General features: G+C 59.5%; 3 protein-coding genes across 9 annotated transcripts; all 3 read right to left on the reverse strand.

Moving 5' to 3' along the window:
• Positions 1–22158: 22158 nt before the first annotated feature.
• Positions 22159–33132, reverse strand: GPR84 (G protein-coupled receptor 84). Its single transcript, XM_048831722.2, has 3 exons — positions 33019–33132; positions 27074–27250; positions 22159–23948 (listed from the first exon to the last, which is right to left on the reverse strand). The coding sequence occupies exon 3, from the start codon at positions 23861–23863 to the stop codon at positions 22682–22684; it is 1182 nt and encodes a 393-aa protein (XP_048687679.2). The 5' UTR covers positions 23864–23948; positions 27074–27250; positions 33019–33132; the 3' UTR covers positions 22159–22681.
• Positions 33133–42806: 9674 nt separating this feature from the next.
• ZNF385A (zinc finger protein 385A) lies at positions 42807–114200 on the reverse strand. 5 transcript variants are annotated; one of them, XM_048831717.2, is made up of 8 exons: positions 113836–114200; positions 81150–81334; positions 60458–60568; positions 53671–53836; positions 48468–48788; positions 45387–45565; positions 44394–44489; positions 42807–43579 (listed from the first exon to the last, which is right to left on the reverse strand). In XM_048831717.2, exons 1-8 carry the CDS (start codon positions 113843–113845, stop codon positions 43355–43357), a joined length of 1293 nt encoding a protein of 430 aa, XP_048687674.1. In that variant the 5' UTR covers positions 113846–114200; the 3' UTR covers positions 42807–43354. The 5 variants fall into 5 exon arrangements, with proteins under 5 accessions (XP_048687674.1, XP_048687675.1, XP_048687677.1 ...); XM_048831718.2 differs by having other exon boundaries at positions 81192–81334; positions 113836–114199; XM_048831720.2 differs by lacking the exon at positions 113836–114200 and adding an exon at positions 91074–91147.
• A 29198-nt stretch (positions 114201–143398) lies between these two features.
• On the reverse strand, positions 143399–195448 carry ITGA5 (integrin subunit alpha 5). 3 transcript variants are annotated; one of them, XM_075121462.1, is made up of 31 exons: positions 195182–195448; positions 182518–182586; positions 179580–179710; positions 175820–175932; positions 175468–175591; positions 175042–175103; positions 174133–174178; positions 173752–173877; positions 172601–172645; positions 171796–171839; positions 169935–169991; positions 168856–168908; positions 165950–166158; positions 165330–165521; positions 164384–164429; positions 163628–163735; positions 161917–161972; positions 160683–160837; positions 160238–160375; positions 158977–159044; positions 157148–157298; positions 156634–156726; positions 155798–155877; positions 153199–153279; positions 152774–152879; positions 152163–152315; positions 149537–149638; positions 148833–148946; positions 145484–145585; positions 144990–145112; positions 143399–144323 (listed from the first exon to the last, which is right to left on the reverse strand). In XM_075121462.1, the coding sequence occupies exons 1-31, from the start codon at positions 195334–195336 to the stop codon at positions 144240–144242; spliced, it is 3186 nt and encodes a 1061-aa protein (XP_074977563.1). In that variant the 5' UTR covers positions 195337–195448; the 3' UTR covers positions 143399–144239. The 3 variants fall into 3 exon arrangements, with proteins under 3 accessions (XP_074977563.1, XP_048687673.1, XP_048687672.1); XM_048831716.2 differs by lacking the exon at positions 182518–182586; XM_048831715.2 differs by lacking the exon at positions 182518–182586 and having other exon boundaries at positions 179580–179713.
• Positions 195449–256601: the final 61153 nt, after the last annotated feature.

The raw sequence follows: 256601 nt of genomic DNA on the forward strand, positions 1-256601 counted from the left end.
AAACTCCTTTGCTGCAATTTCAGCCCATTGCTTCTAGTCCTATCCTCAGAGGTTAAGAAGAATAATTCTTCTCCCTCCTCCTCATAACAACTTTTTATGTTCTTGAAAACTGTTATCATGTCCCCTCTCAGTCTTCTCTTCTCCAGACTAAACAAACCCAATTTTTTCAATCTTCCCTCATAAGTCATGTTTTCTAGACCTTTAATAATAATTTGTTGCTCTTCTCTGGACTTTCTCCAATTTGTCCACATCCTTCCTGAAATGTGGCACCTAGAACTGGTCACAAAACTCCAGTTGAGGCCTAATCAGCGCAGAGTAGAGTGGAAGAATTACTTCTTATTGTGATGGGTTCGGTCACAGAAAACCCCTTGGGACTGTCACCTGATGTGCTGAAATTGCCTCTGAGCCCATCTTCCCTGCCAGCTTGGGACTCCAGAACCCTGTCTTGTTGAGCCAGACATGCTAGCCTGCTGTCTGACAGACACCGGGTCTGGTCCATGCCCCCAAAGCTGCAGGCTTAACTGAAAACAGTTTAGCAGGTTACCTATCTCCCAGATGCCCAGTTCCCAATGGGATCCAAACCCCAAATATATCCATTTTACTCTGTACAAAGCTTATACAAGGTAAATTAATAAATTGTTCACTCTCTATATCACTGATAGAGAGATATGCACAGCTGTTTGCTCCCCCAGGTATTAATCACTTACTCTGGGTTTCTTAATTAACAAAAGTGATTTTATTAAGTATAAAAAGTAGGATTTAAGTGGTTTCAAGTAATAACAGACAGAACAAAGTAAGTCACCAAGCAAAACAAAGCAAAACACTCAAGTCTAAGCCTAATATATTAAGAAACTGATTACAGGTAATATCTCACCCTCAGAGATGTTCCAATAAGCTTCTTTCACAGACTAGACGCCTTCCTAGTCTGGGCCCAATCCTTTCCCCTGGTACAGTCCTTGGTACAGTTAGTTCCAGCAGACATCTCAGGTGGTAAGCAGGGGTTTTCTCATGACTAGCACCCCTTTTGTCCTGCTACACCTCCTTTTATAGCTTTGGCACAAGGCAGGACTCTTTTGTCCCTCTGGGTCCCCACCCCTCCTTCTAAATGGAAAAGTACCAGATTAAGATGGATTCCAGTATCATGTGACATAGTCACATGTCATTGTAAGACCCCTAGTCTCCATTCTTCCTGCACTGTCCCACATGTACACAGGAAGGCTTGCAGGTACATAAACCATTTACAACTAATTGTCCTAGTCAGTGGGAGCCATCAAGATTCTAAACCACCATTAATGGCCCACACTTTACATAATTACAGTAGGACCTCAGAGTTATACTTCATATTTCTAGGTTCAGATACAAGAATGATACATGCATACAAATAGGAGGAATATATTCAGTAGATTATAATCTTCGTTATGATACCTTACAAGAGCCCTTTTGCATAAAGCATATTCCAGTTACATCATATTCACACTCATAAGCATATTTCCATAAAACATATGGAGTGCAATGTCACACTTGTGTCTTGCTTACAATACTCCAGCTAATACATCCCACAATGATGTTTGCTTTTTTTGCAACAGTGTTATACTGTTGACTCATATTTAGCTTGTGATCCAGTATGACCCCAAAATCCCTTTCCGCAGTACTCCTTCCTAGGCAGTCATTTCCCATTTTGTATGATGACACAAAACCTGCCTGGAGAGTGAAACTAAAGATTCATGGCAAGACTATTGACTTTAAATTGGCTCAGGAGCAGATGTCATAGTCATCTGAGAAGGGACTTACAATAACCGTCAGCCCCGCCCAGAGCTGAAGTCACCAGACACAGCCCTGACTGATCCTGGAGGTATCCTGAACCGTATGGGCCAGTTCACCACAGAAACAACTTACAAAGACAAAAGCTTTGCATTCAGAGTGCATGTGATCAAACAATCAAAGACCAAGAACCTTCTCAGCCGCAGCATGGCAGCCATGATAGACCTAGTGAGGGAGGTGGAAGAACTTGATGGCGTATTTGATGATATTGGACTTTTGCAAGCACATCCAGTACAACTCAACTTACGAGACCATGCTGAACCATACAGTGTACAAACACCTCTACCAGAGAGACCTTGGAAGAGAGTAGCTACAGATTCATGTGAATTCAGAGGACATCATTAGGTAGTCATTTTGGACTATTTCCCCAGGTAGATAGAAACCATGTAGTTGAAAGACATAGAATCATAGAAGAATCATAGAAGCTTAGGGTTGGAAGGGACCTCAGGAGATCATCTAGTCCAACCCCCTGCTTGAAGCAGGACCAATCCCCAATTTTTGCCCCAGACCCCTAAATGGCCCCCTCAAGGATTGAACTCACAACACTGGGTTTAGCAGGCCAATGCTCAAACCACTGAGCTATCCCTCCCCCCGCATAACATGTCACATGGTATGGAGAAACTGAAGTGCCCGTTTGCTCACTGTGGTATTCCAGAACAACTAGTGATGGACAATGGACCTCAATTCACTCCAGCAGAATTTAAATAATTCCAAATGAAATATGATTTTGATTGTATTACTGGCAGCCCACATTACTCACAAATGAATGAAGAGGGTGCGAGAGCTATACAGACAATCAAGAAAATCCAACAGCAGGAAGATCCAGTCCCTTGCTCTTCTGAGCTACAGAGCAACACCAATCGTGGCTACTGGATACAATCCAGCACAACTCCTAATTAGGAGACACCTCAGAACTACTATTCCAGCTGTGGGAAAGATCCTATCTCCAGAGTGGCTGGACATGAAGAGAGTAGACAAATCAGAGAAAAGGGCAAAAAGACTCTACAAACACTTTTACAACAGATGTCACTCAGCGACCTGCTGGGTCTAGAACCTAGTGACCTTGTTTGTGCCAAATAGGATGGGGGAACAGCAGGACAACTCCACCTAGCATAAAGAAAAGGAATTCAGCACCCAGATCATATGTGATTGAGGCCGACGTCTACAGTTTGTTCCTCAGCCAGAGCAATCGATACAGATGGTGGATTCAGAAGAAGAGGTAGACTCAAGGATTCCAAAGTGACCCCAGGCAGTTGTTGCCGCTAACGGACAGCCAGATGAACAGGTTGTTATGCGTTCAGGTTGCCCTCACCCCTCTGCACCCCAACCCCCTGGACCAGCCCATAGCCCTGTCCTGCGCCCAAACTCCGAGGCAGAGCACCTCTCCCATTCCTTGCAGCACAGCACCCCCTTCGGCCAGCACTGCCTCAGGAGAGGGCCCCCCCTTCCCTCCAGCACAGCGCCCCTTACGACCAGCATTGCCTGAGGAGAGAGCCCCCCCACTCCCTGCAGCACAGCGCCCCCTACTGCCAGCACTGCCTCAGGAGAGAGCCCCTCTCCCCCCCCCAGCAGTGGCATTTCCTGTAACTGTAACCCTTCTGCCAGGCCAAGTTGATAGCAGCAAGGGCCGGGTTCAGTACACAGGGGTTCCCTCTCATTAAAGCAAATGCAAAACTGGCTCGAGCCCCCACCCAGTGACCTGGGAAAATCTTACACACCCCTTGGGCGCCTCAAGGAGGCAATACTTCCCCTCTCGCAAGCACAGAGTCTTGGTGTAGTAGAGAATCTTTAATAACATGAGGTAAACAACATCAGCATTAAATTGGGGAAACACCACAACTAGTGTTCATTAACCAAACCATGAACACCGACCCACCCCAGAAAAATTGGGCCACATCCTTTCCCTCAGGCTCTTGAGTCCCAGAACCCAAATGTCTCTTGAGTCCAGCAATTCACAAATCACCCAAAGTCCAAAAAAAAGTCCAGCCCCGGAGTTCAAAAGTTCATCTGCAGAGTGTTACTCCCCAGTCTGGCTAAAATGTGCCTGGGTGTGGGGGAAAGAGGTAAGGGGCACCTTACGTGTCCTGAAGCTGACTGCCCCACAGGGCTCTGCTCCGCTCCACCACGACCGGCTCTGCTCTGCTCTGCACAGCTCGCCGTCTCACGAACACACCGCTGTCTCACGACCGGCTCCGCTCAGCTCGCCGTCTCACGAACACACCGCTGTCTCACGACCGGCTCCGCTCAGCTCGCCGTCTCACGAACACACCGCTGTCTCACGACCGGCTCCGCTCAGCTCGCCGTCTCACGAACACACCGCTGTCTCACGACCGGCTCCGCTCAGCTCGCCGTCTCACGAACACGCCGCTGTCTCACGACCGGCTCCGCTCGCCGTCTCACGAACACGCCGCTGTCTCACGACCGGCTCCGCTCAGCTCGCCGTCTCACGAACACACCGCTGTCTCACGACCGGCTCCGCTCAGCTCGCCGTCTCACGAACACGCCGCTGTCTCACGACCGGCTCCGCTCAGCTCGCCGTCTCACGAACACGCCGCTGTCTCACGACCGGCTCCGCTCAGCTCGCCGTCTCACGAACACGCCGCTGTCTCACGACCGGCTCCGCTCAGCTCGCCGTCTCACGAACACGCCGCTGTCTCACGACCGGCTCCGCTCAGCTCGCCGTCTCACGAACACACCGCTGTCTCACGACCGGCTCCGCTCAGCTCGCCGTCTCACGAACACACCGCTGTCTCACGACCGGCTCCGCTCAGCTCGCCGTCTCACGAACACACCGCTGTCTCACGACCGGCTCCGCTCGCCGTCTCACGAACACACCACTGTCTCACGACCGGCTCCGCTCAGCTCGCCGTCTCACGAACACACCGCTGTCTCACGACCGGCTCCGCTCAGCTTGCCGTCTCACGAACACACCGCTGTCTCACGACCGGCTCCGCTCAGCTCGCCGTCTCACGAACACGCCGCTGTCTCACGACCGGCTCCGCTCAGCTCGCCGTCTCACGAACACGCCGCTGTCTCACGACCGGCTCCGCTCAGCTCGCCGTCTCACGAACACACCGCTGTCTCACGACCGGCTCCGCTCAGCTCGCCGTCTCACGAACACACCGCTGTCTCACGACCGGCTCCGCTCAGCTCGCCGTCTCACGAACACACCGCTGTCTCACGACCGGCTCCGCTCGCCGTCTCACGAACACACCACTGTCTCACGACCGGCTCCGCTCAGCTCGCCGTCTCACGAACACACCGCTGTCTCACGACCGGCTCCGCTCAGCTTGCCGTCTCACGAACACACCGCTGTCTCACGACCGGCTCCGCTCAGCTCGCCGTCTCACGAACACGCCGCTGTCTCACGACCGGCTCCGCTCAGCTCGCCGTCTCACGAGCACACCGCTGTCTCACGACCGGCTCCGCTCAGCTCGCCATCTCACGAACACGCCGCTGTCTCACGACCGGCTCCGCTCAGCTCGCCGTCTCACGAACACACCGCTGTCTCACGACCGGCTCCGCTCGCCGTCTCACGAACACGCCGCTGTCTCACGACCGGCTCCGCTCAGCTCGCCGTCTCACGAGCACACCGCTGTCTCACGACCGGCTCCGCTCAGCTCGCCATCTCACGAGCACACCGCTGTCTCACGACCGGCTCCGCTCGCCGTCTCACGAACACGCCGCTGTCTCACGACCGGCTCCGCTCAGCTCGCCGTCTCACGAACACACCGCTGTCTCACGACCGGCTCCGCTCGCCGTCTCACGAACACACCACTGTCTCACGACCGGCTCCGCTCAGCTCGCCGTCTCACGAACACGCCGCTGTCTCACGACCGGCTCCGCTCGCCGTCTCACGAACACACCACTGTCTCACGACCGGCTCCGCTCAGCTCGCCGTCTCACGAACACGCCGCTGTCTCACGACCGGCTCCGCTCAGCTCGCCGTCTCACGAACACACCGCTGTCTCACGCCCGGCTCCGCTCAGCTCGCCGTCTCACGAACACGCCGCTGTCTCACGACCGGCTCCGCTCAGCTCGCCGTCTCACGAACACGCCGCTGTCTCACGACCGGCTCCGCTCGCCGTCTCACGAACACACCGCTGTCTCACGACCGGCTCCGCTCAGCTCGCCGTCTCACGAACACACCGCTGTCTCACGACCGGCTCCGCTCAGCTCGCCGTCTCACGAACACACCGCTGTCTCACGACCGGCTCCGCTCGCCGTCTCACGAACACGCCGCTGTCTCACAAATAGCTCCGCTGCACACCAGATCTTCCAGCTCCCCGCTACTTGACACAGCTCTCAGTGATTTCAGCTCTCAGTGATTTCAGCTCATAGTAGTGGGAGCCTTAGTGCTGGTGCACCATAAGGCTGAATTGAATTCAGCACAGTACCTGTAACAAAACTCTTAATAGACCCAAAATTAGCTCTGACATTCCACAGTGGAGAGAGACAGAGGTGCAATTGGTGCTTCAGGGTCTCACAAAAGGGGCCTACACCCCCAGGCACTAATACCTGTCTCAAGTCTCTCTCAATTCACAGAGTTTTGGAACCCATGTCCCTTGCCTAGTGAGTGCTACTCAGTTGATGGTGAGTCCTCCATCATAACAAAAAGGCCAAGTACAGTTCCAAGCACAGTTCCCATAATCAGGGTACTAACAATTTATTCTTCCCGCCCCACTAACAGAGACACTGGGGATCCCACAGCAGCCAAAGTGACCATTTGGGCAGTTATGGCCTCATTCTAGGCGGGGTGGGTGTGCCTATGCAAATGAGATCAGCCCCTGAAGTTCTTTTCCACAACTTGCCACACCTCACCACCAGATGTCAGGGTGGAGCCCACCCTGTCTCTGCTTACATAACCATCTCCCATCTGAGGACACAAGAGCCTCTTTAGCTCCCAGCAGCCACCAGTCAGCCTCAGCTACCAGCCCCAATTCATGGCACACACAGGGGCCCCCGGGCCTAGGTGTGGGGCTGGTGTTTGCCTGGGCAGGAGCAGGGTGCTGGGAGTGGGGGGGGGCCTCTCTCCTCAGGCAGTGCTGGCAGTAGGGGGCGCTGTGCTGCAGGGAGTGGGAGGGGCCCACCCCAGTGTCAGATGGCCTTGGGGAGAAGAACTGCTGGACTCTGCTGGAACTGCAGGGGAGTTGGGGGGCGGGGGGCATCACCAAGAGGCCCCAACGGAGCCCAGGATGCTGCACAGACACGCAGTCAGACAGCCCCGGAGTGGGGCTGGGGCCGAGACCCAGGGAGTCGCGGGAGGCTTTGGAGGGGGCGCTGCGCCCTGGTGCACACTGGAGCTGAATGCCAGGGAGAGCTGAGGCCCCAGGGAGTCAGCCCAGGGGCTGGCAGGAAGACCCCGGCTGGACTCAGGTCTGCATTCGGGGCTCGTCTACACTATGCTGCAGCGACCCCACCACAGCACTGAGTGAGGCCACTGCCTGCTCTGACAGGAGAGTATCTCCCCGTCCGGTGGCTCTGGTGACGGGAGAAGCCCTCCCATCACCGGGGTGTGTGTGTGTCGGATCTCCCCCCCCAACTGTGTGATGTAGTTGTTCGGGCAGACATTTGTAGTGTAGACCAGGGTTCAGCCCCGGGGTGAGGGAGGTCCTTGGCCAGTAGGTGGCAGCATCCCCTCACCAATCACCAGAGCTCCGGAACAATTTGTATAGTGGGGATGCTGAGAGCCATTGAACCAAACTGTAAATCCTGGATAGACTGGAAACCACTTCAAGCCACGGGGTGTGCCAGCACCCCTAATTCCAGCACCAATGCCGATCCCCCACCCAGCCACGTCTCCTTTTCCTCTGTAATGTGTCCCGGCAGTCGGGGCTGAGGGGGCGGCTGGGGGCAGTGCGGCGGCTGGGGGGCACCCGGGCTGTGTCCCCCATGGGCCATGGTGGGGGCAGGGTCATTCCAGACAAATTGTGGGGGACAAGCATCTGTGAGTCCATCAGATCCTGGAGAGTCAGGGGCTGGGGGGAGCAGATAAGACCTATGAAAAGTTTGGGGGCGGGGACAACAGCAAACGCCGCCCCTGGATAGAGGGGCTCCCAGATGGGGAGTGGGGCTCTGCGGTGACACATGCCAATGGGGGGTGGAGGGTGTCCTATGCAGTGAGATGCTCACGTTTGCTGCAGCTGTGGGGTTCGGGGGTGGGGTGGGGGGCTCTGAGCCACCAGGCCCTGCCGGGCAGGAAGGCCCAGGTGTACATGAGATGGGAAGGGGTGCTGGGGCTAGTGAGGCCCAGCGTGAACTGACCTGCCCTGAAGGGCTCTGGCTGATCACACACCCAGTTCAGAGCACTGCAGCATTTGCCCCAGCTCCCTACTAGGGGGTGAATGTTCTTCTCTGTGGCCCCCCAGTCCCAAACCCGCCAGACACTCCCCTTTGGGCTTTGCTACCCTACGATCTGCAGCTGCATCACAGTTTGCATTGGGGCAGGGAGAGGCCGCCCCGGTACTAGGCTGGCCCCCGGTACCACAGCGTTGGAGCCTCTTCATTGTCTGTGGCCTCAAGCCATGCACGCCTGTATTATGGAGGGGAACTGAGGCACAGGGAGCGAGGGCTCTGTGGCAGAGCGGGGATTTGAACTGAGAACTCCCATAGCCCATACCCGTGCTTTGACCACTGGGCTGCCCTTCCTCACCACAGGGCAGGGGCAGTGCCTGGACTGGGGTCACCATTCTCTGGGGGCAGCAGAGCTTTCTACTTGGGGGCCTGGGAATGGGGCAGTGATGAGGGGAAGGGGTCTCAATGCTCCCCGCAGGAGAGCGTTGCAGGGTGGCAGTGCTGGGGGCCCCCAAAGAGGCTGGTTTGTTCTCCAAGGGAAGCAGGCACAAGAGGCGCCAAGGGAAGCGTGGGCCATGCCAGCCCCCGGTGTGGGAGTCCCGGCGAGCACTGTTGGACCGACACCTTCACAGCCCCATGTCACCCCTACTGGAAAGCCAGAGGTGCCGGGCTCTGCAGGCGTTGCTGAGTCACTGGAAAATTTATGGGGAAGGAAACGTCCTGCCCGGAATCTGCAGAAGGAAACAGAGTTGATGCCACATCCCCTGGGGCTGGTGTCACCCTCCCGGCGACAAGAGTCTGTCATGGGCCAGCGGGAACATTGAGTCTCTTCTCCCTTGACCAGCAACACCAGGCAGGGTCATGTGGGACGTGACCCTCCACAGAGCCTCTGGGCTCAGCAAGACGGGAATTCTGGGCTCAGCAAGACGGGAACGGGGGCAAGTTTTGTGCATGTGAAAGACAAACAGAGAATCCCCTGGAGTCTGGAACTCCCTGCAGCCCCCCAGCTTAGCCTAGCTCTGGGCTCCCCCTCCCCCCAGCTCTGGCAGTGCCCCTCAATCCTGACCTGCAGCCCCTGCTATCCCATCTCTGGGCTCCACCCCCCCCCAGCTCTGCTGGTGCCCCTCAGTCTCAACCCGCAGCCCCTGCTATCCCAGCCCTGGGCTCCCCCCAGCTCTGCTGGTGTCCCTCAATCCCGACCTGCAGCCCCAGTTATCCCAGCCCTGGGCTCCCCGCACCCAGCTCTTCTGGTGCCCCTCAATCCCGACCTGCCGTCCCAGCTATCCCAGCCCTGGGCTTCCCCCCCCCACACAGAGCTCTGCGGCTGCTACTCCTCAATCCCAACCCACTGCCCTCTCCTCTCCCAGCCCCAGGCTCCCTGCCCCATGTCTCCTTCTTGAGCTGAGGCCCCTCTGCGGTTCCAGTGCTGGGCCCCTCCCGGCCCACACTGAGGCTGAACTGGGCTGTTTCATGGTGGCACCGAGAGTCCTGAGGCTGCGAGCACGCGCTGTGCTGCCAGGGTCCCTCCTGCGGTGCTTTGGGATCTGCCCTGCCCCCAGCTCTAGTCTCTGGGGGGGTCAGACTTGGGCAGACAGCAGGGGGCTCAGAAAACCAGGTGGGGCCAGGCTGTGAGCAGACAGACCCCGTCTCCCTGCGCAAGCAGCCCTCAGCCGGGGGCCAACAGCAGCTACAAGGGCTGGGGCCATGATGTCCGGGTCCCCCTCACGGAAATCAGATAAACCAGCCCTGCTCCCTTCTGCAGATGATTCCCATCCCCCCTCCCCCGACACAGAGTCCTCCTGGATCCTCCCTCCCCCTCACGCAGAGACCTCCTGGATCCCCCCTCCCCCGCACGCAGAGACCTCCTGGATCCCCCCTCTCCCACACTAAGAGTCCTCCTGGATCCCCCGCCCCTCGCATGCAGAGTCCTCCTGGATCCCCCTCCCCCGCACGCAGAGTCCTCCTGGATCCCCCCTCCTCTGCATGTGGAGTCCTCCTGGATTCCTCCTCCCCCGCACACAGAGTCCTCCTGGATCCCCCCATACCCTGCACACAGAGACCTCCTGGAACCCAGACTAGGGAAATCTGTTATCAAGGACAGAGAAGGGCCCAGAGGACTCACCAGATCTAAACAGGTTTCAGAGGGCTAGCCGTGTTAGTCTGTGTCAGCAAAAACAACGAGGAGTCCTTGTGGCACCTTAGAGACTAACAAATTTATTTGGGCATAAGCTTTCGTGGACTAAAACCCACTTCATCAGATGCATGGAGTGGAAAATATAGTAGGCAGAATATATATACACAGTACATGAAAAGATGGAAGTTGCCTTACCAAGTGGGGGGCCAGTTCTAATGAGACAATTCAATTAAACTTCCCCGTTCCCCAACTAAAACCACTCCAGTGCATCATCAAGCATCTACAATCTATCCTGAAGGATGATCCCTCACTCTCACAGACCTTGGGAGACAGGCCAATCCTTGCTTACAGACAGCCCTCCAACCTGAAGCAAATACTCACCACCAACTACACACCACACAACAAAAACACTAACCCAGGAACCAATCCCTGCAACAAACCCCATTGCCAACTCTGTCCGCATATCTATTCAGGGGACACCATCATAGGACCTAACCACATCAGCCACACTATCAGGAGCTCGTTCACGTTCGCATCTACCAATGTGATCTATGCCATCATGTGCCAGCAATGCCCCTCTGCCATGTACATTGGCCAAACCGGACACTCTCTATGCAAAAGAATAAATGGACACAAATCAGACGTCAAGAATTATAACATTCAAAAACCAGTAGGAGAACACTTCAACCTCCCTGGACACACTCCATAACAGACTTAAAAGTGACAATTCTTCAACAAAAAAACTTCAAAAACAGACTCCAATGAGAAACTGCAGAACTGGAATTAATTTGCAAACTGGACACCATCAAATTAGGCCTGAATAAAGACTGGGAGTGGATGGGTCACTACAAAAAGTAAAAACTAATTTCCCCATGCTAATTTCCCCCTACTGTTACTCACACCTTCTTGTCAACTGTTTGAAATGGGCCACTGTGATTACCACTGCAAAAATGATTTTTCCTTCTGTTGATAATAGCCCACTTTCACTTCAATTGAATTGTCTCATTAGCACTGACCCCCAACTTGGTAAGGCAACTTCAATCTTCTCATGTGCTGTCTACTTATACCTGCTTACTGTATTTTCCGCTCTATGCATCCGATGAAGCGGGTTCTAGCCCATGAAAGCTTATACCCAAATAAATGTGTTAGTCTCTAAGGTGCCACAAGTACTCCTTGCTGTTTTTGCAGATCTAGACAGATATGTAAAAAACCCAAGTCAGGATACCAGGAGTTTGGGCAGACTCTATCTCACTAAGCACCCAGCCCAGACAAACCCCAAACTCTGGTGTCAAACATAGCCCCTCACAGAGTAGCAACCTTTTTCCTACCCCCAAGCTTTTGCTTCCTCACCCACCCAGAAGCCATCATAAAAATGTTTCCTTAAAACACCCCACTCAACCCAAACTCTTTAGTACCCATTACTTGTCTCCCAGGGTGTCCCAAAGTTCTCTGCCCAACCAAAGCCCAGGGGTTGTATGGTTGGGGTGACCTTTCCCACAAGGCAGACATGATATGACGCCAGGGCTCTGTGTTGGTCACAACTGGGGTAATGGTTTATTTTTAAAAGATATGTTTATAACAGACACAAAAATGCAACATAAACCACCAAACTTGGCAGGTGGAATTATGGGTAAATAACATGGAAATAAAGCTGACCACCCCTGCCATTCCCCTTCTCTCCAACATGGGGAGCCCAGAGCTGCTTGGGTCCTGGCCTTCCAGCCTCGGGGCACAGATACTCAGTGTAGCCCTGGGCCGGCTTCTTGGCCCAGGCCCGTGGCTCTCTGCCCACGCAGTGCAGAGCATTCCCCTGAACATCCCCTGCCATGTCCTGTGCTGTTGCTGAAACACCCGCATGCCCTGGGCCTGTCATGGTTGTTTCCTGCCGGCCAGGGCTAAGCCCATGATGGTGTGGTTGCTTCCCATTTCACAACACCGAGGAGTTTCAAAAGTGACAGAGGGGCCCATGACAGGGAGATGGGTGACGCTGGGGCTGGCCAGAGCCCAGGCCCCTGCTGGGCAAGGACACTCATTGGCACTGGGCCCCTCTGCCAGGAGTCCTGTGCCTGAGGCCGGCACTGTGACCACTAGGCAATGCTGCTTCTTGTAGAGTCCTGCAGCCCAGCTCCTGTCCCTTGCACTCCGATGCCTCTGGGGTAAGGGTAGGGGATCTCTGGCCTAGGCCTGTGTCACAGACTCCCAGGTCATGCCCACTCTTGGCCCAGTGTGGTCCCTGGGGGGGAACCCCCTTCAGTGTGACAGCCCTTCTCGGGGGTCCACTCTCTCTCAGGGATCCCCTCCACCTCCTGGAGCCGCACCTCTCTGAGCCTTAGCACAACTGTCTCTCATCATGGGCCCCCTCCAGGGAGTCCCCTTGCTCTGGACCCCCAGAGCCCCCACTCCCAGAGGGAATAATGCAACCCCGTTCTCTAGACAGGAGTGATTCACAGCCAGCGTAACACAGGAGGGTTTATTGAGCGTCTGAACCCAGCACAGGAAACTCTCAGGGCCCTCAGGCCTGGCCTCCCTCAGCCAGGGGTGCAAGTGAGCCGGTACGGGCCAGTACTGCGTACCGATAAGAACCCGCCCCGGCCCATACCCAGCCCACATTGGAGCACGGCCGCGGCCTGTCAGCGGCCCTGCTGGTAGGGTCCGTACCGGCAGGGCCACCAACGGGGGGTGCAGCAACATTAAAGCATTGCCACGGCAAAGGACCCTGCAGCGCTTAAATGTCCCTGCCCTTTTGCCCCCCCCCGGCAAAGGGAGCAGCTGCCCTGAGGCTGGCTATTTAAAAGGGCCCGGGGCTCTTGATGCTGCTGTCGCTACTGCAGCACCTTTAAATCAACACGGGAGCCCCGGGCAGTGCGGGCCAGGTGGCCTGGAAGGGCCGACTGGGTTATGCTGCCCCCCAGCCCCACCCCTTCTGCCCGAGGCCCCGTCCCTTCCAGGGGCAAGAGCCACCCCGCCCGTACCGGTTAAGTGTCCTCAGTTACTTTCACTCCTGCCCTCAGCACAGTACATGTAAGTCTCCCTTGCATCCAGGTGGCCTCTGATGGCTCCCTCTCTCCCGTCCTGAGACCCCGGCTTTCCAGCTGGGCATCCGATATCACCGGCCCCAACTGCTCCTCCCCTGTCCTTTGTCTTCTGTCCCAGGTAAACAGGGTCACCTGGGCCTCCTCTCCACCATCCCCTCTGGCTGGAACTGGCTGGTCAGGTCACCGGGGTCCTCTCTCCACAGCCCATTGTCCTCCCACTGGCCAGACCCAGCTGTGACTCCCGAGCTGGGCCTCCTGGTCACTGGGTCACCAGTCGCTGGGGTATCCGTTCTCCAGGCCATTCGCTAGCCCTCTGTAACAACAAACTCCCTCTCCCATCACCTTGTTAAACCAATAATACCCAGGGAAACTGAGTCCCACCCCCTCGGCATGCAAACCATTGAAAAAACCAAGAAAAAACCAAGAAACCACCCCCACTTCATCACATCTCTGCCCCCTTCGCATCTGAACTGAGAGGTGTCACTTAGCCAGCGCTCTGGGAAACTCCAGGGCTCCCCACCCGGTGATAGCATTGGCATTCCCCCTCACATGGACCACCTCCATGTCATAACCCTGGAGGAGCAGGCTCCATGTCAGCAGCTTGGCATTAGCCCCTTTCATTTGGCGCAGCCACGTCAGGGGCGAATGGTCAGTGTACACAGTGAAGCACCCCCCAGATAGATCTGGCTGCAGGTTTTTAAGGGCCCACACCATGGCCAGGTGTTCCTTCTCTATGGCCGCATAGTGCTGCTCCCGGGGCAGCAGCTTCTTGCTCCAGTACACAGTGGGGTGTCTCTCCCCCTTAGTATCAGTTTGCTTCAGCACCGCACCCAGCCCCATGTCTGAGGCGTCGGTGAACACCAGGAAGGGTTTGTTAAAATCCGGGTTTAGCAGCACTGGGCTTTGGATGAGTGCCCCCTTCGGTGCACAGAGAGCCCTCTGGCACTGCTGGGTCCAGACCACCTTGTCCGGCTTTCCCGTCCTACAAAGCTCCGTGAGGGGAGCTGCCAGGGAGCTAAAGTGGGGCACAAACCTCCGGTAGTATCCTGCCATCCCAATGAAAGTCTGGACCTGCTTCTTACTCTGGGGAGCGGGCCAGTCCTTGATTGCCTCCACTTTGGCCGGCTCCGGCTTCAGGTGGCCGCTCCCCACCTTGTGGCCCAGATATGACATCTCTGCCATCCCCACCTTGCACTTTCCAACTTTTCCTGCATCCTGGAGGTGACCCAGCACCCCCTTCACCTGGGACACATGGTCCTCCCAGGTTTGGGTAAATACACAGATATCATCAATATACACTAGAGCAGGGGTTCTCAAACTGGGGGTCAGGATCCCTCAGGGGGGTCATAAGGTCATTACATGGGGGATCGCGAGCTGTCAACCTCCATCCCAAACCCCGCTTGCCTCCAGCATTTATAATGGTGTTAAATATATTAAAAAGTGTTTTTAATTTACAAGGGGGGGTTGCACTCAGAGGCTTGCGATGTGAAAGGGATCGCCAGTAAAAAAGTTTGAGTCCCACTGTGCTAGAACAAAGTCCTCCATCCCCCTTAGTAACTGATGTACCAGGCACTGGAAGGTGGCAGGTGCCCCCTTGAGACCAAAAGGCAGAACCAGGAACTCGAAGAGCCCTACTGGGATGGCGAAGGCAAACTTCGCCCTGGCCTCTGGGTCCAAAGTCATCTGCCAGTAGCCTTTGGTAAGATCCATGCTAGTGAGGTATTGGGCAGCCCCCAACTTATCTAGGATCTCATCAATCTTAGGCATGGTGTAGGCATCGGACATGGTGATGGCATTGAGTTTTCAGCAGTCCACACAGAACTGGATCCACCCGTCCTTCTTGGGGACCAGCACCATGGGAGAGGCCCAGGGGCTGGAGGACGGCTGGATCACCCCTAAAGCCAGCATGTCTCCAACCTGCTCTCCAGATCCTGGGTTGTTTTCCTAGTGACCCTGAATGGGGAACACCTGATGGGAAGGTTGGCTCCCGTCTCCACCCGGTGAACAGCCAGGTTAGTGAGCCCAGGCCAGTTGGAGAACAGCTGCCGGTATGAATGCAGCACCTCTCTGATCTCTGCCTGCTGGGCAGGGATTAGCTGGTCTGAGAGGAGAATTGATTCCAGCCAGGGGTCAGCCCCCACCTCAGGGAAGAGTCCCACCAGGGGATCCTCTCCCTTCTCCTCCCACTGCCCACACCCAGCCAGCCCCAACTTCTCCCTGTCCCAGTATGGCTTCATCATGTTGACATGGTGCACTCAGTGGCGGTGTGCCCAGATGGACAGTTCCACTACATATTTCACTTCATTTACCTGTCTGATGACCTTGAAGGGGCCGTCCCAGGCAGCTTGCAGCTTGTGCTTCCTCATGGGGATGAGAAGCATCCCTGGTCCCTGGTAGCATAGGAGCAGCACGTCGGTCGTACCAGACCTTCTGCTTCCTCTCTGCCCTTCCTAGGTTTCGCCTGGCCAAGCCCATGAGCTCCGCGAGCTTTTCCCAGAAGGTCAGTACATACTCCATCAGAGGAGGTCTTCCTCTCCCACTCAGCCCTTATCAAGTTGAGGGGTCCCCTCACTCTCCTCCCATACAGCAACTGGAACGGGGTGTGAAGAAGTGGGACTGTTCTTAATGTTTCCTCTGAACAGTGTGGGGGTGCCTCAGTTTCCCCTATGCAGTTCTTAAGTATCTAGGTGGTGGGGTAAGGGTGTATGATCATTGCAGAGCCCTAGGGGGCAGGTGTGTGCAGGAGTCTGGACACAGAGAATGGCCGACACCCTGTTTCCTGGCAGCTGATGGCCTGGGACCTTCCCCCCTGCAAGGTGAGAGCTAAAGGGTTGGAGAACAAAGGAATCAGGTGACCTCCTGGCCTGGGAAAGGGACAAAGCCCAGAGGAGGAGGGGCTGGAGGGAGTTTCAGTTTGGGGCTGGCTGGGACATGGAGTGAAGGGCAGGCTGTGGTTGTCTGGCTCACTGCCCCCCAAAATGGACCCAGCTGAGGGGTCCTGTTCTCTGCACCTGCAAGCTCTGTTTTAGACCATGTTCCTGTCGTCTAATAAACCTCCGTTTTACTGGCTGGCTGAGAGTCCTATCTGACTGCGAAGTTGGGGGGCAGGACCCTCTGGCTTCCCCAGAAGCCCCGCCTGAGCAGACTCGCTGTGGGAAGCGCACGGAGGGGCAGAGGATGCTGAATGCTCGGAGGTCAGACCCAGGAAGGTGGAAGCTGTGTGAGCTGTGTGTCCTGAAGACAGGCTGCTCACAGAACGGCGACTTCCCCAGAGTCCTGACTGGCTTCATGGGGAGCAGTTCCAGAGCATCGCCCAGGGACTCTGTGACATGGGGAAAACCCTGTGGATTCCTGTGGCACTTCCCTGTATGCACACAGCAGGTGGGGTAAATACTTGTCCTGTGGGTGCTGGTCCATAAATGTTTTCAGCATCATCTTTAGGGTCCCATTGAACCTGTCCACCAGCCCATTTGACTGAGGGTGACACGCCGAGGCCCAGGTGTGTGGGAGCCCCCAAAATTATCCCACAAGCACTGGAGCAGGGTTGATATGAAGTTGGACCCCTGGTCTGTAAGAACCTCCTTGGGGAACCCCACTCTGCTGAAAATGGTCAGCAGCACCTCTGCCACGGTGTCTGCCTTGATAGAGGACATGGCCTCAGGGTAGCACGTAGCAAAATCTACCACCACCAGAATGTGTTTCTTCCCCAACTGGGTTGCCCTGCTGTGGGATCCTGCACCGCTGTGGCCAGCAAGGGCCCTCAGCTTCTTTAAGGAGGGATCCTCCTGCAGCTTCATCTGCAATTCAGCTCCTGGGTTTGAGGGTACAGCCCTGGTTGGCGGTGCCTCAGTTTCCCCACCTTGGGACAGAGGCTCCAGCCCAGCCCTGTCAAGCCCTACCTTCAGTGTTTCGATCCCACGTCCCTCGCTGGCACTGGAACCAGGTAAGGACCAGGGAGCTGTGAGTGCCATCTGGCCAGGCCTCCAAGTCAGGACCCATTAGCACCTCGGTAGGCAGGTGATTGTGCACCACAACCTCTTTGGGTCCCTCCTTAGCCCCTGATTTCAGGTGTATCCTCACTACAGGCACCTTGCGGGGGGCCCAAACACTCCTCTCAGGGTCACATATGCATCGGGTGCTCACTGGTCTGGGTCCATCACCTGGGGCCATGCCAGTGTCACCTCTGTGCCCATGTCCCAGAACCCAGGACGCTCCCTCCCCTGACCTCAATGGGGATGACGTGGCAATTGTTCCCCGGGGCCTGTCCCACCCTCACCCAGTGGATTGAGTATGGGCGCTCTGGACCTGGAGCCCTGCCTTCCCTTGCTGTCCTAGCCTGGCTGTCCCCTCCCCATGGCATAACCCTATTCATTGCGGCCCCCTGGACTGGTGGTGCCCCCTCTCGGTGGGCTTCCACCCAGTTGACACCCCATGGGTTCTGATTGCCTGCCATTTCCTTCTTCTTCAGGCATTGCGTCACCTTGTGTTCTTTTTGGCCATAGTAATTACATTTCAGGTCCCTCAAGTCCCACGACAGGGGTAAGCCCACCCGGCCTTCATGGGCACCCCTGAGTTGGGCTTCCTGGAGTCCCACCCTTGAGACATCTCTGTGTGACTCCCCTTCTGAGTCCCCAATGTGGGGGATCCCCCGATCTGCTGTCCACAAACTCATCCTCCAGTGCCCCCGCACTGCGCAGATCTTTAGGCTTCTGGTCCACTAACCAGATCTTAAGGTCTGGAGGGCAGATGTCATACAGCTGCCCCAACCCTACCAGGTTACACACCTCCTCTGCGGTAGTGGCCCCTGTGCCCTTCCCCCACTTGCGGAGATATTCCCCCAGCAGATTGGTGACCTCCTTGTAGGTGACCCTTGGGGTCTTGCGTACACCCCGGAATCGTTTCCTGTATGCCTCGAGGGTCAGTTCACACTTCAACAGCAAAGCCTGTTTGAACAGGTCATAGTCCCCCCTCGGCTTTATGGCCTGGGGACCCAGCAGGAGGGTCAGAGAGTGGAGCCTGTCTGCTGGGTCAATCTGGTTCAGATCACAAGCCTTCTCAAAGGGTCCCCCTGGGCTGACTGGGGAGTCAGGTCCAGTAGACTCCCGGCTGCTACATGGACTGCCCCCACGACTACTCCCCGGCTCTCTGGGCACCCTGGGAGCCCCCCTGGGATCTGGAGCCTGTTCCTCAGACTGGTCATTCTCTACAAGCTGAGCCATCAGCTGCTCCTGAGAGACCCTCCCCATGCTCAGCCCTCTCTCCCCGCACAGACGTGCCAGGTCCCTCTTACGGAGCGGGGTATAGGCCATTCCTGCGCTGGTTCATTCAATTCCCTCGTTTTATCACTGGCAGCCACTCCCTGCAAAGTGCCTGCGCTCACAGCCAGCCGTCTACAGGGTGCATCCGCCAACCATCCTCTGCTACCACGTTGTCATGGACTCACAGGTCATGCCCACTCTTGGCCCCATGCGGTCCCTGGGGGGAACCCCCTTCAGTGGGACAGCTCTTCTCGGGGGTCCACACTCTCACGGGGATTAAGCCCCTTCGCCTCCTGGAACTGTACCTCTCTGAGCCTTAGCAGGCCTATCTCTCACCATGGGCCCCACTCTCTCTGGACCCCAGGGGCCTCCACTCCCAGAGGGAATAATGCAACCCTGTTCTCTAGACCAGCACGACTCTCAGCCAGCATAAAACAGGAGGGTTTATTGAGCGTCTGAACCCAGCACAGGAAACTCTCAGGCCTGGCCTCCCTCAGCACAGCACATCTAGGTCTGTCCCGCATGCAGGTGGGCTCTGGCGGGCTCCCTCCTCCCAGCCCGGAGATCCCTCGCTTTCCAGCTGGGCATCGATATCACCTGCCCCCAAGCTCCGCCTCTGTCCTTTGTCTTCTCTCCAGGTAAACAGGATGGCCTGGCCTCCTCTCCTCTCAGCTGTCTTTTGTTCCCCACTGGCTGGAACTGGCTGGTCAGGTCACCAGGGTCCTCTCTCCGCAGCCCATTGTCCTCCCACTGGCCAGAACCCAGCTGTGACTCCCAAGCTGGGCCTCCCGGTCACTGGGTCACCAGTCGCTGGGGTATCCGTTCTCCAGGCCATTCGCTGGCCCTCTGTAACAACAAACTCCCTCTCCCATCACCTTGTTAAACCAGTAACACCCAGGGAAACTGAGTCCCACCCCCTCTGCATGCAAACCATTGAAAAAAACCAAGAAAATCCCCCATTTCATCACAGCCTGTTAGTAAACTTGGAACGCAAGAATCTCATTCCCCTCCTCTCCCTGCCCTGTGCAATATGCAAGCCTGGGGACCCCTCTCCCCACCCTGTCAGCAGAGAACAAAGGGGTGGATGCAACTCGGAGCCTTGTGCAATCTCTTTGGGCAAGTCCAGGCCACCCATGCAGCATGGTGCAGGGACGCTGGAGCAACACACGGAGGGAGGGAGGGGGGCTAGAGGTGACTGGAAGCTCATAGGGGCTGGGGGCGCCAGGCAGCTCATGCAGATAGGAGATAGGGGTGGGCTGAGCTGGGGATGCTCTGCCAGGTTGCGTGTGTGAATCTCACTCCCCAGGCATTAGGGGACACCCAGCAACAGGGCCCCTGCCCCACAGAGGGGAGCTCCAGGGGGCATTGCGGCTGCTTCAACAGCCCCCCCGCCCCATGCATACCGTGTCATGCCCCTAACGGACCCTGAACCTGACTCACAGCAGCTGCCATCTCTGGTTGTGGAGGTGGTTCCAGACTTCAGGGGCTCTATGTGGGGGCAAGTGTCAGGCCTCGGGCGGGGGGTGGGGGGTGGGCTGGGACTGGGGGTTCCAGGCCTGGGGGCAGGCTCTGGTGGGGGTCAGGTTACAGGTCTTGGGGGCTCTGTTGGGGGGTCCAGGCCTGGGGCGCAGTTCCCTGCACTGGCAGAATGATGCACGGGGGTGTGTGGCTGGTGCAGAGGAAACAGGTCTGTGGCCCGTGCCCTAGGGGTGGCTAGGCAGGCACTGCCATCTCTTGCCAGGGGCCCAGGCATCAGCAGGCAGTGGAGAGAGCGGGCTCAGCCCCTGTTTGCTGGCTGCATGGGCCCAGAGTGAGTCCCCAGCCGGTGATGACCCCTGAGCTGCACTAGAGAGGAAGGAGGTGGGACTAGCAAAGAACTTTGGTGGGGGCTGGGAGGGGGGTCCTGAGAGGCAGCAAGGAGAGGGAGGTGATGGGGGTCCCAGCAGGATCCCCAGGGGAACGGCCCTGGCTGGGCTGAGCTTCCCGCTGGCTCAGAACCAGGTGCCATCCCTTTGGCTTCAGCCTGTTTGTGCCCGAATGGACGTTGTGCTCCCGAGGCCACCTCACAACTGACACACCCCAGCCCTGTGCCAGGCATTGTTCCTCAGGGCTGCCACCTGCCCTGCAACCCCTTGCATCAGCCTGCCTGGGGACTGGCAAATCAGGGCCATGTCTCTCTGTCAGCCTGGGGCGGTGGGGGTGCTTGGCCATGGGGCCCAGCTCTGCTCTGGTGGACCTAGGGGCCAACCTTATCCCACAGTGAGTGGGGCAGGAGCCTCTCCCCATTAATCATCAGGGCAGGAGTCCTCTTTGTGGATAAAGAGGCAGCAACGGAACAGGATCTAACTCCAGTCCTCCCTCCCCCCCCCCCGCGCTGCCCCAGTTCCCCCCCCCCCCCCCCGCACAGCCCCAACCCCCATCCCTCTGTGGCCCAGCCCTGCCATGGGTCCCATTCCCTTCCATATTTACTCTCCGTCTAGAGCTGACAGTCCCACACAAAGCAAAGGCTCGCCATGGCTCCCTGCCCCGGGGCCCATCCCCCACAGCGAGGCACTGTGGTCGGGGGAGAGGCAAGCCAGTCCACACCTCCCCCCGCCCCAGCCCTTCAGAGAGTTTGGAGTTCTAGGCAGCACATAGCCAGCTGGAGGCCCCAGGCTGAGGGCAGAGCTGTTGGTATTGCCTTGGGGTGGGTTGGACCTAGAAAAACCCAGGACCCCATTAATATCCTGTCAGGGTTCCCTCCCCACTCTGAACTCTGGGGTACAGATGTGGGGACCTGCATGAAAGACTCCCCTAAGCTTATATTCCACCAGCTTAGGTTGAAAACTTCCCCAAGGCACAACTTCCTTTCCGTCTCCTTGGACAGTATTGCTGCCACCACCAAGTGATTTACCCAAAAATTCAGGAAAGGGTCACTTGGAGTCCCTAGTCCCCCAAAATATCCCCCCAAGCTCCTTCATCCCCTTTCCTGGGGAGGCTTAAGAATAATAAATCAACCAATTGGTTTTAATGTAAGTACAGATCAGACCTTTTATCTTTAGGACACTAAAATCAATCAGGCTCTTACAAGAAGGACTTTATTATAAAGAAAAAAGTAAAAGAACCTCGGCAAAATCAGGATGGAAGGTAACTTTACAGGGAAATAAAAAGATTTAAAACGCAGAGGACTCCCCTCTGGACTTAGCTTCACAGTTTTAAAAAACAGGAATAAAACTACCTCTTAGCATAGGGAAAATTCACAAGCTAAAACAAAAGATAATTTAATGTATTTCCTTGCCCTTGCTTACAATTTTTGTAATCTTACATGAATCATTTCAGGTATGTTTCAGGAGATGTTTTACCTGCCTGGTCTCTCTCTCTGCGTTAAGAGAGAGAACAAAAAAAGAGAGCACAACCCCCCCCACCCCCGATTTGAAAGTATCTTCTTTCCTTATTGGTCCTTTTGGTCAGGTGCCAGCCAGGTTATTTGAGCTTCTTAACCCTTTACAGGTAAAGCAATTTAGTACAGCTTCCCAGGAGGGATTTTATGTTATCCTTATCTCTGTGTTCATGACATATCCCCTCCCCTTCCCATCCCCTCCCCACACTTGGTGCTTGGATACGCACATAGCCCAGACCTATGGTTGACCCCGGCCCCAGGCCTCCCCACCCCACAGCCAATGGAGGGCTTGTTCACTGGCTGGGAACAGGCAATGCAGCCAATACTAGACACACAGGGATCTGCTTATTGAGGTAGTGATAGAAAAATGACAAGGTGTAAATCAGGAACAGACAATAAATAGAGCTGGGAAGGCAGGGCCCAGCCAGCCTCCACCACCTCACCAGGCCAAGGATGGTGGGTAAAGGGACAGTCCACGCTAGCACTCTGCAAAGGCAGTGCAGAGCCCATAACTGGCGGCCCATGTGAGGCAGGGCTCAGCACCAACCTGCCCCTGCCACCCTCCTAGAGACAGGGCGGTGCTCTTGCCACCAGCAGGAGGCACTGGGGCAGGGCAAAGCTTGCATCTGGCATGAGTCTGTGCTTGGGTCCAATGTTCTCCCCTGGGGCAAGACAGGATATGGGGTCCCCCAGGGGGGCAGAGCAGCGCCAAGGCAGCTTTCTGATCTGGGGCAGCCCTGCCCCCCTGCGACCCCAGCCCTCAGAGGCACCGGAGGCGGCGCGAGATGGTGGAGATCACACGCGCGTAGGCCTCGCGGAACTGGCGGTTCATGGCGGCGTACAGCACGGGGTTGATGCAGCTGTTCAGCCAGGTCAGGTTGGCGGACACCATGTGCAACCATGTGGGCGCCCGGTTCTTGGCATCGAAGATGTTGAGGAGGAGGAAGGGGATGTAGCTGAGGACAAAGAAGAGGAAGACCACGAAGCACATGCGGGTGACCTTCCGGAACTCCTTGTTGCTGTCCTTGGGCTGGGAGGGCAGGCTTTTGAGCTTTTGAGCTGCGGGGGCAGGAGCAGGGGGAGGGGCGGGGGCAGGGGCGGGGGCAGGGGCTGGGGTGAGGGCTGGGGCTGGGCCATTTTCCGTGACCAGCGTCTTGGAGGTGTGGCCCTGCTCCGAGATGCTGGAGGGCTGGGAGACGCCCGTGTCCACGCCGCTGTCCAGCTCCACAAACTGGCCTGGAGTGGCCAAGCTGGCCCCAGCGACATAAGCCCCCTTCAGGCTGGCCTTCTTCAGCTTGTAGCGGTCCATGGCGTGGGACGCCCCCTTCACCTTGCGGTGGATGAGGAAGTAGAAGATGCCCACGCAGCTGAGGCCCACCACAAAGTAGAAGGCCATCAGGATAGTGCTGTAGGGCCGGCCCCTGATGCGGTGGAAGCTGCAGGTGCAGACCTTGGGCACCAGCACGAAGACGGGCCAGAGCGGGGCGAAGCTGGCGAAGCCGAGGACCCAGGCGCCCAGGGCCACGAGCCCCACGCCCAGGCGCGAGAAGACCCTGTTGAAGAGGGCTGGGTTGGCAATGAGCACGTAGCGGCTGACGGCGATGAGGCAGAGCGTCAGGATGGAGACTGAGTTGGAGACGAAGAGCAGCATACCAAAGACACGGCAGAAGCTGGGGCCGGCCCGCCAGTGCAGGTGCAGGTAGGAGTCCACGGAGAAGGGCTGCAGCACGGCACAGTACAGCAGGTCGGCCAGCGTCAGGTTGACGATGAGCAGGTTAAAGCGGGTCTGCACCTTGGCGTCAGCCGCAAAGGCCAGGAGGGTCAGCACGTTGCCCAGTGTGCCCACCACGGTGACCACCACGCCCCAGCTCACGGCCACGTAGCGGTACCCCACGATGGATGCCTCATAGCACGAGAAGTTATCCATGGTGATGTTCGCCATCGTCTCAGGGAGCGGGAGGACCGGGTCTCGGGGAGGGGTCAGGTCCTGGAGCACAGTCCTGGCCTAGATCCTTGGCTTCTAGGAACTGAAGTAAAAGAAAAGGGGGTCAGGCAAAGCACAGCCCCCTGCCCCAGGAGCCCCTCCCTGCAATGCCCCTGCTGAGCCAGAATCAGCCACACATTTAAAGTGTCTCCCCCATCTGGGGAGGCACAGACAGGAAGGACATCGCATAGCTGTGCCCCAGGTCACCAGGGCTGGGGGCACCAACTGGGCTGGGCCAGCTGGGAAGAGGCAGCAGGGCAGGACATCCCTGTGCTCTGTTTGCCAGCCACAGCAAAACCCAGGCCAGGGCATGAGTTAGGGTAGCCAGAAGGCTCCTGCCCCTGCACCCCAGCTGGCTGGGCCCTGGCAGCCTTGGGTCTGGGGAGGGTGAGCTGCTCAGCTCAGGTCCAGCCCAAAGGGAGCTGTAAGCAGAGAGGGCTGGGAGAGCTGGGTAAGGGGAGGGGAGGCAGAGCTGGGGTGGAGGTGAGGAGAGGCAGGACGGAGGAGTCGGGGGCAGGGAGGGCAGAGAAAGGGGGCATAGATCCTCCTATTAAAGTATCTGGGGATGGAGCCCATCCTGACTCATAAGCATCGGGCCACTAGAAACATGGAGGTCTTTCCTGGCTGCTATAAGCTGGATTGGCCTCCCCCATGGCTGGGACCCAGACCCCTCCCCAGGGCCCCACCGCCATGACATGGCTGTATAGTTAAAGAGGCAGCACATCCTATTGGGCGGCCATGGGGCTGGGACTTGGGACCAGCTCCATTTCCAGCTCTGCCACTGACCCGCTGAGTGCCCATGGACATGTCACTTTCCTGCTTTGTGCCTCAGTTTCCCCTCCCCCTTGTGTCTGTTCAGATTGTGAGCTCTGGGGGGCAGGAAGTCTCTCTCACTCCATGTCTGTTCAGCACCTGGCCAGGGAGGCTGTGATGAAGTTGGGGATTTTTGTAGTGTTTTACATGAATAGCGTGTTTGTGCCTCAGTTTCCCTGTGTGCTGCATGTTTAACAAGGTGGTGGGAGAGGGTTTGTTGTTGCAGAGGACCAGGTGTGACCTCACGTAGCAGCCGGGACCCCCCAACAATGGCCTGGAGATGGGGAACCCTAACAATTGGTGACTAAGAGGCCCACCCCAGCTTGGCAGTCAGCAGATTCTGACCAGTGGGAGGACAACGGGCTGAGGAGAGAAGACCCCGGCGACCTGACCAACCAGTTCCAGCCAGAGAGAGGGCCCCAGCGACTAATTTACTTGGGACGGAAGACAAAGGTCGGGGAGAAGCTGTTGGGGCTGGTGATATCGGATGCCTCGGCTGGAAGGAGGGGGTCTCTGCGCCAGGAGGAGGGAGCAGCCAGAGCCCACCTGCATGCGGGACAGACTTAGATGTGCTGTGCTGAGGGAGGCCAGGCCTGAGAGTTTCCTGTGCTGGGTTCAGACGCTCAATAAACCCTCCTGTGTTACGCTGGCCGAGAGTCACTCCGGTCTAGAGAACAGGGTGGCATTATTCCCTCTGTGAGTGGAGGCCCCGGGGGTCCAGAGCGAGGGGACTCCCTGAGGGGGCCCACAGCAGAGACAGGCATGCTGAGGCTCAGAGAGGTGCAGTTCCAGGAGGCGGAGGGGCTTAACCCCCGGGAAAGAGTAGACCCCTGAGCAGGGCTGTCGCACTGAAGGGGGTTCCTCCCAGGGACCGTATGGAGCCAAGAGAGCACGAGTCCTGTGAGTCCGTGACAGAGGCCCCTGTTGTGATGCACCATTTCCCCTCCAGCCACAGCCCCGGGCCCCACACTGCCCCGGGTGGGGGAAAGCAGGGAGCAGATGCTGGATCCCGGGCAGGCCTGGGCAGGACCCTGGAATAATGCACCAGTGAGCGCAGGCCCCTGGCAGCCTCCCCGCAGGGAGATCAAACACGGCCCCATTCTTTCCATCCTGGGTCTAATTGGGGCGTTTCCACGGAAACCGATGTCTCAGATGTCTGCAGAGCAGGTGAGGCCCCACCTGGCTCCGCATCCCTGGGCATGCCGGGGTGTCAGGCTACCTGGGGGGAGCCCCATCAGCCTGGACCCAAGCGCCCTGCTCACACGCTCCAGTGAATGCACAGGAATCTGCACCCCTTTCCCCGGAGGGCATCATTACACGACCCCCCCGCCCCGAGCTCACCTCGCCGGGCGCTGCACAGACGCAGCCTGAGACAGTCCCTGCCCCCAGAGCTCAGTCTGAATAGACACAGGGAAGGGGGCAGGTTCTGTGACCCTCTGGGGAGGAGACATGCTCCCCGGCCTGGGGGGATTCTGTCTCCTAGCTGACGCAGAGGACTGGCATAGTGTAGGAGACCCCAGCTGTAGTGCAGCCTACTCCAGATCTCGCTCTGGCCTTTGCTCTGCAGCCACCCCGAGACCCGGCCCGTTCGTCCCACCGGGGCCCGCTGGCTCGAGTCCAGAGAGCAAAGCCCTGGCTCTGTGGTGGTGGGGGGGGCATGGCCCCAAGAAGGATTCAGTGAGCAGCAGGGACTGGTAACAAGGCTCCTCGCTCCGTAGGAACAGCCCCACTGAGCCCAGAGCCGCGTGCGAAATGGACCAAGCATCGTACGGAGAAGCCCAGCTGGCTCTCCGGAGCAGGCTCAGCTCACACCCCAGCTCAACTAGCCTGCTTGGCAGCCAGGACTGGGGCCTGCTCCCCCCACACCAGCTCCCATCTGGGTGCGAAAGGCCAGATTCCCATCTCCTCCCTCAGTAGCCCCCTTAGCCCATGAGTCACCGCACTGGGGACGTCATGGGCCCTGGGCACCCTGAGTGCTGCCCCTTCCCCAAACCCGATGAGCCGCAAGGAGCGGAGGACTCTGGCAATCAGGCAAAAGGCCTAGGAGACCAGCCAGCCCCTCTCCCTCCCACGGACCCTGTTTCCTAGCCACCCCATAGCCTGCCATCAAACCCTCGCCACCCTCCCTCGCCCCAGGCACGGTGCCCGCTCTCGCTGCAAGAGTTCCCCCCGCAGGGCTCCCAGCACCATCAGCCAGAGCCGGTCCATGACCCAGCCCCTGCACAGATCTGATCAGCGCCAATGCTGGCTGCACACCGCCCCCTGCTGGACCACCCGGAGGCACAGGGCCTGCACTATGGTGAGCCCAGCCCCCCACGGCTAGGCGCAGACCATCCGGGAGGGTCAAAACCTTACCAAGCCGAGGGGCAGATGTGTCCAGCTGTGCTTGGAGCGATCTGCCGGCACAGCCTCGTCCGCCAGCTATTTATGGGCTTCACGCCCCGGCAGCAAGAGAGAAAAGCCCTGAGTTGCCAAAGCCGGTGAGGTAACTTCCTTCTTCCTGGGTGCTGGCGTGAGCTGCAGGGCTGCGGGCTTTGGAGAGAGGAGATTGAACACAGCAGCTGAGGTTGGGGTGGAGGCGTCAATCACAGCTGAACACACAGGGCTCCCGAGAGCACCAGGGCAAGTGCACTGTGTTGGATTGGGGGCCTGCATGGTCCCTGCCAGAAGGGGGAGCCGGGGGGCTCAGGGGGCTGGTGCTTGCAAGGGGCCCTGGCAGGGGGCAGGGCAGGGCTGGGCTGGCTACGAAGGGGTTCAGCGCTGAAGCAGCTGCCTGCGGACACCCCGTGGCTCTGCCTGACTCCTGGCTGTGGGCCTGCTCTGGCAGGGTCCCCACACGGGGTTACCCTAAGGTCTGGCCTGCCCCAGCAATCACACAAGGGCCTGGCAACGAGCCAAAGCCCCAGCCCTCCCTCCACACCCCACGCCGGGGGAAGGTGAGATGTGGCCCAGCCAGCCCTTAGCCGAGTGCCGAGCCCCCACGTTAGACTGGCCCATTACAGAGCCTGCAGGCGATTGCTCAGGGCTCTGCCCCGGAGGGGGCGGATTCTGTCTGCTGCGGGGCAAGGCTCCCCTCCTGCAGAGCCCCTTACTGGCCCCCTCCCCAGCCATGGGGCTGCATGGGAGGGGGCAGCAGGGTTGGGAGTTATTTGAAGCCCTGTCATGGAGTTGTGGGGTTGCCAGGGGGTGCCAGCTGCCCCCCAATTGCTGTCAGCAGGTCTTGTACCCCCTTAGGCCAGGGTTCAGGAGCTGCCACGTCCCGAGAGCTGACGGGCCAGGCTCCCCCAGGAGCATCTGCAATTGGCAAGAGGCTCCAAGGTGCAGACACCCCCACGTGGGAACCAGCAACCCCGGTGCTCAGAGCCAGGCTTCCCCTCAGGGGAAGAGAGACCCCATTTCTCCATCCCCACCCCCTGCCAACGAGCCCCAGCCACATGGGTGCCAGACACCACAGCGCCCATGGACCTCAGCAGTGCCACCCGCTGGCAAGCCCCAGGCAATGAGTGGCTGGGCGGGGCAGCTCCAGTGCCCTCCGCCAGCAGCTGCCATTCACACACCTTGGTGGTTAGCGCCAGCAGGGGGCAGCGCAGCCTGCGAGCCCAACTGGTGTGAGTACAAGTTCCAGGGCGGCTGTTGGATGGTTAGAAGCAGGGATTGGCACCCAGGATGCCGGGGTTCTATTCTCTTAGAGAGAGGCAGTCAGGACTCCTGGGTTCTTTACCCCACTGACCGACCCCAGGCGAGTCTCTTCCGTCTCAGGCCCAGCTACCCAGCTGGCTCCCAGGGGCGAGACACAGCGGGCACTCTGCCACTCATGCCAGGGCTCAAAGCATGGGAGAAGTGCCAGTGAAATAACCCACTCAGCAGCAGGGGAATGGTGCCCAGAGCTGGCTCCCAGGCCTAAGCTCTAACCATTAGGCCGCCAGCACTCACAGGAAGGTCCGACAAGAGCTGTAAGAACCAGTCAGAGACCCATGGGGGAGAAGGGCGAAGCGCTGGTGTCCCTGGGAACTCCCCCAAGGGATGTGAGAGATCCCTGACAGGGAGCTGAGCACCCTCCCACCCTGCCCCCTACTTCCCTTCCCTTGTGGAGCTGAGCACTCCCTGCCCCCCACTTTCCCTTCCCCTGTAGACTGAGCACCCCTCCTCCCGACTTTCCCTTCCCTTGTGGAGCTGAGCACCCTCCACCCCCCCACTTATAGCTCAGTGGTTTGACCATTGGCCTGCTAAACCCAGGGTTGTGAGTTCAATCCTTGAGGGGGCCATTTAGGGATCGGGGGCAAAAATTGGGGATTGGTCCTGCTTTGAGCAGGGGGTTGGACTAGATGACCTCCTGAGGTCCCTTCCAACTCTGATATTCTATGATTCCCCTTCCCTTGTGGAGCTAAGCACCCCCTGTTCCCCCCCACTTCACCTTCCCCTGTAGACTGAGCACGCCCTCACTTTCTCTTCCCTTGTGGAGCTGAGCACCCTCCACCACGCCCCCCACTTCCCCTTCCCTTGTGGAGCTGAGCATCCCCCATCCTGCCCCGCCCTCCACTTCCCCTTCCCTTGTGGAGCTGAGCACCCCCTACCCCACCCCCACCGCTTCCCCTTCCCTTTTGGAACTGAGCATCCCCAATCCTGCCCCGCCCCCCACCTCCCTTTCCCTTGTGGAGCTGAGCACCCCCATCCTGCCCCCCCTCGTCTGCCCCCATTTTATTGCCCCACGGGCCATGGCTCTTAGAACAGAGCCTAGAGGGAGGTGGCACTTGGAGCTCATCCATGTGGTACAGCAGCCCTTGGCCAAAGGGGCATTGCAGCCGGAAGGGGCCCTTCTCTGCAGGGTTTGGTGCGGGTGACTGGTGATTTCCCAGCATGCACTGGGGCACTAGCCCACACTCTGCCCAATGCATGGCTCAAGCTGGGTTTGCCATAGCTGAGGGCACCCAGACCACTTCCCCCTTCAGTTGGCTGCACGGAAATCCAGCCGGCCGCATGCTCCGAGAACTTCTCCCACTGCTCTCCGCCTGCGGTTCGCTACAGGCCTGCTGAGCTCTCTTTAGAGAACTGTTTTTAACCAGCGGAAACTCTTGGGCTCCCAGATGAATTAATGCCAGTAAAGCACAGATTTACACAACACATTAACCTGCGGGACTGCCTGCCACTGGGACTCATTGAGGCCAAAGTAGCACGGTTCACGGAAGGGCTCCATGTGGATGCTGTGGACATGCACATTTACACCAGAGATTTGGATATAGCCATAAACCCTCGTGTGCCAGACCCAATTTTTCCAGGGCCCTCAATCGGCTGGGACCCCTGGGCATGGGCCCTGTTGGCCCAGTGGCTAATCCACCGCCACTGCCTGCAATGCCCACCCCACTCCACAGGCCATTGCCGGCTTCTAATATTAAATGCATGGGAGCCTGCAGTCTTCCTAATGCCACAGGGAGCCCACCCAGGGGCCCTACCATGTTCAGCGCCCACCCGGGGGCCCTGCCACATCCAGCACCTGCCACATCCAGCCCTGCCAAATCCAGCACCTGCCCGGGGGCCCTGCCACTGTCAGCGCCAGCCCAGGGGCCTGCCATGTTCAGCACCAGTCTGCACACCCTGACTTCGGGGGCTGGCATTCTACCTTGTTGCTGGTAAATGCTCAGTGGCTGCATCTTCGGCACAAGCTCTAAACCCCCATGTGGCTCCGGCCTTGATTTATGCTGTTGCTATATTCTGGTTGTCTGTAGTGAGCCTCTCTGGGGCTGGCCCATGTGAAGGATAAGCGCCTACTACTGCTGCTAGCTGCGGGAGTTACTCTGCTAGCTTATTAGGGAGCATGGTGCCCTAAGGGGCTGGTTTGGTCCCCACTAGTGACCCGAGCTGGGGGGTTTGTGTCACCAGGGTATCCCTTCACGTGGGCTTTGGGGCATTCAAGCGTCCGATTGGCTGGGGAGATCTGTAAGACTTTTCTCCAGGCTGTCCCCCGGCAGGGACGTGAGGGTCCCAGGGAGTTGGGGGCCTCCCCTGTGAGGAGTATCTGGGCCTAGGGGAGCATCCGCAGGGCCCAGCAGAGTTAGCGCTGGATCCGTTGGAGGGCCCGGCCTGTGGCTACATTGGCTTTGTTTTTATAGAATCATAGAATATCAGGGTTGGAAGGGACCACAGGAGGTCATCTAGTCCAACCCCCTGCTCAAAGCAGGATCAATCCCCAATTTTTGCCCTAGATCCCTAAATGGCCCCCTCAAGGATTGAACTCACAACCGTGGGTTTAACAGGCCAATGCTCAAACCACTGAGCTATCTCTCCCCCACCCCTTCTCCCCTTCTCTGGGGGCACCAGCCTTTGCTGACTCCCCCGCATGGGCAGAAGGTTGGTTCTTCTCCGGACTTTGCCCTTTGCAGAGGGAGCTGGCGTGGGCCTGGTGGGTCGGCCCAGAGTGCCGGGAGAGGCTCGCGTGCTGGGGGGGGGGGGGGGTCTCAGAACCTGGGGAGGCTGCATTTCTTTATTTGCCTTTGAGTTGGCGTGAGGGGGAAACGGAGTAACATAAACAAACCCAGTGCTGAAGTGTGTCTGTCCGGCCTAATCCAAACGCATTCCACAGTGTGTGCCACGTGGCACTGGGCTGAGCACAGCATGGGCCCCGCCCGAGTCCAGCTCCGAGCTCCCCTGACCCCCCAGAGCCCCCCGGGGGCCAAACACAGCACAGGCCCCGCCTGAGTTCAGCTCCTAGCCCCGCCAACCCCCCAGAGCCCCCCGCGAGGCTGAACACAGCGCGGGCCTCTCCCAAGTGCGGCTCCGAGCCCCCCTAGGCCTCCCACACGGCACTGGGCTGAGTGCAGCATGGGCCCCGCCCGAGTCCAGCTCCGAGCCCCCCGCAGGGCCGAGCACAGCACCAGCCTTGCCAACATCCTGCTCCGAACCCCTGCCCCAGCTGCCCCCCCAGTGCCACCCCATGGCTGCTCAGTGTAATAAGTGTTTTCACTCCCTTCCCCCAAACAGCTCCGGCTCCCCCAAGCTACAGCCTGGAAAAGGACAAGCTGAGATTGCTGGCAATGGTGGCAAGGCCCTTGGGGTGACCATGCAAAGGCCTGGCCAATAAGAGCAGACCCTAGCTCCCCCCACCGCCCCATCTGCCCACATGCTGTGCCCTGAGCTGCCCCTACCCCATCTCACACTGCTCCTGCCCTGCAATAACCCTCAGCCCACATGGCCCCATGCCCAGCTATGGTGGAGGGGACTTGCCCGGCCGCAGGCTGAGACATGAGGTAGGAGGCAGCCCTGGTCCCTGAGAGTGGTTCGCATCTGATGGCCACTCAGCAGCAAGGAATGGGGGAGCGGGGTGCCTCAGGCCAGTTCCAAGCCACCAGGGCATCAGGGCAGGTCCTGGGGCCTGGCTGGCAGAGATGCCAGGACTGAGTGGGCCGCCAAGGCTCTCTGGTGATGGCCCTAGTGACGGGCCGAGATGGGAATCCCGCCGTGGGTCTGTCCCAGATCAGAACCAGCAGGTTGGAGCTAGTGGAAGCGTTTGGTTTTGATACCGTCAAACCGTTAGCGCAGGAACCAGGGACCAGCCGCTCCCCGGGCAGGACGTGCTGCCCACGGAGATCAGGGATTCTTCTCACATTTCTACGGGTAACATCTCAGCTAATGAATCCGATCACCCGGCGTGTGACAGCTAGGACTCCCCAGGAGAACCGGAATGGGAACGGGGATACAAACCATTTGCACTGGGAGCATTTGGCCTGTGAGGAGCTGAGCGGGCCAGTGCTTCAGAACCGCAGGGAACAGTGTTTCCTTGTGCCCATCCCCAGCTGAGGCTGGCACATCCCCAGGGACCCTGCATGTGCCGACGTCTGCCTGTTCCCGGAGCCCTGCCGGCCGCCTGCCCTGTCCTTTCGGGGTCCCCCCCACAGTCAGAGCGTTACCCCCACATGCCAGCTGAGAGCCTGGGACCTCGGGTGGAGCCAGACTCCATGCTAGCCCAGCCCTCCAAGTGGTGTCTCTGCAGAGGGCTAGGGGTGAGCCGCACCTCACCTGGGACTGTCAGCCTCGCTCCCCCTCCGGCCTCGACCCATCAGCTGAATCTCAGGCTGTGGCCAGTGCCCCACACCCCCGAGCAGAGCTCGCAAGCCCACAGGAAGAACACTCCTGTGGTTAGAGCCGGAAATCAGGGGACCTGGGCTCTATTTCTGTTTGCGTCACATGCTTCCTGCTTGACCCCTGTCCAGCCACCTCACACCGAGAGCAACTGAGCATGAGCTCAGCCCGGTGCCCAGATGCTACAGCGATGGGCCACAGGACAGCCTACAACAAGCAGCACTCACCATCCAGCTGGGGCATTTGCCTCCAATGACAGCATGGGTGCCCCCTGCCGATGCCGCCTAGGAAAGCACCTCCAGTCCCAGCGCTGGGCCTCCCCTCTGTGCCCCCCAGCGCGGGGCTGAGACGACCCGATGCAGGCACGGTGCTGTGGTGGCTGCTAGCACCAATCTCAGCCAGTGAGGGGTGTGGCAGGGGAGGGGACAGGTTCTGGCAGAACTGGAAAAACCACCCTGTGGGCTTGCCGTGCCCAGCTCGGTTCTAGGTTTAATTGGAACCCGGGGCACCTCCCAGTTAGGAGCCCTGCAGGTGGGGCTGGGACCAGGCACTTCCCATTCTGCAGAGGGTGAGCCGGCTTTTTTGCCTCTTTATGGGACAGAGGCCACAGGTTGTGGCTTTTTTTTGCTTGGCTTTTCACCCAATAAATCTAGCTCCTTGTTTTCCCAGGACTGTCTGGGGACGGCTGGAGAACGGGTGGGGTTCTGGCCCTGGGGCAGCAGGAGCCAAGGTGGGCAGGTTTCACTCAGCATCAGCCGTTCTGCTCTGTTCAGGGGCTGCACAGTGTCGGCTGTGATTTAACTCAAACGCCCAGTGCGTAGTGGGAGAAAAGATCTCTGTGATAAAGTCACCGAAGGGTGGGGCATGCCACGGGCCTTCATCACAGGGCCCGTGGGGCCCAGGGGGCAGTCAAACCTTTAAATTGTGCTCTCTACTATCAATGTATGTGGTTTTGGGGGGCAATGCTCCTCAATCGACCCCAATTCTCCCCATGTTTTGGAGGCTGTCTTGACAGCAAACAATGTCCTCTGGTGGCCACGTTTGAGAAACACTGGCCCAGTGGCTAAAGCAATGGACTGGGGCTCAGGACACTGGGTTCTAGTCCTGGCTGTAGCACTGGCCTGCATGGGGAGCTTGAACGTCACTTCCATTCTGCGTGCCTCAGTTTCTCCAGCTGTACAGTGGGGATAATGATTGTGTGTCCCACTTGGAAAGCGTATTGAGACAAGAGCTCCAGGTTGTTATTATAATTCTGCCTCATCATGAAGCCACCCAATTGGGGCCCAAACCCCACTGCCTTTCTCTGGCAGAGCCCTTTAAATAACTGACCTGGTGACTGTCCAGCCTAGTGGCTCTGTCTGGCTGGATCGGTGGTGTTCATAGAATCATAGAATATCAGGGTTGGAAGGGACCTCAGGAGGTCATCTAGTCCAATCCCCTGCTCAAAGCAGGACCCATCCCCAACTAAATCATGCCAGCCAGGGCTTTGTCAAGCCGGGCCTTAAAAACCTCTAGGGAAAGAGATTCCACCACCTCCCTAGATAACCCATTCCAGTGCTTCACCACCCTCCTAGTGAAAAAGTTTTTCCTAGTATCCAACCTAAACCTTCCTCACTGCAACTTCAGACCATTACTCTTTTGTTCTGTCATCTGGTACCACTGAGAACAGTCTAGATCCATCCTCTTTGGAACCCCCTTTCAGGTCATTGAAAGCAGCTATCAGATCCCCCCTCATTCTTCTCTTCTGCAGACTAAACAATCCCAGTTCCCTCAGTCTCTCCTCGTAAGTCATGTGCTCCAGTCCCCTAATAATTTTTGTTGCCCTCCGCTGGACTCTCTCCAATTTTTCCACGTCCTTCTTGCAGTGTGGGGACCAAAACTGGACACAGTACTCCAGATGAGGTTTCACCAATGCCACATAGAGGGGAATGATCAGGTCCCTTGATCTGCTGACAGTGTTCCTACTTATACAGCCCAAAATGCCGTTAGCCGTCTTGGCAACAAGGGTACACTGTTGACTCATATCCAGCTTCTCGTCCACTGTAACCCCTAGGTCCTTTTCTGCAGAACTGCTGCCGAGCCATTCGGTCCCTAGTCTGTAGCGGTGCATTGGATTCTTCCATCCTAAGTGCAGGACTCTGCACTTATCCTTGTTGAACCTCATCACATTTCTTTTGGCCCAATCCTCCAACTTGTCTAGGTCCCTCTGTATCCTATCCCTACCCTCCAGCGTATCGACCTCTCCTCCCAGTTTAGTGTCATCTGCAAACTTGCTGAGGGTGCAATCCACACCTTCCTCCAGATCATTAATGAAGATACTGAACAAAACCGGCCCCAGGACCGACCCTTGGGGCACTCCGCCTGATACCGGCTGCCAACTAGACATGGAGCCATTGATCACTACCCGTTGAGCCTGACAATCTAGCCAACTTTCTACCCACCTTATAGTGCATTCATCCAGCCCATACTTCTTTAACTTGCTGGCAAGAATACTGTGGGAGACCGTGTCAAAAGCTTTGCTAAAATCCAGAAATAATACGTCCACTGCTTTCCCCTCATCCACAGAACTAGTTATCTCGTCATAGAAGGCAATTAGGTTAGTCAGGCATGACTTGCCCTTGGTGAATCCATGCTGACTGTTCCTGATCACTTTCCTCTCCTCTAAGTGCTTCAGAATTGATTCCTTGAGGACCTGCTCCATGATTTTTCCAGGGACTGAGGTGAGGCTGACTGGCCTGTAGTTCCCAGGATCCTCCTTCTTCCCTTTTTTAAAGATGGGCACTACATTAGCCTTTTTCCAGTTGTCCGGGACTTCCCCTGATCTCCATGAGTTTTCAAAGATAATGGCCAATGGCTCTGCAATCACATCCACCAACTCCTTTAGCACTCTCGGATGCAGCGCATCCGGCCCCATGGACTTGTGCTCATCCAGCTTTTCTAATAGTCCTGAAGCACTTCTTTCTCCACAGAGGGCTGGTCACCTCCTCCCCATGCTGTGCTGCCCAGTGCAGTAGTCTGGGAGCTGACCTTGTTCGTGAAGACAGAGGCAAAAAAAGCATTGAGTACATTAGCTTTTTCCACATCCTCTGCCACTAGGTTGCCTCCCTCATTCAGTAAAGGGCCCACACTTTCCTTGACCTTCTTCTTGTTGCTAACATACCTGTAGAAACCCTTCTTGTTACTCTTAACATCCCTTGCAAGCTGCAACTCCAAGGGTGATTTGGCCTTCCTGATATCACTCCGGCATCCCCGAGCAATACTTTTATACTCTTCCCTGGTCATTTGTCCAATCTTCCACTTCTTGTAAGCTGCTTTTATGGTTTAAGATCAGCAAGGATTTCACTGTTAAGCCAAGCTGGTCGCCTGCCATATTTATTATTCTTTCTACACATCAGGATGGTTTGTTCCTGCAACCTCAATAAGGATTCTTTAAAATACAGCCAGCTCTCCTGGAATCCTTTCCCCCTCATGTTATTCTCCCAGGGGATCCTGCCCATCAGTTCCCTGAGGGAGTCAAAGTCTGCTTTTCTGAAGTCCAGGGTCCATATTCTGCTGCTCTCCTTTCTTCCTTGTGTCAGGATCCTGAACTCGACCATCTCATGGTCACTGCCTCCTGTCATAGTGCCATGGCAGAGCCCCTCGTAATGCAGCCGAGCCCAGGCCCTGCCCTGTGCCACAGAGTTCGACCCAGGAAATGCAGCCAGCCCAGGCTCTGGGAGCCAGCCTTCACGCAGACTGGCCTGATTGCCACAACCTAAGTGACCAGATCTGGGTGGTGGTGTCAGGAAGAAGACAGCTGGGACACCCAGGGCAGGGACCTTCCCCCAGCGATTCCTGCTCCCAGCCCTGATCTGATGGTCGAGCTAGAGTGTGTTCTTTAGAAGGAGCTGTGCAGTCTTGAGCTGAAGACACCAGGGGCAAGAACATCTACTCCTCAGTGACCTTGGATTGGGGAATGACCCCCCAAGAGTGTCGCAAACTGTATGTTCACGGGACTTCTGCTGGAAAGCGGCTGCTTCTGGGGTGGGGGCAGCTTCTGGGATCCCTCTAATTGGAGGGCATTGCTGGGGCCTCGCTTGGCAAGAGGGATGCCTGTTCTGCTGCATTTGAGCACGTGATCTCTGAAACCGGCTGTGCAACACCTGGGGGACTGTGGGTGCTCTCCAGCCAGGCTGAATGCCAGCTCTGCTCCTCCCGCCCCGTGAGATGCTTGTGGCTTTTTGTTCCTTTGCATTGGCACAAATCGAACCCACAAGGGTTAATCGAAGGGTCGAGGGGTTGGAAAGGCAGGACCTGAGTCTGCCTCAGAGGGGCCAGGGCTCCATGGAGGCATTCCAGACGGACATCAGAGCCAGGGAGGCTAGAACAGAACCAGGCCTGGGAGGTGGGTAAATAAGCATCATTAGCTCCATTGTACCAATTGGGAAACTGAAGCACAGAGAGGGGATGGCCATACAGCTGAGATGAGAACCCAGAAATCCTGGCTTCCAGGCCCCCACTTCTCTAACCATTAGACCCACTCACTTCCCAGAACGCAGAATAGAACCCGGGTGTCCTGCTTCCTAGCTCCCCTGTTCAAACCACTAACCCCTACTCCTCCCCCCAGCTAGTGGGATGTAATTCATCTGTGTGAATGCTGGCCCTGGCATGGAAGCCCAGTGCTCCTCCAGTCCCAGGGTGAGCAGGCTGCCTGGGCATGCAGCTGAAATGAGTGATTGATGGGGCCTATAGATCCTGCGTCTCCACCAGGTGCCAGTACACACAATTTACAAAGCAAATGAGCAGGGGCAGGCTGGCTGACAGGCCCTGACCCAGCCATGGGTGGGGGAAAGGGGGGGGGAGAGAGGGGCTGGCACATGGCCCCACTGTGGCTTGGAGACACAGGGAAGGGTGTATGGGCTCCATATGCCCTGAGAGACCCACACAGCTGGCTGGAGATGAGGGGCTTTGATCACAGGGGGCAGGGGCTGAGGAGATGCTGATGCTGGGTTTGTGGGCTCAGAAACTGGAGTTGGGTGGGGGGCAGGAGCAGGCCAGGCCTCTCCCCACAGGCAGGACCAACAACAGCTGCTCCCACCTGATGCCCGCTTGGCGTGAGTCGAGTGCGAGGGCCTCAGCCTAGCTCCTGATGAGACAGGGGCCCCTCCCGGCACTAATCACCCACTGCCAAGAGGCCAAGGCCTGGCTGAGCCGGGGGTGGGACCCCCGGGTGGGTCCCGGCAGGGCAGGACAGGGCATGAGGGAAGACTGGGGCTGTTGTGCCCGCAGGCCCCAGGGCAGCCCAGTGTCACCAGGTGGCACTCATGGCCCATTGCTGGGTCCAGGCTGTGGCACATGTGTCCAGGCCCCTTCACTCCCTCTGGGGCTGGGCTGGGGAGCTGCCCCCACTCAGACCTGTTCTCCCATGACTGGGCGGGGGGGGGGGGGGGACTCAGCCCCTGGGCCCATCCCCCAGGACCGTGGTTGGAGGGGGAGCCCTGGAGGGGCCTGGCTATGAAGGTGGGGAGGGGCAGGGGACGTCTGTATGTACTGTGGGGGAAGGGGTTGGGGGCATTGTCTGTAACACTGTGAGGGGGACGGACGGACAGGGACAGTTCTGGTTCTGACCTGGGTGGGGCGAGGAGTCACACAAGCCCTGAGAGCTGGGGGGAGGGGGCTCTCTTTTCCCTACAGGCGCTGGTGCCACCTGGTTCTTGGCCTGTGTGGGAGGGCGGTTCCCCAGGGTCCTGTCCCTGCTCTGGGGCTATCATTGCAGAACTCAGGAGTCCGAGCTCACAGCCCTCCCCCCACTTCCGCCACACTCTAACCCAGTAAACTCCACTTCCGGCCCTAAGCACTGGGGAAGAACCCAGGAGTCCGGTCTCCGCCCACTGCTCTAACCACTCTTCCAGGCTCCTTCCTCCCTAGTGCGCTCACTGGGGCGACACTGCCCCTGTGCCTTGGGGTATTAGTGCCGCCCCAGGCACTGCTGTCAATGTTGTATAGGGCAGCAGCGCCACCTGCTGGAGGGGGCATGAATGCAGGGCCCGGCTTTTCGGGCAGAAGCCACCAGGTGCCCATGTCTTTGCGTGGCCCTTAGAATCAGGGCAAAGGGGCCAGCACCCGACTGGGGCATAAGTGGGAGGGAAGGGGGCATGGGGAGGTGGGCACTTCCCAAGAGACCTCCAGTGTGGGGCATCTGGTTACTCTGGCGGCAGCCTGGTGGGATCAATCCCTGCCCTGTCTTCCTGGTCTCACTCCCTGCCAGCTAGGCTCCTTGGGGGGAGGGTCTCAGGGTCAGTCCCAGCCTCCACCCCCCAGGGCTCTGCTGCCATCCTGGGCTGCTGAGCGTCGTCTGTCCCCTGAGTGCCAGGGTCATGCCCCCCCCCCCGGGAAACTGAGGAATAAATGGACGAGGGCAGCGGCTGCACATGCCCTGGGTGGGACATGGCATGGCCCCAGAGTTGGCACCAGGGCCACCCTTCTGCTGGGTGCCTCACTCCCATCACGCTCTGGGCACAGAGGAGCCCCAACAGGACACTGCCAGGCTCTCCAGCTGGGCCTCCGGCTTGTATCTCCTGGGCCCCACTGTGTGCCCCCCTGCTCCCCAACCAGCCAGTGGAGCTAGGAGGGTGCCAGGGGCCAGTGTCTCTCTGCAGCCTCTCTGGGGGGTTGTGACCAAATGCCCTAGGCACCTGCCCAGCTGCACCCCTGCCCCTAGGCACAACCCACTGTGGCCTCAGCACCCTCTAGGGCCAGGTGATCCTGCCAGGCCTGGAGTCCCATTCCTTCCCCCACAGGCAGGGTCTGGCCTTGGAGCTTAGAACGGGCGCAATGTGCCCGCATGTCTGGTGCTCAATGGATGCAGGGACCAGCCATGCCATGGGCAGGGATCTGTGTACACAAGGCAGAGCCCAGAACCAACCAGCAAGCACCATTCAGACCAGGGCACCAGCCACTCACAACCCTGCTTGTGGGAGGGGAGTGGGGGCTAGTGGTTAGAGCAGGGGAGGCTGGGAGTCAGGACTCCTGGATTCTAGCCCCAGCTCTGGGAGGGATGTGGAGCCTAGGGGGTAAAAGCAAGTGGGTGGTTGGAGGGAGAGGGGCTGGGAGCCAGGATTCCTGGGGACTGGCCCCAGCTCTGCCACTTATCCTTGGCCCAGTCTCAGGCCTGCTCCATGCTCCCTTAAGCAAGATTAAAGCTCCCACTTTACTGCCTGGGGCTGCTGTGCTTGTGGGGATGCTACAGGCCAGCTCCTCTGCTCCTTGCCTCGGGGGAATCGGGCATTGCCCCACAGAGCCAGCAAGAGCTGAACCGGGCTCAAGGCCCAGACAGGACCCCAGCGTCCTGGCCCTGCCAGGTGCAGTGCAGGCTCCTCGCTGGGGACCATGGGGCCTGGGCCAAATTTGTCCTGTGGCTCCCAGTGCATGGGTTACTCCTTCACCTCCTGTACTGGGGCTGGGGGGCTCCTGGGTTCTAGCCCTGGGTGGGTGCAGCCTGTAGAGTCCCAGGGAGCTGAGTGGGGATGGGGTGGAGTGCCGGGGGGGGGGCGCTATAGGGCACAGGGGCCAGCGCAGCGACAGACACACACAGCTAACCTGGGTATTGTGGAGTCAAACCTTGAACTTTATTGTTGTCAGGGTGCAGGGGGCTTGAGCGGAAACACATCAGTGTCACGGCGAGAATCCAGCACAGGACGGACAGAGAGACATTCGGGGTGGAGGCAAAGCCTGGGAGGGTGGTGGGGGGCGTGCAGGATCTCACCCGAGTGCCCCGCGGAGGACAGTGCTTGGCTGAGGTAATGCAGGGAGCATGTGCCCTGGACCCCACCCCACCCCAGCAGAGGCGCTCATCAGGCCTAGGGCCCCCCCCCCCCTTGTCTATTGCTTTTGCTTTATCACAGTTTTGCTGGAGGGGTTGGGAACCGCAGGTGTGAGCTCGGGGGGCTCTGATGCTGAGCTCTAAGCCGGTGGGGGCAGGGGTACAGGCAGCATGGGGGACTCAGGAGCCCTGGGCAGGAGCAGGTGTCTGGCCTGGAGCCTAACCCCAGCTCCCTGCCCCCAATTGTCCCGGGGTGCTGAGCTCTGAGGCATTCCTCCCCCGCACAAACCGTGGGCTGGGGGGGGGGGGGGGGCGTGCAGTCAGCAGTCAGCCCCATCAAGTGCCTGCCCCACAGCTAAGGAGATAGAGGGGCAGGACCCTGACCATGCAGTGCGTGGCCCAAGGGCAAGATCAGACCCCAGCCAACCCCTTGGTGGTGGAAGCTGGTTCGAGCCCCCACCCTGGGCCTGGAGCGGACGTCCCTGGCCCCACAGCTCAGATCAGCATCCCCTGCGTCAGCTGAGACCAGCGTCCCACAGGGTCAAGGGGGCCATGGAAGCTGAATCTCTCCAGACAATCAGAGGCTGTATTTGGGCAAGTGGCCTGCCGAGGTGTCATGGGCCCTGCACTGCTGGGGGCGGAGGACAATTCTCCTCCGGCAGCCACGGCTTTGGGGGCAGTGACTGTCACCCAGCGGGGGGTGCTAGCCTGTCACACAAGCCCTTTGCTGGGGGACCACCAGGCACCAAAGGGGCAACCCTGGGGACCAGGCCGGGGATAAGGATGAGGGGCTGTTTTGGTATTACCCCCCACACACCTGGCACTGCCAGCCCTGGGCATTTAAGGAGTGTCTGGGATTTAATGGCTGGGGGGCCTAGTGGGGGAGGGGAGGAGGGCTGGTTAATCTCCCGGAAATGACCTGGCCTCTCTGGCTAAGGCTCCCGCCCTGGTCAGGCTGCTGGCTCACAGCCCCCCTCTGAATGGCTTCCGGTGGCCCCATGGGGGGGTGGGGACATGCTGGGGGGCGGCCGCCATGGTAACGGCATCACAACAGCCCTGTGCAAGTCTGCGTCTGGGGCAGCAGTTTTCCAGCAGCACTTGGAGCTCCCCTGGGCACCCCCCACCCCTCTCCTGGGCACCCTATCCCCTCCCCTGCCCCCCGAGGGGCACCTCCCATCCCTACACCCTTCCCCTGCCCCCACGAGGGGCACCCCACACATCCCTTTCCCTGATGTGCCCCTGTCCCCCCATCTCCTCCTGTGGCCCGTCTGCACCCTATCCTTTCCCCTGGCACCTGATGGGCACCCCATCCCTTCCCCTGGCCCTCAAGGGGCACCCCCTATCCCCTGCACACTCTAACCCCAGCCTCTCCATCCCATGCATTTGAGCTAGGGTCTGGCCAGCAGATCCCCTAACATGGGCGGTAGGAGGGGAGGTGTCCTGGCTGGAACTCCCTGGCACAGGGACCCCCCACCCCCCTCCCTGTTGGGGTAGCAGGGGCCCCACGGCAGGGCAAAGGGTGATTCAGCTTGTGCCCATTGCCTGGGCTGAGCCCCTCAGGCCATGGGGCAGGGGGCATGGCCAAGGCCTAGCGTGGGCTGCAGCCCCAGGGAGGTGACAGCCGGGTACCCAAGCCACCCAGGCTGGGTTCCCCTGCTTCACTTGGATCAGACCCCCAGGGTCCAGCCGGGGCTCTGCCCCTGCAGCATCCGAGCAGGTGCCCCACAGCGTGCTGCTTGGGGGGACCCCCATCTAGTCCTACCCCACAGGGCGGCCAGCCCCAGCCCCCCACCCTGCCAGCTGGGAGACCCCCCTCATTCTCAGCACAGCTGATAAAATCATCCAAGCTCGGGGCTTCCCCTCAAAGGCTGCGCTCACGTCACCCACTCCTGGCCCCAAGGCAGGGGGCTCAGGCCAGGCCCAGCCAGTGGCTCTGGGGGGGAGGGCGCTACCTCTAGACACAATGCTCCTGCTCCGAAGGGCAGAGGGGCGGGTGTGGGGGCACAGTGTGGGCCGCAGGCTGCTGGCCGGGGGCCGTGGTGGGCAGTGGGAGGAAGCACGGGGGGGGGCGCTATGTACATGGGGTGGCCCAGGCCCCAACGTTATTGCAATGGTGTCCGTTCTCCTGGCGGGCCGGATGGGCCGCGAGCCCGGGGTGGACGGGCATCCCTGGGCTCCCAGCTTCGCGCCTCTCAGTGCAAGTTGACATGGCTTGTGTGTCTGGGGGGCTCCCTGCCCCCGCATGGATCCTGCTTGGGGGCTGTAGGGAGCCCCCCAGCTCTGGGAGGGACGGGGGTGCCTCCCCACAGAGAGATACAAAAGAGATTGCTTGCGATCAGTTCCCTGAGGTACAGGGGGACCTTCCCCCCAATCTGGGGTCACCCCCCAACCTGACACTCCATGGAGTCTGACGGGGGGGGCTTCTCCCTTCCCCCGTCCTTCTCCCAAGATTCAGATCCCCCTCCACCCTTGGTACTAGGGAGAAAAGAGCAATGAAGGGGGCTGTGGGGGTCCCCTCGGCCACTTCCCCGGGGGGCCCAGCACTTGTGCAGAGTTGGCTGGGTCTGGGGGGATGGAGCTGGGGGGGCAGGCGGGGGATGGGCTTGTCCCTTTTCTTCTGGGGAAAAAGGATCCGAATTCCAGTTAAAAAGCCACAAACGAAAGGCCCCAAGCCCCGCCCAGCCCCTGCCCAGCCCCGGTAGCTTGGGCGAGCACCAGGCGGGTCCAGCGGAGGTGGGCATCGAGGGGCACGGCGGTGGGCATCAGTACGGTGAGAAGAGGATGGGCCCGTGAGCAGTTCTGATGGGCCCTGGGGCCGGACGCAGCAGCGGGTGCGTCAGGGGGGGCCCTTGCAGGAGTGGGGGTGTTGGACGCAGAGTCAGGGGGGCAGAGGCCGCGGCTGCCATCGCGGCCGCCATGGCTAAGGGGCTGGGCAGGAGTCCGGCCGCCAGCGACTTCGGCAGGTCCTTGGGGAAGGCCAGGGGGCCCTGCAAGAGAGAGAGAGGCGGGCTCAGGGGGCGCCCACAGAGAGCGCCGGGTGTGGGGGGGTACAGAGAGTGCTGGGCTGAGGGGGCACCCACAGAGAGTGCCAGGCATGGGGGGGAGGGGCACCCACAAACACAACACCGGGCTGGGGAGTGCCCACAGACAGAGCAGTGGGTGGGTGGGGTGCCCACCCATGGGAGCCGGCCAGGACAGGCCAGGGCGTACAGGGGGCCATATTTTCAGCCACCCTCCAGCTGCCTGCCCACTGCATCCATCCGTCTATGGCACCCATCCGTGTCCGTGGCTTGCAGAATACCCGTCCGTCCATCCGTCCATCCATCTGTCCATGGAATCTCTACCTCTAACTACCCGCCCTTGCTGCAGTGCTCCTGCCCCCTCGGCCCCTGCACTCCTAGGAAGCTCCAGCCCCCCTCGTGACCAGCCCCAATTATCTATGCGGTTGGGCCCAGCAAGGTGAAGGGAGCACCCCCCAGCCTCTCAGCTCACCCCCACTCCCACCCCCCAGCCTCTCAGCTCTCCCCCACCCCCACCTCTCAGCTCTCCCCCACCCCCACCTCTCAGCTCTCCCCCACTGCCCTCTGCCTTTCAGCTCACCCCCACTCCCACGCCCCGCCTCTCCGCTCTCCCCCACCCCCACCTCTCAGCTCACTCCACCACTGTCCTCTGCCTCTCAGCTCACCCCCACCCCGCCTCTCCGCTCTCCCGCACCCCCACCTCTCAGCTCACCTCACCCACTTTCCCCAACCCCCGCCTCTCAGCTCACCCCCCCCACTCCCCCCCCGCCTCTCCGCTCACCCCCAGCTCGGCTGAGCTGCGCTGCTTCTTGTGCCGGCTCAGCAGGGGGTTGGGCTTCCCGGCTACCCCATCCCGGTGTCTCCGGCTGGAAATGTGCTGTGGGGGGGAGGAGAGAGTCAGAGCCCTACCTTGAGCTGCTAGACCCTGCTCCCCTCCCAGAGCTGGGCATGGAACCCAGGAGTCCTGGCCTCAGTCCCCTGCTCCAACCACTAGACCCTGCTCCCCTCCCAGAGCTGGGCATAGAACCCAGGAGTCCTGGCCCCAGCCCCCTGCTCCAACCACTAGACCCTGCTCCCTCCCAGAGCTGGGCATGGAAACCAGGAGTCCTGGCCCCAGCCCCCTGCTCCAACCACTAGACCCTGCTCCCCTCCCAGAGCTGGGTATGGAAACCAGGAGTCCTGGCCTCAGTCCCCTGCTCCAACCACGAGACCCTGTTCCCCTCCCAGAGCTGGGCATGGAAACCAGGAGTCCTGGCCCCAGCCCCCTGCTCTAACCACTAAACCCTGCTACCCTCCCAGAGCTGGGCATGGAACCCAGGAGTCCTGGCCTCAGCCCCCTGCTCCAACCACTAGACCCTGCTCCCCTCCCAGAGTTGGGCATGGAACCCAGGAGTCCTGGCCCCAGTCCTCTGCTCCAACCACTAGACCCTGCTCCTCTCCCAGAGCTGGGCATTGAACCCAGGAGTCCTGGCCCCAGCCCCTGCTCCAACCACTAGACCCTCCTCCCCTCCCAGAGCTGGGCGTGGAACCCATGAGTCCTGGCCCCAGCCCCCTGCTCCAACCACTATACCCTACTCCCCTCCCAGAGCTGGGCATGGAACCCAGGAGGCCTGGCCCCAGCCCCCTGCTCCAACCACTAGACCCTGCTCCCTGCCCAGACATGGGAGACCGGTCTGCCACCACCCCACATGCCCTGGGGGTAGGGGCTAAGGGGGAGGAGTGATGGTGGGATGGGGAGACTGGGAGGATATGGGGGTCCCCAGCAGTGCCCCACCTGTTTGAGCTGGATCTCCGAGTTGACCTTGACGTTGCAGATCTCACAGTGGAAGGTGCGCTCCTGAGCATTGGGGTCCTGGCTGCCTGGCTCCCCGCTGGCCGTGGGGCCCAGCCGTGGGTATGCCTTGATAGGCCCCAGTCCGCTGCGTGCCTCCAGGATGGTTTTGTGCTTGGTACCTGGGGGGCGGGGAGGGGAGTAAGGGGGACAGTGGTGGGAGCAACCCGACCCTATGACCAGTGCTCCCACCCCACTCCCCACAGCGCCCTCTGCTGGGAATGGCTGGGGCTGGAGGAGCCGGAAGCTCCTTGCACAGCCAGTGCTCCCGTCCTGCTCTCCACAGCGCCCCCTGCTGGAGAGGCTGGAGCCTTGATTAGTTTCACTTTGGATGGACTGAGTTTGCTGGCTCTTTGCTGGACCAATCAGAGGGCAGAAGCCCCCTCCCCCCGCCCCGTCTTGGCCCCGTGCTCAGCTCAGACACAGCCAGTGGCCCAGGCCGGGGCAAGTCCCTGGGGCTAGGGCTGCTTGGCGTAGCACGGATGCTTCCCACAGAAAGTCCCTGCTCAGGAGCCTGGCTGCCGCCCCTCGCACGCCCAGTACAGACGGGCTAAAGGCAGGGGGCACGTGGGGAATTCCCTGGGCACTGTCTGAGGGGCGGGAAGCTGGTCACAAACGTCCCCTGCCCAGCTCACTTGCCCCAATCCACAGCTCACCCCACTCTGCTGTCCCAGCCCTGGCTCCCCACACACACAGTTGTGCCAAAGCCCCCCAATCCCGACCCGCAGCCCCCTGCTACTGTAGCCCTGGCCTCCCCCACACAGCTCAGTCAATGTCGCTCAATCTCAACCCACAGAGACCCTTACTAGTTGGTGTGCCCGCAGGATAGATGGGGGCGGGGTACGGCTGTGAGGGGGCAGCTGGATGAGCTGATGTGGGGGGCTAGCTGCACAACTGGGAGGTGGCTGGATGAGCGGGGTGTGGCTGGATGAGCTGGGGGGGCTAGATGAGCTGGGGGGTAGCTGTATGAGCAGGGTGTGGCTGGAAGAGCTGAGGGCGGTGTGGGCTAGAAGAGCCGGGGGGCTGGACGAGCGGTGTGCGGCTGGATGAGCTGGGGGGGGGGGGGGGGGCTAGACGAGTTGGGGCATAGCTGGATGAGCAGGGTGTGGCTGGATGAGCTGGGGGGGGCTGGACAAGCTGTCGGGGGCTAGACGAGCCAGGGCGTAGCTGGATGAGCAGGGTGTGGCTGGAAGAGCTGGGGGTGGTGGGGGCTAGACAAGCCAGGGGGGCTGGATGAGCGGGGTGTGGCTGGATGGGGCTAAGCGAGCGGGGGGGCTGGATGAGCTTGGGAGGGGTGGCCGGAGGAGCCGGGGGGGTGGCTGGACGGGAAGCACGTTACAGCTGGGCAAGGCGGGGCCGGCTGGGCTCACTGTGGCCCTTGCTCTGTTTTTCCAGGGCTGGGAGCTGGCGCGGGGCAGGAAATGCGGGTCCCCTGGGCTTCGGGAGCTCAGGCCAGGGCCCAGGCCCGTCTCTCTGCCAGGCTCTGGAGGCCCAGCCCCGGCTGCTTCTGCAAATTAGAGGCTCCCTGGGCTGAGCCCCAGCAGCCGGGCATGCTGGGAAATTCCAAACTGGTAAAGAAGGGCTGGGGTTGCAGGACTCAGGGAGAATGCTGGGGGGGTTGGAATTGAGGGGCATTGGCAGAGCTGGGGATTGGGGGGAGCCCAGGGCTGGGCTAGCAGGGGTTGCGGGTCAGGATTGGGGGCACTGGCAGAGCTGAGGGGAGCCCAGGGTAGGGCTAGCAGGGGTTGCAGGTTTGGATTGGGGGCACTGGCAAAGCTGGGGGATGGAGCCCAGGGCTGGGCTAGCAGGGGCTGCGGGTCGGGATTGGGGGCACTGGCAGAGCTGAGGGGAGCCCAGGGTAGGGCTAGCAGGGGTTGCAGGTTTGGATTGGGGGCACTGGCAAAGCTGGGGGATGGAGCCCAGGGCTGGGCTAGCAGGGGCTGTGGGTCGGGATTGGGGGCACTGGCAGAGCTGAGGGGAGCCCAGGGCTGGGCTTGCAGGGGGCTATGGGTTGGGGTTGGGGGGGGCATTGGCAGAGCTGGGGGGGGTGGAGCCCAGGGCTGGGCTAGCAGGGGCTGCGGGTCGGGATTCGGGGCACTGGCAGAGCTGAGGGGAGCCCAGGGCTGGGCTAGCAGGGGCTGCGGGTCGGGATTGGGGGCACTGGCAGAGCTGAGGGGAGCCCAGGGCTGGGCTAGCAGGGGGCTGCGGGTTGGGGTTGGGGTTGGGGGGGCATTGGCAGAGCTGGGGGGGGGGTGGAGCCCAGGGCTGGGCTAGCAGGGGCTGCGGGTCGGGATTGGGGGCACTGGCAGAGCTGAGGGGAGCCCAGGGCTGGGCTAGCAGGGGCTGCGGGTCGGGATTGGGGGCACTGGCAGAGCTGAGGGGAGCCCAGGGCTGGGCTAGCAGGGGCTGCGGGTCGGGATTGGGGGCACTGGCAGAGCTGAGGGGAGCCCAGGGCTGGGCTAGCAGGGGGCTGCGGGTCGGGATTGGGGGCACTGGCAGAGCTGAGGGGAGCCCAGGGCTGGGCTAGCAGGGGGCTATGGGTTGGGGTTGGGGTTGGGGTTGGGGGGGGCATTGGCAGAGCTGGGGGGGGGTGGAGCCCAGGGCTGGGCTAGCAGGGGGCTGCGGGTTGCGATTAGGGCACCAGCAGAGCTGTGTGGGGAGCCATATAATTACATAGAGTCCTGCCCTAAGGCATGTGCCCCGGTGCTGCTCCTGGTCTGGGAAATGCCCAGGTTTCCCTGCTGGCCTGGTGCTGCCCTGCACCACCCTGCTCACATCCCTGCTTGTGGAACCTTGGAGCTGTTTCAGAAAGGACCTGAACTTTGCTGCGCAGCACCGTGCGGGGCCCAGCCCTGGGGCAAGGACACGGTTATTTTAGTCTCTAGAAACACGGCAGCATTGTTGGGCCTGGCAGCACCCGGCAGAGCAGCCCCCGCAGGACGAGGCGCCACATGGCCCCTGCTGGCACAGCCCAGGGTGGAGCCCCTGTTCCACAGCAGGGCTGCCCGCCCCCCAGCCCTGTACCTTTGTTGTGAGCCTCCAGCTGCGACAGGGAGTTCACGGCCACCTTGCAGAGGGCACAGTACAGCAGCTTCTTGGCCTTCTCCTCGTCTGACTTGGAGGCCGCCCCTGGCCCCACGCTGCCGTTGCTGCTGGGCACAGAGGTGTCAGCGGGCGCTGATGCCACACCCCCCTTGGCCAGCGGGCCCCTGGGCTCCTGGCTCGCTTCGGCAAAGGAGGCCTGGTAGGGCGGCATGGCCGGGACCGGTGACGCCAGGTAGGGGGGCTTGAAGGGCGAGGTGGGCGCTGAGGGCACTGTCATCCCCAGCCCGTTCTGCGGCTCGGCTGCAGGAGAGGAGAGAAAGTTCAGAGCTCGTGTGGGGTGGGGAGCCAGGCAGGACTGTAGGCACAGCTGGATCCTCGGGGTCTGTGCCCCATGGTAGAAGGGGTCAGCCCGTTGGGATGCCTGGATGCGAGATGGGGACCAGGGCAGGCTCAGCAGCTGTGCGGCAGGGAGAGGACTTGCTGCAACCTCTGCCCCCTGCATCCTGCCAATCCCTGAACACCCCACAGGTCCCCTGCCCCCCAGGTGCAGTGGAGCCACCAGCTGGCTAGCCAGGGGGAGCCCAGCCAGCTAGCAGAGGGAGGCTGCCCCCCACGGTGCCTGTGGAGGACACAATCCCGGGTCCGGACCAGCGCATGCCCTGCTGTTGCAGTGTGGGTGAGCCAGTGGCTCCGTTAGCACTTGCTGCTCATCCCCCGGGGCAGCACGGGGAGGAGCAGAGGCTGGCAGGAGATGGGCTGGCAAAGGGGCGGCCTGTAGAGGGGCACTGGGGCTGGGATTCAGGGGCCTCGGCACAGCTGTGTGTGGTGGAGCCCCAGGCTGGGGGCTGCGGGTTGGGCCTGAGGGGCATCACCTCCTCTACCCAAACCAGCCCGGCTGGGCCACCAGGTCATGCCAACTGAGCCAGGGGAATGGGCTGAACTCTGCGTGAGCACCATGGGGGAGCAGCTCCCATGGGGCCCGACAGGAGCCCAGGGCCCTCCCCCAGAGACTGCCCATGAGGGGCCAGCTGGGGTTGGGTGCAGGACAGGTTTTGGGGCACCAGGTTGGACCATACATGTCTGAGCCTGGGCTCCCGGTGCCCTCGCTGTGCCAGGCACCTTGGCTTGGAGGGAAAAAAGGGAGAAGAGACACGTACGTGCAGAGGGGCTCCAGGGCAGCCCAGCTGCTAGTCCTGTCCCCCCAGCCATGTCCTCCCCCTCCCCATTCCACAGCCCTCAGGGGCCAGCGGGGCCGTGCCTGGGCCCTGGCAAAGCAGCTGTGAGGTCTGGTGGCCAGGAATGAGCTCAGGGCAGCCATGTGGAAGAGCTGCCAGCGGTGGGGGTGGGAGGAACTTGCTCCACCACTGGGGCACAGGGCCCTGGACCCATTGCATCCATGGGGGTCTCTGCCCCCCAACTGGAACCCCTGCATGGGGGCATGCCAAGAGGAGGGGGATGAACCCTCTGCCCTCACTGGCATTCGGGGGCACCCTAGGAAGTGGGTCAGGAGCATCGTCTCTGCTCTGCAGAGGAGGAAACTGAGGCAAGGAGACGGGAAGTCAGGCAGGAGCAGAGCTAGGAACAAAACCCAGAAGTCCTGGCTCTCTTGGCTCCCCCCTGCCGCTAACCACTAGACCCCATTCCCCTCCCAGAGCCAGGGATAGAACCCCACCCCCGCCCCCATTCTAAGCACTTTCCCACTTCCCTCCAAGGGCCAGCCTGGCTCAGGGTTCCTGTACCCGGCCCCGAGGAGCTGGGACCCCAGGACCAAGCCCATGGGCCTGGCCTGGCCGGTCCCCTCCTCCCAGCAGGCTGTGTCAGTGAATCCCAGCATGCATTGCTCCATGGCGATGCCCATGCCCCCGGGCGCATTGGAGAAATGCCCAGGTTTCCCAGCTGGCACTGGGGCACACAGACATCCCACTGTTGTGCTGCCCATGGCGACAGGCCCAGCGATTGTCCGGGCGCAGAGATCAGCCCCAAAGCAAAGCCGAAGGTGACGTCCCCAGCCTAGGGGCCTGGAGGGCACAGACCCCTTGGTGCCGGGAGGAGGGGACCCCTGGGAACCCTTTACAGTGAGAGGGGACAGACATTGGGCCCAGCCACCTCTGCTCACACACGTTCCCCATGCTGGGTGCCAGGGCTGTGGGGAACAGGGCCTCCTTGGGGGTTCAGCCGCTCCTAGCCCCCTGCGACTCAGAAAGGCTGGGAGCTGCCCAGCCCGCTCCAGGCAGCGCTGCCGTGGGAGGGGGACGGGGCGGTGCTCAGCATGGCCGGGGTGGGGTGGGGGGGCCAAGAGCCATGGCGACGGCGGATCAGGTCTGGGACTGAGCGAGACAGTCAGACGCTGAACAGGAGCTGGTGCCAAGGGCAGGGCCCAGCAGCAGCAGCAGCGCAGACGTCCGCCTTCCTCGCTCCCCCACCAGGGGCTGCTGGCATCCGCCAGGGTCCAGGGGCCGACCTGCTGCCTCCAGTACAGCAGGGTCCAGCAGAGGCTGCCAGCGCTCTAGGGCTTTACCTCCCAGAGCTTCCCCCGCACTGAAATGCAGCCACCTCTGGGGTGGGGCATGGCAGCTGGCTAACAGTGCACAACAGGCTGCCAGGAAGTGAGGACGGATGCTGGCATCCACAGGGAAGTGCGGGGGGCTCGGACGAGACGGGCTGAAGAGACACTGGAATCTGGCCAAGACACGGGGGACTCTGAAGAGGGCCAGGGAATCTATTATGGCCCCGAGCAGTCAGGACACTACAGCTCATTCCAAGGATGGCGCCTTCTGCAGCCCAGCGCCCCCTAGCGCCATGCTGGGGTCAGCCCTGCCTGAGGCAGAGCGCCCCTGCTGAGCCCCTCCTCCCCGCTCCCTGCAGCCCAGCACCCCCGAGCGCTATGCTGGGGTCAGCCCTGCCTGCGAGTGGAGAGCGCCCCCTACTGAGCCCCCCACTGCTCCTTGCAGCCCCTGTAGTGTTTTGCGGTGGGCTCCCGTGCCAGCCCTGCCCCTGCTCAGCCTGGCCGCCTGCCTGCCCCACACCGCAGAGGGAGGGATCTATCACTGAACCCAGCACGGCTGGGTAATGCCATCGATCGGCTCCGCGAACAAACCTGCCCAGGCCATGGCAGAGCCCACAGCGCCTTCAGACGGGCTCTCCCGGCTCTCCTGGGCCCAGGTTGCCACAAATACAGCCCCCCCTAACAGCTAGCCTCCCCCCACAGCGTTGGCCCAGTCTCCTTCCCCCCCAGCCCAGCCCCCCCCCACTACCTAGTCTCCCCCCCACACACACACCTAGCCTCCTCCCACGCTGGCCCAGTCTCCTTTCCCCTCAGCCCAGCCCCCCGTATGACCCTCCCCATACCTAGCCTCCTCCCACGCTGGCCCAGCCCATGTCACCCTCCTTCCCCACCTCACCCAGCCACCCCATACACTCCCCGCCCAGAGCTGCCCTCCCCCCGCCCCCGAGCACAAGGCCCAGAGTGCGATTTCTGCTCTATAATTCATGGGGCCCCATTAAACTTCCCCTCCGCCCCAGTTCCACTCATGGGGAAAGTTTCCAGACCGAGGGCACGCAGGGCAGCACGGCTCCGGTAACCAACTCACATGGGGTGGGCGCTTGGAGCCGGCTGGAAGCACCCATGGGCCCACTGGGGTCCCACAACTGGGGCACTAGCAGCAGGGGGTGATCCCTCCTCCCCCCAGCCTCCCTGTCCAAGGAGCTAGGGCAGAATGGAGCGGGGGCTGGGCCCTGTCTGGGCTCCCACACCAGGTTATGGGGGGTGGGCAGAGGTTTGGGGGGAGATCTGCTAACACTTGGGTGCTGCCAGGAGGGAGGAGAGTGACTCCACAGTGGGTGCCCTCCCCTCCATCCAGGATGGCCCCAAACCAGGGCAGACATGAGAGCACTTGCCCCACAGCCCTGCCCTTCCTGCCCCGCAGCTTTGCCAGTGCCCCCCAGTCCCCTGCCATCCCAGCCCTGGTCTTCCTGCCCCCAGCTCTGCCAGTGCCCCCCAGTCCCCTGCCATCCCAGCCCTGGGCTTCCTGCCCCCAGCTCTGCCAGTGCCCCCCAACCCCCTGCCATCCCAGCCCTGGGCTTCCTGCCCCCAGCTCTGCCAGTGCCCCCCAGCCCCCTGCCATCCCAGTCCTGGCCTGGCCTTCCTGCCCCCAGCTCTGCCACTGCCCCCCAGCCCTCTGCCATCCCAGTCCTGGCCTGGCCTTTCTGCCCTCCAGCTCTGCCAGTGCCCCACAGTCCCCTGCCCCCCCCAGCTCTGCCAGTACCCCCCAGCCCCCTGCCATTGCAGCCCTGGGCTTTCTGCTCCCAGCTCTGCCAGTGCCCGCCAAACCTGATGCCCCCGGGCCCCTCTGTTGCAGCCTAGTTTGCTGTTGGCTCTAAGGATGGGATGCCGAGGGGAGAACAGGATCTGGATCCGGTCTGTCCCCTCTCTGCCGCCCCCATGAACATGGCGCCAGCTGCAGGTGCAAGCCGTGACCTCAGCCTTGGCAGTGGTGTGGGGATGGGCAGGGGTGTGGGGGGGAGGGCACGAGTTCATTATCCGATAGCACCGCAGAGCCAGGCTCTGCAGAGCCACCCGGCTTCCGCAGAGCCACCCGGCTTCCGGGCACCACACAGCTCCATTACCCGCCTGTTGCAACTGCAATCAATTTTTAATTTGATGCTATTTAATTAGCCGCCTGGCTCGGCTGACGAGCCAGCTTGGGTTTCCACTGCAGAGGGAGCTGCCCCAGAGCTGGACTTGGAGGATGGGCGGGGCTGCCCTATGTGGGGTTGGGGATGGGATGGAATTGCTCCCTGCTCCCAGGGCACCGTTGCTGGGCACCACTGAGCTGCCGACGTCCCATCCCAGAACCAGCCGCATTCCCACCCGTCAGTGCAGGCTGGCGGCTGCCGCGCAGGGCACTGCTGGGACTGCCCCCAGCCCTGTGCCGAGAACGGGTCCTCCCTGAGGCACTACTGCTGCCTGGGGCAGGATCCCCCAGCCCCCCAACCCCAGGGATGCCCCAGGAACCCCCTCAGGCCCCAGCACAAGACCAAGGGGGTGGGGAAGGTGCTAAGGGGAGGGTGAGCACCGTGTGTGATCAGAGCTCCCATCTCCCCGCCGGCTGGTGGGGACATGGTTGCCGAGGCCCCAGGGGGGAAGTGGGAAAGGCCCGTGGGGGCGGGGGGCAGGGATCACCTGGCTTGTCCGAGTCGCTCTCACTGACGCTGGACATGGGGCTGCCCACGGGTCCCTGCTTGTCGCCCTCGCGGGGCCCCGACTCCTTCTGCCGCGTCTTGGCCGCCTCCATGCCCTTGACGCGCCGGGCATGTCGGTTCCCCTTGTAGTGCGCCTCGGCCTGGCTCTGCGGGAAGAGGGGGGTCAGGGCGCCCTGGGAAACCCCGGCAGAACGGCCCCCACCCTGCCCCCATCCTCCCTTGCCCTGCCCTCCAACCTCCCCAAGCTCCCAGGGCAGCCCCCCACATCACCCCCCAACCTGACACTTCCTCCACAGTGCGGTCCCCGCATAAACCCCTGACCCTCCCCCCACAGTGTGGCCCCCTACACCAACCCCCGACCCTCCCCCACAGCACAGCCCCCCCACATCAACCCCCGACCCTCCCTCTTACAGTGTGCCCCCCCCACACCAACCCCTGTCCCTCCCCCCACAATGTGGCCCCTCATATCAACCTCCGATTCTTCCCCCACACTGTGGCCCCCCGCATCAATCTGTGACCCGACACTTCTCCCACAGTGCGGCCCCCTACATCAATCCCCAACCTGACACTTCCCCCACAGTGCAGCCCCCCCATAAACCCCTGACCCTCCCCCCAGAGTATGGCCCCCCCACATCAACCCCCGACCCTCCCCCACAGTGTGGCCTCCCCAACACCAACCCCCGACCTGACACTTCCCCCATAGTGCGGCCCCCCCACATCAACCCCTGACCTTCCCCCCATAGCTCCCTGACCTACCCTTCCCCTCAGCAGCCCCCCAATGCTGCCTACAACACACACACACCCAGTTCCTTGGCCCCCTCACCCCCACGACGGCTGACAAGTTCTCCCCCTCCATCAACCCCCCTCCATGGAGATCAGGGGCTGGTACCACTATCACACCCCATCTCACTTCATGCACATCCTCCCAGGGGCCAGAGCGTGTGTGTGTGTGGGGGGAGGCGAGGAGTCCGGGGGGCCCTCCCTGCAGCCAGCACAGACCCTTGGGCCCCTTGGGGCAGAATGGGCCCCAAACGCCCCCAGCTGGCCACACCCCATCCTGAGCTCCAGTCAGCTCAGTGCCTAGGGCCTGGCTGCGGAGGCGCAGGGGTGTGGGGGCGTGGCCCTGGGTCAGGAACACACAGCTCTGCCCCACCCAGCCCTGAGTGTGTGTGACCCAGACGCGCCTGCCACCTCCGCCAGCTGGGCAGTGTGGAGAGGGGGGGCAGGGACCCACTGTCAGAGCTCAGACCCCCAAGGACACACAGATGGGGCGGTGCTTCCAGAGCCACAGGCCATAGGGGAGCATTGGGAGTAGCCCCCCCAAGGCTCCCGGAAAAGGGCCAGAGAATCCACACAACACATAGCTCCCCACTACCCCAGTCCTGGGCTCCCCCGCCAGTTCCATGGTGCCCCTCAATCCTGACCTGCAGCCCCCTGCTTTCCCATCCCTGGGCTCCCCCTGCCAGCTCTATGGTGCCCCTCAATCCCGACCTGCAGCCCCCCACTACCCCAGCTCAGGGTCCCTCCCCAGTAACTGGAAGCGAGGCTGGCTGGGGGGGAGGGGTACACAATTCCCTCTCCCAGTCATTGCTGGCAAGACCCTGCCATGAAGGATCCCAGCTGGGAGCTCTGACAGCCTGGGGCAGGGGAGGGTCCAGCACATTGCAGCCAGAGCGGCTCCTGCCCCCATGCAGCTCCCCACTAGGGCCTGGAGCACGCAGCAACTGGGCCAGAGGGCAGGGCCTCGGGATCTAGTGGATAGAAAGGGGGGCTGGGAGCCAGGACTCCTGGGTTCCATGCTCTGCTCTGGGAAGGTGAGGGGCCCACTGGTTAGAGCAGGGCAGTGGGAGCCAGGAGAGGGAATGACTGGGGTGCTGCTAACGCCCTGGGGTGGATGTGCTGCCTTCACAGCACCCCCACATGGCAGAGGCTCTTGCTGCAGCTACGCCCAGTTTGGATTCTCTTCTGCTTCTAACGAGTCTCGTTGTTCTGGGGCTTGCTCCCGGGGCGCCCTGGGAGATCCCCTGAACCCCACCCTGCCCAGCTGGAGAGACATGGCCCTCCCCAGCCACACTGGCTACCAGAGCTGGCAGAGGCCACCCAGGGGCAGAGATGGGACTGTCCTGGGCATGGGACAGAGAGCTGGGAGTGTGGGGTGCTGAGGAGGAGCACTGGGCTGTACGCAGCCCAAAGGGGGCACTGGGGGGGGAGCGCTGGGCTGTACACTGCTCGGAGGGGGCGCTGGGGGGGAGCGCTGGGCTGAATGCCGCCCGGAGGGGGCTCTGCGGGGCAGCACTGGGCTGTACCCTGCCCGGAGGGGGCGCTGCAGGGAAGCGCTGGGCTGTACCCTGCCCAGAGGGGTTGCTGAGGGGGGAGCGCTGGGCTGTTCCCTGCCCGGAGGGGGCGCTGCGGGGGGAGCCCTGGGCTGTTCCCTGCCCGGAGGGGGCGCTGCGGGGGGAGTGCTGGGCTGTTCCCTGCCCGGAGGGGGCGCTGCGGGGGGAGCGCTGGGCTGTTCCCTGCCCGGAGGGGGCGCTGGGGGGGGGAGCGCTGGGCTCTACCCTGCCCGGAGGGGGCGCTGCGGGGGGAGAGCTGGGCTGTTCCCTGCCTGGAGGGGGTGCTGCGGGGAAGTGCTGGGCTGTACCCTGCCTGGAGGGGGAGCTGTGGGGGGAGAGCTGGGCTGTACCCTGCCAGGAGGGGGCGCTGCGGGGGGAGAGCTGGGCTGTACCCTGCCAGGAGGGGGCGCTGCGGGGGGAGAGCTGGGCTGTACCCTGCCCGGAGGGGGAGCTGCAGGGGAAGCGCTGGGCTGTACCCTGCCTGGAGGGGGAGCTGTGGGGGGAGAGCTGGGCTGTTCCCTGCCTGGAGGGGGAGCTGAGGGGGGAGCGCTGGGCTGTACCCTGCCCGGAGGGGGCGCTGCGGGGGGGAGCGCTGGGCTGTTCCCTGCCCGGAGGGGGAGCTGCGGGGGGAGTGCTGGGCTGTACCCTGCCCGGAGGGGGCGCTGCGGGGGGGAGCGCTGGGCTGTTCCCTGCCCGGAGGGGGAGCTGCGGGGGGAGCGCTGGGCTGTACCCTGCCCGGAGGGGGCGCTGCGGGGGGGAGCGCTGGGCTGTTCCCTGCCCGGAGGGGGGGCTGCGGGGGGAGCGCTGGGCTGTTCCCTGCCCGGAGGGGGCGCTGTGGGGGGGAGCGCTGGGCTGTTCCCTGCCCGGAGGGGGGGCTGCGGGGGGAGCGCTGGGCTGTTCCCTGCCCGGAGGGGGGGCTGCGGGGGGAGCGCTGGGCTGTTCCCTGCCCGGAGGGGGCGCTGCGGGGGGAGCGCTGGGCTGTTCCCTGCCCGGAGGGGGCGCTGCGGGGGGGAGCGCTGGGCTGTTCCCTGCCCGGAGGGGGCGCTGCGGGGGGGAGCGCTGGGCTGTTCCCTGCCCGGAGGGGGAGCTGCGGGGGGAGAGCTGGGCTGTTCCCTGCCCGGAGGGGGCGCTGCGGGGGGGAGCGCTGGGCTGTTCCCTGCCCGGAGGGGGCGCTGCGGGGGGAGCGCTGGGCTCTACCCTGCCCGGAGGGGGCGCTGCGGGGGGAGAGCTGGGCTGTTCCCTGCCCGGAGGGGGGGCTGCGGGGGGAGCGCTGGGCTGTTCCCTGCCCGGAGGGGGCGCTGCGGGGGGGAGCGCTGGGCTGTTCCCTGCCCGGAGGGGGCGCTGCGGGGGAACACCCAGCTGTAGCCGCCCTGGCAGAGGCTGCTTCTGGCCGCACTCAGCCTTGTTTATTTATCCCAGGACTCAGCACCTCCACTCCACATGCGGTCACAGCCTGAGATGTGGCTGCAGGCACAGCTGGGAGACAACAACAAACCACAGCTCAGCTAATCCCCAGCCACGGGCCAAGGGCCCCAGGCGCAGCCCCCCCGCCCCCAGCATGCAGCGAGGCATGAGGACAGCGCTGCGAGTCCACAGCCCCTGGCTGCTACTGGGAGAGGGACGAACCCTGGGGCTCTGCCGGTGCCCCTCAATCCCGACCTGCAGCCCCTGCTATCTCAGCCCTGGGCTCCGCCCCCCACCCCAGCTCTGCCGGTGCCCCTCAATCCCGACCAGCAGCCCCTGCTATCTCAGCCCTGGGCTCCCGCCCCAGATCTGCCGGTGCCCTTCAATCCCGACCCGCAGCCCCTGCTATCTCAGCCCTGGGCTCCCCCAGATCTGCCGGTGCCCTGGTGCTGCTGGCAGGCCGTGGGGCTGGCCATGGGACTGGCTGTGGGGCATTGGTGCCCGTGGGGAGATGTCACCCGTTTTCGGGTCATGTTTCCGAGGGTTTAAACTTCCAGTGCCTTGTGCCAAAGGACAGCTGTGGCAGCAGCTGCCCCCATCCCCCACTGGGACTGGCACCCTTCACTCTGGTGGATACCCGCTGGCCCCACACTGCACCCCCGGGGGACGAAGGGCTCTAAGTGCATCCTGCGGGGAGGAGATCCCCCTCCCACACCTCCTCTGGAGCGGCCAGCTGGGGGCTGGGAGCAGATCCTGGCCTGGCTGCCGGAGCAGACAGGAATAACAGCTGCACTGACGCAGGACAATGCTGCGGGGGGGAGGGGGGGCGAAATCTCTCCTGCTGAACTAGCTCTGCACAGCTGGCCTGGGGCAATGCAGGTAAAGTGGTGCCCAGCCTGCAGGGGGCACTGCTAGCCCCTGGTACCCCACTCCCTGGGCTCTGCCCAAGGGGCCCAGCCTCGGACATGCCTCGCCCCAGCTGGGCCCCACCACCAACCCACTCCAGCCCAGCTCGAACCAGAGAGCAGCAAATAACCCCGCCCCCGAGACCCTGGCCCCAGGGCCAAGGGCCTGACGCAGTGGGGAGCGGAGCCGGGGCAGGGCTGAGCAACAGAACAGAGCCCAGGGGTGCTTGGAGGGGTGGGAGCTCAGCAAGGTGCGCTTTCCCCTCCCAGTCAGTGCCGACCCCGGGGTGCTGTGCTGGGGGGAGAGGGCTCGTCGGGGGCTCTCCCCTCCTGGTCAGGGCTGACCCTGGCGCTAGGGGGCACTGTGCTGGAGGGAGTGAAGGGTGGGCTCAGTCGGGGGCACTCCTCTCCCTGTCAGTGCTGACCCTGGGGCGCTGTGCTGGGGAAGGGGGCTCGTTGGGGGTCTCCCCTCCCGGTCAGTGCTGAACCCAGTGCAAGGGGGCGCTGTGCTGGGGGGAGGGGGCTCGTCGGAGGCTCTCCCCTCCTGGTCAGTGCTGACCCTGATGCTAGGGGGTGCTGTGCTGGGGGGAGGGGGCTCGTCGGGGGTCTCCCCTCCCGGTCAGTGCTGAACCCGGCGCAAGGGGGCACTATGCTGGGGGGAGTGGTGCAGGGCTCGGTCAGGGGCTCTTCCCTCCCAGTCAGTGCTGACCCCTGGGCCGCACCCTGACTGCTCCCTGCATGCACCCCCCGCACCCCCACCCCCCCACGCACACACACACTGCCTGCTGGACAGCACTTTCCGCACGGTCCCACAGTGCTCCTGGGCAGGGCAGGGTGACTGTGGATCCGTTACAGGCAGGGAACGTCAGGCCCAGCGCGGGGCTAGCACCAGCCAAGGTCACGCTGAGCCAGCGAGAGAGCTGGGAAGAGAACCCCGGTGTCCTAACCCGCGAGCTTCCACCAGCCAGCGTTCCCCTCCCAACCTCCCACCACCCTGCTGGAGTCTGAGGAGGTGGAGCTGAGTGGTTAGAGCGGGTGAGGTGAGCCAGGACTCCTGATCCTATCCTTGTTCTGTCACTGAATTCCTATGTGCTCACACACGAGCCACTCACTCTGTGACTCAGTTTACCCCCTGGAATGAAGGAGGGATCAACAGAGCCAAAGGAACAAGGATTTACAGTGAGCCCCAGGGGGAAGGTCAGTGTCAGACAGGGGCCAGGCTGTAGGGGGAGGGGAAAGGGTCTGACCCCATCCCACCCACTAGGGAACACACAGGACAGACAGACGAGCTCTCAGCAGCTCCCACGTCCATTGGTGGTCGAGAAGCCAGCCGGGTCTGAACAGTCCCCTTTCTGGCCTGGCGCAGCTTGGCCTGGCCCGCCCCTCCTGTGAGACCCAGACCAGCTCTGCCATCCCCCACCTTGGGTCACGTCCCTGGGGTCCAAGCGGAGCCGAGCCCTCATCAGCCCTGTGACCAAGCGGGAAGTTTGGGTAATATTTTTAAGAAGCTGAGCTGTGCCTCAGTTTCCCCTATGTGCAACACTGCTCCCTAGTGATGGGGGGAGGCCTGTGTGCTCTCGGGGCAGGCTAAGATGCAGGTGGGTATCACCGAGCTGTCTGGGCCTTGATCTCCACCTCAGGGCAAACCCAATTGCCGTGACATGGCCACCTAGCAACCAAGGCCCCAGAGAGAGACGGACTCCCGCCTCTGCAGAGGGGGCTGAGGCTGGGACTAAGTGCTGGCTGCTGCAGGAGTGGGGGGGTTCAGGGGGTTCAGAGGGGCTTGGGCTGCCCATGATGGACTCTGCTAGCCAAGGACCCCGGTCCAAGTGAGCCAAGAACCCTGCCTGTGTGGCTGCACCGGCCGGGCATCCCTGTGGTGCTGGCCCACAGGGTGAAGGCCCTGAGGTCCGCAGTGAAGCCGTGTGGCTTGCCCTGGGAGAAGAGTGACACCCTAGGGGTCTGGGTCACTGAAGGGGGCCTCCCGGAGACTGGTCCAAAGCTGGGGCCACAGCACCCAGCTGTGGATCTGCGATAGGTTCTGGGTCCAGCTGCCTTGGGGCTGGCGATCCCGGCTCATGGGGCAGGGGGCCTTTGCCAGGAGCTGATGCAGCAGGGGACTCACCTCTGAGTTGAAGCGGATCTGGCAGACGTTGCAGGAGATGACGGGGCGCCGGGCCTTGCTGAGGGGTGCACCGAAGGTGTGGTTAATCACCGCCTTCTGCACTGGATCCATCTGTGGGGAGAGTGATGCTGTGAGGAGCCACGGGAGCCATGGGGAGCTGGGCACCCACAGAGCCCTGGGCACAACTTTGGGGGCTCTGCCTGCCCCACCCTGGAGGGTCTCCTCCTGCAGTAACTAGGGGAACTGCTCCCAGGGAAGCTGGACTAAACTCCCATGGGTGGGTCTCTCTCTCCAACAAGAAATATCACCAACTGGGGCCCTGCTGACCATTCATAGAGGGAGCTCAGTGACCAACCCCAGCTACCCCTGGCCCCACCATTCATAGAGGGAGCTCAGTGATCCACCCCAGATACCCCTGGCCCCACCTCCCAGCTCTGCCAGTGTCCATGGGGCAGGGTGGTAGTGGAGCAGGGGATGCAGCCAGCAGGCCAATGCATGGAGGGAATGGACCCCCGGCCCCTCCCACCACATGAGCTCCAGGGGTCGCCCCATTAGCTGGCAGAAGCAGTAGGCTGTTACCTGCCTAAACATTAGAAGACATTCAGCCAGCCGGTCCATTCATCATCTGCAGACAGACTGCTCCCTCCCCTGCCCATGTTGGGCTCCCCTGCCCCCTGAGCAGCGTACAGCCCAGCGCTCCCCCGACAGGGATGCACGGAGTCTCTGTAATGGGCCAGCCCAGCCCCTAGATCCAAACAGCTCCGCCGCGACCCAGCTCCACCTTGGGCCCCTCCCTCGCTCCTGGGGGAGCTGGCAGTTCACCCTCCCTCCAACCACAGCCCCCGCTGGCTGCTCCCCTGGTACACATGCTGGCTCGCTCGCAGCTTCCCCTTCCCCCAGCCACTGCCCCCTTGCCCCAATACACATTGGCAGCTGCCCCTCCCCCCCAGCCACAGTCCCCCTGCCCTCCCCCAATACACACGCTGGTAGCTCCCCCTCCCCACAACCATGGCTCTCCTGCCTCCGATACACACTCTGAGGGCTCCTCCTTCCCACCCAGATACACACCCTAGCACCCTGCCCTCCCCAAAGCCTCCAACCTAGCACATTGCCCGCCTCAGCACCCCCAAGGGCCCAGCTCTGCCCCTGCTGATCCCCAGTGCCACCAGCCCTGCCACCTGCGCTTCCCCCAGCCCCACCACTTTCCATTTGCTGCAGTAACTGGCACATATTAAAATTCCAGCTGCAAACACATCCTATGATTGCAGGGAGCAGGGGCGGGCGCCAGTTGCGGGTGCCGGGAATGGGGATGTGCCAGAACCGGGGGGCTGGCTGCCGAGATATAGGCCCCTGCAGGGACCCCGCTATCTCACCCCCACCCCAGGGCAGCCTGCAGCTTCTGATGCTGAAGTCCGGGAAGGGAGCTCAGGAGAAGGCCTCGGTTGGCTCAGTCCCCTCTGGGAAGCAGGGTCGCCGGGCAGGGAATGGGCAGGGAACATGCAGCCGCCCCAGCCCTGGAGGAGCTGGTAGGGGCTGGATCCAGCTCCGGGCTGTGTCTGATGGGAGGCCGGACTTGCAGGGTGTCCCCACAGATCCTGCGGGCCACTTCCCTCGCTCCAGCATCCCAGGCAGGCTCACCTGCTCTAGGGCCCATCACTGCCCTAGTCCCTCATCACCCACGTTAGTCCCTCCTCACCTGCCCTCGTCCCCCATCACCTGCCCCAGGGCCCATCACCTGCCCTAGTCCCCCAACACCCGCCCTGAGGCCCCTCACCGCTCCAGGGCCCATCACCATCCCTAGTCCCCCATCACCCGCCATGGGGGCTCCTCACCTGCCCTCGTCCCCCATCACCCACCCCATGGCCCATCACCTGCCCTCGTCCCCCACCACCTGCCCCTGGGCCCCTCACCCCCCAAGTCTCCCATCACCCACCCTGAGGCCCCTCACCCACCCTAGTCCCCCATCACTTGCCCCTGGGCCCCTCACCTGCCCTAGTCCCCCATCACCTGCCCCGGGGCCCATCACTGCCCTAGTCCCCCACTGCCACCCCAGGATGTGCTGCCACCCAGGGGTCTGGGCCCTGCTTGCAGGTCAGACTCCTCCCAACACACTCTGTTGGGTGCCACGATACCGGCTGCCCCAGAGGGAGGATGGGTCGCACAGTCGGTCAGAGGTACAACTAGGAATAGAACCCAGGCATCCTGCCCCCCCCATCCTCTGCTCTGACCATTAAACCCCACTCCCCTCCCAGAGCTGGGATAGATCCCAGCAATCCTGACTCCCAGCCCTCTGCTCTGTCCACTAGGCCTCCCTCCCTCCTAGGGCAATGCCTCAGTCCTGGGAGCACCCCGAGACCCATTGCTTCAGCCCCACACATCGCCGTGCACTGAACGCGCCACTTTCCCATTGGCCGTATTTTGTTTATTCCAGCTTTTACCCCGAATGATTAGCGAACGCAGCGCTCTGGGTGGTGACAAAGCCGTGCGACGCTGACTGGCTGGCCAAGCCCCCCCCGAGCCCAGCGCTACCACCCCTACAGAGCCTGGTCCTACCACCCCCCACGCCAGAGCCCGGTGCTACCATCCCACCCCCCCAGAGCTCGGCCCTACCATCCCACCCCCCCCCGAGCCCAGCGCTATTACCCCTACAGAGCCTGGTCCTACCACCCCCCCATCCCAGAGCCCGGTGCTACCATCCCACCCCCCCAAAGCTCGGCCCTACCACCCCATCCCCCCCAGAGCCCAGCGCTACCACCCCTACAGAGCCCGGTGCTACCACCCCCCCATCCCAGAGCCCAGCACTACCATCCCCCACCCCAGAGCCTGGCGCTACCAACCCCCCCCCTCCCTGAGCCCAGCGTTACCATCACACCCCCCCAGAGCCCGGCCCCACCATCCCCCCCACCCCGAGCCTGGCACTACCACCCCCACGGAGCCCAGCTCTGACACCCCCACGGAGTCGGGGGTGGGGGGCACCTTGTGCTACAGGTAGATATTCTGGAGGGGAGGGATAGGATACAGAGGGACCTAGACAAATTGGAGGATTGGGCCAAAAGAAATCTGATGAGGTTCAATAAGGATAAGTGCAGAGTCCTGCACTTAGGATGGAAGAACCCAATGCACCGCTACAGACTAGGGGCCGAATGGCTCGGCAACAGTTCTGCAGAAAAGGACCTAGGGGTGACAGTGGACGAGAAGCTGGATATGAGTCAGCAGTGTGCCCTTATTGACAAGAAGGCCAATGGCATTTTGGGATGTATAAGTAGGGGCATAGCGAGCAGATCGAGGGACGTGATCGTTCCCCTCTATTCAACATTGGTGAGGCCTCATCTGGAGTACTGTGTCCAGTTTTGGGCCCCACACTACAAGAAGGATGTGGAAAGAGTCCAGCGAAGGGCAACAAAAATGGTTAGGGGATTGGAACACATGACTTATGAGGAGAGGCTGAGGGAACTGGGATGTTTAGTCTGAGGAAGAGAAGAATGAGGGGGGATGTGATAGCTGCTTTCAACTACCTGAAAGGGGGTTCCAAAGAGGATGGATCTAGACTGTTCTCATTGGTAGCAGATGACAGGACAAGGAGTAATGGTCTCAAGTTGCAGTGGGGGAGATTTAGGTTGGATATTAGGAAAAACTTTTTCACTAGGAGGGTGGTGAAACACTGGAACGCGTTACCTAGGGAGGTGGTGGAATCTCCTTCCTTAGAAGTTTTTAAGGTCAGGCTTGACAAAGCCCTGGCTGGGATGATTTAATTGGGGATCGGTCCTGCTTTTGAGCAGGGGGTTGGACTAGATGAGCTTCTGGGGTCCCTTCCAACCCTGATATTCTATGATTCTATTATTCTATGATTCTACACCTCCAGCCGTCTCCAGCACTACCATCCAGCATTCTGTGCCAGGGACCCTCAACCCCCTGGGGGCCAGAGGTTACATCCCCTCCCAGCATGACTAGGCCAGCCCCCCAACCCTCCTTCCTGCACACATAGCCCTGTCCCTCCCACTTCTGAGCACACACAGGCCTATCTTCCCCCACCCCCCTGCAGGCATGGACCTGTCCTGCCCACATAAACCTCCTCTGTCCAGCACACCCCAGCCTGCCTCTCCCCCAGCCTACACCACAGCTTTCGCCCCACGGCTCTCACCCAGCATTTCTGACCCACCCCAGCCTGTTCCTTGCTCCCCCTCTGCTCCTCACCTTCTCAACTGCCTGCTTACCCCCCTCCTGTGCCTGACTCTCCCTGATCCACTCCCTGGGGAAGGAGGGGTCCCTCTACATACACCCCCCGAATTGATTTTAATGGACTTCCACAGTACTAGCTACCTCAACGCCCCCTTAACCCCATGCTGAAATGCATCTGTTTCAGGGGTGGGGCACAGCCAGCGTGAACCGCAAACAGCATCGCTGCACAACAGACTAGGGCAGGACATGAAGGATAGTGACGTACCTAACTGAAAACACAGGGGGAGATGGGATGTACCCACCCAGCTTGTTCGGGAACACACAGGGGATCTGCAATGGCCAGAGGTGACTGGTGCCCCGCTTTGACAACTCATTTGACAAATAGCAGCCCTGAGCCCCATACTGGGACACTGGGTTCAGCCCCGACTGTGAGGGCACAGCGCCCCCTGCTGAGCCCCTGCCCTGCTGCCTGCAGCCCAGCGCCCCCTGCTGAGCCCCCTACGCATTGCCTGCAGCACAGCGGCCATAGAGCTGTGCAAGGTTCAGAACTGACTACAATGGGAGAGCGCCCCCCTGCTGAGCCCCCACCACACTCCATGCAGCACAGCGCCCCCCAAAACTATACTGGGTTCAGCCCTGATTGGGAGGTGAGAGCGCCCCCTGCTGAGCCCCTGTCCGGACCTCTTCAGCACAGCGCCCCCTGCTGAGGCCCCATCCAGCCCCGTGCAGCACAGCGCCCCCTAGCACCTCACCATGTTCAGCTCTGAGTGAGGGGAGAGCGCCCCCTGCTGAGCCCCCAGCAGATGGGTTTTCCTAGCTCTCCCATGCAGGCAGGGATGCCAGGTGCCCTGCTTAGCTCATGAGCTGCCCGTGGAGACTGAGTGGCCCCAGGAGCTGGAGGGGCTGGGGCAGGCGATGCACTCGGCTCCCTGCAGTCTCAATCTCCCCCATGCTGAGCGCTGGAAGGTCACCAGGGCAGCTGAGCCATCGCGCTCCCAGCCAAGCCCGGCAGCTGTTCCAGCATTCGCTAGCGCGAGAGGAATTTCCCTCCTTGGCCCTGTCCTGCCCTTCCCAGCAGCCCGGGAGGAGAGGGGCTGCTCTGTGCTCACGTGTGGCGAGGGCTGGAACTCAGGGCCAGCCCCGGCTTTCGGGACAGAGCCGCGGCCGGCCTGGCTCCTCTCCTCCCCAGCCCCTGGGAGCTCGACTCGCTTCACAGGGCAGCTGTTCAAACAGCTCCCAACAGCGCCCCCACCCACTTTAGGACAGGAAGTGAAGAGGTTCCCGAGCCAGCCGGGAGGATGGGGGTGGAGTGCTGCTCTCCGAGCTGGAGTCCAGCCTCTCCCCGGGGTTCACACCCCAGCACTGGGGAGGGGGAGCAGCAGCATCCATGTCTGCACAACCAGAGCTGGGGATTTAAGCCTCAGCTGCAGCCCCAAGTGGTGGGCTGGGGTTGGCCTGGCTGGGTCACCAGCACCCCTCTGAGCTCCCGCTCAGCCCCCAGATCTGGTCATGAACCCGGGGATCCAGCCTCAGGAAAAGGTGCAGACAAAGGGGAATGGGGGAAGGCTGGCCCAGTGGTTAGAGGGCTTGCCTGGGCTGTGGGACAACGGGTTCAACTTCCTGATCTGCCACCGACTGCCCTGGTGGCCCTGGAGACTCAGGCAGCCCCTCTGGGCCCCAGCTCCCCTCTGGGACATGGGGATGACAGCCCTGGCCAGCGTAGCCCAGTCCTATCCTGCCCTGCCCAGCTCAGGTCCTGCCCAGCCCAACCTCACAGGAGAGTTTGGGGATAAAGCCTGTGATGCATCCAGATGCCACAGTGACAGGGGCCATAAGTAAGACAGAACTGAACAAAGCACGATTCTGTACTGTATGGAGGACAATGCCCCCGGCCCCAACCCACGCTGGGCACACCCTCATGCTCACACCCCACCCCACGCTGGGACCCTCGCAGCCCAGATCCTCCCCGACACATCCCACCAGCCCCACCCATGTCCCTTGTAACCAGATAAGCAGCTGTGACCCAGAGACCTATTAACTAGGGCAGGGAGGCGGGCAAGGAGCCAGGACCCTGGGTTCTATTCCATGCCCAGCAGGGGAGGGAGCGCAGCTTTGTTGTTAGAGCAGGGATGAGTCAGGACTCCTGGGTTCCCTTCTTGCCACTGCCCTGTTGTGTGACCCTGGGTGCTGGCTGCAGGGCCCCATGGGGCGGCTGACTCTGGAAAGGAGCAACGGGTCGGATTTGGCCAAACTCAAAGAGAACGTCTGTGGCAAACCCAGGTCTCCTAAACGGACAGAGGAGCGCGCTAGACACAAGGCCACCCTTCCTCTCCGAGGGGAGCACAAGGGGAGCTGCAGGGCAGCCTCCACAAGCCCCCACAACAAAGCCTGGGTATGGGCCTGGCACTCTCTGCGCCAGGACCCAGAGGCCGTCTCGCTGCAGGCTCCTGCTGTCCTGAGCCGAGGGCGCTGCCTACGGGCACGTCTCCCTCCCAGCTCCATGCAGCCCTGGGCGATAATTTGCACATGCCCCCTTGGCTCCCTGGCCACCTGTCTCCTAGTATTTAATTCCCCCCACCCCTCCTCAGGTCCTGCTGACGGGCAGAGCCAGGAGCACTGAGGGTTAACCACGGCAGGCAGATTTCCACTCAGCTAATCCGGCACGGGGCTCCCACAGCAGACTAGGGGGCGCTGAGCCATGGGGCACAGGGCCAGAGCGAACATCTGCACGCTCCCTCCCAGGGGATTAGGGGGTTTATCTGGTCAGAGGCCACACCCAGCCCACCCTCCCCGACACAGCCAGCTCCCCATGGATCGCCCCTCCCAGCACCCCCACTACAGGGTGCTAGTTGGGGTGGGGGGCAGAGACCAGAGATTTCTGCCTCCACCTCATCTAGCCTTGAGTTGAGCCAACCAAGCGCCCCCTGTGCCCCCACCCACCAAACTGGCCCCCGTCCCCCCCCAGCCAGCCACAGCCCAGGCTAAAACAGAGAGAGCTGCGGGGGGGCAGGGCAGCAGCCACAGTAATGAGCCTTGTATGTTCCCTGCAATGGATCTTTAGCTCCGCTCCGCTGCACCCCACAGAGCCCCAGCTCCGCTCCCCCTGCCCCACGGAACCCAGACCTGCTCCCCCCCACCCCGCCGAGCCCTGGATCTGTTTCCCCCACCTACCCTGCCTTGTGGAGCCCCAGCTTTGTTCCCCCCACCCCAGGAGCACTAAGGCCTCTGCCAGAGTCACCTGCACTGGAGGAGGGAGGTGCACTGTCAGTCCGGTGCAGCCTGGAAAGGTGACTTTGGGAGCCTGCAGATCCAGCCCCTGCAGTGGGGCCGCTCGGGGGTGAAAGGATCTGGCCCTGGGGGAGGGATGCCCGCTGGCTGCTGAGGGAGAAGGATGCATGTGTGGCAGCAAAGCCTGGAGGCCCCAGACCTGCAATGCAGGGAAGGGAGCAAGCTCTGGGGCTGCCAGGGCCCTTTCACACCGACTGCAGCCTCTGGGTGGGGATCCCTGCTAGCCCACACCCTCAGGGCCAAGCTCCCCACACAGCTTTTGGCCCCTCGGCTGCACCAAGCCCAGCACCAGCTCCCTCCACTGGGGGCCCTGGCCCTGCTGCTCCCAGACCAACATCCCCTTCGGCCAGGGTGAGGGAACCCTGGTAAGAGGGGACCATGCCCATGTCCTCCACGTTCCAGTCCAAGCACAGACCAGGGTCACACAAAGCCAGTGGCAGAGACAGGAAAGAGTCCTGACATGGCCCCTGTCCTCACCACCAGCCCAAACTGGAACAGAACTGGGTCCAGGAGCCTTGGCACCTCGCCAGCCTGGCCAGCAGCGCGGGGACACGCTGTTCCCGCTGTGCCCCTTCCCAGGGCCGAGGCCAGCCAAGGGGTGCCGAGCTCCCATCCACCCTGGGAAGGCTCAGCCGCTCTTCCTGGTCCATCCCGCAGCATGGAACTAATCCCCGCCCCGTTGTCAGTTCTGCCCTAAGCCACTGGGTCACAGCCCCCTCCCCTGGGCAGACGAGGGGCTTACCGAGAGTCTCAGCCCCCCTTGATCTATAACTGTCCTGCATGCTCCAGGCCCCACCCAGGCATTACCAGCCCCAAGCTGGGACTAGAACCCAAGCCCTCCAGCTCCACAACACAGCAGCAGTAGCAGGCCCAGCCTCTAGGGGGCAGCACATCTCCTACATACACAAGCTGGGATATCACAAGGACCCTACCACTGGGTCCTGCACAGACCCACCAGGGCTGGGCTGCTCCCATCATTGGCAGGATGTGTCAATGGCCCAGCCGGGGGCAGTCCCCTGGATGCTAGTATCACAGGGGCAGCCAGCTCCCATAGCCCTGCCCGTCTTTCCACCCACCCTTAGGAAAGGAGCCATGTCCTTCCGTGACAGTGAAATCCAGCCTAGGGCTCAGAGGGTCTTTCCTCTCTCTAGCCACGGCGGCCCAGTCCTGGACTCGCTCCCATGGGAAAGCCTCCTGCCATGTCTCGATTAGCAGCCAAACACTTTCAAACCTCACTGGATGGGCACAAGAGCTGGCGCCCGTGCCATCATGCCGGCCTTGCTGTCCCCCCATCTCCCCGCCCAGCCTAGCAGCATGGCCCAAGTCCCGCACACAGCCCTAGGGCTGGGCTCAAACCCCCTCCCCGCCTGGCCCAGAGCGCCAAGGGGGAATTTTCAATAATGTTTTTAGAAAGCCCCTGTGTGCCTCAGTTTCCCCTGTATTTCACATGGCTACTGAGTGGGGAAGGGACTGTTTGCTCTCAGGGCAGGCGGGGAGACCAATGTCACTGGCGGCCTGAGTTGGGATGGGTCATTAAAAAGGACTGGCCGAGGCGACCCCTCATCAATGATGAATCTGTGAAGACAATGGCAAAGCCAAACACCAGGACGCTGACTCCCAGCACCCCAGGGAAATGGATTCCCCCCCTCACCCCAGGGAAGCTGGGCACAGACCCAGCAGAGAACAAAGGACAGCGAAGGTGTGTGGATAAGAGTTGGCTGCTGGAAGGAGTTGAGGCTCTCACCAAGGAGGGCAGACTGACAGACAGAGCCTGACCTACAGCTTGGCGGGGCCCCTGGCTGAGGACTACAGTGCTGGGCTCCAGGGGACACAGCTGGGCTGGGGGAGGTGATGGAGGGGCGTCCAGCCCTGAGGTGGGGACCCTGCTGCACCAGGAGCTTGGCTCAGGTGGAGTCTCTGAGCAGAGCTCAGAGGGCAGGAGGGCTAGAGCCCTGACAATCCATCTCAGGAGGCTGGAAGGCCCTATGGCTGCCCTGGAGGAAGTGAGATGTCCAGGGCATCAAAGGGGTCCCTCCAAAGGCCTATCCCAAAGCTGGGGTGTAGCACTGATCCTGGGATCCGGGACAGGCCCTCACAGCACTTTGCAAATGGGGAAGCAAAGCCCTGTACTCTGACGCCAGGAGGCTCCATTACCCTCTTGGGACAGATGAGGAAACTGAGGCACATGAAGGGATGAGCGCATGGTCACAGCATGAGCCAGGAACAGGCCCCAGGAATCCTGACTCCCAGCCCCTGCTCTAACCACTAGACCCCACCCTCCTCCCAGAGCTGGCGATAGAACCCAGGAGTCCTGACTCCCAGTCCGGTGCTCTAGCCATCTAGCCACTTCCTGGGCAGTGGGAAGAGACAGGCTGGCATGGGAGGGAGGGCTGGGTTCACTTGCTTTAAAGGAGCGAGGCTGAGCTAAGAGCTCCCCAGGGGTAATATTTGAATGCGCTATCATTGGCTAGTTTCCCCCACATGGCCAGGCCTGTCTTTCTTGGTCAGTGCCTGGTGTGGGCACCCCGAGTGGATTAGCAAAACACAATTCCACACGGTGGCACAGGCTGGTAGAATCATGGCACGCCTGGGAGGCCCCCTTTGAATCCTGCCCCTGCCTGCTCTCCCAGAGGCTCCCCCTCTCCTCGCTGCTGCCTGCAGAGCTCCACCCCAGAGGTGGCTGCATTTCACTGGGGCGCAAAGAGCCACGAGACCCTTGGGCTCTGGCGAGATTTCACAGGCACATTAAACCAGCCCATCTCATTATTGGCAGCCCTTGGGCTTCCACAGCTCGGCAAGATCCACAGGGTCCTGGAAGCGTGTGACAATTCCCCTCCTCCCACACTCCCACCCAGCAGAAAGCCAGCCCTGGGAATGGGGGCAGCAGAATGGAGGCCAGTGGCATCTGCAGGCATCACACAGCCTATAAAGCATGGTGCTGGCCCACCAGGAAGGGGATGTAGCTACATCTTGTCACCGACAGCCAGCAAGCAACTCCCCAGGGCTAGTACATAATGGCTTGGAATAAACCCAGAGTCAGGAATAGCTCCCCTGGCGCTGACCCGTCTCCCAGACCAGAACGGGGCAGCTCCTTTCATGTTCCTGGCCACGATTAGATGTGCTAATGGCTCTGCCCGAGTCATCCCCTGCCCCTGTTCCAAAGAAACCAGCCCAAGGACTTGGCACTGCTGCACTCTGCCTTCTCTGTCTGCTTCTGTCCCCAGCCCCTCTCGGCGCAAGAGCATCCTCCACTGCAGCTCCGGAGCTGCGGCTCTGCATCGCTCTGCCTCCTCACCTCTTCCCCTGGCTGTCTGTTCAGGCATATCCTAACAGCACTGCCTGGACAGGAGCCTGGGTAACAGGCAGCGTGAAACCACAGTGCGGGAGCAGCGAGAGGCGGAGCTGGGAGCCCGGACTCCTGGGTTCTTTTCCTGGCCAGTCCCTTCCCCTCTCTCTGCTTTAGTTCACCCCACCTCTAAAAGCTGGCGCAGCAACGAGGAGCCAGCAGGCTGAAGCATTGGAGCTCAATTACCAGTCATGCAGCGTTCCGGTTCTCAGGAGCCAGAGTCGGGGGAATTGCTGCCAGCAAGCAGGGACTAGGCCCTAGCTGGACGGGGCAAAAGAGAAAGGGCTGGTTTATAATGGCTCCTTCACGGGGTGTGTGGAGCTGGGGGGGGTCTGCTGAGTTCCCCACACAGCCCCCGGCTGAGGGGCATGAGCCATCCCCTCTGGGGGTGGGGAGGGGAATTACCTCCAGAGCTGCCAACTCTCAAGAGCTTTAGCAGAGACACCCGGCTAGCAGAGGGCTCTTTGCCCAGATAGGCTCGCATGGCTGCCTGGGAAAGGCCCCTCTTGGCAAGTGCTCCCCACAAGACCCCTGCGGTTCCGCTTTCACACACAGTCCTCCCCCCCCCCCCAGCACGTTCCTCACGCACTCGCCTTCGAGAGCTTCTGTCACTGTACGGAGCAGGAGGCTGGGAGCCAGGATGCCTGGGTTCTAGTTTCACGTATGGGAAGGGGAGTGGGGTCTAGTGGTGGGGGAAGGAACTGGGAGTCAAGACTCCTGGGTTCTGTTCCCAGCTCTGAGAGAGGAGTGGGGTTCAGTAGCTAGGACAGGGGATCACTATGCTCAGGGGGTCCCAGGGATGGATTTCCAGAGAGGTTGAGCCCCCTTGTAGCTGGGATCTTGTGGGCTCAGCATCCCTGACAAGCCAGTATCAGCTGAGTGATCTCGGGTGAGTCCATCTCTGTGCCTCAGTTTCCCTAGCTGTAAAACAGGGGCAATTCTCCATCTGCCTGGGGGCTGCAAAGCAAAGCCAGTCACCACATGTTTCCAAATCTCCCACAGCCCCTGGCAGGCAGTGAAAACCCACAGAGGGCACTGCAAAGAAAGTGGAACAGGAGAGCACCCCCTGGGGCTTCCTGGGAGTCAAAGGTACCTCCCACCACCCAGCCACCCGCCTTTGGCTGAGCAGACACCAAACCGCTGGGCTGGTCCCAGATACAGCTAGGGACCAGCTGCTGGATGCTGTGATGGGAGCTGGGGTGGCTCAGCCACGGGGGAATCCCTACCTCTCTGTGGGAGTGGGGCGCTCCGCTCAGGGTAGTCTGCAGCGCTGGTGCAGGAGGGCCTGCCTGGCGCTTGGAGGTCCCCATGGAGGGAGCCCCAGCAGGGTGTGGGGCGGTGACACCCCCGGGGACCCAAGCACAGAGGAGACGGGAAACACGTTCTGCGTCTCAAAAATACATTAGCAAAATCACCATCAGGAAAGGGGGGGGGGCTGCGGGAGCCAGGGAAGGGGGTGCAGGGGGGCTGCGGGGAGCCAGGGGGCGCTGCAGCGAGGCAGGCGGAGTGCAGTGTGCTGCGGGGAGGGGGACTGGGGGGCTGCGGGACGCGGAAAGGACTGCAGGTGGATGCGGGGAGCCGAGGAGGACGGAGCGGGGGCCGGAGAAGGGCGCGGGGGTCCGACCGTCCGGCCTTGCGGGGCTGGGCAGGGACCCTGGGGGATGAACGCACAGTGGGGGGGATCGGGAGCCGGACGGTCCGCACCCCCCGTCCGAGACACCTGCCGCCCCCCGGGGCAGCCTCCGGCGAGGCGGTCCCGCAACGCGTCGCGCCCCCTTACCCCGCCCGGCGGGGGCGACGCCACGCTCCCCCAGCCCCGGCGCTGATCCCGGCCGAGTCCCCGGCGCAGCCCGGCAGCGGGCGGAGCCGCCGGCCCGGGGCGGAGCGAGCAAGAGGCGCCCACCCCGGCGCGCCGCCAAGCTCCGCTCCGCCCGTGGAGCCGGCCCGGGCCGTGCGCTCAGCCCGGGGGGCACCTGGGGGCAGGGCGGTGAGCGCTCAGCCCGGTACAGCCCCAGGGGCACAATCCGGCGGGGCCGGGCGCTTCCATCCGCCCCCCGGAGCTGCGCTGGCTGGGGAGGCAAATGACCCAACTGCCCCGGCCGCATTTGAACCGGCCCCTGGTCTCTCTGCACCGCTGGGGGCCTGAGAGCCGCAACGCCCCTGGCCCTGGCCCTGCCCCAGATGGCGGCTGGGTCCTACCTGCCAGGCGGGACTTGGGTTAACTGTGGGGACGGGGGTCGGGACTGGTGCCCATGGCAGCAGGGTCCTAGATGGCTCAACCCATTTCCCTGAACACTTTGCCTCTGGCCTTCGCCCAGCCTGGGCAGCGCCAGCCCCCAAGGGCCTCGTTCCTTCAGGCTGGAAGAGCCTAAGTTCCTGTTCCCTACTCTCTCCCCTCCACCGCTGACCCACAGGGGGACCCCCCTGCCATGCAGCAGCCAGAGACAGCAGGGGACCCGGAGCTCCCCCCAGCACGCTAGAACAGGACGGGCCTGAGGCCCCTCTGCTGCGTGGTGCAGGCCACTCCTGCTGGGGTGCATGGAACGGGGGAGCCCAGGTGTAGCTAGCGCAGCTGGGCGGGGAGCCGGCTGGGTGCCATAATGATCTAATCAGGCCCTTGTGGAAGCCAGGCGTCTGCTCCACCAACAGGTCATATATTATTGTAATCTATACATAACCGCTAATGTAATGGGCCTCTGATCTACAGCAACAGCAGTCCCTCCTGTGGGCTGAGGCCTGATGAACACATGCTTCTCCCAGCCCTCCCTGTGAAGGGCTGGCTGGTTCCCCACACCGAGCCAGGGGCTCCCAGGCCCCAGCGCAAGTGAGAGACAGGAAGGGTCCTCGCTGCCTAAAGCTGCCGAGCTGAGCTGCCCCATCCCCAGCTGAGTCAGGAACTCGGCAGCACCCTGCTACCTGGCAGACCACTGACGCTGTGGGGATAGGGGAGTTAGCAACAGGCAGGTCCTGCTCTCAGATGGCTGAGCCATCCCCAGGGCCGTCTAATGGGCACCAAGGTCCCCCCTCTCCCCCCACACATACATGCTGGCTGACCAGCAGGGAATCCAGTTTTCCATGATAAAAAAACCCCAAAATTCTCCCATTAAAAAACCTCATAAAAATCTGTGTTTTTCTGCAATTAAAATGAAACACGGAACTTTGCTTTCCCTACCACAATATGGGGAGGGACCAGTGGAATCCCATGAACCACATTTGTCTGATCTAAGGGGACAGGGTCCAGATCGGATAATCAAAAATTTGGATGATCCGGAGAACTTCAGCCCTGGGCCACGGGGCTCCTGCTGTCAGCCTTGCGTGGCAGGGCTCGGGCTTCACCTGACAGCCACAGCCCAAACCGAGCTGCCCATGGCCCAAACCCTGCCACCCAGGGCTGTCGGCCCAAGTCCTGTTGCCCAGAGTCGGGCTGTGAGCGCCAGTTCAGTGAATACAGGAAGCCAGCTGATGGAGACTCGTTAAACAGCGTTCAGAGGTTTCTCTTTTTTCACAAACTGTAAAAAGCCTAATTCAGCATTTTCCCATGGCACTCAGCTGTCAAGGCTCCCTGCTGGTCAGCCACAGCCCAGCAGCGCTCATGACACTCGTGCATCAGTGAAGGGCTGTTGTGCAGGCCCAGTGAAGTGCTTATAGATGGAGAGTCCTTCTCTGCACCAGGGCCGTAGCCACGGGTGGGCCTGGGTGGGCCGTGGCCCACTCACTTAGCATCCAGGCCCACTCAAAACAGGACAAAAGCCCCCCCGAATCCACAGACTGTGGGGGAGGGAGTCGTCCCAGGTGGGGGGGTGCCTCATCAGGGTGGGTCTGGGCAGGGATAGTGCTGGGGCCGTAGACCAGAGCAGCAGCGCACGGTGCTGGCAAGAGAGGGATGCGGCCAGCTGGGCAGACGAACACCGAGCCAGGGTCAGGAGGAGTGGCTGGAGCTCAAACCCCGGTGGGTGCGCCCCGCAGCCTGTGCGCCCGGGGCAGCCTCATCTTCTGGTGCCTGCTAGTGGTAAGGACCTGCTAGAGGGGATGTGGGGAGGCAAGCCCCCCATCCCTCCTGCTCCCCTTCATTGCCTACCCACCTGAAAGTCAAGGCCCACCCAGGTTTCCTGTCCTAGCTACACCGCTGCTCCACACAGCCCCTAGCCTGGAGCAGAGCAGCCAACTCCCAGCCCTTCTACAGACTGTGCTCGAGTCTTCTCCACCCTTCACCACCAAGGCCCCAGAGCCCCCCTCTGCGACGGAGGCAGCTTGCTCCCCCAAGACAGCTGAGGGGCTGGACAAGGTAACTTCAGGCAAAGCTGGGAGAGAGCCCAGCACTCTAAAACAGCTGCACCCACTTTGCCACGCTGCCTTTCAGGGACAGCTGCCATATTATGTGCTTGTCTACCCCACGTGACGACAGATGGATTTCCGTCCCTTTCAACTGGCCAGATCGCATGGGGAGGTTTAGGAATCTGCCGCTGGGAGTTGTCCTTTAAGTTGAGTGGCAGTGGCTTGAGCTTTAAGTGCCAGAGAGCCCAGGCTCGTGCCTTGCAGAGGACCCAGTCCCATTGTTACACTCGGCTATGGAGCCTTTAACCAGTAGGCTGCACCCTGCTGCCAAAGCCGGGCAGCCTCGGCCCCAGCCTGGTCACAAATACCTGTGTGCAGCTGGGGTGCTGTGTGGTTTGCCGCCTTCTCTAGGATGATCCTCCTCTCTGATCCCAGCACCCAGCTGTCTGCAGCGATTCTCCTCCAGAAGGTGGCAGCCCACGGGGCTGGGCCAGGGAAGGGTGCCCATTCAGGGGAGACAGATGTAAGAACGGTGCCTGTGCTTTGGGGAGGGTTGTGTTCAGAGGTGAGGTCACTGTTTGTTTTACTGGTGTATTCTGAATGTTTTGGTTAATGGGCGCCAACTCGTTCAGAAGAGGGAGGGGCCCCTCCTGAACTGTTTGCTGGGAGGAGACGGGGATCAGAGAGCCCGGCCTGGGCCAGCTCCCCAGAGAGCAGAACCAGGTTTAATAAATGTGTCTTCCCTGAGAGCCAGCTCTGTGCATGGGGGAGGTCAGCACTGTGGGGGACCAGCTGCCTTGGGGCGTTGCTAGTAAGCCACAGAGCCCCAGGCCTGCTGGTCACCGCCTGGATCAGCCCAGCGCAGCAGGGATTATCGAGGGACATTTGGCAGCAAGGTGGGCTTGGGGAGGGTCTCAGCTCCAGCTCCTACATCATAAACGCCCCCCAATGCTTTGAACTAACGGACCAGCTCAGCCGGGAGCTGCTGGGGTCATCAGGGAGGCAGAACTGCCCCAGACCTGGTCCCCTGCAGGAGACGTTCCCCATTTATGCCCATATGCAAGTTAGGTGCAAATATACAAACGTTCTTCTTACATAAAATGTTGCCCAGGGAGCTGCCCTAAGCTTGGCAGCCAGGGACAGCAGGACGCTCCTGTCCCCAGCTGCAGGAGTCCCAGTGGCCCCTCCCCGTGCTGCAGTCCTGTGGCAGGGGCTCCTGTGCCTAGTGGAGCAGCAGCTGCTGCATGGTTATGGTGTCAGCAGTGGGCTTGGGTGCGCTCCGCTCTCTGCGCTAACCCTATGGGCAGACGACCAGCAGCCTCCGATCCTGGGCCTTGGCCACCCGACACAGCCACCTCACATCCCCGCTCTGAAGCTGGGCCATGTCACAGATCCACAGCTCGGTGTTTGCCTGGGGCCCAGGCTCCCTTCTGCCTTCCCACTTACCTGGGGTTCCAAATGGATGCCAGACCCACCATTTGTGTCTGTTGAACATTGCCTGTGCCACACTCACCCCAGAGGTGGCTGCATTTCAGTGGCGGCTGGATGTAAGCTATGGAAAGGCCAGCAGAGTCCAAAGGGAAAGGGACAGACCTGAACTGGTCGCTTTGGGAACTGCCTTTAAAACTTTTAAAACCAAACCCAAATGACCCCAGAACACAGACAAACACTTCAAGACCCACCCCAAGCAGCCCCCCAAAAAGGAGAGACAGACCCAGTAAGGTGCCCTAGCTGCTGCTGATCCGTATGGTGTGGAAGAAAGATGCCCAGAGACAAGGGTGATGGGCAACAGCAGGCCCAAGCCCTCAGGCTGAGTAAGTTCTGCAGCCAGTTTGGAGAGCATGGCAGGGCCTTCTGCTTCGTGGGGACCCTAGGAACAGATCCAGCACAATGTCCCCAGCCCTGCCAGTGCCCCTCACTCCTGAACCGCAGCCCCCACCTCAACTATTCCAGTCCTGGCTGGAGCCCTCAAGGGAACTGGGCTTTGTGAAATACTCAGCAGTGGATGTTCTGCCCCAGTGCCAAGCAGGGCTCTGCACACACTGAGCCAGACACTGCCCCAGGTGCACTAAGCTGGGAGCCAGATGGCCTCAGTTCTGGTCTCACCTCTACTGACTCCTAGGGATTCTTCTGCACAGTTCTCAATATTCACCAGCACCTTCTCCCCCAAATATTAGACCCCCATTTTACAGAGATGCTCATAGTGAAGTTACACAAGGTGAGTTTAAGCCAACTGGTGACCGAATCTGAGTCTCTTATTACAGCAGACACAAGTCTTATCCACTCAGCCCCATAACCTTTCAGATTAACTGTGCCAAACATACCTGCTTCAGTTATCCCACCTCTAATCAGTAAAGCACTCTACTCTTCCAGAGCAAGGGATAGAACCCAGGAGTCCTGGCTCCCAGCCCCCCCTGCTCTAACCTACTAGACTCGACTGCTCTCCCAGAGCCACAGATTGAACCCAGGAGTCCTGGCTCCCAGACACCCCCACCCTGTTTTAACCCACACTCCCTGCCCAGAGCCAGGAAAAGGACCTAGGAGTGCTAATGCCAAGCCCCCCTGCTCTAACCCACTAGTCCCCACTCCCTGCCCACAGATAGAACCAAGTTGTCCTACTCTCCAGTGCTCTCCAGCTGTCTAACAAACAGGTGTTGGATATTTTTTGCCCATCTTCAAACAGGGTATTTGAAGGGGAAGCGAGATTGCCAAAATCCCTTCTCCCTGAGTTGCCCATCACCACAGCATCTGGGCCCTCATGTCTCTAAGGAGCTAATTTCCAGATGGCGGGCATGATAGAAAGTGCCAGCGCTCCCCGAAAGGAGAATGCTTGTTTGGGGTCCCATGGCTGACACTGCGCCTCCTGGGACCACCTTGCCCCACAGACCTGGACCAGGCTGGGGGGCAAGGGCATCCTGGGGCTGGCAGAGAGAGAGCTGTGAGGTCAACCCCAGCCCCAAGCTACTCTAGGACAGAGGGGTGAGGCCAGCCAGGTATGGTGGGCACACAGCCCTAGCCCCGCTGCTCCGAAGGGCACTCATCTCCCCAGCACCGACACAGACAGTTAGACAGACAGACACTGGCTGCCTCCTGTGGCTATAAAATTCCAGGGTGGCTAGTGGGCCCTGGCCATGGCTTCCCAGGCCCTTCAGGGTTCTAGGCCAGCGTTATCCCAGGGAGGGGACCTTTCCCTGCTGTCAGCTGCCCCCTCCCCGTGGGGCGGAGCCTGGGGACAACAGCGCTGTGGGGAGCCTGGCTCCAGTTAATGGGTGTCATGAGCGGAGCGTGACCCAGCGATTTCCCATCAGCCCAGCACTGGGTATGTGCCACTGCAAAGCTCTGGGGGCCTGGGTGAGGGGCCCTACCCCAAGCCCAGCCCAGGGCATGTGGTGCCAGCAGCACCTTCCCCACAGCTGGAGTCTGGGGGCCTGGGTGAGTCTCTGCTAAGGGGGTGCAGCTGGGCCCCCAGCTGAGGCCAGGTCTATGGGCCAAGCCTGGCTGGGCTGTGAGGACAGGGCTCCCCGCAGAGCAGGCCGGTGAGATGAATGCTCATAACCATCCCAGTCATGGGAAAGGCTGAACAAGGGCGACCGCGACGCGGATTGAACTCCAGGGCGTGTGAAGATCCCGCCTGGGACCCGGAGTCGCGTGGCCTGGAAACCAGCTCCGCAGCACTGGCGTGTCGGAAATTAGGCCTAAGTGGTGGACAAATGAATGGGAGCACCAGTGAGTCCCCCCGCCACTCCCTAGTGTTAGGCTCCTTAAAGGAAGAGTCTTTGGAGGCCAGGGGTGGGGCCAGAGGAGCAGTCGGATGGACGTGACCGCACCAAGAGCTGGCTGAAAGGAGGGGAAGGGGCGAGCAGTGCCATCCTGGCTGCCAAGGGACCCACCAGCACCCTGCCAACCCTGACAGACGCCCCCAGCAGCCCTGCTCTCGTGTGCGCTAAACACAGGCGGGCGGACAGTGGGCGGGCGGCACTTCAGGCTCCTGAGCCCTCCCAGCCAGTGAGTATGAGCTCGGGTGGCTGGCCTGAGTCTCTGTCCACCCTGCTCGTTCACACGCCAGCGCAGGTGGGTCTTCCTGGGCCGGGGGCTCGTGGACACACCCAGAGAGGGATCCACTGCCTGTCTGCCAGGCCCAGGGGCTCATGGACACGCTCAGAAGGGGACCCATTGCCTGTCTGTCAAGGCCGGGGGCTCATGAACACACCCAGAGGGGGAGCCCCTGCCTGTCTGCTTGGGCCGGGGGCTCGTGGACACGCCCAGAGAGGGACCCCCTGCCTGTCTGCCCGGGGCCGGGGGCTCATGGACACGCCCAGAGGGGACCCCACTGCCTGTCTGCCTGGGCCAGGGCTCATGGACCTGCCCAGAGGGGGACCCACTGCTATCAACACCTCCAGCTAAATCCCAAACACCACATGGGACATGAGACTTTGTGTCTCCCCGCCCACCGCCCCCCGCACACCCCACTGCCATGTTTCTCTTTCCCTTCCCCATTATACTGCTTCTCTTTTCTCACCTCCCTGTTTACTGTCTGGCTCATCAGAGTCTGGCTTTGCTGCCAAGACGCTATATTTTGCAACACGGCTGCAAGCCTGAGCCCAGGGGAAGAGAAGAGCAATGTCCCAAGTTTGACGGGTCTCGGCCTGGCTCATCAGCCCGTGGGCCAGGGCGTAACACTGCAAAGGAGAGAGACGCTGCTGGTCTCCTTTCCCTCTGTGGGCGTTTGTTTTGTTTTGTCTGCAGGGAAACGGGATGGACTTTAACAACAGCATCAGCAGCTCCAGCCCAGCTCAGCCAGCGGCTCCATCCATCCCCCCAGCTTCCCCTCCAAGGCCAGTTACTCCCATGGCTGGTCCATCCAGGAGCCTGCCAGTCAGACATGGGTTTTCTTGTCACCGCCTCGCTGAAGGGCCGGGGCCGGGCATCAAGGGGCACTGGTCTGAGAAAAGCCTTTAATACCTTACAGCTCAAAGGCTTTCACTGGCTTTTCTTCTTCCCCTGGGTTTTCATACAGACTTCCCGGGCTGTTCTGGGGGCGTTTGCCATGGCACTGCCCAGCTAAGAGCTCTGATAACCAAACCCCAAACCGTGTCTGATGTTGGACACAGACTGGGGCATGGTGACCCCTTGCACTCATTGAACCCATATATTCCATTTAAAGTAATACAACAGCACCCCCTGGGGGGCAGGGGATGTCAAGGTATGGGCACCCCGATGCAGGGGATGTACAGGGTATGGCACCCCTGGGGCAGAGGACATGTGGGGCATGAACACTCTGATGGGGGAGGGGTTGTGTGGGGTATGGGCACCACCTGGGGGGGGATGCATGGGGCATGGGCACCTAAAGCCCTTGGTAAATCCATCCCTGTCTGTCCGTGAGGCCTGGGCAGGGTTTGGCGGGGATCTATGCTCTAACACTCCCCCCAGCTGTAACTCTCAGAGCCCCCAGCCCTGCCCCGGGTCAGGATCCTTGCAGGGGCACCCTGTTCCTCCCCGCTCCCCCTAGGTGCATCCCCATCTCCCCTGCTGTCAGGGGTTCCCCCAGCCCTTGCCTACCCGGACAGGGGGAGGGGAAAGTGGAGAAGTGAGGCAGAGTCCTACCCGAGCCTGCAGGGCAGGGCATGGTGGCAGCCAGGGCCTTACCGTGCTGAATCCCGGGAACAGGCCCACGGCTGGCTGCGCCTCCATGGGGAAGGGCAAGAAGTGCTTGATGTCCAGTGGTGGCTGGATCATGGCTGGGGGCGCGCGCAGCATGGTGGGGAGCGGGGCTGCCCGGCTCAGGCTCCCTAGACAAGAGACAAGGAGAGAGCGTTAGGAGCAGCATGGGGGGGCCCAGCGGGAGCCACGTCTGCAGTGTTTGTGTGTGGGGGGGATTCCCATCATCCGCAGGGATCCAACGTTCAGCTCCCAAACCACAGGCCTTTGGAGCAGCAGCTGCAACCTGCAGCTGGACACCAGGGGGTGCCAGGCTCCCACACATGCTAAACAGCCTGGGGCACAAGCTCACCCTGGGGTGATGGCCTGGCCCATAGGTGCTGGAACTGGGGGGAAGGGGGGTGGCCACACACCAGGCTCAAAGTGGTTTCCATCCTAGCCAGGGTTTATGGTTTGGTTCAATGGTTCGCAGCCCCCCTGGCCTGACCCGCTTGCGGAGGGAGCCCCCAGGACGGGGCAAGGGACTCTGGCCTGGTTGACCCAGGCAGGATCCAGGCCTGAGCACCGCGGGCCAGCCTCCAGCCTCCTGGGCCAGTCTGTGCCAGGCCTGGGAGCGGCTCCCTGATTGCAGCACCCAGGTGCATTGGCCACAGGGCTGGGGCCAGCCCTCTGGGTGCAGGCCCGTGCTCCTCACTCCCCCACCAGCGGGCAGAGCCTGGCCCAGCCCTGAAGGGACTCAGAGACCAAGAGGGAGTTAACCCCGAACATGCTGGGCTTTCACAGCAAGCCAAACAGGCTGTGAGTCGGGACTGAGGGGCACCGGCAGAGCTGGGTGTGGGGGACCCCAGGGCTGGGATAACAGGGGACTATGGGAAGGGGCTGAGCAGCACTCGGGGGACAGTGCACACACGTGTGTAAGCGTGCATATTTTTCCACTTGCAGGTGAACATGAGTGGGGGTTCCATGTTAGCATGTGTGGCGGGGGACAGGTGCCCATCTGAGTGCAGCACAGTCTGGGAGGGCCAGGGCAAGTGGCACTCGTCGGGGTGTGGCTGGTTGAGAGGCGCCCGTCTGGACAGGGCCGGGTGAGAGGCCTGTCTGGGTCCGTCCGGGTCTCTTCATCTCCAGAAAGGCCCCGTGGAGCCAAGCTCTTTAATCCCCTCCCCTACTCTACACAGACACCGCAAGGCTCTAGGCTCCCATCCCCACTTCCTGTCTTGGTGGCGTGGTGCCCCCTGGTGGTGGGACGGGGCAGTGCAGCCCTACTCATGCCTGCTGATAAGGGCAGGGGCTGCTCTGGCTGAGGCTGTGCTGGGAGTCTGGTAGGGCAGAGAGCGAGGGACCTGCACCTCAGGCCACGGGCCAGTGGAATGATCTCCCAGAATGTACTGCAGCAGGCCAGCCACGCTGTACACATGCTCCCACATGCATGGCCATGCACCCCGACACACGACGGGCCCGCCTTGCACACGTGACGCTCGACGGCCCCCCCTCACAACTGTGTGCTCTGGCACACACACTGTGACGTTGCATTCTATATGATTTTATGAAAGTATGCTGTGAGTGTGAATATGATATACACTGTTCTCAGTGGTAGCTGATGACAGAACAAGGAGTAATGGTCTCAAGTTGCAGTGGGGGAGGTTTAGGCTGGGTACTAGGAAAAACTTTTTCACTAGGAGGGTGGTGAAGCACTGGAATGGATTACCTAGGGAGGTGGTGGAATCTCTTTCCTTAGGAATTTTTAAGGTCAGGCTTGACAAAGCCCTGGCTGGGATGATTTAGTTGGGGATTGGTCCTGCTTTGAGAAGCGGGTTGGACTAGATGAGCTCCTGAGGTCCCTTCCAACCCTGATATTCTATGATTCTATGAAAAAAGAAAAGGAGTACTTGTGGCACCTTAGAGACTAACCAATTTATCTGAGCATGAGCTTTCGTGAGCTACAGCTCACTTCATCGGATGCATCTGATGAAGTGAGCTGTAGCTCATGAAAGCTTATGCTCAAATAAATTGGTTGGTCTCTAAGGTGCCACAAGTACTCCTTTTCTTTTTGCAAATACAGACTAACACGGCTGTTACTCTGAAACCTATGATTCTATGATGTAACTAAAATATGCTTCATGCAAAAGGTCTCTTGTAAGGTATCATTACAAAGCTTACAATCCACTGAGTCTGGGCATCCTATTTGTATAAATGTATCACTCTTGTATCTGAAATTAGAAATATGAAATATAACTCTGAGGGCCTATTGTAATTATGCAAAGAGTGAGCCATTAATGGTGGTTTGGAATCTTGATGGCTCCCATCAGCCAGGACAATTGACTGTGGATGCCTCTGTTTGCAGGACGGCCTTCCTGTGAGTCAGGCTGGGAGGAATGATGGCTTGGGATCATGTCACCTGAACTGGAATCCATCTTTAACCTGGTGTTTTTTCATTGAGAAGGAGGGGTGGGAACCCAGAGGGACAAAGGATTCCTGCCTTGTGCCAAAGATGTATAAGGGGGTGGAACAGAACAAAGGGGGCTGCAATCATGAGAAATCCCCTAGCTACCACCTGAGCTGGAACAAGGGCTGTACCAGGGGAAAGGATTGTGCCCAGACTAGGAAGGCGTCCAGTCTGTGAAAGAAACTTATTGGAACATCTCTGAGGGTGACGTTTTTATCTGTATTCAGTTTGATTAGACATAGATTTGCGGGTTTTATTTTATTTTGCTTGGTAATTTACTTTGTTCTGTCTATTACTACTTAGAACCACTTAAATCCTACTTTCTGTATTTAATAAAATGACTTTTTACTTATTAATTAACCCAGGGTGTGTATTAATACTTGGGGGGAAGGGTAAACAGCTGTGCGTATCTCTTGATCAGTCTTATAGAGGGCAAACAATTTCTGAGTTTACCCTGTATAAGCTTTATACAGGGTAAAACGGATTTATTTGGGGTTTGGACCCCATTGGGAGTTGGGCATCTGAGTGTCAAAGACAGGAACGCTTCTGTAAGCTGCTTTCAGTTAAGCCTACAGCTGTTAGGGGACGTGGCTCAGACCTGGGTCTGGGTTTGCAGCAGGCTAGCGGGGCTGGCTCTGACCAGGCAGGGCACTACCAGGGCAGGAAAGCAGGGGCAGAAGTAGTCTTGGTACATCAGTTGGCAACCCCCAGGGTGTTTCTGTGATCCAGCCCGTCACAGGCACCACACCCCAGCAGCAGCCCCATGCAGCAGAGGGGCCTGGTGGAGGGGAGGTAGCTGCCCTACAGCTCTGCAGGTGCTCTGCACTTTGGCTCAGTCGCACCTGTGCACCTTGGGAGGGCAGCTGGGCCTGCCCCTGAGCGCAGCCCCAGAGGGTATCTCTGAGCTTGTCTTACCAGTTACCTGGCAGAGAACGGGGGCACCAAGGCAGAGAGGCTGCAGGGCCTCCTGGCATTGCCAACCCCTGTGGGCAGGTCCTGGTGGCAGGCCAAAGGGTCCTGCAGCGATTACTGATGGGAGCCCAGGCCCTGGGGGGCAGAGGAGTGGCTGGCAGTGCCCCTGGCAGCACAGCTAGCTAAATGTGTCTGGGGAGGTGGGATGGGGGTGGGCAGCCCCCTTGGTCCGGGCTGGGTCGAGCGGGCTGTGCTGCACAGGCAGCCGCCGTGCAGGGGAAATGCCTGCCTCAGTGCAGCGAGATTAGAGCTGCAAAGCCCTTTGCAACTCTCCCCCGGCTCCCACCCCGGAGTCCCAGGCTCAGGGTGGTGTCTCTGTCTCGGGGGCATCCCCTCCCCTCCTAGACCCTAGCATCACCAGAGAGCCCCCCATCCCCTGGCAAGGCCTGGGATCTGCCAGCAAGAGTCAAACCATCACGGTCAGTTTTGCTTCCCTTCCCTGGACAGTTGCAGCTGGCGCTGGGCTCCCAGCACCATGGGGGGCTCCGGGACCATGTTTCCTCTGGTCAGAACCGCCCGGACGAGCAGCGCAGGTGCGGCCCCACCGCAACCCCAAGCGTCACATGGCCCTGAGCAGCACGAGGCTGATCTGAGGGGCAGGGCCAGGCTGCCCTATGACATGGGGCTGGAGGGACGGGTCCCACTGTGCCGGGGGAAGCACCCCCACAGGGCTAGCCCAGCACCCCTAGGGGAGCCCCCAGGAGTCCTGCACGAGGGTCTGCCCACCCTCCCCCCCCGACAGACTCAGGCCAGCTGCTGGGCCCTGCCCCACATCATAGCTCCCATGGCTCCCTACAAGGGGTAGGGGGAAGGAGCATTATTACCCCCATTGTTCTACTGGGACACTCAGGTGGGGGCAGCATCTCACACAGCAGAGAACCCAGGAGTCCTGCCCCCAGCCCGGCACCTTACCCATGTGAGCGCCAGCCCCATCAGAGCAGATGGGAAATCCCCTGGCCCACCTGTTGTCAGTAGAGGGCCATGGGGGCAGCATGGCCTGGCTAACAGCCCCGGCCAATCCTGACCGGCAGGGAGGGGTCGGGGACACAAGCGGGGAACCCAGCGCAGCCGAGGAAAAGGCGGCAGAGGATGGGCTGGAGCTGGAGCTCATGGGGTGCAGAGCATGGTGCCTTGAGCCCCATGTCCCCCTGCCCCTCAAATCAAACCCAGGGGCTCATTTAGCCCACTAGCCCCCTCCTCCCCCACCCAACCATACCCCACCAGCCCCATGGGCCCAATAGCTCAGTATTTCCCTTCCACCACTAATGCCACAGATCAGATCCTTCTCCCTGAGTACCCACTGCTCCCCTGCCTGCCATGCCCATGCTAGCAATGGGCCCATCTAACCTGGAGTCCTCCCCTCCCCTGCGCCCTGCCCCTCTCCACTCGAGCACAGCCCCATCGAATCCATGCTGGCTCCGGTACAGGGTGCAATCCCCCCTGCCCCGCCCCAGTTCAGTCACGGAGCCAGACAACGACCTGGTTTCTGATCCCCCATCTCGGGGGCACTGGAGTCAGCAGAGACCCAAGGGACTGAGCACGAGAGCCTAGGGGTGGAGGTTAGGAGAAAAGTCCCCGAGACAATAGGGGTCGGGAGAAAGTCCCCAACGTTGGGGGGGAGGGGCGGGAGGGAGAAAGGCCCCAAGGCTGATCTGAATTCCCACCCCAGCACTCTCGCCCCCTGTCCCTGCAAACCCCTCCCTGTCCCCCGGGGTTCAGCCGCGAGACTGATGGGTTGTGAAACGTGACGGGGCTGGGAGTGACCTGGCCCGGACTGAACATGCTGCAGACCCAGGCACCGAGGTCCCTGCAGCAAACCCTGCTGGGGTCTGTGAGTGGGCGCCTGTGCCGGGCGCTGCACGTCCACACCACCGCTAGCCGGCCTGGGGGAACAGACACTCCTGGCACCCTCTGCAGGTAAAGTGGAGGCGGCGTGCGCCCATGCGCCTACCTGCTGGCCAGCTAATCTGCATATGCTGCTCTCTGGCTCCCCTATAGGTAAATGGGGACACTGAATGGCTCCCTGTATTTGCATCCAGGTCATCGTGTCATAAAGCGCCCCGATCTACCTGAGTGCCACGCTGACCCTATGCTGCTGGGTAGGGGGGCGGGTACGAGAACATCCTGCAGGTTAACCCAAAGGGAAGTGGCCACCCTATGCTGGGAGGCCGCGGGGGGAGGCAGAGTGCCAAGCCTAAGGCAGTTTCCTGATGTGGCGGGGTGCTGCAGAGTGGGCAGCTGCGAGCTCCCTCGCGGGGTGGGGGGCATGAAGCATCCCACAGCCAGGCGCTAAGAGCAGCAGCCCCTCCAGGAACAGGGGCTCCAGCCCCCGGCTCTGTGGTAGCACCACAGAGTGCGACGGGATGGCCAGGTCTGGGATTGGAGAGAAGCGGGTGTGCAGGGAGGAGGCCACGCAGCGGAGCTGGGTGATGGCAGTTAATGGCAAAGCCCTCATAATCCCGCACATTGCTGGGCTGGGCTGGGGGTGAAATCGGGGCTGGGAAGCTGCTGGAGCCTCCAGCCAGCTGGCGTGGCTGCTGCTTTAACTCCGAGCCGGCTGAACCTGACCAGGGGCCTAAGTGTTAAGTTTTGAGAACTCTGGATCTGAAAATCGGGGTGGGAGGGGGGAGGGGAATTGAGCCACCTGTTATTGGAGGGGCTGCTGCTGCTATTAGCACCTGGCTGCAGTGTGCCCCCTTCCCCGCCGACAATCCCACCCACTGAGCTCAGGGTCTGGATAGACAAGATGAACAAAGGAACATCTTTCTCCCTAATTCCCCCCCATGGCAGCCAGGGAGCTCTGTGCCCCCCTCCCCATGCGGCTCTTCGGCTGCGTCTCCAGTGTGGGGAGGTCGGCCAAGCCCAGTGGACCGGGGGTGGGTTTTCACTGGGAGCTTGGCCGAGGTAACCTTTCAGTGCAAACCAAGCCCTAGAGAGATTCAGTGACTTCCTGGACCCAGTCCCCCGGAGCCCAGCACAAGCCCAACCTGCCTCTCTCATCCGCACTGTTTTCATCCTGCGAAATCTCACTGGCTGGTTACCCCACAACAAGTTTGTAAAATCTCCTCCTTCAGTGGCTTGGCCAAGCAAAGATAACAACCTACTGCCGCTGCTGCCAGCTAGCAGAGCCACTCCTGCAGCTCCAACAACAGAGCCCTTGCTTCTAGCCCAGCACCCAGATTCAAGCGCAGCCAATGACAGCAGGTTACACTCACCCTGGGCATCACAGCCACCCCAACGGCCAGCCACATGACTCCCCTGAGCACTCGCTTCTCAGCCCCAACAGCAAACGCCAGAGCCCATATAACCTCCCAGCCCCTGGGCTGGGCACAGCAGGGTTGGATCCGCTTTTGCAGGCCCGAGAGATGCTGCTTCCCTCCAGCTCCTACTCACAGCTCAGCTCCTGCTGCCCACAAAGGGGAACTGACTCCCCCCGGCCCCCGCCTCTGCACAGCACCTCCCAATGAGCACAGCGGTGGGGGCTGAGCTGTGCTCATGGGTGGCCCCCTCGATGTGCAGCCAGGGCATACACAGAGCAGGGGGCTCCCTCCCTCATCAATGGGCGCTAATTAGTCCCTGTCCTTAAGGTAACAACCTTTCTCCACCCCAAAGCACATTCCACTCAGGGATCTGCACTATTCTGCAGCCCCCTCTGGGGTGGAGCATGACAGCCACTGATCCATCCGCAGCAACACCCTGCAGGGACAGAGCCAGGGGTGCAATAGCCAGAGATGGAATCTGCACCAGCTGCTTCCCTTTGAAGGCACCTCATGAGAGCGGGCAGGGGCCAGGACTCGGAGCCCCGAGCCTGAGGGGGTTGCCCATCCCCCATAGATGCAGCTCCTGCGGCAGTAGTGTGGGAGTGTGCGGTGGCCATCACGGTGCAGAGTTCCTTAGCCCAGGCTAGGTGCTGGCACACGGTGCAGACGCAACACCAAAGCTTCGTTTGCTGGGGGCAGGGGGAGCAGCTCCCTCCCACCCCACACAGAGCCACCCCACCCTGTGCTGTCGGGATCCATGCACAGTGCAAGTCACCCTTGGCCTCAATGGCTGAGCATGAGAGGCAGAGACATGGGGGACGTTCTTCTACCCTGAACCAGGAGCCCTCCCTGGCAGGGCACTTCGAACGTGGCTGGGCACAGGAACAGCTGCTCTCAGGAGGACCTGGTGCTCTGGCATCACCACAACTGGGGAACACGGCCCTTGGGTATCTCTTAGGAGAACTGATCCCTGCTGATCCCCGACCCCACTCTGTACAGCACAGCGCCCCCTGCTGACACCCGCCCTGCGCCCTGCAGCACCATGCCCTCTACGGAGCCCCCGCCCCACTCCCCGCAGCACAGCGCCCCCTGCTGAGCCCCCTACTGGCTGTGCCCCTTACAGTCTGCTGGGTCAATCCAGTGTTTGTTGGGCTCTGGCCGGGGGAGCTGCCAAAGGGGCAGCACAGCCCCCTCCTCGATCAGGTTGGGTGCCAGCAGCTGCCATGGCTCAGAGCAGCTCTGCGGCTGCTGGGGGTGGCACGTTGGCGAGATGCCTGGGGGACTGAGGGCCTGGGACACAGCTGGGGAGGGGAGCAGATACTGATCCAGGGCCCCCTCTGAGACACAGCTCTCAGCCCCCCCAGCCCCCCCAAGCGCCCCCTACCCAGCTCAGAGCCCTGCACCAGCACAGGGCCCAAAGGCAGCTGTGGCTCTGCCCCACAGTGCCACTCGGGGAGGCAGGAGGGGGCTGGCACATGAGCCCTGTCCAGACCCCCAGGCAAAGCCCCCTCCACCAATGGTTCCCCTCTGGGGGTGGGACAGCTAATGAGACCAGCTCCCCTAAAGAGGCGGCTCGATGCGTTAATAAAAAATGACACCACAATTCCCACGGGGGCGGGGGTGGGGGGTGGCAGCTCTGACAGGGTCTCGGAGGTGAGGGAGCAAGGCTGGGGCTTGGGACGGGTCTCCAGGCTGTTAGCTCCCCAGAAGGTGAGGGTGGGTGTGATGGGCAGGGCTGTCCCCAAGTCCCAAGGATGGGCAGAGAGTGAAGGGGTGGGTGGGACTCCTGGGTTCTATCCCCAGCTCTGGGAGGGGAGTGGGGTCTAGTGGCTAGAGCAGGGGTGCTGAGAGTCAGGACTCCTGGGTTTCGTCCCCAGCTGTAAAATGTGCTAGGCACATCCCTGCCCCTCCCTGTGCCTCAATTTCCCCTCTGTTGCAATGGCCCAGCTGGAAGATGCTGGGAAGGGCCCCATTGTTGCTGTTCACTGCTTCTTCTCCCACCGCTGGCACCAAGTGCCCCTTGCAAAAGGGGCTGAAACCATCTCCCGCCTCCCCGGGCAGAGACCCCGTCACGCCGACACATGCATCCGCTGCACCAGCACCAGTTCCCCACACACTGGGTACCACCCAAGCCTGTGAACCTGACAGTGCCAGATACCTGAGTGCAGGGGGCACAATCTGTGACCCCCAGTCTGCATCGGAGACAAGTCTGCAGAACCCGACCTGCAGCCCCCTGCCATCCCAGCCCTGCCCTCCAGCTCTGCCATTGCCCCTCAATCCCGACCTGCAACCCCCTGCCATCCCAACTCTGTCCCCCCAGCTCTGCCAATGCCTCTCAGGCTAAGCCACAAGTGCCCCAGCATCTCCAGGCCCGTGTCTAAGCTGGGTCATCCCCACCCCTGGGGGTCACTCCCCTTGGATCAGTGACGAGGCTCCAGGCTGGCGCTGCCCCCGCCCTGGGTATCGAGGAGCCATTCATCAGTTCTCCTAGCAAGACTCAGTTGCAGGGACTCGGCCCTACCCGGATGCCGGGGTCCCTGGCACTGGTCACCAGGGAGCTGTCACTGAGGCACGTCTATGCCCCAATGCCCTGTAACCCCTGCAACCAGGTGACCCCCAGCTGGGCCAAGACCCTGGGACCGGCTGCCCCACACCCCCCAGCCAGGAGACGCGCTTCCCCAGGGCCCTGGCCCCCTGCATGGGCCCTACCACTAGAGGGTGACAGGGGTCCCTTCTCCCATGCTCAGTGCCAGCGTGTTACCCTAGGGCGCACTGTGGAGACCAGGCTCCCCTCCCTCCACAGCCCAGACACTGTAAACAGCCCCCCAGCCACCAGGGAGGGGTCAAAGAGCAACATGGGGGTAGGAGAGACCTGATCACCCCTCCCCCACAGCACCTCCCCTCCCTCCTGCCCAGAGCTCCGACTGCTCAAGCTAGAGCCCTGCCCCCGGCCAGCGCCCTGGGGTGACCTCCGCCTCCCAGCCCCCGCCCTGCCTGCCCCTCCAATCATCCTTGTGACGGCTCCAAGCAAAGCAGTGCTGTGGGGCGGCCAGGCTGGGGGGGTCAGCCTAGGTCCAGCTACCAAGCGTGGCGGGTGCTGAGCTGAGCAACCCTGACAGGCATGACAGGAGACTCCAGACGCCCATTGTCCAGCTAATCTGCCCACTCCCGGGCCAGGCACCGAGCGCTTACCTGCGCAGGCCGGGTCCCTGCTGCTGCCCCCGGCGCTGGGTCTGGACAGGGCTCGGCTGGGGACAGAACCCGGTGTCCCCTTCTCCCGCCCGCCCGCAGCCGCCCCTCCTCCCCGGTCGCTAACGGGCTTTGGGAACAGCAGCCAATTAAAGGCGCTCAAAAGTGGGGCAGGCGCGCGGCGGGGGGGTGGGGGGGGGCGGGGAGCCCGGCTTAGGAGAGGCGTGACGGGAGATGACAGCTCGGTTCCCTGGCCCCACAGCTGCCCGCGTGCCGGCTCCCACGGCCCAGCGGGCAGCCTGGCATGGACACGCGGTGGTGGGGGGCACTGATTCCATTGCTGCCCAAGCCCCACACAGCACGGACATTGAGGGGATCAACTGCAGAGCCAGGGGCAGAGTCGGGGGCTGGGAGCCAGGACTCCTGGGCTCTCTCCCTGGCTCTGATTGGGAAGTGGGGTCTAGTGGTTACAGCGGGGGGTTGGGACAGGAGCCAGGACTCCTGGGTTCTCTCCACAGCTCCTGCTCTGCATCTCCGTGGTTGATATTCCGGAGAGGCCACACCAGTGTGTGGGAAGCAAGTTCAGTTCATGACCTTTTGCAGAGCCTGCCCCTCCCCCACCCCAGAGGCCTCCCTTCTCCTGCTCCTGCCCCACTCAGGCAGGGCGGTGGGGGGACACTTGCGGTTGCTCAGGGCAGACAGAGCTTGCAGGGGCAAGGGATGGGAGCGATCCCCGTCCAGCCAGCTGCTCGAACCTCCTGAATCTGCGCGGTGCTGACCCTGGGACCAAACTTCCCGGAGTGGAGGGAGGGGCAGGGGAATTGCGAAGTCAGGCCAGAGCCCAGGGGTCCCAGCTCCTGGCAGGAACGGCCATAGATCCTGTAGGGCTGAACAAGCCCCATCCACACAGCACAGCCCCCTTGCCAGAGTCCTAATGCTAGGGGAGAGCGCCGGGGAGAGCGCTCCCTGCTGATCCCACTCCCTGCAGCACAGCCCCCAAGTGCCCCACTGACTGCCAGGGGAGAGCGCCCCCTGCGGAGCCCCCAACCCTGCTCCCTGCAGCACAGCGCCCCCTAGTGCCCCACTGACTGCCAGGGGAGAGCGCCCCCTGCGGAGCCCCCAACCCTGCTCCCTGCAGCACAGCGCCCCCTAGTGCCCCACTGACTGCCAGGGGAGAGCGCCCCCTGCGGAACCCCCAACCCTGCTCCCTGCAGCACAGCGCCCCCTAGTGCCCCACTGACTGCCAGGGGAGAGCGCCCCCTGCGGAGCCCCCAACCCTGCTCCCTGCAGCACAGCGCCCCCTAGTGCCCCACTGACTGCCAGGGGAGAGCGCCCCCTGCTGAGCCCTCACCCTGCTCTGTGCAGTGGCCAGCTTTGCCCTGGGAGTCTCTACTCCGAGCTCTGTGGCCCGTCCAGGCTCACACCCAGCTCCTATCAGCCCCTCCCCCGTGCGGCTCTCTGCAGATTGTGGGCCTGAAGGACTCTGGTTCTTGGGTTTCTCTAAGTACCCGTTTTGTGGGAATCTGTGCCCCCCACCCCTCCCCGCTTCCCCCATGGCCCCCCACATCCCCCCCCCCCCACGGCGGGGCTGTGCACTTGCTACGTTCTTCAATTGCATTTTGTGGCCAAACATGGTGTACTCCAATTCCTGGCTACAGTACAGCTCTACAGGCACTCCTCAATCCCGACCAGCAGCCCCCCATTATCCCAGCCCTGGGCTCCCCCCTCAGCTCTGCCAGAGCTCCTCATTCCCTACCTGCAGCCCCTCAGTACCCCAGCCGTGAGCTCCCCCCCAGCTCTGCCAACACTCCTCAATTCAGACCCACAGCCCCCCTTAGTTCACTGCATTCTCTCCGCCCTGTCCAGTCCTAAGCAGCTGTTCAGAGATGTTGTGAACATTAAATTGCTGCTCTATATCACCCCAGAGGTGGCTGCAGTTTGCCAGTGTGTTTGTGCCTTATCCAGTAAGTGCTTTGGGACCCTTTGGGGGCAAGGAAATGGGACCACCTGTAATACATGCAGGCTCATTCGGGCCCTCACGTTTGTACCTTATGCCACCCACCGCACCTCGGAGCTTCCCGGTGACAGGCGGGTCAGAGCCAGGATCCTCCTGCTCCCACAGACCAGGTGACAGAGGAATCCCCATTGCTACTGGGTGTACAGGGCCTATGACACGCAGCAGATGTGAATCCCGCCAGCAGGGGGCAGTGGAGCTCCCGGACACACCCTGGTTGTGATTTTACTTCCAAGGGTGGGGAACATCTTAGGGAATCGTAACCATGGCGACCTGCATGGCCTTGCCCAGAGGAGCCTGTGAAGGTGCCCCCCAGCTGACCTACAGCCCTACCCCCGCAGCCACCTCCCCCAGCTCACCCCAGTTCTGCCCCCCAAGCCCTGCCCCCCAGCTCACCCATGATCTGCATGTCTCTGGGTGGGGCAGCTGGTGGGGATGCAGGGTGCGCCCAGGGTGGGGTGAGGAGGACGCAGGCACCAGGCCAGGCTGCCGGGTATGACGCCTGCTGGAACGCAGGGCCTGGGGGTGAGGATGGACGAGGAGCTGGGGTGGCGAATGGCTCCTGCACTGCTCAGCTTTGCCCTCAGTCACAACCCACAGTCCCCAGGGCTCCCCCCAGCTCTGCCAATGCCCCTCAATCCAGACTCACAGCCCCCAGGGCTCCCCCCAGCTCTGCCAATGCCCCTCAATGCTGACCCACAGCCCCATGGGCTCCCCCCAGCTCTGCCAATGCCCCTCAATCCCGACTCACAGCCCCCAGGGCTCCACCCAGCCCTGCCAATGCCCCTCAATCCCAACTCACAGCCCCCAGAGCTCCCCCAGCTCTGCCAATGCCCCTCAATCCCGACCCACAGCCCCATGGGCTCCCCCCAGCTCTGCCAATGCCCCTCAATCCCGACTCACAGCACCCAGGGCTCCCCCCAGCTCTGCGAATGCCCTCAATCCTGACCCACAGGCCCCAGGGCACCCCCACCACTCCTCTGCCAATGCCCCCAGGACACAAGGACACACTGAGCGCAGGACCCTGGCTCTGGGTGGGGGGTGAATGGGCCTTTTTCCCTGCTGTGGAGCCCCCTGCCTTTCATCTCCGCCTCACTGCCCCCATAGCAGGGTCTGCGCAGTCCCCCTCCACCCACTCCAGGGCGCATGAAGCATGGGGGGCAAACACAGGAGACCTGACGCCGCAACTGCTCAGAGGGACTGTGGGGGGATCATTGGGGAAAAGGCCACAGGTTCCCCCCTGAAAGCAGGTTCTACTCCTCTGCCAATGCCCCTCAATCCAGACCCGCAGCCCCCAGGGCTCCCCCCAGCTCCCAATGCCCCTCAATCCCGACTCACAGGCCCATGGTCTCCCCCCACCACCCCTCCCTGGGAGGCACCCCTCCTGAGTCCCCAGCTTCCCCTGGCCCTGCTCCAGAGCTGGCAGGACTCCCCAGCCTGTGTGGTGCTGCCCTGACTATGGGAGAACCCCCGACCCTGCCTGTGCCAGACCCCGCTCACCAACCAGGCCAGCGCAGTCTGGGCCCAGTGCCCTCTCGCCTCCCTGTGGTGCCGCGACCCACCACAGGGCCCAGCCTGGGGTGCGCACAGCCCTGTCTGCGCCTGAAACAGCTCTGGTCGGAGAGGTGCCAGCCCGGACATAGGGCGTGGGACCTGACTCCCAGGGGCAGAGCCCGCCAGACCGGGGCAACAGCTGGAGCCCCCCTCAGCTGGGACCAGAGGCTCCTAGCCCAAGGGTCCTGCTGGCAGAGGCCCCAGGGCTGCCCCCAGGGGATTCCTGCTGCACCCACAGCAGATCTTAGAAAAAAAATATCCCGGCTACACAGGAGCATGGCCAGCACCAGCGACTCCTTCACAGCCCAGGGGAAATTCCCCTCCCTGGAGGAAACTCACACGTCAGTTCCTGTCTGATCAACTTTCAGCCACTGGAGCTTAGGAAGAACCCAGGCGTCCTGGCTCCCAGCCCCCTGCTCTAACCACTAGACTCTGCTCCCCTCCCAGGGTCAGAACCCAGGTGTCCTGGCTCCCAGCCCCCTGCTTTAACCCCAGACTATCACATTCCCCTTTTTGCTGCTCTCCCCCAAGACCCTCCCCATGGCAGTGCAGCCGTGTGCACCAGTCACACGCTAAGGCTGGCAGTGCCACTTCGCTCCCCTACCACCTGGTCTCTCCCTGGCTGGCAAAAGGTGCTGAGTGAAGGGCCAGTGCCTGTGGTTCTCCCCCGCTCCCCAACCACAACCCCCATGATGGGGGGAGGGGCTGTCAGGGCCCCACTGCCAGTCAGAAACAGAAGTCCCAGGATGCAATGGGGCACCATGCATATTAAGAGCGAGGGGAGAAGCCGGAGGGCTGTGGAGTCACCGGAGAGGCCCAGAAGAAATCCCTGGGTCCAGCCCCCCTCTCCCATTAGTTCCGATCGGATCTCTGGGCCTGACCCACTGCACCCCTATGAGCCAGGCAGGTGGGGAGGAGGGGTCTCAGCACCCCCCCAGCACATGCCCCGGCCTTGGGCGCATCACTGCATTTAGGGATGGGTGAACAGCCCTGTGGCTGGCCGATGGGCACAGGAGGCGTGGGGGGAGGACCAGGAACCGTCCCCCCGGAGCCAGCCCAGGCACTTGGTGGTGCACAGTGGAGGGTGGGAACTGGTGCCCAGTGTGGTGGGGTGGAGTGAGGACCGTCCTGGCCCTGCCGCCCCTTATGTGCGAGCCCAAGGCCAGCCCTGCTGCCCACCCGCGATGCCCCCTCCCCTAAACCGCAGCCTCTGGGCATGCACGAGGCTGGGATGGGGGGCTGGGAGTGGGACTCCTACCACTGCGGTCTGGGGATGCCCAGTCTGGATTGAGTGATGTGCGGCAGGGCCCAGGCCCCAGGGCTGCCTGGCTGGGCATGATGTCCACAGGGTGTGGGGTACACAGCACTTTGGGGGATGCTGTGCAGCAGCCAGCCCCAGCTCACTCATGCCCCCTTCCTCCCCAGCATGCCAGCAGATTTGGCCCTGGCTCAGTGAACCCCTGGCCCTTCCACAGAGCAGGGTGCGCTCTGGTGCGAGCTCTGGTGCATGCCCCCCCACATCCCCTCACCCTGGTGCGCTGGCCGCCGAGAGCCTGCTGGCCCCCCTTGCCCATCCGGCTAGGCCCGTCTCTGCGCAGCCTGGGAGCAGCCGGGCGGAAAAGACCCTGATTGTTCCTGACAAACTGGCCCCATTTCTCCGCTGCCAGCACGGCAGCTGGCAGGGGCTGGGAGCGTGGCTGAGAGGAGCAGGAGCGGCTCCGTCACCATGGGGGGCTGAGTGGGCACCCAGCGGGCAGCGGGATGGGGTGGGGGAGCCGCTCAAATCGGAGACTCCCCCAGATAAACCTGTTGCCCAGCCCCCCATGTGAGCCCCCCAACTTCTCCCGGAGGAGCCCTCTCCTTGGCATCAGTCCCCCCACCCCGTCTGAACGTCAGCATTGGGGCAACCCCCTCAGCCAGGCTCTTCCATGGGGTCTCGTAGGCCCTGAGTGAGGGGGCGTGTGCCATGGTGGGGCTGAAGGCTGCGGGGGTTAGCAGGCATCAGCCTGGTTCCGGCACTGGGCCCAGAGCGAATGCCTCCCCAGGTCGGCAATGACGGCTCCCCACACCCAGACCGAGCCCCGGTTATACCCTGGGGACACAAGGCTGGCCCTGAAGTCCGTAATGCTGCCCCCTCCCTGGCCTGCTCCGCCCAGGGCATGGCTCGCTGGCACTGCAAGGCCTCATTACCCGCCCACCCCACCACTCGGGTGCCATTGCCCCCTCAGGCCCACACAACCAGAGAGACCTGCGATCTGCCAGGAGACTTGGACCCCAGGCAACACCCAGGGGATACTGAACCCAGGAGTCCTGACTACTGCTCCTCTCCCCAAGCCAGCAAGGGGACACCGGAATCCTGCTCCCAGCACAAATCCCCATCAGGGGCAGTCCCAGGAGTGGCAACCCCAGCTCTGTCCCCCCTTGGGGCAGGAGGCAGAATCCCCCCCAAGCCCAACCAGGGCTCTGCTTGCTGTCCAGACCCCGGGGAGGGGGAACTGGGAGAGCAGGCCCCTGGCTATCTATCCTGGGGGGCTCTGTCTCATCCCTTCTCTCACACGACAGACAGGCCTGAGGCCTGGCAAACTCATTTCACAGTCACCTGCTGGAGTCTGACCACCCTTGTGCCCCAGGGAGCTGCGGGGCTATCCCAGGGATCAGCCCTAGGTTCTATCCCCAGCTCTGCAAGGGGTGGGGTTTAGTGGTCAGAGCAGGGGGGCTGGGTGTCAGGACTCCTGGGTTCTATTTATGGCTCTGTGAACTTGGGTGCATTCTTCCCCTCTCTGTGCCTCAGTTTCTCTTCTCGTCTGTGGGGTGATATCCAGCTGCCCCTTGGGGGCTGTTGATATCCCTGCCTGTGAACGGCTGGGTGTTCCTCAGGGGAAGGTGCCAGGGGACCCCCAAGTTTTGAATTGCCCCCGGCCAGTGTCCAGGACAATGTGGCCCTGGCAGATGGGTGTCCGACCCTGCAGCAATGCAGCTGGGAGCAGTTGCTGCTGTGGGGGCTGAGGGCAGCAGAGCCATGACAGGGCGGGGTCTCCCTGTCCCTAATGCCCTGGTGTGATACCGGAGCCCTGGAAGCCGACTGCCCTGCCCCAGCAAGCCCTGAGCCTGCGTCTCTGCCACAGGGCCACGGGTCTCCCCCGCCCACAGTCAGGCACAGCCACCGGCAGCTGGGCAACTTCCCAGATCTGATGCCTGCCCAGCCAGGGCCGGAGCCCCCAGGGCCCGATGAGAGACTCACTCGCTGGGGCATCTGGCACTGCCCGCTGGGGGGAGGGGGAGAGCAACGTGGTGCAGGAGATCCTGCAAAAGAAAAAGTTCCCAGCTAAGTTCCTGCAACTTCCTCAGGCCCTGAGCCAGGCTGGGGGTGGAGGGCAGGGGCTGGGGCTCTTGGGGGCCTGGTGTGGGAGCCATTGGGGGGATGGAGTCCTTGGGGGGCTGGGGCTCTTGAGGGCTGTGTGTGTAGGATAAGGGGTCTGTTCTGATTTCCTCAGGATCCCAGCAGGGCCACAATTCCAGGGCAGGTGTTTGGCCAGTGCTTGAGCCCTAATCCCCTCTTGGACCCTCCACACAGCGAGGCCCAGAGGGAAAATCCAGCTGAGCCAGGTGCTAATTGGGAAGGTCTCAGAAGGGTTGCCAAGGCAGCAGATGATGCCAAGTGCCTGGAGGAAGGTGACCCTCACCCGGCTGGGCCTGCTCAGTACCCCCAGGCTGGCACCGCTACTGGCTGCGCCATCAGCCTGCCTGGAACTGTGTCCTGCAGCGCCAGTGTGGGGTGAGCGCTGGGCACCCCATCCTGTGGGGCTGGAATGGGGATCCTGCCCTAGGACAATGCACATCCCCCCACTCCAGAACTCAGCCTCCTCCAACACCCCACCTTCCCCCACCAGCTCCAGTACAGCCATGTCCCCTCCAATCCCTGTGCCCCCCAGGTTCCCAGCACCCCTGCCAATGCCCCAACATCTCCAGTGCCCTCTGGCACCCCTACAGATGCCAGCATAACTCTCTAGCAAACCATGTGCCACCTCTCTTCTGACCCACTAGACGATAACTGCCCGCTGCTTCTGCCAGCCAATGGAGTTTCTCCTGTAGCCTGAGGGGCGGCGCAGGAGGCTGGGGGGCAGCAGGTTCATTTCCCCCGTGGTGCAGGTGCCCGGCAGCGGCTTGGGGACGCACCAGAGCTTGGCCTCTGTCCAGCCAGGATCCCTGGAATGGTGCCAATGGCCCAGGCAGAGGCACCAAGAGGAGTCAGCAGGGCCCATCCGGCAGAGCTGCCCCGGGGCCGGGCCTAGTGCCCACTACTGCCCTGGTGTTGCTGGAGGCAGAGCTGCTTCCCTGCCCCACGGCCAGGCACCCACCAGAAGAAGCAGGATTAACCAGTTCCCCTCCCCCCTGCCCAGAAGACCCCCAATGACTCTGTGACGAAGCGGGACTGTTCTTAATGTTTCATCTGAATATTGTGGGGGTGCCTCAGTTTCCCCTATGCAGTTCTTAAATATCTAGGTGGTGGGATAAGGGTGTATGATCCTTGCAGAGCCCTAGAGGGCAGGTGTGTGCAGGGGTCTGGACACAGAGAATGGCCGACACCCTGTTTCCTGGCAACTGATGGCCTGGGCCCTTCCCCCCTGCAAGGTGAGAGCTAAAGGGTTGGAGAACAAAGGAATCAGGTGACATCCTGGCCAGGGAAAGAGACAAAGCCCAGAGGAGGAGGGGCTGGAAAGAGTTTTCAATTTGGGGCTGGCTGGTGACAAGGAGTGAAGTGCAGATGTGGTTGTCTGGCTCACTGCCCCCCAAAATGGACCCAGCTGAGGGGTCCTGTTCTCTGCACCTACAAGCTCTGTGTTAGACCACGTTCCTGTCATCTAATAAACCTCTGTTTTACTGGCTGGCTGAGAGTCATGTCTGACTGCGGAGTTGGGGTGCAGGGCCCTCTGGCTTCCCCAGGACCCCGCCTGGGTGGACTCGCTGTGGGAAGTGCACGGAGGGGCAGAGAGGATGCTGAATGCTCCGAGGTCAGACCCAGGAAGGTGGAAGTTGTGTGAGCTGTGTGTCCTGCAGATAATCAGCTCACAGAAAGGAGACTTCCCCAGAGTCCTGACTGGCTTCATAGGGAGCAGTTCCAGAGCATCGCCCGGGGACTCTGTGACAACTGGTGGCAGAGGTGGGATCTACTGCACACCGCGGATGGCGCTTCCTGCAGTAAGTGACTGGGGAGCAGTAAAACGAAGGGGGAATGACAAGAACCAGGCATGCTGAAGGCTCAGAGAGGAGCAGTTTCAGGGGGCGGTTAACCCCTGTGAGTGTGTGACCAGCGAGAAGGACTGTGCAGTAATGGGGTCCCCCTGGGGACTGCGGTGAGCAGTCTCAGGGGCGGAGGAGCCTGCGACTTGGCCCTGGGAGAGAGAAGGACTTTAGTAGTAATAGGGTTCCCCTGGGGATTGCAGCGAGCGGTCCCAGGGGTGGAGTCTGCAGCTCGACCCTGGCAAAGAGGTGGTGACCTCGAGAAGGGCTGGCACACTAGAGGTTCTCCCTGGAAACCATGGGGAGCTGAGAGCACACAGACCTGTGAATCCACAACAACTTGGGAAGAGCAGAGTGATGGCCTATCACCATCTCCTTAAGAAGGATATTGCAACCCTGTGCAAAAAGAGAGGGTTGCACATTGGAAAGTTCACCAAAGCACAGTTAATTGTGCAGCTGGAGGAGGATGACCACCCTAAGGAACAGATTCCTGACCCCAGTGGGGCTATAGCAGGATCTGGGAGCAGCTGGAGTGGGAGCCAGGCATCCCCGAGACTCCTGTCCCTGACCAGACGAGGGTCTTCATGATCGGGTGCCCCATCGGGGCATCGGAGACGGACTGGATTGGAGCTGAGTCTGAGAGAGCAAGAGGACTGTGAGAGTCAGCGAGAGTCCAAGAAAGAGCTGCAGAAGCAGCAGCAGCATGAACTGGCGGTGGGGGAGCGGAGAGGCATAGGGGACCTCCCAGGGGTGAGTGGGAACAGACCCCGGGGTGCCAGTTCTGCAGGGAACCTCGAGACTAAATTGCTGCCCCTGGTTAAGGGGGGGGGGGATGTGGATGCCCACCTCACTGCCTTTGAGCAGGCTGGAGATTTGAACCAGGGGGACCCTGTGGAAAAGCCCCGGTGTCTAGCTCCCTTGCTGTGTCCCAAGGCCATAGACTCTGTCAGCCAGATGGGTGGGGAGGTGGACAGGCTCCCTCTCCTGGTCCCAACCTATATGTCTGTGTGGAGTTTCCTGGGGCCAGGCCCCTGAGACTCCCAGTGGGAGCAGAAGGTGATGGTCAATGGGGAGACATTCCTGGGGTGGCGAGATCCTGGGACAGAGAGAACTGTTGTCAGGCCCTGGGTGGTGCAGCCTCAGATGCTGAGGGGCTGTGTGAGCATCCCAGGGATGAAGCCCCTCGTCCTCCCTATGGTCCAGATCCCTGTGCAGACCCAGGAGGGGTGGGGCTGGCTGGTCGTTGGGGTTCTCCAGGAGACCAGCTGTTGTGGGGTGACTGTCTCTCTTTGGGACAGGATCCAGACCCTGCTCCTGTAACTGCACAGGGTTTGAATTTGTATCCAGGGAACCAATCGGTGGAGAGGGAAATGGTCAGTGAAAATGCAGATGACCTGGCTGGCAGGGGGGAGGAGCCGCTACGCTCAGGGTACCTGCCTGCTTGTGACCAGGCCCCTGGGGCTGGGTGGGACAGAGAGATGCTCCCCGCCCCCTTGCACACCAGAGAGGGGGCTCATGCTGGCTCTGATGCAGTGAGGAAAGCAGCGAGATCACTGCCTACCCCCACTGGGACAGCAAGGGCAGTGCTGAGCACAGTGGGAGCTGAGACCCCAGCTGAGGGAGGGGAGACACAGGCAGGGCAGGGGATCTGTTGGGAGTGGCAAGGTGCTTGGTAAGGAAAGTCTGGATGAGTCTAGGCAGCCTTGTGAGCTGATGGCTTTGTCTAGTCAGCAGTGTGGGAAGGCGAGGAGAGTGGAAGATGAGTGTCCCTGTACCTTACCTTGTTAAGGTTCTTGTTAAACCCTGGATTTGTGCTGGAAATGGCCCACCTTGATTATCATACACATTGTAAGGAGAGTGATCACTTTAGATAAGCTATTACCAGCAGGAGAGTGGGGTGGGGGGAGAGAAAACCTTTTGTAGTGGTAAACACCCATTTTTTCATGGTTTGTGTGTATAAAAAGATCTTCTGTACTTTCCACAGTATGCATCCGATGAAGTGAGCTGTAGCTCACGAAAGCTCATGCTCAAATAAATTGGTTAGTCTCTAAGGTGCCGCAAGTACTCCTTTTCTTTTTGCGAATACAAACTAACACGGCTGTTACTCTGAAACCTGTATCTTACCTGTTAGCTGGGTGGAGAATTGTGACAGTGAAGGAAATGTGCCTGTGTCTGTCAGGGGTATTGACTTGCCTATGGAGGGAGCTACCCCGGTCTCCAAGCAGTTGTCTGTGAACAGCCTTGTGTGCTGGGACCAGGGGAATGAGATCCCAAGCTGTGTCTGGTAAAGGAGATCGTGTCTCCGGCTCTTTGTCTGTGGAGCAGACAGAAGGAGCCTTTCAGCCTGTGATGGTTGAGGATAGTACAGTTGTCTCAGAGTTGGTTCTGGATTCAGCTAAAGCCCAGGAAGGGAATGGTCTTAAGTTTGTGTCTGCTCGGGAGAATGGCCCTGCAGCTAGGTCGCATCCAATTAGTGTCTATGTAAACTCCCAGAGACCAGACAATTCTGGTGCTTGTATTTTGCCTCTTGCTAGTGTGTTGTTGGGAAAGGGTGTAGCAACCCTGTCTAATCAGGGTGAGATCCTAGCCAGGGCACAAGGAGAGCATAAAGGTGATGTGATTGTGTTACCTACTGAGGGTGTGGAAACCTTTGACAAGAAGGAAAAGATTCCTGAACTTGTGTGTAGCAAAGGGAAGGAGAATGCTTCTAACCTTTTATCTAGGGAGTCTGTCAGTTTGCCTGAAAGGGGATTGTGTAGGAATCCGCCGGATGGGCCAGAGGTAATTCTGGATGTAAGGGAGACCCAGAAAGAGTCTGTTGTTGCTCAGGAAAGTGTTCCTCTAGAGGAAGCCCTAGGTGAAGAGGGTAAGAGCAGAATTTCTGTGAAGAGTGAATTGTTGCATAGAAAAGCCCCTAGGGAAAGGAATCCTCATGGTAGTCTTTGCAAGCAGTTTACTGCAACTGAAGGGTGTGAAAGGGATTTAATCAAGAAAGTTTCAGTTCCTAACAGCCAGAAATTTTCTGTTGTGACTGAAGCCACTGACTTCCCTGTTGAAAGATCCAGTGTGGATAGCTTTGAGAAGGTCTCAGATGGAGTGAAAGCTGTTAAGAAAGTTAAACAGTCCTATAACCAAGTGGCTGTGTTTGGCCAGCTCGTTGGGGAGACAAGGTTGTTGAGAAAGGGATGTCTCCATGCTAGTTCTGTAAGTGAACAGTATGTGGCCCAGGTCAAGATGGGGGCTCTTAAGCAAGAGAGCCCGAATTGCAGGCCTCCAGACAGGAGCGCTGGGAGAAGACCCGATCCCAGTTTGACCCCCGGGGGTTTTGGGGTGGCAAAAGGGCACGGGCCGCATAAACCTTCCCACATACAGCATGCGAGTGCTATCGACCACCCCCAACCTAAGGGAGGGCGTGAAACTGGAAGGGCCTGGTGTAACTCTCACCAAGGAACAGGAGAGATGCTGGGGCATCCATGGGAACGTTGGTGGCTTCGAACTTCCCCAGGTCACCGGCTAAAGTGACCCTGCTCAGTTTAGTTTTGAAGGGGGGAGAGATGTGACGAAGCGGGACTGTTCTTAATGTTGCCTCTGAATATTGTGGGGATGCCTCAGTTTCCCCTATGCAGTTCTTAAGTATCTAGGTGGTGGGATAAGGGTGTATGAGCCCTAGAGGGCAGGTGTGTGCAGGGGTCTGGACACAGAGAATGGCCAACACCCTGTTTCCTGGCAGCTGATGGCCTGGCCTTTCCCCCCTGCAAGGTGAGAGCTAAAGGGTTGGAGAACAAAGGAATCAGGTGACCTCCTGGCCCGGGAAAGGGACAAAGCCCAGAGGAGGGGCTGGAGAGAGTTTTCAGTTTGGGGCTGGCTGGTGACAAGGAGTGAAGTGCAGATGGGGTTGTCTGGCTCACTGCCCCCCAAAATGGACCCAGCTGAGGGGTCCTGTTCTCTGCACCTACAAGCTTTGTTTTAGACCATGTTCCTGTCGTCTAATAAACCTCTGTTTTACTGGCTGGCTGAGAGTCACGTCTGACTGCGGAGTTGGGGGGCAGGACCCTCTGGCTTCCCAGGAGCCCGCCTGGGTGGACTCGCTGTGGGAAGCGCACGGAGGGGAGAGAGGATGCTGAATGCTCCGAGGTCAGACCCAGGAAGGTGGAAGCTGTGTGAGCTGTGTGTCCTGAAGACAGTCTGCTCACAGAAAGGAGACTTCCCCAGAGTCCTGACTGGCTACGTAGGGAGCAGTTCCAGAGCATCACCTGGGGACTCCGTGACAGATTCCCACTCCCACCCTCCCCCAGCCGCTCCCAGAGACCCCCCCAACCCTCTGCAGATCTCAGCACCTCCCTTCCCCAGCCATTCCCCCACTGCCCGCACAACCCCCATCATAGAATCATAGAATATCAGGGTTGGAAGGGACCCCTGAAGGTCATCTAGTCCAACCCCCCGCTCGAAGCAGGACCAATTCCCAGTTAAATCATCCCAGCCAGGGCTTTGTCAAGCCTGACCTTAAAAACCTCTAAGGAAGGAGATTCTACCACCTCCCTAGGTAACGCATTCCAGTGTTTCACCACCCTCTTAGTGAAAAAGTTTTTCCTAATATCCAATCTAAACCTCCCCCACTGCAACTTGAGACCATTACTCCTCGTTCTGTCATCTGCTACCATTGAGAACAGTCTAGAGCCATCCTCTTTGGAACCCCCTTTCAGGCAGTTGAAAGCAGCTATCAAATCCCCCCTCATTCTTCTCTTCTGCAGGCTAAACAATCCCAGCTCCCTCAGCCTCTCCTCATAAGTCATGTGTTCTAGACCCCTAATCATTTTTGTTGCCCTTCGCTGGACCCTCTCCAATTTATCCACATCCTTCTTGTAGTGTGGGGCCCAAAACTGGACACAGTACTCCAGATGAGGCCTCACCAATGTTGAATAGAGGGGAACGATCACGTCCCTCGATCTGCTTGCTATGCCCCTACTTATACATCCCCATCCCTCCCACCCCCTCCGGATCACTGCACAGCCATGCGGTCCCAAGGCACACAATCCCTCAGCAGTTCCACTCCCCAGATCAGCCCCCCGCCCACACAAACACACATACCTGGCCCAGGGAAGGCCCTGCCTCGCCTGCCACCCAAACCAGCCCCTCACCACAAAGGCCCCACTCTGGGATGGGGAGTCAGCACCCACCAGATGGCAGCACCATGCCCCAGGGGCGGAGGGGGCAAGAGCAGGGGTGGGGTGAGAGGAAGCAGCAACTGGGGTTGGGAGCCAGGACTCCTGGGTTCTATCCCAAGCCCAGCTCACTGTGTGCCCGGGAAGACTCCTGCCACCGTGTGACTCAGTTTCTCCCTTTGTGCCATAAGGGTTAGTGATGCTGACACACTTGCGAATCTCAGGTGGGTAACAAGCAGCACCATGTATCCCCTGCAGGAGGCACTCTCCTGCCCAGATCACAAGCAGCCTTCCCAGGTGGCCTTGCATGGAGCTGTGCCAACCACCTTGTGGGGGGCCTGGTGCCCTGACCCATCATGTCCCCAGCCCTCCTGTGCCCCAATGCCATGGCCCCTGCACCAGAGAGACAAGCTCCCAGCTCTCCCCATGGGAGAGGGGCTGCCCCTTCCGGCTCCAGACAGGCAGTGCTGTGTGACCTGGCTAAGGAGCATGGTGCCCCCCGATGGGCCATGGCTGAGCTACAGCCCACAAAGCTGGGGCAAAACTGAGCCAGGGGCCCCCTTGCTGCGGGCCGTGTCTCACTGGTGGCCTCTGGCGAACGGCTCCGGTGCGGGGGCAGCTGGTGGCTCCTGGCCCTCCAGCTTCAGGCCCCGCAGACACCAGCAGGGGCCATTCATTCAGATTCACGCCCCTACTTGGGCAGGCGAGGCTGAATGGCCCAGTCCAGCGTGGACCCTGGGGCATGGCCCCACGGATTCAGGCCCTGAGCCGCTGCCTGCAGGGAAATGACACTCCCTTCTCCTTCGTCAGCTCCTCCCTGCCAGCGCTTTCTCTGGCATTGTCTGTGATGAGCCAGGGCACCCCCGAGAGACAAGCTGGGTCACCCTGGCGGTGAGGGACTTGGGGGCAGCGAGCCATTGAGGCCATTAACAGCAGCTAGGAATCTGTGGTGCAGGGCGGGTCCTGAGCGCGGGGGGCTGGCACCCAGGGATGGGAGCCTCCATGCTGGCTGCTCCCCAGGCCCAGCCACACGGGGAGGTGGGATCTGGGGTTCAGTGCCATCCCTTCTGGAAGTGGCAGAGCTGGCCCGGCCCCAGAGCCGCAGGCATTGTGGCAAAGGGGCAGCCGTGCTGCAGGGTGAACTGCCAGGCTCAAAGTCACAGCCCTGGCACGGCACGGATGATTTGGTGCAAGTGACGACGGGAGGGCACCACAGTCAGCCACCGGGAACCAAGCTCTCCCCAAGTACCCAGGTGGGCCTAGCTCAGCCCAGCCAGGCTGGCCTTCTGGCTGCTGACAGTGGAGGAAGGAACTGAAAAGGGAACCCATCAGCACGACTCTGCTCAGAGATAAAAATAACCCCTTAAGCCACTACAACCTGCTTATATAAAGGCCGGCGGGTGTCGCGGTACAGCCAAGAGCAACCGGCCTCCAGTCGGGGGTGGGAAGAAGGGGGAGGGGACAGACTCAACAACCAAGCCAAGGTCCCTCGGTTCCCACTCCCCACAGCACTGCTTACCGACTTCAAAGCCACATCAAATATCTAGCAACCCTGCAATAACATTGCAGTGCACACGGCCCACTGAGCACCCTACCAAAACTATCCAGTGAGTGACGCCCACGCAGCACCCTACAATAAGAATCTAGTGTGAGACACCCACTGAGAACCCTATCGTAACAATCCAGTGTGTGATACCCACAGAACACCCTACCAAAACAATCCAGGGTGTGACACCCTGTAGCGGGGCGGTCATCCGCTCCGGCCTTAAAACAGCCCAGGAGAGGGCTATGGCTGGGAGCAAGCAGTTCCCAGGCTGACTGGGGGAAGCAGGCTCAGCTGTGGCCACACCCCAGTCAGGCCTCAGCTGGCCCTTATAAGAGGGCCGTGGGCCAGGAGCAGAGAGTCTCCTCTAGCTGTTGAGTGAGATGGGCCTGGCTGCTGGGGAGTGGACCAGGGTATCTGAGGTGAAGCAGGGCTGGGGAAGGCCAGAGGAGCTGGGAGGCTCCAGACTGGAAAACCTGCAGGCCTGGCAGATGGCCTAAGATAGGTACCGGGGTTGCAACAGGGCAGCCCATGGGTAGGCTGAGGCAGCAGGTCCAAACCCCCTTGCCTGTGATGACTGGCTTACACACTGCAGTCCACCCCCATGTGCGGGGGCTCAGTGGTGACTGGCAGTAGCCAAAGACTGAAGCGAGGTGGGGATAGTGGGTGGGGGTTCTGTGGGGAGGGGAGACCCAGAGACTGTGGGGGTACTGCCAAGGGGCAGCACCCTGGGAAAAAGGGGCACCGGGGTCTGGGAGGGACATGGGGGCCAGCGACAAGTGGAACACCAGCCTGCAGAAGGTACTCTGGAGGCTGGAGGAGCTAATTCCCTGAGAGACCAGCAGGAGGCGCCGCAGGGGTGAGTCTCACCCCATGACACACCCACTGAGCACCTCGCCGAGACAATCCAGTGTGTGACACCCACTGAGCATCCTACCAAAACAAACCTAGGTTGTGACAGCCACTTAAGTGCCCAGTGAGTATAGCCTAGATCAGGCTTGCCTGCCACGCGGAGCCTGGAGTGGGGGCTGCAGCCCTGGGCCGGGCCAAGTACACGTAGTACAGCGCAGCCCGGCAGGGAGATTTCACTGTGAAGGGAACAAAACGAGTTTGTTGGGAGGTTGCAAACCCCAAGTGCCCCTGTAATGCCCCAGGGTCACGAAACCGTGGAACCGCAGAGATGGGAAAATGGGCAGAGTCAAGGTAACCAGGCACAGCTCCCTCCAGTTCTCCGATCCACGGCCCCCTGCCAGCACAGCCCAGGGCTCTCCCTTTCCCCATCACAGAGCTCTGCCCGTGTCCCTCAGTTCCCACCTGCCGCCGCCTGCTAGCCCAGCTGTGGGCTTCCTCCCGCTCCTGCACAGAGCTCTGCCGGTGCCCCTCAGTCCTGACCCACAGCCCCCCTAATGTGCCAGTTCTGGGCCTCCCCAAAGTGGCTCTGCTAAGGCCACCCACTTACTAACTCATGGTCCCCACACCACATAGTTCCACTGAAGTGCCCCCGTCTTGCCCTGCAGCACCCCCTGCGGGACCCTTGGAGCAGAGACGTGCCCCCGGGACGCTGAACCCAATAGGCTTGGGTCTGTTTACAGTGACTGGAGGTGGGCACACAGCCAAGGCCTTTAGTCCCCAAAACCAGCCCAGGGCCCGTCTCCCTCCGCCCACGTGCCCTGTACTCCCCTCTTCCGCTCTGCCCACTCAGCACTGAAGCGACCATGACACCTGCTGAGCGAGGGGTCCCGTGGTCCCTGCCTGGCTGACACCACAATGGGCAATGGCTGGCAGCCAGGGGAGGCACTCATGTGGGGCGGTGCAGTGTTTGGTGCAGGTCCCCACCCTCCCCCAGGGGTGTCCTCCCCCACCATGTCCCAGCCCCAGCACTCCACAGGGAGCTCTCCGCACCCTGCTCCTGCCGCCAACGCCCCCAGGCAGGCAGGAAAGAGCATGGCTGTTTGTTCTTGTTCTAACCTGCTGGGGTTCCCAGCCTGCTGCCCCCCATGGCTTTGTTTGGTCTCACCCCAATACGCTACATCTCCCCAAATTCACCCCTCCTGCGCACCCCCCTGCCAACAATGTACCAGTTCTGCCCCCCTCTCCCTCCTGCTAGCCAAGCTGGCCCCGCCGTGGGGGGGACCCTGCTCATACACATGAACATAGACAGACACTCACACACACACAGACATGTTGATACACTGACACATACACATGCTGACACGCACACACACGCACACACACTCTGCTAATTCACACCGAGTTCTTCCACACCAACTGACATATTTGATACCCTGTGCTGGACAATCTAATACGGCCTCAATCCTGACCATCAGCCCCCTGCTTGCCCAGCCCTGGGCTTCCCCCATCCCCCCCCAGGTCTGCCAGTGCCCCTCAATCCCGACCCTGCCGTGCCCAGCTCCTCCTGCCTGGCTCAGCCGCTGTTCTCTGCCCAGCTGAGTGTCTGCATGCGGGTAATTCCTTGGGTAGCTCCCCTTGCCCCATGCTACCAATCCCAGATGCTGATGAGATGAACACGGCCCTGCGAGCCTTGGGCTCCCTCCCCATTATGGGGCCCTGGGGATGGGTGCTGGTCTGCAGAGTTGGGGGAGGGTGTTATGGTGCAGCCAGGGCAGCATGGCCGGGGAATTGGGCTGGGATCCCTCAGACCCTGGGGCAGGCGGGGTCTCAGGGTTAGCAGGGGCAGTCCCCCCCTCAGCCTGCTCAGCAGAGGGAGCCGGGGGGGGAGGGGGTGCCACTCCATGACTTGCTGCATGCCCAGCTCCTCGTCCGGGGCCCAGCACTCCCATTGGTTGTGGGAGGGGCCCTGCCATGTGCTGGGGGGGGGTGGTCTCCCACCCTGGCACAGGGCAGCTGAAGGACGGGGCACTGGTCCTTCTTCCAGCTCCCGCAGGCTCCAGCCCTGGTTCTGTTACCACGCTCGGCCTCAGACAGAGACACCTCCCCAAAGCCTGCCAACAGGAGCGATTCTCTAGGCTTCCCTAGCGAGCACGCTTGGGGCTGAAACCGGGTTGCCCACCACGGTCAGCACCCACCATGGGGGACGCTGCTGGGCCCCTGCAGTTACACACGCCTGCCCCGGGGCGGGCGGTACAGTGAGCCCAACGCAGCGGTTTAGCGTGGTCCCATGTCCAACAGCAGAAAGGCTGGCATGGCAGGGGGCGGAACGCTCCTGGGACAGGCCAGGACACGCCAGGAACGCCAGCTCTGGGCAAGGCGCTGTGGGAGCAGCACGGGCCACGGACGCCCAAGTTTCACATCTCATCAGAAAGCTGGTTCTCTCACCAGGCCCCCTGCTGTGCCCCCGCCCTGATCCCTGCAGCATGAGGCCCCCACCATGCCCCTATCCTAGGGTGACCAGATGTCCCGATTTTATAGGGACAGTCCCAATATTTGGGGCTTTGTCTTATATAGCCGCCTATTACCCCCTACCCCCATCCTGATTTTTCACACTTGCTGTCTGGTCACCCTACCTTATCCTGACAGCATGATGCCCCTGCCACCCCCACCCTGGTCCCTGCAGCACGAGTCCCCCACCAGGGCCATGTCTCCATCCCCACAGCATGGTGCCCCTGCAACCCCCCCACCCTGGTCCCTGCAGTATTATGCCCCCTGGCACCATGCTGGAACCTTGGTGTCAGCTGGGCAGGACCTGGGGGTTCCCTGGGTCTGCCCCTGGAGCAAGGCCTGCAACAGAGTCACAGGCAGGAGCAGGAAGTGGGGTGGGACTGGGGGGATCCCCTCACTGCAGCCCCACAGCCATGCCAGAGCTGAGCCCTTCTCCTCGGGCTTTGTGCACCTGCCTAGACTGATGGGGAAGAGGGCTGGGAAAGATCATAGTCCAAACCCTGCCGGGCACCGCCAGCGAGAGTCGCCCCGTGGTGGGACTCCCTGCACTGCCACCGAGCACTGCCCTGCAATGGGACCCCCTGGCACAGAACACCACCCGGCAACGAGACCCACCGACACAGCCACCAAGCATCGCCCCCCAACAGTACCCCTCACACAGCCACCAAGCGCCGCCCCACGACGGGACCCCCCCGGCACTGCCACCAATCGCTGCCCTGCAACAGGATGCCCTGGTGCTGACACCATCACCACCCCACGACGGGACCCCCCACCAGAGCCACTGAGCACCACCCTGCGATGAGACCTCCTGGTGCTGCCGCAGAGTGCCGGCCCATGGCAGGACCCCCCAGGCGCTGCCGCTGAGCACCATCCCGCTACGGGACAACCCGGGCGCTGCCGCCGAGCGCAGGCCCGCCACGGGAGCCCCCGGGCGCTATCGCCGAGCACCGCCCCGCCACGGGAGCCCCCGGGCGCTATCGCCGAGCACCGCCCCGCCACGGGAGCCCCCGGGCGCTATCGCCGAGCACCGCCCCGCCACGGGAGCCCCCGGGCGCTATCGCCGAGCACCGCCCCGCCACGGGAGCCCCCGGGCGCTATCGCCGAGCGCCGCCCCGCCACGGGAGCCCCCGGGCGCTATCGCCGAGCCCCGCCCCAACACGGGACCCCCGGGCGCTATCGCCAAGCGCCGCCCCGCCACGGGACCCCCCGGGTGCTGCCGCTGAGTTCCTCCCTGCCACAGGACTCCCCAGGTGCTGCCGCCGAGCACCTCCCTGCCACGGGACCCCCCGAGCGCTATCACCAAGCGCCATCCCGCCACAGGACCCCCCGGGCGCTGTCGCCGAGCACTGCCCTGCCACGGGACTCCCCCGGGCGCTGCCACCAAACAGGATCCTGGGAGTGTCTCTGGCATCTACCTGGGAAATATCTGGGGCTCTGCCTGAGTCCATGTCACACGCACAAGGGAGTCAGAGGTATGAGACCAAGCACTAAAAGAGAGGGAGGGTGACAGGAGGTGGGAGAGAGCGAGCAAGCAAGAGATGAGCCCAGACAGACAGCCCCAGGCACAGGGACAGCCCCGGGCATACCCAGTCCCAGCCCAAGTCCTACTGCAGGGCTCTCGGAGCGAGCTGAGAGAAGTCTCGGCCCAGGGATCCACCTCAGCTGAATCAGGCGCTGTGGCCCTCCCCCACCTCCATGTTGGGGGTCCTGATCCCCTCCCCACCGCAGTCTTTCTGGGCTGGTTCCAGCCAAGACCAGAGCTGCCAACAGGGCATTTCTCCTGGCATGGCCACCCCAGCCATCCAGAGCAGGGGACCCCACTGACACCATTAGAGCCGAGGGGAAGATGGGGGAGGTTGGGGCCCAATAGAGCCATGGGTCGGGGAGCTGACCTAAGAGTCTTTGGGAGCCTGGGGGGGCCCATCCCCCCACCCGGGCTCCTCACAAATAACAGCTTTTGACACAGCCAGGGCAGGGGTGAACACAGACTCAGCAGCGAGGGCAGCGCCGGCTTCCGGGGGTGGAGGTTACAGACTCCCTGAACGCCCCCTTCCAGCAGCCCCCATAACCTCTACAGACCAGTAAGCCAACCCCCGCAAAGGTCTCGGGGGGGCTTTGTCATCCGCAAGGGCCACTTCCACCCCCTCCCAAACCTCCCTGCAACTGACGTGAGATGCAGCGGGACTGAGGGGCACTGTCTGAGCTCAGGGGATGGGGGGAACCCAGGGCTGGGATAACAGGGGGCTGCAGGTTGGGACTGAGGGGCACCAGCAGAGCTGGGTGGGTGGGTGATGCTGGTTTATCACCTGCCTGCTCTGGCCCTCGTTCTGACTGAGCTTATGGGGAGAGGGGGATGATGGGGGGCAGAGGGACAGGATGGGGGCAGAGGGATGGGACGTATTGGGGGGAGAGGGACGGGATGGGGCACGGGGATGGCACAGGGGTGTCAGGGGACAGAGGGACAGAGCAGGGGCAGAGCGATGGGGTGCCGGAGGGCAGAGGGATGGGATGGTAGGTGCTGGGGGGAGAGGGATGGGACGGGGGCAGAGAGATGGGACAGGGGCAGAGGGATGTAACAGGAAATGCTGGGGGGCAGAGGGACATGACAGGGGGAAGACGGACGGGACAGGACAGGGCAGAGGGACATGACAGGGGGCAGAGGAATGGGGGTACCGGGGGATGGGATGGGGGTACTGGGGTAGGGGGATGGGATGGGTGCAGAGGAATGCGACAGGGAGTGCCGGGGGGCAGAGGGATGGGGGTACTGGGGAGCATGGGGACGGGACGGAGTCAGCGGCTCCACACTTCAGCGGCTCCTTTGCTTCTCACTCCTGACTGCTGTGAACTTCATCTGGGGCGCTGCTTCTGCAGGCCAAGCTCCAGGCCTGCCCTCCCCCCCCCCCGCTCCCAGGACTAGGGAGTGATGGAGCCTGTAGCCCAGCCACCCACAAGGCTGGAGAAGAGCATCTTCCACCCCTCCCCCACTTCTGCCTCCCTCCAGAGGTGACAGCATCTCTGGGTGGAGGCTGCTTTGGGGACCCCGATCTTGAGGTCAGGGGGAGGAGGGCTGTGCAGGGACAGGGAGGATGGAGCCAGGATCTAGGTCAGAGATGATGCTTCAAGCTTCAGCCATGAGGGGCACAATCCGCCGAGCACCCCCCCTCCCCCGCAGAACCAGCAGCCCCCGGCGGGTCAGGGCAGCCAAGGGACCCCCACCCGGCACAGCTGCCAGAGCCTGGCCCGGGGGGGCGAGGGGGAAAGGCAGGATCGTGCTAAGTAATAGCCTTGGAGATCAGATAGGTCTGACCGCCCCCATCCCCTTGTGCCCCGCCCACACTCCCCACTCCTCCAGTGCCGTCTCTCCAGCCCCGATATCCCGCCCCCCCCCCCCCCCGTCACAGACACACACTGGAAGCAGAACTGATCTGAAATGACAAAAAGTTCCATATTGTGCCCCGGAGGGCTAAGGCGGGGGTGGGGGATGAGATAGGAGGCCGGGGGGGGGGAAGGAGGGAGCAAGGGGAGGGGTATGGAGCAGGGGAGATGGGGTAGGTGGTAGAGTGGGAGTCCGGGGGAGGCGGGGTTTAGACTGGGGGCAGAGGAGGGGGCAGGCAGTGGGGTAGGGGAAGGAGTGAGCGTCCGGGCGAATTCCGCACAACTGTCCCCCCCCACGCCCCCCAGCTCTGTGTAAACTGCCCCCCTCCCAGGGAAGTTTCAGGCCCGTCCGATCAGCACCATCCCGGGGGCGATACTGCCCCCCTCCCCCAGCACAGCGGTCCGACAGGCGCCGCGGGTCCAACCCCCAGGCTGGGGAGTCACGAATCGGGCCGGATCAGAGAGCTGGGGAGGGGGTCGCCGGCACACGGACGGACGGACAGAACATCCACTCACCCAGAATCATCCCGCGGCCTCCGGGCGCAGCCCCAGCGATCCAGGTGTGTGTGTGGCGGGGGGTCAGGCAGCCCCAGCGATCCAGGTGTGTGTGTGGCGGGGGGTCAGGCAGCCCCAGCGATCCAGGTGTGTAGGGGGGGCTCAGGCAGCCCCAGCGATCCAGGTGTGTGTGTGGCGGGGGGTCAGGCAGCCCCAGCGATCCAGGTGTGTGTGTGGCGGGGGGTCAGGCAGCCCCAGCGATCCAGGTGTGTGTGTGTGTGGCGGGGGGTCAGGCAGCCCCAGCGATCCAGGTGTGTGTAGGGGGGGCTCAGGCAGCCCCAGCGATCCAGGTGTGTGTGTGTAGGGGGGTCAGGCAGCCACAGCGATCCAGGTGTGTGTGTGGGGGGGGTCAGGCAGCCCCAGCGATCCAGGTGTATGGGGGGGGTCGGCCAGCCCCAGCGATCCAGAGGAGCGGGGCGGGCAGCCCAGCGATCCGGGGTGGGGGTCAGGCAGCCCCAGCGGTCGGGGGGGCGGTGAGGGGCTCCCCGGGCCGGGCCGGGCCGGGCCGGGCGCGGATATGGGCAGCGGGGTCCGTGCACAGAGAAGCCGAAGCCGCAGCACCAACAATGTGAGCCCCGAGCAGGCAGCGCGGCTCCTGGGCAGGGACCCCCGGGGCGACTCGCCTGCCCGGCCCGCGATTGGCTGCGCTGCCAACTCCAGAGCCAATGGCAGCGGCCAGAGCGAAAGGAGCAGCCAGCGAGCGGCGGGGGCCGGGCCGCCCAGGGCTGCGTTACCCGGCAGGGCCCAGGTGAGCGAGCGCACCTTGCCGTGCCGGGCCGGGCCGGCGGAGACCTGCCCCCCGCCAGCCGACTGACACCCACTGCGGGACAGACAGACACACACACATACACACACTGTGTGACAGATACACACCCACTGCGGGACAGACAGCCACACACTGAGAGACAGCCAAACGCACACTGCAGGACAGACACACACACTGCAGGACAGTCACACACACTCTGAGAGACAGTCACACACGCACACACACATTCAAAGACAACCTCCCCCCCCACACACACACACACTGTGGGACGTCCAACTATACACACACACACTGAGAGACAGCCCCCCCCCCCACACACACAGTTATGTTGAGACAGATAAACACACACACTGACACACACGCTGTCTGTCAGGCTCCCCAGTTTGCCACCCCCTTTCAGGCACACACAAAAAGCTTCATGCTTTGTTTGCCCCCATCTGACCCATCCCCAGGTCAGGCCAGAGTCCCCGGATACCCAGGATGTATTGAGGGAATCTCAAGTCCCTGAGCTGGAGTGTCTGGAGTATTCAGTGGGATGGTGTATGGGCGCGGAGAATGTATGGGGGGGTTGGTGTGTCGGGTGGAGGATGAGGGATGAGGTGAAGTTGGAGGGTTGGTGTGTTGGGGATTTGGGGTATGAGGAGTGGGGGAGGGTTGGGGTATGAGGCGTGGGTGTGTGTGTTGGGGGTTGCGATATGAGGAGCAGGTTGGGGGGTTGATGGGTTGGGTTGGGGTATGAGGAGTGAGGGGTGTGTGTTGGGGTTTGTGGTATGAGGAGCAGGTTGGGGGGGTTGGTGTGCTGGGGTTGCAGTATGAGGAGCGGGTTGGTGGGTTGGGGTATGGGGGTGGGGGGTTGGGGTACGCAGCGCAGGTTGGGGAGTTGGGGTCTGAGGAGTGGGGTGGTGGGTTGGGGTATGAGGAGGGTGTGTGTTGGGGGCTGGGGTATGAGAGTGGGTTGGGGTGTGTGTGTTGGGGGTGGGGGTATGAATAGCGGGGGAGGTTTGGGGTACACAGAGTGGAGGGGATTTGGGGGAATAAGGAGTAGAAGGGGGTTGGGGTGTGAGAAGTGTGAGGTGTTGGGGTATGCGGAGCAAGGGTGTGTGTTTTGGGGTTGGGGTACGAGGAGTGGGGGAGGGTTGGGGTTCACAGAGCGGTTTGGGGGTGGGGTTGGGGTTGCGGTACGAGGAGCAGGTTGGGGTTTGGGTGTGTTGGGGTATGCAGAGCGGGGGGATGCATGTTGGGGTATGGGGAGCAGGGGAGAGTTGGGGTATGAGGAGTGGGGGTGTATGTGTGGGTGGTTGGGGGTTCGGGTCTGAGGCGTGCAGGGGGTTGGAGTACGAGGAGTGTGTGTGTGTGTGAGAGAGAGAGAGAGGTTGGGGTATGAGGAGTGCAGGGGGTTGGGGTATGAGGAGTGTGTGTGTGGGGGTTGGGGTATGAGGAGTGCGGGGGGTTGGGGTATGAGGAGTGTGTGTGTGTGTGTGTGTTGGGGTCGGAGTATGAGGAATGCAGAGGTTGGGGTATGAGGAGTGTGTGTGTGTGTGTGTGAGGGGTTGGGGTATGAGGAGTGTGTGTGTCGGGGGTCGGGGCACGAGGAGTGCGGGGGGTTGGGGTATGAGGAGTGGGGGAGGTTGGGGTATGAGGAGTGTGTGGGGGGGGTTGGGGTATGAGGAGTGCGGGGGGTTGGGGTATGAGGAGTGTGTGTGTGTCTGAGGGGTTGGGGTATGAGAAGTGGGGGAGGTTGGGGGTATGAGGAGCGTGTGTGTGTGAGGGGTCGGGGTATGAGGAGTGGGGGAGGTTGGGGTATGAGGAGCGTGTGTGTTGGGGGTCGGGGCATGAGGAGTATGGGGGGTTGGGGTATGAGGAGTGTGTGTGTGTCTGAGGGGTTGGGGTATGGGAAGTGGGGGAGGTTGGGGTATGAGGAGCGTGTGTGTGTGAGGGGTTGGGGTATGAGGAGCGTGTGTGTTGGGGGTCGGGGCATGAGGAGTATGGGGGGTTGGGGTATGAGGAGTGTGTGTGTGTCTGAGGGGTTGGGGTATGGGAAGTGGGGGAGGTTGGGGTATGAGGAGCGTATGTGTGTGAGGGGTTGGGGTATGAGGAGCGTGTGTGTGTGAGGGGTTGGGGTATGAGGAGTGGAGGAGGTTGGGGTATGAGGAGCGTGTGTGTGTGAGGGGTTGGGGTATGAGGAGTGGGGGAGGTTGGGGTATGAGGAGCGTGTGTGTTGGGGGTCGGGGCATGAGGAGTATGGGGGGTTGGGGTATGAGGAGTGTGTGTGTGTCTGGGGGGTTGGGGTATGGGAAGTGGGGGAGGTTGGGGTATGAGGAGCGTGTGTGTGTGAGGGGTTGGGGTATGAGGAGTGGGGGAGGTTGGGGTATGAGGAGCGTGTGTGTGTGAGGGGTTGGGGTATGAGGAGCGTGTGTGTTGGGGGTCGGGGCATGAGGAGGGGGGTTGGGGTATGAGGAGTGTGTGTGTGTCTGGGGGGTTGGGGTATGGGAAGTGGGGGAGGTTGGGGTATGAGGAGTGTGTGTGTGTGAGGGGTTGGGGTATGAGGAGTGGGGGAGGTTGGGGTATGAGGAGCGTGTGTGTTGGGGGTCGGGGCATGAGGAGTATGGGGGGTTGGGGTATGAGGAGTGTGTGTGTGTCTGGGGGGTTGGGGTATGGGAAGTGGGGGAGGTTGGGGTATGAGGAGTGTGTGTGTGTGAGGGGTTGGGGTATGACGAGTGGGGGAGGTTGGGGTATGAGGAGCGTGTGTGTCGGGGGTCGAGGCATGAGGAGTGCGGGGGGTTGGGGTACGCAGAGAGAGGGTGACCTGGGCTGTCCTCCCCCATAGCAGGGCCTTCCCTCCAGACCCGAGCCAGTGATGAGTGCCTGGAATACTAACAGCAGCCGCCAGCTCTGATCTGTCTCAGCACATTGGAGGCGAGGGAGCTTCATGCGGCAGCTGTCCTGGGAAATCAATAACGGCCCCAGGAGAGGCGCGGGGCAGGGCCTTGGGGGGGGCCGCAGCCTCTGGCAGGGCTGGGCTGGGGGCGCACTGGGGTCATGGAGAGGTAAGGGTGTGTGTGTGCAGGATGTGTGTCTGTATACATTTGTGTGCATGGCTAGAGACCGTGTGTGCAGATGTGTCAATGCCTGTGTGTGCACATAGGTGTTCATGTTGTCCTGTGTTTAGGAAGCACTCTGTATGTGTGTCATAGCAGTGTGTTGTGTTTGTATGGTTGGGTTGGTGTGTATGTGTGCGTGTACAGTTGCATGTTTATAGTCGTGACTGTAACTGTGTTAAAACACGAGTGGGTGTGAGCGTGCACACCTGTATGTGTCTCAGTGGTTCTCAATTAACGGGGTACAGTCAGACAAGTGTGTGTGCACCTGTATGCAGACGGCTGTGTGATTCTTTCGATGCCTGTTTAAGGGTGTGTGTGTACATGCAGGGCAGGGGGTTGCAAATGGTTGTGTAGATGTAACCGTGTGTGCACGTATACCTGTTTGTGTATGGGGGGACTGTGTGAATGTGACTGTGTGTGTGTGTGTGTGTGTGCGTGTGTGGCAGCTCACCTCCTTCCCTCTTTATAAAGTAGCTGCTGGGTCCAGCACTCACTGAGTCATTCCACCTTCCCTTCCCGCCCCCCCCCCCCCCGCCCGCCACCTGCCCATTGTTCCCTCCCCCGCCCTTCCCCCCCTTTGCACTTCCCGGCCAGATTTGATTTAGGTTTCTTTGTTTGGTTTGTTTTTTTAATATTAGCACTGGGAGAAGGCGCTATATTCCACACACACACACCCCAAGTCTCAGCCCATCACAACCCCTGGAGACTCAGCCCCCCCAATCCTCCCAAGAGTCAGTCCCACACTTCCAAACACACACCCCTCTCCAGCCACATAGCCACATTTACCCAGTCACTAAGGAGCCATCCTGGTATCTCTGGGTCCCTGCAGGTTTGGGGGGGACAGTCTGTGCTAACCTCCTCCCCCCCCACATCTCTTAGCACTAAGGAGTAAATAGAACAAAATGCAGGTCCTGAGAGAGGAGAGACACTCGGAGAACCTCCCCCACCGTAAGCACCAGGAGCGAAGCCTGAGGTTTAATATCCCTTCCCACATTTTTGCTAGGATCAGCTAGTCCAACTTTGAGAGACAAGGTGGGGGAGGTAATATCTACCCCTGGACCAGCTTCTGTTGGTGAGAGAGACCAGCTTTCGAGCTACACAGAGCTCGTCTTCCAACTCTGTACAGTCGTATCCACAGAAAAGGCCAGCCCCGCCTTGAATCTTGCTCAGTTCTTGACCTCTGAGTCTCCCTGTGGCAGTGAGTTCCACAGATTAATCCCACCTTGGGAGGAAAGTTTTCCCCTGGATCAGTTCTTTATGTTTCATCATGTGTGCTCTCCTTCTCATGCTGGGAGTCAGGGAGGACAGAAGCTCCCCTCCCTCGGCCTGTCATTACTGCCTGCACTCCAGCCCCTCTTCTTTCTTTCCCCGCTGGGGGAGAATAGTCCCAGCCTTCTCAATCTCTCGCCACATGGGAGCTTTTTCAGGCCTCAGCTCATTCTCCTCGCCTGTCTCAGAGCCCCTGCAGCAGGGCACGTCCTCACTAGTGATGTGGACATGAGACCTACCAAACTCATCTCACCTTGGCGCCCATCTCCTGGAGCGGGGTGGGCTGCGCAGCAAACAGCACAAGTCACTCACGGCGGCAGCTGCTGCTCCTCCTGCCACATGCAACATCACTGGGGAAAAGGGAAAATGTGCTGGCATATTCAGGTCACCTCGGGCCCCGATCCCACAAAGACTGAGGCACGTGCTTCATGTGACAAACAAAGGCAAGGGGGCGGGGTGCGTGCTTAGAGTCAAGCGGGCGTGCGAGGGACAGCAGGCTCGGGCTAGGCCGGCCTCTAGACTGGCCGTGTCGCCAGGTCTCTCCACCGGGCTGACAGGGCTCAGTCTGGAACCGCACAGGAGGCAGCTGCTTGCCATTGACTTCTGGGGATGTGGGGCCGGGCCCTAGCCCATCCAAAGCCATACCCAGCGGAGAGAGGAGGGAAAGCTTTTGCCAGCTCCTGGCATGTTCATCTGAGCATGGCGGAATGTTGTCGGGGGTCGGAGGGCGGGTTGTGAGGCAAGGGGGTGCAGTGAGTAGGACCCTGGCCTGACACCTCGACTCTAGTCCTGGCCCTTTGGCTTTCCCACTCTCTGCATCTGTCTGCTCCATTCCTGCTGGGGGACCTGCATATCGCCCAGCACAGGTGAGGCCTCGGGGGAGGGGGTGCTACTGTGCCAAAAGCACCAATTAATCCTGCCATTGACCAGTGTATGGTAATGCCCAGGGGGCAGGGCCAAGGTAGGGCAGATCCTGGCTTATTTCAACAATAATGATCCAGACTCTGATGGTTATGGGTGATGCAGGGCAGGCAGGATAGGATCCATCTCACTCCCACACAGCTGGGCCAGTCACTGCAGAGCTACTGTGGGTAGTCTGTGCCCCACTTAAAGATGCCCTGTCTCAGAGGGGCGCCGCATGGCAGGAAGGGACCACGTGAGCCGTGCCACGTGTCTCTCGGCACCTTGAATGGCAGCAGAGCTGAGCGAGGACAGGTCCGTTCCCGGAAGCTCTCTGCTGCTTTGTAGACGGGCGCTTTACATGCAGGACCTGTTGGCATCCCATGGATGAGTAACAGGCGGTGAGTCATCCCAGCTGTGAGCCGTGCTTGCCCCATGCCCCCCACCCTGCTGTATAGTAGCACGTGCAGGGGGCGGAGTGTCCCTGCAGCCATTCAGCACAAGATATTCAAGGATCTCAGTTAACTTTACAGGCTAATGAATCCTCCCAGCTCCTGGGAGTTAGGTCTGGATCTGGATTTCTGAGGGGAGGGGAAACTGAGGCAAACAGACTCAAGGTCACACAGCCAATCTGCGACAGAGCAAGGAATAGAACCCAGGAGTCCTGCCTCCCATTCCCTGTTCTAATCAGTAAACAACACTTTCCTCCTAGGGCCCGGAATCCTGACGGTTCTCCCCCACCCAACCTACGAGACCCCACTTCCCTACCAGAGACAGGGTAGAACCCAGGAGTCCTGACTCCCAGCCTCCCCCTGTCCTGCTGCCTTATCCCACTCCCTCATTTCCAATAACTGGGACTGGGGTTAGAGATTAATTCCCTCCTCTGCCGGCACCAGGCTCCAGCCCTCACCAGCGCACAGGCCGGACACACACTGCATGTGTCACTAATCTGCTGACAGCAGGGCCTGAGCTAGTCTGGTCCTTCACGTGGGTTATCATGGCTGCCGTGGGTACCTGTCCCAGGCCGCCATGCTGCAGGGATCCCTCCCAGGCCTGCCAGCTGGGGGCTGAGATTGACAGGCTGCGGCACAGCCCGGAGCCAACCTGCCAGCTCACGGGGCGGGTGGAACATTGCAGGGCCTTGTCATTGCTGTGCCCCATGTCCTCTATCCCCTCCTCCCCAGCTTTGGCCTGAGCTCTGGCGCCCAGTGAGGAAGGGGCGCAGTGGCACCTGGGGGCTGCAGCAGAGGCTGGGTTGTTACTGCTGGGAGCCCCCAGGTGGGAGCAGATGGAGGATTCATAAAGCACCTGGTGCCAGACAGTCTCCTCTCCGGAGCCTCTTCCCGCCCCAAACGCGCCCCGACCTGCCCGAGCCAGGGAAAGGGTGGGGGGAGGGGATCCTGGCCAGCTGTGCTGCTGAGGCCTCCTTCCACGGAGGGTCCCCTCCACCTGCCCCGGGCTGGGTTGTGGGGCGGGGGGGGGTGTCTCAATCTTGTTTTAGGAAAGCTGAGCCGCCTGCCCCCCGCCAGGCCTGTGAGACTCATGAGACAGGCAGGGAGTGTCTGAGGGGAAGTGCCAGGGACATGAGCCAACAGGCTGTGCCCCCCCACCCCTCGGAGGTCAGGATCCCATTCTGTGGCAATGGGGGGCACACAGTGGAGGAGGCACTTCCTCAAGGCCACACAGTGAGTTAGTATCAGGACCAGAACCCAGGTGTCCTGGCTTCGAGCCCGGGACTAACCCCCCGAGGCTGCTCCCCAAACCCTGTACCTAGTGTCGGGCAGTTACCCCAAGCAAAGTGGGTGTGAAACTCCCAGGACCTGCTCCGGAGCCTGGTGTCCTAGGTGGCACTCTGAGCCTGCTACAGACAGGCTAGGAGGGACAGCGCCCTGGGTATTCTGGGCAGTTGTGATGGGCCCCTGATGTCTCCCCACATCCTTCGGGGCCAGCAATCCTGTGGGGAGAGGCTCCAGCCCATCTGATGTTGGTCTGGGGTCCAGCCGCCTGGCTGCAGCATTATCCTGTCCCTGAAGCAACTAAGCTGCAGGGTGTCTAGGCCTGAGCTGTGTCTGGTAACATGCCAGTAGCATGTAACCAGCTGCCCTGCCATGACCGCATAGTGCAGACCAGAGCACAGGAGCACCGGGAGGTGGGGGGAGGGCACACCAGGCTGGGTGCTGGCCTGGGACTCAAGTGAGCCAGCTTCAGTTCCCTGCTCTGCCACAGGCTCCCTGGATGACCCACGGTGTGTCATGTGGCAGTGCTGGGCCCCTGCTCCTGTCTGCCCCCTGGGGTAACAGCCCTGCCCCTCTCCTGGTGAATGCATTAGAGGGTGCAAGGCTCAGGTGCTAGGCACATGGGGGCTGGAGAAGAACCAGAGGGTCTGGCTGAGGCTCAGCAAAGAGCCCCTGGGCAACTTGACCTGCCCTCCCCATTCCCTGCGGCAACTGCTGCTTGGGGGGAGCGGCACTTTCCAGGCATAGCCCTGCCCTTGCCTGAATCCTTCCTTGCTGTCAACAGGGCGATGCCCTGGGTAGCACACCCGGGACTGGCTCTCTGGGGTCTCTGGACCCTGCCAGCCCTTCTACTCTTCATTGGTTTTCTTTCCTGTGAAATCCCCAGTGTGTCTTGTGACTTTGAGGCACCTTCCCTCCCACTGCAGCGGGAGGTTCGGTTACAGCTGTGGATTCGGTTACAGACCCAGGCAGACGGCAGGGGGAAGCTGCTGCAGGGTCTGCTCCTCGGCCCCAAGCGCCAGGGCGGAGAATGGGAGCTGGTGTTCAGGCTCCCCAGGGGCTGCGTGCATTGCCCCATGGAGCCAATAGGCGCCCCATGCCTGGGCTCCTGGCGGGATGACACTGTCCCAGCTCCATGCACAGGGCCAGCTCCTCCGGCAGCGTGGGCCCAGGCTGGGATTCCTGCAGACCCCAGCCTGAGGGGCACCAAAGCAGGGATCTACTGGCCCCGCCTCTGCCTTTGTACAAGGCTGTTCCATGTGACAATGGGGGTCTCAGGCAAGGGGGTGGGCTCTGGATGTGCCCCTCGTGAGCATGAGAAGTCACCCCCTACCTGGGCTGTGGCCCGCTAGAGGCTACAGACATTGCAGCCTCCCAGAGCCAGTGGCCCCCTGGCTTGGGGGCAGATTTTTTGCCAATCACCTAGTGCCCTCCAGCCCTACTGGGCATCCTGTGCTGCCCTGCTGAGGCTAGGAGGTTTGCAGTGAACAGATACAGAAGGGTGGGCAAGGCACATATGCCCAGGCTGCAACCAGCATTGGGGATCCAGCTATGTTATGGGGCAGACACAGGATTCTTAGCCCATCAGCCAAGGTCCAGATATGTTTGATTCTGCAGCACCTGGAGGGAGGGGAGGGGAATGGAGCACCAGCTGATCATTAAAATCCTGTCTCCCGAGCGGCCCCTGCTGAACCCCTGCCTGGGGTTCTGAAGCAAACCCACCCTCACATCAAGGCTTGAGCACAGTCCCTGCCCCGCCCCACCTGTAAATCCTCCCTGCCCCCGCCCCAGTACATAAATAGCCCGGCTCCAGCATTTGTCCCTATTGATCGGCTAAAAGAGAACTCGGTTTCCGGCTGCCAGAGCCAGCAGTGGCTGCAGCTGGCAAGGCTTGCACAACGGGCTGCTGAGAGCTCCTGCCAGAGGCCAGGAACACAACAACGGACACTGCACAACCTGGGGCACTCAGCGAAACTCCTCACTTCGTGCTAGCTGGGAGGGCTGTAACCCTGGAATACGGACCACGCCAGGGCACCAGGTGACCCCAACCTGGTGCCTGAGAGCCCCCCTCAGAAATCCACCCCACATGGCACCTGGGCACCCCCCTCAGAAATCCACCCAATCTGGCGCCTGATCGCCCCCCTGTAACGAGGCTGGTTCTGGCAGGACCCAACTGAGAGTGTTAATTCAGGATAAATTGCTTAAAGCAGGGCAGTTACAGCCCAAGGCTGGGGTTTCTGTGCACACCAAGGCAAACCAAACCAAACCAGCCAAACAGAGAAGACTTCGGTTTTACCTCACTGGCTAACCACAAGTCACACAAGCAATTCCCTTAGACACTCCAGTTTCCCAGTATCCCCACCAGTGCCACTCGTTATGGGGACAACTGGTTATGAAAACCAATACCCCAGAAAAAGAAAAAAGGTTCTCTAGATCCCAAAGGACCAAGCCCCAGACCCAGGTATACAAATCATATCTTACCCACAAATCACGCTGTTGCCAGTCCTTTAGAATCTAATATCTAAAGGTTTATTCATAAAAGGAAAAAGAGATAGACGAGAGCCAGAATTGGTTAAATGGAATCCATTACATCCAGTCATGGCAAAGTTCTTGGTTCAGGCTTGCAGCAGTGATGGAATAAACTGCAGGTTCAAATCAAGTCTCTGGAGCATATCCACAGCTGGGATGGGTCTTTCAGTCCTTGGTTCAAAGCTTCAGTGTAGCAAAGTCCCTCCAGAGGTCAGAAGCAGGACTGAAGACAAGATGGAGGACCTGTAGCAGCTTTTTATAGTCTCTTGCCATGTGGTCTCTTTCTTTCTTTGTCCCAAAGACAAGCTGTCCATCACATGGCCTGGGAAGACCTCGGAGTTCTGTCCATAGGCAGGTCCCTGCATGCCTTGCTGAGTCCCAAGGCGTGTCTGCCTTCTCTCAATGGGTCAATTGTATAGCTGATGGTCCTTAATGGGCCATCAAGCAGGCTAGGCAGAGCTGTCACCAACTTGTCTGGGGTGTCACCCAGAAGCATAGCACAAGTTTGGAATACAGACAGTATAGAGCCAATACTTATATCTTTAAATACAAAAATGATACATGCAAACAGACAGCATAATCCTAACCAGCAAACCATAACCTTGTCTTAGATACCTTATTTGACCCCCTTTATACAAGATTTGGTGCCACTGCAGGACCTTGGTTGCAACAATGTTCTATACGGTCCCAGTTCAAGTCAATAACGTCACGCCCCCTCAGAAATCCACCCAATCTGGCGCCTGGTGCCCCCCTCAGAAATCCACCCCTCATGGCATCTGGGTGTCCCCCTGCTCAGAAATCCATCCAAGCTGGTGCCTGGGAGCCCCACCCCCCTCAGAAATTCACCCCACCTGGTACCTAGGAAACCCCCCCCCCCCGAAAAATACACCCAATCTGGTGCCTGGGAGCCCCCCACTCAGAAATCCACCTGAGTGCCCCCCCCCCAAATCCATCCAAAAGGATGTTTGGACACCCCCTCCCCCGAAATCTGCCTCATGTGGTTCTTGCCTCAGTGCCTCAGTGCTTTGTGAAGCACCCCAGCTAGGTTACCAGTTACCACCCGGCTGGTATGTGACCGGCCTGGTTTTTTATGGAGTTGCCAGTTGCCAGACAAATAATTTAATCTGCCAGTTTTTTCACATGGGTCTAAAGATTCACATTGTTCTCACCATACACTGAGCTAGCTAACAGTAAAAGTGTCTGTGTCCAGCTCAAGATGCTGCAGTGTTCCCATCCCACCTCTGCAGTTTAAGCGATAACAGATCTAAACCCAGCAGCTGTCTGGCCACCGCCAAACCTGGGGCTGGCCAGAGGAATTGCCTACGCATTGAAGTCGTCAAAAGTGAGCTCTGCATGAGCTGCCACCTCAGCTACTCCTGTCTGGAATGCACACTGTTGCTGTCAAGAATAAGGAATTGTTGGGAAAGGCAAAATCAAACGGCAAATGCAAAGTCAAGGAAGAGACTTGATGGATTTTCTTTACGGATAAAGTTCCAAAACGTCCCCATGCGAGGATATAGTTAAAACATAGGGTCAAGGCAGTTTGGGAAGAAATCATCTCAGTGAAGTCGGACACAAACAAAGCAGCTTGGAGCAACAGGACCAAGGTAAGAGAATGATGCTATTAATCTTCTCTGTGCCTGTTATCTCTCAAGATACTGTAAGTGGCTGCTGAAGCGAGTGGCTTGGTGGGGTTGTCTTGTGGTTGGGGTTGCTGTGGGCTTGCCTTGTGGGGCGGGGGGGGCAGGTTTTCTTGCATTTCAAAGGGGGTAGTCCTACCCCCAGCCTGGCATGAAGGTGCCAGCTAGCCCTGAGTGCCTTCCCTCCTCCTGTTGTTGAAAGTCAGAGCCATTTGTTTATGGAGCGGGCACGAGGGCGGCACAGCCCAGGGCCCGCAGTGGAGGGAGCTGGTGTAATTAGCTGATTATAGTCCACCCCTGCCAGCCCTGGCATGGCCCAACCACAGGGAGCAGCCACTGTTTACACTGCTCATAACCAGCTCTGCCAACAGGCCGTGGCGAGCGGCAGGGCCGAGCTGGCCCTTGGTGGCGCTGGTCCCTGAGGATCCACACAGGGATTTGGCCCTCCTCCCCCTGCCGCCACTTCAGGCGCCTCGCTCCAAAACATAGATCCCTCAAAGCCCCGCTCAGCTGGCAATGGACCCTGCAGGTGCCTGAATTCCCTAGTTGCCGCCAGTAACATCCCTTGGGCGCCTACATCTCTGCCACGTGCAGGCACAGAATGGCCCAAAGTCCTGGTGCTGAGCTCACACCCACGCCCGATGGGAATCTCCATCTCAGCATTCTGCTCAGAGGCGCTGGAGGAGAAGGTGCTCCCTTCTCCCAAGAGCCCATGGCTGGAGCATATACCCAGCATGTGGGAGACCTCAGGGACACAGCAGGGATTCGAACCCAGGTCCCTGCTTGGCTCAGGGTGGAGCACTGGGCTGGGGCCTGGCTGTGCTGTCACTCATACCGGGATGCCCCATTCGGCCTGTAGGAGTGACTCCCACCCCATGTCACAGGGTCAGGCCCAGGTACTCTGGGCCAGCAGGAGCCACAGTGTCTGACTTTACGGGCCAGGCCCGGCCTCCCACATGAAACCCCCCGATTTCCGAGTCAAACTGGGGACACGCGTCAAGGCCCTGGGGCTGGCCTGGTCCGGGGGCCGGGCGCTGGCTCCTGACCTTGGAGGGTGATGTGATCCCCAGCGGGCGCAGGCTCATCTTACTTATTAGCCAGTGGGTATTAATAATGCAGGCTGGGCTGTGTCGTGCTCTGTGGCTTTCTGCTAATTTGCTGTTCTCACCCTTTGTGTGTGGGGCGAACAGGACTTTAATGGATGTAAGGATGAGAGGAGGAAACCTGAGAGCCAGCTGCGCGGCTCAGCCTCCCCCCGCAGCCCTATCAGAGCTGCCATCAGGGCTGCCTTGGGTTTCCACGGGATCAGGGAAATTTGAGGACCCCATCCCCCCGGCCCCGCTCTCTCTTCACACCCTCCCTGCTCTGTTCCTGTCCCTCCCACGGGCGCTTTGTGCTGATGCCAGGTGGAGGAGAGACCATGGCTCTGAGGGGCTGTGGCTGCATTTGACTATCTCCGTGCACGCGTGTGCTAGCTCCAATGTGTGCATCTGCATGTTTGTGCGTGTGCGTTTCCACATGCAGGGTTGGGGGAGCTGCCCCCTTACCCAGGAGTCCAGAACTGGAGAGACTCAGACCTAGAATGAGGCCGATGGGCAGCCACTGCTGCTGGGCTCAGGGGTCAGGATCACACTGAGCATGTCCTGCCTGATACCTGGTTCCCCCTGCTACTGCTGCAGATCGGTGGATGTCAGAGCTGGTAACTGGAGAGCCCTGAGGGGCTGGGAGGGGAAGTGGGACAGGGTCTGGCCCAGCCTTCCACCTCCCCTCGCTGGTGGTTCCTGCACAGCCCAGGACTCCAGGCTCTTGTTGTCACTGTTGGCACTGTGTGGCCTAAGGGATCCCAGTCTGAGAGGGCAGGGAAGCCCCGCAGTCCCTCTGAGCCACCCAAGGGGCCCTGAATCCGAGCTGGAAACCTGTATCCAAACTGGCACAAACTTCCCAGCCCACAGCTCTGGCCTAGCTCCAATAATGATATTGAAGGCCCTATTGTAAATAGAGTGACATGTAGCTCCTAGGGGTGTTCCATAGAAATGGGACACAGGTGAGCTTTATATACAGACTCCACCAATAAGGGGAGGGGCTATAATATTCTACAGGTTCTGTCCACAATGGGAGGAGATTCAGACCCCGCCTATGAAGAGGTGGGGCTATCGTGCCATTTAAAGGACCTCACTTTATTTTTCTGCCCCGGGTTCTTTATGGAAAACCATTGTTTTTTTGTTAGAAAAATGGGATGAAAAGGGGGCAAGGCAGCCAGAGGTGCTGCTGGATTAACCCTTTCCTGAGCTGCCCTGGCTGGTACCAGCCCCTCAGTCTGTATGCCCCAGGGCTAGAGCAGTTCCCGTCTCATTAGCTGGACTATGAGAAGTCATAAGACCATAAGAACTGCCCTACTGGGTCAGACCAAAGGTCCCTCTAGCCCAGTATCCCGTCTTCCAACAGCGGCCAATGCCAGGTGCCCCAGAGGGAGTGAACAGAACAGGCAATCACCAAGTGATCCATCCTCTGTCACCCATTCCCAGCTTCTGGCAAACTGAGGCTTAGGGACACCATCTCTGCCCATCCTGGCTCATAGCCATGGATGGACCTATCCTCCATAAATTTATCTAGTTCTTTTTTGAACCCTGTTATGGTTTTGGCCTTCACAACATCCTCTGGCAAGGAGTTCCACAGGTTGACTGTCGCTGTGTGAACAAATACTTCCTTTTGCTTGGTTTAAACCTGCTGCCCAGTCATTTCATTTGGTGGCCCCTAGTTCTTCTGTTAAGTCCAGTTTGGCTCTGGATCCTGTTGCCCCACCACTTAGGGAACTGGCTCTGGAGTTTGGGCTCAGCCCAGGGACAGGTGAGACTGGCATGTTGCGTTCCTGATGCCAAGGGGCAGTGTCTGCCAAGCGCGCCCGTCCAGGGCTTTCTCCTCCCCATTTCCGGGCGTTTGGGTTTTGCCCCATCAGGAAACAAAAGAAAAACCCGGATGTGGCTCCTTCCCCATTTACCTTGTGGTGCCCGCCAGGGCTGGGGGGCTGAGAGACCCCATCGCCCCCCTCAGAGCACTTACGTCATGACAGCATCGTGCACTGTCAGTGGGGCGATGCAGGGGACATCACTCTGCCAGGGCCTGAGCCCCCTGCTCCCAGCAGGGTGACTCAGCAATTTACCTGGGGTGGGTGCCCCTGAGCTTGTGACACCTTAGGCACCGATGATTGGTCTTTGTTTATTCCACCTCTTGCTGGGATTCCTATTTCCCTCCTGCTCCTTCCACTCCACGCCTGTCTGGGACCTGCGAGACCTGGCTGCTCCTGTGAGATTTTACCCACCTGAGGTTGGTCTGTGAGTTGCTGAGTGATCAAACTGTGGAATAGCTCCCAAAAGTACATGCCGGGAGTCCTGGTGCCCCGTCCCCTCTGCTCTAACCAGGAGCTGACACTCCCAGCAGCCAAGAGTCCTGGCTGCCAGGCCCCTGCTCTAACCACTAACAATACTGTCTCCTGGAGCAGGGAAAGAAACTCAGGAGTCCTGGCTCCCAGCCCCAGCTCTAACATTTCTCCTGCCCTCCTGCATTATTATTCATATAAAAATATGTCAACTTATTAAAAATACAACAAAACATTACATAAGAAATGCAGCGATAACATGGATAAATAAAAACAAAGATACTTACCCAGGCATAGCAAGGAAGAGAGAATTAACAAAGGGGTAAAGGGTCAACATAAGAAAAATTTTGATGGAATTAAAATATTACAAAATATCATAGCGTCATAGACTCTTGCGTCTATGACATCACACTCAGCTGCCATGGTATTGTCTGGGACATCACAAACCTGGGTCCATGACCTCCGCCAGGCAGTAAACAATCAGAGCCAACAAAGCTGCGGGCTCCAGCCCCATCCCTGCACATTCACCGATCGGGGCCGGAAAGGACGGGGACGTGGCAGCTTTGCCAGAGGCATTAGTGGCTCTTTGGTGAGGATGCTGCAGAGACATCCTGGGATGTGTCCTCCAGGCTGCTGGAAGGGCTCAGGGAGGTGGGGCTGGGCAGAGGGGGCAGCACAGCCCCAGCCTATGTGCCTGGCTCCTGGATGAGGAGCAGCTGGGGCCCAGCCCTCAGATCACCAGGGACTGCCCCTGTCCCATCAGGCCTGGAGCTAGCTGTGGGGGTCCCAGCTCAATCCCTGCCCATCCTCTCCGTACAGCCCTCCCCCAGCTCCCCACTCCCCCCAGTATAGAGCCCAGCTCAGGGCCCTCCTGGCCAAGTCCCCCTGCTCCCGACCTTTCCTGCTGCAGCCATGGCCCAATGCTCCACCAGAGCTAAGGAGCCATCCAACCCCAGAGGACAGTAGAGAGCGCAGGAGACAGAACTGTCCTGGGAGCTGGGCCCAGACTGTGGAACTCCATGCCACTGGAGAGCAGGCAGTGTCTCTGCACCCAGGGCAAATGGCGAACCTTAGCTCAGTGAGCTTCATGAGTTCATCACAGGCACAAAGCACACAACACACCTCATACACAACACATCCATGTACACACATGCACAGAAACACCCCCCCACACACACACTACACAGACAGACCCTCAGAAAATACATCCCACACATCTATGTAAACACACACACACAGCACAGACCCACACAGCCAATATGACAACAGCCACACAACCCATCTACTCACCCAGGCACAGCCCACACAACGCACACAGCCAGCAAACAATACCCACACAACACATTCACTTACACATCCAGGCACAGAGACAAACACAAAACCATCAAACCAACAAGGACAAATTATGCGGCACACCTTGCAGGGGCCGGGAAGGCAGGGAGGTCACGGCACCAATTGTTGCTATTCTTGTTTGTTAAACACCTGGGAGGTGCCAGGTGCTCCAGTGATGGTTGTTGACCTCAGACTCTAGACTGATGGGAAAGTGCAAGAATCACGCGTCACCCCCCAAAATCATGAGATTTAAAAAAAATTAAAATGATTTGATTTGATTGTATTTTTCAGCTCTTGCTAAGGGGCCTGCACAAGCTTGGGGCCCCATTGTGCCGGGGACTGCACAGATACAAGGCAAGACAGGCTTGGCCCCACAGGGCTCCATCAAGTGCAAAGCACGGGGTGAGTTTGAAAGGTAGGAGCTGGACCTGAGACCACCCAACTCAGCTCACAGTGAAGCCAGAAAACCCCCTTGACAGGCATGGTTTATAATCCCTGCTGAGCTGGGCTGAGTCAGTGACATACGGGCCAGGGGCTCGTTAGCCACACAAGGCAGTCAGTCCCGTCAATGCTGATGTTCCATCTTCACAATTCTGGCTTTCAGGAAAGATGTGTTTATTAAACTCAGTTCTGCCCATCACGGCACGTACGTAGGCCGGGCCTCCCCTTTCTGCTCACATGGGCACCAGCTCTCAGTCTCCAAAAAACGCTCTCAGTCAGCCACACCCTGTTTTTAAAGCAACAACCCTAGGAACAGAGCGTGGTGGTTCCAGAGAGCCCAGCCCAATATAACGATACCCCTATATGGGTCGCCAGTTGTGACTGCATCTGAGACCTTTGAATGGTGCTGCTGGGCCCTCGACCATTGAGATAAGAACCAGAATGGAGTCTAGATAAAGGCACAGAGCAAGCTCTCCCAAGAAACCACAGCCGCAATCTAGCAATGCAGCATTTCTCCAAGCACTGAAAACTTGCTCGCACACTTAAGAAAAGGCACTTGGAACACCACATGTCACGGTGCCACCTGGAGACGCTGCTTTAATAACAGCCAGCCCCAAGGAAACCTGGACTCATAAAAGGGTTGTAGAGGATACGGCTGGGCGGGCCTGGAACTCATGGCCTATCTTACATGTGTCTTCGTCCCCAACATCATCCCACGGCTGGTGTTTCTGCCTCCTTGTGAGGCCTTGCTGAAACCGTGGCAAATCTGCAGTGCTGCAGATTATGTCAAGTGGCTCCTGTGGCCAGACGGACAGAGTGCGCCCATGGTCCTGCCCCTCCCCTCTGCAGAGTGCCACAGATCCCTCCCCATCCAGGAGCCTCTCTGTGCCCTAGGCTCCCTACCCCCCAAAGCCACCGCTAGCCCTGCCGAGCAGAAAGCATTCTCTCCCCTGAAGGGGGCGGGTGGGGGTATCCCCCATCTGGGCCAGAGACATCGGGGTGGGAGGAGACAAAGACAGGGCAGCTCTGACCTTAGCCAGGGGTTAGGCCAACCCCCTACCACACCAGGGACACGCACTCACTGCCCCCACCCAGTCCCGAAGCCAACCGGTGATATGGTCCCCATGGAAACAGCCTCACCCTGTGGGGCGGTGCCTGCTCCTGCCCCAGAAGAACCTGCCTGCTCGTGCTCCAGGCCCAGTGGGGAACTGGCAAGGAGCCCTGTGCAGCTGGCTGAGGGTGGGGTGGGAGGAGGTGATGGAAAAGCAAGGAGACATCGGTGCAGAGTGTGCTGCCAAGTCCCCCTGTCCCCCACCCAAAGCTGGGAATAGAACCCAAGAGACCTCACTCCCAACCCCAGGCAGCGCTCCACTCTAGCCACTAGGCCCCACGCCCCTCCCGGAGCCAGAGATAGAACCCAGGAGTCCGGACTCCCAGACCTCCCACTCTAACCCCTAGCCCTCACCCCACTCCCCGAGTCAGAGATAGAACCCAGGAGTCCAGCCACTGTGTCCCCAGTGCCACTAACCATAGGACAGCTTTGGCTGCAAAGAGAACCCAGGAGCCCTGGCTTCCAGCCCTGGTCCTTAACCACAACAGCAACCGCCCTCAGAGCAGTGACTGCTCCCCAGCGGGCTCAGGCCGGCTTCCAAGCCTGCCTCTCCGTAGGCGCCAGGGAGAGCAGCAAACCAGCGAGCGGGCGGACACAGAGATGGGCGGAGGGGAGTGCTGCTTGCTTTGCCCACAAGTGCCAGGGATGCTCAGCAGATACTAACACTGTGCTCGGCCCACAAGCACCTCGTCCAGCACTGCCAGCCCCTCATGCAAGGGGGCACAGCTCTCCCAGGAGCCCCCAGTGCCGCGTCAGCCCCATGTCCCTGCATCCAGCCAGCCAGTCAGCTATTTGGTTCCATGCTAGCTCCCGTTCCGATATCTGGCTTCTCTTTTCATGAGCCAAGAAGGGTTTGTGTGAGGGGAAGGGGCTTGCCTGGCAGCCCTGGCACATGGTGTCCTGCACCTGGCAAGCAGGTGAGCCCCCAAAATGCATGCCCCCTGCCCAGGAGGACCCCCCCTTCCCCAGTGGGAGAGAGTGTAACATAGACGCTGCAGCTGGACAAACATCTCATCGGTGCTCTCAAGCCAGGTAGGGTAGAGGGGCAGTAGGGGGCATGCACCCCACACAACCAGTGCTCACCCCAATGCCCCATCGTGATGCTAGGGGGTGCTGTGCTGCGGACAGCGGGGCGGGGGCTCAGAAGGGGGCTCAGTAGGGGACACTGTGCTGCAGAAGCGGGGAGATCAGTAGGGGCGCTGTGCTGCAGGGAGTGGGGCAGTGGCTCAGTAGGGGGTGATCTCATCCTTGGTGCTCTCAGCTGAGATTCCCTTTGGGTTATAAATCATGCCCTCCCACAACTCAGCCAGCTCCCTCCTCATTCCTCCCCAAAGGAGTGGCACAGCCCGCCCACCAGCCCAAACCCACTGAGCTGCCCCAGGCTCTGCCCCCACCCCTGGCAGAGCTACACCCACAGCAGTGGTGTTCCCAGGTGCCTGGAGCTGCCCCAGGGGCCGTGGGACAGGCAGGTTTTGTCTGGGCCTTTCTCAGTGGGGTTAGTAATTTGGAGGAGGAGGCCACTGATTGCACCTGAGGTGGGGGTCATGGGCAGCAGGAGAGGCCCCTCCTTCCCCCCCGGCCAATCTCCCTGTGCTTTTTAAGTCACAGTACCTGCTTCCCCCACGGCCAGCGATTCCTGGCTGCTCCAGGCTGGGCCGCACCAGAGAACATGCCTGACCCCAACCCTCACTTGGCTGCTCCCCCACCCCCACGTGCAGCTCAGCCCCCAGGCTAGTCCCTGCTCCCTGGCCTTTCACCCCTGCTTGGGGCCTCTGGGCAGCCAGGGCTGTGCTGCTCGGCTCTGGGAGAGGGATGGGGGGGTTTCCAGGAGGGGATGCCCTGGGGAGGAGGGGGAACCCTCGACAGCTAGCCAGGAGGAATGTTTCCCCAACGCCCGCGCCGATTGCAGCCCCAGGGCAGTACAGGGTGGCAGGGGTTCTGTGTTTCGGGGGGGGGGGGGAAGCTGGGGGCTATGGGGTGGGGGGTTCTGGCCCTCCAGAAGGTGGGTCTGAGTTCGAGATGCCCCCTCCCCCAGTGGCAGAATGCTCATGGAGAGCAGCCCTGCTGGGGCTTGTGTCCCCCCAAGCTGGTTGAGGTTTAAGCCCCAATATACCTGGCTGGTTCCAGAAGAAACAGAGAAGCGGGGGTTGGGGTGTCCCTGGCTGAACCTCCAGGCTCCAGCAGCTGAAGGTTCTGGCTGGTCCTGAGTCCCTGTCCGCAACTCACCATCTGGGGCAGCACAGGAAGGGTTAACACTGCTTGGGGGGAGAGCAGCCCCCCATCCCGGGAATGTCCCTGCCAATCCTGCAGGGGTGCGGGAGCAGGGAATGTAGGGGTGGGGCAGAGGGAAGGGAACAGGCAGGAGGGGATATGGGCAAAGGGGAGGCCAGGAGAATGTGGGAGGAAGCAGGGTGATATCGGGGCAGGGTGGGCATGGGGGTGGACAGGGTGGTATGAGGGCAGGATGGGTGCAGGGGGCAGCATGGGTGCAGGGTGATATGGGGGCAGGGTAGACACTGGGTGATAATGGGGCAGGGTGAGAGCAGGGGGATAGGGGGATATCAGGGTAGGGTGGGTACGGTGGGGCAGGATGGTAGGCATGGGGGCAGGGAGCTACAGGGCAGGGTCAGCACAGAGTGGTATGGGGCCAGCTGGGCACAAGGGAAAGGGAGCGCAGGGTGTGATGGGGGTAGTTCTCTCTCAGGACCCCGCTCCACAAGGATCCTGGCGTGAGAGCTCAGAACTTGCGTTCCACAAGGATCTGGGTGCAAGAGCTCAGAACTCGTGTTCCACTAGAATCCGGTTTCAGAGTAACAGCCGTGTTAGTCTGTCTTTGCAAAAAGAAAAGGAGTACTTGTGGCACCTTAGAGACTTGAGCTCACTTTGAGCTGTAGCTCACGAAAGCTCATGCTCAAATAAATTGGTTAGTCTCTAAGGTGCCACAAGTACTCCTTTTCTTTTCACTAGAATCCGGGCATCTTCCTTTGATCTGAGAGCGAGCGCTTCCCCTCCTCCCTCCGGAACTCCCTGACACTTGAAATGAGGGATCTTCGGCAGCTCTGACGCCTTTGAAGTTCAGATGAGACAGCTGCTGCCTGGCATTCGTCTGCCGCTCTGCCTCTTGATCGCTGTGTTGCCGAGTTTCTTGCAGCTAGTGAATGATGGCAGTGAAACCTTCCTCCTGCGCCAGCACCTGTCAAGGGGGGCACCCAGCTCCTCAGTGAAATGGGGTCAACTCCACCACGGAGATGCCCTGGGGCACCGTGCCGGGGGTGGTTCAGCGAGGCACACTGGGGCAGGGCAGGCGGCCCAGCAGGGGACCACATGGCAAGGCGGGTGGCTCAGCCCCCTGCATGGGATGGACACCCAAGGCCAGAGTCTTGACAATGCCCTTCCCAAGAGGAGCCCCCAACCAGTAAGTGGGGTGGGGTGAATTCCATGGGAGTGAGTCCGTCACTGCCCCCAGCTCCCCCCTTCCTGCTGCCCCGGGGTCATGTCACACGGTGCCTGGTGCTGCAGCCTCCACCCCCAGAGCATTCCCTGCGCTGCTCTGAAATAATGGGGTTCTCCTGACCAGTGCTCCTCCCCCACATGCACAGACCAACCCCCGCAATGACCAGTCCTCTTCCCCCACACAGACCAACTCCCCTCCCCTCCCAGCGGTCCCCCAGGCAGCGCTGTCCCCCCATCCCCGCAGAAGGCCTGAGGTGCTGCTCCCCCAGCAGAGCCCCGCAGGGGAGTCCCTCACAGCCCTGTGGGACATTCCACACCAGGGAGCCTCTGTCTGTCCGCGGTTCCCCCCATCCTCACCCTGGTGCCAGATTCCTGCCAAGCAGCCCAGAGCCCAGCTGCATCATGCTCCGGGGAGGTGAACTGGCCCAGTGGAGAGGGGGCAGCCGCAGCGCCCCACTTACAGCATCGGGGTAGGGCTGGGGAAGGGTGGCACAGCCAGTGTGGGGGAAGGGCAGAGGGACACTGTCACTTCTGGGCACAAACCCTCGGCCCTGTTAGATGGCAGCAAACTCTAGGGCCTGCCCAACGGGCTCTGCACAGCCCCACACAGCCACGCTGACCTGTGGGCAGAGATCCCAGAGACCCCAACGCCAGAGCTGCAGCGAATCCCCCAGCTGCTTGCAGTGCAGGGCTTTCATCCACCCTGCTGGTTGCAAACACCGCCATGGCCAGCTGAGACATAGCAGTCCCTTCCCACCTCAACAGCACCCCAGTGATGACGACTCCCACCTACCACCGTGTTGCAGCCACCTCTGGGGCAGGGCACAGCTGTGTGTAACACTCACAAAGCCGTGTGATGAAGGGCTCAATCAGCCAGCACTGAGCTGCAGCCATTGCCCGGGCAGGGTGAACAGCAACACGACACAAAGGTTCAGGACAGGAAGTGCAGGAAAAACCCAGTCTCTGGTTGGACGTGCAGGGGGGCAACAAAGAAAGAGGCGTGTCATCGCCCGCCCGCTGCCACGTGGGGTCAGAGGTCACTCGGCACTGCAGCCATGCCCAGGTCACAGGGGGCATGGCCTGTAGGCTGGTGTGGCTTTGATGTGCCCGCCAGGTCTCGCTCTCCTGGGGGAGGGAGGACAGGGGGGTGATTGATCCTGGTGAATGCAGCCTGTGGGTGAGCCCAGGGCCTAGTGAGCAAGAATGGGGGGGGGGTGGACAGCAGCCACTGGGCTTTTTTGCATGGAGGTCCTGCCCTACGGGCTGTGGTGGTGCGGGGCGGTGTCTCTGTTTGGGGAATGTCTCTCCCTTCTGAGCCAGAACATCGGGGTCCGCAGTGGGGCTGGCAGCTGGGGGATTTGGCGGGGGAAGCTGCCGGGCAGGTGGTGGTAGCTTCCACCTGCTGGGCCAGGAGCCACCTCTCAGCAGCTCCCCTAGGCATGGGGCAGGAGTCTGGCCCGTTGTGGGGGGGAGGTCAAACTGGGGGCAGGGGGGAACCCGCTGCCCCTGGCCAGGAGGATCAGAGACCCTGGTGCACTGAGGCAGGGACCCTCTCCTGCAGGGCTCCTAAGGCTGGGCTAGCAGGGGGCTGCGGGTCGGGATGGAGGGGCACGGGCTGTGCTGGGGGGGGGCGGGGCCGGGCTAGCAGGGGGCTGCGGGTCGGGACGGAGGGGCACGGGCAGAGCTGGGGGGGGGGCGGGGCCGGGCTAGCAGGGGGCTGCGGGTCGGGATGGAGGGGCACGGGCTGTGCTGGGGGGGGCGGGGCCGGGCTAGCAGGGGGCTGCGGGTCGGGATGGAGGGGCACGGGCAGAGCTGGGGGGGGGGCGGGGCCGGGCTAGCAGGGGGCTGCGGGTCGGGATGGAGGGGCACGGGCAGAGCTGGGGGGGGCGGGGCCGGGCTAGCAGGGGGCTGCGGGTCGGGATGGAGGGGCACGGGCTGTGCTGGGGGGGGCGGGGCCGGGCTAGCAGGGGGCTGCGGGTCGGGATGGAGGGGCACGGGCTGTGCTGGGGGGGGCGGGGCCGGGCTAGCAGGGGGCTGCGGGTCGGGATGGAGGGGCACGGGCAGAGCTGGGGGGCGGGGCCGGGCTAGCAGGGGGCTGCGGGTCGGGACGGAGGGGCACGGGCTGTGCTGGGGGGGGCGGGGCCGGGCTAGCAGGGGGCTGCGGGTCGGGATGGAGGGGCACGGGCTGTGCTGGGGGGGGCGGGGCCGGGCTAGCAGGGGGCTGCGGGTCGGGATGGAGGGGCACGGGCTGTGCTGGGGGGGGCGGGGCCGGGCTAGCAGGGGGCTGCGGGTCGGGATGGAGGGGCACGGGCTGTGCTGGGGGGGGCGGGGCCGGGCTAGCAGGGGGCTGCGGGTCGGGATGGAGGGGCACGGGCAGAGCTGGGGGGCGGGGCCGGGCTAGCAGGGGGCTGCGGGTCGGGATGGAGGGGCACCGTCGTGCACCTTGGCTGAGGGAGGCAGGGGTCGAACGTCCCCCGGAGCAGAGGATCCTCCCGCCCCCGCGTTTCCCTGCGGGCGGGGCTCGGGGCTCGCTGTGTATTTGTGATGACGTGGCGCCCACTGGTGGCTCCGTCCTGCTACAGCCACCAAGTCTGTGCTGGGCGCTTTGAGCCACCCCAGGGTTTACCCCTGCCCGAGCTGGACCTCTGGATCCTGGTGGGGCGGGATGCATGGGGCAGAGCTTCCCAGGCCGCAGCATAGGGGGACGGGGGTCAGATGCCAGGCTCTGCTCACATCAGGCCCCCTAGACACATGGCAGGAGATCCATGCGGTGCCACATCCATGCCCACCCCTCTCGAGAGACCTTGGGCCACAGGACACCTGGGTTTCCCATCCCTGCCCCGGCCATCACTGGGAGCAGCTGGGGGAAGCTTCTGTTCAGTGAGCCAGAGGAGCCTGGCTGCAGCAGGCCCAGGGGCAGTGAGAATGAGCCTGGGTGTGATGCTGCCATCACAGGAATTGCTGGGATGTGGCACACATGGAGATGTGACCCCCCTGCAGGGCAGTGACATGCTGCACAAGCCTCGTGCAGGATTCTGAAAGGGGCCAGCGGGACCCTGGGGGGCAGACACTGGCCACAAGCCTCCTGGTGCCCAAAGTGGCGACTCAGCCCCATGGGACCAGAGGAAGCAGCTAAAAGGTCTGGGCTCTACGGAGCTCATCATAGAAGCGCCAGGGTGTTCCCTAGTCATGGGCCCAATGCTGGTGATCCCTGGGACAGGTCCAAGGCACAGCCATGGGGAATGGGCCCAGTGCTGCTGATCCCTGGCAGGGGCGCACGGCATGGCCATGGGGAATGGGCCCAGTGCTGGTGATCCCTGGCAGGGGCCCACGGCACGGCCATGGGAAACGGTACCAGCCCCGGTGATCCCTGGGAGGGGCATACAGCACAGTGATGGGGAACGGTCCCAGCGCCAGTGATCCCTGGGAGGAGCCTGCGGCACGGCCATGGGGAATTGATCCAGCACAGGTGATCCCTGGCTGGGACCAGCGGCTTGGCCAAGGGGAAGCGATCCCTGGCAGGGGCCCATGGCCTGGCCAGGGAGAATGGGCCTGCGACACGGCCATGAGAATTGGGCCCAGCGCTGGTGATCCCTGGCATAGGCCTGTGGCACGGCCATGGAAAATGGGACCAGTCCAGGTGATCCCTGGTATAAGCCCGCGGCACAGCCATGAGGAACAGGTCCAGCACTGGCAATCCCTGGCAGAGGCCTGTGGCAAGGCCATGGGGAATGGGCCCAGTGCCGGTGATCCCTGCCAGGGGCCCACGGTATGGCCATCAGGAATGAGCCCAGCACTGGCGATCCCTGGTAGGAGTCTGCAGCATGGCCATGGGGAACGGGCCCAGTGCTGGTGATCCCTGGCAGAGACCAACAGCATGGACATTGAAAACGGGACCAGACCCGGTGATCCCTGGGAGGGGCCTGCAGCTCAGCCATAGGGAATGGGCCCAGCACCAGTGATCCTTGGCATGGGCCAATGGCATGGCCATGGGGAAGGGGCCCAGTGCTGACGATGCCTGGCAGGGGCCCACGGCATAGCCATGGGGAATGGGCCTAGCGCTGGCGATCCCTGGCGAAGTGCAGCTCGGCCATGGGGAATGGGCGCTGCGCCTGTGATTCCTGGCAGGGGCCTGCAGCATGGCCATGGGGAACAGGCTCAACGTTGGTGATCCCTGGCACAGGTCCTTGGCCTGGCCATGGGGAACGGGCCCAGTGCTGGCGATCCCTTGCAGGGGCCCGCAGCACAGGGGCCCAACTCTGGTGATACCTGGCCCTATTGGAAATCCTGGGAGATGCATGCAATATTTTTAAATTCTGCTGAATTCTGCATATTTTATTTGTCAAAATAACAATATAATCATGCCCGTTTTAATAATTTTGGTCAATTTATTTCAAAATACCTGTCAGCCAGTATGTCTATAACAATACAGAACAAAAAAGATTCTGGTAAAAGCCTCTCCCATTCAGTTAGGCACATCTGCCCCATCCCCCACCCCCATGTGTCCCTGCAGCCCCTCTCCCCTGTCCCTAGGCTCAGTGCTGTCACCCCACTATCCCCTGAGCTTGCACTCCAGTCTATCCCCCACCACTAGCCACTCTGAAGCCGTCCGTGATTCCCCCAGAGGCCTGCTCAGTCCAAACCCGACTCCGCAGGCAGGGTGCTGTGATGAACTTCTACTCCTGGGGGAATTCTGCAGCTGGGCATGCACAGAATCCCACCCCCTGCGAGAGAATACATTCTGCCCCAGAAGAGCTGCAGTTCCATATTTTTCCCACCAGAGGCCACTGTGGTGCCAGAACAGCTGGCTGCTTCCTGCTGCTGGCTGTTCTCACACCACAGTGCCTCTGGTGGGCGAAAGGTGGAACTGCAGCACTTCGTGGGCAGAAAAGTCTTTTCTGTGGGAGGAAACAAATCCTGTGGGACACGTGAATTATGCATGTCTGCAGTGGTGCAGAATTTCCCCAGGAGCAAAAGTACTTCACTTAGGAAGGAAAACTCATGCACATCTACCCACTAGGGAACAGCGGGCTTGGTGGCGGTACTGCTGCAATGGGCCTGCGGGTTAGTGTGGATCACAAGTTGAATAGGAGTCAGCACCGCTATGTAGTTGTGAAAAAGCTAATATCTTCTGGGGCAGATTAACAGAAGTGTTGTATGTAAGACACAGAAGGTGACTGTCCCGCTCTGCTCGAGCTGGTGAGGTCTCAGCTGGAGTCCTGTGTCCAGTTCTGGGTGCTGCACTTCAGAAAAGAGGCAAACAGGAAAGTCCAGAGCAGAGTAACAAAAAGGATCGAAGGTTTAGAAAGGAAAGATCTAGACTCCCGTGGTACTGCCTTAGCTGGGCGCTTCTCTAGCTAGCAGCTCAAGGCCCTTCCAGCTCTACATTTGTAGGAGATCTAAGCTTTAGCCCAGTGTACACACCTGTGCTGTAGGAGACCCCCTCGGCCTGAGAAGGGATTTGAACAGGGACATCCCACTGCCCAGGGGGGTGCCCTGGGCAGTAGGTGGGCTATAGAGTGGGGAGGAGATTGAGAGCACCTGAACACCCCATAGCCCAGGACTCTCACCTGGGTGATGGGGAGAAGGAATGGGACCAGGGTCCCTGTCAGAGAGGGGAATTGAACCAGGGTTTCCCACATCCAGGGTGAATGTGCAAAGCCCTGGGGCTGAGGGTTAAAAGCTGGAGTGATGCAGGTGCTCCTGCTGTTCATGCAAGACCCGACTTGGGGCTGGACTCCAGGAGAGGGGCTCTGGGCAGTGGCCAGCAGAGAAAGGCGGCCCCTGCAGCCTGGATCTGGGCACCTGAGAGGACCCCCCAGCCCTCGCTGGTCTCTGCTATTGACTGGCTTAGCTGGCTGGCGTTTGGGGAGCTCATTCTTAGGCTCCTCTCTCCCCACGCGGATTGTACAGGGAGCCGGGGCACCCTACACAGGCTTTGGGGATGCTGCTGAGTGGCTGGTGCACACGGAGTCCCAGGTCCCACCCTCTCCCGCAGGGGGAGCAGCGCATGCAGCCGCACACATAGGTCCCATCCTGTTTAGCAGGCTGCAGTGGCACACACCAGCCCCATGTGCTCCAGCAGGGTGCACTGGTGCATATGCACACACAGGTCCCATCCTGACCAGCAGGGGGCAGCAGCACACATGGTCCCATCCTGACCAGCAGGGGGCAGCAGCACACATGGTCCCATCCTGACCAGCAGGGGGCAGCAGCACACATGGTCCCATCCTGACCAGCAGGGGGCAGCAGCACACATGCACACGCACACAGACACACACAGGTCCCATCCTCTCTCTCTCTCCCCAGTGCTGCTCGCACCCACTAATCATGCCCGAGGGTGACCAAGGCAGAGCCATCAATGACCAGGCGAGGAAGGGTCTTTAGAACACATTTAATAATAAAACAACAATAGAGAGTGAGCGCCTCCCTGAGGCAGGAAGCTGGATCCCCCCCCAACCAATTAGTGACAACAGCCCCCCCCCCCCCCCGCTCACTTTCCTTCGAGAGGAGGGTGGGGAACCTGTTTTTTTTTCCCCCATTCACCAAAAATTTCCAACCCTTCCCCCACTTCTCTCAAACCAACAGTAAATCAACACAGAACAGAGAGGGGAGAGTGTCCGCCATGGGGAGGGCCCCAGTCCCAGGGACCGTCCCCCCAGTACACAGCACCAAGGGACACCAGGGCTCTGGCCTCCTGAGCTGGGATCTGCCCCCACGGAGGGCAGAGGGTGCTGGGGGGCTGTTTGGAACAGCCAATATAAAGTGGAAGGATAAATACCAAGAAGAGGATCCCCCACCCGGGCTGGCAGGGGCTGCAAGCTGTAGTGCAATTTTGACTCTCGGCTGCTGCACCTGCCCTGGCAGTGGCTGCAGAGATCCGCAGGGCTGGCGTTTCTGATGAGCCCTGATCCCAGTGGGCCACGTTCCAGTGAGAATCCAGCAGCTGCCAGAGCCCCACCCCCAGCCACGGGACCCCGCCCTCGATCCCCTGCCCATGGCCTGCGGGAGAGAGGAATGAAGACTTGGACCCCAATTTGCCTGAGGCACTGACGGCCTGGACCCCCAGAACGGCCCTGGGAGCACGAGTTACAATCTCATCTGAGCCCCCCTGGCCCCGGGAGAGGGAGGGTCAGGATCCAGGGCTCTGGCTCAGCCTGGCAGAGCGAGGAGTTCCCGGCCCTGAGAAGGGTGTGCTACCTGGGATCCCAGTGAGAGGATGGGGGCTCTAGGCCAGGGTCTGGCTGCACAGTAGCTCCAGTCCTGGCCCTTCCAGCAGCCTGGCTGTCTTGTTTGCTGGCACCGGCAGTGCTGGTATCTGGACTGGGCCACTAGGGCAAGAGCTGCCCTTTCCACATAGTGCCCACCTGGAGCCCAGAGCCCCCTCAGACACCCCTCCTGCCGGAATGGCTGGGGTCAGTTCAACAGCAAGTGCTGTCTGGGAGTGAGACCAGGTACCTGGCCGCGAGACTAGGCACCAGCGCGTGGCTCAGGGGGCGATGGGGCAGAGCCCGCGGAGTAGGCTGCTCTGGCATCCCTCTCTAGGGCAGAGTCTGCCCAGACTGGGGACAGCTGCACAGGAAAGCCAGGCAAAACCCAGCGCTCTCCATGGGGGTCCTGCCAGGCTATGCCATCCCTGAGGGCCAGCATCGGAGGGCAGTGCAGGGCCAGCTCGGGGCCACCCCCGGATTTCAGACAGGAGACATAACATAATAATTTAGAGATGCTGCAAGCAGGCTGGAGGGGAAGGGGAATGGGGCTGGGGAGGGGGCTGGCCCTACAACGTGGGGTCAGTGCAAAGCGGGGAGCACCTGGGCCAGACCTCCAACCACATGAGAAAATTCCTGATCATAATTAAGAAGATTAATACTGACGTCGAAGGGTTTATTGCACTTGGAGAGACTTTAAATTAGAGCCCAGAATCCTGGCCGCAGCCCCTTGCCGGGCTGCGAGCTCAGGGCTGGTGCAGGCACAGCTGGCGGGCCATGGCTTCGGCTTCCTATGCTGCAATCTTTGGCATCGCTGAGAGTGGCCCCGAGGACCCCTGACTGGAAGTGTCCATCATGTCCTCGGGGGAGCTGCCTCAGACAGGAAGTGGGCTGGGGAAGGCAGGAAGTCCTGCCCAGCTCCATGGCGGTGGCTGCATGGGGTGATTGTGCTTGTCCAGCCTAGCTCCGGCAAGTCTGAGTGGACGGGCAGCTTGTAAACTGTCCAGTTCAGACTCCATGACCCTGTGCCAACACCAGCCGGTCGGACAGAGGGACGGCATTTCACGCTGGGCCGCGGGAGGAGTCCACGGCTCCGCAGAGCCCAGCAGGGCCTCCCGGCAGCCTTCAAGTATTGCCCATGGCTGGAGAGCGCAGCCCTCAGCATCTGACCCGCCGGGGCGCCCGCAGAGGGCAGTGGGTGGCTGCCGGGCTCTGGCGCCGAGGGGAGGCAGAGATGCCACCCCATAGGCACAGAGCGGGCAGGGCGCTCTCCAGTTGCTGCTGCAGTCCTGGGGGCTCACCTCATGGCCCCCCACGGTGGGGCTTCCTTGGGTCTGTCTCTGCCCCATTGGCAAGCTTGCTGGGTGCAGCCCGTTCTTGCTGTGCCAGGCCGCGCCGCCCCTCCCCGATGCTGCTCTGCGGCGGCCGCACCAGAAAAAGCAAACAAGACAGACAGACAAACAGAGCCCAGATGCGCAGAGCAGCCGGGCGGCCCTGGCCCCGCTATGCCTCTGAGGCCGCCTGTGGCTTGAGCTGAGCCTTCTCCATGGCCGTGCCGTAGGGCAGGGAGCGTTTGAAAAACCCCAGCTGCAGAGACAAGAGGCAGAGAAGCCGGGCAGCGAGCGCACAAGGCAGTACTGGAACCCCAGCACGCCCCAGCGGCCCCGAGAACGCCTGCCCCATCTCCCAGGCCCCCTGCTCCCGTCACCTGCCCCACTTCCGACCCCAGAGCTGGGCATAGAACCCAGGAATCCCAGCCCCTCCCCCTACTGATCCCCAAGCTCCAGAGCTGTAACTCCAGTCCTGGGTGGAGTTCTTTCTGGGAGACCCTCGCCTGCCCTTTCCCTGCTGGCAGAGCCCCACCCTGGCACTGCTCTATCCCAGCCTGCGGAGAGCTCCCTCCTCCACTGGAGCCTGGTGGATGTTCACAGGTGTTGAGACCCCAGCCCACTGGCTCAGGACCTGCATGGTGCTGGTGCCTGTTCCCTGCCTGGGGAGGGAGGGATGCCCATGGGCAGCGAGAAGTGCTTGCTTCCCAGCTGCACGCCCGGGGAAGCTGGCACCGATTGCCCAGTGGTGCGGCGAGCCTTGCTGAGCTGAGTGACGCCTGCCAGCCCCGGTGCAGTGTGCCCGCAGGAGGACAGCCAGGCCTCTGCTCCCAGGGCTGGTTCTGGAGGCTGCTGGCCACCCCCCCGCACCCTAGCCCAGGCACTCTGCAGCTCCAGCCGGCCGCTCCCAGCCCCGTGCACTCACCTTGTACAGCACGTAGATGAGCAGTGCCAGCAGCAGCAGCCCGAGCAGGATGGCCAGGATGATGATCCAGAGCGGGACCCCGTGGCTGCTCTCCAGTTTCGCCCACTGAATCGCCGTGGACACCTGCCGACGCCGTGAGATGGGGAGGGTGAGACAGCAGCTGGGGCCTGGGCTCCCCTCAGAGCCTCCTGCTTCCCCGGCCTGTAGCAGGCTGCTCTCCTGAACCCCATGTGGGCCCAGACCTTGTTCCCACGCTCTGAGCTCCCAGAGCTGAGCTGTCAGGCCCAGACAGCTGACCAGCCTGGAACGGCAGGTTAAGGTCCTCTCCTACACACGCACTCAGCTGGTCACTGGGCCTGGGGTGGGGGTGGTGGGGACCAGCCACAGGCTCCTCTCACCTGGGACTGGGCTGGGCTTTGACTCTGCCCCAGGCACCCCCCATTATGTCCCCCTCTGCCCCACCCACTCTGCATGGCCCATGGGCAGCCACTGACCTTTAAGGCCTCGCTGGGGTAATCCTGGGGCTGGATCTTGTAGGGCATCCTGTGGACCTGGTACACGGCCTCGCACTGCAGGGCCTGAGGCTGGTTCTCTTTCTGCAGGGAAACCCGGAAGGGCAGGTTGGCAACATACAGCAACAGGATCTGGAGGGTAGCGGGTGCCCCGGCGCAGCTGGGCAATGGCCGCGGGGAGAGGGTGGGCTCAGGACAGGGCTGGGCACTGCCAGCAATCAGCCCTTGGAGCTCATGCATGGCCCAGATGTCAGGGCAATTTGCTTCTGTCGGCCTCAGGTCCAGGAAGCCATGGGTGCTGGTAACACAGGGGTCAGCTAACAGCCCTGGAGGGGCTTTGCAAGATACAGCTGCCTTTGGGGTGGGGAGATGACCCACGCACAGAGCAGGGCACCACCAGAAGGGCCAGGACCCTGGTTTTACACCTTCCCTCCACTACCCTTTGAGCAGCACAGTCAGCCCTTCACCCCTGGCACCCAACTTGCCCCCCGCAGCACAGCCATTCTCACCCTGGGGGCACCCACACTGCAGCATAACACCCCCTTATGCTGCATTGGGGTCAGGACTGAGTAAGGGGAGAGCATCCCACAATGCTTCCTGCACACCCTGGGTGCTCTTTGCTGGTCTCCCATCTCAGCATTGACCAGGGCTGACCCTGCTTAGCTGGAAAGGCCCAACAGGCACAAAGAGCAGCATGCAACAGCTCCAGCTCAGCTCTAAGCTACCAGCTGTGGGGCTGCCATAACAGCAGGGCTGACGCCGCACCGGAAAAAGCTGCGATGGGTGACCCCAGATACAGTTGCAGCGAAGGGATCCTGGCTGGGGTTAGGAGAAGGGAAAGGACGAGCTGACCAGGCTGCAATCAGGGGACACTGGGCTCTGTCCTGGGCAAATTTCGTTAATGATCTGGAGGATGGCGTGGATTGCACCCTCAGCAGGTTTGCAGATGACGCTGAACTGGGAGGAGTGGTAGATACGCTGGAGGGCAGGGATAGGATACAGAGGGACCTAGACAAATTGGAGGATTGGGCCAAAAGAAATCTGATGAGATTCAACAAGGACAAGTGCAGAGCCCTGCACTTAGGATGGAAGAATCCCATGCACTGCTACAGACTAGGGACCGAATGGCTAGGGAGCAGTTCTGCAGAAAGGGACCCGGGAATTACAGTGGACGAGAAGCTGGATATGAGTCAACAGTGTGCCCTTGTTGCCAAGAAGGCTAACGGCATTTTGGGCTGTATAAGTAGGAGCATTGTTAGCGGATCGAGGGAAGTGATCATTCCCATATATTCAGCATTGGTGAGGCCTCATCTGGAGTATCAAGTGGAGTGCCCCAAGAATCAGTCCTGCGGCCAGTTTTGTTCAATATCTTCATAAATGATCTGGAGGATGGTGTGGATTGCACTCTCAGCAAATTTGCGGATGATACTAAACTGGGAGGACTGGTAGATACGCTGGAGGGGAGGGATAGGATACAGAAGGACCTAGACAAATTGGAGGATTGGGCCAAAAGAAATCTGATGAGGTTCAATAAGGATAAGTGCAGGGTCCTTATTGATGGATGGAAGAATCCAATGCACCGCTACAGACTAGGGACCGAATAGCTAGGCAGCAGTTCTGCGGAAAAGGACCTAGGGGTGACAGTGGACGAGGTGAGGCCTCATCTGGAGTACTGTGTCCAGTTTTGGGCCCCACACTACAAGAAGGATGTGGATAAATTGGAGAGAGTCCAGCGAAGGGCAACAAAAATGATTAGGGGTCTGGAACACATGAGTTATGAGGAGAGGCTGAGGGAGCTGGGATTGTTTAGCCTGCAGAAGAGAAGAATGAGGGGGGATTTGATAGCTGCTTTCAACTACCTGAAAGGGGGTTCCAAAGAGGATGGCTCTAGACTGTTCTCAATGGTAGCAGATGACAGAACGAGGAGTAATGGTCTCAAGTTGCAGTGGGGGAGGTTTAGATTGGATATTAGGAAAAACTTTTTCACTAAGAGGGTGGTGAAACACTGGAATGCGTTACCTAGGGAGGTGGTAGAATCTCCTTCCTTAGAGGTTTTTAAGGTCAGGCTTGACAAAGCCCTGGCTGGGATGATTTAACTGGGAATTGGTCCTGCTTCGAGCAGGGGGTTGGACTAGATGACCTTCTGGGGTCCCTTCCAACCCTGATATTCTATGATTCTATGTTCTTATTGGTAGCAGATGACAGAACAAGGAGAAATGGTCTCAAGTTGCAGTGGGGGAGGTCTAGGTTGGATATTAGGAAAAACTTTTTCACTAGGAGGGTGGTGAAGCACTGGAATGGGTTACCTAGGGAGGTGGTGGAATCTCCTTCCTTAGATATTTTTAAGATCAGGCTTGAGAAAGCCCTGGCTGGGATGATTTAGTTGGGGATTGGTCCTGCTTTGAGCAGGAGGTTGGACTAGATGACCTCCTGAGGTCCCTTCCTACCCTGATATTCTATGATTCTATGAAACAGATGTGAATTTGTGGTTGCAACAAGCAATGGAGCTGGGAGAGTGCAGGGGTTGGGATGGCCACCAGGTGCTGTTATCACTTCACATCTGGACACAGGCTGGCAGACAGGAGCCCAGCTAACCCTTGCTGTGGGGCTGAGCAGGCAGGTGCATTGCTGCAGGCCTGGGAGATGGCTGAGCAGGCAGGTGCATTGCTGGGGGCTTGGGCAGGCAGGTGCATTGCTGGGGATTGCTTGGGGGCTGGGCAGGCTGGTGCTGTGTGCCACCCACACATTGCAGCAATCCTTGGAAGCAGCTGACACCGCCCAGGGTGATTCTCGTGAGTTGGTCTGGAGGAGTGGAGGGGGGGCGAGACCCCGTTTACCCCTTCCCAGGTAGGATGGGTCTGAGCAAAGAGCCTGGTTGGGAGGGAGCAACAGGTGCCCTGGGATGCTGTGGAGACTCAGGGAGCTCATCCGTGTCACAGCTCCCCTGGTGTGGGGATGTGTGTGTGTGGGGGGGAGAGTTCCTACAGAGACCCCAGGGCAGGGCTGAGTGAGTGGGAGCTGCAATGTGGGGCCTCCATGCAGACAGACAGATGGCAGAGCCAGCCTGCCCAGAGCAGGGAAAGGGGAGCCCCACCCCCAGCCTGCCAAACACACTGGCAAATGGAAGGAGCCACGCAGACACCCAGGGCTGGAGGGGACTGAGGCACTAAAGAAAAGCTGACAGCCCTGGGGGACAGACAGCGACTCAGGAGGCCCCTGCTGACAGGAAAGCTGAGGCCCCAGGCTAGGCCCACATGGGGAGCATGTGTGGGGGGCTCCCAGACATGGCTGCCCTGGGGGTGGGGGTGGGAGGGGACAGAGCAGCACTCACCTGCTGGAAAGTTTTGGCCCATATCCGGAAGTAGAGCTTCAGGCTGACCCGCTGCTGCCTCTGCAGCAACCCCACCTGGCAGGTCAGCTGGAAGCACTCAGCCTCGGGGCACTTCTGTGGGGAGAGGCCATTGGACAGAGGGTCAGGGACACAGCAAGGGTTGGGGCCCAGCAGAATAGAAGTGACCATCTCCAACATTAGACCTTGGGACACCTGTGGCTGCTGGCAAGCAGCCCCAGGAATGGGGGCTCGGTGGAGACAGCCCGGGCTGAGAGCCCAGTGACTGGGATTAGCTTCGGCATTCTGAAAGGCAGAGCAACCATCACTGGCGCCAGGCTCTGCATGGAAAAGGAGGCTGGTAGCAGTGGCAGAACCAGAATGCAGCCACCTCTGGTGCAGGACAGTACACAGCAGTGCTGCGTGGGAGTGGGAGGAGAATCTGAATCCACGTGCAATGGCAGGAGGCTGGATGCACCAAACACTCCTGAATTAGAACAGGGCAAGGACATGGGCAACACTCTGCTCATGCGTGCCAGGCCCATCGGCCTTGGGGAGTGGGTGTCATGACTCTCCACTCCAGGGCTGGGTGGAGACTCATTTTTGTGCACTGTTCCCCTAGCAGTCACAGGGCACCCTGGGCGCAGCTGCACACAGAAATCAACGACCCCTGGCCTGGGGTGTGCAGAGTTCAGAGAAGCACTGACCAGGGTGTGAGGGCTCCCGGAGGCCCCACTGCTCCGCGCCGCGTCTCGTCTCTGCAGGTAATGCTGCTCCGAGGTGGGAGAGGCGGTGGGTCTCTGCTCCAGCTGCAAACACATTCCAAGGAGAGTGAGTCACCTTCGTTTGGCCCCCCACATGCCCTGTGCAAGGGAAGGGCAGGGTGGGGATGCCAGGCCTGCAAGGCCCCTGCTAGATCCCACCCCCACTGGTAAAGGCAAGCACTTCTGACCTGTCCCACAGCTGCCAACCCCTCTGACTGCAATCCAGCTGTGACCCTTGCAAGAGAGATGCCAGCTCTTGCCCAGGCTTTAGGCACTAGCTAAGAACTGACGGCTTTGTAGCTGGAGACCAGACCAGGTCACCTGTACATTAGCTTTGCTCAAAATGGATATTAGTCTTATAAAAATGTTTTTAGTGTCTAGACTCTATGGAATGCTTGTACATTGCTGTGTGTATTACTTCTGGGTCAATTCTGCACCACTGCACATGCGCAGAATTCATGTGCCGTGCAGACTTTTTTTCTCAGCAGAAAATACGTTCGGCTGAGACGTGCTGCAGCTACACCTTTCACCCACCAGAGGCTGCTGTGGCGCCAGAACAGAGCCGCCACTCCCAGGCAGGAGCAGCGCCAGCTGCAGATAGGGAAGAGAAGAGGCTGCATTCCTCTAGCGCCCTGCCTGTGGGACCAGGTCAGGAAGCTTGGGCTCTGGGGCGGATGGACAGCGTGTGGCACATGGGGCTTCTGGGTGGGGCCCACAGACTGGGATTCAGAAGGGCTAGTGGGAGGGAAGACTGGAGCCGTGGCTGAATGGGAGTGGGGGGTGGCTGAGTGAGGGCGCAGGGGCACATGTGGACAAGGGGTGCAGGGACATATGGGGGAGGGGGTCAGCCAGTGTCCGCATTGTGAAGGCTCCCTAACAATCCCCCTTCTCCCCTGAAAAAAACCCTGTTCCATACTTTTCCCACCCACACCCAACAATCCTCCAAGTTCACATCCAGGCTTCTTCCCAGCAATTACTTCCCTCTCCCTCAGCTCCTATGTTACCCTGATTCCACCCAGCCTTTGCACTGCTTCTGAGGAGGGCAGGAAATATGGTTCTGTATTGTAGTTTAAATGAATTATTACTCAAAGTTCTGTATTAATATGCCTAGTAAGGCATCTATTTGTCAATAAACATTCAGGAAATGTTTTTTGTTGTTTGTATTGTTACAGACAGACTTGCTGACAGGTATTTTGGAATAAATTACCAAAATATTGGAACTAATCTGATTATACTGTGTTATTTTGATAAATAAAATTTGCAGAATTTTAAAATATTGTGTGCAGAATTTTTATTTTTTTGGCACAGAATTCCCCCAGGAGTAATGTATTCATTTCACTGATAATGTCTGGGTCCCATGGTATAAGGTCAGATTTCAGTGTCTGCTCTGTAATGTGAAAGTGTTTGCTTTGAAACTGCCAATAGAACCAGACAAACCACTGGGGAATGTCAGAGGACAAAAGACCCTCCACCCAAGAAGAGGAGACATCCCATGGACTCATCCCATCATCCTGAACTCTGGGGGAAGGGAATAAAATTTTCTCACAAGAAGAAACAGCATCTTTTTGGCTGTTTGAACTCTGAAGGGCCAGAGACTCAAAACTGAGGCCAGAGATCCCCAGGGAATTCAAAGACACTTGAAAAAGACAGATCACTACAATGCTTTCCCTCTTAGGACTGAGATGGTAACTCATGGTGTGTGTACATTTGCTTGCTTTAACCTGTAAATAACTCCCTTATTGCTTTTTCTTAGTTAATAAACCTTTAAACAGTTAAGTAAAGAACTGGCTACAGCTTTAAACAGTTAAGTAAAGAACTGGGTCTTTGGAGTAGGATCTAGAGCATCAGTTGATCTGGGGTAAGTGACTGGTCTCTTGGATGTGGTGTGATTTTTGGTGTGTGTGACCATTTATCATTAAGTCCAGTGGCAAAACAGACTGGAGAGTCTGAGGGGAGGGTCTGTGACTCCATGGTAAGGCTGGTACAGCGATCCAGGAGTTCACACTTGTTACTGGCTTAGTGAAATCGAATTACAGAACATACCACCCGCTTGGGGCATCTACCCTGCTTCTGACAGTCTGCCTGACTCGGCACTCAAGGTCCTGAGCCGCTCCAGGCAACGCGACATCGGCAACAGGAGCCAAGAAGGGGCATGGGATGGCATCCCCCGCACAGAAACACACGATACAATTCAATGCCATCGGTCATTGCTAGAGCAGGGGCTGCGGGTGGCAATGAGGAGCATGGGGGGCAGGGCAAGAGTAGCAGGAGCTTTAGATCAGGACTGGGGCATTAGCAGGTTTCCCAGAAGCTCTCACCTCCTCTGTGCTTGTCCCTCCCAATTCACTAATTTTTGCGATTCCTGAAACAAACTCCAACCCCCACCCAACTGCCAGCCCCTGGAAGCCCTGACTCAGCATGTGGCTGGCCCAACCTGAGCCCCTGCTGCCCTGCCCCAGGCCCCTGTGCAGACAGTGTGGTTAGGGGACTGCCCCCTAGTGGAGAGCCCCAGCCCATCGCAGCACACAAAAGCTCGCCCTGCCTGGGGCCAACCCTGCGTTCCAGTTACCTGCAGCTTCAACGGGTTGACAGGCTGGCTGGAGGTGCAGTTGGCCGGCACCAAGTAGCTGGTCACGTACATCACCGGTTTCCCCTGGAAGCTCACAGGGCAGCTCAGCTCCAGGACCCCATGGCTGATGGTGCTGGGACCCTCATTCACCAGCTGCAAGGGGAGAGAGGGAGTGAGAGGGTCTGTGCCAGGCAGCAGTGTCCCGCGGGGTGCCGGGCTCACCGAGAATGGGGCAGCCCACCTGGCTGTGCCGTGGCCTCCCGGGGCCCACGACCCCCAGGCAAGAGGAGAGGAGAAAGCAGGGAGTGGGACATTCCAGCTGGCCTGGACGGAGTGCCCCGGTGGAGTGTGCACCCCCCCCAAACATTCCCTCTCAGTATGGGCCCCCAGGGCCTCCCGATCAGATGAGCTCCACAGGCAGCCCCTCTCCTCCCATACTGGCCCCACAGAACCTCCCTCCCCAACCTGTCTTGGCCCCGCAGCCCCCCCCGCTATCCCCCGGCAGAGAGGCTGGAAGATTGGACTGCTTCCACCCAGCCTGCAGGGGGTATGGCGCTGCTCCCTGCCCCGATGCTGCCAGCCAGGGGAGCTGTGCTGCGAATGACACCCACCTCATACACATGCTGCACCTCGGGGCCCACATCCTGCTCCTTCTCTGGATTTCTGCCAGGCTTCCAGCCCAAGACGGGGAAGGACACGGCCTCAGGCTTGGAGACCCTGCAGGGCAGGCGCAGGTGGTCACTGGCTGCTGGCCCTGGGGATCTGTCTCCGCAGCCCAGTCAGCCTCTGCAGCGTGGAGCCACTGGCGATCTGCGCTGAGAGCTGCTGAACTCGTGTCATGCAGGGGCCACAGAACAGCCACAGCTGGGCCAGGACTTCCCTGCCCGCCTGGGCAGGATGTGAATTAGTGACTGGGGGAGGGGGCTATTTTCTGGAGGGGCGCTGGGGGGCTACAAAGGAGCAGCTAGCAGGAACTGGACTCAGTGCTGGCCACCCCAAGGCCAGGCCCCCTTGGCTCAAGGCTGGGCACACTCACCCGTGGGAGGAGACCCTGGCGGAGGCCTCGACGCGGAGTGGGAACGCCACCACCTCGCTGCGGGAGTTGTTCTCGTTCTTGCTGTGGAGAGAGCAGAGCGTGTCACGGAGCAGCCCGCTCCCCCGCATGGCTCCCTGCTGCGCCCCGCATGGCTCCTTGCTCCCCTGCATGGGACGGCCCACTCCCTCCGTGGGGACAGCTCTGGCACCGCCGGGCCTGGCCAGTCAGAGCCCCGGCACCTCTGGACTTGCCACATTTGTTAAGAATGTAAAAAAACTGCTTGAGCCCCGACACCTCTTTCATTACAAATTAAGCTGGGGGACTAACTTGAAGGGGAAAGGAGTCCATGAGAGCTGGCTGTATTTCAAGGAATCCCTGTTGAGGTTACAGGGACAAACCATCCCGATGAGTCGAAAGAATAGTAAATATGGCAGGCGACCAGCTTGGCTTAATGGTGAAATCCTAGCGGATCTTAAACATAAAAAAGAGGCTTACAAGAAGTGGAAGGTTGGACATATGACCAGGGAAGAGTATAAAAATATTGCTCGGGCATGTAGGAATGATATCAGGAGGGCCAAATCGCACCTGGAGCTGCAGCTAGCCAGAGATGTCAAGAGTAACAAGAAGGGTTTCTTCAGGTATGTTGGCAACAAGAAGAAAGCCAAGGAAAGTGTGGGCCCCTTACTGAATGAGGGAGGCAACCTAGTGACAGAGGATGTGGAAAAAGCTAATGTACTCAATGCTTTTTTTGCCTCTGTTTTCACTAACAAGGTCAGCTCCCAGACTGCTGCGCTGGGCATCGCAAAATGGGGAAGAGATGGCCAGCCCTCTGTGGAGATAGAGGTGGTTAGGGACTATTTAGAAAAGCTGGACGTGCACAAGTCCATGGGGCCGGACGAGTTGCATCCGAGAATGCTGAAGGAATTGGCGGCTGTGATTGCAGAGCCATTGGCCATTATCTTTGAAAACTCGTGGCGAACCGGGGAAGTCCCGGATGACTGGAAAAAGGCTAATGTAGTGCCAATCTTTAAAAAAGGGAAGAAGGAGGATCCTGGGAACTACAGGCCAGTCAGCCTCACCTCAGTCCCTGGAAAAATCATGGAGCAGGTCCTCAAAGAATCAATCCTGAAGCACTTGCATGAGAGGAAAGTGATCAGGAACAGCCAGCATGGATTCACCAAGGGAAGGTCATGCCTGACTAATCTAATCGCCTTTTATGATGAGATTACTGGTTCTGTGGATGAAGGGAAAGCAGTGGATGTATTGTTTCTTGACTTTAGCAAAGCTTTTGACACGGTCTCCCACAGTATTCTTGTCAGCAAGTTAAGGAAGTATAGGCTGGAAGAATGCACTATAAGGTGGGTAGAAAGCTGGCTAGATTGTCGGGCTCAACGGGTAGTGATCAATGGCTCCATGTCTAGTTGGCAGCCGGTATCAAGTGGAGTGCCCCAAGGGTCGGTCCTGGGGCCGGTTTTGTTCAATATCTTCATAAATGATCTGGAGGATGGTGTGGATTGCACTCTCAGCAAATTTGCGGATGATACTAAACTGGGAGGAGTGGTAGATACGCTGGAGGGGAGGGATAGGATACAGAAGGACCTAGACAAATTGGAGGATTGGGCCAAAAGAAATCTGATGAGGTTCAATAAGGATAAGTGCAGGGTCCTGCACTTAGGACGGAAGAACCCAATGCACAGCTACAGACTAGGGACCGAATGGCTAGGCAGCAGTTCTGCGGAAAAGGACCTAGGGGTGACAGTGGACGAGAAGCTGGATATGAGTCAGCAGTGTGCCCTTGTTGCCAAGAAGGCCAATGGCATTTTGGGATGTATAAGTAGGGGCATAGCGAGCAGATCGAGGGACGTGATCGTTCCCCTCTATTCGACATTGGTGAGGCCTCATCTGGAGTACTGTGTCCAGTTTTGGGCCCCACGCTACAAGAAGGATGTGGATAAATTGGAGAGAGTCCAGCGAAGGGCAACAAAAATGATTAGGGGTCTGGAACACATGAGTTATGAGGAGAGGCTGAGGGAGCTGGGATTGTTTAGCCTGCAGAAGAGAAGAATGAGGGGGGATTTGATAGCTGCTTTCAACTACCTGAAAGGGGGTTCCAAAGAGGATGGCTCTAGACTGTTCTCAATGGTAGCAGATGACAGAACGAGGAGTAATGGTCTCAAGCTGCAGTGGGGGAGGTTTAGATTGGATATTAGGAAAAACTTTTTCACTAAGAGGGTGGTGAAACACTGGAATGCGTTACCTAGGGAGGTGGTAGAATCTCCTTCCTTAGAGGTTTTTAAGGTCAGGCTTGACAAAGCCCTGGCTGGGATGATTTAACTGGGAATTGGTCCTGCTTCGAGCAGGGGGTTGGACTAGATGACCTTCTGGGGTCCCTTCCAACCCTTATATTCTATGTTTCTATGATTCTATGATAAGCCCTGGGTGCATCTGGGCTCCTGCATGGGAGTGCCCCAGCCTGGGATCCTCCCTAAGGGAGCAATAGGGCTATGGGAGTGGGGAGCCCTGACCCCAACCCATACCTGGGGAGGGCGGGTCCCAGAGTGGGGGTGGGCGGGGGGGAGAAAAGGATGCCTGGCATTACCTCCGGATCTGGAACTCGAACTGGATGGTCTTCTTGTTATCACGAAGATGGGGGACGGTGAAGCGCAGGCCCCCCCAGAGCTGGGGGACAGAGGAGAGTTAATGGCTCCATTCTCCCAGCTCCCTGGAAGGACCTAGCTCCCCACCCGCCCCTGATGTGCCCATTGTCCCGTGACAGCCCAGCTCCCCATCTGCCCCCAATGTGTCCCCCGGCCCCTGACAGCCCAGCTCCCTGTCCTCCCCTCTCCCCCGAACTGCCCCCGGCCCCTCACAGCCCAGCTCCCTGCCCTCCCCTCTCCCCCAAACTGCCCCCAGCCTCTCACAGCACAGCTCCCTGCCCACCCCCTCCCCCGATCTGCCCCCAGCTCCCTGCCCGCCCCTGACGTGCTCCCGGCCCCTGGGCTCATCCGTAGGAGAGCTGGGCCCTCGGCAACACATGCCAGCAGCTCCCAGCAGCAGGTTTCCTGGGAACAAAGGGAAAAATTCCCTGCCTGCCCCACCCCCACTCCCCAGCTCCCCAATGCCCAGCTGTCCCAGCACCCCACATACCGCAGCATGCAGCCACCCTTGTGCCCCACTGGCCTTGCCCTTCCCAATGCCCACCTGCCCTAGCACCCAACCACCCCCACACCCGGAGCCTCACCAGGCCAGGCACCCCAAAACCCCACCCTCCCCAATGCCCACTGGAAATGGCCAGACACCTCAGTGCCATGGCACCCAGCTGTCCTGCCTGGCCTCTCAGTTGGGTGACCATTCCCAGGGGGCAGAGGGCACTGCCCAGTGAGGACTGCCCGGGGCAGCTCTCCAGGGTGCTCCAGCTGTGGGACAGCTACTCACACTGGTGCCCGACTTCATGGGGTTGCCGAGGTCACAGATCACCATGCGGGTCCGGTTCACTGACTCGTAGGCGCAGCTCAGGTTGGTGAAGTTCTGAGCAGGAGGGGAAGGAAGCTGGGATCAGAGCAGGGCTGCAGGGGAAGGGGGTCTGCAGAGGACGGGGAATGGAGGGGAGAGGAGATACCGGGCCCTCTGCCCGTACCCACCCTGCTGTGGGGAGCAGAGGCACACCTGAGCTCCCCTGCAGGAGTCCCGTCCCCAGGGGTCCCCTTACAGCAGGCAGCACATGCCAGGCCACCCTGTTCCGGGGGCTCACATTGGCACCGAGGGGCCCATGCCAAGGAGCTGCAGCCCCGAGCCAGGGCCATGGGCCCCATGGCACTGCGAGGGAGCAGCCGGGAGCAATGTCCCTGGAGCCTGCATCACTCCCAGAGCAGAGGGCTTTGCCCAGCTGTGACCCAGCTGCGGCATGGCTTGCGGGGTGCTCTGATCCCCGGGTGTCTCTGCCACCTACCCCATGGTTGCGGATCACCCCAGAGTAGTCAGCCTCAGCGGGCAGGATGACGTAGAGCTCGGCTTCGTAGGCGCCACCCTCCCCGCGGTTGCGGGCGTTGAAGGTCAGGTTCAGGGCATTCTTGTCACCCAGGTACACCACGCTGTGCTCCCTGCAGGGCACAACGGGCATGAGAACCAGCGGGCACATCCTGGCCTTGGCCCTGCCACAGGCAGAGACACGGCCCCTCCCGCCCCGGCACGGCATGACCAGTCTACCTGCTGCCTGCACAGCGCCTGCCAGCCAGAACCCCCATTCAGCAGCTAGTGGGGGGGGACCCTGCTGTTCACACAGCTGTGCCCACGCTGCCTGCGCTCCGCCCAGCTCCGCTTACACTCAGCGCCAGGCTAAGGGCTTCCAGATGTGGGCACAGCTGCTTTGCGTTAGGCCACGTGTGTGGGGGAGGGGGAGTCACGTCGCCCACGCAGCTGGGGTACCGCAGCGGGCCTCCTCCAGGCCGGGCTCAGAGCTCTGCGAGGGAGGGGGCTGAGCTCCTGCCCTCCTCTCACCACATCGGGGCCTTGCCAGGAGGATGAGCACCACACCAGACCCAGCCGCCTCAGGCCCATGGGGTCGGGAGAAACTGGAGCAGGTCCAGAGCAGAGGGGGACACTCTGGGCAGCGTCCCCGGGCTCCCATCCAGCACCAGACAGAGGCGATCCCCACCCCACCCCACTGACCTGGGGCCTCCGGGGACTGCCCAGCCCCACACCCAGGGGGCAGCTCTCCTCTCACACCCCATGATCCAGAGAGCAGGGCACCATCAGCCACTGGGCACCCTGGGCAGCAGGAGAGGGAGGGAGGGAGGTGGAAGAAAAGGAAGCTGATGGGGGGGGGGGGCGGAAGCTGGCACCCTGCTGTAGGGTACCTGAGCCATGACCCCCAGACACCACTCCTGCGCTGTCCCAGCCAGATCTGGGCAGACCTGCCCCAAAGCCCAAGGCAGCAGGTGCCCTGAGGAACAGCCCCACCTCGTGGTGAGGTAAAAACACTCCCCAGGGTCTCTGCCACACGCAAGCACCCAGAAAAGATGGGGCTGCAGCCCGGAAACCCAGCCTGGGGGAGCAGCATCACTCATAGCCCCCTCCCTGCCCCACCCCCAGCGCTAACTGCCCCTCCCTAGCCTTAACTGTGCCCTCTCCCTGCTCCGCCCCGCTGGCAACTCATGCACAATGCCCTGCTCTCATCCACCTGGGCAGCTGGCCTTGATCTTTGCTCCCAGCCCTCTGCACCCTCAGCCTGACGGGGGTTGCGGGGGGTTGCCCTATGCCCGGGCTTCCCAGAGCATCCTCAGCGCTGGTCCCAGCATGGACCCTTCACTGAGACGTGGGCAGGGTGCTGGAGGCTAGGGATGTAACTCAGGAGTCCTAGCTCCCAGCCTGTAGAGGTGATGCATGGGGGGGCCCCACTTGGGGTCATGCCCCCCGGCAATTTCTTCCAGGGTTTGCTGGCCAGGTCCCTTCCCTGTGAGGCAGCTCCTGGTGCTGGCAAGCTGCGGCCGTGGGGAGAGGGAGCAGCAAACAGCTGGGAGCTGCAGGGAAGGGCCGCTAGGGTTGGGGGGAGGCGTGACTCAAGTTGTTTGGGGGGGAACCTTTAAATTGTGGCCCCCCCCGCTATCATCAGGCACCAGTCGTCTCTGCCAGCCAGCACCGCTAGACCACATCCCCCCACAGGGCGGGGCTGCTCCCCCTGGGAAGACTGCTGCCCACAGCTCACCCCACGCTCTGAGCTGGTCACTGCAGATGCCCCCCGGCATTGCCCCTGCCCGAAGTGCCTCCTGCCAGCCTTACCCAAAGACGTCAAGCTGCAGGTCGGGGACGCAGATATTGTCCTCGCCACAGTCCAGCTGGATCTGGGCCTGGAGGTCAGAGAGAAGGGGTGCGGGTCTGTGTGAGCAGCCCTGCAACCTGTGTCCCTTGGTCATGGGGTAGCCCCTCCCCTGCTGTCTCTACAGTGACAGCAGCCTCCTTGCCCCACAACTGGCCCCCCCAAGGCGGCTCTCCTGAGCCTGGTGCAGACCACGGAGCTGCCCAGCTTAGCACTCAAGGCCCTGCCCCAGCGCTCTGCCCCTCAGCTCCTGGGGCACGACGGGAGAGGGATGGGCACAGCACAGTCAGCCAGGGCCCCATAGAGAGCTGGGGGACCACACAGCCGAGACCCGTGGAGCACACACATGGGGAGCCACCCGGCCCCATGGTGCCCTCCTGGGCCCCATCTCTTCCACTGGTGCATCAGGGGTTGGGGATAGCAGTGCTGGGGGGGTGGGGGTGAGTGTTTTATTTCTGCCTGCCCTACCTTTCAATTACCTGAAGGGGGGTTCCAAAGAGGATGGATCTAGACCGTTCTCAGTGGTAGCTGATGACAGAACGAGGAGTAATGGTCTCAAGTTGCAGTGGGGGAGGTTTAGATTGGATATTAGGAAAAACTTTTTCACTAAGAGGGTGGTGAAACACTGGAATGCGTTACCTAGGGAGGTGGTGGAATCTCCTTCTTTAGATATTTTTAAGGTCAGGCTTGACAAAGCCCTGGCTGGGATGATTTAGTTGGGAATTGGTCCTGCTTCGAGCAGGGGGTTGGACTAGGTGACCTCCTGAGGTCCCTTCCTACCCTGATATTCTATGATTCTATGACTCGCCCGTGCCAGGGCCAGCCGGAAACAGAACAGGGCGGGAAGCAGCTGGGAGCTGGTATGCAGGCTCCACGGGGGGGTGCTAAGGAGCCTGCGGCCTGGGGAGAGGCACCTTCTCGTGGCGAGACTGGATCTAGGGGACCTCCCGGGGGCACAGCAGGCAGGAAAGCCCCTGGGAAATGGCCCTGGGCGCCCGATTTGATCCCTCCCTCCCAGGGCCTGGCCCTGCTGACAAAGCTGGGCTGGCAACCCCCCCAACTCTGAGATCCAAGCTGGGGCTCCCCTACCCCGGCCAGGTCCTGCCACCAGAACAGAGCCGGGAGCCTGTAGCCCTCAGCACCCGCTACAGAGGAGCCCGGGCAGCGTGGCGCCAGTCCCCCTGGGAGTTGGCAGCAGGTCTCCACCCCTCTCTCCCCTCGCACCTTCCGCTCGATGTAGCTCCTGGTGAGGTAGTTGAGGATGGGCTGCAGCCCGTGGGCGTCTGCCGGGGCCTGTGGGTCCAGGACGAAGCTCAGTGCCACGTGGATGGAGGACAGCTTGTCGCGGAACTCCGACTCGTTCTGGGGAGAGAGGAGTGCTCAGGGCAGCACAGACCCGGCTCTGGCCCAGGGCTGGCGCAGGCCAGGACTCCCGGGGCACTCCACTGCCATGGCAGCCTGGCCAGCGCAGACCTTCCGTGGCCGTGAGAGCTCAGGTGCACTGGGCAACGTGCGCTGGGGAGCTAGAGAGAACCACAGGTCTGGCAGCCTCCCCAATGAGCCTCCTATACCCTCCTCACAGGCGAGGGCTGGCTCTGAGCCCCCTGGGGAATCAGGTGGGTTACCCCAGTGCAGGGCTGTGGCTCTCGGCTGGGCTGACCCCACTTACTCGGAGGTAGATTTTCATCTCCCTGCACTCCTCCAGGGCGCCATTGTGCACCTTGATGGTCTGCGCCAGGTGAGGCTGGCGGGAGTGCAGGAACAGCGCCCGCTTGATGGCCCCCTTCTGCTTCAGGTGGTCCAGGTGCAGCTCCACAGTGAACCCTGTCGAGGGAAGGAGAGGCCAGGGTGACTGGAAAGCTCAGGGGCCAGGGCAGTTCTGCAGTCACAGCTCTGGGACTCAGCAGCACCCCACTAACTCCCCACCTGTCTTCACAAAGGCACCAGCTGGCCTCAGAAGGGAGCCCTTCATCTACCACTGACATGCAGCCACCTCTGGGGTGGGGCTCAGCAGCTGTTTAACAGCACACAGTAACCTTACAAAGCAGTTTAGGAAGTAAAGATAAATTCCTGTGTCCCACTGGAATTAAGGGGAATTTAGAGGCAGAAAGAAATTACCCAAGTCTGAACTGAATGAGGACACAGGTCACCAAACAGGTCACCCCAACCGCGGGAAAATGTTAATGTTCCCTCTAATTTTTGACAGGCTGTGTGTGCAAAAAATTTCTTCTGTGCAAATTTTTGTGTGCGCGGGGTTTAGGATCTGTGTGTGCGCACACACAAACGCACAGCTTAGAGGGAACAGTGATCAGAGCATCTTTAATACCCACGAATAGCCAGGACCTCAGTGTTACATCTCATCTGAAACACAGCAGTGTCCCCAAGTGCTGGAGTCAGCATCGACTGCGTGGGGAGAGTGCCCTCTGCTGAGCCCTCACCCCACTCCCTGCAGCACAGTGCCCCATCACCGTGCTGGGATACTGGTTCAAAAATCAATCAGGTAATAAATGACTGAGAGCGAGTTACCAGCACTTCATGAACAGCGACAAACTGAGGGAAAGTGGGTAAATGACTTGCCCCAAGGGAGCAGCACAACTGAGTGTAGGACCCAGGAGTCCTGGCTCCCAGATCAGTGCCTCAACCATGAAACCACCTTTCCTTAGGGGGACAAGCACCCCCTACTGACTCACCAACACCAGTATGCGCTGCCCCCTTTGTTCCCACACAAGCCCTGACCTTGCTTCACTCACCTACCCCGCACTAAAATGGACACGCCCCCACTGGCTGCCTGGTTTCCCAGTGCCCCAGGACAGTGAGACTCCCCAGACCAGGGGATTCTGGGAAGATCTGGGGCAGCACTGGGCTCCTGGCTGCTCTGACCGGCGCCCAAGCTCATTACTCACCGATGGAGTCGGGCACGTGCTTCCCCGAGGCGTTGAGGCAGAAGCTCAGGTTTATGCTGCCGAGGGGGGAGAGAGAGAGAGAGAGACATGCAATGAGCCTGGGGCAGGACAACACCTGGCAGAGCCTGCCAGGGCCCTGCCAGAAACAGCACAGGGGCAGAACTTACCCACCGAAGGGACAATGGCTCGGGAGCCCTGCACAGACCCGGCAACCCATGTCGGTGCAGATGGTCAGTGGCAGAGCCAGGAGCAGGACGTAGGAGTGCTGACCCCAAGTCCCGGGCTCTGCCCTCCCCTTAGTTACCCACTCCTCTGGGAAGGTGGATGGAGAGAGACGCCCTCCTCATGGTGCAACAGGGAAACTGAGGCACAGAGCAGGGAACTGATCCGGCCAGAGTCACTGGCAGGGCTGGGAATGGGCACGGGGCCCCTGGTCTCCTACCAGACCTGGGCTGCCCCAAGGCTGGGCGACAGCTAGACCCAAGGAGGAGAGCCCTGGAGCCCTGAACCCAGATCCCAGGATCTTCAGTTACCCCAGAGCCAGTGACAGCTCCAGGGCTGCCGCCTCCCCACTTTCAAATAGCCCTTAGATTGCTGCCCCCCCAATTCCGGAGTTACGGACCTATCCCTATCTCGCACCCTGTCCTTGGTGCAGCTGTGAGCTGGCTACCAGGAACCCCTGGTTAATCGTTAACCCCGAAGGCAAACAAACCACTGGAGGTGGGAGCAAGATCATAATCAGAGCGAGGGGATTCTTCAGGTCAAATCCTTCCCAGGGTGAAGGGTGCGGAGGGCTGCTACAGCACATAGGGGCATCAGGAGCAGCACGTGACTGGCCCCTTGAGGCATTCCTGCCGCCCTACCCCCTGTAATGCTGATCCTGCCAATCCTTCCCACCACCACTGCCGATACCCCTCCCCACCCTCTTCCCCCTTCTAATGCTGATCCCCCATCTGCCCCCACTCCAGGGCTGAAGCTGCCTCCCCCTAGCTGCCCCGCCCGCAGCCCCACGGTCCAGGCCGGACAGCCAGCGCCCCAGCTCCCTTCAGCTGGCTGCAAGTGCCTCACGATCGCTCATTCATGGAAGGGGAGGGCAGGCTGCCAGCAGCCCCTGTTGCTGAGCAACGGATAAATAGCTTGCGATAAACAAACCCCCAGCAGGCCCGGGGGACATTAACCCCCCACGCCTCCCTGGAGCGAGACCAACGAGCCGCAGGGGGCAATTCACACATGCCATATGCAGCTACGCGAGGTTACACCCAGGGGGCTGTTGGGGGGGTCCCCCCCAGAGCGGAGTTCATTGGCAGTGTTTCAGTGAGGCCAGCCCCAGCACTGGAGTTCATAACAAAAGCTAAAAGGAGACGCTATTTGCCCGACACCCGCTTAGTCCTGCTGACGGGGCTGGGGCCGTCTGCCTTGCCGGGTCCTCATGCACACTATGCACGGGGTGCGCTCCCCACCACCCCACACTGCAGTGCAGCCACCTCTGGGGTGGGATGCAACAGCTGTTTAACCACAGATGCGGCAGTGCAGGGCAAGAAGCGAAGGAGAACCCAACAGCCAGTCACCTCAGCCGAGACTCTCAGACAGGCAAGCTGCGTCAGAAGAAGTCGATGGAAGCAGCGCCTGTCTGGAGGGAGGCCCTGAGCCCCGCCCCGTGCTCTCCACCCCCTGCCGGCAGGGCACATCTCGAAGGGGGTGTGTTACCTACCAGGCCACGTGGGCGTTGGTGCCCTCCAGCGTGCAGGATCGCTCTTCAGGGTTGAACATGGCGGGGAAGATGTTGAGGGAGGCGCTGGCGTAGACGATGGGGCGGCCTCTGTGTGGGGGGGCGGGGGGGCCAGGAATGACAGGGAAGATGGTCACATGCTATATTCACAGCCTGAAGGGACTAAAGGAGGGTTGGGACTGGGCTGACCCTGAAGGGGTGATGGGAAATGGGGCCAGACAGCTCGGACGCTGTCTCTTCTGCCTGCAGAGGGGCTGGCTCCCCGGCTGGTGTCAATCAGCCCCATGCTTCTCTAGGGCTGGGCCATTCACACCAGAGAGGATCTGACTCCAGATTGAGCCAGTTGGGCCAGGAATCCCCGGAGCAGCTGTTTCCCCTCCCCGCCATGCCCAAAGCGATGCCAGCCAGGAGCCGGGGATGCCCATGGCTCAGGCTGGCTCCCATGCCATCCCCCAGTGTTGCCAACACCCTAGGAAACGAGTTCCAAGCTGGCTGGAGAGGACCACCGCTTGGGTAACCTCCAGCTGGGGGCAGCCAGCATAGGGCGGGGGCAGACGGTCAGGTGGGCACAAGGACCCGGTGTACAGAAACACCATGGTGGGCTGGGGCAGCGTTGTCTTTAGATTCCCACAGCCCATGGCTGAGGTCAGGCCTGGCGTTGCTGACCCACACAGTGTGGGCTCCTGGAACCAGCCCCCAAATCCCCAGGAAAGAGCCCAAGAGAGGAACAGCACCTACCGGTACACCACGGCCGTGTCCACTCCGAATGCACCCACAATCAGGTCTGCAGGGCAAACACACACACACAGATCAGCTGGATCCCGTGGCAGGACAGCATCCCTAGCAGCCAGAGCCCACAGAGAAGGGGAAGCAGCATACGGGCAGGGCTCCATCAGTGCTGTGCGTCCCCTGTGCTGGGGAGCGAGCAGGGAGCTCATCGCCAGGGGGACGGTAGATGTGCACCAGAGGGGAGATAGCAGGGAGCTCGCTGCCAGGGGGACAGGGCAGGGTCTGTGCCAGAGGGGAGCGAGCAGGGAGCTCGCTGCCAGGGGGACAGGGCAGGGTCTGCGCCAGAGGGGAGCGAGCAGGGAGCTCGCTGCCAGGGGGACAGGGCAGGGTCTGCGCCAGAGGGGAGCGAGCAGGGAGCTCGCTGCCAGGGGGATGGGAGGAAGGTGGGCAGGCGAGTGGCAGGTTATCCCATGGCACTCAGCACCGTTCCAACTGGCACTAAGCTATCCGCAGCACCTCAGCCTGGCCCAGGGACCCACCCAGGCTGCGCTAGCCCAGCAGCTGTCAAGTGTAGTCTCCCCCTGGGGAGAGCCGGGCACTGCATCCCAGCAGGAGGCGCTAGAAGCAGCACTTGTCCCAGATGCACATTGCTAGAACTGGGGGAGGGGAGGGTGCAGGAGGCAAGAACGGGGAGCCCAGAGCCAACCAGGGATGGAGACACGGACAGGCAGGCAAGGGAATGGAGCCTGCCAGGAACAGCGCCTCCTCTTGGAGACAGAGAGCAGTGCAGCCTCCAAATAGCCAGTTCAGGCACCGGGCACGATCTGTGCTCAGAGTCATGATGCTGGCTGCTTCTCCCGGGGACCAGGTGGCTGACACCCCACCCCCCATGGGGACTTAGAGGACCAGGCAGTCACAGGGGGCAGAGCCAAGTCTCCCCTGCGCCAGCCCTCACCTGGGTAGCCGTTTCCGTCCAGGTCCTTGGCTCCGCGGAGGGCAAACCCAAAGAAGTCAGGCGAGCGGCTGGGCAGCCAGTGCCCCTTCAGGACCTGGGAAGGCTGGGTGTTCACCCCACCTGCCTGTCCATTGTAAACGTACACCACGCCCTGCTGCGCATCCCCGCCGAACGGCGCCCCGATGCCAATGTCTGGAGGGGAGACAAACACCAAGGTCAACAGAGGAGTGTGAAGCACCCTGAAAGAGCCAGATCCCGCTCCCATCCGTCGCCCCCAGCACAGGCAGCAGGGAAACGGACCTAGGGGTTACGGCTGGGAAAGACGGCCAGCCACCAGGAGCCAAGCTCATCCATGGAGCCATCCCTTTCAATGCCAGGCAGCGAGGGCTGCAGGGACTGACCCTTCCCCTGGTTGCTATCTCACACTCCTGCCCTCCGAGGTAGGCGAGGGCCGCTGGGTCTCCACAGTTGGTAATTCCACCCGGCAGGGGGCTCCAGCACCAGGCCCCTGACACGCGGCAGGGAGTGGTCAAACTACACCGGCGCACACGCCTAGCTTAAATCCCGTGTCAGCTGCAGCCAGCAGGGGGCGACAATCACACGCGCGCATGTGCGCTAACCATTATAGCCATCCTGATCCAGGTCTCCCAGTGGGACGACGGTGCTCCCAAAGCGGCCGAACTCCTGGTGCCCGGTCAGCACCATGGAGGCATTGGGCTCCATGCCGCGGGGCTGCTGCAGGTAGATGTAGACTCTGCCCACCTCCTGCACCCGCCCGTCCTCGGTCTTCTCCATGAACAGCGGGGCACTCACCAGCAGGTCGTCCAGGCTTCGGGGTGGAGGGGAGAGAGAAAGAGAGAGCAGGGGCTTCGAATCTGTGCTCATGCTAGAGCAGCCGACAGACCCAGAGGGGCACTGCGGGCTGCCGAGCCGGTGGGTAACTCGTCCTTCCACCACATGTTCAGCAGGGGGTGACATTCACAGCACACTGTTGCTTGGTGGTGCTGCTCCAGCAGCCAGGTCATCCGCAGCCCTGTTCCTGGCCCTGGGCAGAGAGGAGCCTGGGGTGTGCGTGGGTGTTTGGAGAGTGAGCCCGCCTCACATTCACCCCACGACGGGGGCTCCTGCCCAAAAGGCTGAGCCTGGCTCCCCCTCTGGGCCTCGCAACCTGCTGGAGGGGTGGCCAGGCCAGACCCAAATGATGCTGCAACCCCGCATGCTGGAGCAGGGAGCCAAGCCCAGCCCCATGGGAGAGGAGCCGCCACTGTGGGGTGCACTCACTCTCCAACAATCCCTCCCCCACAGTGCCTCCTCTCCACTCCGGGCCCACAAGCCACCTAGAACCGCCCCCGCCACAACTCACCACGTGTCAGGCGTGACGGGGCCCTGACTAGAACCCAGGAGTCCTGACACTCCACGAGACCCCTGCTCCAAACCACTGTACCCCACTCCCTCCCAGAGCTGAGACCAGAACCCTGGAGTCCTGATTTCCCAGTGCCCACTTGGGGTCCTGGGGCTTGCCACCAACATGCTGCAGAACCCGAACAGCCATTTGCTATAAAGCGTCTCGCCCTGACAGCTGGGAAGAAAGCTTTTTTTTAAAAAAACCATTTGTGTCGTGTTAACTCTGAAACCTAAGGACAGCCACTTCATGTGAGTTTTTAAAGCTCTTCCACAGCCAGTTAACACCTGCAGGAGAGGACAGAGAGGGCAGCTGCATGGCAACAGCTGCACTTGTGTCTCATGCTGGCATGTGTGGGTACAGCTGTGTTGTGGTGGGAGCTCAGACATCCTCTTTGCCATCCCAGCCCCTGCTGGAGGTACCACGCAGTCGCCCGGCCTGAACCTTGAGAAGGCAGCTGGATTGGGGCCACCCGCACCTGCCCGTGGCAGATGAAACACCTCCAGCCTTGGGAGCCAAGTCCCTTTATGGGGCTGGGGCACAGAGCAGGGTCACCTGGCCCCACAGGGTACGTCTACACAGCAATTACACACTCGTGGCGGGCCTGTGCCAGCTGGCTCAGGCTAAGGGGCTGTTTCATTGCGGGTTAGACCCTGGGGCCCGGGCTGGGGCCCTGTGCAGTGGGAGGGTCCCAGAGCTAGTGAAACAGGCCCTTCGCTGGAGACAGCGGCAGGGGCAGGTATCTGACTGCAGTGCAGACACACCCAGTCATTGCCGGGAGGCCCAGGGGTGAACCCAGGGTGCAGCCCAGTGGGGAGATGTCCGCATCCCCAACCCCTGACCCATGCGGTGCTAACCAGGTCCCTGCTGGCAGCCTTGGCCACGCAGCCCTGGCTGAGCAACCCGCTCCCCCATGGGGCTGGGGAGAAGCCGACCCCCTGGCTCCAGCACTGCCACCGGGCTCCATCCCCTTCACCTAGTGAGACCCAGAGGCTAGGACCCTCTGGGGTTCCTGTAGCCCTGTGAGTGTGTGCACGGGAGGGTGGGGGTGGGGTGTGTGCATGCGCACACCGGGGGATGAGTTGGGTGCGTGTGGGAGGGAGGGCGGGCACGAGCAGGGGGATGAGTTGTGTGCGTGTGGGAGGGAGGGCGGGCACGAGCAGGGGGATGAGTTGTGTGCGTGTGGGAGGGTGGGCACGAGCAGGGGGATGAGTTGTGTGCGTGTGGGAGGGAGGGCACGAGCAGGGGGATGAGTTGGGTGCGTGTGGGAGGGTGGGCACGAGCAGGGGGATGAGTTGGGTGCGTGTGGGAGGGTGGGCACGAGCAGGGGGATGAGTTGTGTGCGTGTGGGAGGGTGGGCACGAGCAGGGGGATGAGTTGGGTGCGTGTGGGAGGGTGGGCACGAGCAGGGGGTGTGTGTTCAAATCAGATCTGGGCCTGCTGCAGGAGGCGCCAGGAGCCAAGGGCTGAGGGGAGAGGAGCTGCCACTCCCACTCCCACTCCCACCCCCACCCCCCGGCCCCCACTTCCGCCCTCCCTGGAGCCCGCTCCTGCCCACACACCCCTGGCCCCTGCTCCCGCACACACCCCCCCTGGCTCCGCTCCCACCCACACACCCCCTGGCCCCTGCTCCCATGCAGCCCCCCGGACCCCGCCCCCTCCCACACACCACTCCAGGCCCTGCTCCCGCCTACCCCACTCCCACACTCGACCCTGCTCCTGCTCCACGCAACCAAGGCCATGGTGGGGGCAGGGTGAGGATGTCTCTCAGCAGGCCATATCTTGCAATGAAGCAAAAGGGTTTTGGGGGTAGAGGGGGTTCTCCCAGTGTGTGACCCAGCACTTGGGAGCGGGGGGAACTGGGGTCAGGGATGCTGCTCTGTCCCATCCCCTACAACAGGGGATGCTACTGGGTCAGTGGGCTCCAAGCCCTGCCCCCCCCCCCTGCACTACACAGGCCCCCATGTGCTTCCCCTCCCCCACACACTGCTATGCCTCCGATGCCGAACCCCCTTCCCCCACAACACAGCCCAGCCCTTTTCTGCTTGACCCAACTGCCCCCCTTAATCCGTCAACCCCCAGTAATGGCACAGACAGACCCCGGCTAGCAGGGCCCCTCCTCACCCATCGCTGTTCACGTCAGCAGCAGCCACCGCGTAGCCAAAGTAGGCCGCCATCTAGGGCAGGAGAAAGGGAGAGCTGGGTTCATCAATTAGGCTGCAGATTCCCCATGGATTCTGCCCCCACCACTCCCCCATCCTGCCACAAGTGAGGAAACCTCCCAGGGCGGGGCCCACATGAAAGGCTGAGGGCCAGGGGCTCCCTCCAGTTCGGCCAAGCCATGGGCTGGTCCCGGCTCTGCAGCAGGTGGGGTGAAGCAGGGGCTCCGGGCCGACTCCCCGTGGTGAGCAGGGGGCTGGTGCATCCAATCCCTGGCCTGAGACAGGGATGCTGCCAGGATGACAAAGGGATTTTCAAAGCTCCCCTTTCTAGACGTCACCGCCCCCCGTGCTGGTGCAGATACCCTGAGCCTGTGAGGAACCAACACCACACGGCACCAGCTCCCCATCTCATCCCCAGCTGCTAAATGCCATGCGAAGGGACAGGGCCCAGCCGCTCTGGACAGTGGCACTGCCCTGGGCTCTGCCCCTTTGCAGCCAGGGATGCAGCCAAAGTCACCTCTCTACAGAGGCAGCTGCTGCTGTTGGGGCCATGGGGCCACCAGCCTGGGGAGAGCGCTCAAGAGACGATCTTTCTATAAACATGCCACCCACGCGCCAAAACAGTGACAGGCCCCTTGCCCGCTGGCTTGGGTGGTATGTCTGCTGTTTCTCGTGCCCTGGCACAAATGCTGGGAAGGGGGCTTTTTCCCATGCTGCAGGAGATAATTCACCCTTCTCCCCTCACAGACAGGGTTATTTCCAACAAGGGAAGCACTTCTAGCCCCATGCACCCCTATGGTGCTACCCAGGGGCCCTCTGGGTCAGTAACACATGATCTGGGTAAGGGCCATGCCCCTCTCCCTGGGAAGAGCTGGCAGCTCCTACCCAGCAAGGGGTCTAGCATGCATTGCCTGCCACCCATTGCCCATGGGGCTCGTTCGATCCCTCGGGGTGGCCTCATTCCAAAGCCCTGCTCAGACGACAGAAGAGCCCCTGCCATGCACATGGGCCTGGCTCATGTGGCCAGCGCATCCTGCTCACCTGCTCTCCAGAGAAGTTATACAGGGACTTCATGTCCGATCCATTCAGGACAGTGACCTGGCAAGAGAAGACCCAGGTCACAGCTCGGTCGCCAAGTCCCCATCCCAAGCCCGCAGGGCAGAACCACTCTGACCGGGACTCACTCCCATCCCAGCCCCCAGGTGGTTTCTATTCTCCTCCTCTGGACGGTTCTGGCCCCGGCAGCCCCTGCTCACTCCACTGCTCTGCTGACCCAGAGCGCAGGCCGAGGATCTCACCTGGTGTTTGCAACTTTGTCAGGTAGAAAATCCAATTCCCACTTCTCTGGCGCCTCACCTCTGAGGGGCTCTACTGGTGACGCCCACAGCAGCTAAGCGCCCTCCCCACGTAAAAGATGGGAAACCACACCAGAGAGGAGTCATGAGCCCTCATCCCCACCCCCGCTCTAACCACTAGACCCCACTCCTGCCAAAGCAGAGAGCAGAATCCTGGGGTCCTGAGTCCTAGCACCTCTCCTCCCCCACTCTAACCTGTAGACCCCACTCCCACCAAAGGAGAGAGCAGAATCCTGGGGTCCTGAGTCCTAGCACCTCCCTGCCCCCACTCGAACCTCTAGATCCCACTCCCGCCAAAGGAGAGAGCAGAATCCAGGGGTCCTGAGTCCTAGCATACCCCCCACCCCGCGCTCTAACCACTAGACCCCACTCCCCCAAGAGCAGAGAGCAGAATCCAGGGGTCCTGAGACCTAGCTCCTCCCTGCTCCCACTCCAACCTCTGGCCCCACTCCTGCCAGATCTGAGAGCAGAACCAAGGGTGCTAAGTCCCATCTCTCTTCTAAAACCTCCCCTGTCATCTTTAAGCTGTGGGAGTTTGGGGAGGGGCCTTGGCACGACTCGGGAGTTCTTGGGCAGTCACCCTGCAGCCAGCCCCCGGGCAGTGGCTCTGATGATGCCGCATAGCAGGATTCCTGAGCAGGTCACAGGAAGGGCCTGGGATGTCGACAGAGTGGGTGATGGGGTCACATGCGTTGGGGGTGACCACAAAAGCCCTGGGTGGGCTGGGCCTTCTCCACCCTCTGTTTCCACCCTCCTTCCTCCGCGCCGTCTCCACCCTCTGTTTCCTCACTCGGCCTTGGCTCAGGCTTTGGTCAGTCACAGACTGTCTAGGCTGCACCCACTGCTGCCTTGCCAGCTGACCCCAGCTTGCAGGGCTCAGGCTATGGGGCTGTTTAACTGTGGGGCAGACATCAGCAATTGGGCTGGCACCCAGGCTCTAGGACCCTGTGAGGTGGGACGGCTCAGCATCTACCCCACAATTAAAGAGCCCCTTAGTCTGAGTCAGCCAGCCTGGCCGGCTGTGGATGTTTAATCGCACTGTAGATGTGCCCTCAGCCCTGCCCGGGGAAGTGTGTTAGTTACTATGGAAACAACCAAATCAGCAGGATTGTGGGGCTTACCAAGGTCCATTCTTGGGGGTAGGGGAGCTTGTACCGGAGCTGGCAGGCAAGGCCCTGCCCTGCCCCGCACAGCTATCCTGCAAGCAACAGCTGATGACATGAGCACCGTGCCTCCCCACCCTGCTGACACCCCTGGGGTGCAAGAGCCCTATGCGGGGGCAAAGTCAAGCTAGTGAGAGCAAGAGTAGGAGAAAGGGGCCAAACCATCCACTTCTGGGGGGCGTAGCAGCACTGGGAGCAACAGCCCGAGCCAGCCTGGTGCAAGGGGCTCCCAGGGCAGATGGAAGGAGGGCCCAGTCTAGCAGAGATGTAGTTGGAAAAGGACAGACCCAGAGCATTTGGGTGCAGCCAGGTGGAGAGACAGGGGGGCTCCCTTGGCCCCCAGGGGAAGAACCCCCACCCTACTGCCCCAGCTCAGGATCTTACGTAGCCGTAGGTCAAGTTTCCCTTGGGAACGCCAGCCACAAAGTCTGCAAAGGAACAAAGAGATATGGGTCCGTTAGCTCCAGGTGGGTCCTTGTGGGCAGCTCAGCCTGTGCGATGCTGGGGTGGGATGGACAACACAGACAAAGCCAGGCCAGCTCCCCAGGAAGATGTGACCCTGGGCTGTCCAATGCCACATCCCAGGGTAAAGTAGTTCACCCACAATTTGGGGGGTAGGGCGGGGGGAGAGAATCCTAGAGCCCAAACTCCAGGGGGCTGAAGCCCTAGCCCACCCTTCACCCACTGATAGCTCACTCACTGTCTCAGTGCAGGAGGACTGGCAGATCGAACCAGAGCCCTGGACCCCAACCCACCCCAAACTCAGCTATCCGGCTATTTCTCAAGTAACACAGGGCGAGCATGTCACAGCAGCTGGCCCACCAGGGTAATGGCCTACCCAGTTGCTCTGAGGGCAGGGTGCTGGAGATGCTGGGTTTGAACCCTGCCCAGGGTGGCATGGTATGCTCATTTCTGCTATTTACGCTGAGCCCAGCCAGGCCCCACGGTGGGAGCCAGCCTGCCCTGTGCAGCTTCCTGGCCCGGCTGGCCAGACCCAGGAGCATCAGCTTGGCCTCCTCCATAGCAACTGCTTCCTCAGAGCACCTGGGCTCCAACCAGCACTTGTTCTGCCCCGGGACTGACCCTGCCACATCTATGGGGTGTTAGAAAGGGGGCAGAACTTGTGGAGGGGGCTTCAGCAATTACTCTCCCTTCCCCACCGACTCCAGAGAGCCCAGCATGGCAGTACCTTCGGTAGAATCCCCGCTGAACTCACCGACGGCCACAGAATACCCTGCATGGGGAGAGGAGCAGAGGGGTTAGGCTCCAGCACCACTCAGCCCCTGGCCCTTCTGTCCCCATTGTTTTGGTTAGACCCTATATCAACACTGGGCAGGAGGAGCTGGCTTCTCAGTGACAGGCTGATGGATTAAAAGGGAACCACACAGAAACACTCCTCACCGGCTTTGCTCTGCCCCGGAGAGGGGTTAGTTCCTGGGACAGGGCACTGGGTGACGGGATCGGGGGCTCCATGACTTTGGCAAGCTTCAGTCCCTCTCCATGCCTCACTCATCCATCTGTGCCAAGCCATAGGCTGAGTCTGCGCTGGAGGAGCTCCCTGGAGCTGTTCCCTTAGTTACTGTCTGTAACACGCCAGGGAGCAGCAGGGTCTATGGCTGGAGCGCGGGGCCTGGGAGGCAGGGACTGGTATCGAGTGGTTGAATCGGGGCGGGGCTGGGAGTCAGGACTCCTGGGTTCTATCCTCAGCTCTGGGAGAGGAGTGGTGTCTAGTGGTTGGACCAGGGTAGGGCTGGGAGTCAGGACTCCTGGGTTCTATTGCCAGTTCTGGGCAGGGAGTAGGATCTAGTGGTTGGAGCTGTGGGAGGTGCTGGGAAGCAGGACTCCTGGGTTCTATTCCTGACTTTGTTGCATGTCCTTGAGAGTAGTACAGCTTCCATTTCCCCAGCTATAAACAGGAGCACCCCCAGCCCCCCTCCCCCGAGGAGCACCCCCAGCCCCATCTCCCACAGCTCACGGCAGGTGTTGCCTTGCACCCCTCGCAGGGCAGCACTCGGCGAGCAAGACCGGCTTTGGGAACTTCTGTCTGTTTGGCACTGGGGAGCAGCACTTAAGTCTCAGCCCCTAAAGCTGGCAGGATGGCCAGGTGCAGTGCCTATACCCAGGCCTGGGGAGTAGGGACTGCCCTGGGCAAGGCCCAATTCCCCCTGTCTTTCCCGGCCGAGACTGCCCATGAACCTGCAGTGAGGAGCCTCAGTCTGTTGGGAGCTGGGCCAAGACCCCCACCTCACTTCCCACAGGCACCTAGATGGGGTAACCAGCCAAAGACTGGGGGCCCTCTACATTCAGCTATCCCCTTCCCCCACCAGCCGGGGCACTCACCCAGATAGCTGTCGTCATAGATGGGGGCGGCCTGGCGTGTCTGCAGCTGCCCCTGGGTGCCCAGGATTAAATACTCGGGGTAATAGGCCTCCTCGATCTGCTCCTGCGTGGCTGAGATCACCTGGCCTGGGGGGAGATGGGGCGGGCAGCTGAGAGTCCAGCGGGGAGGAACAGGGGGAGAAGTGGTACCCCAGGGAGGGGGTCAAACAGGGAGAAGATGGGGAGGCCAGTAGCAGGGGGTGGGGGAGGGGAAAGACGGTGTGGGAGGCCAGTAGCAGGGGGAGAGAGGAGGAGAAAGACGGTGGGGGAGGCCAGTAGCAGGGGGAGAGAGGAGGAGAAAGACGGTGGGGGAGGCCAGTAGCAGGGGGTGGGGGCACTCACCTTGCCAGAAATAGCTTCCAGGGCCTCCCAGAAGCACTCGCCCCGTCTGCAGAGCAAAGAGCCCGGTCAGAGCCACAAGGTGAGATCCTGCCTGGGAGTCGGGGGGAGGGAAGAGACTATCCCCAGCGGTGTCACTGGGTTCACCCCTCCCCCACCAAACCCCTACTGCTCCCCCCTTGGCCACAAGGGAGGCAGCTGACTGAGCAGGTTCAGTGTCCCCCCACCCCAGAGCTGGGGAGGGAGCGATCTCACAGGGGGATAGCAGAGTGGGGCAGGGCTGGTCTCTGCAGGCCCAGCTGCAACGGGCAGAGGGGGGCCCCATGCTGCCCCCGAAGGGGTCAGGGAGACACAGGAAGGGCTGCTCCTCTCTGTGTCCCCTCGGGCATAAGTGACACCGCCAGAGACCTGCCCTAGCACCCAGTGGGGGGGGGAGGGGTGAGAGCAGGCAGAGACCCACCCAGCTGGCCCAACAGGGCAATGACCTGTTTGTGGGGCACGGGGGATGTGACTGGGGTGGGCCGGAGGTACTGGGGGGCTCCTCACAAGGCCCCACTCCCAGCATCCAGCAGCTCCCAACACGCAAGGGGTTGCACATAAGAACATGCTCCCTCTAGGGGGGCGCCCACAGAGAGGATAAGGGACCTGCAACTGCTACCAGCTAGGGGAGTGCTCCCGTAGGAGGTTCCTGTTTGTGGGTCTGGGCTTGAGACGCAGCTCTGTGGGGCAGGAGGTACCAGAGCCTGCAGCCCGGGACCTAGACCCCGAGCCTCAATCAGGGGGGTCTGACTGCGGGAGGCCCCGGTGAGGAACTCAGCAATCCCCCATGCACATGCTGGGGGCAGCAGGCAGGGGGCGCTCTGCTGCTACTAGAGCTCAGGGGCGCAGCTGCATGGCATCAGGGCCTCTCACCTTGGTGAACTCAGCGCTAAAGCCACCCTGGCAGTAACCCTGCCCTTCCGCCGAGTCCAGATCTGCAGAGAGAAACACCCATGAGGGGCGAGAGGTGGGACGGGGGGCAGGAGGCTCTGACCCTGGACACCAGCACCCTGGGGTGGGATTCTGGGCTCCCAGCCCCCTGCTCCAGCCACTAGGCTCTTCTCCCTGCTTTCCCAGGTAACGCTGTCCCCACCCGCTCTGACGCCATCCCCTGGGAACATGTGCCCAGCCCAGCGCTGGGGCTGTGAGGGAGGCCTGGGATGGAAAGATTTCCTGATTACCCCTTAAAGCAGGGATTATCTGCTGCTGGGGGAGCCAAGGAGTTTGGGGGTCTCCCGCCCACTGCCCCCAGCCCAGCCCCAGGAGGGAGCACTTTCCCCCCCTTCCCTGAGCCGGTACCTGAGCGGCAGGGTGAATACTCCACGAACTTGGTGAAGTTGCTGACAGACAGGTAGCAGGTACCAACAGGGTCTCGGCCAGATTCATCCTTGAGGGTGCGCCAGCTGTACAGGGGGGCGCAGGCCTGGGCAGGGATAGAGCAGCTGGGTGAGCAGCAGTTGAGGACAGGGGAGACCGAGCGACTGAGGAGGTCCCGGTACCTGATGGCGTCCACCCACACACTAGCTACTCCAGCACAGCGTGGGGCCAGGCGGGAACCCCCTGCCCCATAGCCAGGCAGCGAATGAGCCCCAGCCCGCCACATGGCAGGCCCTACCAGCCGGGGTCCCCCGGTGCCGTTCTCAGTTCTCACCAGGATGGAGCTGCCGTGGGACCGCACTGTCGCTCCGAACCATTGCAGGGATTTGAACTCCACCTGCGTCAGCCCATCGGTGCCATTCCCGCTGAAGTCGTGTTGGCGGGACCCTGTGGGGAGAAGCGTGGTCACTGCCGGGCTCCACGACTGGCACCAGCTGCCGCCTCCGCGAGAGGCCTAGGATACATGGCTGAGCTGGGGCAGTGCTGACCCAACATGCCAGCCAGCTCACCGGCACAAACCCTGTGTGGGACAGCACGGCCCTGAGGCCCTGTCACCAGGGAGGGAGCCGCTGGCATGGGGAAGCCCCCTTGCAAACACCACAAGGGAAGGGGCAGAGTGCTCCAAGCTGTCTTGAAAGAGGGCATTTGGCCAAAGTGTCCCAGGAAGGGACAGTATCTCCTCTCCCACCCAGCCCTTGCCAGCCCCAGGCGGGTCCCACCTGCCACCCACAGCCCCCCCGCCCCCTCCTTCCTCCTGAGTGGGTCCCACATGCTGGGGCCTTCACTCAGCTTTGATTTACAGGAAAACACAAGCAGAGGTGAATTCTTGGAAAAGCAAGAACCCCCCCATCTCCCGCTACATATACCCTCCTCTACCTCCACTGCATCCCTGCCCCCACCCACAGCCCACACTGCAATCCCCACCCCCGCACTGCACCCCTGCCCCCACCCACAGCCCACGCTGCAACCCACACACTTAAACCCTGCCACCTATAGCCCACACTCCTTGCCCCGTTCCCCAGCCCCCACCTATAGCTCACACTGCAACCCTCCGCACTGCACCTTTGCCCCCACCCACAGCAACACCCTGCCCCCTCCCCTGCACCCCTACCCCCACCCACTGCCCCCCACAACTTGTGCTGCAACTCACTCTGCCCCCTCAGCCCCACACTGCCCCCCGCCTCCTATACTGTAACCCCCAGGACCCCTCCCCCACATCTGCCCTGTTGTTCCCCCTCTCATAGTCCTCCTCCCCTGCAGCGCACCCCCTGCCTTCGCCCACTGCCTCCCGCATTGCCACACTGCCTTGAGGGATTTTCCCACCCCACATGCCTCCTGCATCCTCGCTTTTTTCCCCTGGGCTCTGCCCCATCTTGGCTCTAGGGGGTGGATGAGCCCAGAGCCACCTGTGGTTCATCATTAACCACTTATCTCAGGGTGAGGGATCACGGCCCCAGAGCAAGAGGCCATGTGGCTCCAGATGCTGGCAGGGTGCCGTGAGGGGGAGCGGAGCCAGGAGATCCTCTGGAGACGGATCTGCCAGCGGGGCCGGGAGCCAGATGGGCCACGTCTGGCTGGAGCGAGAGCAACGTTTGGTGCGAGCCGCGCGGGGCGACAGCTCCCGTTGGGCTGCGTCCTGCTCTCCGGCCGTAACGCAATCGGCCCGGCCAACGAGCCAAGGAAAATCCCCTGGCTGCGAGCCAGCCAGAGCCCCATCCAAGCCGGCCCCTCCAGGGCACCAGCAGGGATGCCGGGGAAACCCCGCTCCAGGTCACCCCAGCCAGGCGCCAGCTCTGCAATCCAGCCGCAAAGCCCTCGCTTCCTTTGCAAAGCTGGGTAAATATTTGTCCTTGGCCAGAGTGAGAGACAGCCAGAGCCAGAGCCCTGCCCACGTGGGTGGGAACATGGGGTCCCCTCCCCCCTGCGCAGCCTTTAGCCTGGGATCCTAGCTCCCCCTGATGGCCCTGACTGGGGGGTGGGGGGGGGAGCTCCCCTCCTGACCCCCAACCCATGGCTCGGTCCCCCGGCCTTGCACTGATCACTGCCGAGGGACCCTGGGGGAGCGACAACGGGATGGATGTGCGCACCACCATGGCAAGACCAGGAGTTTGCACCCCACCTGTCCCCACGCAAAGCAATGCCAGGGCCGGAGCTGGGATGACCCCGTTAAAACAAGGAGGACGCTGGGAACAGGCTGGCTGCCATGGAAACGCAGTCGCCCCTGGAGTGGGGCGCGTGGGAAGTTTAATGGGGCTCGGTGACAGCAGATGGTCGTTTGGGACAGGAAGTGGCAAGGAAACACATAATGGGGGGATAAGGGGGGGGCACAGGAACCATCCAAGCTGGGAGGGGCCAGCACTCCCCCAGCACAGCCCCATCCTGGCAGTGCTGGGGGGCTGGCCTGGCCAGAGGAGCCACCTGCTGTGGCTGGGGTTACAGCTAATCTGGCCTCTCCCCGACCAGGAGCACTGACTGCCAGGCTGCTCAGCCTCCCCTGGCTAGGGGTTGGGATAGCCTGGGGCTGATGCCCTCCCCAGACCTGCCCCCCACCCCAACCTGGTCCCTACCCTGAGCTCCACCTGTAGCAGGTGCTCAGGAGGCTGGGAGCTTGGCCGGGAGGGCAACGCTCCCTCCAGGGCGGGGAGGGGGACTAGGGCAATGCTCCATGGGCACAGGGCTGTTCCCTCCCCGGGGGGCGGGGTGCTCTGGGTGGAGGCAGGCACAGTGCCCTCTGGGAGCCAGAGACCCCAGAGGGGAACATTCTTGTACAGCTACAGCAGCAGAAACATCCACTTTGGGGCCCACCGGGGGCGGGCACAGCAGGGAACAGCCAGACTGGAAGCGCCGGCTGTGGGAGGAGCTCCTGGCTCCTCCAGCAGGGGGGGCTGTGGGGGGAGCTCCCAGCCTCTCCAGCAGGGGGTGCTGTGGGGGGAGATCCCAGCCTCTCCAGCAGGGGGTGCTGTGGGGGGAGATCCCAGCCTCTCCAGCAGGGGGGGCTGTGGGGGGAGCTCCCAGCCTCTCCAGCAGGGGGTGCTGTGGGGGGAGATCCCAGCCACTCCAGCCCAGCCTCTCCAGCAGGGGGTGCTGTGAGACTGGATGGGAAAGTGTGGCAGACGACACTGGGATGGGGGCCGGGTGCCATGGCCCCAGGGTGGGGCTGCACTGCCATGTCCCTGGGCCCAGCCAGTAGAGGGGGCGGGGAGCTGGTAGCAGGTTCCCCCCAGCTCCGGTTTCTCCAAGACAGAAAATCTCTGACAGGTCCGTGAGGGTTACGGGGGCTCAGTCCCGGGTCAGCTCCGGCCGCAGTAGCGGCTTGCAGGCCGGCTCCTGGCCCCACACGGAGGTGACCGAGAGCAAGAACCACCCCTCAGCTCTCAGCTCCCGTCGTGCAGGCAGGCCAGGGCACCCAGCACAACGGGTCCTGATCCTCCTCAGCACCGCTGCTGGGCTGGATAACAACAGAAACCGCCTGGCTGGGGAGGGAGGAGACGGGCCCGGGCTGGGGAGTCTCATGTGGCAGCTGCCGAACCCAGAGGGGGCTGACCTAGGGAACAGGGCACCTTCTGCAGGAGTCAGAAGGGCACAAACCCCAAGGGGGAGGGGAATTCTCCATGCCCCAGCCCCATGTGATCCCCCGACCCTTCCTAGGGCCTCAGGATGTCACCCCTACATAGCTCATCTCATGGACAATAGAGAATCTCAATCCTGACCCACAGCCCACACAATCCCAGCCCTGGGCTCCAGCCCCCAGCTCTGCCGGTGCCCCTCAATCCCGACCCACAGCCCCCTGCTAGCCCAGCCCTGGGCTCCCCCACAGCCAGCTCTGCCAGTGCCCCTCAATCCCGACCCGCAGGCCCCTGCTCGCCCAGCCCTGGGCTCCCCCACAGCCAGCTCTGCTGATGTCCATCAGTTCTGTTTGACAGGAAGCTGCCCAAGGGGAGGAGCACATCTGACACCCGCCCCCGCACCCCCTCCCAGGGTGCTGGATTGAACCCACTTGCCCCTCCCCCCCACGAGGCAGTTGTGCCCTTTACCTGTCTGGTCAAATTCAATCGGGGTGCAGCTGCTGTTGCCCTGGTGCCAGGGACAGTAGTAGACAGCCCCGCCTTGTGTGACGTTGAGCTGGCTTGTGTTGGCCTTGGGAGCTCCAACGAGGATGCTGATACTACTGGGAAAGAGAGGAGGAAAGGGCCATGAGTCAGAAACAGCAGCTGGGCTGGGCCCCTCTCCCCCGGCCACCCCAGGGTCCCTTCCCAGTTCCCAGGCTCCCTGCAGACAGGCCATGAGCCACTGCTCCAGCACCCCCCGCATGCTCCATGGGCATGGCTGGTACAAGGGACTGTGGGAGCTGTCTGCGGAGCGCTGGTGATTGCTCTGCAGGTGAGGTCGCTGTCTGCAGGCCTGAGACCCCCTGCCCCCGGTATCCCCACTGTGAACCCCCTGGAGTCACTGCAGGAATTAGCTTAACCAAGCTGGGGGATGCCCCATCTCTTCCCCTGCTCCCCCAAGGCCTGAGGCTGCCTCGCTGAGCACCGGCTACAGACTCACTGCAGGGTCAATGTGCCATCCAGGAGGCTTGCCCCTCCCCTGGGATGCCATCCGCACACCCATCTTCCCCCCAGGAGACCGATACCGCCCTGCCCCGCCAGCCCTAGTGTATCAGCTCCAAGGGGGCCCTTCCGCACAGCTACGGCACCAGCTCCCTGGCCCCAGCACTAGGGGGGGCATCAGAGCTGCAGTGACCGAGCATTGCTGTGGGCGCTGGTCCTTGGGACACTCCCATGGGAAAGTGACGGGGTTCGTTCATTAAGGAAAAGCCAGCAGGAAGGAAACAACCAGCCACGGTCTTGGGCGAACACTGGCTGCCTGTTCCCAGTAAGGCCAGGAGGGGACAGGGCCAGAGAGCAGAAGGACCAGAGCTATTTAAAAAGGGACTTGCTCTTAAGAGAGGGCAGAGAACAGTTGGAGTGGGGGTGGGACGAGACACCAGACCAGCACAGGTACCCGCTGGGGTCTGGGAAAGCGGGTCCACTGGGGGACGGCAGCATCAACGGGGGCCAGGACTCCTGCTTTGAAACAGGGCTGAACCACTGCAATGACCAGGTGGCTGGAGGGGGAGGAGGGAAGGGCTCTTGTGAGAAGACGCCGGGATTTCCCAGGCCTGACCTCTGCTTCAACAGGGGGCAAATATACAGCACAGCATCCCCTAGCCACTGCGCTGGGGCCAGCACTGACTGTGAGGGGTGCATCACTTATAGAGCGCCCCAGCCTACTCCCTGCAGCAGAGCTCCCCCTAGTGCCACACTGAGGCCTCAAACCCACTCCTCATGCCCCCCAAACCTGCTCCTCATGACCCCCTTTCCCCAGTTCTACTGCCCTCTGCACACACCCTCCCCGTGGGGCCCCTGTGCTCAGCTGCAGGGTCTGTAGTAGACCCTTGTCAGCACCTGGGACAATGGGCCCTTGTTGTGGGCATCCAGGGGTGCACAGAGCAGCTGCGTGGCTGTGATTCACCGACCAGGGCCCAGCCAGGCCTGGGACAGAGCTGAAACCAACCCCAGCCCGCAGGCCACTGTGAGGGAGGGGGGCAGGTCACTACCCCCAGAACTTGCCCCAACCACTGCCTTCGTTGGGACAGCGACTGGCTGCCGGTCCCCACCACTTAGGCCCCCAGGCTGCAGCTGGGACCAAGGTGCCGGAATCCCTGCCCCAGAAACCCCAAAAGAGCCTGGTTCCCTGGAGTCCCAGGCCAAGGCCCTCACATTCAACAGGAGACTTCCGTCCCCCAGTACGGCCACTATTCCCGACTCGCAGGGACATGCCAGGCCTTTCCCACCTCACTTCCACATCTGGATCAGGCACCTCCGACTCCTGGGGATGGGTCTTTGCACCAATGCCATGTGCTCAGCTCCTCCCCACCCAAACACTCTCTGCAAGGCCACCTCTAAGCCAAGTGCTCCCCAAACTACACTGGCTGGGCAGCACTGCCCGCAGGTACAGAGGTGACCTCGCTCCCCATGGCTGGACCCTCTATCTTCTGTAGGGGGTGGCATGAGAGGGCTGTGGGGCCAGTATCCTCCCCACTCAGGCCCAAGTTATCCCCCAGTCCCATCAGTCTGAAGGGCCAGCTCAGGCCCTGCCCAGCACAGTGCAGAACCAGCCTCAGTGACACACTGTACCTCAAAGCAGCACCCTGGACCTCCATATTCCACATGGTGACATGACTGTGATGTGTCTGGTACAAAGTCTGCCTTGGGAGGTATCGTTTACAAAGTCTAGATCCATTTAGCATTAATAGCGTGTTGGACCCAGAAAAGGAAAATGGGGAAGGAATAGTGGGAGCACGACTGTCTCCTCACTGGTCATTTGGGAGAGGATGGCCAGGACAGAGGGGCTGATTCAGCATCTGTGCACGCAGCCTGTAACTCAGGTCCAGAGAGGGAACTGTGTAACTGACTTTACGGAGGGGAGCAGTCACACAGCTAACTTCTTGGGGACAGAGAAGGGGGTGACGGAGGGTACCCCAATCCATGCCCCAGTCTTCCTGGACCCCAGTCCTGACATGCGTGTGGAAAGTAACTGTGTCTCTTTAAGTCAAGATGCAGCTCCCACGCCTGTAACAGCCAAGAAGTTGAGTCCAGGAAGTTTCCAGGTGGTGGTTGTCTGTGAGCATGCAAAGGACCCGGCTGGCTGACGGGGTGGGTTTTCCTCTGGGCTCGTAAGACACAAAAAGCAGCTGAGGGAGAGCTGCTGCATAAAGGTGCATCTGACCAAAGAGTACAAACTTGTAACCCAGAAAGCACAGATCACAACCCTGTAAGGAAAAGGGGCAAGGAAGGTCTCAGGGCTGGGAGTGAGGAACACAGGGTAAGGCCAAGAGTGGAGATGGATTTCTTGCATCTGTACAGTCCTGGGGTTGGGAGACTTCTCCGCACAGGGCCAGCCAATATGCAGAATGCCTTACATCCTCACCTCACTAGACCCTGCAGTACCAAATCCCCAAAGGTACGATTGGCTTGAGAACCCATAGCGAAGGGAACACTGAAGAAAAAGAAAAACCAGTAACTGAACACATGTTAAGGTTCAGGAAGGAGCTGGAAGACACAAGAGGTATTGAACAAACCAGCCAGTTTAAACAGATGGGGTGGTATGACAAAGATATTTGCAAACACCCAACTGCGTATCCCCACTGCCTGCGATGAGGTGATGTACCTCAGTTTCCCCTTCCATACAGCAGACCGGGTTTATTATGGTTTCTCTGCTGTGACAAGCTTCAAGCCTGCTTGCAGGTATTAGCTGAGAAGCAGCATTACCATATGGCCTCTTAACACAGGGTGAGTTCTTATTTACCACTCCTAGCATGTGCAAGAGCTTTCCCCCAAAATCATGCATATTGCACCCTTTTCCTAGGGTTTGACATCAGGGTTAACACGAACTGGTGTTTTTATCATGAGGTTTAACAGTAGCACCGAAGATACTTGTAAACATCCTGTTCCTGTGGTTTAGTCTCAAGAGATGCCTGGGTCTGCTCAAAGGCATCGGCTAGACACCATCTCATCCCCAGTTTTCACATTGTGGTCCCACAGACATCTTTACATACGCTTAGGAAACGCGCCTGAGCAACCAGGTCAAACATTTGTTCAAAACTTTAAACACCTTTCCCCCTCACCATTTCTCATCAGATCTTTCATCCTAGGAAGTTCTGAGGTTTTGCTATGGGTATGTTGCTGAAATAAGTTGAGAGGTTGGGAACGCCCACAGCCGGCCTTTCAGTGGCAACAAAGGAGCACCTAGTGAGACAGATTTACATCAGCACCAGCCAGACATGTCAGTGGCCTGATAAGGGGAAACCACTCTCCCAATTGCCAGCCCAGAGACTCCTCAGAGAGGGCACATGCCCAGTGAGGGTTAACCCACGCCACAGCAAGGATCTTCCTAGCAGCGGGAGGAAAGTTTAAAAGAGGGATAGTGACATCATCACTTGGCCTCTCTCCTCCCCCATCTCAGCATCTGGAAGACAAAGACTTTGAACTGAGGAGACTGGTCCCCGGCTGGGAAGGGAATCCAGCCTGTGTACTGAGAACTGTCAGCTGCTGTAACATCTCTTAGGGTGAGAGACTGCTTCGTTCAGATCTTGCTTAGTCTGTTAAAGTTAGAATTTAGACCAGGGGTGGGGAACCTTTTTTCTATTGGGAGCCACTGACTCACATAAAAAATCGGTTACAGGCCACACACAGCCCTGCGGCGGGGGTGTGTGTGTGTGTGTGTGTGTGTGTGTGTGGAGGCTCGGGGCTTCTCCTAGGCTCTGGGGTGGGACCAGAAATGAGGGGTTCAGGGTGCAGGAGGGGGCTCCGGGCTGGAGCCGAGGGGTTTGGAGTGCAGGAGCAGGCTCAGGGCTGGGGCAGGGGGTTGGGGCGGGGGTGCAGGCTCTGGGAGGGGGCTCAGGACTTGGGCAGGGGGTTGGGTTGCAGGTTCCGGTGGGGCGCCGCTTATCTCAGGTGGCTCCTCGTCGGTGCCGGGGCTAAGGCAGGCTCCCCCCCGTGCCTTGGCCCCCTGCTGCTCTTGGAAGCAGCCCATGATGTGACCATGTGGCTCTGTGCTGTGTGTGCGGACAACGCCCGCAGGCACTGCCCCTGCTCCGGTTCCCGGCCAATGGGAGCTGCAGGGGCAGCGCCTGCAGGCGGTGGTAAGCGCATGCAGACTCTGAACTTTCTTGATCACCCCTGTGCTTAGCAGCTGCAGGGGCAGCCAACCGGACCAGCCTGGCACCCTCGCTTCCCCCACAGCAGGGCAAGCCGCTGCTCGCTACAGCCCCATGTGGGGCACCGAGGCTCGGGGCTTCCAGCCCATGGCGCAGATACTTGCCGTGGGCCGAATGAAATTAAGCAGGGGGCTGGATCTGGCTCGTGGGCCGGAGGTTCCCCACCCCTGGTTTAGACTGTGTTTCTACTTTTATTTCTTAAAAAGAAAAGGAGTACTTGTGGCACCTGAGAGACTAACAAATTAAAATTCATGAAGTTGATAGATTTCCACTCCATACGGCTAAATTCAGTGCCTTTCATAATGACAGGTTTCAGAGTAACAGCCGTGTTAGTCTGTATTCACAAAAAGAAAAGGAGGACTTGTGGCACCTTAGAGACTAACCAATTATTTATTTCTTAGGTAACCAACTTTGATCTCAATGCCTGCTACTTATAGTCACTTCAAGCCTGTCTCTCTGTAGTTAATAAAGCTGTTTTATATTTTACCTAAAACAGTGTAATTTTGGTTGATGTGCTTGTGGAATCTCAGCTCAGGTTAACAAGGGCTGCGGCACACCCACTACCCTGTGTCAGAGTGGCAAATGAATTAATGAGCTTGCACAGTCACTGGCATAGTAGTGTGAGAACAGTTCAGGCAGGAGTGTTAAGAGGGTACAGCAGTTCCACAGTTCCAGGTTGTACCCCAGAGATCCATTACAGCCTCCCCATATGAACTCATACCGAGAAGCTGCGGGACCCCTTGGGGCAATACCTGCCCCCTGACACTCGTGCCATCAGGCCAGATGGAGAACACTGTGCCCAGCACAGCAGGAGATGCCAGGCAACCCTCAACATCACCCAGCAGCACATCCCACCCAGCACCCAGCACCAGCTCCCCAAGGGCTCAGGTGTGGGTGGGAGGAGCTGAGCCATCGCTGGTGGGTCAGGGGATGAGGAGACAGGGGTTCAATGCCTGGTCTCCCTTTGTGACCTTGGGCACGTCACAACCTGGGCCTTGGCTTCCGTCAGTAATGCAGGAGAACCCTGCTTCCTGTCTCCACCCTACTCGTTGTCTCTGTAGACTGTGAACTGTCTGGGGCAGCGATTGTGTCTGTCCATGCAGCATCTGGCACGAAGGGGCCCCGATCTCAGTTGGGGCTGCTGGGTGCTCCCCTCAGACAAGGACCAGGGGAAAGCAGGTCCAGCTTGGCTGGGTCCATACTGGCCGCGAAAGCCCCAGTGCTGGGGGCTCTGGGCCTGTCACCACACAAACAGGGCTGGCCCTGCAGTGGGCAGTCAGCACCTCAGTGGAGCAGGGGCTGGGGGTCCAGGCACAGAGCAGCGGCAGCCACTTGTCTAATCCCAGGGGAACTCTACCAGCCAGGAAGGGCCAGCACCAATTCCTGGGGTAAATGGTTTGGTCTGTAAAAGGCAACTGACTTCCTGCTGGCGAGGGCCCCCCCGCAAACTATTTCCCCCTCCCCCACAAAGGGCACAGAAAAGGGGGTTAAAAGCAACAAGCTTCTGTCTACAGCGGAGAGTGTCGGGTCAATCCCTGTGGAGCCGGAGGGCACCCCATGGGGTGGAGGGGCAGGGCGGAGAGGTGCCATCCAGCCCTTGCAGGGCACCAGGCTCCTCCCTCACTAATGGCCACAGCCCTGGAGTAAGGGAGGGCACTTCACAAGGGAGAATCTGATTGGGCAAGACCTGAGACATGGTGAGAGTGGGGGCTACTGTTACAGAAGGAGATGAAGTCAGGACTCCTCGGTTCTAGCCCTGGCTCTGGAGGGTGGGTCTAGTAGGTTGGAGCTGTGGGGTCTAGGAGCCAGGACTCCTGGGTTCTAGCCCTGACTGACAGAGACTCTCCATAGCCTTGGGCACCTCACTGCACCTCAGTTTCTGCCCCATGAGCTGGCCCCACCTCTACTAGCCTCTAGCAGGTGACTGTGTGACTGAATTCACAGCTGGTTTGTGCTTTGGGACCCTTGGGTGCTATGTAATAATTATACTGAAAGGAAACGGACACGCAGCTCCTGGGCTTTCCGCACACAATGGGCAGCTAGAGAGTCTCAGGCCAAATGAAGCAGCCCAAGGAGACCCCGCACTGCATCTGTGGGAGTGAGAGTGCGGCGTGGGCCTCCCCTGGAAAGGTCTGCAAGAACTGGCTGCGCCCTGGAGTACAAAGCAGGCTGGCAGGGCCGAGGGCTCAGTGAGCCAGCAGATCCCGCAGATGGGGCAGGCTTAGATGGGGAAGGGCTCTAAAGGCAATGGCAAATTCAGCTGGTGTCTGGTGCAGCCAAACTAGTCCAGGATGCCACAAGTCCAGCCCAGGCACCAGCCCCACCCAGCTCTGCAGGTCCCGGAGGGAATTGGACCTGGACAGAGACCCGCCCCCCCTCGGAGTAAAACCCCCCCAAAGAGCAGCCAGGGGCCCCCAGCAGTGGCTTTGGGGCAGTTACAGAGGGCGACCCAAGGGCACCAGAACCTTTTTAGAAGCGTGTTGGGGGATGCAGCCCCTCCTGCCCCACAGTCTGCGAGGGCCTCAGCCCAGCTGTCCCAGGGTGGCTGCAGGCAGCGCAGTGGCCCTGGAACCCAGCCCAGGCAGGGGTTTGGGGAGCCTGCCCCCCCAGCTCCCCCGGCCCGGGGAGCTGGGCTGAGCCTGCCTGGCTGGGGAAGGAGGGGAAGGCCTTGGAGGCCTGGCCAAGGCAGGGAGCTCCAGCAAAGCAGAGGCTGGGCACAGCAGGGGGGCCGGGGGTCTAGGCCATTCAAGGCCCCGACTGAGCTCTCATGTCTCTGAAGGGGGAGGGGGCACCTGTTGTTTCTTTCCCTGGAGCCCCCTCCCCCACCCCCTGGGAATGAGCTAGCCTGGAGAACAAAGGCAGCCCAAGCTCCTGCTGGCTCTCCCACCCCGCTCCAGGGGCTGGTGGGAGAGGGGCAGGCCAAGGGGGTGGGGGGAATCTGCCCCAAGAGACTGGGGATGTGGGAAGGGGCAAGAGGCAGGATCCCTGGACTGTGGGGCACGGGAACCATGGGGGCAAGAGACAGAGCTTCCCCCCCAGCACCCACAGATGGAGGGGGTCAGGGGCTCAGGCCCAGATTGTGCAGCACATTTGGGTTTGGGGAGCAGAGTTCCAGGGCCTGGACCCTACAGCCAGCCCATGGGCACCAGGCTGGGCTCCCGTGCTGCAGCTTGTGGGGTGGGGGATGTTACACCCCCCATCTGGACTCTTACTCAGGCCCACTTTTCTCTGCCCGCCAGCTCATGCCCCCAGCTAACAAGTGTCATGTCCTCACCGTGGGGCTCTCTAGGGGCCCAGGGCTGCCCCATAGCCCAAACCAAAGCCCAGGATCCAGACTACAGCTGCCTGGAATGGAACCAGCCAGAACCCGGCTCTGATCATGCTGAAACATGGGGATCCCCAGCCCAACCAGACCCAGCACCCTGGGAGGTGCCCGTCACGGAGACTGAGATCCCAGCTTAAAGGTGATCCAGGACCAGAACCGTGGTTCTGCTTTGGGGCTGATCTCCCATTTGTGGGGAAGACAGAGAGGTCTGGTGGATTAGTGCAGGATGGTGGGGGTGGGTGTTAGGACTCCTGTGTTCTGATCCTGACTCTTGACACTGAATCACTCACAGCATGGGCAAGTCCCTGCCACTCTCTGCCTCAGTTTCCCTTCCGAAGTAGGGCTGATAACCTTCACCCTCCCCTTCCCTGATGGGCTGGGGGATTCCTGAGAGCTGGAAGATCACTGTGAACACAAGACACACCAGACACCCTCAGAGCATCAAAGCAACTGCACACACACCCCTGCTGTCAGGCGGCTCCCCGAGGGCTGGGGCTACTACCCCAGCTTCCCTTCCTTGCTAGACTATTTATCAGTCCTGTCCAGCTGGCCTCTCTGCCTCTTCCACTGCTCCAAGTCCTACTGCCAGCCCCTCAGCTCCTGGCTGGAGAGCCCCCGTCTCACTCCATGGACATAGAGCCCCCATAGCCAGTGCGGGCCTCTCTGCTCTCTCGCAGGCAGCTTCATATACTCTGGCATCATTCCCAGCATGCCTTGCTGCCCTGCATGGTGCCCAGCCGATGGCAGCCTGCTCCTCCCCAGCACAGTGTGCCTCCGGACAGAGGGGGTTTACCTGCTGGCCCCTGGAGATGGGGAGAGCCGGTCGGCTGCCTGCCAGCCCCCCTGGAAGAAGGGTGGGGGTTACACTCAGCTGCTAACCCACAAGGTCCCGGCTGGGGACTGGGTCAGCTGATTCAGGGCAGAGGCTGTGCGGCATCCGGGCTGGGATTCTCCTGGGAAAGCAGCACTCACTCACACATTGCTCCTGCTCCGTGGTTTAGGCCGGCTGGGAGCCAGGGCTCCGGGAACAGCCTGACTCACTGCGCGGCTTCTGCTGCCAGCCAGAGTGCGCAGAGACGGGAAAAGGGAGAGACAGACAGGAAAGGGATTGCACAGGGGAGCCATGCCATGGGTAGTCCTGGCCGCTCGGCGATTCCTGAGGGCAGCAGGGAGAGAACCAGGATCCTGCTGCTCCGAAAGCCCCAGTCCCGAGACCTGGACTAAGGGAGAATCCCAGCCTAGGCCGGAGTCAGGGTGAGCGGTGCCGTGCCAGGCGGCGGCACACATGGGCATACCCAAACACTGCAAACCAGACTTTTCCTAAATCCAGGCAAGGCCCTGATGGCTGCATCCTGGTCAGCTCTTTCCATCCCCGCATGCCATGGGAATCAGGAGGCCCATCCCTAGACGTCACAGCCTGCTCCACACAGCAAAGCCCAGCGATCACGGGTCAGGAGCCCACCCCAAGGGGTGGGGGCAGGACCTGGCAGCCACAACCCTGAGGCTGAATGAGCCAACACCAGCTCCCGATGCTGCCTCAGTCCCTGGGAAACTCAGCTCCCTGGAAGGTCTGGGGTGGGGGGTGTCAAACTGCTCAGGGAGACGTCACAGAGGAGCTCTCTGGGGTCACAAACCTCCCGGTGTTCCAGGGGGCAGGTGAGTGTGTAGGATTTGCTCTGGGGTCAGGGTGGGCGCTGTCTGGGGTCCCATTACCCAACACACTGTTCCCACGGCCCAGCTGCCCTAAGCTGCTCCACATGGGATCTAGACCCTCAGCCTGGGGCTTGGCTGGTCATTTGCCCTCTGGGGCTTCTCACCCTCTGCTGAGCTGCTGGCACCCCTGAGGACTGATAAAATTTGTTCTTCAGCAAGGTGCCAGGACTCCGAAGCCCAGCGGGGAGCAGACCTGGCCTCGGCCCCGCCACTCATGAAGCATTCTCTGGCTGCTTTCTCCCAGCTTTGTGTAGATACTTCCCCCATGCTGCTGGGGACGGGGTCCGGGCCTGGGTGTGAATGAGTTAATAGGCAGCAAGACCTGGAGCAGTGGAAGAGGCAGAGAGGCCTGCTAGACTGATAAATAGTCTAGCAAGGAGGGAAAGCCGGGGTAATAGCCCCACGCCACGGGCTGAGAGGAGGGGTGTGTGCACCACAGTTGCTGTGATGCTCTGAGGGTGTCTGGTGAGTCTTGTGTTCACAGTGATCTTCCAGCTCTCATGAATCCCCCAGCCCATCAGGGAAGGGGCGGGTGACGGTTATCAGCCCTACTTCGGAGGGGAAACTGAGGCAGAGAATGGCAGGGACTTGACACTGAATCACTCACAGCATAGGCAAGAGTCAGGATCAGAATAGGCTCTGCTGGGGGCTATGGGGGTAAATCAGGAAGCCCTCCCCTTCCCCCCACGGGAGGGGTGTGAACACCAGAGCAGAGATTAGCTGAGCTCCGGGCTGCTCTCGGTTGGAAGATCAGGGAGAGCATCCACCCAGCCTGCAGCTGGGTCCTGCACCCGCCTTGCCTGTCTGGCGCGTTCCCAGACCCTGCCACCTCCCCCACCCCGGGAGCCTGGACAAGGGCCCCTTTCTGGTGCACCTCTGGGGCCCAATAGCAAGAGGCTCTGGGAGCTCAATGTAATGAGTTTAGCAAAGAGAAGGTTCAGGGCTGACAGTCCCTATGACAATGGGCTCTGCAGCCCAGCAGAGAAAGTCTAACCCACGCCAGTGGCTGGCCGCTGAAGCCAGATCAGCTCAGACTGGCAATAAGATGTGAATGGGTAACAGGGAGGGGCGTTAACTATCAGAACAGTTTACTGAGGGTTGTGGTGGATTCTCCATCCCTGGCCATTTTAACCCCTTTGGACGAGCTCAAGCAGGAGCTAGCCCAGCGCAGTCCTGAGGCCTGTGCTGTGCCGGTCAGGCTGGATGGTCACATGGATTATGAAATCTGACTGGCATGGACTGGCCCATGGCCAGGCAGAGCTCTTGGGCAATAAGCTAATGGCTCCTGTTGTGTATTTAACCCTTTGGTGCCCAGGGCTGTGCTAAGTGGGCAGCCCCTTACTGTAGCAGGGAGCTGTGGGCTAGATCCCCCGGCATAGCCAGCTGATGCCCCCCATTCCAAGGGGGCAGGGTGCATAGCTTGCTGCCACCACCCCAGGGAACACAGGAAGGACAGCAAGGCTGGGAGGCCACAATGTGCACTGCATTATCCCCCTGAAATAGATGGGGAAACTGAGGCATGGGGGGGGTCACACAGGAGGTCATTGGCAGAGCAGGGGATAGAACCCTGGAGTTCTGCCTCCCAGCCCCACACCCAATCCAGCAGACCAACCTTGTGAAATCTGTTCCTTGCCGTCAAGAGCACTAACGTCTGCTGAAGGATAATGCACTGCATTATCCCCCTGAAATAGATGGGGAAACTGAGGCACGGGGGGGTCACACAGGAGGTCATTGGCAGAGCAGGGGATAGAACCCTGGAGTTCTGCCTCCCAGCCCCACACCCAATCCAGCAGACCAACCTTGTGAAATCTGTTCCTTGCCGTCAAGAGCACTAACGTCTGCTGAAGCCAAGCCCGACAAGGCCTCTTCCTGGGGTCCCCATGCAGAGACCCTCCCCCGGCAGAGCTGCTGGGGCCTCACAGAGCTGGTTGCTGCTTTCTGCAGCGAGCTCTGCAGTTAGAGCAGGGCGGGACTGGGAGTCAGGACTCCTGGGTTCTATTCCCAGCTCTGCCACTGCCTTGCTGTGTAACCCTGAGCGAGTCACTTCCCAGCTCTGTGATTCAGTGTCCTCTTCTATAAAGTGGGATAATTACCCAGGGCTGTGAAGCAGAAATGCTACCAGAGACATCCCCCTCTCTGGAAACCAGAGCCCTGGACAGAGCATCCCAGTGCCAATCGCTTCCAGCCCCAGACCCAGTGCCATGGGCAGCCTGTGCCAGCCCCTTCAACAGGAGGAGGGGAAAATAGCAAGCCAGGTGAAAGTTTTGCCTTCCCTGTATCAGGTGGTGCCCAGATCTGCGCTGCATGAGGGACCAGGACGTCCAGGCCAAGAGAGAGATGACATGTTGAGCGAGGAAAGGCAATCAGTGACATTTCATTACAGGATGCACTGATTTGGCTGCAAGGGGGTTGGGAAATCAGTGGCACTGCGTGTGAAGGGGGTGGAGAACTGGCGGCACTGGATATGAGACCCATCCAAATAAAACACAGAACCCTGGAATCCACAAACCAGACCTCAGGATGACAGTGTGAACCCGCTCGCCACCCAAAGCGCATCACCCAGGAGGTGGAATACAGCCTCACAATCAGCTATCCCCCTATCTCAGTCAGTACCAATAACCCCACTGCACAGAGGAGGAAAACAGATGCCCAGAAGAATGATTTACACAGTGAGTTAGGAGCTGAGCTGGGGACAGAACCCTGGCATCCTGACTCCCAGGCCCCCTGCTCTAACCTACCCACTAGATCCCACTCCCCCGAGCCAAAACCCAAACCCAAACCCAAACCCAGGCATCCTGATTCCAGCCCCCTGCTCTAACCCACTAGACCAGGGGTGGGCAAACTACAGCCTGGGGGCTGCATCCAGCCCTTCAGATGTTTTAATCTGGCTCTCGAGCTCTTGCTGGGGAGCGTGGTTGGGGGCTTGCCTTGCTCCGCGTGTGTCATGGCTCTGCGTGGCTCCCAGAAGCAGGGCATGTCCCCCCTCCAGCTCCTATGTGTAGGGGCAGCCAGAGGGCTCTACACACTGCCCCTGCCCCAAGTGCTGCCCCCGCAGATCCCATTGGCTGGGAACCATGAGTATTCATGCCGCACCATACAATTTCTATACCCTGATGTGGCCCTCAGGCCAAAAAATTTGCCTACCCCTGCACTAGACCCCACTCCCAGGCCCCCTGCTCTAACCTACCCACTAGACCCCACTCCCCCCAGACCCAGAAACAAACCCAGGAGTCCTGACTCCCAGTCCACTCTTCTTTTAGCTACCAGACCACGTGCTCCTAAGGAGCCAAGCACAAACATCTGGGAATGATCAGAGGTGGGTGTGGTTTTAGCCCCTGAGTGTTGGCTGTTTCGAAGCTGGGGTGTTGGGTTGGGCCCTCTCTCTCTGACCCCCTGAGCACACAGGGAGTTAGGTGCAGAGCAGCCTGCAGTTTCAGGTCACATCGGGGGCTGCTCTCACATCGCAGAATGCTGGGACATGGCCCAACAGGTCTATATACACTTTCCCCCAAAAAGGGACCCACCCAGCACCATTCTAATGCAGCCACCTCTGGGATAGAGCACAATAGCCAGCAAACCTGCCAGCTGGGATTTTGACTGAAGACAATGGGAGCTAGACTGCTACTCACCCCGACAGCACCCTGAGGTCTGCATCTTGTGTCCCAACATGCCACAGTAATCGCACTGTGGGTTCTAAGCAGTCTGCTTGGCAGCTGAAAGGGTTAACAACCCTGTAGAGGGGAAGTGGCTCTTACACCCCCAACCCCCGTTGCAGGGGATGAGCCCACAGGGCTGGACATGGCAGACCCTCAGGCCAATCAGCCCAGTGATACCAGGGGTTGGAGGCACTTTCCTGGCCAATAGATATGGGGGTGGGGGGAGAAGAGGAACAGGGTGGTTAGGCCAATAGGATCAATGGTAACAGCTGCCTCTTGGTTGGGCTTTACCCCCTCAGCTGCCTCTTGGCACATCCAAGGGCTGGGGCTTTAACAAGCTCAGCCTGACTGGTGCTGGGAGCAAGTAGGGACCGTGAATGGAACAGAGCACACTCATGAGGGGCATCTCCATGAGAAAGCTCACTGAGCTGGCTGCCTGCCACGGGACACAGCTCTCCCCAACTCCACCCTCCCCACTGGATCAGAGCCACCAGGCCCCACACCCACCCAGCGCTGCCAGGGCAGGGAAGAGAGGGGCTTTGATAAGTGGCATTCCCAGGAGCAGCATCTGGGAATTCTGTGTCCCCTCGGTCCCCTAGGGAGTTCGGAATCAGGACTCCTGGGTTCTATCCCCAGTTTCTGGGAGGGGAGTGGGGTCTTGGGGTTCAAGCAGCCGAGCTGTGAGGCAGGACTCCTTCTCCAGAGACAAGGATAGAACCCAAGACAGGTCTACTGGTTTGAGTGGCAGGGCTGGGAGCCAGGACTACTGGGTTCTAGTCAGAACCGACTAAGGGCTTGTCTACACTGGCAATGAGCGCTTGAACGTGCGTAGTCACAGCACAGCGCTAGGAGAGAGCTCTGAGAAAACCACCTCCACGAGGGGCGTAGCTCCCAGCACTGGGGCGCTGTCTACACTGGCATTTAACAGCGTTGAAACTTGCAGCGCTCAGGGGGGTGTTTTTTCACACCCCTGAGCGAGACAGTTGCAACACCTGTAAAGTGCCTGTGTAGACAAACCCTAACACCCTGAGCCTGGGAACACTGGGCTCCATGTCAAGACACCCAGTGTCACCCACTCCCCCGCCCCTGATTACACAGCACCATGAACCGGAGTTGCCTGAGCTCTGGAGGAGTCCTGCCCTCAACCCTGCCACGTTCACTGGCATGAGGGTCCCGATCCCTGGCACCTTCCGCCCTTGGTTGCTTCCTCTGCACCCAACCCAGCAGGACCTCGGGGGAGGCAGATTCGCCCCCATCCTGATGGGCGTGGGCCACGGGCCAGTTCAGGAGGGGGACGGGGAAATGCAAGGGCGGTTCAGCCCTGGTCCGGGAGACGCCACCTCCAGCCCCCCCATCGCTCCGTGTTAGTAGCTCGCCAGGGACTCCTGCCGCCCCCCAGTGTTCGCAGTTCCTGTGCCCCACTCGGGGCTGCCCCCTGGCGAGGCGGGGGGGCAGGAATAACCTCCCCAGCCCCGCAGCGTCCCGCCCAGCTGCCCTCTCCCAGGGAGTGCCCCCACCGGTCCCTGCGCCGCCAGGAGAAAGCGCCTCCAGCGCTGGAATTCCGCCTGCTCCGAGTTACAAGGGAAGGAGCCGATCCCCGGCTCCGATTACAGGAAACGCTCCGTTCCCAGCCTGTTCTGTGCGGGGCCGCGGGGGGGGGGGGGTCCCACCGGAGCGCGGGGCTCGGGCTGCAGCGTCGCCCGCCCACCCGGCCCCCACGCGCGTCCACCCCGCGCGGGGATCCCACGAACAGGCGCGGGCCCGGGAGCGCGAGGAATGCGGGCGGGGGGCTCCGGGGGACGGGGCCCGGCAGAACCGGGGCTCCGCGGAGCGAGCCGGGACCGGACAGGACGCGGCACGGTGCCGGAGCCGCGTGCCCAGACCGGCGGAAAGAGGCGGGGCCCCGCCAGGGGGACTGGGGGCAGAGCCCGGGAAGTCAGCGCTGGGCTAGGAGCACACGCCTCCTCCCCCGGGGGTAACAGGGGGCCGTGAACCCCCCCCCCATATTCCCCGCCCACAGGGGGCCATGAACCCCCCCACTCCCCCGGCCCCGGGCTAGCAGGGGGCCGTGAACCCCCCCCCCCGACCCTTTGATACAATTTGTTCTTCAACAAGGTGCCAAGACTCCAGAAGCCCGCGGGGGAGCGGCCCCGGCCCCGGCCCCGCCGCTCGCTCACCCACCTCTGAGGCTCCGGGAGGTAGAAATCCACGGCGAAGCCGAAGAGGCTGCCCGGGGCTCCGCGGAACAGCGCCGGCTCGGCTACGTCCAGGTTGAAGGCGCGGGCGGGCTGCAGGGCGAGCAGCAGCAGCGGCAGCAGGGTCCCGGGGGGTGGCATGGCGGAGCCCGGCGCGCTGGCTGCCCCGCTCCCGACGCGCAGGCAGGACCTTGCGGGAGCAGGGCTCCGAGACCCCTCCTGGAAGCGCCCGCAGGGTGTTTCCACCCCGCCAAAGGGAGGAGTCACCAGCCGCGGCTGCGCCCACCCCCTGCCTGCGGGGTGGATCTCGCTGCGCGGAGATGGGGCGGTTTTGGAGAACACGACACCGCTGGCACCGGCCGGGCCGGGGGCAAGCCCGGGACCCCAGCGATGGGCCAGGAAGGGTCCGGCTTTGCGCTCTTGAGTTCAACCATAGGGAGCTTCTATGCAAGTGCAAGTAGCAAAAGGGGGAGCTCACACTTTTGGGGAGCAGCAGCCCCCCCCAAATGAGCAAGATCCTGATCCCCGCGCCCCAAGGAAGTATGTCTGGGGGTGCTTCTGCAGCGAGCGGGGCCCCTCGCAGGGCTGTTCCCTGCAAAGGCCCTTTGCAGAAGGCAGGAAGAGGCTGGCAGAAGGCAGAGAGGAGGAAAAGCACTTTGATTCTATCCCTGATGGCTCCTCTGGGGTCATTATCCTATGTCACAGACAGGGAAACTGAGGCCCTGAGAGGGCCGGGCCTCAGGAGAGCGGGGCTCGATTCTCAGCTTTGCCACAGCCTCCTTGGGACCTGAGGAAGAGCCCTGGGTAGCTCAAAGGCTGGCCTCTGGCCTCAGCAGAAGTGAGTCCAACAAAAGCTATTCCATGCCCCACCTTGTCTCTCAGATCCTGGGACCAGCCCGCTACAGCAACACTGCAAACAACAGCCTCCTGTGTGCACTGGGCGGGCCATTGCATCTCTCTGGGCCTCAGTTCCCAGCTGTAGCATGGGGCTAAGGATCTGCCCCCAGTGGGTTTGGGGGGCAGTGCCCAGAGACTGCTGCAGCATGGGGGTCACATACACACGCTCCCCTGCACGTACCAGAGGCAGGGGAGAGAACAGGTCTCTTGGCTCCCCACCCACTGGCCTCTCCACTTGCCAGCCCCCTGGAATGGCCACTGGGGGGGCACATCCCAGCGGCTCCAGCCCGGCTGAGTTCATGGAAAGAGGTGACCCTGCAATGTGCAAAACATTTGCTTAGGCAAAAGCCTTGGAAATCTCCCATAGTATCCCAGTACAGGAGGCCAGGGTGAGAAACGCCCTGAGGCTAGCGCTCGCCAGGCCTCCACCACCCCACTAGCTTTCCACTGACATCCCACTCCACCCAGCCTGAGTCAGTGTGGGGCAGGGAGCCCAGCCCAGCCCTCCAGCCCCTGCCCCCCTGAGGCTCCACAGCTGGCACAAACAGCAATTAGCCCTCACAGCCAGGGAGGGAGGGTGTGAAACAGAGAAGAGAACAAAGGGGGAGACACGCAAAAGTTAATGTCAGTGATTGCTTGAATTCTCAGCACATAGAAGCTGGGAACGGAACCCAGGAGTCCTGGTGTTCTGCCCTCACTGCTGGACCCCACACCTCTCCCATAACTGGGACAAGAACCCAAGAGTCAGTTCCTGCTGTGTTATTGTTGGGTTACTTGTGCAGGCACAGGTGTGTTACTGCAGGGTTGTTTTTGTACAGATGGGTGTGTTATCACAGGGTCACTTGTACGCACACTGGTGTGTTATTGTAGGGTTGTTCGTGCCAGCTCAGTCCAGATGAATTCAGCAACTGCAGTCTGTCCTGGCCTCACTTGGTTCCCATGAACAGGGAGCAAAGGCAGGAGCCCGAAGAGCTCTCCTGGGGCTGAAGGGCAGGGAGCACCTTCTCCAGGGGCCCATGATGACCAGTGTGAGCCCCTACTGCAGGACAGCCCATCCCAGGGGGTATGGAGGGAAAGGACCCTGGGAGGGATCAGGGAGCTGGCTGGGTGAAAAATGGGCCCAAACTCGGGCTACTAGAAGCTGCTCTGACTTGCACCCACAACCCAGAGCAGGCACCCCAGGCTTTCCCAGCGCTCCCCAAAATCCCACCAAGCCAGGGAGCCAGAGGCAGCAGGGCTGAGCCATGGCTGCAGCAAAGCTGCTTTTGTGCTATTTCCTGGCCCCTCGGAAACAGGAAGTGCCAGAAATCTTGTGCTAGAAGTCATTTCCCCATGACTTCCTGGCTGGCGGGTGAGCCCCACCTCTGGGCTCCCCCAGAACAGCCAGTGGGCTGGAGTGTCTCCACTCACAGCACAGAGGTGATGTCGGGTGCAGGGAAACTCCAGGGGAATCTAGTCGGTTCTGAGTTAGAAGGAGAAGGGAAATGGCACAGGAACCCAGCCTGACACCTCCAGTTCCCACAGGCAACCCTACAATAACAGCCCAGCACGCAGGGCCCCAATCCCCACAGGCAACCCTACAATAACAACCCTACAATAACAACCCAGCACGCAGGGCCCCAGTGCACACATGTGACCCTACACTAACAAACCAGGCTGTCAGCCCCTTTGGCAAGCTGCACCAAGGGAGGTGCCATGAAAACAGTCTGGCAGTGACAGGCAGGGGGCGTTCACTGCACTATGGGCTAGGAAGGTGGGGCTAGTCAGTGCCACACCCCAGGCGGGAAGGTGGCTGGGGCAGAGGCCAAGTCCCAGACCCCGCTGGGGAGTGGTCTGGTGGGCATGGGGAGGGGAAGGGCGGTGCAATGAGAGTCTCCAGGTCGAGAATGGGGTGGGGCTGTACTGTCCCCTCCCCGCCTCATGGCCATCTGTTTCTCTTCCTAAGCCCTCCTTCCCCAGCCAGTTTCATGCACTTAGCCAACACAGGGGCATGACATCCCCACTGCATCATAAATAGCCAGGGGGCAGCCAGGGGGATGTAATGGATGGGGGTACAGGGGAGCTGGAACAATTTGTACATTGTGGGAGCTGAGAGCTATTGAACCAAACTGTAAATCCCGTATAGGATGGAAACCACTTCAAGCCAGGACCCCTAGTTCCAGCACCTATGTGGGGGGACGTGTTGGGGCACTGCCTGAGCCTGGCACAGGGATCCCTGCAGAATTTAGGGCCCTCACCACAAGCAGGGGACAGCTGATGAGATTTTGAACCCCCTGGCAGCAGAATCAGCCTCTTGGCCCAGTTTATTGGGGCACATCCAACCTGTAGCACAGACAGCAGGGCAAACAGGGAGGGGGCAGTGGCAGGAAGGGGGAGGGGTGGCAGTGGGCTCTCAGGTGGGGGAGGGGGCTCAAGTGGGGGGATGGGCATAGGGCTCTCAGGTGGTGGAAGGGAGGGGCAACAGGGGGCTCTCAGGTGGCGGAGGGTCATGGGGCGCTTAGTTGCAGGGCAGGCTGCCAGCTGCAGGGCTTTTCCTGTCACAGCTGGATCCTCTTTGGGATGGCCCCTGTTTGGGGGAGGGAGGATTGAACTAGAAAAGCAATTCAATTGGGAGGGGTCTGTACCCCTTCCCCCATTCACCTCCCCCCCATTCACCCCATGCTGCAGCTGCCCCAGGGGGAGGGGAGGGAACCAGCTCACCGAGAATTGGGGGCAAAGCCACCTCAAAAAGCCACTGCCCCCATCCTTGCCTCAGGGCTCCCCTCGCTTCATTCATCCTTCACCCCTCTGGTGTTGCCTCCATCCCTCCATCTCACTGCCAGCTGCCCCTCTCCTCCCCCAGCTCATCCTTTCATCATGTCTGCGTCCTGCCCATCCCACCTTCCCCTCCACCCCCAGACTGACCAGGGCTGACACAGACAAGCGGGTCTCCTCCCACCCCTACCTAGGAAGTTGCTCTGCATTACTCTGGGCCAGGGGAGATGAGTGTCCATCTGTCTGTCTGAGCAGGGGCTGGTTCCAGGGGATACGCAGCCCAGCAGGGAGCGGAGGGCTGGGAATCCCTTGGAGGGGCTGTGCTGTGTCAAGGGGCCCAAGAGGTTCCCCCTGCAGTGGCTGCCAGTGAAAATCAATCCAGCATCAGGGTGACATGGAGCCCGCCGGGCAGCAGCACCAACTTGGGGGGTGAGCGCTGGAGCAGAGAGAAACCTCCAGGCCAGGGTCCCCATCAGGAGGGACAGACCCCACCCAGTCCGTCCGTCACTCTATCTGTCTGTGTTTCGCCGTTGGGTGAAGAAGATGCTGATTCCCTTCTATCTGCCTTGCTCCCCAACAGCCTACTTTGACTGGCAGCCCAGTCAGCTGGCGCCATGCGGGAGGCGGGCGGGCTGTGGTACCCATGGGTTATGGGAGGGCAGTGCCATGGGCACAGCAGGAAACTGAGTCTCTGTTTGCACATGTATCCCTCAGCAACCAGCAATGGTGAGCAAGAGGATGTGAAAGTGTGTGTGGGGAGTGGCCTGTGTGTGTCTGTGTGTGTGTGTTGGTGCCGTCACTATTTCACAGCTAGAAATGACTCAGACTGCCACGTCTTAGGGGTCCCACCCCAGCCTTGCCAACGCCCCAGGGAGCTCAGGTCTACAGGGTGCTAGTCATGGCACATGGCACGCAGCACAATGAAGTCAAAGCAGGGCCGTGGGGCTGGTGCACAAGGGGTTAAAAGGGCTGGGGGGCCCCACTGCCTGGGCTCCCCTGTGCTGGGGTGTTACTGGGAGTTGCTATGGCAGCAGGCGCCCGCTCAGGGACACGTGGCCAGTCTCAGCCCGGTTCTGTGGGTAATAAGGACTTGGACTCAGGGCAAAGCCCAGAATTGGGCAGGGCTCAGCTCCCTGGGGGGCCAGGGGAAAAGACCCTACAATAAATAAAACTGCCCCTGTCCTGCTCCAGATGGCCCAGCCAGGGAGACTCACCCACTTGTTTTTTCTTCCTGAGGAAACAGTGGGGTGAAAGGGGCAGACCACAGCCAGCCCCTGCCCCCATCTTCCTCACATGGGAGCAACCCATGCACCGCCCTCCCCACCGGGCCTGGCTGTGGGAGGATGTCTGGGCCAGCGACCCCTGGCGACCTCGGGGCACTGACACACAGCTGCGGAGGGCGAGGGGTACTGGGGGAATTACTCACCGCTGGCTGCATTCCTGGGACACTGATGCAATGGGCTCTGTGCACACATCTGGGGGCGGGAAGGGGGAGCCCGGGCTGCAGAGCAGGGAACGCTCTGTGCCAGAGAGCAGCAGCAGCCGCGGCCCCATGACTTCATGGAACCAAAATAGCCCAGGTGAACCTCACACCGCCCTCCAGTAGCGGCAGATAGGGCCAGCCCCCACGCAGTGCTAGGGGTGCTGTTCTGGAGTGAGCTGGTGGGGGCTCAGCAGGGGGTGCTATGCTGCAGGGAGGGGGCTCAGCAGGGGGCGCTGTGCTGTGGGGAGAGAAGTGGGGATCAGTAGGGGGTGCTGCGCTTCAGGGAGTTGGTGGGGGCTCAGCAGGGGGCGCTGGGCTGCAGGGAGTTGGTGGGAGCTCAGCAGGGGGCGCTGTGCTGCAGGGAGTGGGGAGGGGGCTCAGCAGGGGGCGCTGGGCTGCAGGGAGCGGATGGCGGCTCAGTAGGGGGCGCTCTCCCCTCTCAGTCAGTGCTGACCTCAATTCCCCAGCACGGTGTTAGGGGGCGCTGTGCTGGAGGGAGTGGGGTGAGGCTCAGTACGGGGTGCTGTACTGCAGGGAGGGTGTGCGGGGGAGCATGTTGGGGCTGCACTCTGCGTCCAGGGCACTAGACGGGGCCTTGCTCACTGCCCTTGGGGCTAAAGCCCCTCGCCATGCTGCAGGGCTGCGCTGAGGGTGCTCGGCAGCCTGGGTGGGTGGGAGCGGTGCCCAGGCAGTGGCGGGGGGTGCAGGGCTTGGCAAAGCGGCAGGTCGATCAATACTGCTCGGGGGGGGGGGGGGGCTCTCAACAAAGCCCCATTGAGGGAGCAAGGAGGCAGCTCAGCCTTCCACAGCCACACGGCTCAGGAGGCCAGGAGGGGAGATCAAAGGGGGCTGGGCACCTGGCACTTAGTTCACTGGGACCATGTTAGAGTCCCCAGCGCCACCCCCACAAGCCGCACCACAGCTCAGCAGGGCTAGAGCGGGGGGTGGGGGGGGGGAGAGGACTGGGAGCCAGGACAACGGGGTGGGGGTGGGGATGTGAGCTCAGAGCATGGGAAGCTCGGGGGGGACTTTGGGGCCCCCCAACAGGAGGGATGCATTCTTTGGGCTTAATCATTAGCAACTGGCAGTGGCTCTTCCATGCTCTGGTCCCAGCAGGCCTGGGGATTCCTTGGGCAGCAGGGGCCTTATATGGACCTCGATTTATTACCCTGGCTCAGTCTAGAAGAAGGGGTGGGCAAACATTTTGGCTTGAGGGCCACATCTGGGAATAGAAATTGTATGGGAGGTCTTGAACGCTCACAAAATTGGGGTTGGGGCACGGGAGGGGGTAAGGGTTCAGGCTGGGGGTGCAGCCAGAAATGGGGGTGCAGCCGGGCCCATACACAGCACCCAGGACTCACTGCCATCCCCAGACCAGGGCTCCCCCTCTTTCCTGCCAGGGCCCTGGCTGTGGCAAGCAGGCCACCCCCTCCAGGCTGGGGGTTCCTGGCCGGGCAGCCCCAGAGCCACCCAGGCTGTGTGTTGGGGAGTTTGTGTTGCCCAGCTGAGCCTACAGGGTCCTGGTGCCACCCAGGCAGAGCAGGCTCGGACCCCTGCTCTCCGCAAGCAGTGCAGTAGTGGGGAGGGGACATCAGTCCTCGCCCCTGCCTGCTGGGGGGACAAGGCCTCCACCATGTCTCCCCCAGGAGTGGGATCTGAGCCTAGCCCCCACCACAGTTACATGCCAGCGACTACATCCTGCCCCTTCCTGGGGTAGGGCCAGAAATGAGTTCAGGGTGTGGGAGGGGGCTCTGGGCTGGGGTGGGGTAGTGGGGTGCAGGGGGGGGAGGGAGGGGGCTCCAGCTGGGGGTGCAGGCTCTGCGGTGGGGCTGGGGATAAGGAGTTTGGGGTATAGGAGGTTGCTGTGGGCTGGGACCAAGGGGTTCAGAGGCTGAGAGGGTAGGGATCAGGGGTGGGGCAGGGGGTTGGGGCACAGGGAACGGCTCAGGGGTGCAGACTCCAGGCGGCGCTTACCTCAAGCGGCTCCCAGAAGCAAAGGCATGTCCCTTCTCCAGCTCCTACACGGAGGTGCAGCCAGGTGGCTCTGTGTGTTGCCCTGTCCGCAGGCACCGCCCCTGCAGCTCCCATTGGCTGCAGTTCCCTGCCAATGGGAGCTGCAGGGGCAGCGCTTGGGGCAGGGGTAGCATGCAGAGCAGATGCCCCTGGCTGCCCCTACACCTAGGAGCCGGAGAGGGGCCATGCCACTGCTTCTGGGAGCTGTGTGGAGCGACCCCTGACCCTGCTCCCCAGCGGGAGCTCAAGGGCCGAATTAAAACGGTACCACCCTTCCCCTTCAAATGCCCCAGTCCTCCCCGTTCCCAAGCCCCCATCTCTATGCCTGCTGCCCCATCCCCACCCCTCATCTCCCGCAACCTTCCTGGCAGCCCCACTGCTAAGGGGGAGTCCAGGCCTCCACAGTGACACCCCCCCTCAGGGTCCATTCCCACGGGCTGGCCGGGTCTCCCAACCTGAAAGGGCCGGATCAGTGTCTCTGATCAGCAGGCGCCTGCTGGGTTCAAAGGCTTTTCTCACAGCCTGGGCCAGAGTTCAGCCCCAGGGTTCGTCTGGCCTGGCTCAGGGACAGAGTGAGAGCTCCCCCAGCCCAGGGCCCCCACCCCATACTGCCCCCAGGCCCCCAGCCCAGGCCCCCTGCCCCGTACTGCTCCCAGCCTCCCAGCCCAGGGCCCCCACCCCGTACTGCCCTCCTGCACCACCCCTCACTGGGCTCTGGAGAAGCTTCCGGGTGCCTTGCTGGCCCCCTGGTCTCGGGGCCTCCCCTCACCGCCCCCAGGCCTGGCCCATACACAGCACCCAGGACTCACTGCCACCCCCAGACCAGGGCTCCCCCTCTTTCCTGCCAGGGCCCTGGCTGTGGCAAGCAGGCCACCCCCTCCAGGCTGGGGGTTCCTGGCCGGGCAGCCCCAGAGCCACCCAGGCTGTGTGTTGGGGAGTTTGTGTTGCCCAGCTGAGCCTACAGGGTCCTGGTGCCACTCAGCAGAGCAGGCTCGGACTCCTGCTCTCCGCAAGCAGTGCAGTAGTGGGGAGGGGACATCAGTCCTCGCCCCTGCCTGCTGGGGGGACAAGGCCTCCACCATGTCTCCCCCAGGAGTGGGATCTGAGCCTAGCCTCCACCACAGTTACATGCCAGCGACTACATCCTGCCCCTTCCTGTTCCCCCTGCAGCCAAGTGGGAGGTGCTGTGTGTGTCACCGTGCAGCCCCCTGCTGGGCAGCATTACCATGGCCCTGCCATGTACCATAGCCCCCGTACTGCCACCACCAATGGGGATTCTCCAGCAGCTCATGGGCCAGGGCTGCAGCAACTGGAGGGGACCGGCTCTGCCTGTGATGCTCTGAGCTATTACCAGACAGGAAAGGCTGACTGTGAACAGAACAAGTTCCCGGTGGGGGAGGGGAGGATTTGGCCCACACCTCTGGGCTGTAGGGAGAGCCCTGAGTGCTCGGCTGTCTTGCAGATGTTTCCATACCACCGTGCCCTGGAGCAGTATCAATGGCGGGAAGGCGTCTCTAGTGGGAATTCTGGGGATAAGGGAGAAAGATCCCAACTTGATCAAATAATGTTGGGGGGGGTGCTGAGGGAGGAAATATGTGGGGGTTTGGGATGGGGGGTAGGAAATGGGGGTGGGGCGGGACGGAGGGGTAGGAGATTTGGGGGTTGTTGGGATGGGGTGTAGGAGACGGGGTGGGGTGGGGTAGAGGGGTAAGGGATTTGGGGGGTGTTGGGGTAGGGGTGTAGCAGATGTGTGGGGTAGGGGAGATGATGTGGGGTTGCTGGCGTGGGGGGTTTAGGATTTGGGGTGTAGGGAATGGGGATGTGGTGGTGCAGGGGTGGGGATGGGGAGATGTTTGGTAGGGGAAATGTGGGGATGTTGGGGTGGGGGTAGGAGAGATGTGGGGGGTGTAGGAGATGTGGGAGTAGGGTACGTGTAGGAGATGGGGTGTAGGGGATGGGGAAGTGTAGGTGGTAGGAGATGTGGGGGTAGGGGAGATGTGGGGTGTTGGGGTGGGGGTAGGGGAGGTGGAGGGTGAGGGGATTATGAGGTGGGGGTGGGCAGGGCTGTACAGATGCTCATCTGGTTCAGGCATGGGGCTAGGGGTCAGGAGACCTGGGTTCAGGTCCCAGCCCTGCCCCAGCCCCACCTCCTGCAGGACTGTGGGCAGGACCGCTGGGGCCAGATTGTCCAAAGGGCTCAGCTCCCCTCTTCCAGGGGGATGCATGTGTGAAGGCCTCTAGCACTTAGTAAAGGAGTGACTCCATTGGTGGGCAGCAGCAGCAGGCTGTTATCCTCTGTGTGAGCCAGAGGGGGATGTGACACACTTAGCCAGTGTGTTGCACACCTGCCCTGGGGAGCCAGGCCATCAAAAACTGGGGTCTGCTTGGCAACCCCATCTGAGGACTTGCTCCCCCTGGGGTTGTGGGGGTGATCTACGAGTACCTGATGCGGGGGGGGGGGGGAGGGGAGGGGCTGGTCAGTGGGTGGCCAGTGCCCGGATGGGAGGGGAAGAGGGAGGGGGGTGTCAGGGATATGCCCAGCCCAGGTGCAGAAGCACCAGCAGCCAGGTGAAAACAATCCTGCCTGAAATCAGCCCCTGCCTGGCAGACACCCACCCAGCTAACCCTGGGCACCTGCCCCCACTGTCGCTGTGCACCTGCTGCTGGAGGAGACTGAGGGGCAGGGGCTGCCCCCCCCTGTGTTCCCCCAGAGACAGCCACAAAGGCTCCAGCCCAGAGCTGCTGGGGCTCAGGAAGCGTCAATGCAACAAAGCGAGGGGGAAACACAGGTCAGAGACAGCTAAGCTTCCTCATAGCTCAGCGGTGCCCCTCAATCCCGACCCGCAGCCCTTGCTGTCCCAGCCCTGGGCTCCTCCCTCCCCCAGCTCTGTTGGTGCCCCTCAATCCCGACCCGCAGCCCCTGCTACCCCAGCCCTGGGCTCCTCCCTCCCCCAGCTCTGTTGGTGCCCCTCAATCCCGACCCGCAGCCCCTGCTACCCCAGCCCTGGGCTCCTCCCTCCCCCAGCTCTGTTGGTGCCCCTCAATCCCGACCCGCAGCCCCTGCCAGCCAGTGAGCCAGTCATAAAAAAGAAGTGGGTCTCCTAACCTGAACTAAAGGCCCTGCTCCCCGATGAGAAGTGGGTAAATGTGACTGCCCCAGTGCTGCGAGCCCAGCTCTGGGCTCCCCCCACCTCAGTGACTGAATTTCTCCAGGGCTGCCCTGGGGACCGCCTGCTGGCACTGGGTCCAATGGGCCCGTGCACCTGGGATGAGAGCGAATCTGGCCTCAGCCAGGTCAGCCCCTCTGGGGGGCTCCTAATGAGCCTTGTGGTTGGAAAGAATCTGGACAGCAGGAGCTGCATGGCTGGAGTGTGATGTAATGAGAGGGTGTAGTGGAGGAAGAGCGAGGGGAGCTGGGAGAGGGGGAGGAGGGAAGGGAGGGGGAGCTGGGGGAGGGCGAGCAGGGGGACCTGAAGGGGAGGAGGAGGGAGGGAAGGGGGAGCTGGGGGATGGGGAGGCAGGGCAGGGGGAGCTGGAGGAAGAGGGAGGGAGGGCAGGGGGAGCTGGGGGAAGGGGAAGAGAGGGGGAGGGGGAGGAGGAGGGAAGGGGGAGCCTCAGAGAGGTGGGCAGGGCTGATTTCTCTGCACAGCATTTCCCCTCCCTGTCTCTCTGCTCCAGCGCCCTGCATCCCTCCTCGCCCTGACACAATGGGCCCTTCCTTTGCTCCGGGGTCTGGGCTGTTCCCACTGTGAGGCTGCTGCCATCCCCTGAGTGAATTCTTCTGGGGATGCACCTTGCAGTCCCCAGTGTGGTGCAAGGGGGCGCTGTGCTGCAGGGAGCGAGGTGGGGGCTCAGCAGGGGGCGCTGTGCTGCAGGGAGTGGGGCAGGGGTGCAGTAGGGGGCGCTCTCCCCTCGCAGTCGCTGCTGACCCCAGTTTGGCACTAGGGGCATCAGATTTTCCCCTTGGCTGTAGATGCCTGGCCTGGGCCTCCCACAACACCTGGGCGTGGCAGCCTCACGTATGGTGCCACACGTGGCTGGGGTGGCGACATTCCTCCCACGTGTGCAATGCGGGTGTGCTGGGGAGGGGTTTCTCTGCTGAGCCACATGGGGAGCTGCCTCTTTGCCCACTTCCCTGCGCCCTGGCCCCTGAGCCACGTCTTCCTTCGAGCCCACCGCTGGGTGAAACAACTGGGCCTAGAAATGGCTTTCCTTCCCCCAGCTGTTGAATTGCCCTGCTCGAACTCACAGCCCTGGGACACAGCGAGGCTAGAAATGAGGGTGTTGGCCCAGCTCCCACCGGCCATGGCCCTGGCGTATGGTGCCATGTCTGTTTGCAGAGGGGCTGCAGGAACATAAACAAAACACGACCAAAACAAAGCACTCCACCTCACCCAACACCCCTAGGGGAAGAGCGACTGAGTCACACAGGGGCACTGGGCCCATGGCTACCCGGGGACCCCTACGCAGCTTGCAGCAGCTTCACTGGATCGCTCCCCAGACTGCCCAGCACTCAGGAGGGGTGCAGCATTCCCAGGAGCTGCCCTCTCTGTGCAAATGCCACAGGCAGCTGCCACCCCCAGACTTGGGCCCTGGGCAGACTGGGCCCCTGGCCTGGCTGGGGCACAGACGGCTCCGAGCTGTGTTAGACAGGGCTTCGGCAACCGGATTCCCCCTGCCCAGCAGACAATGGGAGCGTTTCCTGCAGAGCCTGGCAAGGGAAGGGATGGGGACGGGTGGAAACAATGCGCTTGCTACGGGCATTTCCTGGCTGTTAATAACAGGCTGCAAGGGACACGGGGACAGGCAGCTCCTGATGTCCCTGGCAGTGGCGGTGGCTCTCACCAGGGCTGCTGGTCCAGGATCTGGTTGTGTTGTGATCAAGTTGCCCAGTCGGGCTGTGCCCCCAGACATGACCAGGGCCCCATCTGTGGCTCACTCAGCCCCCCCACATGTCACAGGCAGCTTGTCATGGAGGAGTACGTGTTTCCCTGAGAGTCTGAGCCCAGGCTGCTGGGCTCTGGTACCAGGTCTGCAACTGCCCTGCAAGGTGAGCCAGGGGAGCCATGTGACTCAGTTTCCCCACTGGTAAATGGGGGACAGTTGCTGCCAAAGGGCTTTGAGAGACTCAGCTAAACCATGCTGCAAAGAGGAGAGGAGCCAGGAAACTGCCTGGGGTGCCTACAGGCCAGCTTGTCCGTCCATCAGTCTCTGTGTCTCTCCTGGGCTCTGTCTCCCTCTAACTGTGACAGCCCTGTCACCAGGATCAAAGCCAAGGTGCCGGCGACACAGTGACAGATGGGTCATGTCTGTGCAGGGAGGGCAGCGGGTCTGGGCTGGCCGGGTTCCATGGGGCAGGGGCATTTCACGGCATCTTTCGAGGAAGCCCCCCTGCTGGGCACAGCCCTCGCTTGGCTGGGCCCCGGCCAGAGGCTCTTTAACCTTTGTTTGATCCAGCCATACAAACAGCAGGAAGCAGCCCCCCCTCCCTCCCCGCCCCCACTGCTCCACTCCCCGCATCCCCAACCTTATCAGCCTGCCCAGCCCTGCACTAGCCCTGCAGAAACAGGTGTGGCCGGGTCCTTGTCCGCACTAGGAGTCGGCTTGTGGACCAGAGGGGTCAGATGAAGATGCTGGGGAAGGGGGCCAAGGGGTTCAGAGGGGTTGGATGCGGTGCCAGTGGGTCAAGGGATGCAGGGGGTTGGATGAGGGGACCAGGGAGCCATGGGGTGCAGGGGGTTGGATGAAGGTGCTTGGGAAGGGGCACAGCGGGATGCCAGGCAGCAGTGCTGGCTGCAGGCCATGTGGGAGCCGGGGGCCAGACACAGTGGCTGCTGCTATGCTCAGCTCTCCTATAACAGCTCCTCACAGGAATCTCAGAGCTGGGGCTGGAGCTGACCTGGTCCCGCTGCTCAGTATGACGTGGGCTGGGGGGGAGCTGCAGCCAAAGGAAACAAGCACAGGAGAACCCCCCCCCCCACAAGGAGCTCCTGCAGGCCCGGCTAATTATGGCCATATCCCTGGCCTGTGTTTACAAAGAGTTTCCTTTGAGTCATTGCAGCCGGAGCAGAGCGCGGTGGCAGGATCCAGGCCCCGGCCATGCCAATCACAGCGGCTGACTCACTGCTCCTGGCGCAGGCCCTATATAGCCATGGCGGGAAGCTGGTGGGGGGCAGCGCGGCCCCCAGATAAGGACCTCACGTCACCAGCAGCTATGACTGGAGGTGACTTGTCCTCCTGCAGCCACGCGCCGGCCGGCCAGAAGGCAGGATGTGCATAGGGTGGGGGTGGCGAGGGTGACCCAGAGGCTGGATCAGCCGGCTCCAGGGGGAGTGACATGGGAGATCTGTCTGCATGTGGCGGCCCACTGTGCTGGGAATGCCTTGAGGGCCAGGGGGGCCGAGCCCCACGGCTCCACAGGGCTGCAGAGCCTCCAGAAGCCAGGCTGTCTTTTTGTGACAGGGGCTCACGGCACTCTGTGAGGCAGAGGGTTGCACATGTAGGAGCATGTACACACTGAGCACACGCGTGTGCAGAGCATGGGCCCACCCCAGGATGCCTCTTGCAAAAATGACCCATCCCTCTCCCGAGGAAGATCTCATCCCCATTGTGCAGAGGGGGGCTGGGGCGCAGGAGGTGAAAGGACTCACCCCAGGGGACACAGGGAATTGGTGGCAGAATGGGAATAGAGCCCAGGCATCCGGGCTCCCATCCTGGCATGCTGAGCTCCTTGGCTCACCCATGAAGGGGAGCACAGGGACACACGAGCCAGCTCAGAGAGGGCAGCAGCCGATGCCAGGCCCTTGCTGGCAGTGTGGAAATGCCAGGCTTGCTGTTCTGGCCAGGCTTTTCCACTTCCGGCTTCCCCTCCCGGCTCTGGGAAGCACCATCGCCCCAGGGGAAGCCTGGTCTTACCCAATTCCCAGCCCAGGCACTGGGACCAGAGGCGGAAAGAAGACTCCAGGTGTTTGGAGACACATCTCAGGGCCAGGAGCCTGATCAGTCACTAGTATCTCTGTAATGCCCATGGCGCTTTGCCCCTCTCCCGGAAAGGCGCTTTGGGGCTGCAGGTCCCCAGCCTGGGGAGCAGAATGTTACTTTGTCACATCAAGCCCTGGCCAGGAGCTCCAAGGCTGCACCGTGCTGGTGCTCGGCTGCCGGCTCACGGGCCTGGAACAGATTCTGCTCTTGCTTTTCTTTGCCTTCTGTGCAACTGCTGGCTTTTCTACCAGCTGGCGCTGCCTTGGGGGCCCTGACTGCCGCCACATCCATTCCCGGAGTGCTGCATCTTTGCCCTGCTGTTCTGTCCCGTGCCTCAGGCCTTCCCCATCTCGCTGACCCCATCGCCACCCTGCTCCTCAGGGCAAAGTCAAGTCCGTCTCTCTCAGGGACACCTCCCTGGGGCCTGGTTAGCTGTCTGAGAGTTCAGCTGCTAATTAGCTGATCATTAACAGATCAAATCCATCCGCCTGCCCCCTGGCTTGCTCTGGGGCATCGCTATTCATTAGCTGAGCCATGGCCAAGAGCTCAGCAAGATTCCAGGGGCCTCAGTAGGTAGGTCTGGAGAATACCCATTGCTGGAGCCTTTGAGAGAGGCAGCTGGTCACTGACTGTGAGGGGTCAGGAGGAGCCCTCTGTGGGGAGCAGATCACTGCACACCTGCTGCTGTGTGGCTCTTACACTGCCGATCTGCAGCAGCTGGCGATGGGCAGCGGAGACTGTGTGGCCTAGTGGAGAAAGAACTCACCTAGAGCTCAGGAGATGTGAGTTCAAATCCTGGCTCTGCTACTAGCTTGCTGGATGATCCTGGGCAAGTCACTTCCTTGTCCTCTGACTCAGCTTCCTCATCTGTAAAACAGTGGTGACCATAGTGACATCCTGGGTAAAACAGAGATTTATTGATGAAGGGCAGAGCCCCATGGCTGTGCAACAGGACACACCAGGCAGGGAGGTCCAGGACCCCTGACCTTGTGGCACAGCTTCTGAGGGAGGCCAAGGCTTTCCCTGGGATGCTCTGCTTTGAGGCTCAGTCTGGAGGGAGTTAGAATCTGTCAAGCCCTTTCTGGCCTGTCAGGGACCCAGTCTCCCATGCCCTGGAGTCAGTTCTGGCTCTCCCCCTCACATGGGGATGATGGGGGCACACGGGGTCTGGGCCTGCAGTCTTTGGCTTTGGTGTTTGCACTGATCGTCCCTGAGATGCTAAACACACGTGCCCCACCTGTCTCAGCAGGCAGACAGGGCTGGACGAGGCCTGGGGGTGACTGTGCCACCCACTCCATTAGCAAACCGCTCAGAAGAGACCCTCCTAAGTATGGGAAACCGTCACCTCATTTATGGCGCTGGCTGGCTGAGAGAGGCAGGGGGCCTTTTCCCTCTAGGGTGCTCGCTCCGATCCGGCCCCAGGATGCGGGGACTGACTGGCCCAGGGGGGTGGGGAACGGGACACAGAACCTTCCCCTCTGGGGCACTGGTTCACACATAGCCCAAGCTGAGAGTGACTGAAAGATGTTTCCATCTGGTGGCAGGAATTAGTGGCTCCATCTAGGGCGCAGCTGGCCCACACCCACCTGCCAGGCGTGCCCCATCGGTATCTGCGACCCTGGGGAGAGAGGTCAGATCAGAATCCCTTGGCACATATGCATGTGGCAAACCCTGCTGTCCCCAAAGTTCCCAGGCACCAGAACCCCTGTGCTGGGAGCAGGGGAAGGGTCTCTGGCCACTTGGCTTTGCTGTTGTTGGTTGCTCAGAGTCCCTAGAAGTCAGATCCCTCCATATGCCCCCCCACCCCCCCACCCCCGGAGCTGCCTGCTGCCCCGTGCATCAAACACCCACTGCCTTTACCATACAAGTCCAGGAATGTGTAATTCCCTTCCCCTCCTTAGTCAGTGGAACATCCAGAGCTCAGGGCAGGAGCAGCCCAACCATTACTCAGCACTGCGTGGGGCCGGGGGAGGGAAGATTTAGCTGGCTTATCCGCACCGGCACTTCCCTTCCCCCGCTGTCCACTCCCCCCCACCAACACCCTCGTAAGGAGCCAAGACATACAGGCCACAGCACAGCTGAAGGGGCAATGCTGGGCAGCATTTCACAGCTTCCAACCACTGCACAGAGAGCACAAGGGCAGACACCAGGGTGAGGGATGCAGGCTGGGTAGAGAGACACATAGGTGATGGGTGTGAGTAGGGATAGGTAGATAGATAGATAGATAGATTAGATAATGGGTGTGTACGGGAATAGATAGATAGATAATGTGTGTTCATGGGGACAGACAGATGCCTCCTCACAACCCCTTTATAATTGGTCATTATCATTATCCCCATTTTACAGATGGGGAAACAGAGGCTCCGAGCAGGGCTGGGACTTGCCCAAGGCCACCCTGCAAGCTGGTGGCAGAGATGGATCAGCCTGGCTGCCAGTCGTGTGCTCAAACCATTTCCCCGTTTCTAGGTCAGGGGACCTGTCTCGCTGTGATAATCCTCTCTTTGTTTTCTACAGCCCGTTACCCCCCCAAGGCTCCCAAAGAAGCAGACAGGCTGTATTTACAGAGGAATCTCCTATCTCCTCCCACCTCTCACTGAAATGCTGCCACCTCTGGGGTGGGACACAGCAGCTGTTTGACAGCACACAGCAACAGCACAGTTTAGGACAGGAAATGAAGGAGCCCTGTACCCCAGGGGAGATCTGGAGGTGGAATGTGATGACCCAAGCTGGCCTGAGGTCAAGCTCCTGGTGCTCGCACCCGACATTGTCCAAAAGCCCCAGGATATTTGAATAATGCCAAGGCCAGAACCTCAGGTGGCAGCTCATGCCAGCAGCACAGCACAGCGTCCCCAGCAGTGGGCTGGAGAGGTGACTGGTTACCCAAGCAAAGGGAATTCTGTGCCAGGAATGGACTCCCCAGGGTTTCTCTGCCCAGTGCTCTTCGGAGGCCTGCACTCCATGGCCTCTGCCTGCCCCCAGGGACCGTCTGGGCACAGCCACCCCCAGGGACCGGGTCACTGTGGGCAGTTAATGACCCTGGCATCTCAGTGCTGCTCAGAGCTGGTGCCCAGCCTGTGATCAGCGCTGGGTGCATGGCTGTTATCCTCAGCACTGGCGGAGACACTGCGGGTTGCTCTGTGGCTTGTGGGGAGCCCGCAGACTCCTGCAGAGCTGCACTTAGAGTGCAGAGTGGCTTGTTTCCTAGCACCCAGCAGCCACTAGTCAGTGCTGGGGACGTCCTCCCAGAGCCAGGCAGGATCCTATTTATATTGAGGGTCCCAGGAAGCCCGACCCGGAGCGACCCAAGGAAGTTCCATGTTCCTCCAGCCCCCACAACACTTGGGCTGGGGGGCTCCAGGCCTGGACAGACCTTGGCTGCTGAGTGAGACCTTCTGGGCTGCTCTGGGGCCTGCGGCTCAAGGTGAGATCCTGGGGTTCCTGCTCCATCAAACAGCCCAGTGGTCGGGACAAGACCATCACCCCCCACTCTCCTCCCCACCCTGTACATCCCTTCCATCCCCCAAACTCACCTCACCCGGAGACCCCCAGCCACCTATCCCACCCGCCCCCTGATCTGCCCCGGTGCCCCTGTAGCTGCGGTGGGGCCAATCAGTGTCACGGAGTGTGGAGGAGTCCGGGGCCTGCACCCCTCTTCCTGGGATTCACTGTGACTCTCAGCCAGCCAGTAAAACAGAAGGTTTATTGGACAACAGGAACACAGTCTAAAACAGAGCTTGTGGATACAACCAAGACCCCTCAGTCAAGTCCTTCTAGGGGAGCAGGGAGCTTAGACCCCAGCCCTGGGGTTCCCTGCATTCCACCACCCAGCACCAAACTGAAACCAAAACCCCTCCCCAGCAGGCTGTCTCCTGCAGCCTTTTCCACATTCCAGGGCAGAGGTGTTACCTCCCCCTCCCCCTCCTGGCTCAGGTTACAGGCTCCCAGGTGTCCCATCCCCAGTGAAACTCCCCTGCCACATTCCCAGGTCAACACTCCCCCCTCCCTGCTGCGTCACACTCAGCTAGCAAAAAGAAAAGGAGTACTTGTGGCACCTTAGAGACTAACCAATTTATTTGAGCATGAGCTTTCGTGAGCCACAGCTCACTTCATCGGATGCATACCGTGGAAACTGCAGCAGACTTTATATATACACAGACCACGGTATGCATCCGATGAAGTGAGCTGTGGCTCACGAAAGCTCATGCTCAAATAAATTGGTTAGTCTCTAAGGTGCCACAAGTACTCCTTTTCTTTTTGCAAATACAGACTAACACGGCTGTTACTCTGAAACTCAGCTAGCAGCAGTGCCCACGTGGCAGGTGATGGCTGGATGTGCAGAGACTGTGGGGGCCCCAGTCCAACAGGATGGGCACCCATGGCACTGGGATGGGGTTAGAGCCCATTGTTTCCCAGTCCACATCCAGCACACTGACCCTCATCCCCAGCTGGGCTCAGCCCTGGACAGGGATGGGGGCTGAGGGCGGCCGGGGGTTGAGGAGGGGACTGGGAACAGCCCTGGGCCGGGGAAGAGGCTGAAGGTGCCCTGAGCTGTGACTGGGATCCTAGTGGGGAGCCAGCTATGGTCACTCAATTAGGGTGAACTGCAAAGAATGGGGGTAGCCAAACCCCAAAAAGCTGGTGAATATTTCAATACATAGATTTACTAAGCCAGTATAAAACAGCTTCTTTATTACCTTACTGCTTACTCAGAAGTCCAAACAGCACGGTTCCTTTAAAGTGATCCAGCCTCAGGCCTCCATCCACATACCCATGTCAGATATGATGAAAATTTCTGTAAATCTTATTTCATCATATAAAAGAAAAGGTTCTAGCAATCCCAAAGGATCGGACACATGACCTCCCAGGTTAATGAATGTTTCAGATCTTACCCAAATACATGCTACAGACAATTCTTATTCACTAAACTAAAATTTATTAAAAAATGAAAGAGAGAGAGTATGGTTAAAAGATCAATACACATACAGACATGAGTTCAATTTGTTGAGGTTCAGATTCACAGCAGAGATGGTGAGCTTTGTAGTTGCAAAGAGTTCCTTTAGAATTCAGTTAATAGGTTATAGTCCAATGTCCAAATCTCATATTCAGGGCATGCCAGCATAACTGGGACCTCAGTCTTGCGACTCAAACTTCCCCTGATGAAGTCTAAGCAGATCTGAGATGACAGAATCAAGACCCAAGGAACTTTTATACAATTTCATGTCCTCTTTGACAAGTTGGGATTTCCCAGAGAACAAAAGGTAATTAGGATGACTTTGAAGGAGGTCCATCACTGGTACTTAGCCATACAAATTAACATAAGGCCATTTGCTTTTTCCTCCACCATTCACAGTACATTTCAAAGAGAGATGAATTCCGAGATATCCCGTGTTTGCAATTCATTTAAATGCTAGGATCTTCTTTTGACCTCTGAATTATCAGAATACAGCATAGACAGGGACTGTTGATTACATTGTGGACCCTACTCATACATATGTAAATACACAAAAATACAAATATTATCTTCCCACATATCTTTTGTGGGTTATTTATTTTGTAGGATGTTTAACCCTTTCTAGCCATGTGTCACACCCCCAACGCGAGACTGGTGTGGAAGGGCGAAATTACAGCTCCCAGATACACTTTAAGGACCTTTCAACATTGATATGAGCTGTGTTTACATTGAATTCTTTGTACGGCCAAATTATTGATGCATGCTTTGGCCCCAGCCAAAAACATAGTACATAGTTTGTGAAACACTTTAGTGACTCCAGGGTTTGGTCAATGTGTTGACTTAACGTAGCCATTAATATTTTTCAAAAAGAGAACTTACTCTGGCATTCAGCCATGAAGGCTGTGAGCTGTTGTACCTCAGTTTCCCTTTGTGCACAGCAGTTCAAGCTTGCAGTGGTTTTTCTACTGTGGAAAGTTTTAGAAATGTGTCTATGCATTAGCTGTAAAACCTTAACATTATTAGGCTTCTTAATACAAAGTGTGTTTTTATTGAACCAAACAGCATTGTACATTTTTACAGTTCTTGGTATCAGCACCACAGTCACAAAAGTTAACATTTGTATTAACATTAACATTAAATTCATTGCAGTTGTACATTCACAATAATTTTTGTCATGCCACGCCTTTGGCGATAGATGGGACACATATTCCAATTCTGGCACCAGACCACCTAGTTTCCAAGTACATAAATCGGAAGGGGTATTTCTCTATGATTCTCCAGGTGCTTGTGGATCACCGTGGGCGTTTCATGGACTTCAACGTAGGCTGGTCCGGAAAGGTGCATCACGCATGCATCTTTCAGAACACAGGCCTGTCCAGGAAGCTGTCAGCTGGGACTTTCTTCCCAGACCAGAAGATCATCGTAGGGGAAGTTGAAATGCCCGTTGTGATCCTTGGAGACCCTGCTTACCCTTTAATGCCATGGCTCATGAAACCCTACACATGGAGCTTTGACAACAGCAAGGAGCGGTTCAACAACATGCTGAGTCAGTGCAGAATGACTGTTGAGTGTGCTTTTGGCCGTTTAAAGGGCTGCTGGCGCTGTCCGTATGGGAAGCTGGACCTGGCCGATGACAACATCCCTACGGTTATAGCCGCGTGCTGTACCTTCCATAACATTTGTGGAGCGAAGGGTGAAAGCTTCACTCAGGCATGGATCATGGAGGTTCAACACCTGGAGGTTGAATTAGAAAAGCCAGAGACTAGCGCTATTAGAGGGGCCAAGCGCAGGGCTGTAAGGATTTGGGATGCCTTGAGGGAGCAATTTGATGCTGAAAGCCACAAGTAATGTTTGGTGTCCTGCATGGGAGTGAAGTGCAGTGGCTCCAGTGCTAGTAGGCATCTGTGTTTGCTACATACGATGCACTGACTTGCAGTGCCTCTTGCTTTCCTGGGCTATGGTATCTTTTACTTAATGCAATAAAGAATGTTTTCAAAGCCAAAAAATTCATTTATTGAAAAGAAACACAACTGCTGGGGAAACAGAAAGGGCATGACACATCTGTACTGTGTGGGAGGAGGGAAAGGGGCGGGGTGGGGAACGGGACAATCACAGATTGGCATATGTCCTGTTATCATACTCAGCCTTCCTGTCTGGAGTGCTGCGCAATGAGTGCTGCACTTCAGACTGGCTAAAATGCATGGTGATGGGGGTTGAGTACAGTGGGTAAGGCTCGTAGTTTGCAGGGCTGGGTGGTGAAGCTACAGGTGTTGGAAGCAGCTGATGGTGGTACGAAACCACATGTTGGAGGAAGTGGGATGGTGGTGACATGGGAACACAAAGGAAAGAATTTTTGGACAAGGGCTGCAGGGGGCGGTGGGCACAGATCTGCTCTGTCTGCAGTGCTATGAGCACCTGTATCGAGTCCGCTTGGCGCTCCATAATGCTTATGAGCTGCTCCGTGCTTTGGTGCCGGCAATCTGCATTCTGTTGGTGGAGCCGCCTTTCAGTCTCCCGCCATTCCTGCGCTTTTTGATTTTCATTAAGGGACTGCTGCATGACTCCAGCCAGGGTGCAGCAAGCTTTATGCTTCTTGTGGAAGTGGATTACCACAGCTGTGGAGTCTGAGTGCTCTGCGTGCCTTGCCAATGTGGACACCTCAGGAGTTAGGGCGCCCGGGTCTGATTTAATGCACTCTAACTTGCAAGTGTAGACAAGGCCTAAGGGTGAGAGTTTGCCTGCTCTCCCCTGCATCCTGGTGAGTTCAGTTATAAAGCTGTTCTGCTCTGAAAAACCCGTAACCAAGTCTTTCCTCAGCACCTGAGTCACAGACTGCTCACTCAAAGAATCAATATGGAGACTCTCCTGTCCCAACAACATTGTCTTCCCAACCAGCCGGTCCAGCACAGCCACTTGGTCATAGGGCCATTCAAATTCCCTAACAATTTTCATTCCATCTAAAACTTCTCAAAGTGATCCACGCTGGGCCTTTCCAAAGCAAAGTTGGTGGATCTGTACACCTCAGAAAGACTCTGGCAGTTAGGAACTGAAACAAGACTCCCAAACAAACTGTTGCTTTCTCTATACAGTGATTCACCCTGAGTTGACTCAATCAAATCACTTCCACACCCATCAGTTGCAGCGAACTGCTTGCAAAAAGCACCCTGAAGATTTTCCTCTTCAGGAATCTTTCTAAGCAACAACCCATTTTTCACAGAAATTCTGCCCTTACCCTTTTCACCTACAGCTTGCTCTAAAGGAACATTTTCCTGAGCAACAACAGACTCTTCCTGGGTTTTCCTTAAATCCAGAATCACCTCTGTCCCATCAGGAGGATTTTCACAAAATCCCCTTTCAGGTAAATTGCTAGACTTCATAGTCACAAGATTAGAAGCATTCTCTTCCTTGTTACAAGTTTCCATACTGTCAGTGGGTAACATAGTCAAATTACCTTCATGCTTTCCTTGTGCCCTGGCGATGATATCATATCTTTACCCAGTCACACACTAGCAAGAGGCAAAATAGAAGCACCTGAATCACTTGGTCTCTAGGAGCTATTTATGACATTAACTGGATGCAACCTAGTTACAATGTCATCATCCCTAGCAGACACAAATTTAGGACCACTTCCTTCCTGGGCTTTAGTTGTATCCAGAATCAACTCTGGGTCAATTGATAAATTTTCAAACATCATAGGCTGACAGGCTTTTTCTGTCTGCTTTACAGACAGAAAAGAGCTGGAGAAACACTCCCCTTTAACAGACAAACAGCTTGGAATATTCTTTCCCTTGTCCCAGCACACATGGCTGTTCACGGACAATTGATTGGAGATTGGAGTAGCTCCCTTCATAGGCAAGTCATTACCCCTAACAGACACAGGAACATTTCCTTCACTGTCACAATTATTCACACTGGTAACAGGTAAGGTGTAGGGATACTCGTGTTCCACTAACCTTGCCTTCCCAAACTGCTGATTAGACAACGCCATCAGCCCAGACGTCTGCCTAGGCTCATCTAAACTTTCTTTGCCTTTCCCTCCCTTAGCAGATACACTGCTGTTTTCCACAAATAGTGTCTTATTACACCAAGCTACTTTAAGAACATCACTTTTACCTGGATGAGGTTAACCTCCCCAAGCTTTACTAACCATCAATCCATCCCTCACCGAGACTGTCCCCCTTCCTTCCTCAGTTAGGGCTTAACCTGATCACCAATTTTAATTTGCTCTAGAGAAACATGTTCCTGAGCCTTATCTAATGCCAGATTCACTTCTGAGATACCAGACAGACACTAAGAAATTTCTTCCACATATGCACTGCTTCTTTGCACAGATAAACAGCTATTTTCCTCATACAAACATTTGGGGAAACCCTCCGTAGGCAAATCCTTGTCCCTAGTAGACACAGGTTCAGGATTATTTCTTTCCTGTGACTGGTTTATATCATCAACTTGACTGAACAAAGCTTTAATATCATCCCCAATCAAAAGATCGCTAGGTAATAACTTTCTTACACCAGCTATAATATGTTTAACACCATTCCATTCAAGATGGATTCTAGCTAAAGGCACACTTAGTAAACTCATAGAGGATTACAATATTCACAGTCTTATTTGGTAAATAATCTTCCTCTTTGACAAGATCTGCTTTACAAGAGTGATGTTAGAAGCTGTACGTGACATTCTATACCTTGGGGAGCGTCCTGTAACCCCCATATTCCTCATTTTCATATATTTGTGATCTTACATATAAAGCAAGCCTTGTAAGGTTATGATCTGCTGTTATGATTCTCTATCCATAGATGTGTATCAATAATGCATATGAAGTTATGAGAATTGTGTTGTATGGTGGTCACTAAAACATGCTGCAAGTTGGGGAATCAGCCAGATATTAGCTCCCCAGAGGCAACAGCAAGGAAAGTAGCCAACGCCCTGGTGGGGTGTCAAACAACCCATCAACAGCTTTTGTCCAGCAAGGGAGCTAAAATTCAATGATTCATCTGCATGAGAACACACCAGGGGAATTGCTCAACCTTGCTTGGAGAGACTCAGCAATGCCCCCCAGACATGCCTGGACTTGTGCTCCCCAAGCACATGGACTGAGGGTATAAAACAGGCAGAGTGGACACATACTGGGCCCTTCTCCTGCCCCCACCTTCGCTTCAAGCAACTAAGACACTGAGAAGAAGACAAGACTCCAACACAGGAGACTGGCCCAGGTTTAAGGAACAAACCTGTATATGAAGGACTGCAACATCCAGTGGGGTGAGAAAAACTGCTTCTTCTAGTTGCTGCCCAATCTAATAGGGTTGAGAGTTTAGGCTGCATGCTTATATTTTATTTCTTTTGGTAACCATTCTGACTTTTTGCCTATCACTTAATATCACTTAAAATCTAACTTTGTAGTGAATAAATTTGTTTGTTTATGCTACTGAAGCAGTGTGTTTGGTTTGAAGCCTGGAACATAGCCATTTATTTGTTAAATTGGTGAACTCTTGTAAGCTTGCAGCATCCAGCGGGCATAACTGGACACGGCAAGAAGGAGGTTCCTAGGGTTGTGTCTGAGACCGGAGATATTGGCTCGTGTCATAGAATCATAGAATCATAGAATATCAGGGTTGGAAGGGACCTCAGGAGGTCATCTAGTCCAACCCCCTGCTCAAAAGGAGGACCCATACCCAATTAAATCATCCCAGCCAGGGCTTTGTCAAGCCTGACCTTAAAAACTTCTAAGGAAGGAGATTCCACCACCTCCCTAGGCAACGCATTCCAGTGTTTCACCACCCTCCTAGTGAAAAAGTTTTTCCTAATATCCAACCTAAACCTCCCCCACTGCAACTTGAGACCATTACTCCTTGTCCTGTCCTCTTCCACCACTGAGAATAGTCTAGAACCATCCTCTCTGGAACTACCTCTCAGGTAGTTGAAAGCAGCTATCAAATCCCCCCTCATTCTTCTCTTCTGCAGACTAAACAATCCCAGTTCCCTCAGCCTCTCCTCATAACTCATGTGTTCCAGATCCCTAATCATTTTTGTTGCCCTTCGCTGGACTCTCTCCAATTTATCCACATCCTTCTTGTAGTGTGGGGCCCAAAACTGGACACAGTACTCCAGATGAGGCCTCATCAATGTCGAATAGAGGGGGACGATCACGTCCCTCGATCTGCTGGCTATGCCCCTACTTATACATCCCAAAATGCCATTGGCCTTCTTGGCAACAAGGGCACACTGCTGACTCATATCCAGCTTCTCGTCCACTCTCACCCCTAGGTCCTTTTCCGCAGAACTGCTGCCTAGCCATTCGGTCCCTAGTCTGTAGCTGTGCATTGGGTTCTTCCGTCCTAAGTGCAGGACCCTGCACTTATCCTTATTGAACCTCATCAGATTTCTTTTGGCCCAATCCTCCAATTTGTCTAGGTCCCTCTGTATCCCATCCCTGCCCTCCAGCGTATTTACCACTCCTCCCAGTTTAGTATCATCCGCAAATTTGCTGAGAGTGCAATCCACACCATCCTCCAGATCATTTATGAAGATATTGAACAAAACCGGCCCCAGGACCGACCCCTGGGGCACTCCACTTGACACCGGCTGCCAACTAGACATGGAGCCATTGATAACTACCCGTTGAGCCCGACAATCTAGCCAACTTTCTATCCACCTTATGGTGCATTCATCCAGGCCATACTTCCTTAACTTGCTGACAAGAATACTGTGGGAGACCGTGTCAAAAGCTTTGCTAAAGTCAAGATACAATACATCCACTGCTTTCCCTTCATCCACAGAACCAGTAATCTCATCATAGAAGGCGATTAGATTAGTCAGGCATGACCTTCCCTTGGTGAATCCATGCTGACTGTTCCTGATCACTTTCCTCTCATGTAAGTGCTTCAGGATTGATTCTTTGAGGACCTGCTCCATGATTTTTCCGGGGACTGAAGTGAGGCTTACTGGCCTGTAGTTTCCAGGATCCTCCTTCTTCCCTTTTTTAAAGATTGGCACTACATTAGCTTTTTTCCAGTCATCCGGGACTTCCCCCGTTCGCCATGAGTTTTCAAAGATAATGGCCAATGGCTCTGCAATCACATCCGCCAGTTCCTTTAGCACTCTCGGATGCAACTCGTCCGGCCCCATGGACTTGTGCACGTCCAGTTTTTCTAAATACTCCCTAACCACCTCTTTCGCCACAGAGGGCTGGCCATTTCTTCCCCATTTTGTGATGCCCAGCACAGCAGTCTGGGAGCTGACCTTGTTCGTGGAGACAGAGGCAAAAAAAGCATTGAGTACATTAGCTTTTTCCACATCCTCCGTCACTAGGTTGCCTCCCTCATTCATTAAGTTGTCATTAGTTTGCACAATCCAAGGAGCAGCTTACATGCCAGAGGCTGTGCATGAACAGCCCCGGAGTGGGGGTTGTCACAGCAGAGCTGGGTAAGGCTGGCTCCCAGAGTCAAGGATTCATAGAATCATAGAATATCAGGGTTGGAAGGGACCTCAGGAGGTCATCTAGTCCAACTCCCTGCTCAAAGCAGGACTGATCCCTGACTAAATCATCCCAGCCAGGGCTTTGTCAAGCCTGACCTTAAAAACTTCTAGGGAAGAAGATTCCACCACCTCCCTAGGTAAAGCATTCCAGTGTTTCACCACCCTCCTAGTGAAAAAGTTTTTCCTAATATCCAACCTAAATCTCCCCCACTGCAAGTTGAGACCATTACTCCTTGTTCTGTCATCTGCTACCACTGAGAACAGTCTAGACCCATCCTCTTTGGAACCCCCTTTCAGGTAGTTGAAAGCAGCTATCAAATCCCCCCATATTCTTCTCTTCTAAAGACTAAACATCCCCAGTTCCCTCAGCCTCTCCTCATAAGTCATGTGTTCCAGACCCCTAATCATTTTTGTTGCCCCCCGCTGGTCTCTTTCCAATTTTTCCACATCCTTCTTGTAGTGTGGGGCCCAAAACTGGACACAGTACTTCAGTGAGGCCTCACCAATGTCAAATAGAGGGGAATAATCACGTCCCTCGATCTGCTGGCAATGCCCCTACTTATACATCCCAAAATGCTATTGGCCTTCTTGGCAACAAGGGCACACTGTTGACTCATATCCAGCTTCTCGTCCACTGTCACCCCTAGGTCCTTTTCTGCAGAACTGCTGCCGAGCCATTTGGTCCCTAGTCTGTAGCGGTGCATTGGATTCTTCCGTCCTAAGTGCAGGACTCTGCACTTGTCCTTGTTGAACCTCATCAGATTTCTTTTGGCCCAATCCTCCAATTTGTCTAGGTCCCTCTGTATCCTATCCCTGCCCTCCAGAGTATCTACCACTCCTCCCAGTTTAGTGTCATCTGCAAACTTGCTGAGTGTGCAATCCACACCATCCTCCAGATCATTTATGAAGATATTGAACAAAACCGGCCCCAGGACCGACCCCTGGGGCACTCCACTTGATACCGGCTGCCAACTAGACATGGAGCCATTGATCACTACCCGTTGAGCCCGACAATCTAGCCAGCCTTCTATCCACTTTATAGTCCACCTTGTAGATTGGAGTGACCTAGCAACTCACAGGTCCGTATAACAATGTTACACTGTAATTTGCCCTAAAGAGCTTTTACCATTGACTTTTACATTCTGTACACAAGTTATGGGGTTACCTTCACCCGAGCTCACAGTAAAAACATTTACATAAAGGCGGCAGTGTTGGGGTAAATTTGGTTACACACAGACAACTGCTTAGAGTCAAACAACATACCAACATTGTTACAAACTGGATAGATTCTATCCCCATTTTTGCTGTTCATTGGAGCTTGCTTTTCAGGATGATACAGTTCCTGTTGTTCTTTGTTCTCTGGAATAGGAGCTTAAGTCTGTCCACTTTTGCCATAGTTTTTAGTTCCTGCAATCGAATATATGCCATTCTTTGTTCATGTTCAAAACACAGGTGTTCTCTTTTAGCAACTTCTCCTTCCATATCAGCTATCTTTTTGCTTTTGTTCAAGTTCTAGGTGCTGGTTTCTCACCCCAAGCATTTTTGCTGGGTCTGCTTCCTTATCACTGGCAATTAACAGATTTTTCAGTTGCTGCTCTGGAGCCTTTTGCTTAAAATACAACCCTATCTGTGAGCACAATTCTTCCAGGCTTTTTCTGTCAGGATCTTGATCATGAGTCACTCACTGTAACTGATTTTTAACCCTTAAACTCTCCAATATCAAAATTAAATTTTGACAAGCGTGTGGTTCTTATCCAAAAACCCAATTAACCTCTGGTAATGTTTATCCGAGCAGGCCTGCACCACTGTGACTGGGGTCCTAGGGTGGAGCCAGCTGTGGTCACTCAATTAGGGTGAACTGCAAAGAATGGGGCAGCCAAACCCCAAAAAGCTGGTGGATATTCCAATACTTAGATTTACCAACCCAGCATAAAACAGCTTTTTTTATTACCTTACTGGTTACTCAGAAGTCCAAACAACACAGTTCCCTTAAAGTGATCCAGCCTCAGGCCTCCATCTAAGTACCCACGTCAAATATGATGAAAATTTCTGTAAATCTTATTTCATCATATAAAAGGAAAGGTTCTACCAATCCCAAAGGATTGGACACATTACCTCCCAGGTTAATGAATGTTTCAGATCTTACCCAAATACACGCTATGGACAATTCTTATCCATTAAACTAAAATTTATTAAAAAACAAAAGAGAGAAAGTCTGGTTAAAAGATCAATGCATCTGATGACGTGAGCTGTAGCTCACGAAAGCTTATGCGCAAATAAATTGGTTAGTCTCTAAGGTGCCACAAGTCCTCCTTTTCTTTTTGCAATATACATACAGACATGAGTTCAATTCATTGAGGTTCAGATTCACAGCAGAGATGGTGAGCTTTGTAGTTGCAAAGAGTTTCTTTAGAATTCAGTTCATAGGTTATAGTCCAATGTCCAAATCTCATATTCAGGGCAAAAACACAAATATTATCTCCCCACGTCTTCTGTGGGTTATTTGTTTTGCAGGATGTTTAACCCTTTCTATCCATGTGTCACGGTGGCCCTGGGCTGAGGAAGGGACTGGGAACAGCCCTGGGCTGGAGAGGAGGCTGAGGGTGCCCTGAGCTGCAGATGGGGATTAAGGGGGCCCCTGGGCCAAGAAGGGGTGTGTCCTTGGGTCAGGTAGGAGGCTGAGGGTGCACTGGCATTAGGGCTCCCTGTGCTTGGTTGTGGGGCCATTGGCTTTGCAAGGCTCAGGGACAGGCCCTGCACAGAAGCTTGCCCATAGGGGATGCTGCAGCCTGATCTTCCTGGGGCAGTTACAGCTTTGGGGTGCCCAATGCTGCCTATGGCTGTGTGGGTACCAGGGTGTCACTGCAGGGGGCAGCACAGGAGTCCCATTGTGTGCTCCGGGTGGTCCATTCCCCCCTGCCAAGGGGGCAGGCTGGGCTCTTGGTTCTTCTCCAGGATTTTGGGGTGCGGATGATGTCCTGGCTCAGCCTATTAGGGAAGGTTGGGGACAGTTGCCCAGTTGCGGTCCAGCCCTAGATCGGGAGGTGGACAGATCTGCACTGAGCCAATCTCTCTATGGAGCTGGACCCAGCAGAAGTCTGCTCTGCCCCTCAGGGAGGCTGGGCACAGTCCGGCAGCACGTTTCCTGGGGAGAGATGATTATGTGATCTGGGATGAAGCGGTGGATAATGGGACCCTCCCAGTATGCCCAGTGCCCTTTAATGCTCTCCTGTTTGGGGGGCCCTGTGGCTGTGCCTGGAGAATGCCTATGGTATTGCCTTGGCTGGGAGTAGGGAGCTTGTGGGAAAGCTCATGAGAACCCCCCAAGTGGATTTTGGGACCCATGGGGCAGCTGCGGAAGGTGTAGGTTGAGTGCAATGGGGAACCAGGCAGGCCAGGATCTGACACTGACCCCCTGGGTGGCCCTGCCTCAGTTTCCCCAAGTGAAAGATGCTCTGGGTGAGCTGTGCTATTCACACCAGTGTCTGAGCTGTGGGGCATCCAAGCATTGCCCAGGGCTGAGGAAACATGCTGGAGCAAACAGCTGACCTGGGAGCCAGGGATTCTCTCCTGAGAGGCCTGCTTGGCAGGCCCCAAGCTGCGCTCCCCCCTGGGGGGCGCTGGCTTGGAGCCCTGCTTTTGTCTCCCAGAGAACAGGGAGAACCGTTTCCAGGGGCTGCGTCCCAAAAAGGACCTGTGGCGCCTGGAGCCGTTAGAGAGAGCTGGCCCCTTGCCAGGCAGCACAGTGACTAGCACCTCACTGCCCAAAAAGGGAAGGCAGGGCTCTCCTTGGGGGCGGGGGGAGGGGGGACAGCCCCAGCACCCAGCATTGGGGATTGGAATGGCCCGTTTGTATCCCTACTGGCCCAGCCACTAGAGGGCGACATCCCACGCAAGATACACACACACACACTACTGTGTGTGCAAATACACACACACACACAGTCACACTGTGGAGGGGCCTCTCACCTCCCGTTGGCTCCCTTGTGTTGGAGACAGAGCAGCAGGAGAGGCTGCTGGACCTCCAGGGCCTTCCCCAGCTGCGTAACAGGGACTGTGCTGCTCACTCGGCAGGTGGAGGGAGTTCATCCCAGCAAAGCTATAGGGGAAATGGTGGCAAGAGGGGTCGCTGTGGGCAGGAATACCCTTTGCACCATCATCCAATGCCCATTGTCCGCTCCAAGGACTGTTGCGCCAGCTTGACTCACCGCAGTCGCTGACCTTGCGCCCGGCATCGTGGAGCGCTTGGGAGGGAAATCAGGGCCCCTCAGAGCGTTGTCACAGGGCCCCTGACACTTGAATTATCTGCTGCCGGCTCGGATTCACCCTGGCGGTTCTGGGTGACGTGCAGGCAGATCATCCTGGGCTGGGGCAGAGTGGGAGCAGAGTGCGGCTGGGATCGGTTACAGGCCGGGCTACACGCGAGGTCCCCCCAGGGCACAGCTGCCCCGTTGCAGGGACCCGCAATGCTCCCTGTAAGCACACGGGCATCAGCCACAGCCCACGCGTGTTCTCGCCGTGCATGCTCTCCATGGGCGCGGCCCCAGGGTCACCCCCACAGCCTCTGCGGCTTTGCCCAAGGAAAGCCCCAGTTCGCCAGGCAGTGGGGGTGGGGGGGGTTGAGTCGGGCCTGGCAGCTGCACTCACCAAAGGGCTCAGTAGCTCCCGACTGATACTAAAATGGGCATGAATTGAAACCGCAGAGCCAGACACGTGGGCAGGGACACCCGAGCCCTGGCCCAGAGCCACTTCCAGAGAAGGGAGGCCTGTGTCTGACCCCTCCCAAATCTGGGATGTTCCACTCGGGATGGGAACTACATGGCTGAGATTCCAAGGCCTGACATGGGGCACATCTACACAGGCTGTCTTGTCTCGCCTGTGGGGGGCAGTGTGCACCCTTCACACACACACACACACACACACACACACAGAGAGTCCCTCTCTTACCCGTAGAGGGCAGTGCAGTTTGCTAAGCTTGTTGGATGGAGCAGATGGTCTGAGCAAGCGACTCCTCACCTGGCTGAGCACGTTGTAACCCTGGCTCCCATGCTGCACTCCCACCCTTCCTCCTCCTCCTCCTGCCTGTTGGCCCAGCACCCACTGCCCCCACCCCCGTGCCTGGGCAGACTCCCCCCCCGCCTGCACTTGCCGAGCAGGCTCAGTGAGTGGCTGATTTCTTTGCTCACTCCATACAGCCACTAACAAGGGGCTATATATAGGCTGGAGGTTTGTGGTCTGGGCTCCATCTGCTAACATCCATTACCCAATTAATCTGCACTCCCACTGGGCTAGTTAAGGAGTGAAGCGCATTTAATGGCTCGCCGTTTGCATTCGCAGCCCCCGGGGACCCTGGGTGACCCAGATCTGGGATCTTTTGCCCCACAGAGCTACAGGCACCCCCAAGCATCACAGCCAGCTGCCTCTCTCCACATTACATTAGTCGGCCCAGTTTTCCACATGGCTGTGCACACTCACTGCTGATTTGCACGTGCACATCCAATAGAGCAAAGCAGGCCCCACGTGGTTGGGACAGAAGCCCCTTGCCACAGGGCAGCATCTGCATCTGAGAGGTGACTGTAGCCATTGCATAGCCTCCCTGTCCCCCGCAGGATTGATGGTCCCATTAAAGAGAGGGGGAAACTGAGGCACAGAGGTGCCATGATGTGCCTAAAGCTGCAGAGGAGTCAGCTCAGGCTGTGCAGCCTCCCCAAGCAGGCTGCGCCTGAGCCCAGGCCTGGATTAGGGCTTGGCAGGATGGCCCCTTCCCACCGTGTGGGAGGCATAAAGGCAGAGCAGTGGATAAGCTGCCGCTTGATCTCTCCCCCCAGTACATACACATGCACATACCATATTTGGGTTAGGGGGACGTAGCTAGTGATCCGCTCCTTGGGAATGGTGGAGCCACAGTGCAGGACTGGAGCCGTCACTTCCCGGCATGGGCAGACCCAGGGATCGGCCCCACAGCAATAAAAATGCCTGGCAAGAGATTTTGACAATGCACATGGGTTCCTGCCTAGTGCATCTGTCAGACCACAGCCCCGGCTGCTCCCTCTGCCCTGTCCCACAGGGCCACAGAGCTCTTGTATGTAGTGGGGGAGGGAATGGGGCGGGGGTTCCCTTCTGGTCCAGCTGGTTCAGTGAGCTCGGGGTCCCAGGTAACCCACCCAAATCAGTGCGAGCCATTCAATTGGCAGTCTCAGGAGCTGGCTGGAGCCTGGATTTGCAGGTTGGGAGCTCCCATGACCCAGCTAGCCTTTACACACCCCACCTGCTTCCCGGGGTGTCATTGCAGCTCGAGTGGAGACGCGGAGCTAGCTCGGTGCTGCGGCAGCAGGGCCAGTCTGCTGAGCCGTCACTTGGTACCAATCACTGCCCTGGTACCTGAGCTAGCTGCAATCACAGCCCGTGCTAGACGGACAGACAGACAGACGGATGGGCCATGGCCTCTAGGCACTACTGCACAAACAGGAGGGTGGTTTCCAGCACCCAGCTTCCAAGGGTGGCTCAGGGTCCTGTGCTGAATCCCAAACATAAGGGTGGGTCGCTGGGTTTCATCCACTCTGATTCAATCCTGTGTCCCACAGCGACCCTGCTGCTGGTGACTTGCCCCAGGGGTCAGTGCCATGGTGGGGGGCTGGGAAGGGACCCAGGGCCTGCACTCTGCTGCTCTATGTGGCCAGGCAGGAACGAAGGCAGGAGCCCCTGGCTCTGGGGCTAATTGGGAATCCCCCTCACAGCCACTCCCCTGGCCCCCCCATGACTCGCACCACGAGCCTTCGCTCCACCATCCTGCTCCCAGCTCCGGGCAGGGGGGACCGGGCAGGGAAGGGGAGGCCTTGCATCCGCCCTAAGAGAGGAGGGTAAACAAACACACTGGTAACCAAGATGACTTCAGGCTGGGGCAGTGGGAATTGGGGGTGGGGGTCATGGCCAGTTCAGTGCATTCCACAGGAGCTCCAGGGAGCCATAGTGTGGGGAGCAGGGGCAGAGGAAGGGTGTTCCCCCAATATCTCCCTGAACAGTGCCCCCACAGCCTCTGCACAGGCCCCCCAATCCTTCCCACATGCTCCCCCAAATCCCTCCCCACATGGTGCCCCCACACCCTCCCCACGTGCCCCCATGCTCCCCCAAATCCCTCCCACGTGGTGCCCCCAAACCTACCCCATGTGCCCCCAAACCCTCCCCACATGTTCCCCCAACTCCTCCACACATGCTCACCCCAAACTCTCCCTAAGCACTGATGCTAACCCTCTGCCCAAACCCCTCCCCACGTGTCATCCCAAACCCCTCCTCACATGCTGCCCCAAACCCTCCAGACGTCACTCCAACGCTTCTCCCCGCATACTCCCCCCCAAACTAACCCCACATCACCCCCAAATCCCTGGCCCCACACTCCGCCCAAGCCTCTTCCCATGTGTGTGACCAGGCAGGGGATGAGGAGAACAGACTGAAGAGCTGACCCCAGCAGGACTGAAAGGCTCAGAGGCCGGACCCCGAGGGGATTCTGGTCTGAGACCTTTAAACTAGTCCCAGGGTTGCTTGGGCCCTGCCTCCTGAGTTTGGCAGTCAGGGTGGGCGGCACTGCGCTCACCTGGTCTCCAGATCCGAGGGACCCATGGCGGGGCTGACCTGCCTGTGGATTTGAGGAGGGGAAGGGCAACACTGGAAACAGCTGCGACTGGCGGGACAGAAGCAGAGGCAGGAAGGCAGCAGAGCCCCCTGGAGAGAGGTGTCCTCACCCCTTCCTCATGGTCCTCTCCGTGTCGCAGGGCAGGAAGAGGCCTTGGGGAGATGCAGATCACCTCCTCCTTTTCCCCACTGGCAAAGGTGCTCAGGGCTACATGTGGGAAAACAGGGGGCTTCAGCTGGCCCTCCCCCATGCCCTCCTGGGTGCTCGCCCAGCTCAGGGGACAGTTCTCATTCACAGACTCCAGCTGTGAGTCACACCCGGCCTGGAGAAAATCAGGAATCTTCTCTTCCCACCATGGGCCCAGGCCTGTGGGCTGCTGGGCTCTAGGCGAGGGGAAGTGAGATCACATAACAGAACATCTGGGGAGGAGACAGCTTCCAGGGGCTGGGCTCCTCAGAAGTAGCTGCCAGCTGCGTGCTCGGTCACAGTGGAAGCTGGTTCAGTAGAGGCCCCTGTTGCAGCAAGATTCTCTAATGAGTCGAGCTGGGCAGGAAAGGGGCTTTTTCCCCCATGCAAAATTGTGATGAAAATGATCGTTTTTATCTCGCCCCTGTCCCCACCAGCCCCATCGGCTCCATGGGGGGTGGGTGGGGGGAAGGGAAGCACTTTCCCGGCTACGGAAGAACTGAGGCTCAGCGTGGATGAAGGGACTCACCCAAGGCCGCACAGGAAGCCTGTGGCAGAGCCAGATGCTGAGCCCAGCTTTCTGGAGTCCCATTCCTGTGCCTTGCCCACTAGGCCACCTTCCCCACCTGTCTGCTTGTGAGAGGCATTGGGGTTGGGTGTAATTAGTGCGTCTGCAGCTACGCAACTACTGGGAATGTGTTTTCCATGTGCTCTGCCATTTTATGAAGCCAAGTTGATGCAGTGTTACAGAGGAAGTGCATGCATCGCACACATACACACACACACACACACATGCTGAGAGACAGCATGTTACAGAACAGGTGCACAAACATACAACACACCCACTGCATTACACAGGAGATGCGCCCACCCACATGCACGCCCTGCTCGTTCTCAAGGAGACTTTGGTTTCTGTTGATTTTTTCCCCAATCTGAAAAAAATTTGTTTATACTGTGAGTCTCTTGCCGCTCCCAGTGTCTGGGCTGTGTGTGTAACCAGGCCAAGGTGTGTGGGGATGTGTAAGAGGACCAGGTTGTGTGTGTGTGTGAGAGAGAGAGAGAGACAGGTCTGGGCTGTGTCTATGCAACAGCTCTGGGCTTTGTGTGTGTGTAGCAGGTCTGGGCTCTGTGTGTGTGTGTAGCAGGTCAGCTGTGTGTGTGTGTGCCCGTGTGTGTAGCAGGTCTGGACTCTGTGTGCGTGTGTGTTGCAGGTCTGGCTCTGTGTGTGTATGTGTGTAGCAGGTCTGGCTCTGTGTGTGTGTGTGTGTGTGTCACAGGTCTGGGCTGTGTGTGTCTGCGTGCGTGTGTAGCTTCAACCTCCCTCCCACCCCAGAAGTTCAGACTCGGGGACACTTACAGCGCTGCTGCTCCAGCACTTTGTGAGGACGCTGCCTACCCCGGGGCGAGGGCTCCCCCTGTTGGCGCAGTGAACCCATTGCCCCGAGAGGTGGCAGCTATGGCGGCGGGACAGGCCCTCCTGTGGCACAGCGCTGTCTCCCCAGGAGTTAGGGCCGCTATAACGGGTTTGTCCCCACCCCTGAGTGAGGTGGTGACACCGATGCAGGTTGGCAGTGCGGACCAGGGCCCAGTCCGTGCTCTCTTGTCCAGCCCCAGGGTTACGCATGCCCTTCAGTAACAGACTGGCAGCTCTGCTCCTTTGACAGTGCAATTGAAAACCAGACGAATGCCTTTGCGGTCTGCACATGACTTGGTGCAGAGCAGAATATCGCCACTAAACTGTTTCACACAGAGTTGTAGCCCACTTACCCCACCAGCTGGGAGAAGCCGAACATGCCACTAGCAGGCTGGTGGGAGATGGGTGCCAGATATGGAGAGCAGAGAGGGACAAAGCTCAGCGAGCGGCTGCACCCTCAGGATGGGATAGTCAGATCCCGTTTTGTTTCCCTCTGGGATTGGTCTCTGCTTTAACCATGTACAATCTGTTGTGTGGCGCGAATACCCAGAGCATGCCGGGTGCGCTGTGAATGCTGGCAGGTTATCAGACAATGTGTTTGTGCAGTGCCTGGCACAGCGGGGCCTTGGTCCCTGGCTGGAGCGGCTGGGCGCTACCGTATTACAGCTAATAATGTACCGCACCCAGCACAATGGGGTCCTAGTCCAGGATTGGGGCTCCAGGGCACTACCGTAATACACCAGTAACGTACAGAGAGAAATGGATAGAAATTCCATGCTTGAATAATAACAATATAGCTGTAGGAATATACTACCGACCACTCCGGATGGTGACAGTGGCTGTGAAATGCTCAAGAAGATTAGAGAGGCTACAAAACAGAAAACCCAATAATAATGGGGGATTTCAACTACCCCCCTATTGACTAGAACATGCCATCTCAGGACTGGATGTGGAGATAAAATTTCTAGATACCATTAAAAAGAAAAGGAGGACTTGTGGCACCTTAGAGTCAAATTTATTTGAGCATAAGCTTTCGCGAGCTACAGCTCACTTCATCAGATGCAAAAATTGAAAGCTTATGCTCAAATAAATTTGTTAGTCTCTAAGGTGCCACAGGTCCTTCTTTTCTTTTTGCGGCTACAGACTAACACGGCTGCCACTCTGAAACCCATTAGATACCATTAGTGACGGCTTCCTGGAGCAGCTAGGCCTGGAACCCACAAGGGAAGAGGTGATTCTTGATTTAGTCCTAAGTGGTGCACAGGATCTGGGCCAAGAGGTGAATATAGCTGAACTGCTTTGCAATGGAGTCCATAATGTAATTAAATATAACATCCTTGTAGGGCAGAAAATACTAAAGAAACCCACCCCAGGAGCATTTCATGACATAAAGGGGAACTACACAAAACAGAGGAGGCTAGTTAAATGGAAATTAAAAGGAACAGTGAAATGCCCACAAGCTGCATGGGAACTTTAAAAAAATGCCATAATAGAGGCTCAAACTATATGTATATCCCAAATAAATTAATAATAATAAAACAGTAAAAGGAACCAAAATATGTCACTATGGCGAAACAATACAGTAAAAGAGGTGGTGAGAGACAAAAATATGTCCTTTAAAATTTGGAAATCAAATCCTACTGAGGCAAAAAGAAAGGCATATAAACTCTGGCAAGTCAAGTGTAAAAGTATAATTAGGGAGGCCAAAAAAGAGTTTGAAGAGCAACTAGCAAAAGGCATAAAAAATAACAACCATACCAAAGGCTATAAGTAAGCAGTTATGAGATAAGAGGGAAGGTCCTCTCATGGATCAGTAACTGGTTAAAAAATATGATACAAAGGGTAGAAATAAACGGTCAGTTTTCACAGTGGAGAGTAGCAGCCGTGTCAGTCTGTATTCGCAAAAAGAACAGGAGTACTTGTGGCACCTTAGAGACTAACAAATTTATTTGAGCATAAGCTTTCGTGAGCTACAGCTCCTTTTCTTTTTACAGTGGAGACGTAAATAGCAGGGTCCCTCTAGGATCTTTACTGGGACTGGAGCTGTTCAATGTATTCAAAATGACTGGAAAACGGGATAAACAGTGAGTTGGCAAAGTTTGCAGATGATACAAAATTACTCAGGATAATTATCTCCAAAGCTGACTGCGAAGAGTTGCGAAGGGATCCCACAAAACTGGGTGACTGGGCAACAAAATGGCAGATTAAATCCAGAGTTGATACATGCAAAGTAATGCACATTGGAAAACATAATCCCAACTATACATATAAAATAATGGGCTCTAATTTAGCAGCTACTATTCAAAAAAGAGATCTTGGATTCATTGTGGATAGTTCTCTAAAATATCATAATACACCTAATTGTGGCACTCTGTCCTTCAAAGCTGCACCCTGGAACCCCCTTATTCACTCCTGTCATATGATTATGACAAATTTCATACAAAGCATACAATGTAAGATTTTATATGAAAGGTCAAGATCTGCTGAAACCCATTCTTCTGTCAAAATGTGTTGATCATTAGTGTGTGTGAAGTTGTGAGATTTTGCTGTATGGTTGTTACTGAAATATGTGGTAAATTTGGGAGTTGTCCACTGTTAGTTCTCCAGTGACAAGAAAAGAGGTGATCCACTCCCAGGCAGGTTTTAAGTGACCAGTATTCAGCAGGGGAGTTGTAAACAAGGGATTTACAATGCTGTAAGTACCACACAAGGGGGATTGCTCAACTCTGTGACTCAGCAAAGCTCATCAGGACACGTCTGGGCTAGTGTCTTCCAGGCACACAGACTGAGAATATAAAATAGGGGACAGTGGCATCATGTTTTTACCTTTCTCCTCCCTCACCTATGCTGGAAGCAACAAGAACACTAGGAAGACAAAGACTTGAACTGAGGAGACTGGTCCAAGGCTTAAAGGGGAAACCTGTGTATTAAGAACTATAACCTACTTGCAACATCCAGTGGGGTGAGAAAAACTGCTTGATCCAAATACTGCCTAGTGTAATAAGGTTTAAGATTTAGATCACGCACTTACCTTTTATTGTCTTTGATAATTATCTCTGACCTTTTGTACCTACCACTTATAATCACTTAAAATCTAGCTGTCTGTCGTTAATAAATCTGTTTTATATTTTACCTAAAATAGTGTGTTTTGCTTGAAGTGCTTGGGAAATCTCAGCTCAGTTTACAAAGGCTAGTGTGTGTCTTCTCCACATCGAGGTAGGGGCAGATTAGGAGATAAACTTACAGTGTTCAGGCTTCCGACCAGGGCAAGACAATATATTCCAGGGGTGCATGGCTTGGGACATTTTCTGGTTCGTGTGATTTGTGAGTGACTCAGGAAGAATTCATGCAATCTAGCTGGGTGTGAGGCTCCACCTGCTGTTGTGCTGAGTGGTAACAGCACCTGGAGGGGTTTGCTGCTTGTCACTAGCAAAGCATTGTGAGAGACAGCCCAGGCTGGAGAGTTAAGGGGTATCCCAGTTCCAGGTTGTACCCCAGGGATCCCATCACACTAATAATGTGCAGCACACAGCACAATGGGGGCCTGGTCCATGAGTGGGGCTGCGGGGCATGACCGTGATACAGAAAATGAATAGCACTAGAAATCACAGACCACAGAGCCAGCCTTTCCCAGGTTTGGAGTCACAGACAAACAAGTGCATCATCTCTCCACTGTCTTTCAAGGGCTTCCAGAGCTCTGTGTAGAATGCTCACATGAACCTCTTACCTGCGGCTGAAATACAGCCAGTGCTAGGGAGCAGCCCAGCAGTGCTGCACAGCAGGGCAGGATAGAGAGGCAAAAGGAATCCTGTATCCAGCTGGCACTGCAATGGGAATTTGAAGGCGGAGGAACATGACAAGCAGTGTGGGCATCAGGCCAGGGCTCTGAGTTAACACCCTGGCTTCTGGGAACGGTGCCATGACATTGTTAATCGTTGTGAGTTTGCCAGGACTGTAGTTTTCCATCCCTCCCAATGGAGGCAGACCACAGCCACTGCACTGCCCCCCTTCCTGCCCCCCCCCCAGCTGAATGGGGATAGTCTGCAACTCTTCGATCACCTCTGTCTCCTGCACACTCCAGTGTGGACACCCCCAGCCCCTCCATCCCCCATTGAGGACAGCCTCATGCCTCTGGCCCCTTCCACTGGGGACAGACCCTGGCCCCTGCACCCCACATTGAGGACAGCCCCTGACTCCTGCACTCCCCGCTGGTTACAGCCCCTGACTCCTGCACCCCCCATTAGGGGCAGCCCCTGTTCCTCGTGGCCCCTCCTTTTGCCTGAAACACTATTCCAGACTCACAGAGAAATCCCTTTTTGTGAACCCAGGAGGAAATATCTTCCTGCTTCCGCTAAGCGTCTAGACAAGTTACAGATGTAACCCTTCTGCCAGGTGGAGCTGGCAGCAACCAGGGCCGGGTTCAATATCTAGTGGTTCCTTTTCAACAATACAACACAGAACCGGCTCGAGCCCCCACCCAGGAACCTGGGAAAATTACACATGGCCCCTGGGCGCCTCTGTGAAGCAATACTTCCATGCTCACATGCACAGAGTGTGAGTGTAGAAAAGAAACTTTTAATCAAAGGAGGGAAGTCACCCAACATTAATTAGGGAAAATGCCACAACCAGGATTCATAATCGTAAAACTATGAGCAGGACACCCACCCCGGAGTGGGGCAGAGTCTTCTGCCTCATGTTCTTAAGTTCTACAACCAAAAGTTCCTTTTCTGTGCCCCCCTCTACTCCCCGCCCCTCATAGTGGTTGTCCTTGGTCAGTGAGGACCCAGGGTTCAGAGGTGCACCTGTGTGAGTTCACCTTCCACCCGGGGAAGAAGGCACCTTGTTTGCTCTGCCATCTGAGCACTTGCACTGGCTGGCCACCCTGCCAGCCACTGCTCCTTGCCGCTGGCCTCCCCACCAGCTGCTCCCAACTGCTTGCTACTTTTGCCAACTTCCCATCAGTTACCTTCTGCTGCCACCTGCCTCTCTGCTATGACTTCCGCACATCAGTCTCTTAGCGATTTTTAAAACTAATCAGGCTGGGCAGAAACACTGCGGCCTCACAAGTGTTCTTATTGAGGACTTGAAGCAACAAAAGACTCCTAATGAAGCCTATTTAGCTCTATCTTTGAACAATGGGGAGAAAGAGATTAAACCAGACCAGAGACCTTTAGGGAAGAGTCCACACCTCCTACCTCAAACAGCTGTCCCTACCCTTCTTTCACAGGGCTCTGGCATTTGAGCCCCTGGCTTAATGAGGTTCTTTCAGCTGAGGGTGAACCCTTCATTTGGGACAAGTTAAGCCAGTAGTTCTCAAACTTTTGTACTGGTGACCCCTTTCAGATAGCAAATCTCTGAGTGCGACCCGCCTTATAAATTAAAAACACTTTTTTATATATTTAACACCATTATAAATGCTGGATGCAAAGAGGGGTTTGGGGTGGAGGCTGACAGCTTGCGACCCCCCAAGTAATAACCTTGCGACCTGCTGAGGGGTCCCAAACCCCAGTTTGAGAACCCCTGGGTTAAGCACAGTTCTGTTCCCCTTTATTCATACAATAAACACAACAACATTGGTAACAGCATTTCACTATCTCTGCATTCAGTACTAAAGTGATTTGTAACCCAACTCTAGCCAAAGTTGATCACTTTTGTGCAACACAGCTCCTGTCTGCTGGACACCTACGCAGAGTAGGTGTGTTCATGCAAATACAGTTTGCTCCTGAAGTCTCTCCCCCTCCCAGCTCGCTGTCAGGGGAGAGTTCATTCAAACCCTGCTTACACAGAAAGCAAAGGTGCGTCTGTGTTCGGCTTCTCGCTGTCTCTGGGAGGAGCTGCAAGTCTGCACTGCAGGACTCTGGGCATCCCCCTCCCACACCCCACTCCCCCCCTTTAATAGGGACAAACAGGGAATAGAGAGTGAGTGCTGCAGCAGGGGGAGACGTCATGGACACGCAAACACAGACCCGTCCCAGACAGCTACACACAGACACCCAGCGATACAGGTACACACACGCAGAGGTGCACACACAAAGAGGCAGATAATCACACACAAAGACATGTTCACAAACATGCCAACTAGCACACTCAGCCATACTGCACCCCCGAAGGCAGAGGGGCAGACCCACAAAGACATGGGAGCTGGGAGGCAGCAAACCTGCTTTCCTCCATGTGGCATTTCCTAAAGACCTGGTTTTGTTTGTTTCAGTCCAGCTTGGGGAGGGATTCTGGGAAGGGGAGCAAAGTTGGGGGAGCGGAGCGAGGGGTGCTGCTGAGGCAAATCTAGCATTCTCAAGGACGAGCTGCCTAAACTGTGCCTGACACAAGTGGGGAAAGTCAAAGCACAGAAACACTGGGAACTGGCCTATTGGATAATACAAGTCTGGCTGTGAGGCATGAAGGCCTCGGTTTGAGGGAGCAGGGACAAGTGACCCCAAAGGGGGGAGCAGAGGGTGAACCAGAGCCCCAAACGCATCCGCAGCCCCTTTCTTACTGACTCAGGAAAAGAAAAATCCTCCCTGCAGGGTTTTCTCATGGAACCCTGCAGCAGAGCAAGTGTCTGCAATTTGCACAGCACAAAGCCAAGCCCTGGGAAAGAGTGGCAGGTAGAAGCAGAAACATCCGGCAGGAGGATGTAATTAGTGACGTGGGTGCGGGAAATGTAGGTTGTCTGGGGCAGGCTGTTCTGGAAACATGTGAAGTGAGATTGGACGTGTTTACATTGCAGGTCAAATAAAGGCACTTCGAAGGCAATAGGCTATTTCTATGAATGACCTTGATCAGTCAGTGGTCAGCTTTTATAATGTTTTCTAAAATTCACTGAACATGAAGGTTCAATTATTTGCTGTCACAATCTTCACTTCCATTTAACAGAGTTTTTTGTCTGGGAATTTCCTGTTTTCTCTCCTGAGAAGCATTGCGCAGTCTGTAAGGGCCAGATTCCCAGGTGGTGTAAACCAGCAAAGCTTCACTGAGCAGGAAGACACAGACGGATTAGGTATTTCTGGGGGGCAGGAAAGTTTATGCTCTGAAAACAGATGGTACAAAAGGTGCACTGGGCACAAGTGTCTGTGTTGGCTGGAGTTTATATGGCAAATGCAAATGCCACATTTTTAGAGCCGTACCAAATTCAGGTCCATGAAAAATGCATCACGGACCATGAAAGTTGGTCTTTTTTGTGCTTTTACCCTAAAGTTTCCTAAACGATACAGATTTCACAGGGTAGACCAGCATTTCTCAAATTGGGGGTTCTGACCCAAAAGGCAGTTGCAGGGGGGTCACAAGGTTATTTTATGGGGGTTGAAATATTGCCACCCTCACTTCTGCAGTGCCTCCAGAGCTGGACGATTGGAGTGTGGCAGCTGTTGGCCGGGCACCCAGCTCTGAAGGCAGCGCCCCCCACCGCCAGCAGCAGTGCAGAAGGAAGGGTGGCGATACTGTACCAGGCCATCTTTACTTCTGCGCTGCTGCTGGCAGTGTCGCTGCCTTCAGAGCTGGGCGGCCGGCCAGCAGCTGCTGCTCTCCAGCCGCCCAGCTCTGAAGGCCGTGCCACCCCCACCAGCAGCGCAGAAGTAAGGGTAGCAGTACTGCATCCCTCCCTACAACAACCTGGCGACCCCCACCCCGCCAACTCCTTTGTGGGTCAGGACCCCTACCATTACACCAATGGGAAATTTCAGATTCAAATAGCTGAAATAATGAAATTTATGACTTAAAAAATCCTATGACGGTGAAATTGACCAAATGGACCGTGAATTTGGTAGGGTCCGATACATTGTGTTCCCTATGGCACCAAACTCCTAGGGATTCCCCTGGACATGTGATATTCCTGTCCCCAAGGGCTTGGGGTGGCTGAGCCCCCTGCACTTTAGAGGGGTTAGAGAGGAAGGCCAGGCTTGGGGCTAAGGGACAAGGCTGGAACTTTGCCTGGGTCTGCCAGAGTCCCTGCACGATTCTGGCAAAGGCATTTGATGCTTCAGCCCCTCATCTGTAAAATGGGGATAATCATCCTCTGTGTGGCTGTCTTGTTTAGTCAGACTGTAGCACTTTGGGGCAGGGACTCTCTCTCACTCTGTGTCTGTGCAGCACCTGGCACCAGGAGGTCATGATTCTGCTCAGGGCCTGCAGGTGCTGCTGTGTTGTAAATGGGGGCAGGGGGGCTGGAGGAAGGCCCTGCAGCTATTGGTGCCCTGCGGAGCCGGCATTTTTCGCCAGCAAGAAGCTGACTGTAAAAAGAGAGAGTGAGCGTTAATTGATTGTCTCCCTTTAAGGAAGCAAAATATGGGCAAAAGCTGCAGCACCTGGAGCCCAGCTGGGAGCCATAAGTCCTGGAGCTCTGCGTGCCCTTCTGGGAAAGGAAGGCAGCAGCTGGTGGTACGGATGGTGCTGTGGGCTGGCCCCAAGCACCCGGCTGGGAAAGCACGCTGCCGAGCTGCTCTGTTCTGGGGAGTCACGGGACGGGAGGAGAGGAGCCAAACGGCTCCGAGTGAAATTCCTGAGCTCGGCCTGCGTGCTGAGCAGAGGGAGCCGAGAAACTTTTCATTGGAGGCTTCCACATGCACATCTGCACCTTGGGCTGGGGCCATAAAGCTAAAACTCCGGGAGGGGCAGAGGAGGAGGAAGCCCCTTCGAATAGCTCCAGCTGGCCAGGCTCAGACACAGCAGCTTAGCTCGGTCTGCACTCCTCCTCTTTGGCCTGGCCCTGCACGCCACGCTGAGCATCCTGGGTAACAGCATGCAGCTCTGCCACATCTTGTGTCCAGTGGAAGAGAGGGGGAGATGGGGAGAGGGTGACAGTAGGCCTAGTAATTGGCAGGGCATCAGGCTTTGATTTTCTGATCAATCAGGAGCCTGTCCCCTTACAGTCACTTCACTGCGTGGAGTTCAGGCAGCTGCTGCACAACAGCGCCCCCTGCCCTCTGGTCCCAACACAACGCCACTGCACCGCCTCACCTCTGCCCCCCCAGGGATGCCAGCACCTGGCTGGGTTGCTGTTTTAGGGCTGGGGAGCATGGACAGATCTTTAAGGGTAGTTAGGCACCTAAAGATCCAGAAAATAGGTGCTTTTGAAAATCCTACAAGGTGCCCATCTGCATCGTTCAGTGCCTGAATATCTGAAAAGCCAGCTCCATTTGCCTAAACTTCAGGAAATTAATTGTGGGGGTCCTCTAACGCCTTGCTAGCCTGGCAAATTGGGGCTGGGCAGCTGGGAACAAGGAGATATATCTTGGTGTGTGCAGTGGGATCTATGCCAGTCAGGAACAATTAATCCCCATGCCAGTGGTATTACACAGACCCTGCTGGAGGTCCCACTGGGCCATATGGGTCAGAGCCCCGATCTAGAGTTGCAGTGGGCATGTACTCTGTGTACATGGCTTTTTTATTAGGGAGGGTGAGGGGAGATGTTCCCAGTTCCTATGGCTATCCTCGAGAGGGCAGAGTTAAGGTTTTGTGGTCGTGTTGTGTGTGACTCTAACTAGCATTTTCTGTTTGTCTGGTGTCTGAGTCTGGGGGTCCTCAGTCTCAGGTTGTGAGGGGGGATGGTTGCAGCTGAAGACCTCTGTCTGCAGCAATGACCTCAACTCCACCCTAACAAAGTTTTTTATAAATGAATTCCCCACCCCCTCCCCGTCAGGCAACTCCTCCCTTCTCCCTCCACAGGCACAGCAGCTGCCTCAGCCTTTGTAACCAGCAGGGCAGGCAGGGATGCTCAGGGAAGGCGTGTGGGGGTGGCAGGCGGGGCTGGGGGAGAGATCCAGCCCTGAACATCGGTGGATCCAGGCCCCCGAGCCCTGAATTTGCTGGAGCCCGGGCACCACGAGCCCATATATCTTGCCATCCCTGAGAAAATCCTCCCAGGAGAGCACGTTGGGAAATGATGTTCCAGTCCCACAAACACTATCGAGATTTCAGAAACGTTCCTGTTCTGCGCTGGGACAAACTGAGACCTTTGGACCTTTTGGGCAAAATAAACCAGAGAGCGAAAGCAACACTGCACAGTGGCCAGGAGATGGGCGGTGGGTATGTGGGAGGGGACTGTTGTCCCCTTACTAAAACTCAGTGGTGGGGGGGTTGGTTGCTAGCTCCCAGTCCCAAAGAAAGGGGAAGGGTCAATGGGAAATCAGGACCCTGAAACTGACAGTCTCCAGGGACAATGGGGAGAGCCCAATGCTCTAGGTCAGCCTGATTGACAGGGCAGGCAGGCTAATGAGGGAGTCAGGAGGCCAGGGGGGTCCTGTCCTCCCTGTGAGCTGGAATTGCCTGGGCCAGAGCGGGCGGAGCTAAGGAGAGAGCTGGGGGCCGAGCTGAGCTGGGAAGCAGGGGCCGCGCTGGCCAGAGAGAACCAGAGAAGTGGCCCAGGGAGCAGGTCAGTGCTGGGAGCAGAGCTGCAGCAACCAGAGCCAGAGGGGCCAGAGAAGCAGCCCAGGGTGCTGGAGGCAGAGCAGCAGCTGGAGCTGGAGCAGTCCGGGGCTGGGTGCGGTGAGCAGCTGGGGAGAGCGAGGGGGACCCTGGGCAGCGGGCCCACTGCGGGGAGATGCCTCCAGCCAGGGGGCCTTGCAGGCAAGACTTGGAGGGGGATTGTAACCCTGATGGGGGGGAGAGGGGGTGTGACGCTGGGAAGAAGGGTCCAGCTGCCTAGAGCCTGAGAGCGTGTGGCCACCGCCAGAGCAACTGTCCCTGCAGCACAGCCAGGGCCTGGGTAGGAGGCCTGAGACGTGTGAGGGACGGACTGTGAACTGCCCGGACATCCCAGAGACGCTGGTTGTGGTGTCCCCATGCCACAGAGCGGGTTGACGTGTGTGACGCAGCAGGGAGGGGGGAGTGTTGACCTGGGAATGTGGCAGGGGAGTTTCACTGGGGATGGGACACCTGAGAGCCTGTCACCTGAGCCTGTAACCTGCCTGGGAAACTGGACAGAGGCTGCAGGAGAGAGCCTGCTGGGGGGTTTTGGTTTCAGTTTGGTGCTGGAACGCAGAGAACCCCAGGGCTGGGGTCTAAGCTCCCTGCCCCCCCCAGAAGGACTTGACTGAGGGGTCCTGGTTGTACCCACAAGCTCTGTTTTAGACTGTGTTCCTATTGTCCAATAAACCTTCTGCTTTACTGGCTGGCTGAGAGTCATGGTGAATCCCAGGAAGAGGGGTACGGGGCCTGGACTCCCCCACACTCCGTGACAACGTGTTTTCCTTTCACCTTTCCCGATTTTTCCTTATCTTTTAAATTGATTGTTTAATAAACTGTATTTGTTTTGAACTGTATGTGATGATCAGTGGGTCAGGGAAGCATCCAGAGCAGAGAGAGCACCCCGGAGTGGGGACACCCTAGCCCCTGCCCTAAGTGACCACCACAAGGTTGGGGGTGGAGCCCCCCAGGAACCCCTGGCCCAGCCTTGTCAAGGTTACAAGGTCTCTGCCACAGGAGAGTGGAAGGGGAGCCCTCGAGGTCAGGCAGCTTCTGGGTAAAGGGAGTGGGAGCGCAGACTCAGACTATGCATAAGCCAGGAAAGTTCCCCGCAAATAGCGGGGAGCAATCACCTGCTTACCTAATGGGAGGCCCCGGTTCAAGTCCCTTGCCCCAGGCAGCGGAGCAGGGATTTGAAAACAGGGGGTCTGTCCCTCCCTCTGGTGTTTCTGAGATAGGTGTTCAGAGCTGTACATCCTGCAGCGTCTCCCTCCCCTTGAGGGATGGGGCTTAGGCCACACGCCTGTCCTGGGCGCTTCCTACTGGCTGGCTCCATGGGCTGGTGTCAAGGTTCCTTCCCCACTCTGAAATCTAGAGTATAGATGTGGGGACCTGCATGAAAACCTCCTAAGCTTACTTTTACCAGCTTAGGTTAAAACTTTCCCATAGTACAAACTATTTAACCCTTTGCCCTTGGATTTCCACTGCCACCACCAAACATTTATCTGGTTTATTGGGAAAACGTTGTTTGGAAACTTATTTCCCCCCAAAATCCTCCCGGCCCTTGCACCCCACTTCCTGGGGAAGGTTTGGAAAAATCCTCACCAATTTGCATAGGTGACCACAGACCCAAATCCTTGGATCTTAGAACAATGAAAAAAGCATTCAGTTCTTGAAAAGAAACATTTTAATAGAAGAAACAGTAAAAAGAATCACCTCTGTAAAATCAGGATGGTAGATACCTTACAGGGTAATTAGATTCAAAACATAGAGAATCCCTCTAGGCAAAACCTTAAGTTACAAAAAGACACACAGGGTATATCTACACTACGAAATTAGGTCGAATTTATAGAAGTCGGTTTTTTAGAAATCAGTTTTATATATTCAAGTGTGTGTGTCCCCACAGAAAATGCTCTAAGTGCATTAAGTGCATTAACTCGGCGGAGCGCTTCCACAGTACCGAGGCTAGAGTCGACTTCCGGAGCGTTGCACTGTGGGTAGCTATCCCACAGTTCCCGCAGTCTCCGCTGCCATTGGAATTCTGGGTTGAGATTCCAATACCTGATGGGGCTAAAACATTGTCGCGGGTGGTTCTGGGTACATATCGTCAGGCCCCCGTTCCCTCCCTCCCTCCGTGAAAGCAAGGGCAGACAATTGTTTTGCGCCTTTTTTCCTGAGTTACCTGTGCAGACGCCATACCACGGCAAGCATGGAGCCCGCTCAGCTCACTGTCACCGTATGTCTCCTGGGTGCTGGCAGATGCGGTACTGCATTGCTACACAGTAGCAGCAACCCATTGCCTCGTGGCAGCAGACGGTGCAATAGGACTGGTAGCTGTCATCGTCATGTCCGAGGTGCTCCTGGTCGCCTGTGTGAGGTCGATCAGGGCGCCTGGGCAGACATGGGCACAGGGACTAAATTTGGAGTGACTTGATCAAGTCATTCTCTTTAGTCCTGCAGTCAATCCTATTGAACCATCTTATGGTGAGCAGGCAGGTGATATGGATTGCTAGGAGTCCTATTGCATCATCTTCTGCCGGGCAGGCAAGAGATGAGGATGGCTAGCAGTCATATTGTACCATCTTCTGCCGAGCAACCCTGAGATGTGGATGGCATGCAGTCCTTCTGCACCGTCTGCTGCCAGCCAAAGATGTAAAAGATAGATGGAGTGTATCAAAACAAGAAATATACCAGATTTGTTTTGTACTCATTTGCTTCCCCCCCTCCCCCGTCTAGGGGACTCATTCCTCTAGGTCACACTGCAGTCACTCACAGAGAAGGTGCAGCGAGGTAAATCTAGCCATGTATCAATCAGAGGCCAGACTAACCTCCTTGTTCCACTAAGAACAATAACTTAGGTGCACCATTTCTTATTGGAACCCTCCGTGAAGTCCTGCCTGAAATACTCCTTGATGTAAAGCCACCCCCTTTGTTGATTTTAGCTCCCTGAAGCCAACCCTGTAAGCCGTGTCGTCAGTCGCCCCTGCCTCCATCAGAGCAACGGCAGACAATCGTTCCGCGCCTTTTTTCTGTGTGGACGCCATACCAAGGCAAGCATGGAGGCCGCTCAGCTCACTTTGGCAATTAGGAGCACATTAAACACCACACGCATTATCCAGCAGTATATGCAGCACTGGAACCTGGCAAAGCGATACCGGGCGAGGAGGCGACGTCAGCGCGGTCACGTGAATGATCAGGACATGGACACAGATTTCTCTGAAAGCATGGGCCCTGCCAATGCATGCATCATGGTGCTAATGGGGCAGGTTCATGCTGTGGAACGCCGATTCTGGGCTCGGGAAACAAGCACAGATTGGTGGGACTGCATAGTGTTGCAGGTCTGGGACGATTCCCAGTGGCTGCGAAACTTTCGCATGCGTAAGGGCACTTTCATGGAACTTTGTGACTTGCTTTCCCCTGCCCTGAAGCGCATGAATACCAAGATGAGAGCAGCCCTCACAGTTGAGAAGCGAGTGGCGATAGCCCTGTGGAAGCTTGCAACACCAGACAGCTACCGGTGAGTTGGGAATCAATTTGGAGTGGGCAAATCTACTGTGGGGGCTGCTGTGATGCAAGTAGCCCACGCAATCAAAGATCTGCTGATATCAAGGGTAGTGACCCTGGGAAATGTGCAGGTCATAGTGGATGGCTTTGCTGCAATGGGATTCCCTAACTGTGGTGGGGCCATAGACGGAACCCATATCCCTATCTTGGCACCGAAGCACCAAGCCGGCGAGGGGTACTTTTCAATAGTGCTGCAAGCTCTGGTGGATCACAAGGGACATTTCACCAACATCAACGTGGGATGGCTGGGAAAGGACATGACGCTCACATCTTCAGGAACTCTGGTCTGTTTCAAAAGCTGCAGGAAGGGACTTTATTCCCAGACCAGAAAATAACTGTTGGGGATGTTGAAATGCCTATAGTTATCCTTGGGGACCCAGCCTACCCCTTAATGCCATGGCTCATGAAGCCGTACACAGGCAGCCTGGACAGTAGTCAGGAGCTGTTCAACTATAGGCTGAGCAAGTGCAGAATGGTGGTAGAATGTGCATTTGGACGTTTAAAGGCGCGCTGGCGCAGTTTACTGACTCGCTTAGACCTCAGCAAAACCAATATTCCCACTGTTATTACTGCTTGCTGTGCGCTCCACAATATCTGTGAGAGTAAGGGGGAGACGTTTATGGCGGGGTGGGAGGTTGAGGCAAATCGCCTGGCTGCTGGTTACGTGCAGCCAGACACCAGGGCGGTTAGAAGAGCACAGGAGGGCGCGGTACGCATCAGAGAAGCTTTGAAAACCAGTTTCATGACTGGCCAGGCTACGGTGTGAAAGTTCTGTTTGTTTGTCCTTGATGAACTCCCCCGCCCCTTGATTCACTCTACTTCCCTGTGAGCTAACCACCCTCCCCTCCTCCCTTCGATCACCGCTTGCAGAGGCAATAAAGTCATTGTTGCTTCACATTCATGCATTCTTTATTCATTCATCACACAAATAGGGGGATGACTACCAAGGTAGCCCAGGAGAGGTGGTGGAGGAGGGAAGGAAAATGCCACACAGCACTTTAAAAGTTTACAACTTTAAAATTTATTGAATGACAGCCTTCTGTTTTTTGGGCAATCCTCTGTGGTGGAGTGGCTGGTTGGTCGGAGGCCCCCCCACCGCGTTCTTGGGCGTCTGGGTGTGGAGGCTATGGAACTTGGGGAGGAGGGCGGTTGGTTACACAGGGGCTGTAGCGGCAGTCTGTGCTTCAGCTGCCTTTGCTGCAGCTCAACCATACACTGGAGCATACTGGTTTGATCCTCCAGCTGCCTCAGCATTGAATCCTGCCTCCTCTCATCACGCTGCTGCCACATTTGAGCTTCAGCCCTGTCTTCCGCCCGCCACTTACTCTCTTCAGCCCACCACCTCTCCTCCCGGTCATTTTGTGCTTTCCTGCACTCTGACATTATTTGCCTCCACACATTCGTCTGTGCTCTGTTAGTGTGGGAGGACAGCATGAGCTAGAGAACATTTCATCACGAGTGCGGTTTTTTTTCTTTCTCATCTTCACTAGCCTCTGGGAAGGAGAAGATCCTGTGATCATTGAAACACATGCAGCTGGTGGAGAAAAAAAAAGGGACAGCGGTATTTAAAAAGACACATTTTATAAAACAGTGGCTACACTCTTTCAGGGTAAACCTTGCTGTTAACATTACATACATAGCACATGTGCTTTCGTTACAAGGTCGCATTTTGCCTCCCCCCACCGCGTGGCTACCCCCTCAACCCTCCCCCCTCCCCGTGGCTAACAGCAGGGGAACATTTCTGTTCAGCCATAGGCAAACAGCCCAGCAGGAACGGGCTCCTCTGAGTGTCCCCTGAAGAAAAGCACCCTATTTCAACCAGGTGACCATGAATGATATCTCACTTTCCTGAGGATAACACAGAGAGATAAAGAACGGATGTTGTTTGAACGCCAGCAAACATACACTGCAATGCTTTGTTCTACAATGATTCCTGAGTACGTGTTACTGGCCTGGAGTGGTAAAGTGTCCTACCATGGAGGACGCAGTAAGGCTGCCCTCCCCAGAAACCTTTTGCAAAGGCTTTGGGAGTACATCCAGGAGAGCCGCGAATGCCAGGGCAAATTAATCCTTTCACATGCTTGCTTTTAAACCATGTATAGTATTTTAAAAGGTACACTCACCGGAGATCCCTTCTCTGCCTGCCGGGTCCAGGAGGCAGCCCTGGGTGGGTTCGGGGGGTACTGACTCCAGGTCCAGGATGAGAAACAGTTCCTGGCTGTTGGGAAAACCGGTTTCTCCGCTTGCTTGCTGTGAGCTATCTACAACGTCCTCCTCCTCATCATCATCTTCTTCGTCCCCAAAACCTGCTTCCGTGTTGCCTCCATCTCCATTGAAGGAGTCAAACAACACGGCTGGGGTAGTGGTGGCTGAACCCCCTAAAATGGCATGCAGCTCATCATAGAAGCGGCATGTTTGGGGCTCTGACCCGGAGCGGCCGTTCGCCTCTCTGGTTTTCTGGTAGGCTTGCCTCAGCTCCTTAAGTTTCACGCGGCACTGCTTCGGGTCCCTGTTATGGCCTTGGTCCTTCATGCCCTGGGAGATTTTGACAAAGGTTTTGGCATTTCGAAAACTGGAACGGAGTTCTGATAGCACGGATTCCTCTCCCCAAACAGCGATCAGATCCCGTACCTCCCGTTCAGTCCATGCTGGAGCTCTTTTGCGATTCTGGGACTCCATCATGGTCACCTCTGCTGATGAGCTCTGCATGCACCTGCAGCTTGCCACTCTGGCCAAACAGGAAATGAGATTCAAAAGTTCGCGGTTCTTTTCCTGTCTACCTGGCCAGTGCATCTGAGTTGAGAGTGCTGTCCAGAGCGGTCACAATGGAGCACTCTGGGATAGCTCCCGGAGGCCAATACTGTCGAATTGTGTTCACAGTACCCCAAATTCGACCCGGCAAGGCCGATTTAAGCGCTAATCCACTTGTCAGGGGTGGAGTAAGGAAATCGATTTTAAGAGCCCTTAAAGTCGAAATAAAGGGCTTCATCGTGTGGACGGGTGCAGTGGGTGCAGTGAGTTTACATCGATTTAACGCTGCTAAATTTGACCTAAAGTCCTAGTGTAGACCAGGGCACAGACAGGAATATTCATTCTATTCAGCACAACTTAATTTCTCAGCCATTTAAAGAAATCATAATCTAACGCATATCTAGCTAGATTACTTAGTCAGTTCTCAGACTCCATTCCTGTTCTGTCCCCGGCAAAAGCATCACACAGACAGACACAGACCCTTTGTTTTTCTCCCTCCTCCCAGCTTTTGAAAGTATCTTGTCTCCTCATTGGTCATTTTGGTCAGGTGCCAGCGAGGTTATCCTAGCTTCTTAACCCTTTACAGATGAAAGGGTTTTTCCTCTGGCCAGGAGGGATTTTAAAGGTGTTTACCCTTCCCTTTATATTTATGACAGCTGGCTTCTGTGAGTCATTTTCTTAGGCACCTAACTCTCCTCCCTCTGCCTGCCTAGCGTGGGGTGAGGGTTCCACTGGGCACCAGGCGCCTCGGCATCAGGGTCTGCAATGCTGGAGTCCCTTTGTGGATCTCACCCTCGGTTCAAACCCAAAGAGACGATGCAGCCAGCGTCTGAGCAGTGAGTGGCACACGTGAAGCGCAGCATGTCACAGCTCCTCCTTGTGGCTCATCCACATAGAGGACACCAGTCTACTAGTGCCGCAGCTCCATGGAGTCACTTGCTTAACTGAAGTGGCCACAGTCTGTGCACTGCTGCTGAAGGTCCATGGCTCCGCACTTGCCGCGGCTGGGGTTGCTACCCCAGGGCTGCATCCCCAGAGGGTGATGGTCAGCGTCACAGCGCCTAGCAAATCACTGGGATTCACAAAGCTGGAATTTGGCATCTAGGCTCCCTGTGCAATGACGGGCCTCTGAATGGGAATCCCAAAAGCCAGCAGGCTGGGCAGCGCCTCACTAAGGTCCCTTATGTGGGGTGCTGAGCCAAGGGGCGTGCGTTAAGTCCTGCCCCTCTCCCGGGCCAGGTGTCTAAGTCCTGGCTGCAGGGAGGTGCCTCCCTCTGCTTGGCGTTCTCAGCTGTGAGCCCTCGCCTGGCGTTAGGCTTCTCTGCAGGGGCCCGATCCAGCAGGTGAGCTCTGAACCCCATGTGCCAGAGGGGCCCTGCAGGGCATGAGGCTGCAGGGCATGCACCCAGCGGCAGCACATGGGCACTTTGGGAACTCTAACTGCAGAAAGGTGGGTGCTGAGTGAGTTTAGCCACCTCCCGGGCTCAGCTGCAGCTGACCGGGGCCTTTGTGAATCCCAGTGGGGCCCGATTCTGCAGTTTAGGTGCGTAAAGTGGCAGTTGGGCACCTAAATCCCTTTGTGAATCTAGCCTGCAGAGTCTGTCACTGGAATAACAGACCTGGGCACAGCTGCAGCCGGCCGGCTCGGCTGACTCGGGCTAGGGCTGCAGGGCTAAAAGTTGCCATGCAGAAGATCGGGCTCATGCTGGAGCCCAGCTCTGGGTCCCTCCCTCCTCGCAGGGTCCCAGACCACGGGCTCCAAGCTCAGCCTGAATGTCTGCGTAGGAATTTTTAGCCCCGCAGCACAAGCCCGAGTCAGCCGAGCCGGGCCAGCCGCGGATGTTGAACCGCTGTGTGGATTTATCGTGGGTTTTCCCCTTTGGTCTGGAAGCTGGGCTGCATGCCTCACCAGATCCGGCTCTCGTCACACTGCTGCTTCTTCCTAGAAGGATCCAAGGAAGAAGCGCCTGGAATTCTGCGTGCAAGCCTGGGGTCCACACTGTAAGAAGGAGGTTGGAAAATTGGAGAAGGTTCAGAAAAGAGCTACAAGAATGATCTGAGGCCTGGAAAACCAGCCTGATGGCAGAGACTAAAGCACTTTGCCCAAGAGGTGGTGAAGAAGTGACTGGTATAAAAGCACCTGTGTGGGGGCAGATTTCTGGGAGCAGAGCGCGCTCTAATTGAGCAGTCAAAGGCAGAGCAAGATCTGATGGCTGGAAGCTGAATCTTGACAGGTCCAAACTGGGAATAAAGCCCACGTGTTTCACATCCAGGGGAACCAACCAGGAGACCAACTTCCCCAGACTCTCCACTTTGAGTCTTGGCACCAAGACTGGATCTTCCTCCAACATCTGCTCTAATTTCCCACAAGTCCCTGGGCCGGATGCAGGAATCCCTGGGGGAGGGTCTTTGGCCTGTGCAGTGCAGGAGGCCAGACTAGATGATCCGAATGGCCCGTCTAGTGTTGGCATCTCTGAGAAGAGCATCCCTTGGCCCCTGCAGTGTTTGGCCCTGGAAGGAAGCCCAGGAAGGAGAAGCAGACTCAAAAACTCTTACCAGAGGCTCTCCAGAACAGCCCTGGGGTCTGGCCATAGGCTCATATTGGTTTTGATTTGATCCAAGCCAGATCCCCCATCCCCAGCTGTCCCACCTGGACCACCCTGAGTGGGAAGCCTGTAGTGTGCTGGATTCTAAGCAAGCCCAGCTGCTGTGTGGAGGGAGTCCAAGGAACCAGCAGCTCCTGTTGGTGATGCAGAACCAGAGCAAGGAGCAGCAAGGAGCCTTCTGGCCTCACTCTATCTGCTTCTGCCTGACGCAGAGCCCAGGAAGAGGTTTTGTGGAACCCATTGACCCCATTCCTGGACCAGCTACAGCAGGAAGGGACTGTGAAGGCAGGGCCAGGCTGCTGGACAAGGCTGTGGAGCAGCAGGGGTCTGTGCCCTCCACCACTTCTGGCGACGTGCCTCTAGTAGGGGAAGGGGATGGGGGCTTGGGAAAGACATCCAGATATTCCCCATTTCACCACTGCAGGGGAAGGTGTCCTGGGGCTAATGGAGTATCACAGGAACAAAGAAAGGCAGGCAGGCAGCAGGCCCAGTGGAGGCTCCATGCTGGTTCATGGCTGTGGCTCCAACACAGATCGGCCCAAGATCAGCACCCAGAGCACTAGTAAAATGGCCGGGACAACTGGGCACTCCCTCCATTGGCCGATGCCTTCGGAACAGCCCCTTCGGGAATCCCCATCTCCAAGGGCCACTGTCAGTTCCTGGGTTTCATTTGCCCCAGCCCCAGCTGGGTTCGGCAGGCTGCTGTGGAGGACAGAACTCCATGCAGGGGGTGTGACGAAGTGGGACTGTTCTTAATGGTTCCTCTGAAGAGTGTGGGGGTGCCTCAGTTTCCCCTGTGCAGTTCTTAAGTATCTAGGTGGTGGGGTAAGGGTGTATGATCACTGCAGAGCCCTAGAGGGCAGGTGTGTGCAGGGGTCTGGACACAGAGAATGGCCGACACCCTGTTTCCTGGCAACTGATGGCCTGGGCCCTTCCCCCCTGCAAGGTGAGAGTTAAAGGCTCTGAGAACAAAGGAATCCGGTGACCTCCTGGCCTGGGAAAGGGACAAGGCCCAGAGGAGGAGGGGCTGGAGGGAGTTTCAGTTTGGGGCTGGCTGGAGACATGGAGTGAAGGGCAGACGTGGTTGTCTGGCTCACTGCCCCCCAAAATGGACCCGGTTGAGGGGTCCCGTTCTCTGCACCTGCAAGTTCTGTCTTACACCCTGTTCCTGTCGTCTAATAAACCTCTGTTTTACTGGCTGGCTGAGAGTCCCGTCTGACTGTGGAGTTGGGGGGCAGGACCCTCTGGCTTCCCCAAGACCCCGCCTAGGTGGACTTGCTGTGGGAACGGAGGGGCAGAGGATGCTGAATGCTCGGAGGTCAGACCCAGGAAGGTGGAAGCTGTGTGGGCTGTGTGTCCTGAAGGCAGGCTGCTCACAGAAAGGAGACTTCCCCAGCGTCCTGCCTGACTTCATGGGGAGGAGTTCAAGAGCATCGCTCAGGGACTCCATGACAGGGACGGGCTCTCAGACGCAGGCTGCAGGCAGGGGACGGGGGCTCGGGAGCGGGCTGCAGGGAGGGGACGGGGGCTCGGGAGCGGGCTGCAGGGAGGGGACGGGGGCTCGGGCGCGGGCTGCAGGCAGGGGACGGGGGCTCGGGCGCGGGCTGCAGGGAGGGGACGGGGGCTCGGGCGCGGGCTGCAGGGAGGGGACGGGGGCTCGGGCGCGGGCTGCAGGCAGGGGACGGGGGCTCGGGCGCGGGCTGCAGGCAGGGGACGGGGGCTCGGGCGCGGGCTGCAGGCAGGGGACGGGGGCTCGGGCGCGGGCTGCAGGCAGGGGACGGGGGCTCGGGCGCGGGCTGCAGGCAGGGGACGGGGGCTCGGGCGTGGGCTGCAGGCAGGGGACGGGGGCTCGGGCGCGGGCTGCAGGCAGGGGACTGGGGCTCGGGCGCGGGCTGCAGGCAGGGGACGGGGGCTCGGGAGCGGGCTGCAGGGAGGGGACGGGGGCTCGGGCGCGGGCTGCAGGGAGGGGACGGGGGCTCGGGAGCGGGCTGCAGGGAGGGGACGGGGGCTCGGGCGCGGGCTGCAGGGAGGGGACGGGGGCTCGGGCGCGGGCTGCAGGGAGGGGACGGGGGCTCGGGCGCGGGCTGCAGGCAGGGGACGGGGGCTCGGGCGCGGGCTGCAGGGAGGGGACGGGGGCTCGGGCGCGGGCTGCAGGCAGGGGACGGGGGCTCGGGCGCGGGCTGCAGGGAGGGGACGGGGGCTCGGGCGCGGGCTGCAGGCAGGGGACGGGGGCTCGGGCGCGGACTGCAGGCAGGGGACGGGGGCTCGGGCGCGGGCTGCAGGCAGGGGACTGGGGCTCGGGCGCGGGCTGCAGGCAGGGGACGGGGGCTCGGGAGCGGGCTGCAGGGAGGGGACGGGGGCTCGGGAGCGGGCTGCAGGGAGGGGACGGGGGCTCGGGCGCAGGCTGCAGGGAGGAGACGGGGGCTCGGGAGCGGGCTACAGGCAGGGGACGGGGGCTCGGGCGCGGGCTGCAGGGAGGGGACTGGGGCTCGGGCGCGGGCTGCAGGGAGGGGACGGGGGCTCGGGCGCGGGCTGCAGGGAGGGGACGGGGGCTCGGGCGCGGGCTGCAGGGAGGGGACGGGGGCTCGGGCGCGGGCTGCAGGGAGGGGACGGGGGCTCGGGCGCGGGCTGCAGGCAGGGGACGGGGGCTCGGGCGCGGGCTGCAGGGAGGGGACGGGGGCTCGGGCGCAGGCTGCAGGGAGGGGACGGGGGTTCGGGCGCAGGCTGCAGGGAGGGGACGGGGGCTCGGACGCGGGATGTGGTCCGAGCTGGGTTCTGCAGTGTGGGCATTGGCTCTGTAAGAGCCAGTGCTCTCGCCTGTGCGGGGTCCGGTCGTTGCTCTCCTGCACAGGAAGGCAGCACTCAGACGACTGTTGAGGCCCGGCTGTTGCTTTGCTGCCATTTCACCTCTGTTGTCTGCGCAGTGAGGATGCTTTTGTTCCAGCCTGGGGGAGGGTTCAAGAGCGAGGTGCCCCCATTGTCAGTGCTCTTCTCTGGGCACAGGAGTCGCTGTGACTGACTGTACCCCTGAGTTCACCCCTTGTGCACTATTGTCATAATCTTTGTACAAGGATGACTGGGGAAGGCTCCTCTGAAAACTCATCGTCTGCTGGTCACTGTTGTCTTGGTCAATGTGGGTGGCAACATTGTTGCCGTTATAAGATTGCACAGCATGGTGTTATTAGCCCATGTTCCAAACCACAGCCTGCACAAACAGCTGTTGGCAACCAGCTCTGTCCTTAACAAAGGTGTGACACCATCCCTCCAAAGAGCACCCTGTAACCCTCAGAGCCAGCATAGTTCTGATATTTCATACAAAGCCTGCCATGGAAGGTATGATTTGAAAAGTCATGATCTGCTGGAACCCATTGTTCTGCCCAGATATGTCTGCCATTGGGGGGTATGAGATTTTGCTGTTTGTGCAGGGAGCTGGGAGCCCCAGGGCGCCCTGTTTAACCCTGGGACTCGGTGCCTTGCCAAGAGGCCCTGCAATGAGCGTTGGGCTGAAACCCAGCCAGCTTGGTTAACATCAGGCCCACAACAGGGTCAGATGGAGCGAACGGGCCAAAGTGAAAGCAGAGCCTCTCCCCAAACCCCTGGGAAAGAGTGACCTGCCTTGCGGGGCGGGTGTGCAATTCCTAGCTTCTCCCTCCCTCCCGGCTGCTGTTAACGGGAGGCAAACAGAGACTGCAATAAACCCCTCTGGTAGGAACGAGCCTGCGCTGCTGGGGAACGGAGCCACCCGGAGCAGATTAAAAGCCCTAGTCCCAGAGCCAGGGCAAGCGCTCTCCTCTGGACAGCGGTTGGGGACGTCATACAGGGCGGCTTTCGGGCCCAGGGTTCTCATCCTGGCGCTTCAGCTGGTAGTTACCTAGGGCCTCCTTTTCTGCAGCGCTGAGTCCCACAGCTGCACTGAAGTCACTGGGGCAGATCCACTGCTCGTGTCAGTGACCACGGCTCCAGGAACGGGGCTGGAGAATGTGCTGTGCCCCTGAACAGGGCTGGGACAAACTGCCCCAGCTGAGGTCTGCCCCGGTGGGAGCTGTGGGGAGCCCAGTGTACTGGAAGCTGCTGCTGCCCCGGGGTTTGTGATGGAGAATGTGGGGTGACGGGGGGGGGGGGGGCAATTCAGCACAAACAGCTCCTTTCGATTTCCTCCCAGCCACCCCAGCATGCCTGGGGACTCCCCTCCCCAATCAATCAAAGCCCAAGACGGGGATCTGAAGCTCGACATGAAGTTACTCCTCTGCCAGCTGATGTAACCCACGCACCTTCTGGGTGTGGTGTTGTGTCCCATCGAGTGGCACCAAGACCATTCGAGAGAGAGAGAAGATGAGTCTGCTCTGCAGCCGTCGCTACCAGCCAGGGGGCTTTTAGCTCATGCGATAGAGACATGCACTAAGCTCCAGAGGCCCCAGGTTTGATCCCCACCCGCCGACGACCAGGGTCTGTGGGAGTGACGCTGGCGTGGCTGGCAAGGGGCAGCAGGAAGGGTTTCCACTGAGCGTTAAGGGAAAGGAACTTGCTGGCTGTGGCACGGTGCAGCCGGCTGGCTGGCACACCGGGAAAGGAAGATGGAGGAGAGCTCCAGCCCTGGCTGGTTCCCAGCTCTTGTCTTGGCCTTGTAAAAGGCTAACAGACGTAGTGCGAGGTTTGAAAGCGAACACACCGTGTTCTGGGCCTGGAGCAGCGGCTGGGAGGCGTTCCCAATAAAAAACCGCGCCGGGATCCCTGTAATCCGCACCAGAGTGCAGGGGGAGGGGAGGGAGCTGGAGGGCCTTTGAAAACACAGACAGCTTGATGCCAGCCTTCCCTGGCTGCATGAAGCTATCCTCCAGAACCATGCCACCAAGGACCCAGTCCTGCAGCGGGACAGCCGGAGGGTTGGTGTCGCTATCCTCCTGTTCTACAGAGGGGGAAACTGAGGCACAGAGCTGGGCCACGTCAGGGCGCGGCTGGGGATGGAGCCCGTCAGATCCTCACGAGCTGCTGTGCGGCTCTAGCCCTTGTGTCTGCGCCAGGTATAAACCCAGGCCCCGTGTGCAGGCCCAGCCGTCCGTCCCCTGGCGGGCAGCAGGGCCCATGCGGGAGCCCCCACGCAGCCCCCCACCGCCCTCAGCTGCAAAGCAGCCCCAGCCCCACGGCCGGGTTACGTTCTCCTCCCCTGCCCTGTGTTCTGGCTCCTCCAGGACCCTTCACGAGGCTGGCAGGGGAGCGCTGAGCTTGGAGCCTGGCCAGGCTGGAGCTGGCCCAAAGGAAACACCTCCACGGTCTTTCCAGGTGCCACCCAGTCCCCCGGCGCCTGCAGGAAGGTTTGGGGTAATCACACACACGCTGGGTCTCCCAGTCACCAACGCTTTGCCCGGAGCCTGGCTCGGAGGAAAGCGCAGACCCAGTCCAGCCAGCCTTGACGTCCCTCTCCGCGGAGCTGGGAACGCGCCTGGAGCTGCCAGCCCAGTCCTGTCTACTCAGCGAACGGCTTGCTGCTGCTCTTTCCCGGGACTCCTCTTTCCTCCCCAGCCCTGGAGCCAGACGAACACCCACACACAGGCCTACTGTGCCCATGGCTGTACAGCGGCTGCAGGGCTGCAGCCATCACGTCCTGGACATATTCAAGGGGAGCCCGAAGGGATTGGCCAGGCAAGGAGGGCATGAGCCCTGCCCAGCTAGGATGGGGCACCGGCCCCAGGCTGCTGCATCAAAGCAGCCCTGGCTAGGAGCGATCAGCGACACTGAACTGGCTGATAGGTGCCATGAGCTGGGTGGGTCTCATCATCCTTCTTCAGGTGCCGCTGCAGAGGCAAGCTCCTAGACCAAGGGGGGGAAACAGGCACAGGGAAGGGGAGTGACCGCACCCTCTCCTTCCGCACCCCACCCCCTGCCCCAGCCCTGAGCCCAGTCCAGCACTTCAAACCCTTTGGCCCCAGCCCATAGCCCCTGCCTGCACCCCAAACCCCTCATCCCCAGGCCCACTCCAGAGCCCACCCCCCCCCCCACAGCGGGAGCCCTCACCCCCTTCCCCAGCCTGGAGACCCCTCCCACACTACGAACCCCTCGGCCCTCTCCCCCAGCAGCAGGTCAGAGCCAGGCATAGAACCCAGGTGTCCTGACTCCCAGGCTTCTGCCTGCTAGGCTGATGTAGCTGGGCCACTCAGATGATGCTTAGCACATGGCTCCACCATGTGATGGGTGTCATCACCCCCATTTCACAGAGGGGGAAACTGAGGCACAGAGCAGGTGAGGGGCTGGCCCAGTGGGTGCCTGAGCCAGTGTTCGGTGCTCCTGGCTCCCAGACCTGT

This window comes from Caretta caretta, chromosome 20 (genome assembly GCF_965140235.1).
Source record: "Caretta caretta isolate rCarCar2 chromosome 20, rCarCar1.hap1, whole genome shotgun sequence".
Lineage (NCBI taxonomy): Eukaryota > Metazoa > Chordata > Testudines > Cheloniidae > Caretta > Caretta caretta.

Coding starts and splice junctions, on each gene's coding strand:
- GPR84 (XM_048831722.2), bottom strand. CDS start 23,863: ATGGCGAACATCACCATGGATAACTTCTCGTGCTATGAGGCATCCATC.
- ITGA5 (XM_075121462.1), bottom strand. CDS start 195,336: ATGCCACCCCCCGGGACCCTGCTGCCGCTGCTGCTGCTCGCCCTGCAG. Junction 172,646..173,751: donor CTATGACGACAGCTATCTGG/GTGAGTGCCCCG, acceptor CTCCCCATGCAG/GGTATTCTGTGGCCGTCGGT. Junction 144,324..144,989: donor TCATCTACGTGCTGTACAAG/GTGAGTGCACGG, acceptor TTGTCTCTGCAG/CTGGGGTTTTTCAAACGCTC.
- ZNF385A (XM_048831717.2), bottom strand. Junction 60,569..81,149: donor GCCCTGCCCTGCAGGCTCGG/GTAGGACTCTGC, acceptor CTCTCCCCACAG/ATGGATCCAGTGCAGAAGGC. Junction 44,490..45,386: donor CGGAGATCCAGCTCAAACAG/GTGGGGCACTGC, acceptor TCCCCCCCACAG/CACATTTCCAGCCGGAGACA.